Raw genomic sequence first — 243,793 nt, forward strand, 5'->3', positions numbered from 1 at the left:
TTAAAGATTTTATTTACTTGATAGAGACACAGCAAGAGAGAGAACATAAGCAGGGGGAGTGAGAGAGGGAGAAGCAGGCTTCCCGCTGAGCCAGGAACCCAATGTGGGGCTCAGTCCCAGGACACTGGGATCATGACCCGAGCTGAAAGCAGCCGGCTTAATGACTGAGCCACCCAGGTGCCCCTAATTAGTTTTTTCTTAAAACTACTATTGTTTGGGGGCGCCTAGATGGCTCAGTCGGTTAAGCAGCTGCCTTTGGCTCAGGTCACTGTCCTAGTATCCTGGGATCAAGCCCCGTATCAGGTTCCCTGCTCATCAGGGAGTCTGCCTTTCCCTCCCACTGCTCTTGTGCTCTTGCTCTCTCTCCCTCCCTCTCAAATAAAAAAAATAGAATCTTAAAAAAAAAAGTACTACTGTTTGACCAACTCAAGGATGTAGGTTTTTAAAAGAAGCAGAGAATAGTTTAAAACTGAATTAAAATTTTTTTATTGTGAAAATTTTCAAACATATATTCTTTAAAGATTTTTTTTTTTTTAATTTGACAGGGATCACAAGTAGGCAGAGAGGCAGACAGAGAGAAAGAGAGGGAAGCAGGCTCCCTGCTGAGCAGAGAGCCCGATGTGGGACTCGATCCCAGGACCTGAGATCATGACCTGAGCCGAAGGCAGCGGCTTAACCCACTGAGCCACCCAGGCACCCACATATATTCTTTATTATGAAAAATTGTAAACATAAATAAAGACTACATAATGAAATCCTTTTAATATCTGTCATCTGGATTTAACAGTTGTTAACATTTTTTGCCATAATTGCTTTTTATTTTTTAATTTCCTAAAACATTTTAGGTAAGAATGTCATGGTATTTAACCCATAAATATTTTGAGATCTAAACCTTTTGTTGTGTTAAATAATGTAGCCAAGGGGAGCCTGGGTGGCTCAGTAGGTTAAAGCCTCTGCCTTCGGCTCAGGTCATGATCCCAAGGTCCTGGGATCAAGCTCCGCATCAGGCTCTCTGCTCGTGGAGAGCCTGCTTCCTCTTCTCTCTCTGCCTGCCTCTCTGCCTACTTGTAATCTCTGTCTGTCAAATAAATAAATAAAATCCTAAAAAAAAATAGTGTAGCCAAAATCTCCTTATTTACAACTGGTCTAGTTACTTTTTTTTTCTTTTTTAAAGATTTTATTTATTTATTGGAGAGGGGGGAGAGAGAGAGCGCGTGCTCATGAACACTAGTGGGGACAGGAGCAGAGGGAGAGGGAGAAGCAGGCTCCCCGCTGAGCAGGGAGCCCAATGCGGGGCTCCATCCCAGGATCCTGGGATCATGACCAGAGCCGAAGGCAGATGCTTAATTGACTGAGCCACCCAGGCACCCCACAATTGGTCTAGTTATAAAGATAGTAAAAAACTACTTACACATTCTGTTCTTAAGAAATGTTAACTCTATTGCTTTTGCAATCAGTTTAACAACTTTTATTTTTATACGTGAAGAAATCTTATTGTGTAGGTCCTGTCGTTCAAAAAAGAGCCATGCTCCTCTGCAATGGGAAACTAAGTCTGAAGACAGTTCAGCAGACTTTCGGCCTCTCTCTCATCGAAATGCTCCATGGTAGGTAGAATTCAGGTATTGGCTCTACCCCACACCCCATCCCTCTACCATGTGTTTTGTTAAGTTTCGTTGATAATGAAGATGAAGTGTACAAACCCCTCGGTGATTCACGAGACAGTTCACGAGAATTGTGCATTGTCTGCTGTATACCCAGGTCTATCAAAAGAAGCCAAAACACACAGAAAATATGGGTTCTGCCCTTAAGGAACATACAGCCTAAGTAGAAGCCCTGAAAGTACGCAGGAAGAAACTAGAGGAGTTACCAAGCAATATATAACAGCTGCAGAGCAATGACATAAGTACCTGTTGCACTAAACACAGAGATCCTAGCAGCGTTGCAGAATTTTTCTTAAAGGAGTTGTCGTTTTAATACACAGCACACACGGAATGAGAAGGGCATCCCTAAATGCCAGCAAACTGAGCCATGTCCACTCTACCAGATGCCCAACACGCCGGGTTTTTTATGCCTCATTCTTCTCACGATAGCCACCACGTTGAACATGAAATCCGTTTCTTTTTTCCCCTCTTAACATCGTAGCAGCATTTTCTGTTTTGACACATGCATTTGTGATATGACTTCGTAATTGTCATTTGTCCTGGGTGAGGTTAATATTCCACTCTGAGTGTACTGTATGTTACTTTGCCATATTTCTCAGACCTTTCAGTGGTTTCCAGCATTCGGCATCATACGTAGCACTAATAAAAACCTCGCTGCATAATTTACATGTGGCCCTTAGAAAGTACAGATTTTCAGAAGTGAAATTACAAGGTCAAAGGTGAGGCACAGTAGATTTGAAAAAACCAGAACGGGTCCAGGCATGTGTTAAGGCCACTGGCCTTGGGTTACCCCAGAACAAACCATTCAGGATTATCCAGACCATTCTAGTCTAGCCCCTCTGCGTGCTTAGGTGTCTAGAGGTTGGTGTGGCTCTGAAGAATAAAGGTTCCTCCAGAGAGTAGCCGTTCTCACTTTCACATTGTTCTTGGAGAAACTAACTGCTTAAGAATCTGTAGATAGGGACACTCCACGCACAACCCCTAACACGTGTGTGCCACATACACAATCCTATGCGTAGCCCTTTGTGTTAAGTGTCTCACCTGGGTAAAGATGGATGTCCCCAGCCATGCCTGTGCCATCAGTACCATCAGTGCCCGCTCCTGCCGCATGATGTCACCCTCAGCAGTACTCAGTCCTTCCGTCTCCCCACTTATCTGCACGGTCTTATGACAATCAGTTCAATATTATCAGCGACTCTCTTCTTACCCTCAAAAAAAGTATTCGTCTTCTTTTTCTTCATAGAATAAGACGAGATATCCTAAATGGCCTGTGTGTTTATTTCACTCTGCAGACTCACACTGGATCCTTCTCTGTGCTGACAGCGAAGGCTTTATCCCGTTAACTTTCACGGCCACTCAGGAAGTAACCATCAGAGACGGCAGCGCAAAGGTCTTCACGGACTCTCTCTTAGAGCCTTAATCCTGCTCTTTCTCTCGAAGTCTTGAGACACCTGTCCAGAGCGTAGACACCACTGGCTAACCCACCCATTTAGGCGGTACGGCCTGATGCTTCTTTTTTTTATTTTTATTTTTTATTTTTTAAAATTTTTTTTAAAAGTTTTATTTATTTATTTGAGAGAGAGAGAGAATGAGAGAGAGAGAGAGCATAAGAGGAGAGCGGTCAGTGGGAGAAGCAGACTCTGTGCCGAGCAGGGAGCCTGATGTGGGACTCGATCCTGGGACTCCAGGATCATGACCTGAGCCGAAGGCAGTCGCTTAACCAACTGAGCCATCCAGGTGCCCCGGCTTGATGCTTCTTTGTGGAGTATTTGCTGCATAGCTTTCCACATGAGGCCACTCAGAGGAGAGCTGTTGTCCACCGTGGACTCTCCTCGGCTGGGATTTGCACTGTCGCTCAGAGGTGAAGGCTCTGCCGTGGTTGCCTCGGCCGCTTGTCCTCCTTGTCCCCTGCACCCCCAGCCCCGGGCTGCAGCTCCCTGCTGTCTAGCAGAGCTCAGTCTTCATTAGATGGCTCAAAAAGTGGTTGTTTACGTATTCGAGACTGTGTGGTTTTGTCTAAGGGCAGGATTCCCAGAACAAAACAGTATTCTGATGCCATATGGATTGTGTTTTTTTGTTTCTTTGAGGCTTTCCTTGCGCAAAACTGTTAAAGCTGCCTTAGAAGCACTTAAAAGGTACTTTAACGTTGTTTTAGATCATTTCCTTGGCTTAGAGATGAAAGCAAGAGGTCCTGGAGAACATAGGCTCCGGCATATCCTTCTTACCCCAAACCAGCAGCAATCAGCAGAGCTCAAAAGAAGACAAAACAATCGATTGACCTCTGTCCTCAGAGCTACCTAGAACAGGAAGTAATTCTGATGTTGGCTGGACCTTCCAGAGTTTAAGCCTAACTATCTTGCTTCCTTAAAAAGTTCTGGTTAGGGGCACCTGGGTGGCTCAGTGGGTTAAGCCTCTGCCTTCAGCTTAGGTCCTGATCCCAGGGTGCTGGGAGCCCCGCATCGGGCTCTCTGCTCAGCGGGAAGCCTGCCTCCCTCCCCTCTCTCTGCCTGCCTCTCTGCCTCCTTGTGATCTCTCTTTGTCAAATAAATATTAAAATCTTAAAAGAAAAAAAAAAGTTCTGGCGAACTAAGGTCCAGATGCACCTAAAAACTAGCCCTGGGCAAATTTCAAATGAAATTTCAAGTGCTTTGACCCCTCTGGACCCCACTCGAGTGTGTGCTTATGTTAGTAATGCGATGCCAAGCACCCATGATGTCTAAGGCATGATTTCGTGCTATTGCCACCCCTGATTTTCTCCCTGAAATGCCTTTTTTTTTCCCCTTCCAGTTTTGGGATCATAAAAATGTCCTATTTTTCTCCTAGTAGTCAGTTCCCTGACTTCAACTGTCACTTCAATTTTGATGTTTTTCTTTTCCCGCCATTTAAGTCTTAGAGACCAGCAAAGAGTCTGTGAGAGACAGTAGTAGTTCAGCAAACCGGAAATTTCAGTGAATCTGAGGTAGGTAAAAAGTACCAGCTTCTTATCATTACGGACTCAAGTGCCAACTTAGTAAATGGAGAGAGCCCTGATTGCAACTTCACACAGACACACCACTTCTCAAACAGAATCATAAATTCCAGGGGCAGCAGCCTGACAGATCGATGAGTGTGTGGCTGGTGAGGGCAGCTCTGCGGAGAAATTGTCTCGGCCACAGAGGTTCCATTAGCGCAGACGCGTCCCCCCCCCTCCCCACTCTCCTTGAAAATTATCTGGAAAGGTTTCGTACCCTGGGGGACTCCTGTCTGTCTGTTACCGTTTATGAAGATTGAGCCGGGATAGGGGCGAGGCGAGGGCCCATCTTGTGGTTTAAATGCATTAGCGGCTGCTGGGATAATGGAAGTGGAGGCCACTGGTCTGTAATCAGGTGCCTGAGCGCCGTAGCCGAGGACAGCCTGAGGCCTGGCTCCTCTTGCAGAGAAAGTGTCTGGGCGGGATAAAAGCACACTATTAGAAGCCGGGGGTGGGGGGGGGGTGGCTTGGGGACCCCATAGGAAGATCAGTGCCGGTGCCTCAAGGTACGTACAGGTTATGACCGCCGTTTCCCTAGTCAGAGTCCTGTGAATGAGTCCATAAAATCACTAATGCTTGTTGTGGCCGTTTTAAATGTTCTGATGGTATTTTCTCTGCAAGCATTGCTGGTATAAAGCAAAGTTCTTGGTTTTATGTTTGTGGACATTGTCTCTGTATTTCTTCTGGTGGATGGTCTGGCACATAAATTATGTATTTTTTACAACAACTCTGATTCCATGACAACTCTCCTGTGAAAAATATCTCCTTGGCCTCTGCTATTATTATTATTTTGTATTTATTTTTTTTTTTGACCAAGAGTGAGAGAGAGAGACAGAGGAAGTGGGCGAGGGAGAAGCAGGCTTCCTGCTGAGCAGGGAGCCCCAATGTGCGGCTCAGTCCCAGGACTCTGGGATTGTGACCTGAGCTGAAGGCAGAAGCTTAATGACTGAGCCACCCAGGCGCCCTGGCCTCTGCTATTATTATAGTCATTGGAGCAATAGAAGATAATCCAGTATTTGCTGGCTTCGGATATAGGGACAGAAGAGCTATAATCTTTTAATTATTGTTAAATGTTCTGTTGAGAATATTTTGCATAAGGAAAAACATTATTTACAAATCCCATTTGGTGCCCAAATTTTTCTAAATTTCGTATGAGTATTATTTGATACACACAGTACATATAAAGTATAAGAAGGCTTAATTTAAAAAAAATTTATTTATTTATTTGACAGAGAGCACAAGCAGGGGGGGTAGTGGAGGGAGAGGGAGAATCAGGTTCCCTCCTGAGCCAGTAGCTGGACGCGGGGCTCAATCCCAGGACCCCAGGGTCTTGATCTGAGCTGAAGGCAGCTGCTTAACCAACTGAGCCACCCAGGTGCCTCAGGAAAGCTTAATAATACAATGAGCCACCTACCTCCTAATTTAAGAACCAGAAGTTTACTAGAAACCATTCTGGATCCTTTTCTATAGAGAGAAATCTGCCCCAGAGGTAACTAATCTTCTTGATTGTTGTAGTGATCATTCATTCCTTTCTTTTTTTTTTTTTTTTTGTACCACAACCACCTACACACATTGGCCTAAACATGTCCCCTTGTGTTTGAACTTTATACAAAGGTGTTACATTGTATATAGTCCTCTGCAGCTTAACTTTTTTCATTCAATATCATTCCTAAGAATCATGCTTGCTATGTGTTTGTTCTATTATTTTTGCTGTTTTGAGTTACCATAATATATCCATTTTCCTACTGTGCACATTGGTACCATTCCCTGGTTTTATTTTTGCAATTATAAACAATATTGCCTTGAATAGTCTTGTTAAGTATGTCCTGAAGCAAGTATTTGAGAAGTCTCTCTAGGGTCTTTTTTTTTAAAATTTTCTTTATTTTCAGAGAGAGGGCCCCTGAGTGCAGGCACCCTTGTGAGCCTGGGTGGGGGCGCTCTCAAGCAGACTCCATGCTGTGCGGGGAGCCCCACGTTGGGCGGGGGGTGCAGTCTCACAACTGTGAGGTCCTGACTGTGAGATCCTGACCTGAGCCAAAATCAAGAGTCAGACATTTAACCGACTGAGCCATCCCCGCCCTCTCCTTAGCGTCTTTGACATAGATGTGGGATTGCTGGAGCACAGGGGGTGTGTAAATTAAAATTATTTTCTTAGATGGTCACATCAGTCTTCACTCCCAGCAGCGATGTATCAGAGTTCCTATTGTTTTTCATGCTCAAGGCTTCTTGGGACAATGGAGTAGTTTTAAATGGTTTCTCATTGTGATCCTAATTTTTACTTCCAGACCACCAAGGACACTGAGCATCTTTCATGTGTTTATTGGCCATTTGAGTTTTCTCTTTTGCAAAATCCCTGTTTGTTTCTTTTGCCCCATTTCTATTGGGTTGTCTTTTTCTTCTTGAATTGTAGGGATTCTTTTTATATTCTAGGTGTTGTTAATGCATGTGGCTAATAGCTTCACCCAGTTTGTGTCTTGTCTTTTCTCTTTATGCTGGGTCTTGTTGAACACACCGTTCATTTTAAGGAAGTCACATTTATCAATCTTTCCCTTTATGAAAGTTTTGCCTTTCACATTTTTTTTAAAGATTTTATTTATTTATTTGACAGAGAGCGAGAGAGAGACTAGAGAGAGGGAACACAAGCAGAGGGAGTGGGAGAGGGAGAAACAGGCTTCCCGCTGAGCAGGGAGCCCAACATGTGGCTCAGTCCCAGGACCCTGGGATCATGACCTGAACCGAAGGCAGGGGCCTAACCTACTGAGGCACCTGGGCGCCCCCACATTTATTTCTTTAATCAACATTCTGTTGAGTACTTGAGGGGACCCCTCTGAGTTTTCTGTCAGTGTAGCTCCCTCCCATCCAATATTCTGTCCTGCAAACCCTAGCCACTTTGGTGTCCCCAGCTCATCTTCTCAGCTTAGAGTCCTCTGGGCGCCAGATGGTTCTCTTCACCATCATCTGGAAACTCAAGAAAACAAGCTAGGGTAATCTTAAGCGTCACCTCCTTTGTTTCCCATCATTCAGAGATTCCTCCTTTGTTGCTTCATGCCCAGCATCTTGAAAACTGTTGTTTCATATATTCTCTCCAGTTTTTCTTAATTGCTTCAGCTGAGGGACTAGGTCTGGTCTTTACTAGTCCATCATGGCCAAAAGCAAAAGTCTTTTCACGTTCTGTTCATTTATTTCTAGGTATTTTATATTTTTTTGTTGCTACTGTTCAAAAATTGTTTTATCACTGCTGCGGGCATATACAAATGTAATTTGTTCTTGTTGATTTTATGTCCAACTATCTGGCTATACTCCTTTATTCTAATAATTTATCTGTAGATTCTTGGGTTTTCTGTGTAGGTGATCATATCATTTACAAATAATGGCAATTTTGTTTCTTCCTTTTTTATATATATATTTTATTTATTTATTTGACAGAGAGAGAGAGAGATCACAAGTAGGCGGGGGGTGGGGGTGGGGAGCAGCCTTCCCACCAAGCAGAGAGCCCGATGCGTAGCTCTATCCCAGGACCCTGAGATCATGACCTGAGCCGAAGGCAGAGGCTTAACCCACTGAGCCACCCAGGCGCCCCTATTCCTGATTTTAAAGGGACTATTACACTATTAAGAATGATGCTCGGGGCGCCTGGGTGGCTCAGTGGGTTAAAACCTCTGCCTTCGGCTCAGGTCATGATCTGGGATCAAGCCTCAGCCCCACATTGGGCTCCCCTCAGCAGGGAGCCCACTTCCTTCTCTCTCTCTGCCTGCCTCTCTGCCTTCTTGTGATCCCTGTCTGTCAAATAAATAAATAAAATCTTAAAAAAAAAAAAAAGAATGATGCTCACTATAGGTTTTTGGTAGATATCCTTTCTCAAGTTTAAAAATTTCCTTTCCTCTTGGTTTCCTTAGTACTTTTATCATGAGTGGGTATTAGCTTTTTATCAAATGATTCTATATCTATTGAGAACACAACTTTTTTCCTCCTTTGATCTGTTGATGAGGTAAGTTTCACTTGACAGATTTTTCTCATGTGCAACAAACTTGTCATTCTTAGAACAAACCCAGTGTGTTCATGATGGGTTTATTTTTTAAGAAATTGCCAGACTCAGTTTACTAATATTTTGCTTCAGATTCTTACTTCCATGTTCTGTGTTCAAGATCAGCCTGTAAATTTCCTTTCTTTTTTACTTTGCTTGTCTGGTTTTGGTATCAAACTTATTCTGGCCTGATATAATGAGTTGCAGGGTCTGCGCTTTTTTTCTTCCCTGAAAAAATTTCCAGAAGGAATGAAATGATCCTTTATGAAAGTCTGATAGCCCTTGGTAATATCATTTGGATCTCATGTTTACTTTGTGGGACTGCTTTAAAATATTTATTTCATTCCTTGAATGTTTATGAGATCATTTAGGATTTCTGTTGTTTACACTCACACACATATACACTCAGTTCTGTTATAATGCTTGTTTTGAAAACACAAATTCACTCCAACACAGTTACTATATTAAGGAACAATTAGAGTGTAACAGGATTTCCTTGCTTATGCACCAGTGTTGTCCCGAAGAAACACTAGGTGAACACGGAAATCTGTACCCAGCTGAACGGAGTCCTGTAGGAGTGCACAAACGGACACAGACACAACTCAGACACCTCACAGGCACCTCTGTCAGTTGCCACGTGGGTTAGAGCCACACCCAGCCATATCTGGGGACAATTTTCTGTCCCATTCCAAATAACTTCTACCATTTGATAATAACCTACAAGCTGCAAACCTTTCCTCCCATTGCTTAATCCACACTTGGGGTGCATGGGGAGAGCATGGTAGAGTGAGTGGGGGAGAAAGAAAATTAAGAAAACACCAAGTTTTTGGTTGTGGCGACTTGATAGATGCTGACATAATTTACCCGAAAATGCAAGTGGCAGAACAGATGTGGGGAGGTGATGAATTCCACTTTAGACAGAGGATGTTTTCACCCTGCCTGGAGAATACTCAGGGGGCTTCTCAAGTTCAGCAGACAGTTCAGGGTTAGAAAGAGAGAGGTGTAGGGGCGCCTGAGTGGCTCAGTCTGTTGAGTGTCCGATTCTTCATTGCGGCTCAGGTCGTGATCTCAGGGTTGTGGGATTAAGCCCTGCACTGGGCTCTGCACTGGGCTAGGCATAGAGTCAGCTTAGGATTCTTTCTCCCTCTGCCCCACTACCCAACCCACCCCCATATACTTGCTCGCTTGCTCTCTCAAAAAAAAAGAAAAGCAGAGAGGGAAGGGGCAAGGGAGATGCCTGCTCTTTGTCAGTGATAGGCCTCAGGGTGGGCCTTGCTGGCAAGGAGACATTCTCTTTTCTGAAACAGGAGGTCTGACTCTGAGAATGGGTGTCAGAAGAGGGTTGGGGACACAACAGGAGGCTCCGTGGGCATATATGAGATGAAGGACCCAGAGTAGGAAGAATGGGCGGAATTGGGAATAATAATTCCCAAACAGTGGGGACAATACTGTGGGATCGGAGCAGAGGGTCAGAGGAGGGGATGTTGGCCTCTGGGCATCGGCCGTTCCTCCAACAAATGTGTTCAGTACCCGCTATCTCTACAGGCTTTGGAGTCAGGCCCACTTAGTTTCAAGGCCATTGCTGCCACCAGCTGATCTTAGGCAAGTTACTTAATCTCTCTGAGCCTGTTTCCTCATCTGAAAATGAGAATAATATACCTGCTGCTTAGGGCTGCTGAAAAAGAGAAGTGGAATAATACATTTGGGGCTCCCCCTCATCCCCTCCTGTCTCTAAGATCTAACCCCTGACCCCAAAGGTGGCCCCCTGCAGCTGTATTGGGACAGTATACTTCGGCTCCTTGAGATTGCACTCCTGGGAAACAGGTAACATAGAATTTGGCACAAGCTTCTGATCCTACCTGCATCGCCCATGTTTCCAAAGCACAGCACGGTAACATGGTAGAAACTTTATGTCACCTTCTGTCTTAGCAGGTGCTGTGTCCTCACAGCCCGTGATTTTCCACTGTTGAGAAACTGTTCAGTGTGTGTGCGTGCGTGCGTGTGCCACGCACAGCCAGGAGGGACCAGAGCTTCCTGTCAGCCCGTTCCTAAGTCAGATGGGCAATGGAGAGAAGTTGACCCAGCTCTTTCCCTGATGCCCTGTGACCTCAAGGATCAGATACCCATGTCAGAGGCACAACAACAGAGAGTTCAAGCGTCATACAGAGCAGGTCACACTGTGCACTCTCACTCGGAAGTCAGGTTCCTTCTCAGGCTATGGTGTTTGTGGAGGAAGCAAGATGTTTCATACTTTGAGGGGTACATCCTGTCTGAATGTGAGTCTGAGCTCTGGCAGTCTTAGGTGAGTCTGGAACTTAGGTAAGTCTGGAACTAAGTCTGGAACTAAGAGGCAGCCAAAGGTCTAATGAGGAAGTGGGAGGGGGGCTAGCTGTGGTGGGGTGGTGGTGGTCTGGAGAGCTGACCCCATGGAGGGGACAGAGCAGGGGATTGGATAGCCAGGTGCAGTGACATCAGGCATCCCCTCCCTTCCCTCCTTGGGCAGTGGTTTCCCAGGAGGAGGGATGAAAGGGATGGCCATAGTTATATTTTATAGACCTAGTAGAAGATAAAGCCTTTAATATATATATGTATTTTAAAAATAAACCTCAGTGGATCTTTCTTCCCCAAAGATATGGCCTTTAGAAAACTGTGGTTCCTGTGCTTTTATAAGATACAATTTCAGAAAAATATTTCCACAAAAATAACTTTTGTTCATAAAGGTGATTGATGTTTGGTAGCTCAGTATCAGTCTGTGTCTGATTCCAGAAACTGTTGCCAGCTTATCTGAATGACCCGAAAGCCTTGAGAAACGCCTCTTGTGCTCTGCTCGGTCTCCTCCCCTGCTGCCGTCCCCATTTGCTCCTTCTGGGGTCTGTTGGTCTCAATGTCTCTATTTGCGCCTCTCCTGACGTCATCCCCAACAAGTCCATCTGTCCCACTCTGCCCGTTCATGTGGTGTCTGTCAGCCTCTCTCTCAGGTGTCCACTGGAGTGTCAGGAAGAACAAGACGTCTGTGTGTCTGTCCTGTCAGGTGAGCAGGGGGTGGGCCTTCCTTTTTCCAGGAATAGTTGTTCTCGGGATGCTTTCCAGGTCAGGGTCACCTGGAGCTGGGTGGTCCGGGGCACAGGCCTGTCGGACACGGTCTGTGGTCAACAAGCAAGAAGTGGCGGTTGAGGGTCCTGGGGCCCAGGCCAGTCCCTTCAGGAGATGTCCCTGAAGACTCCATATCCCAGGGGAAAAGATGGGTCCCATGTAACCCTTGAAATGGGTGTGCAAAGGGACCGAGAAGAAAGAAGGACTTTGAGCCCGGAAGACGCTGCCTCCTGCTGTTCCAGCCCACACAAGGTCAGATCTCAAGCGAGGCTGTAGCTGGTCCTCCTGGAAAAGGGGAAGAAACCAAAGAGACGGATGAGGGTGGAGGGGGACCATGTCGGGCCACAGACCCCTGTGGACGTGGACGTGGCAGCTCCCTGCCTCCCTAGCAACCCTTCCTCTTCCCAACCCCTAGAATGAAGCTGCAGCCCCTGTTTCCCTCCAAACCCATCCAGCATGCCCCATGCGCACGGCATTCCAAGTGTGCGTGTGGCTCAGTGTTACTTGGCCAGTCTGAGCATCCACATGGAGAATGAGGGACCAACGGCAGTGCCACTTCCTGCCAACCCCCTGTGTTCCTCTGTGTGGGCGTGTGCTGGTGTTCATGGGTGTGGGAGCATCTCCAAGCAGGTGGCCACATGCTCTCGAAAGCTGCGGGGCCAGACGTCTTGACACTGCGGCCCCAGTGTGGCCTTGGCCTCTGTGCTGAGCTGGGCCGGGCATGCAGAAATGAATAAAACACAGCCCCAGCTTCAAGATCCCCACAGTCCCCTGGGAAAGCCAGCCAGTAGGCCTCTCATCCCTGTGCAGCGGGATCAGTGCCCTGGAAGCCAGAAGAACAAGGTTCAGAGTGTGGGTCCGCACAACCTGCGGGGGTGAGAGCGGAAGAGGACCCGGCTTTCGGCTTCCAGGCGAGAGGATGGTGCTGTCACAGGGGGAGGAGCCCCACTCAGAAAGAAGATGAGTTCAATAGTTTGGGGCTCTTTGAAACTGACGCCATGCTTGTGGGACATCGGGGGAGACGTGCAAATGAGAGCCAGACACGTGGATCTGGAACTTGTAGGAAGTCTGGGGGGAGGGGCAGCTTTAGGAGTCACCAGGCATAAGAGGGCTCCAGATCAGGCTCGGGGACCAGGTGCCTGCATTATGGAGAGCAAAGGGAGCAGGGGCGGAGGAGGGAGCCCTTCCATACCACATCCAACAGATAATCGAGGGAGGGAGACTAAGAAGGGATGTGCAAAGTAGCTGGGGAAAATCCAAGAGGGGACGCCTGGGTGGCTCAGTCGCCCTCATGGGCAACAGCCTTGGGCTCAGGTCATGATCCTGGAGTCCTGGAACCGAGTTCAGCAGCTGGGAGTCTGCTTCTCCCTCTGCCTGCTGCTCCCCGTGCTTGTGCTCTCTCTCTCTCTCTCTCTCTCTCTTTCTTTCTCTCTTATCTCTCTCTGACAAATGAATAAATAAAATCTTTAAAAAAAAGAAAGAAAGTCCAGGAGTAGGGACAAGCAGGTGGCTCAGTCGGTTTCAGCTCGTGTCATGATCTCAGGGTCATGAGATCAAGCCCCGTGTTGGGTTCCGTGCTCCATGGGGAGTCTTCTTCTCGTCCTCTCTCTCTGCCTCCCACCCAACTCATGCTCTCCCTCACTCTCTCTGAAAAAATAACTAAATACATCTTAAAAAAAAAAAATCCAAGAGCATATGGCATCACTGAAGAGTGATGAGTCTGTGGGAAGAGTCTGCAAAGGCGGGAGTGTTCGACCTCGTAAATGTCTCAGGGACAACTGTGGGCCTGTTAGTCTCACGCTGGCACACAGTCGTGCGCGCCCGGCTGCTGGTACCCCGCCGTGTGTACCCATGTGCGTGGGGTGCCCACCTCTGAAGGCTCTGCCGGCGGGAGGGGTCCTGGCTCGGCACCTTTGGTGCGGGACCCACCATGAGGATGCACAGACCGGTGATGATCATGCAGGTGGGCACGGCCCCGATGAGGACCTTGAGGGTCACCACCACCCGCTCCGCCTGCGTGCAGGCTCCTGCCTCGTAGCCCGCAAACCTGGAGAAACAGCATCCCCACGCCTCCAGCTCCGATCCCACCCGACCTGGCAGGAGGGGTCCCCGATACTCCACCCCACACCGCCCTGAATCTAGGAGTTGTTCCCCAGCCAGATCAGCTTAACCGTGGAGGAAGGGGGAGTTGGGCCGGCCAGGGAGCACCGATGGAACTGAGAACTCTGCCCTCTTCCCCCCCACCCGCTTGGTGTTTGTGCCTCTAGTACAGCCCAACCCTGGGACTCACTCCAGACTGAGCGTGGAGATGCCCAGCGCGCCTGCACCAGAAAGCTTGGTGAAGAAGACATAGGACGAGTAGAAGATGGTCTCCAGGCCCGGCCCATGCTGCTGCTGCTGCTGCTGGAAGGCATCCACCACATCTGGAAGCATGGACCTGCGGGAGAGGGCTGCAGGGTTATTATCCCTTTTATCCTCTTGACAGCCACCAGCCTGAGAGCTCTCTGAGGACAGAGACCAAGTCAGATTCATCCTTGGGTTCCTGTTGCCCACGACCGGGACTGGCCCACGGAGAGCCTGGCCACAGGTGCTTGCATTTCAGCCCCCTCCCCCAACATGGTTGCCCACCCTTCCTGCCATCCAGTGCCCTTCCAGGGGAGCTCCAAGGATGGAACTTGGCCTTGGAGCCAAGGATGGTGGCCTCCATCTCCTGCAGGTAGGAGAGCCCCTCCCCAGCACAGGCTGGGCACAGGGAGCCTGGGACAACAGGTGGACGTGAAAGAGGGCATACCCCTGAGGAGGGACACATCCCTTCCCCTTCACCCAGCCTACCAGGGTAGCAGCAAGGACACAGCAATGCTCAGGCCAGACATAAAGGCCACCACATATGCCACAGGTGCTGTGGGTACAGCAGCCAACAGGATTGCAAAAGGCACCATCACCTGGGGAGACAGATACACCAGCTGATCCTTCCACCTGCCCACACTCACCGGTCTTTACTAATAGCCCCTGCACCTGGTCCTTTCCAAGGGACTGAAGACACAAGAGGGTACAGATCAGCTCTGCCTGCCCAGGAAGCTCAGGCTCCAAGGCCACCTCCCTGACCCTGCCACCTTCCTGCACCCACCCCAGGCCTTGCTTCTTGTCTCACTCACACAGATCCCGAAGGCTGATGTCTTCTTCCCAAATCGCTGTAGAACCCACTCCCACAGTGGGGTGCTCAGCACAGCTGAGACCTGTGAACAGAGAGAAATCATCCCAGCCTGGGCGGGGCTGCCAATGCCTTAACCCACCCAGGTTCCGGAAGCCCTGGCTTTTAGGTGGGATGCTTGACCTTGACTTTGCCCCCTGGTTGGAACCAGTGGCTATGAACTTTATGACCCCAGCTTCAATCCCACCTTCTGCTGGAGTGCAGGTGCCCAAGATCACAGAGGAGTCCAGAATGTTGACCGGAATTCTGGCTACACATGTCTTGACAAGAACCACACCAGGTCCCCAACTCAGGTCTCTGCGGGAGCTTGTCTCCATCACCCCAGGACCACTCACCAGGATGGTCAGCACCACACCCTGGACGTGATCATGTAGCCGGGAGGCATGTGTACAGAACAGGACCAGGTAGCTCTGCTCCACCTGAGGAAGCCAACAGGAAGTGGGCGTGTCTCGGGAAAGTCAAGGGTGAGGCCTGGGTCGCAAGTCTGACCTCTTCTTTGGGACCTCAAACACCAGTTGTTGCCATCATCGTGCATCATGCAGTCCCCTCCTCCGCAAAGGACACTCAGCCCCGAAAAAGGCATAAATGCCATTCCTCGTCCATCCTCCCCCTTGCCCCGCCAGTGGACCTTACCACCCAGATTTTGTCAGCTTCCTACTGCCTAGCCTTGACCCTTCCCGGTCCCACAAGCACTGTCTGGGTCTCCCTCCTCCCTGCACCAGACTCTCTGGAACCTGTGCCAGCCACCATTTCTCTCGATTTAAGCCCAGCTCTGGTCGGTGGGGCCGAGAGGCTGAACCTGAACCTACACAGGGTCAGTATGGCCAGAGCCAAGGCCAGAGCTACCTGAATGGCTGCTGAGATGAACAGGAAGGAGATCACCAGCTTCAGGTAGGGCGGGTGCCGGACAGTGAGGCCCAGCCCAGCCAGGAAGCTCAGGCCTTGGCCTGAGGCCGGGCCAGAGGAGTCTGCAACACAGGAAAATGACACTTGGGCTTGGCAGAGTCCAAAGCCAAAACGCAGGCCCAAGTGGAATCCTGTCCCAGCTTCGGCTTCCCACGGTCCGGCTGCACCCCCTTACCTGGTCGCTCCTTCACCCCAAGGCAGAGCAAACCAGTGCACACAGGGTAAGTCAGAGCAAGCACGGCGGCTGCAATGGAGTAGAGACGCGTCTGTGGGACAGGACAGAACTGGGCTGGGGGTGATGTCTCCAGCCTACGGAAGCGGGGACACCCAGGACAGGAGTGTTTCCCAGTGGGGCGGAGGGACCTTCAGTCCAAGCCCGAGGATGCTGGGTGTCTCTCCTCCCGATCACCAGAGCAGGAGACAGAGATGTTAGGGCCCAGAATGGTCCTTCTGCTGCCTCTGTGCCTCTTGCATGAACAGGAGGGCATCCGCGCCACCAGGGGTCGGCGCCCTTCCTCTCTCTTTCGCTCTCATTTTTTAAGGCAAACATTGGTGGCCCTTCTGCATGCTAGACCCTGAGGTTACAGTGGTCAGTACATGACTCCTGTCCATCCCCAGTAAGGGGCTTGGAGTGCGGAAGACAGACGCACGAGCAGAAAGCTACAGCACAGCGTGAGGCACGAGGACCCAGATAAATGGTGAAAACAGAGATGGTGCTACCTGCCGTCCAGAGGAAGATACATAAGTGATAAAATCCGTGCAAAGACATGCATGAGAGTAACAGTCACCTGCTCAGGCCGAGGTTGTCTCTGGGGAGGGGAATTAAGAAGGAGGTGGGCAGGGAGCTTTGTGCCTTGGCTCACACGAGGCTCCACCTCTAGGGGTGGCCTTCTCAGCCTCCTGCTGCCCATTCCTTTGCACTCCAGGCCAGGCCAGGCCAACCCAAGGCCACTCTCACCGGCACCCAGAGAGTGACCCAGTACCTTTGGGGAGGGGCCCTGTGGAGGCCTGAGGGCACCTGGGTGGGGCCAGTCATGCATCTTGACCCAAGCAATCCCACAGTTGGAGCAGTGGGCCATGGGAAGGACAGGCAGACTTCCCTGCTCTCTCCAGAGCCCTGTGTTTGCACTTTGCAGTGTTCAGGGGCCAGTTTTGTAGCCGGCCCTGAGGAGAGGGCTGGGGTGGATACACAGGACTCCACTGTAATGTTTTCTTGAGCCGGTGCGGGGTCCCTGGTGTGGTATTGTTCTCATACCACCGATTCTCAAACGCTGGCGGGGGTCAGAATCCCCTGGAAGGCTTGTTCAGAACAACATAGACTGCTGGCTCCCTCCCCAAATTTGTCAATCAGTAGTTCTAGGCAGGGCCCCAAGAATCTGCCCTTCTAACAAGTTTCCAGGTGATGCTGAGGCTGCTTGCTGCCCAGGGACCACACTTGGAGAACCGCAGCTGGATAATTTTTTGTAAATCTGAGCTATTTCCTAAATGACAAAGAAGAATGATGCAGGGAACACTGAGGAGAGGCCACAAACCGAAGCCAGCCCGGGCTGGGTCCTGGAGGTGGGGGCCGCCCACGATGGAACTCCTTTCCAGGGTCACCCTGACCGGGCTAGGGGAGTCGCTGGAGGCCGGGGTACTCCGTGGGAGGCTGATGCAGTACTGGGGTGACTGGGAGATGTTGGGGATGCCAGGTGCAGAAGATCTGGGGCCAAACACGTGCATAGGATTTGGTAATGGGTGGGAGTGGGGTCATGGCGGGAGAGGGAGGAGTAAATGTTGGCTCCTGGGGATCCCGCGGACAATCCTTCACTTGCTTAAGGGAAGAAGAGCTGAACTGGATGGATAACAGATGCACGGACTTAGCTGCTGAGGAGAGATCTGGCTTGCGGGGAGACGAAGGGAAACTGCCTTCAGGTTTCCCCTTCTCCGTGCACGCTGCGGGTGAGGCCGGGGTGGGACCGGCCACAGGAGGGGTGTCACCCCGAGCGCCACAGGGACGCCAGCCCCTCTCCCCGGCCCCTGCCTGTGGCCCTTCCCCACCCCTCTCCCCTCCGGCTGCTCTGCGATCTGTTGCTTTCCGTTGAGAAGGCGCCCGGGCGGAGAAGCGGGCTGAGCGGGACGCAGGCCGCGGGGCACCGGCTGGAGGAGCGGGAGGGCGGGAGAGGCGAGCGACGCCCAGAGGCCGGGCCGCAGGGACACTCACCGCGTCGGGGGAGACGACGGCCGGCCCGGCGAGCGCGACGTCCTCGCACCTGTGTGGCCCGTGGGCGCCCGATACGATGAGCCCGTGGACGGCGGCTCCCATCAGCGTCCCCGCCATCTCCATGGTCATCCCTGGGACAGAGCGGCGCCGGGTGACGGGCGCTGGCGGGCCCGGGGTCCGCGGCCTCCCTCCCGCGCGCACGCCCCGCACTCACGGTACGCGGTGGCCGAGTCCCGCTCCCTCGGGCAGGGGGTCAGGAGCATGGTGAGCGCCGCGTAGGGCACCTGGAAGAACTGCGGGCGCCCAGGCCGGGCTCAGGCTGGCCCCTGCCGCCCCCAGTCCCGACCCCGACGACCCCGGCTGGCACGTCCGGCCTGATGCCCCCAAACCCAGAGCAAGGGGCGGAGGGCGGGAGGGGTGGGCCGCGGCGGGCAGTGGGTCCCTCGGGGCCACCTGCCCTCTCCCCTCCACACAACACCTCACGGTGGCCCCTGGCCAGCAGCGGGGCCACCGGCTTACCGTGGCCAGGGCCTGGAACAGGCAGTAGCAGCCCGTGTACCACAGGCCCCGCAGGCTGGCGAAGGGGGGCAGGAACCACAGGAAGAAGTAGGCCACGGTGATGAAGGGCGTGCAGCCCAGCACCCTGTGGAAGCGCAGCGCACGTGGGGCACCGCGAGGCGGGACATGAAGGGCAAACCTGGAACCACCACACCCTCCTGGGTGAAGTCATCTGCCCTCAACAGGAGCCCTGGGCTGGCACTACCAGTGTGCGCGCCCGTGGAGGAGGAGAGGGAGAGGTGGCTGATGGGGGGTGGCGGTAGCTGGGGCTGTGGGGGCCATTCACTGCGGAGCTGGGGGGGGGCACTTGGGCCTTGGCCTTGCCATTCCCAGTCCCCAGGACCCTGGCACACCAGCGAGGCCTACCTCCTCCATGAGGACTTCCAAGGCCTCCAGCCCACCCTGGCTACACACAGACCCCCCAATCACGCCCGGGAGTCTACAAGTCTTTGTCCAGACCTGTGCCTCCTGGTGACAGAGTCTCCCCAAGAATGACTCTGAATTCCTGCCTGGCTCAGCCTAACCTAGTCCAGCGCCGCCACCTATAACCATCCCGTCCACTCACCATCCACACGGATTTCCACTAAGAAGCAGGGCTGTTATAAACCCGGTGGCCTCAGGCCAGGGTTGGAAGCCAGGACCCTGAGGATTATGGGGCTGCTCACCAGGGCATGAGGCGTCCAGACCCTGTCCTCCTGCTTCTGTTGATGAAGAACCCAGCCACAGGGTCGGCAGCTGCCCCAGACACCTTCCCTCCGAATAGGACAAGTGACACCTGGGCAGCAGGGATCTGAAAAGCACAGGTGGGAGGATGGCTGAGTCCTGGCAGAGTCAGAGAGGGTGTCTGGGCCTGCCTACCTGCCAGGAGAAAGGTCTGGGAGGTCTCTTTCCCCGGCCACAAATCCAGAAGGTTCTCAGGGCACAGCCGTGCTAGTGAAGAGAGGGGGAGGGGAGGAGCCGACACCCACACATTGCCACGTCCCCATTACCACTCTTGCCCAGTCGCCCACGCCTTTTGGAGAAGACTTGGGGACCCTCATCTGTACAAGAAGGGTGACAGAGGTAGACTTTTTGTTTCACAGTGACAATGTTTTATTTATTTTTCTGATTACATAAATGACACACTCGTTATAAAATAACATTCACGCAGTACAGAAAAATATTGAGCAAAACTCCTTTGAAGGCCCCCCATCCTGAGATAACTGCCAGAGCATTTTGGTGATCACCCTTTCAGGCATTTATTTCTGTGCATTCATCATTTATAATTTTACATAAATGAGATCATATGAGTGTCATTTAACAAAATCATGGGTACGGTATGAGAAATCTTTTCTTCTGCTTACTCTCTATCCTCCACCATTCCCTCCTATAGGCAACAGTAACAGCCTGTGTATATTCTTCTGTAATTTATTTTCTTCATGCCTGTATCTGAACCACGTATAGTCACGTATTTCACATACCCATGTACCTACATATATGGGGCATGTCTTTATTTTGGTTAAATACAATCAATTTGTATACTCTAAAAGCAACTTTTCTCACTTGACAGTGCATCATGGAACTCCCTCCAAGCCAACTGGTACAGATCTAGCTCTTCCTTTTGAATGACTACACAACAGTCCATTATGTGGCTCTTACACAACTTATTAATCAACTACTTCTATATTGCTGGGCATTCACAGTTTCCCCATTTTTCACCACAAACAGCCTGCAGTAAACATCCTTACGGGGGTTGCCCTCAAACGCATTTGGCTTACTGTCAGTTTGGGGACAGAAGTGCCATCTATCCAGGGAAGAACAGGTCGGGGCGGGAGAACTGGGTACCAAGGAAGATGGGAATAGGGGGCCCTGGGCTGCTTTCCACACTCACCTGTGCCACATCAAGCAGGAACAGTTGCAGGTAAAAGGCTGTGGCGCTGGAGGCCACCTGGTTGGGGATCCCACCAATACCATAGCACACCTTGGTACAGAATGAGAGCGGACCGGCTCTGCTGTCCTGGGGGGAAACACAAGAGCTAAGCCCCCCACCCCTGCGCAGATACACAACAGTCGCCCATACCCTCCTGAGCCTCCATAAGCATCCTGAGGTCCCTTTGTCTTGAGGCCTCCTCCAGAACCCTCTCAGTCCTCATTTGCCCTAGATCATCGTGAAGGGAAGTGAGACGAAGAGGGGGAAAAAATCCTAAGCCATGACCTCTCAAAGATCCCACATTCCACAGGACAAGTTCTTCCTTTTCCCCTCTTAGTGGGGACTTTGTTCTCTGAGTCAGCTTTGTTCTCTGAGTCAGCAAGCCAGAGTGAACTGGGGGGCCAGGAGGCTCCCAACTTTGCCACCAACTCCCGGTGTGACGTTGAATAAAGCACTGTATCTCCTGAGGCCTTCTGTGTCAAACAGAATATTCCTGCCAATTTCAAGAGGTGTCTTGATGAAGCTGAGTGTTATTCGCTGCAGGAGCTGATGGTTAAATGTCCAGGACCTTGGCCAGTCCTCGAACCACGGGCAGCCTGAAATCAGCTGTGGTGAATTTATACCACAGGAATCAGCAAACACTACAAATCAGAGTTGCTTTCTTTATTTTCCTGGGGGAGACTATTTACTAGCCCACCACTGAAATAAGGTAATGTTCAGGACTCCAAATGGTGTGTGTGTGTGCATTTGCGTGCATGTGTGCGTGTGCATGAGATAGATATGTATCTCATAAGCCCTAAACTATCCAGTGAACTCCAGACTGGAATATTCGACTGCCTACTAACAGACCCACATGGTTGCCTACCAGGCATTTCAGCTTAGCAAGGTCAAAAACACAGCTGCTGATTTCCATCCATTGTCTAAACCGACTCCTAACACTATTGTCCAAACCAACTCCTAACCCTATTGTCCCTATTGCATTAAATGGCCCCAATGTCCAATGTCCACTCAGCAGCTCAGGCCACAAACCTTGATTTCTCTTTCCCAATTCCCTCACCAAATCTATCAGTGGCCTCCTAAGTGGCTTCCTAGCTTCTGCGCATTCCCCACTGTCCACACTCTATCCAGCAGCCAAGGTGATCTTTTCATAACATAAATTTTATCCTGTCTCATCTCTGCTTAAAACTCTCCAACTGCAGCTTGCACTGCAGTTTGAATACAATTCCAAGTCCTTCCCATCTAGCCTACAGGAGCCCACCCAAACAGCCCCCAATCCCTTTCCCTCCTCACTCTGGACAGCTCTCCTCAACGTTGGTAGCTTCCTTGCTATGCCTCAATATGACCATGCCTATTGCTGCCTCAGGGCCTTTGCACTTCCCGTTCCTTCCGTTTAGAAGGCTCTTCCTCTGAGTCTTTGCAGAGCTGACTCCTTGTCATTCAAGCCTGAATGTCACCTCCTCACAGAAGCCTTCCCTGACTACCCAACTCTCTCTCTAGTGTACCTAATACCTGATACACTCTCATTTATTTCCTGCCTCTCCCAAGAGAACGTAAACTCTCTGAGAGCATGTGCTATAATTCTTATTCACCACCATGTCCCCATTACCTAGAACCATGTCTGGTATATAGCAGATGCTACATACATTTGTTGAAGAAATCAATGTCATGAAGACAAGGGAAAAGGCTGTTTCTTCAAAAGATGCTGGGAATCCTTCCTTTTGATCCTTTGTTTGGGGATGGGAGGGGGAGTGGAGAGGACTATGACTTCACCCATTTTAGTATCTTGCAGGACACCCCACATGGGCACTTCTGAAGGGAGGTTCTTGCCAGATAACCATTTATCATATCCTTTGCACACTCTCCCTACCCGCGGAAGAAAACCACATATGAGGCAGGATGTCATCTCCTTTTCTGACGCTTGTGTGAACATTATTTCAATTTCCAGAAATTGTTAGTAAGAGGCAGAATCCAACATGATAGCCCCACAGCACCCCCTGTGCCTCTGCCGCCCTCCCCCCCCCCCAACACTCCTAGCAAGCTTCTGGCACTTAGAAGTCACTTGAAAGAGAACTTCCGGCTGAAACTACTCTTGGAGCCCTGTGGACGGCAGTTTCACCTACTTGAACTTCTTAAGCCTTTCACAGTTAACCTAGCACAAGTTTTAGCGCTGGACTAACTCGGATTCAAATTCTGTGCGCCACTTCTAGCCCTACTAGAAGGTGCTTCTAGGGCACTTCAGCGGGACTGGGCTTCATTTCCTCCCATGTAAAATGGGGTGAAAGACGCCGCGGAGGTCCTCATGAGAACTAAATGCTGGCGCTTCTTTGGCCAAGGTCGGTTTTCCCTCTTGCCATTCATCTCCTCCTGAATTTCTGAATCCCCCTGGGAAAGGAGGGTCCCCAGGGGGCCTGTCTCCCTTTCTTTCTTGGGGGCCACAAGCCTTTGCTCTGAGGTGTCTGACAGGAAGCGCTGAGTCAAGCGAGAACTGAGGGGCTGAAGTGAAGCCACAGACCACGGTCGCGTTGAGCGTGGAGCAAGCGATGGAGCTTTGTCCCCACGAAGCTCCTGGGTCCTGCCCCCTCTCGGACACAGCCACCCTGGCCGGCTGACGCGCGGCCCCATCCACGCAGGGGTGAGGACGGCCTGAGGACACCCCCGGCTTCCCAGCCGCCCTCCACCCTCACTGGGGGGCCTGCTTGCCAGAAGTCGTCTCTGCGGCCAGTCTCCAGGCAGCCCGGTGCCAGGCTGTTCTCGGAGGCTGGGGAGGGGAGGCGGCCGGCCACACGCAGCGGGAAGTCCTACCTGCCCGGGGGCCGGAGAGCTCTGGAAGACCTGGACGGGCAAGAGCCCTAATTTGAGAATCAGGAGACCAGAGACTGGCCCCGGTCCTGCCAGCCTAGCTGACTCAATGCAGCAAGTTACCTCAATAGTCTGGGACTCAGTTTCCCTGTTCTCTTTGGAGCTCCCGAGTATCTCGGCCTTTCGGCTCTACTAGGGGGGATCAGAAGCCTGGACGCCGGGGCCAGCACCCCTTCCCGCCGCCTCCCTCGCGCAGCCCCGGCTCCCCCCACTCGCCCTGCGCTCACCGAGCCGCGCTCCAAGGTGCGCGCGTCCGGCTGGGGCGGCGGCGCCTCGACGGCGGGGGCCCGGGGCGCTCCGGGGGACGCGGCCATGGCGCACCGCAGCTCCGCCCGCGGCCGCGGCCCTGCGGCGTTATGGCCCGGCGGGCGCCCCGGCTCCCGCGGGGAGGGCGGCTCTGGGGGCCGAGTGGGCGCGGCGCGGCGAGGGGCGGGCCGCGGGAGCCAGCGGGAAGACGCGAAGGGCGCCGGTTCGTTTCCTCCGAAGAGCCCAAACTCGCTGGGGGCTGGGGTAGGGGGTGAAGGCCGGTAAGTCCCATGGGACTGCAGGCCTAGGAGCAGGTCCCGGAGGGAGTGAGAACCAGCGCCGGTTCGCGCTGATCACCCTGCTAAACCCCCGCGGGTGAAAAATCGCCAGATCCATTTATTTGAAAAGCGAAGCAATAGAATTGACTTGTTTAGACTATGGCCGAAAAGGTTTACAATCTACATTTGATACAAGATGCCTGAAACACACATTGTCCAGCCTCGCGCAGATGAGATGGGTGTAGCCATGTAACTCGGGCCCGTGAACGAAAGCAGAGCAGTGTAGAGGCAGTTTGCCAGAGAAGTGCCCCCTCAAAGGTAAGGGGTCACATCGCACACAAAAAGTAACCGAAAATGGACCACAGACCTAAGTGTAAAGGCTAAAACTATAAAACACCTCGAAGAAAACGAGCAAATCATAACCTTGGGTTAGACAACCGTTGTTAGGACATCGTAAGTTGGACTATCTAAATGCAAAATTTTGTGCAGCAAACCATCCAACAACTGAAAAGATAACCCACTGAATGGGAGCATTATCTGCAAATCATAGACTGGTACTGGAATATATAAAGAATTCTTAAAACTCAACAATAAAAGACAACCTATTTGTAAAATGGGAGGATTTCTATAGGTATTTCTCCAAACACAAACAATGAATGCATGAGAAGATTCTTACGTCATTAAGGAAATACAAAACTGCAAGATACCACACCACTGGATGGCTAGGATTAAAAAAGCCGACAGGAACAAGCATCAGGGAGTGTGTGGAGAAATTACACCTCGCTGGTGGATGCGTTAACCGGTGGAGGCACTACGGAAATCCGGCTCTTCAAAAAGTTAAACGTGTAATCACCCAATGACTCAGCAATTCTTCCTAAGTATATACTCCAGAAAAAAACATGTTCACACAAAAACGTGAACACAAATGTTCATAGCCACATTACTTGTAACCCAAAGTGAAACCCAAATGTCCATCAACTGATGGATAAATAAAGTGTGGTAGGTATATCCATACAATGGACTATTATTCCAAAAAAGAACATGGGTGAACTTTGGAAACCTTAAATGAGAAGATGGAAAAACCATATACTGTATGCTTCCATTTATATGCAATGTCCGGTATAGGTAAATCTGCAGAGAGAATGTAGATTTGCGGTTGCCTAGGACTTTGGGTAGAGACTAATGAGTGAGTACAGGGTTGAAGACAGGATGAAAATATTCTAAAGTTAGACTGTGGTGGTGCTTACACAATCCTGTGTCTATACTAAAACCACTGAATTGTAGACTTTAATTGGGTGAATGGTAAGGTACGTGAATTACATCCCAATAAAGCCATTTTTGTTTTGTTTTTCTGTTTTTAAAAGTAAAGGTGTGTGTGCTTCTTCCCATCAGATGGAACGCAGATGTGACTGGTGCTAAAGCAGCTCTCTTGTGGCCTGGGGTTAAGTGCTGGCATCAGTAGATTAACAGCACATGAGTCTGAAGTTTTATGAAGTTGATCTCCCAGTCCTGAACTGCTTCCCTATGGACTTTTGCATGGAAATAAAGTTTTGTTTTTTAAGTCACTATTATTTTAGATTTTTCTGTCACAGCTAAATATAATCCTAAAGTATATACTACCCAGTCTAAAATCATTCATTTTCTATGCCTCAATTCTTTTTTCTAATTAGAGGTATAATTGACATGTAACAGTATACTAGTTTCAGGTATACAAAGTAATGATTCAGTATTTGTATATACTGCAAACAGTGCTCGCTTCGGCAGCACATATACTAAAATTGTATATACTGCAAACATGCCTCAATTCTTTAACCTACAAAATGGGTACCTTCCATTTTCTTGATTGTGGTATTATCAACAGTGGAAGGATACTTAGATAATGCATGTGTTAAATATTTAATTCCTTGGAAACTTAAATAAACTCAAGCTGCAGTTTCTTTGGATAATCTACTTTTACATACATCATTTGATAGCATTTTTAGGTCTGGAAGCACTTCATTCCCAATATCTGTACTTTGTTGCATATACTACCATAATTTTAATTTTGAAAGAAAAAAAGTAAAAGAAGAAACCCTGCATTTTTTCGCTTCTGCACAAAAATGTAATTTAAAGGCATCTGTCCCTAACAGCTACTATTCTAGTTAAAGTGATTGCATGTTCTGAATGTAATTTTTAGTTATACTAAAAATAACTGCAATAACCAAGAAGCCTTTTAATTAATATAAAAACTGATGCACTTAAAAATACCTGAAAAGATGCACACCAAAATGTTATTAGTGGTTATATTATTTGAAAGGTGAAATAGGTGATTTAAAGGTCATTTCAGCATTTTACAATTTTCTACAAAGAATATGAATTATCTGTGAAAAAATATTTAAAGCTAATGACAAAGAGCCAGATATTAGTTTATTGAAAAAGCCACTTCTATCTCAAGATTAGCGTGATGAGCAATTTCTTAATTAAATGGTTTGTACTTAGAGAAAGAACAAAGAAGTAAACCCTACCAAGGAGTCTTCATCCTAATTCAACTCAGGACACAAATGGTTTTTAAAAAAACCTACCTCTGAGTATTAAAAATATCACATTTTAACATTTCTGAGGATTAAATGAAAGTAACACTGATTAAAGTATCTGGCAAACAGAAGGCACCTAATAAATGTTGATTCTCAAACTGAATGACATTGCCAGTGCCAAATAAAAGTAACAAATACACCCAGATGCAACTACTGTGTAAGAAACAACTGTAGATTATTTCACAGATCCTTTTAATGAATTATTATTTCATTCTTAAGACAACATTCTTCAACTGTTAGCCAAAGATTGCTTTCAAAATAAGGCACTGAAACAGATGCATAATACCGTATTTTCAACACAATGAAACGTTAAGGAAAAGTGTTCTGAATGAAAAAGTCTATAAAATAAAATAAGACCAGTTTTACAGCCTGCATAACGCATACTAATTTAACTATTAAATCAGAATCCATAAAACCAGAAATGTACTTCTTGTATCAGCCTAAACAATGATTTTCAAGAGACTGATGAGTTTTGAAACAACTACGTAGGTCAAACTGTATTCCACACCTAAAATGTTTTGATTATTTTCAAGTTTGCCTTCCCTTGCCTTGCCAAATTCAATTTATATTTTCTAACATCAGTATGTTTTACATAATCCACACACTGAATTAACAACCTTTCAGTTTTGAATTTTTAAGGTAGAAAGCTTTAACGGATGATTCTCATTTTGAAAACCTGAGAATATTACTCACATTAATGAAGGTGTTCACAGTTACAGAAATGAAATATTGCTGATGATGGGTCTTTCTCCATAGGAATTTCTCACTGGGGTATATTCTACATGTACACATAAGAAAACCTCCAATGTATATTCTGGATAGATAATCAAAAACTGGAAAATCCACAAAGGAGGTTTTTTTTATAGGTACAAGGAAAGTATTTCCAATGAGAAGCCCTTTTATAGGAATATATGGAGAATCACACAGACAATGCAAATTAAATTATACAAAGCTTCATGACAGGCCTATAGGAAACCTTTTCTTACAGACTCTTGAAAAATATATTAACAATCATCTTATTTTTATATCTGAAAGAGTTCACTGATTTTTACCATCCCCTCATTTTAAGAATACCGTTTTATTTCACTGTGGGCTCTACTATAGCCGTAAACATAGTGACAGTACTTTCTATTATGTATCTGTTCACTTCTGAAAGTAAATGACAAAAGGAAAAGGCTCTCTTTTGCCCTTCCTCTCTTCCTGATGAAAAGATAAGCCTCTACCATATATGGAAGGCTGCGAGCTAGAAAAGGAAGCAGTCTTGTTACGGACCTCGAACACAAGATGTAGCTTACAAACCGGGTCATCTAGTTGTGTGTATTTCCCTTTTGTTATTCATGAGCTTCTAATGAAAATCTCATTTAAATGTTCCAGCCTCACCTCAGCTGTGCCTAGAGAAGAGGAAGTACAGGTTTATATTATGATTAAGAGTTAAAGGGGAACAGTCTAAGAACCAACCGTGGGAGAGAAAGGATTAAATGTAAAAGGTCCAGAAGTCCCATTTGAGGCGAGAATCTTCTTCCACTGTTCCTGGTGAAAACACGCAGGTTTATTTTCTTAGGGTGGAAGCACAGTGAAGGAATGGTTCTTCTACTACATACCTAAAAATCACTTGAGATATTACAAATGCAGAGATCTGGGACCCATCCCAGATACCATGAATCAGAATGTGTGTGGCAGATGCTTGGAACAGATACTCTGAAGTGCTTCCCAAGTGATTCTTACACTAAGACTCGAGAATCACTGTAAACTGCTTTGTAAGAATGGTTCTTTTTTTTTTTTTTTTTTAAGAATGGTTCTTGCAGGAGGTCCCTAAGTCAAACTATTTTCATAACCAAACTAAGACATTATTTGCACCCCCCTCTCGTGAATATACAATACAGCAGCATTTACCAGAGGCCATACGATGTGCAACATCCAACAGAATGAAAGTTGAAGCAGATACGAGAGTCCATCTGTCTTCTCTAAGTCAGATGGTAAAGACAGTTGCAAAAAATGGAATACAATGCCACTTTTCTCACTGAATTTTTTAGAAAATGCATTTTCAATAAAATGTGGTTTTATATTAACATGTGCTTATTATTTTTAATGAATATTTTATAATTTTTCAGTATCATATACATAACCCATATAAACAAAAGGTCTTAAGACCAAAAAGTTTGAGAACTGCTCTTTCCAGCAGACACCCAGTGCCCTGTGAACATTACTGCTGATAGGTATGGCTACTTAGTTCCTTGGCACATTCAACATAAATTCTGCTTTAAATAAGATTCAATAGGTAATTTGCAAAAAAAACTTCTTAAACTTATCTTCAGGCAAGGGAATTCAATCTGACAGTGAAATATAGAAGTCTAACCAGTTTGAATTAAAAGAATAAGATACAAAACATGTTTTCCTTGGTGGCATCAGAATGTAATAAATAATCCTTTAATGTATACACAGTTTGGCTCTGATATATATGGAATAGAAAGCCATACTTTATCTGATGCAGTTAAAAAATATTAAATAGCAATGTGTCAACACAAGCATTAGATTCTAAGTGAGTGGTACCAAATGAAAGGCTAACTCAAAAATGTTAGCTAAAAACAAATCCCTAATTTTCAAAAGAAAATAAAATAACGGCTGAACTAGGGTTCCTGCATAGAAAAGAAATTTTTAAAAATTACACTTCTTGAAAATGTCAAAATGTGAGTAGGCAGATTAATACTGACATTATACTAAGCTGCACAGTTTTATTCTTAAAATACATTTTAGATACTGTGCCAAATGAGTGTATTTCACCATTAGAAAGTAAAAATTGAGAACATTTTGAGGTTCAGGCATAGCTCTGGTGAAAGCAGTTCCTTCCAGCCTTCTGACTGTATCTCAGATGTAAGATCATTACATTGATGTTTTTAACCTGCCATGTATAATTGTCTTAATATATTGTTATTTCAAAAATCTGAGACAGCTAACATCTGAACATACCACTGCTGGTTGGGAATATCTGAATGAATGGCGCTGTGAATACATTTGCTAATTTATACCACATTAAGATTCTATATGATATATAGTGATTTAATATACCTTATTGTTGAATAACTGGTATTTGAAAATAAGTGTAGTTTTCTTTCTGAGCAGCCTTTTGGGAAAAGTGCACTGAATATAGTTTCCAGTCATAGTTCACTTTCCTAACTTGTACTTATTTAAGAAAATCTTCTCATCAGGAGGGAGTTTAATAGTGCTCGAACCAAAAGTCCAGTGAATCTGACTTCCTTTCCCTCATTTTGGTTTGGATGTTCATTTACAACCATCGTTTCTCTGCAAACTTTCCACTCAGTGTATCAAAAATCAATGTTATGAAAGTTCTCTAAAAGGTTCAGCGGTTTTTTGGAGTCTCTGAATGATTACAGCATTCTGTAAATCTGCTTCTTCCAATGTGAGTGTTTCATCTAGCAATTTGAGGAAAGGAAGAGCTGTGGCCAGGGAAAAGGGAGGACTTCTTTGAGATCCTTGGTATTTTTCGATGAAGTCTTTGATGTGGCTTATCCTGTAAAACAGCACAAACTATTAATATAATTTTATGAAAACCTGAGTAAATTTAAGGTAAGGTAGTAAGCTGAAGATATCTTTCTAGTTATGTTAATACACGGAATAGTCAAATTATGATAGAACTGATCATTTGGGCCATCTTTTTAAAGGCTGATCCTGGATAGTAAGGAATTACTATTAATTATCTTCAGTGTGACAAGGGTATTATGGTTCATTTTTATTTATATTTTGTTTTAAATTTAATTAATATATATTATTAGTTTCAGAGGTAGAGTCCAGTGACTCATCAGTCCTATATAATTTTATGGTTACATTTTTATAGAGTACTTCCCTTTTAAGAGTTACACATTAAAATATATAATGGGAAACTATACGAAGTTTAAGATTTCCTTGAAAACAGTTCACTAGAACTGAATGAACAATCACTATATCTTCTCTTTTGTTTGGGTACATGTGTTTATCTGGAAGTTCCTATAATATAAAGTTTATTTATCTGTAACTGGTTCTGAATGGATCGTATATGCACTACTATAGTACTATTACACAGATACAGGCTATGTCTCTTAAATACCAGGTCATGCTGTGTTTCAAACACAATTAGGAAAATTCCTAACTCAGTGTAGGTAGAATTTCAGTTACTGTAATCAACACTACAATAACTGCAATTTTGGAGGTAGCTCAAAGTTATGTTCACCTAAATATGTATGTATGTATGTATTTTTAAAGATTTTATTTATTTGATAGAGAGACAATGAGAGAACACAAGCAGTGGGAATGGAAGAGGGAGAAGCAAGCCTCCTGCTGAGCATGGAGCCTGATGTGAGCTCGATCCCAGGACCCTGGGACCGTGACCTGAGCCGAAGGCAGGCGCTTAACCACTAAGCCACCCAGGCACCCCTCTGTGTATGTATTTAGAGAGAGCGCATACAGAGTTCATTACAACTAAGATGCCAGTGATTTTTTTTTTTTTTTAAATTTTATTTATTTATTTTTTACACACAGAGATCACAAGGAGGCAGAGAGACAGGCAGAGAGAGAGGAAGGGAAGCAGTCTCCCTGCCAAGCAGAGAGCCCGATGTGGGGCTCGATCCCAGGACCCTGAGACCATGACCTGAGCCGAAGGCAGAGGCCTTAAGCCACTGAGCCACCCAGGCGCCCCGATGCCAGTGATTTTTAAGACACATCACCTTATGTTTTTTTTTTAAAGACTTTATTTATTTATTTGACAGAGAGATCACAAGTAAGCAGAGAAGCCGGCAGAGAGAGAGGGGGAAGCAGGCTCCCGGTTGAGCAGAGAGCCCGATGCGGGGCTCAATCCCAGGACCCTGGCATCATGACCTGAGTCGAAGACAGACGCTTAACGCACTGAGTCACCCAGGTGCCCCCACTTTATGTTTTGTTAAAAAAATCCAGATTATGACAAAATATTTTAACACTTAGAATTTTTGTATTTATTGAAAGCACAATTTCATGTAAACATTTCTCAAATCAAGCATGTGCTTCTATTAGAATAAAATGGTTAAGCCACTCTTAATACCTGAACATTGTTCAGGCTCAGATCCTTTCAATCACTTTTGATTCGGTCATAATGCGGTACACATTTTTTTCTTTTCTTTTTTTTTTTTTTTTTTAAGATTTTATTTATTTAAGGGGCGCCTGGATGGCTCAGTGGGTTAAGTGTCTGCCTTTGGCTCAGGTCATGATTTCAGGGTCCTGGGATCAAGCCCCATATCGGGCTGTCTGCTCAGCAGGGAGCCTGCTTCCCCCACCTCCCCTGCCTGCTTCTCTGCCTACTTGTGATCTCTTTCTGTCAAATAAATAAATAAAATCTTAAAAAAAAAAAGATTTTATTTACTTGTGAAAGAGAAAGAGAGAGAGAAAGCATGAGCAGGGTGAGAGGGAGAAGCGGGTTTCTCACTGAGCAGGGAGCCCAATGTGGGGCTTGATCCCAGGTCCCTGGGATCGTGACCAGAGCTGAAGGCAGATGCTTAACCAACAGCCACCCAGGTGCCCCTGGTACGTATTTTTCCACATAATACCAGCCCTCTGTATTAATGGGTGTGTTGGTGATAAAAAATTTCTTTAAAAAAGAAACTGTCTCTGAGATATTTTTTGTTCAGCTGAGACTTGTTCTCCATGCTTTGAGGCAGATGCCAAGAAAAAGATAATTATGTAATGACTGTCATGTGGTCAACCATGGATTTTAGGATAAACTCTCATTTCAGAGGGGCTAAAATGTGAAAAACTCAGAATTAATGAACTATGCCATTATCATGAAAAACAGAATTCTCCTAATCAATTCACTGAAATTCATTAACTGTCAGTCTATTAAACCTGTGTGAGTTGCCAAAAAAGTCTAGGCATAGTCTCATGTATTATTTGGGTACCAAAAGTTGGGATAATGAAAGGCTAAAGCTAACAGCAAATGTTATAAATATGAAAAGAAAACAGCAGGGTACTTGGGTGGCTCAGTTGGTTAAGCAACTGCCTTTGGCTCAGGTCATGATCCTGGGATCCCAGAATCAAGCCCTACATCGAGCTCCCTGCTCCGCGGGGAGTCTGCTTCTCCCTCTGACTTCTCCTCTCTCATGCGCTCTCTCTTTCTCTCTCTCTCTCTCTCTCTCTCTCTCTCTTAAATAAATAAATAAATCTTTTTTTTTTAAAGTAAAGATTAAAGGAACCATGCAGTAAAAATTTTTAGACATACACTATGATCTCTATGTTGTCATTAAGAGAATAAAAAAATGCAAATCTAAAAAGCTGTAAGAGGGTAAAAATAGTAAGTACACATTAAGCTCAAAAGGAGGCAAGAAAGGACGAATAAAGAGTAAGAAGGGGTGCTGGGTGGTACAGTCATTAAGTGTTCAACTCTTGGTGTCTCCAGTGGGGCTCGGCAATCAGCATGGAGTCTGCTTAGAACAGTCTCTCTCTCTCCCTCTGCCCATTTTCTCACCCCCAGATAAACAAATCTAAGAAAGAAAAAAAAGAAAAAAAAAAGAATAGGGGTGCCTGGGTGGTGCAGTCAGTTAAGTGTTCAACTCCTGGTGTCTCCAGTGGGGCTCGGCAATCAGCATGGAGTCTGCTTAGAACAGTCTCTCTCACTCCCTCTGCCCATTTTCTCACCCCCAGATAAACAAATCTAAGAAAGAAAGAAAGAAAAAAAAAAGAATAGGGGTGCCTGGGTGGTGCAGTCATTTGGGGACCCAACTCTTGGTTTCATCTAGGGTCATGATCTCAGAGTCATGAGACTGAGCCCCGTGTGGGGCTCCATGATCAGCATGGAGTCCGCTTGGGATTATCTTTCCCTCTCCCTCTGCCCCTCCCACTCATGCTCACTCTCTCTAAAATAAAATAAATAAACCTTAAAAAAAAAAAAAAAGGAAAGAAAAGGGCACCTAGGTGGCTCAGTAGGTTAAGCATCTGTCTTGGGCTCAGGTTATGATCCCAGGGTCCTGGGATTGAGCCCTGCATTGGGCTCCCTGCTCAGCGGAGAGTCTACTTCTCCCTCTCCCTCTGCCTGCCTCTCTTCCTGCTTGTGCGCAGGAGCCTGCTCTGTCAAATAAATAATATCTTAAAAAAAATAAAAAGACATGGGGTAAAGAGAAAACAAAGAGCAAGATAGTAGCCTTAAACTCAATTGGCTCAGGATATTATATATCAATGTCAAAAGTGGACTAAACATTCCAATTTACAAACAAAGGGTTGTAGGGGAGGGGTTGGGGGGGCAGAGGGGTACCTGGCTGGCTAAGTCAGAAGAGCGTGAGACTCTTATCTCAGGGTTATGAGTTGGAGCCCCACACTGGATGTAGAGATTACTAAAAGGAAAAAAAAAAAGCTTAAAAAGTTTTTTTAAAAATAAAAAACAAAGCCTGGCCCACCTCTGCTGTGGACTATGGCAAGATGGTGACCATCGCCGGGCTTGGGGAAGCTATGCAGGGAAGCAAGCCCAGTTAGCCAGAGCCGCCCCGCCCTAGCAGCAGCATCAGGAAGAAGCTACGGGAGCTGAGCCCAGAGAAGCAGTGGCACCCTTATGGATGGTGGGCACCTGAGCCCAGACTCGCCCACCTACGTCTTGTACCCGACAGAGCAGAATGATGGCCTCAATCCAGTGATCCAGATCATTTACAGTGGAAAATTTAGATTGGATTATTTCTGGGCTGTCCTGCAGTGTGACAAAAGAAGTGAATGAGCATTTTTTTTTTTTTTTAAGAGATTTACTTACTCACTTGAGAGAGGGAGAGAGTGAATGGGTGCATGCGGACAGGAGCGGGGCAGGGGAGAGGAGAGAATCTCCAGCAGACTGCTTGCTGAGTGCAGAGCCCAATGCGGGGCTCGACCCCACCACCCAAGATCATGACCTGAGTCACAATCAAGAGTTGGATGCTTAACTGATGGAGCCATGCAGACGCCCCAGAAGTGAAGGAGCTTTTAAACTAACAGGAGATGCTACTGAGTTAAAAGCAGCCAATTATGCAATGGGGCATTTTTAGAAAGTTCTCTTAAAGTCACCTCAAAATGACTGACAAGAGGAAAGGAACTACCCCACTGTAATATTTGAGGAACAGGCCAAAAACTATGAAATTTAGCACCACAGGTACTAGTGGAATGAGGGCCCTGAGTTTATTGCCCATACTCTTGATTAGGATGCAAAGAATTACCACCACTGGGAACATCAACAATGGGTTATTCAGGAATTTAAGCTTTGGGATAATGAGCTGCAATATGTAGACCAATTTTTTTTAAAGATTTTATGTATCTGACAGAGAGTGCCAGCACAAGTAGGGGGAACAGCAGGCAGAGGGAGAGGGAGAAGCAGGCTTCCCGCCAATGCAGGGCTCAATCCCAGGACCCTGGGATCATGACCTGAGCCAAAGGCAGACACCTAACAACTGAGCCACCCAGACGCCCCAATGTAGACCAATTTCTTAAGGAGTATTTGAGAAATAACTGTTTGGACTCAAAGATACTTCGTAATTTCTAACACTACTGGCTATACTGGAGAGAGAAGTCCTTTACACTCTGGGAATGAACAAACTAGTACCACATAATGAAAGTGCATGCAACTATTTGGAAGGGATTTTACAGGACTGTGGTCTTTCCAAATATCCCAATCTACTAAATCCATTCCTTGATTTGCAACCAAGTCACAGGTCCCCCTTGTTCTTGTTCTTGTGGACATCTATGAAGACATGCTAGAAAAGCAATGTGACAGCAAGGAGGATGTTATCTCTTTTTAAAAGATTTAATTTTAATTAATCTCTACACCCAACGTGGGGCTCGAACTCACAACCCTTTGATCAAGAGTCACAAGCTCTGACTGAGCTTGTGAGCCAGCCAGCCACCCCAAGGAGGATACTCTTAATAAGCATTAGAGTTGTGTGAAATCCTGGCTTAAAAAAAAAAAAAGACACTTAAAGAAAGGAGTATTGGAGATATACTGAAGATCCTTTCAAAGCAAACACAGCATAGAAAGTGACCCACTGACAAACATATAGCATAACACCATCTAGAAAAGTTGATGGAATGCTTTAATTTTTGAAGAGACTCTACTACAGGAATTTCAAACTAAAGTGATCACTCCCTTTGCCTGTGGTATAAAACATATACTGCACTGCTTTTTAAGAACCAACTGTGAGGGTGCCTGGGTGGCTCAGTTGGTTAAGTGACTGCCTTTGGCTCAGGGTCATGATCCTGGAGTCTCAGGATTGAGTCCCGCATCTGGTTCCCAGCTCAGCGGGGAGCTGGCTTCTCCCTCACCCATCCCCTCTCATGCCCTCTCTCACTCAAATAAAAAAGTTTTAAAAAAAACAAAACAAAGGGGCACCTGCGTGGCTCAGTGGGTTAAAGCCTCTGCCTTCGGCTCAGGTCATGATCCCAGGATCTGGGATCAAGCCCCACATCGGGCTCTCTGCTAGACAGGGAGCCTGCTTCCCTTCCTCTCTCTCTGCCTCTCTCTGCCTACTTGTGATCTCTCTGTCTGTCAAATAAATAAATAAAATCTTAAAAAAAAAAACTCCCTCATCTTATAAAAAACAAAACAAAACAAAAAACCAATTGTGATGCTTCTTGGGTGCTGCTATTCAGACTGGCAATTTGATTATTTTATTTCATTCATTTATTTTTTGAAGATTTTATTTATTTGACAGAGAGAGAGCACAGGCAGGCAGGGGGCAGGCAGAGGAAGAGGGAGAGAAGTAGGCTCTCCACTGAGCAGGGAGCCCAATGCGGGGCTCGATGCCAGGACCTTGGGAGCATGACCCGAGCCTAAGGGAGACGCTTATCAGACTAAGTCACCCAGGCGCCCCTAATTATTATTATTTTTTTAATCTTTTTTTTTTTTAAGATTTTACTTTATTCATTTGACAGACAGAGACCACAAGTAGGCGGAGAGGCAGGCAGAGAGAAAGAGGGGGAAGCAGGCTCCCCGCTGAGCAGAGAGCCCGATGTGGGGCTCGATCCCAGGACCCTGAGATCATGACCTGAGCCGAAGGCAGAGGCTTTAACCCACTGGGCCACCCAGGCGCCCCCGCCCCTAATTATTTATAAAGCAAAGTAATTTGGGGGGAGAAGAAATAGTCTCATGAAGGAACTTATGTATATCAACATTTACTCAATCCCTTAGCATCAGCTCCTCCTTAAAGGGAATATGGGTCAGGATCTGCAGCATTAATGAGTGCAAGTAACTTGTATGTAATGGATATAATGTAACTTAAATTTTAGTTCAGGAAGCAGGGAATGCAACTGTTACTTCTGGGCTACTATGCCAAACTAACGAATCCCAAAAGAATGGTTTTATAATAAAATTACAGATGTACCCTAAAAACTTTTTAAATTTAAAATTAAAAAATAAAAACAAAGTCTGATTAATAATCACTTAATAAATACTGTTGGCCAGAGTTTTTCAAATGCTTTAGTCGTTCAAGAAAAGAAAAATCTAGGTGACTATTTGTTACTAAAAATGTTGCAAGTATTTTTCTAGACAAAGAAGTTGAGATTAAAATATTTTATTTCCTTGAAAATATAGAAACTTAGATAGGAATAGCAAATCCCCTCTTCCATTTTCCACATGTTTAATTTGCCTTCCTCCCATCTGAAAGAACTTGGGTCACAGAAGAACATCCTAAGGCACCATTTAAACATATGCTGCTTCTATTCTTGGGGCACCTGAGTGGCTCAGGCAGTTAAGTGATGGACTGTTGATTTCTGCTCAGGTCATGATCTCAGGGTTATGAGGTCGAACTCCACGCTGGGTGTGGAGTCTGCATAAGATTCTCTCTCTCCCCTGTGGCCCCTCCCCACCCTCTCTTATAAAGAAATTGTTAAAAAATTATGAACACATGCTTCTTTTATTATTATGATCAGCAGCTCTCTGATTCTGGCTGTGTAGGGTGGTTTGCTATTTAGAAATAATATAAGTGAAATGCCTTGAAGAGAGCCTAATATATAGAAAACATTCAATAGGCGGTAGCTAAAAACAAAACACAAAACAAGAATCAAAAAAGACTGTTAAGGGGCGCCTGGGTGGCTCAGTGGGTTAAAGCCTCTGCCTTCGGCTCAGGTCATGATCCCAGGGTCCTGGGATCGAGCCCCACATCGGGCTCTCTGCTCTGCAGGGAGCCTGCTTCCCTCTCTCCCTCTGCCTGCCTCTCTGCCTACTTGTGATCTCTCTCTGTCAAATAAATAAATAAAATCTTTAAAAAAAAAAAAAAAAAAAAAAAAAGACTGTTAACCTAAACATAAAAACTATACTCAAGTAACTATTGACAAGAAATACCTTTAAATATACAGAAACATAAATATATAGATACAATGAAATTAAAGAGAAAGATATGTACACCATGCAAGCATTAATCATAAGGAGGCTTATGTGACTATATTAATATCAGGTAAACTATGACAAAAAATTATCAGGGATTAAAAGGGACATTTCCCAGTGTTAAAAAGGTTAATTAATCAGAAAAAAAACTGTAATTTTACCTCTGTACAGACCTAACTACAGAGCTTTAACATATATAAAGTAAATTTTAACAGAAAGAAAGGAGAAATAGACAAATACACAATTATAGCTGTAGATTTTAGGACAGCTCTACCGCTAACTGATAAAATATGCAGGAAAATAAAGAAGTAACTCAATTTTATTAAAAAGTAATAGTAATTAGGGGTGCCTGGGTGGCTCAGTGGGTTAAGCCTCTGCCTTCGGCTCAGGTCATGATCTCAGGGTCCTGGGATCAAGTCCCACATCGGGCTCTCTGCTCAGCAGGGAGCCTGCTTCCTCCTCTGTCTCTGCCTGTCTTTCTGCCTGCTTGTGATCTCTCTGTCAAATAAATAAACAAAATCTTAAAAAAAATAAAAATAAAAATAAAAAGAAATAGTAATTAAGAGAAAGTGGAGGGGTGCCTGGGTGGCTCAGTCCATTAAGCGTGTGCTATCAGCTCAGGTCATAATCCCAGGGTCCTGGAATCGAGCCCCGTATCAGGCTCCCTGCTCGGCGGGTAGCCTGCTTCTCCCTCTCCCACTCCCCCTGCTTGTGTTCTGTTCCTGTGCTCACTGTCTCTGTCTGTCAAATAAATAAATAAAATCTTTAAAAAAAAAGAGAGAGAGAGAAAGAACATGGAGTTGGCAAAAGGAAAGTTAGATGGACACTCAAATGGAGAGCCCAGAACAGATCATCCGCTTTACAAAATAGATGTTACAGCAGGTAGGTCAGGAAATAAGTCTTTTCTACAAAGAGTACAATAAACAGGACTTGGCCATGTGACTTGCTCTAGTCAATGGGATGTTAGCACAGTGATACAAGTAAATGCGCTTGTGCCTCTGCCCCTGTTACGAGAACACTGACAAGTAGGGTGCTGATTCAAGGATGAGAGACACAGGAGTAGACCTAGACTCAGATCTGTAGCTTAAACTAGTGCTCCCTTAAATGATCTGCAAACATATGAATAAGCCCAGCTGAGATCAACAAATCCACATCAACTGACACATAATACTTATTATTCCATGCCATGAGATTTTTCTGGCTGTTTACTGAGCAATGCTGACTGATACATCCACATAAACAAATAGAAACCTAGAACATTACTAACAAAAATAGGATGGATAACTGATTTCATATAATGGAATATAGTATAGAAAATAAATGAGGGACAGCAATACACATCAACATGGATGAGTCTCAAAAAAAATTGTAGCATAACACATATGATTCCATTCATGTCAAGTTTAAATAAAAAGCAAAACAGCATTTCTTTCCCCTTACTGAACCTGATCCAAAAGCCACTAGGAGTGCAGAACACGGGGGCCAGAAATTATGATAGGGAATTGAGCTGGCCCAGAACAGGGAATCAGTCTAAACAGGGTTCAGAAGGCATCTGTACAGGAAAGCTGTCCACCTGCCTAGTGTCAGAGCCTGAAAAGCAGAAGGAGGGTGTTGGTGCAGGGGGAGGTAAGGCAGGGGTGGTCAGAGTGTAAGCAAGGTTAGGGGTATGTCCTACAAAAGTTGTCCAGGACAGAGTGTCAGAAGCAAAGTAGGGTGAGGAATATATCCAAATTGCGGGGTAGGAGAAGAAGTGGCCTGGAGTGGGCTGGAAGGAGCAGCCAACTGCAGCATGTCAGAACCAGGAAGGGGTGAAGAGACTAAGCAGGCATGGGGGAGAAAAGGGGTACTGAGTGTCAGAGCCAGAGAGCATGAAGAGGTCACTGACACGGGGTATTGAAGTGACCTGGGGGATGTGTCAGAAATGCAGCAGGAAGAGAAAGGAACTGAAATGGGAACTCAATCAGGATAAAGACCAAGCAGAGTGAAGAATTCTTCAAGTGGGGGAGGTGGCAACAAGGAAAAAAAGAGACTGGTTATATAGAAGAGGATTAATCAGTCAGTAAACATATTAATAATCATGGAGGGGTGCCTGGGTTGCTCAGCTGGATAACCAAGTCTGACTCTTGGTTTTGGCTCGGGTCATGATCTCGGGGTCCTAGGATTGAGGCCCATATCCAGCTCTCTGCTCAGCAGGGAGCCTGCTTCTCAACCCCCAACCGCCACCCCCTGCCCCACTGCTGCTCTGCCTACTTGTGATCTCTCTCTGTCAAATAAATAAATAAAATCTTTAAGAAAAAAAAGAAGGGGAAGGAGAAGGATGGGTAAAGAATGTCAAGCAGACTCAGCACTGAGTGCAGGGCCAACTAGAGGCTCGATCTCATGACCCAGAAACCATGACCAAGCAGAAACCAAGAGCCAGATACTTAACGGACTGAGCCACCCTGGAGCCCCAATTTATGATTTTTTTTTTAAGTTATTTGACAGAAAGAGAGAGAGAGCACAAGCTGGCAGAGCAGCAGGCAGAGGGAGAAGGAGAAGCAGGCTCCTTGCTGAGGAAGGAGCCTGACATGGGGCTCGATCCTGCATATGTCTTCGGCATATTCCAGGACCCTGGGATCATGACCTGAGCCGAAGGTAGTTGCTTAACCAACTGAGCCACCCAGGTGCCCCTTTATGACTGTTTAAAATTTAAACTAATTATTTGAAAATGAGCAAAACAATTCAGTATTTTTTTTAAGACATGTATGTACTTATCAAGTACCTATGTACTTGATAAAACTATGAATAAAAGTAGAAAATGATTAACATAAATTCAGAATACAGTATGTCTTGCACAAAATGAAAAGAGATATTATCAGGGAAAAGGCACATAAGGTATACTAAAATATATTCTGAGCTAGTTATGTTTATATGTGTGTGTGTGTGTGTGTGTGTTTTAAAGAGAGTGTGTGGGGATAGGCAAAGGGAAAGGTGGGAAGAGAAAGAATCTTTTTTTGTTTTGTTTTTAAGATTTTATTTATTTATTTGAGGGAAAAAGGAGAGAGAAAGAAAGAACGTGAGCAGGGAGGGGGTTGACGGAGAGGGAAAAGCAGGCTTCCCGAGGCACAGGGAGCCTGAGGTGGGGCTCAATTCCAGAACCCTGGGATCATGACTTGAGCTACAGGCAGATGTTTAACTGAGCCACCCAAGTTCCCCTAGATATGTAATTTCATTATTTTTTAAAGATTTTATTTATTTGAGACAGAGAGCATGAGCAGGGAGAGCAGCAGAGGTAGGAGTAGACTCCATGCTGACATGAGGCTCAATTCCAGGACCTGGGATCATGACCTGAGCCAAAGACAGATGCTTAACTGACTGAGCCACCCAGGTACCCCAAGTGTTCAACTCTTGATTTCGGCTTGGGTCATGACCTCAGGGCTGTGAGACAGAATCGTGTGTTGGGCTTCACACTCATGAGGGAGTCTGCTTAAGATTCTCTCTCTTCCTTTCCCTCTGTCCTTCCCCTCCTGAAATAAATAAATCTTAAAAGAAAAAAAAATTACATATCTAGTTATACAGGAAAGCCAATCAATTGATAAAAATGATAATCCATAAAACAAACTGAAAGTACTTCATTAATGTCCAAAAATATCTATTGTCATGACATATTGTTTAGAGAACTGTAAGATCCTTGGTTAGTTCTTAAAAACTGCCAACTGAACTGAAAAGAAATTTAAACATGAAAAAATTCAGACAAATAATGAAATGAAAGACTCACCTGTGAGAAATGTTAAATTTCTGGACAATCCTTTTTCCATTGGCTAACCAGATCTGTACATTAGTGATGGGTTCCAGATTGTTTAGTTGAACAGACAAATTATTTTTATTCTCAACTTCAATACTCTTTGCCTTAGAAACAATTTTTGGTGTGGCACTAAGAAAAGCCAGACAACAAAGTCAGGTGCATGTTGTTCATTAAGCAGAACTTAATCACTGAACAAATACTATAAAACTTTTACATTAAGTGTACCTTTTAGGAAGATATTAGCAAGTCACAGCTGTTTCCTGAATAACAACATAAAGATGCTAGTATTACTTATGTCCTTCATATATGATGAATGCGGGATCCTAATGAAATTATACATATCCAAGTAATTTGTAAGACTATAGAGTGCTATGTAAATATATTATAATTATTTTAATAGTGCCTTAAAGAATACACAATTTATTAGGGTTGAAAGATCTATAGACTTTACCTTTATCTACTACTCCCCAGGTTAAAATTTCTATAAGAAATGGTAAGTTCTTAAAACAAAAACAAGTAAGTAAAACAAAACAAAGTGGAGGAGCGGGCTAGGCTGGCTCAGTCAGAAGACCTTGTGACTGGGACTCTTAATCCAAGGATCAGGAGTCTGAGCCCCATGTTAGGTGTTGAGAATATTTAAATAAATGAATAAATAAAAACACTAACAAAATGCTAAGTTCTCTATAGAAATTAGTCCTTGGATTATAAAGGGGGAAACAAATGAAGCAAAGTATTTCCTGGTCATTCTGTAAGTCACATGTGAATTTTTTTTTTTTTTTAAAGATTTTATTTGTTTGACAGACAGATCACAAGTAGGCAGAGAGGCAGGCAGAGAGAGAGGAGAAAGCAGGCTCTCCACGGAGCAGAGAGCCTGATGCGGGGTTCGATCCCAGGACCCTGCTGAAGGCAGAGGCTTTAACCCACTGAGCCACCCAGGCGCCCCCACATGTGAATATTTTTATATGTGTGGATGAATATACAGATAACTTTATCAGTCTTGATAATCTATGAGAGAGTCTATGAGAATTCATCAAAATAATCACACGCCTAACCTCTTTGTATACTGTCATAAAGCATAGTTAGATATGATGAAGACTATAAAATTTAACAATTAAAGGCTTTGACAGGGGTACTAATTTTATCATGCATTTTTTCATTTTTATTACCACAAAATTCAGATACGTAATACAGAACATAAATGCTAAAGGCACTGATAACTATAAAATGTAACCCTATAATCTGAAGCTAGCATATGGACTCTGTAACATAAATGGCTATGCTCAAGTTGGTGGGTGCAAAGGAGAAAAATGATTTACCCATCAATTCCGTCTAAAGACCTCAGTAATACAGGTCCTTCAATTTGGTAAAATCAAAAAAGCCTTCATGATTTTTTAGTGTACTGCCAGCATATGTTAATTTACACTAAGGTAAACAGGAGTCCTCATAAAAGTTAACATGAAAAATCTCATTTCCAATGAGAGAAATGATAAGCTCTATAGAGCTGTTCTGTATCATAAAATAATGACAAGCTGAATATTAGTCAAGCCTGTATGTGCAAAGCACATTATGAGCCTACTCACCTTCCTAGTCTGTGACCCTGTCCTGAGAAGGGCTGGAATACAGGCTTCGTTGACATACATACTTCATTTTTTTTGTCTTCAACTTTAACATCCACCTCCTCTTTATCAAAAATTCCCTGTAATTCCAAAGGTAACTCCCTTGGAAGGTAAAGAAACAAAGTGATAAAGCTCCCAATGTTTTTTCTTTCTCCAAAAAACTTACTTACTCTCAGAATGCAAACAGAATTGAAAAATATATAGAAATAAGAGACATACAATCTTTACAATAAAAAAAACTAAATGTAATTTTTAAAAAAGATTCTGTTTATTATTTATTTGAGAGAGAGACAGAGATAGTGAGAGAGAGCACGAGCGGGGAGGAAACAGGCTCCCTGCTCGGGGCTGAACCAAATGAACCATCCAGGTGCCCCTAAATGTAGCTTATTTTTTAAGACTTTATTTTAAAGTAACCTGTATACCCAAATGGGGCTCAAACACACATCGCTGAGATCAAGAGTTGCAGGCTCAGGTCATGACCCCAGGGTCCTGGGACCAAGCTGCGCTGGGCTCCCCACTCAGCAGGGAGCCTGCTTGGACGTTCTCTCCCTCTGCCCTTCCCCTGCTTGAAGGAGTATGCGCACGCTCTCTCTCAAATAAGTAAGTCTTTATTTATTATTTTTTTTTAAGATTTTATTTATCTATTGAGAGACAGAATGAGAGAGGGAGAGAGAGAGCATGAGAGGGAGGAGGGTCAGAGGGAGCAGCAGACTCAGGGACCCCCCTACCCCACGCGGGATTACATCCTGAGACTCTGGGATCATGACCTGAAAAAGCAGTCGCTTAACTGACTGAGCCACGCAGGTGCCCCTATTTTTTTATTATTTTAAAAAGATTTTATTTACTTGACAGAGAGAGCAGGAGAACACAAGCAGGGGGAGCAGTAGAAGGAGAGGGAGAAGGTGGCTCCACCGAGTAGAGAACCTGATGCGGGGCTCGATCCCAGGACCCTGGGGTCACAACCTAAGCCAAAGGCAAAAAAGCTTAACCATCTGAGACACCCAGGTGCCCCTAAATAGATCTTTAGAAAATAAAAATAGGTGTACCCAGGTGGTTCACCTGGTTAAGCACCGGACTTGATTTTGGCTCAGGTCATCATCTCAGGGTCGTGGGATCGATTCTGCATTGAGCCCCACATGGGGCTCTGCATGGGGCTCCACACTTAGCAGGGAGTCTGCTTCTCTCCTTCTTCTGCTGTCCCCTTCTCGGTGCACACATGCACTCTCTCTAAAAATAAATAAGTCTTAAAAAAAAAAAAACAGGGACGCCAGAGTGGTTTAGTCCATTAAGCGTCTGCATTTGGCTCAGGTCATGATACCAGGGTCCTGGGATTGAGCCCTGTATCAGGCCAGCCAGCCAGGCACCCCCAACATGGAACTCTTGTTGATCTTGCGTCGTGAGTTCAAGCCCCATGTTGGGCCTACAGCGTACTTCAAAACAAAACAAAACAAAACCCCGCAAAACTTGTGTTGCAACTCCTAGATTTTTCTCTATACATACATTAAAACTCCATGTAATTATTTTATTTTTCCACAAATGGTACTGATCTATATACACTATTCAGTATTCTGTGAACTGTGTTTTTTTTTAAATTTTTTAAAAAAGATTTTATTTATTTACTTGACAGAGAAAGGCACAGTGAGAGAGGGAACACAAGCAGGGGGAGTCGGTGAGGGAGAAGCAGGCTTCCCGCTGAGCAGGGAGCCTGATGTGGGGCTCAATCCCAGGACCTGGGATCATGACCTGACCCTAAGCTAGATGCTTAACAACTGAGCCACCCAGGTAACCCTGCAAACTGTTTTTTAAAAACAATATACCACAGAAATCTTCCCATGTTAATATACAAAAATCATTCACTTTACCAAATGTATGCCATTCTGTTATTAAGTAGATAAAATGGTACAAATATATAAAAGGTCCCTTTTATCTTACTGATTTTTGAGAATTATGTATATATTCCATCTGCATTTCATATATGTAACAAGTATCCCCAGTCTAGCACTTGTCTTCTTCTTTTTTTTTTTTTTTTTTTTTTTTTTTAGCACTTGTCTTCTGACTGTATGTAAGTGTCTTTTGGTATACAGAAGTTTTTAATAGTTACATAATGAAATTTATCCTTATTTTTATATTGCTTCTGGGATTCATGCCAACTACAGTTATATTCAATAACATGGATTCTTCCAAATGAAACATGCCTGAAATGATCCTTCTATTTACAAAGACTGCTTACCCTTTTTTGATGGAGTTCAGAAACTGCTGACTTGCACCATCAGAGTAACTTCTGAAATCATCATTGACTGTGAATCCATTTTTCCATAATTTTATACTTATATCCACCTGCAAAGCAGTTAAGAAACAAAATGCATTATTAATAAAATATACTAGATTAAAAGTCTGAAAATTTTTTCTATTGTATATATTTTATGTATCATTCCTTTGTAAAATCTGAGATATAACTGACATATAACATTAGTTTTAGCCGTATAACATAATGATTTCATATATGCATATACTGAAGATGATTACCACAGTAAGTTCAATCAACATCCATTACCAAGCACAACAATTTTTTCTCCAGTTTTACTGAGAAACACACACACCACTATGTAAGTTTAATGCATACAGCATTATGGTTTGATTTATATATACTGTGAAATGATTACCACAATAGGTTCAGTTCATATCCATCATTTTATGCAGACACAATGAAAAGAAAAGAAAAAAGAATTTTCTCCTTGTGATGAGAACTTCAAGGACTTTACTCTCTTAACTGTACTATGGTATCACAGAGCAGTGTTAACTATAGTCATCACATTATGCATTGTATCCCCAGTACTTATTTATCTTAAAACTGGAAGTTTATGCCTTTTGACCACCTTCTGCCAATCCCCCTAAACCCTCTCTAAAATCTAATGTATCATTCTTAAGAGCGAACATCACGTATAAAATATCCAAAAATAATGTATATGGGGTCCCTTGCTGGCTCAGGCAGGGGGCACAAAACTCTAGATCTTGGGGCTGTGAGTTCGAGCCCTATGCTGGGCACAGAGTTTATTTAATTCAAGGGTACTTCAGATTAAATGCAGGACTGATTAAAAAGCTGTTTAAGGGGTGCCTGGGTGGCTCCGCAGTTAAGCCTCTGCCGTCAGCTCAGGTCATGATCTCAGGGTCCTGGGAAAGAGCCCCACATCGAGCCCCGCGTTGGGCTCCATACTCAGCAGGAAGCCTGCTTCTCCCTCTCCCACTCCCCCTGCTTGCGTTCCCTCTCTCGTGTGTCTCTGTCAAATAAATAAATAAAATTTTAAAAACAAAACAAAACAAACAACAAAAAAACTGTTTTAGAAGGTATCAGAACAGGGGTGCCTGGGTGGCTCAGCTGGTTGAGCATCTGACTTCAGCTCAGGTCATGATCCCAGGAGCCCTGAATTGGGTTCCCTACTCAGCAGGGAATCTGCTTATCCTTTCCCTACCCACTGCATGTTCTCTCTCTCAAATAAATAAATAAAGGAAGGAAGGAAGATATCAGACTTGTAGATCCTCTCCCTTGTCTCAAGCACTTATTCAATATACATTTACTGAGTACATACTAAGTAACAAACACTCCATTAAGATGTTTGGAAAATAATCATAATAACAATAGCATGTGTTATTAGCACATCTACCTACCTAGCTATGTATTTAGTGTGTAACAAATCCTGTTTAAAGCACTCTCCCCATATAAACTTATTTACCCCTCCCCAAATCCACACAAGGTAGGTATTATTATCCCTTTATATACAGAGAAAAATGAAAACACAGATTGATTAAATTATCCAAAGTCACACAGTCAGTAAGGGGTGGAGCTGGGGCTTGAATCCACATTTTTTTTTTAAAGTCATCATCTCACCGTTGTGGGATCAAGCCCCACTTTGGGCTTTGTGCTCAGTGCAGAGTCCACTTCAGATTCTACTCTCCCGCTCATGTTCTTTGTCAAATAAATAAAATCTTAAAACAAAACAAAACAAAACAGGAGAACAGAGGCTCCACACACAGCATGGAGCCCAACATGGGGCTTGAACTCACAATCCTGAGATGAAGACCTGAGCTGAGATCAAGAGTAGGACACTTAGGTGAAGAGGCAAGAAGGCAAATGAGTAGTGGACTGAAAGGACATCAGGTCGTAGGAGTTCAGCTAGATAGTTGTCAAACCATCTGAACACCTATAAACCCAACAGGAGATCGAAGAGACGAAGAGCAACAATTCTAGGAACAGAAAATTGACCCCTTCCTGAAAGGTAGGATGTGCGGAGAAGTGAATCCGAAAGCGACGGAAGACAGACCGTGGGGGGAGGGGCCGGCTCCCAGCAAGTGGCGGAGCAGCGCAGCACAAAATCAGAACTTTTAGAAGTCTGCTCCACTGAGGGATGTCACTCCAGAGGCTACACAGGGGTGGAGCCCTTGCGGGGACAGTGTGATCTCAGGACCCGCAGGGTCACTGAAAGATCAGGGGTGTCTGAGTGTGGCAGAGCTCGCAGGTATTGAAGCAGGGAAGCCAACTACAGAGATGCAGCCGAGGAGTGAGCTCTCAGCTTGGGGTTACCTTAAACTGTGATTCGAGGCACAGTCAGGGCACTGCTCACTGAGAAGGGACCCCACAAGTGGCAGATCCAGGGAGACTCACCTTTCTCCTCTGGAGGCAGGAATCTGCTAGGTTTGGAGACTCTAAACAGAGCTGTGTGTCAGAGACAGAAACGCTCGGTCACAGGCCAGATGAGCTCAGAACATAGCCGGAGACCAGGGAGACGGGATGGATTGACCCCTTTTCTCTGAGGGCACACTGAGGAGCAGGCTCCGAGCTCTCAGCTCCTATGGGGGAGGAGATTGGGAGGCTACCATTTTCATTCCTGTCCTCCAGAGCTCTAGAGAAGGCGTTCAGGTAACAAAAACTCCCAAGAGTGAACTTGAGCAGATTTCTTAGCCTTGCCCCTGGCAAGGGCAGTGCAATTCTGCCTGGGGCAAAGACATTTGAGAACCACTACACCAGGCCCCTCCCCCAGAAGATCAGCAAAAACATCCAGCCAAGACCAAGCTCACAGATCAAGAAGAATAGCAGGACTCCAGAGCTAGGGGAAAGCAATTCGTGGAATTCATGGCTTTCTCCCCACGATCCTTTAGTCTTGCAAAGTTAAATTAATTTTTTTTAATTTTTTTCTTATTCTAATTTTTTAAACGTTTCCTCTTTTAATGTTTTTTTAACTAGTTTATCTTAACAATACCTTTCTAGGGGCGCCTGGGTGGCTCAGTGGGTTAAGCCTCTGCCTTTGGCTCAGGTCATGATTTCAGGGTCCTGGGATCGAGCCCCGCATCGGGCTCTCTGCTCAGCGGGGAGCCTGCTTCCCCTCTCCCAACCTGCTTATCTGCCTACTTGTGATCTCTGTCTGTCAAATAAATAAATAAAATCTTAAAAAAAAAAACAACAGTAGGGGCGCCTGGGTGGCTCCGTGGGTTAAAGCCTCTGCCTTCAGTTCAGATCATGATCTCAGGGTTCTGGGATCGAGCCCCACATCGGGCTCTCTGCTCAGCAGGGAGCCTGCTTCCTCCTCTCTGTCTCTCTCTCTCTGCCTGCCTCTCTGCCTATTTATGATCTGTATCTGTCAAATAAATAAATAAAATCTTTAAAAAAAAAACAAACAAAAAACAACAGTACCGGGGCGCCTGGGTGGCTCAGTGGTTTAAGCCTCTGCCTTCGGCTCAGGTCATGATCTCAGGGTCCTGGGATCGAGCCCCGCATCGGGCTCTTTGCTCAGCAGGAGCCTGCTTCCCCCTCTCTCTGTCTGCCTCTCTGCCTAGCTCTGATTTCTCTCTGTCAAATAAATAAAAAAAATCTTTAAAAAAAAAAAAAAAAAAAAAAAAAAACAACAGTACCTTTCTTAAAAAAATCTTTTTAAACCTTCATTATCATAGTCACATTTTATCCTTCATTGTATTTAACCTTATTTTTTGTATACATATAGGTTTTTTTTTTTCTCTAAAAAATCTTGGGATACAATTTCTTCTAATAGATCAAAATATACCCTAAATCTAGCACAGGGCTTTGTTCTAGTCTCCAGCCTGAGCACATTCTCTTTTTTTTCTTTTTCTTCTTTCTTTTTCCAACCACCTGATCTTATCAATTCCTTTTTTAGAATTTTTTTTAAACTTTTATCTTTACAGTCATATTCCATCCCTTCATTGTGTTTGCCCTTATTTTTGTATATATGTATGCTTTTCTTTCTTTAAAATTTTGGGAGGTAGTTTCTTCTAAGAGACCAAAATACAAAATCAAGTGGGTGGCTCTGTTCTATTCACCAGTCTAACATATATACATATATTGTTTAATTTCTTTTTACCCCCTGTCTTCTCCCCCCCGTTTGGGGTCTCTTTTTTTATTTGGTTAGCATACTTTTTCTGGGGTATATGCCACCCTTTTAGTATTTTATTCTCTCATTCATTTATTCTTTTTTTTTTTTAAGATTTTATTTATTTATTTGACAGACAGAGATCACAAGGCAGAGAGGCAGGCAGAGAAAGAGTGGGGGAAGCAGGCTCCCCGCTGAGCAGAGAGCCCGAGATGAGATGCGGGCTCGATCCCAGGACCCTGAGATCACAACCCGAGCTGAAGGCAGAGGCTTAACCCACTGAGCCACCCAGGTGCCCTTGTTCATTTATCCTTATCTGAATAAAATGACAAGACGGGAAAAACTCACCACAAGAGAAAAGGAACAAGAGGCAGTACCGATGACTAGGGACCTAATCAATACAGACATTGGTAAATGTCAGATCTAGAGTTCAGAGTGACAATTCTCAAAGTGCTAGCCAGGTTCGAAAAAAGGCATGGAAGATATCAGAGAAACCCTTTCTAGAGAAATAAAATCCGTTTCTGGAGAAATGAAGGAATTAAAATCTAACCAAGCTGAAATTATAAAAAAAGGTATTAATGCAATCAAGAATGGAGACTCTTACTGCTAGGAAAAATGAGGCAGAAGAGAGAATTAGGGATATAGAAGACCAAATGACGGGGAATAAAGAAGCTGAGCAAAAGAGAGACAAACAACTACTGGACCACAAGGGGAAAATTTGAGAGATAAGTAATACCATAAGATGAAACAACATTAGAATAATCGGTATTCCAGAAGAAGAAGAGAGAGAGAGATGGGAAGAAGGAATATTGGAACAAATTATAGCAGAGAATTTCCCTGATTTGGCAAAGACAGCAAGCATCAAAATCCAGGAGGCACAGAGAATCCTCTTCAAAATCCACAAAAGTAGGTCCACACCCCGTTATCTAATAGTAAAACTTACAAGTCTCAGTGACAAAGAGAAAATCCCAAAAAGACCCTGAATAGCCAGAGGAATATTGAAAAAGAAAGCCGAAGTTGGTGGCATCACAATTCCAGATTTCAAGCTCTATTACAAAGCTGTAATTATCAAGACAGTATGGTACTGGCACAAAAACAGACACATAGATCAACGGAACTGAATACAGAGCCCAGAAATAGACCCTCAACTCTATGGTCAACTAATCTTCAACAAAGCAGGAAAGAATGTCCAATGGAAAAAAGACAGTCTCTTCAACAAATGGTGTTGGGAAAATTGGAGAGCCACATGCAGAAAAATGTGGACCATTTCCTTATAACACACACAAAAATAGACTCAAAAATGGATGAAAGACCTCAATGTGACACAGGATTCCATCAAAATCCTTGAGAACACAGGCAGCAACCTTTTCAACCTCAGCCACAGCAACTTCTTCCTAGAAACATCGCCAAAGGCAAGGGAAGCAAGGGCAAAAATGAACTATTGGGACTTCATCAAGATCAAAAGCTTTTGCACAGCAAAGGAAACAGTCAAAGCCACCAAAAGACAAACAAAGATACTCACAAACAACATATCAGATAAAGGGCTAGTATCCAAAATCTATAAAGAACTAATCAAACTCAACACCCAAAGAACAAAGAATCCAATCAAGAAATAGGCAGAGGACATGAACAGACATTTCTGCAAAAAAGACATACAGATGGCCAACAGACACATGAAAAAGCGTTCCACAACACCCAGCATCAGCGAAATACGAATCAAAACTACAGTGAGATACCACCTCACACCAGTCAAAATGGCTAAAATTAACAAGTCAGGAAACGACAGATGTTGGAGAGGATGTGGAGAAAGGGGAACCCTCTTACACTGTTGGTGGGAATGCAAGCTGGTGCAGCCACTCTGGAAAACAGCATGGAGGTTCCTCAAAAAGTTGAAAATAGAGCTACCCTATGACCCAGCAACCGCTGGGTATTTACTCTGAAGATACAAAGGTAGTAATCCGAAGGGGCATGTGCACCTGAATGTTTACAGCAGCAATGTCCACAATAGCCAAACTATGGAAAGAACCTAGATGTCCATCAACAGATGAATGGATAAAGAAGAGGTGGGGTGTGTGTGTGTGTGTGTGTGTGTGTACATACACACACACACACACACACAGTAATACTACACAGCCATCAAAAGAAATGAAATCTTGCCATTTGCAATGACACAGATGGATCTAGGGTAATAGCTGCGTGAAATAAGTCAATCAGAGAAAGACAATTATCATATGAACTCTCTGATATGATGACTCTGAAAGGCAGAGTGGGGGGTTTGGGGGACAGACAAGGAAAAATGAAACAAGATGGGATCAGGAGGGAGACAAACCGTAAGAGACTCTTAATCTCACAAAACAAACTGAGGTTTGCTGGGGGGGGGGGTAGTATGGAGAGGGTGGTTGGGTTATGGACATTGGGGAGGGTATATGATACGGTGAGTGCTGTGAAGTGTATATGCCTGACAATTCACAGACCTCTACCCCTGGGGCAAATAATACATTATATGTTAATAAAAACAATTAAAAAAAAAAAAGAGGACACTTAAGCCACTGAGCCACCCAGGCGTCCCTTGAATCCACACTTTTTTTTTTTTTAAAGGTATTTTTATTTATTTATGTGACAGAGAGAGAGATCACAAGTAGGCAGAGAGGCAGGCAGGGGTGGGGAGGAAAGAGGCTCCCCGCTGAGCAGAGAGCCTGATGTAGGGCTTGATCCCAGGACTCTGAGACCATGACCTGAGCTGAAGGCAGAGGCTTAACCCACTGAGCCACCCAGGTGCCCCAAATCCATACTTTTAACCACTTAACTATATTGCCCTTTATAACCAAGTGTCTGCTCTCAGGGTATGCACATAAAAGAGAAGAAAGCAAATAGGAAAAGAATTATTCCTTCATAAAGACACTGAGGAAAACAGACAAAACTGAAAAACAGGGGCGCCTGGGTGGCTCAGTTGGTTAAGTGTCTGATTCCTGGCCCCAGATCACAACCTAAGCCAAACTGACAGTTGGACACTTAAACCACTACATCACCCCAGCACCCCTAAGCGTCTAGACTCTTGATTTCAGCTCAGGTTTTGATCTCAGCGTTGTGAGTTTAAGCACCGTGTGGGGATCCACACTGGGGATGGAGCCTACTTAAAAGAAAAAAACAAGGGCGCCTAGGTGGCTCAGTGGGTTAAGGCCTCTGCCTTCGGCTCAGGTCATGATCCCAGGGTCCTGGGATCGAGCCCCGCATCGGGCCCTCTGCTCAGCAGGGAGCCTGCTTCCTCCTCTCTCTCTCTGCCTACTGGTGATCTCTGTCTGTCAAATAAATGGATGAATGGATCTTAAAAAAAAAAATAGAAAAAAACAAAAACAAAAATCCAAAATTGATAACACACTCATATGAGGCTATAATGTCTGAAAGAGAGGGAATGTTCAGGAAACAAAAGAGCTCTTAGAAACTGAAATTGGAAATTGAATAAAATGACTGATATATATATATAATATATATATTATATGTATCTTTGACCTTATATGATACATATGATACATATAAGGTCAAAGATCCAAATTGAAGTAGAACAAAATTACAAAGATGTGGAACACAGAAGAAACAATAAAAAATTAAGAGGCTTGGTCTAAGAGGTCCAATATGTATGTAAAAGCATTCTAGAGAGACCAGCAATGGAGGAGAGCAAAATACCGATAAAGCAACATAAGAAAATGTCCTAGAATGGTAAAACATGAGTTTCCAGATTGAATGAATAAAAAAGGACCCACCATCAAGGCCCGTAAGAACACAGGGTTAAAGATTCTAATTGCTTTCAGTGAGTAAAAACGTGCCACATACAAAGGCTCAGATACCATGGGGCACCTGGGTGGCTCAGTCGATTAACCACTGACCATTGGTTTCAGCTGAGTCCTGATCTCAGCGCCCATATGGGGCTCCCTGCTCAGCATGGCATCTGCTTGGGATTCTTTCTCTTTCTCTTTCTGGGTCCCTCCACCTGCTTGCTCACACAGGTGCACAAGTGCTCTCTCTAATAAATACATAAATCTTAAAACAAAACAAAACAAAACCCACAACAAAGGCTGAGTTACCAGAACAGCATTCTATCAATCAAGTGTGAAGACTGAATAAAGGCAAATTTAGGCTTGCAAGGTTTTAAGCTATGTATTTCCAAGGCACTCTCCTCACACACACTGTGTTATAAAGCTATCCCAAGCCTGGCTTCATCAAGGACACACTTACTACCAACTAGCATATTCCCCACCAAATGGCAAGCAAAAAATACGGTAATTACTAGTACAGTTTGGTGTCACTGACTGCATTCCTCCCAAGGTACCGTCAGTTTTAACCATCACTTCTGCAGTATGAGCACAAAATCAACACAGTGACAAGGGTAAACAGTATCTTTCTATTATTATGAAAACAGTTTTGACCTCATGGACCCAAAATATGGTCTCTATTTTGAGAAACACTGGATGAGAAAAAAGTTATGGACATTTACCTGTTTTTTCTGTTCAGTGGGAGACATGCATCTGGCACCAACCTTCTCAGCTTCCTCAAAAAGGCTGTCAACAAAATATTCACAATTTCTTTGTCGATCATCACCAAGAGGTTGGTTGTCAGATCCTGTTTCACAAACCCTACACACACAAAAAAAGAATATTAAGCACTACCATTACTTTTCCAAAAATTTACATGAATTTCTAGTTAAAGGGTCCTGAACGGAAATGCCTCCAGTTCCGCTGTTTAGACCCACTTCTAAATTAAGATTCTAGCAGATATGTGAACTTGGGAAGTCATTAACCTTTTAGGTCCAGAGCAGGGTTTTCTCAACTTCAGTCTACTGACATCTGGGGAGGGATAATTCTTTGTTGTGTGGGCTGCCCTATTATCATAGGATATTTGGTAGCATCTGTGGCCTTTACCCACTAGATGCCCGGATCATGCATACTCCACCCACCCCCACCTCCCGTGTTACAATACCTAAAACCATCTCTGAACATTGCTGGGTATCTTCTGCAGGACAAAAATCTTACCAGGTCGAAAATTACTGGTCCAGAGTTTTAAAAAAAAAAATTCTTTTCCAAAAAGCTCAAAATAGCTTATTTATTTGTTTGTTTATTTATTTTAAAGATTTTATTTATTTATTTGATAGACAGAGATCACAAGTAGGCAGAGAGACAGAAGGGGGAAGCAGACTTCCCTGCTGAGCAAGGAGCCAGATGCGGGGCTCGATCCCAGAACCCTGGGATCATGACCTGAGCCAAAGGCAGAGGCTTAACGCACTGAGCCACCCAGGCACCCCACTTTATTTATTTATTAATTCTTGAAGATTTTATTTATTTGACAGAGAGAGAGCACAAGCAGGGGAGCAGCAGGGAGGGGGAGAAGGCGGCTCCTGTCCTGCAGAGCAAGGAGCACAATGCAAGGCTTGAAGGCAGGATACTGGGATCAACAACCCAAGCTGAAGGCAGACGCTTAACCAACTAAGCCATGTGCCCCTCAAAATAGCTTTACAAGGGGTTACTATGTATCTTCTGGTAATAAAAAGCACTTTTTTTTTTTTTAAGATTTTATGTATTTACTTGAGAAAGAGCAGGAGCACGAGTTGCAGGGAGGGGCAGGAGAGGGAGAAGCAGACTCTGCACTTAGTGGGGAGCCTGAAGTGGGGCTTGATTCCAGGACCCTGGGATCATTACTTGAGCTAAAGGTAGACTGTTAACCAACTGAGCCACTCAGTGCCCCAATAGAAAGCACTCGAAACTAAAGGTGATAATGTACCAGAACAGTCCTAATCATAGTTTTGATTGATTGTATACTTCACAGAATGAGACTTCCCACTAAAGATTTTTGATTTGTAGTAGTTTGACATTCAGTACTATTTTTTTAATTGAGGTATAATCAATATGTTAGTTTCAGGTATACAACATGATTTGTATTTGTATATACTATGAAATGATTACTATAGTAAGTCTAGTTAACATCTATCACCATACACAGAGAAATTTTTTTCTTGTGATCAGAACTTTTAAGATGTAATTTTTTGGCAACTTTCCAATATGCATAGAATTTTTTTTTTTAAGATTTTATTTATCTATTTGACAGACAGAGATCACAAATAGGCAGAGAAGCAGGCAGAGAGGAGGAAGCAGGCTCCCTGCTGAGCAGAGAGCCCCATGCGGGGCTAGATCCCAGATCCCTGGGATCATGACCTGAGCCGAAGGCACAGGCTTTAACCCACTGAGCCACCCAGGCGCCCCTGCATCGAATATTTTAAACTATAATTGCCATGCTATCTATTACATTCTCATTACTTATTTTATAACTGAAAGTTTATACCTTTTGACTCCCTTCATCCATTTTGCCTACCTTCCATCTACTAGTTTTCATTTTGCATTTGTATTTTATCGTCTAAGAAATATTACTGAAATTTTGTTTGACAGAAAATATGGCTTCTGACCAAACTTTTTAAAGTCATACAGAAAATTCATACATGTCCTGGACTGTAACTTCTCAGATTCCATAAATAATATTTTTACAGCTCTCACACTGTGCCAGGAACATAAGGTAAGATACTCTCAACCACATTTTTAGAGGAAAGAAAATGAGTCACAGAAAGGTTAAGTTACATGAGGTTAGAGGTAGTAAGTGGTGAAGACAACATTAAAACACTATTAATCTGCCTTCCACATCTTGTCTATGATATGCTATAAAGCTTCTCTTAATAGCTAACATTTAGTAAGCATTTAATATATTTTGAGAACTATTTTAAGTACTTTACATGAGTTAACTCATACAATCCTCACAATGACCTAAAAAGGCACATACTGTTTTTATTCCCATTTAGCACATCAAAAAAACGCTTAAGCACCCCCCAAAAAGAGGTAAAATTAAAAAAAAAAAAAAAAGAGGGGGCACCTGGGTGGCTCAGTTGGTTAAGCTTCCGCCTTCAGCCCAGGTCGTGATCCTGGCGTCCTGGGATCCACCCACACTTCCGGCTTCTCCCTCTCCCTCTGCTTCCCCACCCCACCCCTAAGCAATTTGCTCAAGATCACAAAGCTATACTGAGGCAGAGTTGGAAAGTGAACCTAGGCTACAAGTGCCTGTGCTCTTAATCAGACAAAATAGTCATCTCTATGTTATTATTAAAATGTTATTATTAAAATGCTAACACTCAGAGCAATGCTAACACTCAGCAATATTTTAATTTAGGTATACTCTTTTTACTCTTCTAGGTAATCTCTCTATATACATTCTTAAGATGCTTCACATTATCACAGAGTATTAATTATGCCTTTCTGAAAGCAATGACATACTTTTTACATAAAAAGAATCACATCCCAAGATGATTTCTCACAATACTAATGATCTTCCCCTCTTTCATCAGTATAGCTATATAGCAATAGAGGATATTGTCTAATAAGAGTTCAGGCCTTGGTGTCTGTATTTAGGTACTGAGTCACACTGACTCTGGGCGGGAAACCTAGCAGCCTCTACGTGATTTGGATTTTTTCATCTGCAAAATGCAGATACTGGCACGTATCTTACATGGTTGCTGTGAGTATTACAGCAAACACATACAAAAGCGATACCTGATATACAGTATGTATCAGTACACATGTTGGTGTGCACTATTAGATATGTGTATTATTAGGACCACTGAATGCTCTCTGGTATTTGCCAGAAAAAGTGGACTCTGGCTGCCTCCATCTTTTCTTTCTTTTTTTTTTTTTTTTAAGATTTTATTTATTTGAGAGAGAGAGAGAGAGAGAGAGGAGGGCTGGGGCAGAGGGAGAAGCAGACTCCCGCTGAACAAGGAACCCAATGCAGGGCTTGATCCCAGGACCCCAAGATCATAACCTCAGGTGAAGTCAGACATTTAACGAACTAAGCCACCCAGGCACCCCTGGCTGCCTCCATCTTGGCCTCACTTTCTACTTGGGTTCTTTCGAGATTGTTTCTTGGCTCAGGTGAAAGACCCTGAGGGCAAAGCATCCCCTGATGGGAACTGAAACTACCCCTTGAGCAATAAGGACTGCCCTGAACCAGGAAAGACCCAGCCCATGACTGACTGACTCCAAGACAATGATCAATTTGACCTTCACAGCCTACCTTCACAGCCTACCTGCACACACCCACCCACTTTTGTCCCATAGTTACCTTAAATAAACCTGGTAGCATTTTTGGCACTCTGGTGACAGTATGAAACGCTGGTCTGCTGTCTTTTCCAGCACTGGCCTCACTGAAATAAATTCCTTTCCTGTTTCACTGCCTTTGGATTTTGTCAGTGGCCAGTGCCTGAACCTGGTATGTTTGGGACCCTCAGAACCAGGTGCTCTTGCACCCCTGTGTCCCAGCTATAAGAAAGCAGTTTATACACAATTACTAAATAAAAAGACAATAAAGCTGAGCATCTAAAGTAACTTTAGTCCTTTACCTTACCTATTTGATATGCAAATTCTATTAAGCCTCATTTTGTTAATTCAAGTCATTCAAACATTTATTGAGTACTTTATGGTAGGTGGTAAGGAGATAGGAAGATGAGCAAGAAACAGTCTAGGTTTTTGGCTTTTTTTTTTTTTTAAGATTTTATTTATTTGTCAGAGAGAGAGGGCAAGCAAGCACAGGCAGACAGAATGGCAGGCAGAGGCAGAGGGAGAAGCAGGGTCCCTGCTGAGCAAGGAGCCGGATGTGGGACTCGATTCCGGGGACGCTGGGATCGTGACCTGAGCTGAAGGCAGCCGCTTAACCAACTGAGCCACCCAGGTATCCCAGTAGTCTAGGTTTTTAAGAGGTTCAGAGTACAAGGTGTAGATATGCATTATAAACAGCTCTATGCCCACAAATTTGGTAACTTCAATAGGCCAATTCCTTGAAAGGGGCAATCCACCAAAATTTTAGGAACATACACAAAAGCTCGTATCTATTAAGAAAACTGAGTCAATAATTCACAATCTTCCAAAACAGAAACCACTAAGCAGAAAAGATTTCACTAGTGGGTGGCTCAGATAGTTAAGCTTCACTGACCGGACCATCTGCTCAGGTCATGACACTAGGGTCTTGGGATGGAGCCCAGTGTGGGGCTCCCTGCTGAGGAGAGCATCTCCCTCTCCCTCTACCTCTCAGCTCAGTCCCCCACCAGCTCCCACATGCACCTGTGCCCACATGCACTCTCTCTCCCTCAAATAAATAAATAAATAAAACAAAATCTTAAAAACATAAAAAGATTTCACTAGTAAATTCTATCAAACATTTAAGGAAGAAATGATACCAATTATCTACCATATCTTCAAGAAAATAAAAGCAGAAGGAACTCTTTCAACTCCAATTCTTTGCTTTGCTCAGGTAATGATCTCATGAGGCTCTCTGCTCAGTAGAGTCTGAGATTCTCCTCCCTTTGCTCCTTCGCCCGCCTTCCCTTGCTCATATGTGCACACACTCTGTCTCCCCCTATTTCTAAAATTAATAAATCTTTAAAAAAATAAAAATAAAGTTAAAACCAGACAAAGACATTTCAAAAAAGGAAAAAAAACAATATTGATGTAGTTTTTGAATGTAGGTGAGGTCTGGAGCCAATAGCCGAGAAAGAATTTTTGAGACACCTTTGGTGCAGAAATGGTGATTTTATTAAAGAATGGGGACAGGACCCACAGGCAGAAAGAGCTTGGCTCAGAGGTTGTGAGGGGTTCCCAGGGGGAGATAAGGAAAAAGGGAAGTTTTCAAAAGAACTTTCATATGCTAAAGAGGACCTACAGGACACCTGAGGCCTTGCCTTGGTTGAGTTAAGGTTGTTTCTCCCTCTAATAAAGCAATTAACATTAAAATAACTGAGTTTGCTTCTGGAAGTTAGATTTTTGGTAAGAATCCTTTTTTTCTTGTAAATCACTAAGACGTTTGTAAACTGATGAAGACTCATGGACTGTGGTCTCTATTAACCATTTATTTTTTCCTTCCCCTTAGTTTAAGAGCTGGCAACAATGCCCGAGGAGTGTACACATTATCCCACCTAGGAATTGGGGGGATTGTGAGGTGTCAGCTTGTGCTTTACCGTCAGCTTAGCTTCTGCTCCCTCACCAGTATCTCTCATGAACACAGATGCAAAAATCCTTACTGCAACCAAGTAGGATTTATTCCAGGTATGCAAGGCTGATCCAACATGAGAAAATCAATTAATATAATCCATCACATCAATATGCTATAGCAAATCATGATAATATCAACAGATAAAAGCATCTGACAACATCCAACACGCATTCTTTTTAAAATTTTTTTTTCAAATTTAATTAATTAACATATAACGTATTATTAGTTTCAGAGGTAGAGGTCAGTGATTCATCAGTTGTATGTAACACTCAGTGCTCATCACATCATGTGCCCTCCTTAATATGCCCATCACCCAGTCACCCCATCCCTCCACCCACCTCCCCTCCAGCAGCCCTGAGTTTGTTCCTAGAGTTAAAGAGTCCTTTACAGAAAAAGCTAGTATTTTCTGAATTAACTTGGAAATTCTAAATTGCAGTTCAAAGGCACATCTTAAAAACCATTTTCTTTTTCATTTAGAATTAAAGCTTGGTTCTAACTTCTATCTCAGAACATAGTGAGAATTAAACATAGTACAAAATACTGCAATAAGGACCATGTTTTAAGAAATATGCTTATCCTAAGCACAGGTAGGCTAAATATGGCTAGGTTTGATGTTGTCCAACACTCATTCTTGATTAAAAACCCTCAGCAAACTAGGAACAGAGAAGAACTCTCTTAACTTGATAAAGAACATCTACAGAAAACCCACAGCTAACATCACACTTTATGACAAGAAACTAGACGCCCTCCCTCAAAGATCAGGAATCAGACAAAGATGCCCCTACTCAGTACTCCTCTTCAATACCATATTGGAAATCCTAGCTAAGTCAGTAAAACAACTAAAGCAAATAAAAAGTACACAGACTGGGAAGGAAGAAAAAAAACTGCAGATGATATGATTATGTACACAGAAAATCCCAAATAACAACAACAAACAACTCCTGGAACTAAGAAGCAATTTTAGCAAAGCTGTAGAAGATTAATATATAAAAGCCAAGTGCTTTCCTATAAACCAACAATAACTACTACCTGGAATTAAAAGCACAACACCTGGCTGGCTCAGATGGAAAAGTATGCAACTCTTCATTTCAGGGTTGTGAGTTCAAGCCCCATATTGGATACAGAGATTACTAAAATAATAATAATCATCATCATAAATAAATAAATAAAAGCACAACCCCATACACATCAGTAACATTTGTCAAACCCCAAAGAACATTACAATACAAAAATGGGCCAAAATGTAAACTACAATTAATGATAATGTATCAATATTGGTTCCAAACTGTAACAAATATACTACATAAAACAAGATGTTAATAATATAGGAAACTATGTGCGCTGGGGAAGGGGAGGATGGGAATATGGGAAGTGTATTTTCTGATCACTTTTTCTTTAAACCTAAAACTCTCTTAAAAATAAGGTTTATTATTAATAATTTTTAAAAAGAGCATGAAAGAGGGGCTCTTGGGTGGCTTAGTCAGTTAAGCATCCAACTCTTTTTCTTTAAGATTTTATTTATTTGACAGAGAGACATGGTGAGAGAGGGAACACAAGCATGAAGAGTGGGAGAGGGAAAAGCAGACTTCCCACTGAGCTGGGAGCCCATGCAGGACTCAATCCCAGGACCCTGGGATCATGACCTGAGCCAAAGGCAGCTGCTTAACTGACTGACCCACCCAGGCGCCCCTAAGCGTCCAACTCTTGATTTCAGCTCAAGTCATAATCTCAGGGTTGTGAGATCAAGCCCTGCATCGAGATCCACGCTGGGTATGGAGCCTGCTTAAGATTTTCACACTCTTGCCCTCTGCCCCCACTTCCCCCACGCACTAAAATAAAACAAAATAAAAATTAAAAAGAGCATGAATTTAATAAAAATTTAAAAGGCACCTGGGTGGCTCAGTCGCTAAGGGTCTACCTTCGGCTCAGGTCACGAGCCCCCCATGGGGCTCCCTGCTCGACAGGAAGCATACTTTCCCTCTCCCACTCCCCCTGCTTGGTTGGGTTCCTGCTCTCGCTGTCTCTCTGTCAAATATATAAATAAAATGTTTTTTGTTTTTTTTTTTTTAATAAAATGTTTTTTAAGAAAAAAAAAAAACATGAAAGGGGGCGCCTGGGTGGCTCAGTGGGTTAAAGCCTCTGCCTTCGGCTCAGGTCATGATCTCAGGGTCCTGGGATGGAGCCCCGTGTTGGGCTCTCTGCTCAGCAGGGAGCCTGCTTCCCTCTCTCTCTGTCTCTGCCTGCCTCTCTGCGTACTTGTGGCCTCTGTCAAATAAATAAATAAATAATATTTTTAAAAAAACCAAAAACCATGAAAGACATTCCTGACAGAAAAATGGGAAAGTACACCATATTTAATTCTTTATTATTTATAATACAGGGAATCCCTTTGTATTCTACTATATTAAGATAGAATGCAGCAAAATCCCATGGCCATACGAATTTATAAAGACTTTCCTTAACACTAAAAATATTCAGACAACTTTATTATTTCATCTATGCTTTCTACTCCATCATCCTTTCCCTTACTTGTCACTACGTTTTATGATACAATTATCAATACTCCTCTCCATAATCTGAAAACCAGATAACAAAGTTGTTATGGCTCAGTATATAGTCTTGAAGTTTCAGGAGTTTCGCTGATAATAAAAAGTACACAAGTTCAAGAAAAGGACTTTGAAACATCTATTTTGGCTACAGAACACCCTCTTCTGCTGACTTTGTCACTCACTACTGCCTTCTGAATAAATAAGGTTATTGGCTCTTGTCCAAATGGGTGAAGGATATGCATCTGTTTGGGAGCACATATGGTAAATACGGGTCTTCACCACTTACAGTCTTTGAACTACTGATATACTCAGGAAAAGTCTTTTCATTTTTTTACTGGACCAGTATTTCGAACAATATCTATTTTTTTGTTACAAAGAAAGTTATAAAATCTATTCCTAATATTTTTGTACAGATACCTTACTATCTAATTACATTCATAGTACTGATACATACTACAACACCCAACAAAAACCGTAGACTGATTTATAATTAACTTCCTTAGGTAATAAACAACAATTTACATGTGGTCTCATAACTTACTACTGGGAGAATTAAGTGCATCCTGGGTGATACCACTGGGCAAGGACTCTTTAAAGTTTGTGCCTGGCTTCCCCTTAAGTTCACCCCATGTGCTTTTCCCCTTTGCTGATTTTTCTTTGTATCTTTTTTTAAAAAAAATTATTTATTTATTTATTTGACAGAGAGAGAGAGAGAGATACAGCCAGAGAGGGAACACAAGCAGGGAAATAGGAGAGGGAGAAGCAGGCTTCCCGCCCAGCAGGGAGCCCGATGTGGGACTTGATCCCAGGACCCTGGGGTCCTGACCTGAGCCAAAGGCAGACGCTTAACAACTGAGCCACCCAGTTTCCCTCTTTGTTATCTTCTTATAATAATATAATAAATCAAAGTCATTAGAATGACTATATGCTGAGTCCTTTGCATCCTCTCAGCAAATCAAGCCTGGGGGTGGTCTTAGAGGTCCTCAGACACGATCTCACAATTATATAGTTAGTATTTATTTATATAAAATAGTAAGTAATAAAAAACAAGTAATATTTGTTTAGTACAGAAGCATTCACTATTTTAAGTATGAAATAGCTGTCTGTCTCCTTAAATGGACATTCACCTCAAGTATTTAAAACAAACAGCATAGGGGCGCCTGGGTGGCTCAGTGGGTTAAAGCCTCTGCCTTCGGCTCAGGTCATGATCTCGGGGTCCTGGGATTGAGCCCCGCATCGGGCTCTCTGCTCAGCGGCGAGCCTGCTTCCCTTCCTCTCTCTCTCTCTGCCTGCCTGTCTGCCTACTTGTGATCTCTATCTGATAAATAAAATCTTAAAACAAACAAACAAACAAACAAACAGCATAACACAAAAATAATCATTTCTCCTCAGATAAGTGAATATAAAATATTCTATATTGATAAGAACCACAGACTTTGCACCTACCATTTACTGTGTCTCTACTATGTGCTATTATTACTATTTTTTAAAAGATTTTATTTTATGGGCACCTGGGTGGCTCAGTGGGTTAAAGCCTCTGCCTTCGGCTCAGGTCATGATCCCAGGATCCTAGGATCGAGCCCCGCATCAGGCTCTCTGCTCAGCTGGGAGCCTGCTTCCCCCTCCCACTCTGCCTGTCTCTCTGCCTACTTGTGATCGCTCTCTCTGTCAAATAAATAAATAAAATATTTTTTTTTAAAAATTACCAATAAAAAAAATATTACCATTAGCTATTTAACTGAAAGAGAATCATAATGAAAACTTACTACAGGGGCGCCTGGGTGGCTCAGTGGGTAAAAGCCTCTGCCTTTGGCTCAGGTCATGATCCCCAGAGTCCTGGGATCAAGCCCAGCGGCAGCGGGCTCTCTGCTCAGCGGGGAGCCTGCTTCCTCCTCTCTCTCTCTGCCTGCCTCTCTGCCTACTTTGTGATCTCTGTCTGTCAAGTAAATAAATAAAACCTTTAAAAAAAAAAAAAAGAAAACTTACTACATTTGTCGGTGAAATGCAAAATTAGATGCTAAGAAATGCATTAATAACAAAGAAATGCAAAGCTTGAATTAACTTACCATTCTTCTTTTATACTTTCGAGATTATCTACTTCTTTCATTCTCTTGCCTTACTGCAAAAGTAAAAACAAACAAAAGCTAAATCCTCAATTGAGTATTTAAGGTAAGTTCACTCTTATATATGCATTAATAATCTTTAACATAAACTATTAGGTATCCCCAAAGTAGTATGAAAGGGTCTTAAGAACTTATGTGACCAAACTCAAAACTGTCATTTCCATCTACAGAGTAAAACAAAAATGAAAAATATATTTTGGGAGTCTAATAATCGTCCAACAAGAAATTTTTTTTTCCTTTTAGAACTCTTTCTTAAGAATTATGATAAAAATGTTTCATTCACTTTTGTGAATGAAATGTGAACTTTATTCTCATTCTTACAATTCAAGCAAACTGACAAGATGTACAGTATACAATTCAGTGGTATGAATTACACCCACAAATGTTGTACAATCATTACCACTATCCATTTCCAAGACTATTTCAACTTACCAAAAAGAAACTCTGTACCCAGGGATACAGTGGCTGGGTATCTCAGTGGCTCAGTGGGTTAAGCCTCTGCCTTCAGCTCAGGTCATGATCCCAGGGTCCTGGGATCGAGCCCCACATCAGGCTCCTTGCTCAGCGGGGAGCCTGCTTCCCCCCCCTCTCTCTCTGCCTGCCTCTCTGCCTACTTGTGATCTCTCTCTCTGTCAAATAAATAAATAAGATCTTTAAAAAAAAAAAAAGAAAGAAAGAATCTCTGTACCCATTAAAAAATAATTCTCTATTCCTCTCTCTTCCCAGGCCTGGTAACCCATATTCTACCTTCTGCCTTCATGAATTTGCCTTGTATTTCACATAAACAGAATTGTACATTTGTCCTTTTGTGTCTGGCTTATTTCACTTAACATAAATTCATTCCTTTTTATGGCTAATATTCCACTGTATGTATATACATTTTGTTTACACATTCATCTGGCTTTTTTTCAAGATTTTATTAGCACTGTGTGCACAGGCATGAGCAAGGGGGAGAGGCAGGGAGAAGGAGAAGCAGACTCCCTCTGAGCCAGGGACCAGATGTGGGGCTAGATCCCATGACCCTGGGATTATGACCTGAAAGGAAGGCAGACATTTAACCCACTGAGCCACCCAGGCACCCCTACACATTCATCTGTTTGTGGACATTTCGACTGTTTACACCTCTGGCTACTGTGAGTAATTCTGTATTCCCGCCAACAACGTACCAGGGTTCTAATTTCTCCACATCCTTGCTAATATTATTTTGGGGTTTTTGTATGTGTGTGTGTGGTTTTTTTTAAGATATTTATTTATTTATTTATTTGACAGAGAACACAAGTAGGCAGAGAGGCAGGCGGGGGGGGGGGCAGGGGGGACCAGGCTCCCAGCTGAGCAGAGCGCCCGATCCAGGGCTCAATCCCAGGACCCTGGGATCATGACCTGAGCTGAAGGCAGAGGCTTTAACCCACTGAACCATTATTTTATTAAATACTTATTTTATTTATTAATATTTTATTAAATAATACCCATCCTAATAAAGTACATCTCATTGTGACTAGATGTCGAGCATCTTTTTACATGCACTTATTGGCCATCTGTCTATCTTCTTTGGAGAAAATCTATTCAAGTCCTTTGCCCATTTTTTATGTGTTTTGCATGTTCTTTTTTTTTTTTTTTAAAGATTTTATTTATTTGAGAGAGAGAGAGAGTGTGAGAGAGAGCATGAGAGGGGAGAAGCATCAGAGGGAGAAGCAGACTCCCTGTGGAGCTGGGAGCCCGATGCGGGACTTGATCCTGGGACTCTGGGATCATGACCTGAGCCGAAGGCAGAGGCTTAACCCACTGAGCCACCCAGGCACCCCCATTGCCTGTTTTTCTTAAGTTGCATTTTTCTTGATTCAGCATTTGCTTGGCTGCTCTACACCCAGAACTACTTTCCACAGTTCTAAGTTGGTCCTAACAGTTAATGCATGTTTTTCATGTTTCTGGGGGAACATGAGCTTGCTGCAACTGCCTATTTTCCCATTCTGCGGTGCCCCTCGATATAAATTTTTTTGAAAGATTTTATTTATTCATTTGACAGAGAGAGATCACAAGTAGGTAGAGAGGCAGGCAGATAGAGATGGTGAAGCAGGCTCCCTGCTGAGCAGAAAGCCCAAGGCAGGGCTCAATCCCAGGACCCCGAGACCATGACCTGAGCCCAAAGCAGAGGCTTAACCCACCGAGCCACCCAGGTGCCCCCACAATATAAATTTTTTAGAAGATTTTATTATTTGAGAGAGAGCATGAGAGAATGAGCAGTGGGGAGAAGGAGAAGTGGGCTGAGCAGGGACCCCAACGTGCCCAACGTGGGGCTCAATCCCAGCATCCTGGAATCATGCATGACCTGAGCCTAAGGCAGGCACTTAACCAACTAAGCCACCCAGGCAGCCCCTCAACTTTAATTTTAAAATTTTATTATTTAGATATATTTGGAACTTATCTTAGTTACAGGGACTCCACATGACTGTTAAGTTTACTTAATAGTCCATCTTTTCCTTATTTATTACCTTTTTTTTTTTTAGATCTAAGAGTATGGACTCATGGGTTTTTTAGTCAATGAGTTATTTTTTTTTAAAGATTTTATTTATTTATTTGACAGACAGAGATCACAAGTAGGCAGAGAGGCAGGCAGAGAGAGAGGTAGAAGCAGGCTCCCTGCTGAGCAGCGAGTACGATGCGGGACTAGATCCCAGGACCTGGGATCATGACCTGAGCGAAGGCAGAGGTTTGAACCCACTGAGCCACCCAGGCGCCCCTAGTCAATGAATTATAACTCACTAATATCACCATTTATTTTGATGTTCCATTTCCCAGATTTGTCCAGTGGGAATCCCTTCAGTGTGATGTCCCTCTGATACGTATTTATCATCCTGTAAACATCATCTTAATTTCTGGGGCAAGAATATGCTCCAGGATCATTTGTTCTTTCTCTGCCCCAGCCCTGGAAACAGACTTATCTCTAAGGAGCCATGGTTACTTTTTTCTTTTTTTTCAAGATTTATTTATTTGACACAGAGAAAGAGTACAAGCAGGGGGAGCCACAGGCAGAGGGAGAAGGAAAAGGAGCCTGACACAGGGCTCAATCCCAGGACCCAGGATCTTGACCTGAGCTAAAGGCGGATGCTTAACCGACTGAGTCACCCACATGCTCCCCCACCCCCCTTTTTTTACTGTATTTAGAAACCAAGATCTGGGTGTTTGGCATGTTTGTTTTTTCTACTGTGTTGTTGTTTCCAGGACCTCTCAGTGGACAGATGGCTTGGACTACTTTAAACATTGATTTGTTTGCTTAGTTCTCACAATATTTTGTTATAAAGGCAAAACACTAATATGGAAAGTTTGGAAAAGAGAGAAAATAATCCATACTTTTATTACCCCTAAACTTTTGCTTCTTCCTCTCCATTTTTCATACACATTCAAATGCACTGCTAGTATATTAATGATTTTTGTTTCCTTTATTTTTCATATCTATGCTGTCTTTTTCCATTCAGCTATATAAATTGCTTCATAACTATTTTTAAAGGATACATATTATCCCATTAGGCAGCTATACCGTGACTACTGGGAATTTAGCTTGCTTTCAATTTTTCCTAACAAATAACAGCTATGGTGGGTAAATTCTATATATACGGCTTACTTTGTCTTTCCTTTAAATTCCCAAAAATGTGGAAAAGCAGTGTGAAGAATATATGAGTATTTCTACAACATGTTAGTGTACCTTTATTTAAAAATGTACGCATGTTTGAATAGAAGGCAAATCTGCAAAATAAAGGCCACCAGACCCGTCCTAAAGCTATGGGAATGAGAAAATGGCCACAAGAATCAATCCACTGCTACCACGTAAAGCTCTCTCTCAAGAAAAGAAAAAGTCTCCAAAGTATCTGGAGGTGAATTTAATCTGGTAACTAAGGATCTGGTGGCAGCAGCCTTTCACCAGATAAAAAAATCAGTCTGAATGATCTTAGGGCCTGCTAATGGAGCTGGGCCAAAAACCATAGCAATCTATGTTAAGCACTAATTCCCCACTTAGCCTTTGTTTTGTTAAGAATTAAAGAAGGAGAGTGGGCTCTGCTCTGGAAAATATCCTATCATTGAAAGATGTTTTAGATACCTCTATCTTTAATTATGAATTGAATATAAATTGATAGCAGATTTATTTCTTAACCTTTTCATGAGAAAATTGTGAAGAACTCTGAAAGACAAGGGGAAACAGAAAGGCAAGGAAAAAGGAGGAAATGCAAAGGGGCTGAGGAGTGAGTGTGGAATACCAAGTGAGGAGGAACAGCACCATCAATGGCATTCCAGACTCTGCCTTGTAGTTAGAGGTAAGGTAGGAGTCACTAAAGCCACAGCATTCAAGACGATGGAATCCAACAACTAAGGCAAACTGGATGTCTCTACTCAGTATTCTGTATTTCTAAAAGACTTTTTTTCCTTCCAGGAATGCTTTTCAAAATTATTCTCTAAACTTAAAAATGCAAATAGATCATTTCATTCAAAGAATCTTACTCAATATTAATTTTATGGAAGGCATCTGATTAGGCATTAGATTTACAAAGTAATAAATCAGACAAGAAGTTTTTTTGTATCAATAATTTATACAGATTATAAAGATACATAGATTAGATTATATGTAAACTATATGCTTTAAAAATGCAGCCATTAGGGGCACCTGGGTGGCTCGGTGGGTTAAGCCCCTGCCTTCAGCTCAGGTCATGATCTCAGGGTCCTGGGATCGAGCCCCACATCAGGCTCTCTGCTCAGCAGGGAGCCTGCTTCCCTCTCTCTCTCTCCGCCTGCCTCTCTGCCTACTTGTGATCTCTCTCTCTGTCAAATAAATAAATAAAATCTTTAAAAAATAAATTTTAAAAAATGCACCCATTAAAAATGACTGTTAAATACAAGACACAGTATTATCAATGCTCTTTCACGTTTACAATGTTTATTACAGTTACTGTATAAATATAAGCACTATCTTTGGACAGAGGATGGACCTGAGGTCTAAAGGAAAAGAAAAAAAAAAAAAGAAAATAGTGTATACTTTTACTTATTGTAAAGAAAACATATGAGCTAAAACCATTAAGAGAGGGGCGCCTGGGTGGCTCAGTGGGTTAAAGCCTCTGCCTTCTGCTCAGGTCATGCTCTCAGGGTCCTGGGATCAAGTCCCACATCAGGCTCTTCGCTCAGCTGGGAGCCAGCTTCCCTTCCTCTCTCTCTGCCTGCCTCTCTGCCTACTTGTGATCTCTGTCTGTCAAATAAATAAATAAATAAAAATCTTTAAAAAAAAAAAACTCCAAATATACACGTTGTTTAGAAATATGATTGTAAGTAACAGAAAAAACAGCTATGAGTTCAAAGCAGTTGTACTTAGGGAAAGGGAATGGGAGCATTTTTAGTTTTCTAACACTACTATCTTTTAAACTATATGTATATATTATTCTAATTTTAAAAAATTGCAAAGCAAAAAACAAGTTAAAAACAAATTCAGAAAACCAGAATTTCATGTCCACTAATTTTTTTCTCCTAAGACTTTGTCCTTCAAATCTCATATTTCTAAACATTTATTTAATTGCTTCCCTTTAAAATTCTTCCCTTTCAAACATACACAAAATAGAGAAAAATATAAACACCCATCTCAACCATTCAGATGTCAGAAAAGTTTTCATTTTGACTTACTTTTTTTTTTTTTTTTAAAGAAATAAAGCATTATGAAATGCCTGGGTGGCTGCTGGTTGGGTGTCTGATTTGATTTTGGCTTGGGTCATGGTCTCAGGGGTGTGGGATGGAGCCTCACATAGGGCTCCGGGTTCAGTGCAAGTCTGCTTGTTCCTCTTCCTCTGTTCCTCCCACTGCTCCAGCATGCTCAGGCTCGCTCTCAAGTAAATAAATAAAATATTTTTTTAAAAAAGGGCATTACAAAATTGAAAACTAATTCAGGTAAAAATATTTATTAAATGGTATGCCTTAAATATGTGCATTTTATTGCATATTCATTATACTTCAAGTTGTTAAAAGCATTAAAAATGTGTATTCAGTACCTACTATATACCAGGTATGATTCTAGGTGCTTGGGATACATATGGAACCAAGTAGACAAAGATTCCAACCCTTGAGGACATTATATCCTGGTGGGTACTGTTTCTAACATTATTTTCAACTACCCTAATATAATCCCTTAGTTTAGATATGATCCTTGTTGTGTCATAAACATAACATGTGCATAACACTTCTTTGTTCATAATGTAACCATCCTTCTGGGTATTCAAATCCTAATTATCCTTCAAGTCCCACATCTACCATAAAGGTAAAATATTAAATCTATATTAATATTCCTCTCCTAAATCATGTAGATTTTTGGTATTTAAATCATATTGTCTGAGACTGTTTACTGTTGTTTCTTTTATGTTTTTTAGCTGGATCTAAGATCCTTGAGGACATATATCATGACTTACACACTTCCTGTTTTTTCCACAGTGCCTTGCCAAGTGCAAAACCACGAGGAGCCATACCTGAAGTATTTCGCTACGTTTCCCTTTAACAGGTTATTGTTTTCCAGCAAAACGCTAATATTTTTCACTATTTTATAGTCACAAGCTACCAATAAATTGTTTTTACTTGTTTTATGACACCAACAGAGAATGAAGATGACCTTAGAGTCAAACCAACTTGTAATGGAATTCTGACTACATCATTTTTGAGCTGGGTGACTTTGTTGTTATTCACCTTCTCTAACCCTAAACCTGTAACATGGAGATGATTTTCATCCTCATAAGGTTGTTTTGAGGACTCGAATAAATACTAAGAATACAATAATGTTTGCTCCTTTCTCTTTTCCTGTTACTCTGTCATAATCTGTTACAAGGATCAGTTAAGAAACATCTTCAGGCTTACACTATAGTTTTAATTTTGACACAGCTATGAACTTTTAGTTTAGGGGTTTGTTTTTATTGTTGTTTATTGTTGTTTTATTGTTTTATTCCTCCTCACAAGGAGGAAGGAGAGGAGGTGGTAGGGAGGAAAAGCAGGCCTCCTGCTGAGCAGAGAGCCTGATGCAGGGCTCCATCCCCAGACCCTGAGATCATGACCTCAGCAGAAGGTAGAGGCTTAACCCACTGAGCCACCCAGGAGCCCCCAGGGGTTTGTTTTTGTTTTCTGAGGCACTTACTTTAAACTATGTTAAGTTTATTTTTTATCATTATTTTTTGACTTAAATTCAATTAATTAACATATAACAGATTATTGATTCAGAGGTAGAGCTCAGTGATTCATCAGTCTGATATAATACCCAGTGCTCATTACATCACATGCCCTCCTTAATGTCCATCACCCAGTTACCCCATCCCCCCACCCATCTCCCCTCCAACAACCCTCAGTTTGTTTCCTGTGATTAACAGTCTCCTACGGTGGGGCACTTGGGTGGCTCGGCTGATCCTGATCCTGGGATGGAGCCTCACATCCGGCTCTCTGCTAGGCAGGGAATCTGCCTCTCCTTCTCCCTCTGCCTGCTACTCACTCACCCTCTGTGTCAAATAAAAAAAAAATCTTTAGTAAAAAAAAGTCTCTTATGGTTTGTCTCCTTCTCTGATTTCATCTTATTTTATTTTTTCCTCTCTTCCCCCAGGATCCTGTTTTGTTTCTTAAATTCCACCCACCAGTGAGATCATATGATAATTGTCTTTCTCTGATTTACTTTGATCTTTTAGTTTTGATTTCACTAATTAAACCATTTAAAACTTTTATATATTTACTGAACCTCCAACCACTATGTGCAAGGCACTGGTTTAGAATTAATGAAAGAAAGGTTAATGGGACTGATACAGTCGCCCAGGGAGTTTACAAACTAACAGAAAAATACACTGAATTAGAATAGCAAACATGGCATAGAATTATGAAGTAAAAACCGAATGGACATAAAGTCATTATTTAAAAAGAGTCATCAGAGGTGCCCGGGTGGCTCAGTGAGTTAAGCCTCTGCCTTCAGCTCAGGTCATAACCTCAGGGTCCTAGGATCCAGCCCCATATCAGGTTCTCTGTTCAGCGGGGAGCCTGCTTCTCCCCCTCACTCTGCCTGCCTCTCTGTCTACTTGTGATCTCTCTCTCTGTCAAATAAACAAATAAAATCTAAAAAATAAATAAATAAAAGAGTCATCATTATTTTAGGTATTTCTTATCATAAATTAGTAATATGTAATAAACCATGTAAAATCTATTTGTATCAGCTGAGTCAACTACAGTCATCACAGTCATGTGACACAAATGAACCTAAGTCATGCACTGTACTATAGAGAATAAAAAAAGCCATCTGACAAATGTCTAAGTCACCAGCATGAAGCTTGGTGTTAGAAGAGACAAATGAGTAGAATTTCCTTCATTTTGCTTCAGTTTACTTCCAATTAGTACCACTACCATCTTATATTTTTATTGTGTATCACAGTTTACCAAACACCTTCCCAATTATTATCCCACTTACTCCCAACAACTGCAGTGATAAAATCAGTCAGGAGAGAGACTAGACTGAGCTTTCTGGAACATATCCACTGGAAAAAAAATCCAGTCAAAATAGATTTAGACTAGTAAGAATGTACACATTAGAATTCAAACAGAAAAAATCTGCATATTACCAATTGTACTTATTTTTGTAAACTCACATGACAGACTGCATTTTTTTTTAAGATTAAAGTATATAAAGTATATAAAGATATACCGTGGAGTATGCTATCTTTGTGTAGAAGCTGAAGTTTCTCCTTAGGGATAAAGCCATTCCTGGCATTAAACACAGCACAAAGGAACCCACAGATCACATTTCCATGTGGAGTCCTTTTCACTTAGATTTATGGAATGGGAGTGCCAGCCACCAAACCTCCAAGAGCAAACAAATCACAGTAGCATCAAAATCAAACACTTCAAAAGATACTCTGCATATTTAATGAATTCTAGTTTACTGTTAAATAATAAGAAATGAAAATTTTTGGAAAGTTTCAACTTATCTTAGTTGCCATCAGAGTAACTGAAAATACTTTTCTGTCTTCTCCTAGAAAAACTGTTAATGAGAAAGTTAAATACCCTTAAGGACCAAAGTGGTAAGTGACAAGAGTAGCTGGGGAAAGGGGCACTTAGCAGAGTCTGTCAAAGTCTCTAAGGCAGCCATCCTTTGACACCAAGACATTTTCATTCCAGGGCTCCACTCTGAAGTGTTATTTACCTTGCAAAACCGAGAGCAAACACAAATTCCCTTAGAAAACTTGACACAATTTCTCTGAAAGACTAAACATAAAATTATTAGCAGAGTGAGATCAACTATATACCCTTAGAATATGCTCTACCTTCACAGCCACAACTCTAGGCCCAAATGTGATCTCTTGGTGGTTTCCTCACTCCATTCTTGTCCCCACCTCAAGGGAGTTTCTACACAGGAGTCAGGATGACCTTTTCAAACAGATAAACAAATAAATAAACTACCCCCAACATGGGATTTGAGATCAAGAGTCTCACACTCCACCACTAGGCCAGCCGGATGTGACCTTTCTGAATAAGACACAAATTTGAGGGCTCCCTGCTCAGCGGGGAGCCTGCTTCTCCCTTTCCCTCTGCCCCTCTGCCTGCTTGTGCTCTCTCTGTGTCAAATAAATAAATAAAATGTTAAAAAAAAAAACAAAACATATTTGACGGAAACTTCCCGGCTTAAAACCTTTCAATGACCATCCACTGCTCTTCAAGTAAGGTCCAAATATTCTGGGTTAATATTATAGAGAAGTTCACTGTACTCGTTAGCTCATCACATTTGAGTAGTGTGAAAATTTCACTGTAAAGCTTTAAGGTAAAGGAAATAAAAAAAAGCCAGTCCCAAATTCTTAACACTGCTTAAAAGACCTGGCATTATCTCTCTTGCCCCCTTGTAGATTCCACACTCAATTCCACTTGCTTTGACCTTTCAGTTCCTTAAATTTCCCTAACCTCCCTCTGGGGAACCTATTTCCTTCGCCTGGACCTTTCTTCCCTCCTCTGGGGGGCCACCTTTCACCAATTCCTATTTACCCATAACATCTTAGCTGGAAGATTACTTTCCTGAGAAAACTTTAACTGATTTCTCAAGCTGGTTATCCCCTTGTTACCTGTTCTCACAATATACCATATTTTTCCTTTTTAAGCTTCTGTCTAGGTTTACTGGCATTTACAGTGGAGCCTTCAACAATACAGGTTTGAAATGCACCAAGTCTACTTATAAGAAGATTTTTTTCTACAAATACAGGTATCTCTAAATAGTGCATTTATAAATGTACTATATATAAGTATAGCATATTATAAATGTACTACATATAGTATATTAGAAATGTATTTTCTCTTACGATGATTTTCTTCATAATATTTTCTTTCCTCTAGCTTACTTTATTATTAAGCACACAGGCATAATACATATACAAAATATGTGTTAACTGGCTTTAAGGCTTTCAGTCAATAGCAGGCTATAAGCAGTTAAGTTTTGGGGGAATCAGAATTCATACACAGATTCTCCAACTGTGTGGGGGCCGGCATCCCTAATACTCCCACCCACTCACTGCTCAAGGGTCAAATGATGAGACTTGTGTAAAAAAAAAAAAATCTACAAGGGTCATCATGGTATATTGGTCACTTACCAAACAGTAGGTACTGAAGAAATTTGAATAAATTAAGTAATTAACATTAAGCACGGAGTAAGTGAAGTACGCATGTGTGTATACACCACAGTGCAAGGCTAAGAGTCAGTACCCAACAAAAAGGAGTTTCTGTTAATACTGCATTCTGCCTCGTATCATTACTACTTGCTTGCTTAATTAATCACTCTCTCCATCCTGCACACCATTCCTTCTCGTTTTCGGATGCCATCAGCGCCTAGCACTAACCTCAGCGATATAAATAGATGCTCAATATTCGCTGAATTTAACTGCCTTTAAAATCAATACGCCTTCCGGCATATTTACACACAAGACGTAACACCAACTTTTAAGGAGTCTTCCCCTTTAAAAACTAAACAGTAATTTAAGAACGCGTAAAACACTCCCAAAACACACCTGAGCCATGACTTTGAAATACGGAGGCCGATTTTCACGTCGTTCATACAATGTCATACTTTACAGTTCCACACGGACATCAATAAAGACTGTCAGATTCCTATCTTTATTTTCCATTATCTCAAGTGATGGACGGAAGAAACCAGGCTGGACAACACCCTAACGTTCCTTATTGCTAACGAGACACTGCGAGTAAAAAGGCGCAGACGCAAAAAATTAAACATGGAAAAAAGCAAACTCGAAACCTACAAAAAGACTGTCGGGGGACACTCGGTGGTGAAGGTACCTGAGAAACAGCCACCCCAAACAAATGCGCCTGGTACTTCTGCACCGTGCTCCTGCAGCGCACGCCTTTGGAAACGGGGGCATCTTAAGTGCGCCTAACTCGAAGTTTCCGAGCCCCCCCCCCAACCCCGAACGGAAGCCCTCGGCGGTGCCGGCTCGGAGGTCGCCACCACGCAGGAAGCAAGCACAGGCGGCAGGCCGGAGACGCGGCTCACCTGAACTGGCCGAGTCTCGCCCCAGCCGCCGCCTCCAGCGTCAACGAAACCGCCCGGACCCCGGGCTCACCGATACCGAGACTGTCTAGAGCGCTGCGGCCCCGCACAACCCAACGACACCCTTTCCCCCTAACCCGGGACAGCGCCCCGCCTGGGAAACGCCCGCCCGCGGCCGGAGGGGAGCGGACGTCCCAGCCCCTCACCCCGCCGAACGCGGCGCGCCCCAGCGCACTCACCTCCGGGCGCGGCCGCTGGAGGGGGCCGCGCCGCGCTGTCGCCTCGCGGCCTGGTCCTCGGTTCGCTCAGGGGCCGCGGGCGCCACCGCCGCTGCCGGGCCGGAGCCCCCAGACCCGCGGAGGCTCGCGGGCGGCGCCGCTGGGACCCGGCCCGCCGCTCCGGGTCTCAGCCGCCGGGCGCCGAGCGCGCGCCGGGCAGGCTCCGCGCAGACCCGGGAGCGCGCGCGGTGGGGGGCGGGGCCGGTAGGCTCCGCCGCCGCAGCCGCCTCCTCAGCCCTTAGCCAAGGCACGGTAATGGCGGCAGTCTCCTGCCTGCAGCCGGCTGTGTCGCTGGCCGCCTTCTCACCCGACCCTAAAAATGCTGGGAGCGAGGTGTGGGCTCAAAGAATAGCCCAACGTTTACTTAACCTCTGTACCTCCGCAGCCTCTGATTGAGTCCGCGGAGAGATTTCCCTGCATTGTGACAACGTAGAACTTAACCCGAGCCCTGTGATTCTGGAAAGCGACGTTAAAGAAATCCCCCCACCCTTTTGTGCTCCTGAAAGGATTTACTGCAAGAAACCACCCTTCCCGGTGTAACTCAAATATGACCCACGCGTGCCCCCTTGTTTTCACCTATGACAGGTCAGACATAGACGGTCCAAATTCCCTTCGTTTTTGCCTCGTAAATGGTAAGGTGAACAGATTGCACTCACTGACCAATCTGGACGAAATACGGGCTCCCCCGACTTGACCAAACTTTATTTAAGCTGCTCTCCCTCCACCAGGCCCCTAAACTTTGACCCACCCTCAGCTTGAGCGGGTCTGCAAGCCCTTCTCATCCACCACTCCTGAAATTTCGGGAGAAATTTCACCTCCCTGCAAAACACTGATGTGCTGTGTGATCGTTGCCACCTCTACCCGCTCCTCCCACTTCCCCACACCCAGTTCCTTCGAGGCTTTGTTCACTTCTCCCTGTGGAAGAAAAGACCCCCCCCCCCCCCGCTTTTTTATGCCTGACCTTGGAGACAGTTGCAGATCCCCTGGTCAGAGTTCCCCTGGAGACATAGTGACCCCTCACCCTCCACACCCCGTTGGAATAGTCTTTTTCCCTCTATCTCCTGATGCTGCCGTCGTCTAGGTACCTCACATAACTAGAATTGTACAGTATTTGTCCTTTTGTGTCTGCCCTTACTTCACTTGGCACTGTATTTTCAAGGTTCATTCACGTTATAGCAAGCACCACAATGTATTCTCCTTTATGCTGGAAAATACTCCGTTGTTGTATATACCACCTTTTATTTATCCACTCACCTGCTGATGGACATTTGGATTGTTTCCACCTTTTGGCTATTGTGAACGATGGAATTATGAACATCTGTATACAAGTATCTGATTAAGTCTCTTGCTTTCAATTATTTTGTATGTATCTAGATGCAGAATTACTGGATCATATGGCATATATTTAACTTTTTGAGGAACTGCCAAACTGATTTCCACAATGAGTACAGAATTTTAATATTACCTGCAGCAAAGCACAAGCATTCAGGTTTCTCCATACCCTTGACAGCACTCATTATTTTCCATGGTTTTGCTGTTGTTATAATAGCCATCCTAATGGATGTGAAGTAGTTGGTATTCATTGCGGATTTGATTTTTATTTCCCTAGTGACTAGTGGTGTTGAGCATTTATTTTTCATGAGCTTACTTTTTTCTTTTTTAAGATTTTATTTATTTGGGAGAGGGAGAGAGAGCAGGAGCAGTAGGAGAGGGGCAAGGGGAGAGGGAGAATCAGACTCCTCACTGAGCAAGGACCCAGTGGAGGGGCTAGATCCCAGGATCCTGGAATCATGACCCAAGCAGAAGACAGATTCTTAACTGACTGAGCCACCCAGGCACCCCTTTTTTCATGTGCTTATTCATGATTGTATATCTTTGGAAAAAAGTCTAATCAAGTCCTTTGCCCATTTGTATGTATGTGTGTATGTAAATTTTACACCCAACCTGGGGCTCAGACTCATTACGCTGAGATCAAGAATCCCATGCTCTATCAGCTGAGCCAGTGGTCCAGTATTTGCCCATTTTTTAAAAAGATTTTATTTATTTATTTGACAGACAGAAATCACAAGGAGGCAGAGTGAGGGGGAGGCAGGCTCCCTGCCAAGCAGAGAGCCCGATGTGGGGCTCGATCCCAGGAGCCCGGGATCATGACCCAAGCTGAAGGCAGAGGCCCCAACCCACTGAGTCCCCTAGGTGCCCCATATCTGCCTATTTTTAAGTAGGATTGTTTTTTGTAACTGAGTTGTAGTTTTGTGGTATTTGTTTTTTTAGTGTCTTCTGGATATTAATTCCTTATCAGAAATGTGTTTTGTATTTTCTCCTATTCTGTGGGTTGTTCTTTCATTCTGTTGATGGTTTCCTTTCATATACAAAAGTTTTAAATTTTGATGAGGTTCAATTTATTTATTTTTCCTTTTTTTCCCTACGCTTTTGGAGTCGTATCCAAGACATCATTGCCCAAATTCAATGTCATGAAGATTTTCCCATTTTTTTCTAAGCATTTTATAGTTTTAGCATTTAGATTAGGTGTTTGATGCATTTTGAATTAATTTTTGTACATGGTATAAAATAAGGGTCCAACTTCATTCTTTTGCATGTGTATCTAGTTTTCTCAGAACCATTTTTTTGAAAAGACTATCTATCCTTTCCCCATTTAGTGGTCTTGGGATAAATACCACTCAGTTATGGTATCTACTTCTTTTGACATGCTGCTGGATTTGGTTTGCTAGTATTTTGTTGAGGATTTTTGCATCTATATTCATTTTTTTAAGATTTTATTTATTTATTTGGGGGCACCTGGGTGGCTCAGTCATTAAGTGTCTACCTACAGCTCAAGTCATGATCTCAGGGTCCTGGGATCAAGCCCCGTGTCCAGCTCCCTGCTCACTGGGGAGCCTGCTTCTCCCTCTCCCTCTTTCCTTGTTTGTGTTCCCTCTCTGGCTGTCTCTCTCTCTGTCAAAAAAAAAAAAAAATCTAAAAAAAGATTGTAGTTATTTATTTGACTGAGAGAGATACAGTGAGAGAGGGAACACAAGCAGGGGGAGTGGGAGGGGGAGACCCAATGTGGGGTTCCACCCCAGGACCCTGGGATCATGACCTGAGCCAAAGACAGACAATGACTGAGCCACCCAGACACCCCTATATTCATTTTTTCTAAAAAGAATTTTATTTATTTATTTGACAGAGACACACAGAGAGAGAGGGAATACAAGCAGAGGGAGTAGGAGAGGGAAACACAGGCCTCCCACCAAGCAGGGAGCCCAACGTGGGGCTCCATCCCAGGAACCTGGGACCATGACCTGAGCTGAAGGAAGACGCTTAACAGCTGAGCCAGCCAGGCACCCCTGCATCTATATTCATAATTTTTTTTTTTTTAAAGATTTTATTTATTTATTTGACAGACAGATCACAAGTAGGCAGAGAGGCAGGCAGAGAGAGAAGGGAGGAAGCAGGCTCCCCGCTGAGCAGAGAGCCCGATGCGGGGCTCGATCCCAGGACGCCGGGATCATGACCTGAGCCGAAGGCAGCGGCTTTAACCCACTGAGCCACCCAGGCGCCCCTATATTCATAATTTTGCTCTGTAGTTCTTTTACTGTGATATCTTTGTCTAGCTTTGGTATCAATATAATGCTGATCTCATAGAATGAATTAGGAAGTGTTTCTTTCTCTTCTATTTTTCAGAATATATATATTTTTTAAGATTTTATTTATTTGTCAGAGAGAGAGAGAGTACACACAAGCAGGCAGAGAGGCAGGCAGAGAGAGAGGAGGAAGCAGGCTCCCTGCCGAGCAAAGAGCCAGATGCGGGACTCGATCCCAGGACCCCAGGATCATGACCCGAGTCGAAGGCAGCGGCCCAACCAACTAAGCCACCCAGGTGTCCCTATTTTTCAGAATATTTTGAGAAAGATTGGTGTCAATTCTTCCTTAAGTGTTTGGTAGAATTGTTTAGTAGAATCCGTAAAGTCATCTAGTTCTGAGCTCTTCCTTGTCAGGAGGTTTTCGATAACTGATTCAATCTCCTATTGTAGGTCTGTTCAGTTTCTATTTCTTCTTGAGTCAGTTTTGGTCATTTGTATGTTTCTAGAAATTTGTCTGTTTCATCGAGATTGCTTAATTTGTTGTCATACAATTGTTCATAATATTTTCTTATGATTTTTATTTCTATAAGGTTGATAATAATGTCCCCACTTTCATTTATTATTTTTTTAAAGATTTTGTTTATTTATTTGACAGACAGAGATCACAAGTAGGCAGAGAGGCAGGCAGAGGAGGAGGAAGCAGGCTCCTTACTGAGCAGAGAGCCCGATGCGGGTCTTGATCCTAGGACCTTGAGATCATGATCTGAGCTGAAGGCAGAGGCTTAACCCACTGAGCCACCCAGGAGCCCCTTCATTTATGATTTTAATAATTTCTGTTTTTCCCCTTTTTTTCCTTGGTCAGCCTACCTAAAGTTTTGTCAATTTTGTTACTCTTTTGAAAGGACCAGCTTTCAATTTAATTGATTCCCTCCATTGTTTTTCCATTCTCTATTTTTTTTAAATCTCCACTTGAATCTCTATTACTTCCTTCCTCCTACTAGCTTCGGGGTTTCATTTGCTCTTTCTCTAATTCTTTTCTCTGTTATTTTTGGTTTGTTTGTTTTTGGGTGCCAAAACCTAGGATTGAATCTGTTGGCTTTTTCTAGTTGTGAACCAGTATAAGATCCTTAAGGATGCAAACTGAGTCATAGATTTGTTAGATATTCTCCAGAGCACTTTATACAGTAGCTGTTCCACAGGTACATATCAGGGGCAGCAAACGTTTCTTGAGTTGATAGAAAAATGATAGGTGACCCTCAGGAATCTGCTCCTGATGCTTTTCCAGTTGGTATCCCTTCCAACCATCCAGTCAAATTATAAATACAGTTATCATCTTTGAGCAATTCCTCTACCTCAGGATGAATATCTAGGCCAGATCTGTCCAATAGAACTTTTTGAGGTGATAGAATGTTTTCTGCACTAATACATTAGCTACTGGCAACATTTTGCTACTGAATACTTGAAATTTAGGTAGTATATCTGAGGGAATGGATTTTTAGTTTTTTTAATGTTTCATTAATTTATTTGACAGAGAGAGTGAGATCACAAGTAAGCAGAGAGGCAGGCAGAGAGAGAGAGAGAGAGAGAGAGAAGCAGGCTCCCCGCTGAGCAGAGAGCCTGATGCGGGGCTAGATCCCAGGACCCTGAAATCATGACCTGAGCCAAAGGCAGAGGCCTAACCCACTGAGCCACCCAGGCGCCCCTGGATTTTTAGTTTTTAATTTAAATTTAAATAGCCATATGTGGCTAGTAGTTATCATATTGGACAGTACAGAATTCTAATGTCACCAATTCTGATTTTGTCCCATGATTCAGTATTTATTCACAGTGTCCTGCCTTTTTTTTTTTTTTTAAGATTTTATTTATTTATTTGACAGAGAGAGACACAGTGAGAGAGAGAACACAAGCAGGGGGAGTGGGAGAGGGAGAAGCAGGCCTCCTACTGAGCTGGGAGCCAGATGCAGGACTGGATCCAAGGACCATGGGATCACGATCCGAGCTGAAGGCAGCTGCTTAATGACTGAGCCACCGAGGCGCCTGACATGCTTCTTAAAAATATAGCCTCTTGGAACTCACCCTATGCCTACCGGATCAGTATCATCTCTTCCCTGAGGACCCCTTTATATAGTTACAGTATTTCACCTGAGCTCCATGAGAAATAAAATTAGGGGCACCTAAATGGCTGAGTGAGTTAAGCTTCTAACTTGATTTCAGCTCAGGTCAAGATCTCAAGGTTATAAGATCAAGCCCAAAGTCAGGTTCTGTGCTCAGCAGGGAGTGTGCTTGAGATTCTTTCCCTCCCCATCTGTCGCTCCCCACACTCATGAATGCTCACTTTCTCTCAAATAAATAAATCAATATATTTTTTTAAGATTTTATTTACTTAATTGAGAGAGAGAGCACAAGCAGGGGGAGCAGAGCAGCAGAGGAAGAGAGAGAAGCAGGCTCTCCACTGAGCAGGGAGCCTGATGTGGGGCTTAATCCCAGGGCCCTGGGATCACGACCTGAGCCAATGGCAGACACTCCACTCAGTGAGCCCCCTAGATCCCCCTAAATAAATCAATCTTTTAAATGCAGTAAAATTAAAAAAAAAAACAAACAAAATCAAACTTAATTTTGTTATTGCTTATCCTGTTAAGTTTTTTTTTTTTTCAAAGATGTTATTTATTTATTTTACAGAGAGAGACACAGTGAGAGAGGGAGCACAAGCAGGGGGACTAGGAGAGGGAAAGCAGGCTTCTCACCGAGCAGGGAGCCCAATGTGGGGCTTCATCCCAGGACGTGGGATTATGACCTGAGCCAAATGCAGACACTTAACAACTGAGCCACCCACAGGCCCCTCTGTTAAGTTTTTATATCCTGTATCATTATTTCTGTTTTTATTTTTACTTTCTCCCAGCCTGTGACTTGCCTTGTAAAAAGGTGTCTTAAAAGTGTCTTTCAGGGGCGCCTGGGTGGCTCAGTGGGTTAAGGCCTCTGCCTTCAGCTCGGGTCATGATCCCGGGGTCCTGGGATCGAGCCCCGCATCGGGCTCTCTGCTCGGAAGGGAGCCTGCTTCCTCCCTTCTCTCTCTCTGCCTGCCTCTCTGCCTACTTGTGATCTGTCTGTCAAATAAATAAAGAAAATCTTTAAAAAAAAAAAAAAAGTGTCTTTCAGGGGACGCCTGGGTGGCTCAGTTGGTTAAGCCTTCGGCTCAGGTCATGATCCCGGAGTCCCAGGATTGAGTCCCACATCGGGCTCCCTGCTTGGCAGTGAGTCTGCTCTCCCTTTGAGCTCTCCACTCTCACACTCTGTCTCTCAAATAAATAAATAAACTTAAGAAAAAAAAAAGTGTCTTTCAGGGGCACCTGGGTGCCTCAGTTGGTTAAGCATCTGCTTTCAGCTCAGGGCATGATCCCAGGGTCCTGGGATCAAGCTCTGCAAGGGTCTCTCTGCTCAGTGGGAACCTGCTTCTCCCTCTCCCTGCCACTCTCCCTGCTTGTACTCACTCTCTCTGTCAAGTAAATAAATAAACCCTTAAACAAAACAAAACAAAAAACAACTTTAAAAAAAGTGTCTTTCAAAAAAAAAGTGTCTTTCGAAGAGCCTAATTTATCAACATCTATAGTTTATGTTTTTGTGTCCATTATAAGAAATCTTTGCCTACCCCATAATGACAAAGATTTTCTTTTAGGCTTTATCCTAAAAAAAAAAAAAAAAGTTGTTTTAGCCTTGTGTTTAAGTTTATAATCAATCTGAAGTTAATGGTCAAGGTTTATTTATTTTTTGCATAAGAATTTACAGTCATTCTAGCATTATTTATTAAAAAGTATCCTTTCCCTGTTAATCACCTTGGCCTTTTGACAAAAATCTATTGATCATATGTGTGAGTCTCTTTCTGGACTTTCTATTCATTTCCATTGAGATATATGACTATATATTTACACTGCCTTGATTATTATAATTTAATAGGAAGACTTAAAATGAGGTAGTATAGTTCTCCACTTTTGTTCTTTTCCTGATTGTTTAGGTGACTCCAGGTTCTTTGCATCTCCTTATAAATTTTAGATTCAGTTTATTAATTTCTAAAATGTCTTCTGATTTTTACTGGAATTGACTTGAATCTATTGATTAATGTGGGGGATAATTTTCATCCTAACAATATGAAGTATCTGGTAAACCTCTCCACTTGTTTAGTTTTTCCTCAGCAACACTTTTTAGTTTTCATTATATAGATTTTCCATATTTTTAAAAATATTTTTTTATTCATTTACTTCTCAGAGAGAAAGAGAGGGAGAGTGGGAGAGAGAGAGAGAAGCAGGCTTCCTGCTGAACAAGGATCCAGATGCAGGACTCGATTCCAGAACCCTGGGATCATGACTTGAGCCAAATGCAGATGGTTAACCAACAGAGCCATCCAGTTGTCCTTAGATTTTCCACATATATTGTTAAATTTATCATTATCATTTGAAACTATGTCCAATTGGTTGTTGTAAGTATATAGAAATAATTTTTATAAATTGATCTTCTATGCTATGATTTTACTAAATTCACCTATTAGTCCTACCAGGGCTTTTTGTTGTTTTTTTAGATTTTGTAAGATTTCCTATGAGATTATCATGTTTGCAAAGACAGTTGCTCTTCCTTTCTGAATTGTCTATCTTTGGGGTGCCTGGCTGGCTCATTTGGTGGAGTGTGTCACTTTTTCTTGGGATTGAGATTACCTAAACATAAAAATCTTAAAAAAAAAACCTATATACTTTTTATTTGTTTTCCTTTACTATTGCTTTGCCTAGGACTCCTAGTACAATGTTGAATAGAAATTGTTAGAGCGGACATTCTTGTCATGTTCCTGAAATTCAGAGGGTAGCCATCATCCTTCACCATTTGTTATTGTATTAGCTATAGGACTCTTTAGATGTTCTCTACCAGGTTGAAAAAGTTACCTACTAATTCCACTTTGAATAAATGTCTGTTCTGAATCTAAGACAACCATATGGATTTTTTTTTTTTAAGATTTTATTTATTTATTTGACAGAGATCTCAAGTAGGCAGAGAAGCAGGCAGAGAGAGAGGAGGAAGCAGGCTCCCCGACGAGCAGAGAGCCCGATGCCGGGATCGATCCCAGGACCCTGGGATCATGACCCCAGCCAAAGACAGATGCTTAATCAACGAAGCCACTCAGGTGCCCTAGTTTTTGCATTTTTAAAGGATTGTTAAAAAGCAAAAAACCAAAATGAAACTAAAACAAAGAAGGGTATGTGTGACCATATGTAGTCTGGAAAGCTTGATTTATAGACTGGACTTTTATAAGAAGAAAGAATTCTGCTGACTTCAAGTCTATAAGATCTTGAGTGATGCTTACACTCTCATTCCTGAAATTTGTAATTTGATTCTTCTCCCTGCCCTCCCCCCTTGATTGATTTGGCTAGTGGCTTATCTTTCTTTTTACAGGAATCAACTTTTGATTTAATTGAATTTCTATACTGTTTCTTGTTTTATTGTTTTATGCTTTAATATATATTATGTCCTTCCTGCTGTTTAATGTGTCTTATCTTTTTTTTTTTTTTAAAGATTTTATTTATCTATTTGACACAGAGAGAGAGATCGCAAGTAGGCAGAGAGGTAGGCAGAGGGGGGGGAAGCAAGCTCCCCGCCGAGCAGAGAGCCCGATGGGGGGTTAGATCCCAGGACCCCGAGATCATGACCTGAGCCGAAGGCAGAGCCTTAACCCTCTTTCGTATCTTTGAAATTCACACAAGTTTTTGCATATATCACTAATTAATCCCCCTTTATTGCTGAGTAGTATTTCATGATAGTGATATGCCACAGTTTGTTTATTTATCTATGATGAACATTTCCCCCCAGTTTTGTTTTGTTTTGTTTTTGTTTTTGTTTTTTTTAGAGATTTTATTTAGTACAGGCAGAGGGAGAAGCAGGCTCCCGGCCGAGCAAGGAGCCCAATGCGGGATTTGATGATGGGCTCCTGGGATCATGACCTGAGCCAAAGGCAGTCCCTTAACCTACTGAGCTACTTAGGCACCCTTCCCCCACAAATTTTTGATTATTACAAGTAAAGCTGCAATATGCTATGGTCTAAGGCTGGGAGGGTGGGTTTAAAAAAAGAAACACAGAACAAAACAAAATTATGGTCTACAGGTTTTTGTATGGATATAGTTTTCATTTCTTTGGGATACTTAGGATTGCAATTGCTGGATTATATTGCATTTAGATTTTTAAGAAACTGCCAAACTGTTTTTTCAGATTCGGGCTGGCTGTACCATTTTGTATTCTTACTAACTGTATGAGATTTCCAGTTTTTCTGCTTCATCACCGGCATTTAATACTGTCACTGTTTTTTATTTCATTTGTCTTAATAGGTATATACTGATAATTCTTTACGGTCATAATTTGCATTTACCTACTACTGATATTGAAATGTTTTCATAAGCTTATTTTTTCTATTCATCTCCTCTTAGATGAAATATATCTTCTGGGCGCCTGGGTGGCTCAATGGGTTAAGCTTCTGCCTTTGGCTCAGGTAATGATTTCAAGGTCCTGGGATGGAGCCCTGCATCAGGCTCTCTGCTCAGCAGGGAGCCTGCTTTCCCCTCTTTCTCTGCCTACTTGTGATCTCTGTCTGTCAAATAAATAAATAAAATATTTAAAAAAATATATATATCTATATATCTATCTATCTTCTGGTCTTGTCCCCATTTTCTAATTGGAATTTTTTATTATTGAGTTTTGAGAGTTATTTTTAATGCTATTATTATTATTATAATTGTTATGTTATTTTAGTAAGCTCTATGCCCCACATGGAGCTTGAACTCACAACCTGGAGATCAAGAGTCACATGGTCTACATATCAAGCAAATCAGGTGCCCCTCTTTTTTTTTTTTTAAGATTTTATTTATTTATTTGACAGACAGATCACAAGTAGGCAGAGAGATAGGCAGAGAGACAGGCAGAGAGAGGAAGGGAAGCAGGCTCCTTGCTCAGCAGAGAGCCCAAAGTGGGGCTCGATCCCAGGACCCTGGGATCATGACCTGAGCCGAAGGCAGAGGTTTTAACCCACTGAGCCACCGAGGCACCCAAGCCCCTCTTTATATGCTTGGTGAGTCCTTTGTGAGATATGTGGTTTGCAAATATTTCCTCTTGGTCTGTTGTTTGGTTTTCATTGTCTTAACTGGATCATTCATCATTTTAGCTTTATTTATTTATATATTATATATTTTTATTTATTTTATTATTTATTTTAATAATTCAATTTTAATTTTTATTGATTTTAATGTTAAATATATTTTATATTATAAATATTTATTTTACACAAATATATATTTATTTTATATAAAATATATTAAATATATTTTAAATAATAATTTAAAATAAATTTAAATAATAATTTAAAATAATTAAATCTTAATATGTAATTATTTATATATTATTTATATATTATAGAATATATAATAAATATATTATATATTTATATATTTATTTATTTGACAGAGAGAGACACAGTGAGAGAAGGAACACAAGTAGGGGGAGTGGGAGAGGGAGAAGCAGGCCTTCCGCTGAGCAGGGAGCTGGATGTAGGGCTGGATCCCAGGATCCTGGGATCATGACCTGAGCCAAAGGCAGACTCTTAATCATCTGAGCCACCTGGGCATCCCTACAGTTCTATTTTTAAGTAATCTGTACACCCAACGTGGATCTTGAATATACAACCCTGACGTCAAGAGTTGCCTGTTCCAGTGACTGAGCCAGCGGGTGCCCTCATGGAACTAAGTTTTAGATTTTCCTGAGATGTAATTTATCTTTTTTTTTTTCCTTCTATAGATTGCCCTTTTGGTGTTACCTTTAAGAACTCTTTTTACTTTTGTAATTCCTAGCTCATTCTTTTAAAATTCACCATCATTTTTGCTCGTTATTTTTTACCCTTTTATAATATGTACTTGAATATCAATCTGTAGGCCTCATTCTGTTGTCTATTCTTTTCTGCAGGCTGTTTTTCATGATCTTTTTAATGTTTTGTGATTTTTTTTTAATGGAGTCATATTTATGAGACTTAATTTTTTTGCATGTCCTGCTGAAAGTGCATTCTTTCACAGATAATGTATGTTTGCTTTTCCTTTGTGCTAAGAATCACTTTTGACTTAAGCCTGTATAACTAAAGTTATTGTCCCAAGTTTCTTTGTACCTAATAGATTTGGTGAATTTAGGCTGTAAATCTGAGGACCACTTTGTTATTTTGAATTCTCAAGGGATGTGTTTTTTTCCTCTTCATTCTTAGTGTAGGTGTTGGGAAAGGCAGTTTTCCTCACAGTTTCGTGAGGGTGGGTGGTGGGAAGGTTAGCAGGTTTATTTCTAGTTTGTCCTTATACTTAGGTGTATCCTTTTGTACCAGGATTTTGCAGGGTGATTGCATTAGATGCTTTAACTTGAGCAGGTTCTGGGGTTTGTCTTGACCTTTTTTTTTAAAAAAGATTTTATTTATTTATTTGTCAGAGAACGAGAGAGCACAAGCAGGCAGAATGGCAGGTAGAGGGAGAAGCAGGCTCCCTGCTGAACAAGGAGCCTGATGTGGGACTCTATCCCAGGACTCTGGGATCATGACCTGAGCTGAAGGGAGATGCTTAACTGACTGAGCCACCGTGAGGTGTCCCACTAGCTCATGTAGTTTTTTTTCTTTTAAGTGATTTTTAAAAAATATTTTATTTATTTATTTGACAGACAGAGATCACAGGTAGGCAGAGAGGCAAGCAAGCAGAGAGAGGGGGAAGCAGGCTGCCCGCCGAGCAGAGAGCCTGATGTGGGGCTCGATCCCAGGACCCTGAGATCATAACCTGAGCCAAAGGCAGAGGCTTAACCCACTGAGCCATCCAGGAAACCCCAGCTCATGTAGTTTTAAGCAAAGTTTAAAAACAGATTTTTATCAACTTTTTCTCTGGTTCATATTGCAGGAAAAAAAGCAACTCTTTTGTATCTTCTTCAAGTCTTCCTTTTTTTTTTTTTTTTAAAAGTCTTCCTTTCTTTTGTCCATAATATTCCCTTATTCTATTTGGTGGTTCAAGATGCATCTCAGGGCTTTCCTTAAGTCCCTGCTCAATTGAGTTAGAGGTCTGTGCCTCATTCTTAGTCACGTTATATTGCAGCTTGCTTTCTTGCCTGTCTTCTTGATTCCCTCTTGCCTGTAAGTACTTTGGAGGGACAGAACTATGTGTTGCTATTTAAAAAAAAAAAAACTTGCCCTATTTCTTGGCCTGGCAGAGTACCTAAGACCAGATGGGTTCAGAGCGAACATTTGTTGACAGTAAATGGTACCAGTTATTGATGTGGGCTTGTTGAACCCAATGGTGAAGACAGAATTCTTGAGATGTTTTACAGTGCAAAAAGGTGTGTCTTTATTACAGTGTGGGGAGAGGACCTGTGGGTAGAGAGGGAGCTGCATTGTGACTGTGAGGAGTGACTAAATATATAGGGTTTTGTATCCTGTGGAGGTGAAGTTGACCTTAGGGCTCCAGGATATTGAGTCTGTAGGCTCTATTATTAAGATTGTTTTTCTTTTCTTTCTTTCTTTTCTTTTCTCTCTCTCTTTTTTTAAAGATTTACTTATTTATTTATTTATTTCTGAAAGTGGGGGGGTAGGGCATGGGGAGGGGAGGGGCAGGAGAAGGAGAGTGAGAGAGTCTCAAGCCGATTTTGCTGAGCAAGGAGCCCAAGGTGGGGCTTGATCTCAGGACCCCTGAGATCAATACCTGAGCCCAAACCAAGAGTGAGACACTCAACTGTGCCCCTCTCTTTTCCTTTTTTAAAAAGCTTTATTTAATCTCTATATTCAACATGAGGCTCGAACTCATGACCTCAAATCAAGAGTCACATGCTCCTCTGAGCCAGCCAGGTGCCCCAAGATTGTGTTTTTCTTGTAAATCATTAAGACAGCTACAAAAGGGTTTTAGCTCAGGTTGTGAACCTGGAGTCCCGGAACTGAGCCAGGTGTTGGCTCGCTGCTCTGCCGGGAGGCTGCTTTTCCTTCTGCTCCTTACCCAGCTCATGTGTTCTCTCTTCTCTCTCTCAAATAATTGAATTAAATCTTAAACAAAACAAAACAAAACCCACACACACAACAAAAAAATAGCTACAAACAAAAATAGTAAAGTTTCATGTCCTACATAACTGGGATATTTATAAGGTGACTATTTGTTTTTCCCTTGCTGTTGTTAGGCAGTCACTAGTGCCTGAAGAAAATTAAATATATACATATCGTACCTTAAGTGGGGGGGGGCTTTATGGACTGCCAGCTTGTGTTTCGCTCTCTCATCAAGAATAATAGCTAAAATCGTATCCTGGCTTTCTCAATGGAGGATTATATAAACAAAGACAGAAACAAAACAGGGAGGAAAGCACACAAATCCTTCATATTCTAATTTGCATGCAGGACACTTCATATACAAATGAAAACCTGTCTCTTTCTTTCCTTTTTTTTTTTTTTTTTTTTTAAACCAGCCTCTTTCTATAGGAAAACTGTATTCCCTTCAGGGGTCTCTTACAAAGCTAACTGATTCAGGAAAACCAGGTCTGGTTCCATTATAAGGTCTCCACACCGTAAGACGCTGGTTTTTAAGTGGTGGGTGGTATATTGCAATTTAATGGAAGTGGACTTTGCCTATTATTCTGGCATCCATACTTCTTTCCAAGCAGAAATATTACCTCCATTCAGTGCTGGACGAAGTTTTGTTGAACGACGGCGCTTAGATGGCCAGAAAGCTTTAATTTTGATGCAGCTTGAGTATTTTTACAGGACTTTTCTTGAACCTTCAATTTTTCTTACTGCAGCAAACGGGAAGAACTTAAGCCCAGTGAATAACAGACTATCGCGAATATACCGAGAATTTTGGTGAAATTAACATAATTTCTACTTTACTGGAGAGCTTTTCATATTGTTTTAAACCTTGAAAGTTAAATCACAAATTTTATACTCTGTGTCCAGCTTTTTATATTCTTAATTCTTGCTTGGGTGGGAGCGGCCGTGATAAAGGAGACTCTTTAAGAATTCATTCTTTGTGACTCTTAGATCTACCCGGCTAAGGTTACGGAAAACGACCCTTTCTTGTTTTGTATACAGACGCAGGGGCCTAGCGTTTGTACTTTCTTAAACTTAACATGTGCCAGAAGCAGCACAGATCTATTTTACTACAGTCGTATTTTTACGGCCACGAAAAGTGAGACTCAAGTTCGGTGTCCTGCCTCAGGTACCTCTGGGATTTCCAACTCAGGTCACCGCGCCCTCGTGTCCCCGTCTAACTCCAGCCTTTGCCGGTCGTTCCTTGCTCCATCCAGCCCATCTGCGGCGATGGTGCAGATGCTAGGGTACTAGGGCCAGGAAGGGAGTGAGAATTCCAAAGACAACTCCTGCGCTCTCTTACCCCCCAAGCCCCTTCTGGTTAGTCCCATCCCCCTCCCGGACACCCGGCCAGACCTGGAAACCATAGAGCTCACACAGCCCAGAGCGTCCCTTCTCGGGCCGCCGAGCGCTGACGCCGCGCCGCTGGGCGGGGTCTCCTCGAGGGGCGGAGGGAGAGGAGGGGGAAACCAGGCTGGAGAAGGGCTGGCCGGCCTTGCAGCGCCCCGCAGCGGCCACGGCCGGAAGCACGGTCTCGTCGGCCCTGCGGCGCTGGATCCCTGACGCACGGAGCTCGAGAGCGAGAGCGAGAGAGAAAGGGGCAGAAATGGCGGCTCCGCTTGGCTCCCGCTGAGGAGGGTGAAGCCGGTGGAAGGTCTGAGCTGTCGGCCTGGAGCATCGCTCCCGCTTCCCGCTTTCTGCCTTCTCACGCCTACTTCTCTTCCTCTGCCCTACTCTCGCCTGTCCTCGTCTACGCTCCGCAGAGTGCGGGTCGGCTCGTCTCTCCCGGCCCGGCTCCACTGGCCCTGATTGCCCGGCCGGCGGGCCGGCCTTCCTTGGCTCTCCCGGGCGCGGCGGGCGCGGTGTGGACCCCGTCCTCCTGGCTGGACCATGGTGAACACCCGGAAGAGCTCTCTGCGTCTTCTCGGGTCCAAGTCGCCTGGGCCCGGGCCTGGGCCTGGGGCCGGAGCAGAGCCTGGGGCGACCGGAGGCAGCAGCCATTTCATCTCCTCTCGGACCCGCTCCTCCAAGACCCGCGCTGCCAGCTGCCCCGGCGCCAAGGCCGGGGGAAGCGGTGGCGCCGGCGTCGCTCTGGAAGAGGCCCGGGTAAGAGCGCGGCGGCCCGAGTCCGGAGGCTCGCGAGTGCCGGCCCGGCCGCCGGGGCTTTGTCTGGCCGGGTTAGGGCAGGAAGCCTCCAGTGGAGACCGCTTGGGCGGCTGGAGACCGGGTCTGCGGGTGCGGTGAAGGATGGCACCCGGCTCGGTAGGGCTGCGACAGCTTTGCTGGTCCGGCTCTTTTGTGTAAGGAACAGGACTGGAGTGTGGGGGAGAGAGCTCTGGGGGGTCTTTTCGGGGACATTAGAACGGTCTGCTTTCCGTGTCCTTGCCGTGCCTTAGAGGGGAATTCTAGGGAAGCAAGAGCGGAGGGCCGGAGTCCCCGGGTGGAAGGGCTGAGGAAGAGAAGTGAAAGTTTTCTGCGGTGTCAAACCCTTCTTGTAAGTGTGTCAGCTTCTGCCGGTGTCTTAACTCCAGCTTACTCTCAAACTGTTTGGGGGTGGTTCAAGTTGGTGAGGAAGTGAACGGAGAGCTCCAGTTGGCAGCCAGGCAGGGATGCTGAAAAAAGTTTGTAGCTGCTCTGACACCAACTTTAAAAACAAAATCAACGCTGTCGCTTCTCCAGGCAGGAGAGATCAAGCATGATTTTGTGGCTGGGGAATCAGCCAGCTAGCTAACCAAGGTTCTAGTAGGGACCCAGTAGAGCTTTCCAGTAGAGCTTCAGGTCTCAAAAGGGGCATGTCGAATGTTTTGGATTGTACACACTGTCTTAAGATTGTATGGTTTCCTGGATGTCTGCATTTTTGTTATGGGAATAGTTTATAAAAGGTGAATTAACACCATGGTCACACCGTGGCAAACGTGACATTTGAAGAAGGCTGGTGATTTAGTTTTTTAAAAAAGTGGTTGGAAGATCTTATTTTATAAAACTCTGAGCTAGCACTTGTTTTGTCACTTTAAGGGAATGGATAAGTTTGTGTTAGGAGATTGGTTATGAATTCAGAAAAGAGTATTGCTTCTGTCTAGCAAGAGGCTAATTTACTGAGACTAATTTGGCTGGAATTGTCATTCGTTTAAAATGCTCCTTTGATTTCACACCATTTTGTTATTGTGGGAGGGAAACAATATTTTATTTTCTATGGGGTCTGCAAGATTATGGTTTGTGTGTGCTTTTTCTCTATCACATACTGTTTTCAGACACTAATCAGAATGAACTGATGGAAATAATCATATATTTTACTCTACTAGCCTGAAATATATTTATTCTATCTCTGAAAATATATTTGGTTTTTATTTTGCTAAAAGTCTGGAAAACATTTTAAAAAACTGTCTTGTAAAAAAAAAACTGTCTTGTTAGACTCTTTTGGGGCGAACATCTCTTAGGTTGAAATAAGAAAGCTAAATCTGAAAGTTGTGCAAACTATTTAGAATAATTATTTTGAAAACTTGGCATTTTGTAGAAATTACTCCCAGTGTGTACAAGCTTATTGACTTCCTGAAGCTGACATATATTTTAAAATATAAGTAAATTTAAGAAAGGTCTGTCTTCGACACCTAAGTACAAGTAAAATGTTTATAGAGTGTAAGCATTTGATTGTAGTATAATGGTTTGAATGCCTCGTCTATTAGAGCAGTGTCTAATTCATCTGAAGCAATTAGCTCATCTGTCACTGATCAGTTTGTGGTCCCATTTTTGAATTCATGGATATCATGCTGTCCTTACCCCCTGAGGAATAAGGTGAAGTAATTTGTCAAGCAGCTGTTATGGAGATGTTAAAAGGCAAGGAATCAATAATCTAATGTAGAAATGAATGTTTGGTAGCTTTTAAATTGCTGGAGGAATGAAAGGCAGTACAGCTTTTTCTGGAAGGATGCTAATGAAACTTTGTTTCAAGGATCCCTTGAAAATGTTTTAAAAGGCTGTAAATAACAGGCTAATGAAGATTTACTTTAAAATACTTGTTTTTCTGTTTTAGACTTGTCTTCTGGCTGTAGTAGATGGTAGAATGATTTAATGGCTTTCTCTGAGAAATTTCCTAATCCTTTTAAAGTGGCTAAGTTATAATTCTGATTTAAGTTTATGGACTATATATTTATGAAGCAATTTCTGAATATTTCATTGTATGTATTTCTAAGGTGGGTTGATTTGAGTGTGGTAAGGTCTTTTCTCAGGTTTGTTTTATGAATTGCAAGAATTTTAGTACTCTTTCCTGTGTATTTAAATAGGCACCCTCTGTCTGTGGAGTTTTAGCCATTTGCTAGTGTTTGTAATGACTTACTTGTTGGAAAATGGAGTTGTTCATGCTGTTGCTTTAGGAGACCCTTATTTTTGTAGGAAGAAATGTGTTCCTTTTTATAAGATACATAATTAAGGAGGTCCTCCTTTTTCTTCTTTTATGTTCTTCACTTTACACCTGATGCTGATTTCTTCCCTTACTCCCCTCAACCTCCCTGGATGCTTTTTAGACTTCATGTGCTGTTTAGAGTTACTTCGTTTGCTTTAAAAGTCATAGGACCATGAGCTGTCCAATAATTTAGCTTTTTTCCCCACCAAGTATGTGTAGAATTGGGAAATACACATATGATACATTTTGTAGGTTATGGCAATGATTTTCTTGTGCCTACACATTTTATTTTTTGTGATTATTTATTTATTTGAGAGAGAGAGAGAGAGAGAATGAACATAAGCAAGGGAAGTGGCAGGCAGAGGGAGAGGGAGAAGCAGGCTTCCCAACAAGCAGGAAGTCTGATGGGGGGCTCGATCCCAGGATTCTAGGATTATGACCTGAGCTGAAGGCACAGTCCAGGCACCCTATGCCCACACTTTTTAAATGTCAACTTGATTTATGTAGTTAGTTGTGATACTCTGATAACTGGGGTTTTTTGTTTGTTTAGTATGTATAAAATTTCACCTCTTTTAGGTCAGTTAATATGATCAGTTAGCATTTATTTGCTCCACCTAAGAGTTACTCTCCGCAGACTAATACTATATTCACAGAATTGGAAAGCAGTTTTTGAAAAATATTTCAGCTCTTTTATTTCTGTTAGGCCTGTTTGCTTTTGACTTCATCACTAGTGTGTTATGTTTTTTGGGAAGGTTATATAGTACATTCTGAGGCCCCATCTTTGTTGAGAGGATTAAAATAAGTATTTTGAGTAACTTTATAGGTAAACTTGCTTTATCTTAATTTCATTAAAAAAAGTCTTTGGGTCCTTTTTTAGTATGCTCTTTTATTACCTTGTACTTATTCTTTTCCAACACCCATGCATTTACCAACATAATAGAAGCAGAGTGGCGGAAATTGATGGTTAAACATGAAAAAAGTCTGAGAGCAAAACGTAGTAATGCATAGAACACTCAGATGAGTAGGGAAAAACACAAGTTCTTCAGAGTAGAGCAAGTTTTTCCTCATATGTATCAAGGTCTTGAGTAATGTGTTAAACAATGTTCCCTGTCGCAGTTCTGAACCAAAATAGCTATGGAGTTCATAGGATTACCTGTGGTAGCCAACTGAAAATGCAACTTTATTATTTTATTTTATTATTATTATTATTTTTTAAAGATTTTATTTATTTATTTGACGGGGAGATAGAGAGCACAAATAGGCAGAGTGGCAGGCAGAGGGAGAGGGAGAAGCAGGCTCTCTGTTGAGCAGGGAGCCTGATGTGGGAAACCATCCCAGGACCCTGGGATCATGACCTGAACCAAAGGCAGCCGCTTAACCGGCTGAGCCACCTGGCACCCTATTATTATTATTTTTAAAGATTTTATGTATCCATTTGACAGAGAGAAAGAAAGCACAAGTAAGCAGAGCTGCAGGCAGAGGAAGAGGGAGAAGTAGGCTCCCCAATGAGCCAGGAGCCCCATGCAGGGCTCTATCCCAGGACCCTGGGATCATGACCTGAGCCAAACACAGACGCCCAACCAACTGAGCCACTCAGGCGCCCCTGAAAATGCAACTTTAAAAAATTCAGTTACTGGCCATTTCTGTAGTCTAGATACTCAGAGTTTCAGTTTTTAAGGTCATGGATGAAACTTAAAATATCTGTATCAGTGAATCCATATTAATTCCTTAAAGCATTTTCTCTGGCAAGTAGTCTTTGTAACCATTCTTTGATAGGTCCTTGATTGCATGTTCCCTAAATACCTAATTATAGATAAACCTGTAGCCTCTAGAAACCAGCTGGACGGGTGATAGAGGATTATTACTTGTTAGGAGGGCTAAGGCCCAGACCAGTAGCTTCGCCTGAATGGAGAGTGATCCTGTTTCTTCAAGGGTCCACCTCAGAAATGTGCTGTATTACTCTGAATTGTATATTTGGCATTTCTTTTCACACATACACAATGAAATTTCATTTGTGTGCTCTACTGAGTTGATTTCTTGGTATTTGGGTTTTGGTCTTTTATTGGGACTATTTTATCTTTGTTATACCTCTCTGCTGCGGGAGGATTTCATGAAAAATGAACTATTGAGTAAAAGGCAGTTGGGATTTTTGGATAAAAACTTCTATGAAAGTACAAAGTTAGTGGGGAAAACCATACATAAAATGTTGTGTTTAAATATAAACTAGACAGTTTTAGAGAGGTATGTTGAGCGTGGCTTACATCAAATGGTAGAAAAGACATCTAAAGGGGTGCCTAGGTGGTGGCTCAGTCGGTTAAGCATCTTCCTTCTGTTCAGGTCATGATCCTGGGCTCCTGGAATCGAACCCCGCATTGCACTCCCTGCTCAGCTGGGAGTCTGCTTCTCCCTCTTCCTGCTCATTCTCTCTCTCTCTCAAATAAATAAATACATTAAAAAAAAGATTTTATTTATTTATTTGTCAGAGAGCAAGCACAAGTGCGGGAGTGGCAGGTAGAGGAAGAAGCAGGATTCGAGCTAAGCAAGGAGCCTGATGCAGTGCTCCATCCCAGGACCCTGTGATCATGACCTGAGCTGAAGACAGATGCTCAATGGACTGAGCCACCCAGATGTCCCAATAAATAAAATCCTAAATTTAAAAAAAAAGAAAGAAAAAGACATCTAAATTCTAAATTACAGTTACTAGGCTGTAATTTGTATTTGTTACTACATCCTTTGAGTATATGCTGTAAGATTCTGAACTTCAGATGCTTTTGAACTTTAACTATTTTGTATGATTTTTTTTTTCATTTTTAGATTGTTATTCTAGTTTCATCTGGAGGTAGAATATATATCTTTGGTTAAAATTTTTCTCCCTGGGGGGTACCTGGCTGGCTTAGTTGGGAGAGTGTGAGACTCTTGATTTTGGGGTCATGAGTTCAAGCCCTACGTTGGGGGTAGAACTTATTTAAAAAAAAATTCCTAGACTTTTCTATTAGAATAGTGTATAAGCTTCACGAGGGTAGGCACTGTATCTTATTTTCCCTCAATTGCTGTATTCCAAGGGCCTAGTGCCACATCTGACACATAGAAGATGCTCAATAAATTTCTGTTAATGAATAGTGTGTTAAGGAGCCAATTATGTTGTGAAAATAAGGATGTTTGGAGTTTGAGAATAGAAGATTAAAAAAATACAGTCCCTACTTTTAGGGGTATAAGTATACACGTAGTATACACACAAGAAATTATTAACAAGACAAGTCAATTCAAGTAGGGGCTAAATGAATGACACAGATAATCAATGGGATGAGTTCTAATCCTTTACTCAGTGTTTTGAGTGGAAATGTTTGAGGTTTTTTAAAGGCAGAGATTGTCGTATTTACAGCTGTATCCTGAGTGCCTGCAGTATTGCCTGCCAAACACAGTGCTCAGTAAATAATTTTTGAATGAGTGAATGGAAAGTATGCTTCATTTTATTTATTTATTTATTTATTTATTTATAAAGATTTTATTTATTTATTTGACAGACAGAGATCACAAGTAGGCAGAGAGGCAGGCAGAGAGAGAGGGGGAAGCAGGCGCCCTGCTGAGCAGAGAGCCTGATGCGGGGCTCGATCTCAGGACCCTGAGATCATGACTTGAGCCGAAGGCAGAGGCTTTAACCTACTGAGCCACCCAGGCGCCCCCATTTTATTTATTTATTTTTTTAAAGCTATGCCTACTCTTTCTTTTTCTTTCTTTCTTTCTTTCTTTCTTTTTTTTTTTTTTTTAAGATTTTGTTTATTTGTCAGAGAGAGAGAGAAAGAGAGAGCATGCACTAGCAGGGGGAGTGGCAGGCAGAGGGAGAAGCAGGCTCCTTCCTGAGCAAGGAGTCCGATGTGATGCGGAACTCGATCCCAGGACCGTGGGTTCATGACCTGAGCTGAAAGTAGATGCTTAACCGACTGAGCCACTCAGGTGTTTCAAGTATGCCTCATTTTAAATTATTTTCTTGTTGGCAGGCTTTACTTTAGCTGTATTTACTTGTTGCCTTTTGCTTTTCTGCCTATTGGTGGTAGCCTGATAAGGAGAGTAAACTAAGGTTTATTTAGCATTTTATGCCAGGTGTTTAATGCTGTCTCATTTAATCCCTGCAACCCTGTAAGGCAGGTGATGGTACCCCCATTTCATAGTTGAGGAAATGAGTTGTCAAAAAGGTTAAATGGCGTGTAGAAGACCCATTAGGTAAAAAGTAGTAGGTAACAAGTAATATTAAATAGGTAATAAGTGGATTTCATATTTAAATCTAGTTCTGTTTTCTCCACTTTGGTATCTTACTGTCTCATCTGTACTTATCACTATTCTTTGATGCTGTTCAGTCAGTAGTTTCCACAAATATCTGGCAAAGCAAAGAAGGCGGCTGTTGTACAGTCGGGAAATTCTCTACATACTGTGTATAGACAGATTTTTACTAGACTGTCTAGAGTTGTGTCTTGGATTTTTTTGGGACTAAAAGTGGGAATAGTGGCCTACAGGGATATGAAATATTGGATAGTGATTTTTAGTAATTGCTGCCTTACTTTAGGGGGTGGGTGTAGGAAGACGAACAGATACGTTGTAGAGAGATCATTTTGCAGTATTGTAAAGATGATTTGGGGAAAAAAGTCCCTATAAAGAGAGTAAATCTGGAGCATTGTGGTCTACAGTAGAGGTGTACTTGTGTTGCCATCTTTCCCCTCTGCTCCATGATATTTGTCAAAAGTGTGTACATTTTCTTTTTTTTAAACATTTTTAAAAAAGATTTTATTTATTTATTTGAAAGAGAGAATAAGAGAGAGAGAGCGTGAGAGTGGGGAGGGTCAGAGGGAGAAGCAGACTCCCTGCCAAGCAGGGAGCCCAATGTAGTACTCCATCCGGGAACTCCAGGATCATGACCTGAGCTGAAGGGAGTTGCCCAACCCACTGAGCCACCCAGGCACCCAGTGTGTACATTTTCTTTTATGCTCTGAGAATCTGTTTATTTGAGGGGGTAGGTAAGTGTTTTCCATTTGAAAAGATGTGTCATGCTTTAAACCTCTTGAAAAGAGATTATATAGCATAATTATAAATAGAGAAGAGATACATACTAGTGAATTAAACATGTTTAGCATTATTAGTTTGTGTCTGTATTCTAGGACCCAAATTAGAATCTCTGGACCAGGGGCACCTGGGTGGCTCCGTGGGTTAAGCCTCTGCCTTCGGCTCAGGTCATGATCTCAGGGTCCTGGGATCGAGCCCCGCATCAGGCTCTCAGCTCAGCAGGGCGCCTGCTTCCCCCCTCTTCTCTCTGCCTGCCTCTCTGCCTACTTGTGATCTTTCTGTCAAATAAATGGATAAAATCTTCAAAAAAAAAAAAAAGACTCTCTGGACGAGTGGTGCTTCACATTCCCATGATATGTTCTCTGATCTTGCTAGACAGGAACTTGGAGAAAATTCAACCTAACTTTGGTCGTGAGGCTTGCTTATTCCTTTGTTTTTTCATTCAGTCAATAAATATTTATGAAGTACAACTACATTAAAATGTAAGTGCATTGTAGGCAAGCATTTTTGTCTTTGTTTCACTCTTACAGGACTGCCATGTTGTAAAAAGTCAAGGAGGCACCATTCACACTGTAGTCTATGTGAATTGTATCCCCTGGAATTGTGCATTGCAGTCTTTTTATGTTATATGCTGCAGTTAACATCCTCATAACAACGTCCCTTGAGGACTTGGTATAGGTATTTCTTTGAAATACTCAGGAGTGGAACAGAGTATACATGTATTTAAATATTACTTCAGGGGCGCCTGGGTGGCTCAGTGTGTTAAAGCCTCTGCCTTCGGCTCAGGTCATGATCCCAGGGTCCTGGGATCGAGCCCCGCATCAGGCTCTCTGCTCCGCGGAGACGCTGCTTCCTCCTCTCTCTCTGCCTGCCTCTCTCTATCGCTTCTCGGTCTTTTGGCTAAGATCAAGTGCCTGCCTCTCTGCCTACTTGTGATCTCTGTCTGTCAAATAAATAAATAAAATCTTTATAAAAAAATAAATATTACTTCACATTTGCTGCTCTGGCCTCTACTTCTAGGAGTAGTTTATGGGGGGTCCTATATCCCCAGACACCTGCCAGTATTTGGGAGTATCTAGCTCCCCCCACCAGGATTCTTATGGAATTTTTTTTATTATTTTTTATTATGTTTAATTAGCCAATATATAGTACATCATTAGTTAATACCTAGCTTTTTAATTTCTTTTGTTACTAATTTTATGAACAACTCTTTATGTCCATAGTAATGTTTTTTATATAATGTGGATTGATTGATTATTTGATACTTAAATCTCATCTCTCTCTCTTTTTAAATGATTTTATCTATTTTGCAAGAGAGAGCATGTGTGCACCAATGTTGCGGGGGGTGGGGAGGGTTGGTAGCAGGGGAAGGGGTAGAGGCAGAAGCAGACTCTCCACTGAGCTCAATGTTGGAGGATGCAGGACTTGATCCCAGGACCTCAAGGTCATGACCTGAGCGGAAAGCAGTTGCTTAACCAGCTGAGCCACCCAGGCGCCCCCAGTTGCCTCATTTATTATTTCTTAGTAATAATTTAAAATTATCATTTCTCAAGTATTACTTCTTGGATTCTCACTATTCAGATATTGGCACCTAGAAAAATTTTGTCCCTAAATTTATAATTAAGCAGACTGTTTTTAAAGACTTTTGATGAGATACTGGAGAAATTTACTGACAGTTACTTGAATAAACAAGAAACTTACAGTTACTTAAGCTACTTGGTGTTCCTTGTGTCTGTCTTCTGTTAACCATTTTGGTTTGATTTCATTTTCTTAAGGCTGTGTAATATTCCATATATATAGATGTGTATGTATGTGTATATAGATACATACATATATACATATGTACACATCTGTATATATGTATGCATCTATATATATCTGTATATATATCCCACATCTTTGTTCATTCATCTATTGATTGACATCTGAGCTCTTTCCGTAGTTTGGCTATTATGAACATTGGTGCTATAAACATTGATGTCCCTTTGGATCACTACATTTGTATCTTTGGGGTAAATACCCAGTAGTGTGATTGCTTGGTTGTAGGGTAGCTCTGTTTTCAACTTTTCGAGGAACCTCCATATTGTTTCCAGAGTGGCTGTACCAGCTGAGCATACAGTTATTTAGAAGTGGCAGTTCAGTTGAAAGTGGAAATTTTCTTTCTTTCTTTTTTTTTTTTTTTTAAGATTTTTATTTATTTATTTGACAGAGGGAGAGAGACAGTGAGTGAGGGAGAAACACAAGCAGGGGGAATGGGAGAGGGAGAAGCAGGCTTCCCATCGAGCAGGGAGCCTGATGTGGGGCTTGATCCCATGACCCTGGGATCTTGACCTGAACCGAAGGCAGGTGCCTAGCCACTGAGCCACCCAGGTGCCCCCCCCTTTTTTAAAGTAATCTCTACACCCACCTTGGGGCTTGAACTCAAGACTCTAAGCTCAAGAGTCGCAGGCTCTCCTGACTGAACCAGCTAGGTGCCGCAGGAAATTATCTTTCTTAACATACTTTAATGTCGTTAACTCTGTGTACCAGATAGACACTGAAGATAAAGGAATATGTAAGACTCTTGGTCTTAGCTCTTTGACAAAATATTTCATTTTTATTTAAAAATTATGAATTACAAAATAAAAAAATTATGAGGGGCGCTTGGGTGGCTCAGATGGTTCATGATCTCAGGGTCTTGGGATCAAGCCCTGTATCAGGCTCTATGCTCAGCAGGGAGTCTGCTTCTCCTTCTCCCTGTGCCCTTTCCCCTGCTTGTTCTCTCTCTCTCAATAAATAAAATCTTTAAGATTTTTATTTATTTATTTGACAGACAGAGATCACAAGTAGGCAGAGAGGCAGGCAGAGAGAGAGGAAGGGAAGCAGGCTTCCCGCTGAGCAGAGAGCCCCATATGGGGCTCGATCCCAGGACCCTGGGATCATGACCTGAGCTGAAGGCAGAGGCTTTAACCCACTGAGCCACTCAGGTGCCCCTAAATAAAATCTTTAAAAACAAGTAAAATACAGTCTTTAAAAATATTATGAAAGAAGTACCTCAAGCAGTATGAAAGTGCGCAGAAAATAATAAGTCCCTCCCCTCCTCCCCTAATTCCTCCAGTTCATTCTTCCTAGTGATAACCTCTGTTAAAGCTGATGACCATCTTTCCAGACCATGGCATATGTATTTATGGGTGATTTATATGTGTGTCTTTTGAACAAATGGAATTATAATCTATATATTATTTGATTGTAAACTGTATATCATGTCTATTTTTTTCGTATTAGTCCTTCTTGATGACTTTCTAATTTTTTGTTGTGGTGTTATACCACTTATGTAACTGTTCCCTATTGGTACACAGGTTGTCACCGTGTTTTTAATATTATAAATAATGTAGTAGAAAATGCCTTTTTTTAAATAGGTGAAGTGGAATTACTGGATCAAAGGCATGTATCTTTTAAATTTCTATAGGTTTTCCAGATTATTCTCTAAACAGGTTAAATCAGTATGCATCCCACTCCCCAATACTCTCAGAATTACTAAGTTTTTATATAACTTTTACTGGCTGATATAAGGAGTTAGGCTTTAACTTACTTTCTTTTTTTTTTTTTTTAAAGATTTTATTTATTTATTTTACACAGAGGGAGAGAGCACAAGTAGGCAGAGAGAGGGGGAAGCAGGCTCCCCGCTGAGCAGAGAGCCCGATGTGGGGCTCCATCCCAGGACTCTGGGATCCTGACCTGAGCGGAAGGCAGAGGCGTAACCCACTGAGCTCCCCGGGCACCCCAGGCTTTAACTTTCTTGAAGAGCAGAGACTGTCTTGTCACCAAGTATTTTTAGTATCTAACACAGTAGGTGCTTAATAAATTTTGTTTGTGAAAGAAATGAATTTACTAAAGAGAATTTTTTTAAAAAAAGATTTTATTTATTTGACAGAGTGGGAGAGATTGCAAGTAGGAAGAGAGATAGGCAGAGAGGGAGAGGGAAGCAGGCTCCCTGCTGAGCAGAGAGCCCAGTGTGGGGCTCGAGCCCACTGTGGGGCTCGAGCCCAGGACCCCGAGATCATGACCCGAGCTGAGGGCAGAGGCTCAACCCACTGAGCCACCCAGGTGCCCCTAAATAGAATTTAATAAGCCTATGGAGTTATATTAATCCTGTAAGGCCAAGCAAGTGCCCTTACTTGAGACTTTATCTGCCGTCCGTCTGTAGATAACGTTTGTACTTCTGACTACCTCACCTGGTTCTTCTAAACAGTCTTACGAGGTGAATAGTATTTTTTAATTACAGGAGTAGTGCTGCTATATAAGACTGGTCCTGTCCAACATTTAAGTCTGTGGCATTTTTCTGTACCCATGTCTTTTTCTTATTCATTTATTTATTTATTTATTTTTAAGGTGTTATTTATTTGAGAGATAGAGGGAGAGAACAGAAGCAGGGGGAGGGGTAAAGGGAGAGGGAGAAGCAGGCTCCCCAGTGAGTAGGGAGCCCAACATGGGGCTTGATCCCAGGACCCTGAGATCATGACCTGAGTCGAAGGCAGATGCCCAACTGACTGAGCCACCCAGGTGCCCCTCTTTCTTATTTTAAGTAATGTATTATTTTCAGATTAAAAATTATTTTCCACAAAGAAAAATGTATCCTAAATTATAGTAGACTGTTTCTGTTTTTTTTTTTATACAGTTCCTCAGCTCATTTCTATATATTTTTATCTCTTTGTATATCCTTTTATATATTCTTTCTTGTTTAGAAATCTTAAACTAGTAAACCACTGCTCTTGGGATATGTGAGGAAAATTTAGGATCTTTTGTGAGTCTGAAGTTTTAGGACTTTGTTGGAATAGCATTGGCTCTAAGCAAATAAATAGCCGTGTGAGTTTGTTTTCTGCAGTCATGGTAACTGCTGAAAGAAAAATTGACTGCTCTTCTAAGCTTTCTCATGAAAGCAGGAGTACTTACTTTGAAAAAAGGTAGATGAAAGGACTGTCTTATATAGGAAACTGGAAAAGATTGATTGTACTCATACACTTTTTGATCTAACCTGGGTGATAATGTTCCTATTTTGTTTATTTTTTGTCTCTTTGAGGATCTTTTTCTCGTCAGTTATCTAACTCTTTAAAGTTTTATCTCATTTATTTATTTTTAAAAAAGATTTTATTTATTTATTTGCCAGAGAGCACAAGCAGGGGGAAAGGCAGAGGGAGAAGCAGACTCCCCGCTGAGCAGGCAGCAGGACACGGGGCTCCATCCCAGGACTCTGGGATCACAGACAGTTAAGACTAAGCCACCTAGGTGTCCCTAAATTTTTTTAAATTCTCTTCTGTGGTTCCTTCTATTTATAAAAGACCATGTCATTTATTTATTTATTATAATTATTTTAAAGATTTTATTTATTTACTGGACAGAGAGAGAGAGACAGTGAGAGAGGGAACACATGCAGGGAGAAGTGGGCTTCCTGCTGAGCAGGGAGCTGGATGCGGGGCTGGATCCCATGATCCTGGGATCATGACCTGAGCAGAAGGCAGATGCTTAAGGACTGAGCCACCTAGGTGCCCCTATTTTTTATTTTTATCTTTTATCTTTTTTTTTTCAAGATTTATTTATTAGAGAGAGCGTAAGAGAGAAGGAGAGGGAGAGAGAATCTTAAGCAGATTCCACACTGAATACAGAGCCAGTCGCAGGGCTCCATTTCACGACGGAGGGTCGGGACCTGAGCCAAAATCAAGGGTTGGACGCTTACTTAACTCACTGTGACTGTGCCACCCAGGTGCCTCTTCATCTCAAAAGAGAAAATTCTTGGGGTGCCTGGCTGGCTCGGTTGATAGAGCACATGACTCTTGATCTTGGGGTCATGAATTAGAACCCCCCATTGGGAGTAGAGTTTAGTTAAGAAAAAAGGGCGCATTTAAAAAAAAAACCAAAAAACAAAAAAGTCTTCCCTGACTTTTTTGACTTTGTAACCTCTTTAGACTGTTGTCTCATTTCTTTCTTCACACTGACACTTCCTGTAATAGCTCTCTAGTCATCACTTGTATTTTCTCACTGCTCACTCAGTCCTTCACCTGGCAATTTCTATCCTGCATTTTGGAGAATTTGCCCTATCAGAAGTTATAGTGATGTTCTAATTACTAATCCACAGGTTTATCAGCTTTTTTCCCATTAAGTCTTTTTGGAACAAACTTCTACTCCCCTCTTTTAGTGAAACGCCATATATTTTTCTCTAATTATACAAAATCTGTCTGCTCTTTGATTGAATGTAGGCCTTTTTAAGATTTTTTACTTCTGTTTTTTCATTCTGTATGTTACCTATGATCCATCTTTTAAAATTTTTAAAAATATTTTATTTATTTGAGACAGAGTGAGTGCCCACACAAACACCTGGGGAGAGGGAGAGGAAGAAGCAGACTCCCTGGTGAATGTGGTGCCCCACGTGGGGCTCCACTCGGGGCTGGATTCCACGAGCCTGAGATCATGATCTGAGCTGAAGTCAGACGCTTAACCAACCCAGGCCCCCTTACCTATGATTCTTCTATAACCATGTCATATCTATCTCTAGTACTCACCTCACTCTGTCTCAGAGCTCCATTTCCTACAGCCTGATAGACATCTCCCTACATTTCTGGCTAGAATTCTAAACCTAACTTTTGAAATTAGAATTCACCATTACACTTCTTCCTTTAACATCTATCTCCTGGATTCCCCTCCATTCCCACTAAAAAATAACCACTTTCACACCTGCAGTTACTGTCCTTATTTGAATGCTGGTGTCAATAATTTCTCAGTTATTCTGCTTTCTAGAATAAGTTTCTTATTTTCTACTTCCACAGTTCTTCATGAGGCCATCATCAAGCCTCAAATTAATCTCATGGTTTGCTAATTCACTTATTTCCTTGATTTTCTCATTTTTTAATGTTATACTTGGATATATTCTTTTTTTCTTTATATTAAAACCCAGGTTCTATATTTCTGATGAATTACCCTATGGGCAGGAAGTCTTCCCTAAAAATTAAAGCAGTATAAATTCTTCTCTGCTCTGTTATTAAGTTCTTTTGCCTAGTTTTATGAAATTTGTGGTAGAATAGTGGTCAGTATTTGTAGTAGCTGATAAGTATGACTTAAGAGACTCTAGGACTCAAGGAGAAAATGATTCTTGCTAATTGGAAAAATTAACAGTTTTTAAGGTTAGAGTTTAGAGTAAAAAGTCATTTAGGTGGGAATGACTTTATGTTGTCCTTGTACTTTTATTTTCTGTGGCATTTGGCCCTATTACTATGATACTTCTTTTGGAAGTTATCTTATCTTTGAATCATGTTCTTTGTGAACATCTGATCATTCTTTGTTCTCCATTATTGTGTTTTAACAAAATAAAGTCCACATCATTTATGATATCTTTGTTCATCTCTACTGACAGTTACCATTTTTTGTTTTTGTTTTCAGAGAATTGTGTACTTCTATTATGGTATTTACTGTAATATGCCATATATCGACATTGTGACTGTCAATGCAGTAGATTGTGTATTGAGTTCAGGTAGTTCTTAATCTTTTTCACCATTGTCCTCCATGTCTTAAGTACATAGTAGGCTCCTCAATAAATGTTAAATGAAATTATTCGCTAGTCTGAGATGCCTTTCTTACTCATGGATTGTAATCACTCTGACACAAATTGCTAAATGACTGTGGGTAGATTGCATAATCTTTCTTAAGTATCTTTGTTCTGAAACTGGCAACGCCTTCCCTCAAAGGATTAGGTTATAATTAACTAGTAAAATGCTTTGAAGATGAAAAAGTTAATGTTGAGCATTACGATCATCCTATTAAAGGCTACTGTTAGTACACAGGTTTTGTAGGTAAAAGCTTTCCCAAAGCTTTAGGTTAATTAAATGGTGCTGAAGTAATTAATTTCTATGTATTTACATTTTGGTTTTTTGCTTTACTTAAATCCCTAGATTTCTTTGGAGGGAAGGAGCTTTTTGTAATGTTACTTATTTTAAGATCTCTGTCATGGAGCCAAGTCCAAATTGAAACCCTACCATGATAAGAAAAAGACAACAGAATAGTGCAATAGTAGGATGATGTGACTCAGATACTTAAATTGTATTATATGCTAGAAGTCCTCAAACTTCTGGCTACTAAGAATCATTCAGAGGCCCTTGTTAAAAATATCCAACTCCAGAGATTAGTTTAGCAGGTTATGTTTCTTTAAATGAGAAATCAGGTGATTTCTGATTCAGGTAGTATGTGAATAACACTTTGAGAGACACTCCTGAATGGAACTGAAAAAAGCTAGTGCAATATGAGAGGATGACCTGAGATTAAGGGTTGCACATTTTACCAACTGAGCTAGCCAGGAGCCCTGGAAAATACGGGTCTTGAGGGGTGACTGGTAGGATTTGGTTAGGAGTAATGCTGACCTGGACTGTGTAAATTGGTGAAGTAGTTCATAGGTTATCAGTGTCTGTATTCACAAACATGCCTTAGTGTAGAACACATGACATTGCTTCCTCAGTGACTGCCTGTTGAGAACATTATATAATAATGCTTTTCAGACATTATGTGCACAAGAGTCACCTGAGGATCTTGTAAAGAAATGTTTTCTGATTGGATACTCTGGCATGGAACACATTTGGAGTGACAAATGTAGAGAGTAATCAAGTCTTGGATGAGTAGTTGAATTACATGACCTTTAAGATACACGTGGTAACCTTAGTGTTTTATAAATTTCTAAGGTGGAGTGTCTGAGATAATAGAAAGAGAACTATTGTATATTAGGAATGGCAGGACCTAATTTTGTTTTCTTTAGTTCTGTCACTCATTTCGTTAGCCATGTGATGTTGGGCTAGTTAATATGCTCCATTAAAGAGTGGGGATTAGGAAGGTAAGAGACTGAAGAAGTGAAATTTAGTGCAATTTTAAGATTTACTATATTAGAGCGAAAGAGGGGAGAGGCAGAGGGAGAGGAGGAGACAGAAGCAGACACCCTACTGAGCGCAGACCTGATGCAGCTTGATCCTACAACAGATCACGATCTGAGCCACCCAGGAGCCCCAAAGTAGTATTTTTTTTTGTTTAAGATTTTATTTATTTATTTGACAGAGAGAGGGAGATCACAAGCAGGCATAGAGGCAGGCAGAGAGAGAGAGGAGGAAGCAGGCTCCCCACTGAGCAGAAAGCCCGATGCGGGGCCGATCTCAGGACCCTGAGATCATGACCTGAGCCGAAGGTAGAGGCTTTAACCCCCTGAGCCACCCAGGTGCCCCAAAAGTAGTACATTTTTTAAAAGCATTCATTTGTTAGGTACAGTAAACATGTTTATTGATAAAGTACTATTATATGATTGAATTACGTCCTACATAGTTTTTCCTCCTCTGCTGAGGATAGATTGGAAGTAGCTAACCAGTTTTTCTTGGAAATTTAAAGTAATAAGTGATGCTGTATGTTATACAACTAACATGTTTATTTTCCTTAATTATAGACACTCTGATGTTTGAATATCTAGTAGTTTTTAGTTTTTGTGTTTTTAGTGCGAATGTGGTCTCGTGACTTTAAAACTAGCTCGTGGCAAATTGTATTACCATACAAAATTAGAAATTGGTCTTTCTGTAAAAAATTTTTTAGCAAGTGGATGTTAAATCTATAGGTTATACTTGGGTATGTTTAAACATATACAATATTATAAGTTTTTGTTGGTTTGTTTTCAAGTAAGCTCTAAGTACAACATGGGGCTTGAACTCAAGACCCTGAGATCAGGAGTCACATGCTCTACCAACTGAGCCAGCCCAGCACCCTTATTAGAAGTATTTCTTTTTTTTCTTTCTTTCTTTTCTTTTCTTTTCTTTTTTTTTTTTTTAATAAATTTTATTTATATATTTGTCAGAGAGTGTGAGCTAAGGCAGACAGAGAGGCAGGCAGAGGCAGAGGGAGAAGCAGGCTCCCTGCTGAGCAAGGAGCAGGATGTGGGACCTGATCCCAGAACCCTGGGATCATGACCTGAGCTGAAGGCAGCCTCTTAACCAACTGAGCCACCCAGGCGTCCCTAGAAGTATTTCTTAAGTTTGTTTACTAATGGCTACATTTTGACTAGTTATAGTGTAATGTATTGTCTTGCTTTGGGAAAATAGGATTTAGAAGTGTGCATTTATGAAAAGGATAGTTCTTTTTTCTTTTTTTTTTTTTTTTTTTTTTTAAAGATTTTATTTATTTATTTGGGAGAGAGAGAGAGGGAGTGCCTACAGGAGGGGTAGAGGAAGAGGCAGAGGGAGAGGCTGAGCAGGGAGCCTGAGTAGGGCTCGATCCAAGGACCCTGAGACCATGACCTGAGCCAAAGGCAGATGTTTCACTGACTGAGCCACCAAGGTGCCCCTGGAAAGGATAGTTCTTATATTTTTCTTAAATTTCTAGTATAAAAGGAAATAAAACTTTAGAATACTTATTTGGTAGCATATAGGAAATGATCATGTATACCTTTGAAATACTGATCTATAATGTCAAGTGATGAAGTATTAGCATGTGAATTAAATAATCTCTAAAGTAAAGGTTAATCTTCCCTGTGCTCACTCTCTCTTTTTTTTTTTTCCCCTGTGCTCTCTTACTTCCCTAACATCCAAGAAATTGAGTGGTAAAGAGGAGAGCTGCTGTGCGGATACTGACATTTCTATAGTCTGAGGACATGTGGCTGGGGAGGGAATAATGGAAATGCGATGGAAGGAAGTCTCTGGTTGAGAAATTGGTTATTTTATTTTATTTTTTATTTATTTTTTAAGAGATTTTACTTGTTTATTCATATTCAGAAACAGAGAGAGAGGTAGAGGGAGAAGCAGGCTCCCCAGTTAGCAGGGAGCCTGATGTGGGACTTGATCCCAGGACCCCAGGATCATGACCTGAGCCAGAGGCGGATGCCCAACCATCCGAGCCATTCATGCACCCAAGAAATTGGTTACTTTAAACAAATTAACTAATTTGTTTAAAAAAGCAAATAAATGTATTGAAGATAATGGAAGCCATGGTTCTTCCTGAAGAGCTTACAAACGTGAAAGGGGAAGTCTAGAAAGAAATTTAAGTCATGGAATTAGAATTAGAAGCCTTGGTGTACACATGTATGTTATTATTCATACACAGATAAAGAAATAGGTATGGATGTGTAGATTTATATGTATGTTTATATTCATATATTTCTTAGCTGTCTGTGCTGAGAGGACTCAGTAACAGTGAAAGCCCAGTAACAATGAGCACACCTAATGCCCACATCTTGGTTTCTTTCTTTCTTCCTTTTTTCTTTTTTTTTTAAAGCTTTATTTATTTGAGAGAGAGCATGTGTGTGTGCACGAGTGGGAGGAGGGACAGAGGGAAAGAATCTTCTGGCAGACTCCTGACTGAGCATGGAGCCCAACAAGGGGCTGGATCCCATGACCCATGAGATCATGATCTAAGCTGAAACCAAGAGTCAGAGGCTTAACTGATTGAACTACCCAGCCGCCCCAATTTCTAAATACTATTCTTGATTTAAAGGAGTCAGGGCTCTTTAGAGAAATGACTAATTCTAGAGTCAGGGAGGGAAAGTGTAAGGTGATTTTAGAGATTTCTTTTGTGTCAGAAAACAAGGAAGTTCACAAAATGATGGGAAAACACTTTGAAAGGGCCCTCAGTTGCCAAATCTTGTGTAAATTGAGCAACAAAATAGAGTAATGGATTATAACCTGTAGTTTAAAATAAGAATCTATGAGGTAATACTGTTAAAAGTAATGAGTAAATGAATTGGGCAAGGGGATGGAGGGAAAGCTCTTTAAAGTAAAATCGGGGGTGGAGGGGGCGGCCTGGATGGCTCAGTAGTTAAGCCTCTGCCTCTGGCTCAGGTCATGATCCTAGGGTGCTGGGATTGAACCCTGCATCGGTTCCCTGCTGAATGGGAAGCCTGCTTCTCCCTCTCCTACTCCCCCTGCTTATATTCCTCCTTTTGCTGTCTCTCTGCCAAATAAATAAATAAGATCTTAAAAAAAAAATAAAGTAAAATGTGACTAAAAAATGTAGGAGGACTGATAGGATTAGGTAATCACCATCACAGTGGTATTGGATGAAAACAAAAATAGTCAATGAATGCTAATGGCTGGTGGGTGGAGGTTTGATGAGGAATAGGATATTGGTGAATTAGCAGAATAATTCCTCATTAAATCTAATCAAACACAAAGGGAAGAATAGTGACTTTATGGTGGAGAAACCTGGCAGATACCAGCTTGACTAGGTGATCAAGGTTATACCTAATGTTGGGTAAGAAAAGTATAGACAGTATCATTTGTGTATATTTTTTTCCAAGAATGTATGGTCTGAATTTGGTTATGAGTAGTGTCAGACCCACATTCAGGGTCATTCTAGAAACTAAAGAGCTGTACTCTTTTTTTTTTTTTTAAGAGCTGTACTCTTTTATTTTTATTTTTTTAATTTTTTTAAAAGATTTTATTGATTTATTTGACAGAGATCACAAGTAGGCAGAGAGACAGGCAGAGAGAGAGAGAGAGAGAGAGAGAGAGCGAGAGTGAGTGAAGCAGACTCCCCGCTGAGCAGAGAGCCGGATGCGGGACTCCATCCCAGGACTCTGGGATCATGACCTGAGCTGAAGGCAGAGGCTTTAACCCACCAAGCCACCCAGGCGCCCCTCAACTCTGGTTTTAAAGAACAAATTGCTAGCACATTCAGAAATAACAAGCAGGGACAGAAGATAGACTGTTAACAACTCAAAGTTTAGGAGATTTTCTTAAATTGGAATTGGAGCAGAAAAATGGAATTTTGGACTAGTTTTGGTGGATAGTAGGTACACCTTTTTTTTAAAAATGATTTTTTAGAAATATTCGATTTATTTATTTATTTATTTATTTGACAGACAGAGATCGCAAGTAGGCAGAGAGGCAGGCAGAGAGAGAGGGGGGAAGCAGGCACCCCCACCAAGCAGAGAGCCTGATGCGGGACTCAATCCCAGGACCCCGAGATCATGACCCAAGCCGAAGGTGGAGGCTTAACCCATTGAGCCACCCAGGCGCCCAAGAGCTGTACTCTTTATAGTCAAGGGCGTGAAAGATGGGGGAAAGCTAAAGAGCTGTTCCAGATTGAGGATGGCAGAAGAGATCTGATAACTGAATACAATATATGTTCCTGGATAGGATGCTGAACCTGGATCAAATAAAATTTGAATGTGAATTGGCTCGATGTTATATCAGTGTTGACTTCCTGATTGGAAGGGTTATATGATGGTAATGTATCAAAGTATCTTTGTTTTGGGATGTATGCACTGGAGTATTTAGGAGAGAATGAGGAATCATGTCACGACGAGGTACATACACACATCTTTTCTGTAGGCTTGAAACTATTTTAAAATAAGAAACTATATACTTTTCTGATTATAAATGTAATCTAATTCCCTTGTTTTTGTATTTACAGATTATTACATTTACATACTTATAGAGTGATTCATTCCAGTAAATACTTACTGGTTGAATAAATACTGTACTTTATCAAGAATGTAGGAATTCTGTGTTTTAAGAGGAATAACAAATTTTTAACTGTCTTTCAGAAAGCTGAAGTTGATGGTAGTTTAAGTGATAGCCATGTGTCTCCTCCAGCCAAACGCACTTTGAAACAACCTGATTCTGTTTGCAAAGACAAATCAAAATCACGAAGTACTGGTCAGCGAGAGGAATGGAACATACCAACTGGACAGGCCAGGTGAGGAGTGAGAACTCATCCACTGTTTTTTCATGAATTATCTGATATGATTGAGGGCTCATATTAATGCTAATTTTCTTAAATTATAAAGCCACTATTGTCTAGAAATACAAATTTTAAAACTTGTCTTATGATTTTGTATGTATTTTCTCTAAATAGCACATAAAGTATATTTGCTATGTAAAAATATGTAGTATATAAGAGAAACTATTATTACTAAACAATAAGGATTTCAATAGTTCTTGAATATGCTTCATCTTTATACTCCTGAAAGTTTTAAATAAAGATACTTGGTTAGAATTATCTATTTATTTGAAAATAAATTTAAATCTCCCTTTTCTAAAATTATTGAATATTACACTTGAATTGATATATTGAAATGTAATAAAATAAAAATTAAATTTTAAAGAAATCTTTTCATTTGTCTGCTTGTTGTCAGTTTAAATTTGGTTTGGTTCAGTATGTATCAGGAAAACTTACTTTTACACACTTACCGAAGTAAATAGTAATAATTTAATGTAGATAAAAGAGGTACACACACAGAAAAGATTTAAACTTTGATCTCAGAATTTTTAACTTCTCTTTTCTCCAGTCTTTAATGTAGAAGTGCTGATGATGTGCTGACTACAAACAAAAGTGAAAGGGAAATCCTTTGGTTTCCTTCCTCCTTGAAGTACTTAAAAATTACTTGGTTTTCTATGTGCACATAAATTCTGGGTACTGTTACTCTTTTTTAAAAGATATTTTTAAAAAGATTTTTATTCATTTGAGAGAGAGAGCACAAGCATTGGGGAGGAGCCGAGGGAGAGGGCAAAACAGACTCCCCACTGAGCTAGGAGTCTTTTGGCCAAGGAGATCATGACCTGAGCCAAAGGCAGATGCTTAACCATCTGAGCCACCCAGGTGCCCCTGGATACTGTTACTCTTTAATGAAAAAAAATTTTTGGGTTATATAGACTTTGATAGGCAGTATACATTTACTAGTCCTAAGAGTCTTTTACCTATTTCAGTCTGTTCCAGAAGATGCACCATTTTACTCTTAAGTATTTTATTTTGCATTGTCTGGGAGCTAAGTAGGAAAATCTTGAATCATAGCCTGTTGATCTTTCTTTTCCCACACTCATTCATCTGTTTTATACAGATCCAGGTCACTATAATGATGTTACTTAAAATGAGTACTGCCCTTTAATTATACTTCTAGACTTGATCTACCTGTTGTGATCTGTATCCTATATTTATTAAATGAATGAATCAGGTGGCTTTTTCTAGATAAATGTTTCTTAAAAATGTTCTTTTAGTGTCAGAGTTTGATCTTTCACTGTAAGATAATTTTAACAGTTTGAATATATAATGGGCACTTGATTTTCTTCATCTTAGCCACTCAGAGGCCTTTGTGTAAATTGATCTTGATCCTGTCTTTTGTATAAAAAAAGCCTCAAAAACTTTTTTTTTTTAAGATTTTTTATTTATATATTTGACAGACAGTGAGAGAGAGAACATAAGCAGGGAGAGAAAGAGAGGGAGAAGCAGGCTCCCTGCTGAGCAGGGATCCCCATGTGGGACTCTATCCCAGGACTCGATCCAGGGACTCTGGGATCTTGACCTGAGCCAAAGGCAGATGCTCAACCACTGAGCCACCCAGGCGCCCTCAAAAACTGTTTTGGGGAGAGAGTTTTGCTTCCATTTAGGTGCCTTAGTGTGATACTCCTTTTTTGAAAAAATACTGAGTATATTTTGTAAAAATATTTTGTATTTATATTACAAAATATATTTTGTAAAAAGCTCAAGAAATAATACTAACAATGTATTATTTATATTTTGGTAGAAGAATAATAATTTAAAAGTTTTTTGAATTAAATTTTCGTCTAAGAATGCAAGTGCTACACTGTTAGAATGTTTTTGTATTTTAGATGACCTGAAAAGAAGACACCATTTGATCTGTTAGATTCAATAGAATTGAATTTTGAGGGAAGCTTGTAGTTAAAAAATTTTAGATTTTGAGATAGTATAAATACAAAAATCAGGATTTATATGGAAGCTTGTGTTTGTTTTTATGTCATGAGACTGAGAATTCCAATTCCTTTATTTTGGTTATCTAAGGTCTTATGAGGATCTAAAGTAATATTATTAAGGTTCTTTTACAAAAGTACTTTGTTACAGATGTAATTCATTTGGGGGAAAAGTGAATATAGGTAAGGATTAGTATTCACTGAAAAATAATGAATCCTAAATGACTTTGTAAAACAGACTACTAAATTTTTAATTTTTAATTTTTAATTTTTTTCCAGAGAGAGAGAGAGAGATTGAGTATGAGCAGGTGGGGAGGGAAAGAGGGGGAAGGAGAGAGAGAATCTTTTTAAAATTAAATTAAATTAAATTTTATTTCATTTTTAAAATTTAAATTCAATTAATTAACATCATGTAGGAGAGAGATAATCTTAAGCAGGTCAGTGCAGAGCCCAAACAGGGCTCAGTCTCACAACCCTGAGATCATGACCTGAGCTGAAATCAAAGAGTAGGACACTTAACTGACTGAGCCATGCAGGTGCCCCAAGACTGCTAAATTTTTTTAAAAAATTACTATTGCTTGGTGAAATAACTTTTCTTTTGAGAGCTCAGTAATTGGATGAAGATAGAGGTAAAAGTGGAACTAGAACTTTGAAGTTTTCATAAATGATTTGAAATAGATCATGAGCTTTCTTTTTGGGGAGAAATCTGGGCTTATATTTAAAGTCTTAAGTTTATCAACATAATTATAATTTTTTATAAAATAAGGATATTTTTGGTTAAAAATTTTACTATATATTCTTTATCTTATATGTAGAAATTCACAAATACCCATCCATGCTGCCTAGATAGATGTCGTAGCTTATAAATATTTTGAGTAAATTTTTGTCAGCTGATATTTACTTAGCTACTAGACATTTATTGAACTGTGATGCTGTGTGTATGTGGGCATGTGCATATGTGTCTGTCTTTCTGTGTTGTTGGAGGTTGTCTCTAGAATAATAGAAACACATCCTCTAAGATATAAACAAAATTGAATCTTTGATAAGACTAACTGTACACTTATAGTATGTGTGAAAATTTTGTTTTGTGGTCAGATGAGAGAGTAATGAGGTTAGGCAGAAATGTAACCACTTGTTAAACTGCTGAGGCATATAGTATTGGTTAAGATCTTTCCAAACTGAGGCTTTTCCTGAAATGAAGTTTATTTATTTTTTTTTTTTTAAAGATTTTATTTATTTATTTGTCAGAGAGAGAGAGAGAGAGTGCGCGAGCACAGGCAGACAGAGTGGCAGAGGGAGAAGCAGGCTCCCTGTGGAGCAAGGAGCCCGATGTGGGACTCGATCCCAGGACACTGGGATCACGACCTGAGCCGAAGGCAGCCGCCCAACCAACTGAGCCACCCAGGCGTCCCCTGAAATGAAGTTTAAACCCCTAAGTCACTAAATGCCTTGGATTTATATGGGAAAGGGAGAATAAGTAATGATTGTTAGTAGCTTCATACTGCATTTCATTGGTAATATGCTCCAGATAACTAAAGGTGTAGAAAATTCCTTTTTTTTTTTCTTTTTTTTAAGATTTTATTTATTTATTTGAGAGAGAGAGAGTGTGAGTGATGGACAGAGGGAAATGCAGATCCCTCGCTGAGCAGGGAACCCAATGCGGGGCTTGATCCTGGGATTCCAGACATGCCCAGGGTCCTGCGACTCCAGGATCTTGACTCAAGCCGAAGGTAGATGCTTAACCTGGTCACCCAGGTGCCCCAAGGTGTAGAAAATTCCAACATGATAATCATCTAATGTAAAGTAATGCTGTCTCCAGTTAAGAAATTTAGGAAAAAAATAAATAAATACAAAGTTTAGGAAACATAGATACAGGGAAATATCCCCCACCTACTCACCCTTTTAAAAATAAACAAAGGAGACTTCATAATCATAAAAGATTTATTGGAGCTTTCATTTAAATAGTGAAGTCACCTAGTTACATTTTAAGTGACTAACTTTTGGGAACACTGATTTAAGAAACTTCTTTAGACATATATATTATTGTATAGGCAGGCCAGTTCTTAAAATCCCAGTATTTTTTCTCTTTCCATACTCAAGTATTTAATATTATGTCTCCTTTTTGTTCTTCTTTGTCTTTATAAAGAGAAATGGTAATGGAAAAAGGATGACAGTAATCTATGATTCTAAGATAATTCGTTTAATTAAAGAATAAGTTTTTATTTTTCCTTTTAAAACTGATCTTTCTTGGGGCGCCTGGGTGGCTCAGTGGGTTAAGCCGCTGCCTTCGGCTCAGGTCATGATCTCAGGGTCCTGGGATCGAGTCCCGCATCGGGCTCTCTGCTCAGCAGGGAGCCTGCTTCCCTCTCTCTCTCTGCCTGCCTCTCTGTCTACTTGTGAACTCTCTCTGTCAAATAAATAAATAAAATCTTTAAAAAAAAAAAAAACAAAAAAACTGATCTTTCTTAAGCAACAAAATAAAAGCCAAGTAAGCATTGTCTTTTTCAGAGTAACAAAAAGCTTATTGTGCTGTTTTTCCAGGGATGTTGCTATTGTTAAGAAAAGTTTTAGATTTCTTTTGTAGAGAGATTTCAGGGTTAGCATCTTATGTTTTTGAATAATTTATGTACAATTTCAGCGGTTTGGTTTTGCATACACTAAAATTCACTTGGAACCAAGACATGTAAATAAACTGATCAAACTGAGTTAATATTATGTTGGGTCCAAAGCCGAAGTATATTTATGAAGTAGTAAAATTGACTTTTCTATGTGGTTTTAAGTGACTTCTAGAAAATTTGTTATGTATAATCTTCCAAGGAAAGATATGTTAATACACCAATTTCACTACTTTATCTGTACTTTGTATACAAAGGTGCTAAAAATGAAATACTTTCCAAGGGGTGTAGCATATTAGAATGAGATAGTTTTGTTGTTTTCTGGGGGAAAGGAGGACTGGAGTTTTTTGTTTTTGCGTTTTTGACAGTATAAGTACATAAAACAGTTTGAGTTTTTGTGTATATCCTTTAGTAATCCTAGCTCTGACCTTTTTTAGGCAAGGGCTTTTATAATTAGGATTTAACATTTAAAATTTAGTATGAGGAGTGCTGGAGTAACCCAAAACGTTAGAATATTTTAGTTAAGAAAATTTGTACAAATAGGAGTGGACGATATAGGCTTCCAGTTATGGAATAAGTAAGTCATGGGGATGTAAGGTATAGCAAGGGGAATATAGTTAGCCAATGGTATTGTAATAGCATTGCGTGATGACAGATGGGAGCTACACCTGTGGTGAGCACAGCGTAATGTATAGGCTTGTTGAATCATGGAGTTACACACCTGAAACTAATGTAACATTGTGTATTAAGTATAATTCTATTAAAAGAAAATTTTGTGCAAACGATATAGATAATAGAACAGGAGATAATCATGTATTTACTATTTTCTAAATGAGTTCCTTCCCTTTTTTTAATTTTTGAAAATGATAATCATTGGGTATTTAAAAAATACCTTAGTAAGTTTACATCGACAGTTTTTATTATGTAGCAATTTAGTTTTTTTTTGAAATTCTGATAATAGTAAAGCATACTGTGAATTTTTTCAAGTCTTCATGTTTTGATGATCATTTAAGTATCTCTTACTGAATTAACATTTACTTTCCTTCACCCAAAAGGGAGAATTGTACAATGACTATTTTGAGAAATTAGCTATTTTCATTTGTCAGGTTAGAATGTGTAATAAAATATTTTGGAGAAATTATTAAATGGTATTGCTGTTCAAGGACTTTATTTTTCCTACAGTTTATTGTTTGAATAAATTTGTCATTGTTTGATTTTTATTTTCTTAACCAAAACCAATAATAAATGTCTGTGACCTTTGCTGCTTATGGTATCAGTTAACTTTATGGTACATGTTGAGCTTCAGCCTCTCTGGAATTTATAGAGTTGAAGACAGAGTAAATTCAGCTTATAATATGTTATTAAAGCTTTTCTTGAAGTAATGAAATGAGTCATTGCAAGTATATGTTATTAATTGGTATATTACCAATCTTATAGTAAAATAATGTCATCTTTACTCTGAAAAAAGTAATATTACTGACATTTTAAAGATTAAAATGATTCCACCAGTATTGCGTTTCTTGCTTCTTTAAATGAATGTTGATGTGTTTGCATATTAAATATAATTGTGTTCTAGGTTAACTTCTCAGCCTGGTGCTACATTACCAAACGGACATAGTAGCTTATGTGAGTATTCTGTTATGAAACTGGTTAGTATTGAAATTCTTACTCATGTTGTTAGTAAGTGTTAAAGTGGGGTAAAACAGTGATTTACTAGTATGTTCAGCATACAGTTGGAAATGACTGGATTTCCATGTCATACTGAATACTTACGTAATTGTTAAATGTTGAGAAATCAGTACAAATGAAATTATTTAAATTACTATGACAGATTATAAATAGTTATCAAAATTTTAAGTTATTGAATATTAAAGCCATTTAAGAAGTTATGTTAAATTTTTATAGTCTTTTAAAAGTAATTTTTGATGTATTTTTTTTTTCTTTTCATACTCTGTACTTTGAAATGTAAATCTCTCTCTTCTTGTAGCCCTTCGAAGCCATCCCCTTCGAGGGGAAAAGAAGGGAGATGGGGACCTTTCTTGTATAAATGGTGACATGGAAGTCAGAAAAAGTTGTCGTTCCAGGAAAAACAGATTTGAAAGCGTGAACCAGAGTTTGTTATTTGATCAACTAGTAAATAGGTATGAATGCTTATAAGTAGTTTAATTAAATTAATTTATTTAATTGATTTATCAGATTTTAAAATTTAAAAATCAGATTTCAGATTTCAAAAAAAATCAGTGATTTTTAAGCTAGTTATGTTTTAAAAAATAACTTAAGCACTGACTTAGTAATAAATGCAATTATTTTAAACTTAATTTGAATTAATAGTGGTTAGCAATGATTATCAGTTTCTAGTCCATTTACTGGATTTAGTAGTTTATGTGATAGTTAAATTTTTCTCATCCTTTTTAAGTTTTTATGCATAAATAATATAAAAAATAATTTTATTCTCTTTACTGTTATAGTCCTTTAATATTTGCTCATTAACAGTTTGTTTTTGACAATTTTCAAGTAACATTAATTTCCATTATTGATGTGTAGTAAGTATACTTTTCTTTAGTCAAGTTTTTGAATTGATGGTCTTTTGAGACTGGGTATATGGGAAACAGTGAATGAGCCTAGCAGATTGCTCAGTATCTCCATACAATGAAATTTTACTCTTCTCAGATGATAAATTATCCTACTTAATCCTTGCAGTGATCAAGAGAGAGGGGAGGTCAGTGTAATCCCTATTTTACAAGAGAGGAAATTATATTCTATACTGGTAATGTCAAATTCAAGTATTAGTTATTATTTGTTAAGTACTTTGATCATTATCTGGACACACAGTAAGTGGTATATAAATGTGTTTAAAAGATAAAATGTGGTAATGTGAGCCTGTATTTCGTGGAGGTCAGTGTTTTCTAAGTTTTAAAATTACCTGTTCAGTTAACCTTAATGTAGGTTTTAAACTTTTTTAAAGTAGGCTCCATGCCCAGGGTGGAGCCCAACACAGGTCTTGAACTCACGACCCTGAGATCAAGACCTGAGCTGAAATCAAGTCAGATGCTTTACTTACTGAGCCAGACAGGTGCCCCTGGCTTTAACCTTTTTTTTTTTTTTTGCCTTCCTCCCCGCTAGCTTTAAACTTTTTTTTTTTTTTTTAAAGATTTTATTTATTTATTTGACAGACAGAGATCACAAGTAGGCAGAGAGGCAGGCAGAGAGAGGGGGAAGCAGGCTCCCTGCTGAGCAGAGAGCCTGATGCGGGCATAATTAGTGTCCTGGGATTATACCCTAAGCAGAAGGCAGAGGCATTAACCCACTGAGCCACCCAGGTGCCCCTAGCTTTAAACTTTTTACAGATTCTTAATACTATAAATTTTCTTAACACCATCTTCAAATAAAAATATTGAAATTCTTTTTCTTTGTCTTAGATCTGGTAGTCAGTTATTTATAGTGGCATTGTGGAGTTAAATATTTGGAGTGTTACAGATTTTATTTTTATTTTTATTTATTTATTTTTTAAAAGATTTTATTTATTTATTCGACAGAGAGAGAGAGAGAGAGATCACAAGTAGACAGAGAGGCAGGCAGAGAGAGAGGGGGAAGCAGGCTCCCTGCTGAGCAGAGAGCCCGATGCCAGGCTCGATCCCAGGATGCTGAGATCATGACCTGAGCCGAAGGCAGAGGCTTAACCCACTGAGCCACCCAGGCGCCTCACAGATTTTATTTTTAAAGGAATCTTGACACTCAACATAGGGCTTGAACTTAAAGCCCTGAGATCAAGAATCACATGCTCTACTGACTGAGCCAGCCAGGTGCCCCAAATATTTGGCGTATTATAAACAAATGTTCTGTTTCATAAGTTTTATTATAGCAATTATATTAAGGGAAAAGATGTTCTGGATTTTGGGGGGCATTATCTTCTTTATTTTTTCTCATCATAGCACATACGGGGCATTATCTTCTGATGGATGCTGATTCAGAAAGTTATTTAATTGGGATGCCATGTTCAGTTACATATCAGATAATTATGCCTTGATGAAGAGCTCTTTCACATGTCTGACACATTTTGTGGTTTTATTCTGTGATTGTAGTACTGCTGAAGCTGTACTACAGGAAATGGACAACATTAACATCAGACGGAATCGTCGGTCAGGAGAAGTAGAACGACTTAGAATGTGGACTGATACAGAATTTGTGAGTATATTAACTTTAACAACCTTGGCAAATTTATTTATTTATTTTTTTTTTGGTTGAGGAATTCAAGGGGAGGGTGAGCAGCATTTGAATTTTCTTGAATTAACAGATTTGTTCCTTTCTTTTTTCCACTTTAGTTTGGGATTTTATGTTTTCTTCTGTTCTTACTCTACTTCCCACAGCCTTCCCCAAAAGACCCTCCATGCTTTTGTCAGAAGAATCATCTTAACAGTACCACTTTGGGGGCGCCTGGGTGGCTCAGTGGGTTAAGCCTCTGCCTTCGGCTCAGGTCATGATCCCAGGGTCCTGGGATCGAGCCCCTCTCGGGCTCCCTGCTCAGCAGGGAGCCTGCTTCCCCGCCCCGTCTCTCTGCTTGCCTTTCTGCCCACTTGTGATCTCTCTCTGTCAAATAAATGGATGAAATCTTAAAAAAAAAAAAAAAAAAGTACCTCTCTGATTGTTAACTCTGCTGATTTGAACCTTTAATGTTCTTTTTATTGTGTACTGAATTAATTAAAAACACCTTGAACTTCATAATCTGGTTTCAACTTTATCTTCTCACACACCATTGCCCAGATATAAACAAATCATTCTTGTTCCTTTATCCTTAACCACTCTTAATAGTTCTGGTTAGGGAGTGCTGCAATCCTACCTTTGTTTCAAGGTTCATCTCAAATGCTGCCTCCCTTCCCTTTCCTTAGCAACAAGAGGATCATCTCTCTGAATTCTATGGTACATTGTACCTTTCTTTATGGCATTTAGTTTGTTTTACTTTGTTTTATAGTTACATGTGACTTGTCTTATTCCATCCTACTAGGCTGTAATTTGCTTCAGGGAGAAAGTATGTTCATGGCATTGGAGTTTTAAATTTTCAAATATTTTATAAGTTTGTTTTATTTTTCCTTTTGTCCCTTGCATTTATTGAATTCAGGAACCTCCATTTTAAAAAAAAAATTATTTTATTTTATTTTTAGGAACCTCCATTTTTTCATGATTCTGTGCCTTCAAATAGGCACTTAGTAAATTTCAAGAGTGGTCATATACCATTGGGTTAATGGTATTTATGGATAGGAATAAAATCCACGTTAATTGACAGCTTTCTCTCTTTAAAAGGAAAACATGGATATGTATTCAAGAGTGAAAAGGCGAAGAAAATCACTGAGAAGAAATAGTTATGGGATACAGAATCATCATGAGGTCTCTACTGAGGGTGAAGAAGAAGGTTTGTAAAGTACCTTATGAAGTAAATACTACGAAGTTGAGGTGGGAGGGAGGAAGCATGTGTGAAGTAATAATATGCATAATATTGCTGGGTGGGTGATTTTTGGCTTTAGAGGTCTATATTGTATAATTTGGAATAATTTTTATTTGGCATTCTGAGTTTTTACTTTCACCTGGAAAAATGCCTTTATACTATCGCCATTATGTAATTTATTAGTAGTCCTCCCGTGACCTAGTCTGGTGTGACATTTGCCATGGACTGATTTGTTATTAGGTGAGGCCTCTTTTGTGTTTCGATAGATAGCTTCAAACTGGAAGCCTCTATCCATAGTCACTTTCTCTCTATAGCCTCTGAATCTCTGATTATTTGGGTCCCAAATTTAGTTATGGACTGAGAAGTAAATAGTGACATTCAGAGAAAGAGGGCCTGCTACTGTTAGTGGACGGGGTTGTACTGCTCTTTTCCAAGGCTTGTCTGGGCTCTGAACTGAAGAACCCTGGCTGAATTTTTAGGGTTGGAGCTGGGAACACGATGGAAGTAGCTTTGTCTCAAAGATTATAAATCAATGACTAGTAAGTACACCTATAGAACTCAATTCTATAGGTGTTAATTTTTATTGAAATGGATTTTCAGAAGATTCCATGTATTGTAAGTACAGGATAGTTGTATTTTACCAGGAAATCTTTACCAGTTCCTATTATTTGTATAGCTTAGATGGAGAAGATGGGTTTTTCCCTCAAATTCTCTAATGTATTATTAGCGAGTTTTGAAGAGCTGATATTTCTAACGAAGGTACTTTATTGAGCAAATATTATTGTTGTTACAGCTAGAACCTCTATATTGCTTCCTTTGGAGAAAATCAGTATAGGTGAGACAGATTTATAATGTGACTTTTGCCTTTTCATTAACTGAATACCTTTGTAGAGTTTTCAAAGTAGATTTGCCATGTATAGAATTTCTTCCCACAATATTGTTGTGCAGGTGTTTCTCAAAATGTAATATTTTTTGAGGATTTAAAGAGACTTAACTTGGGTATAAGTAATTTATTTAGAGAATAATATTGTATCTTCTGATTTTCTCTAGAACTTAATAATAAAAATTTTTATAAACTTGGAATAAGCTTCCAGATGTCATTATTAAAATATGAAGTCCTTTGCATTTTTAGTTTCCTATTTCACTCAATATTACTGGTGGTTTTAAAATTTTTCCTCTTCCTTAATATGGTTGTGTTGTGTTTACAATTCCTGTGGTTAAAAAGTTAATCACAAAGTATATTGGATTTGGGGGCCATAAGCCAGTAAATTTTTATCAGAGTTTAATTTAATTTATTATTATTTTTTAAAGGTTTTGTTTTTAAATAACGTCTACACCCAACATGGGGCTTGAATTAAAAAACCTGAGATTAAGAGTTACATGCTCTACTGACTGAGTCAGCCAGGCACCCCACCTCAGGCTTTTATTTTAAACTGTAAATTCGGGTTCCCCAGGTGGCTCAGTCTGTTAAGCCTCTGCCTTAGGCTCAGGTCACGATCCTGGAGTCACAGGATCGAGCCCTGTATCGGGCTCCCCGCTGAGCAGGGAGTCTGCTTCTCCCTCTGCCCCTTATCCTGCTCATGTGCTCTCTCGCTCTCTCAAATAAATAAATAAAATTAAAAAGTATATATATATACATATATATATGTAATAAATAGTGGTTTGGCTGTAACTATGGTATGACATATATCTACAGTTTATTTTTTTTTTAAGATTTTATTTTTTTGAGAGAGAGAGAGAGAGAGAGACAAAGAGAATGAGACCGAGAGCATGAGCAGGGAGGAGAGGGAGAAGCAGGCTCCCCGCAGAGCAGGGAGCCTGAAGTGGGGCTCAATCCCAGGACCCTGAGATTACGACCTGAGATGAAGGCAGACACTTTACCTACTGAGCCACCCAGGTGTCCCTAGCCAAAGCACTTTCTAAAAACTTTCAGGATTTATGTACATTATAATTTGTTTTTTAAGTGTATAGTTAAGCAAATCATAAAGTGATCACTTACATCAAGAAATAAACCATTAATACCCCAGAAATCGGCTTCATGCTCCCTCACAATTCCTACCTGCATTTTCCTACCAAAATAGAACTAATTTTGTGCTTATCTGTCGTCAGCAGGCCTAACAAACCATTATACTGCCAACAAAAATTGCTCTTGCTGTAACATTAGTAATTATCTTGTAAGCATATTTTTTTGAACTACCAAGTAGTGTTTGAATACTAACCTTTTTCACTGGTGGGTAACTGGCCATTAAATGAAGTTTGATCCAGTCAAATTTTGATTCATCTTCTATTATTGTTTTGTATGACCAAAGATCATAAGTATACCTAGGTTACTTAGCAGAGAGCTATATTATTTGTAGGAAAGGCATTTTTAAAAAATACCTATCTAGGTTGATTTTTAATTGTATTAGTATATGCTGTATCATAAAATGTTGACACTTTAAAATGTCAACTGTGCTGAGAGTAAAAGACAAAATATAAATACTCATTTCTCGAGTGAACCAGTCCTTGTGGATTAAAACAGCGATTCTTTTCTTTCGTGTGGGGGAAACTAGAATCTCAAGAGGAGGATGGAGATATAGAAGTTGAAGAGGCAGAAGGAGAAGAAAATGATAGACCATATAATTTGAGACAAAGGAAAACAGTAGATCGATACCAAGCACCTCCAATAGGTAAGAGATGCTGAAGAACTTCTTTTGTAGTTAACAGCTTATTCTGCTTCACCTCTTTAAAAAAATTAGTGCTGCTGAATTTAAAGATTTTATTTTTAAGTGATCTCTACATCCCATGTGGGGCTTGAATTTACAACCCCAAGAGTTGCACGCTCTACCAGCTGAGCCAGCCGGGCACCTCCAGTTTTGCTGAATTTAGAAGATTGGAATCTCTTGTAGTTCCATTTATCTTTTTTTTTTTTTTTAAGATTTTATTTTTATTATTTATTTGACAGACAGATCACAAGTAGGCAGAGAAGCAGGCAGAGAGAGAGGAGGAAGCAGGCTCCCTGCTGAGCAGAGAGCCCGATGCGGGGCTCGATCCGAGGACCCTGGGATCATGACCTGAGCTGAAGGCAGAGGCTTTAACCCATTGAGCCACCCAGGCGCCCCCCATTTATCTTTTCTTAATACAAACTGTTCATACACAGTACTGAAAGAAAGTGGAAGTACATAGTTGCAATATGGAATTATATACAGCATGTACAGTTTATTTAAAGACTCTGAAATTTAGTAATAAATACTGCTCATACTTTTTTAATACTTTAGATTTTATTGAACACTTTGATTTACAGCAGTTCTTTTAGGGGGAAGTGTCTCTGTGTTCCAAGTGGTTAAGTAGTTTAGCCAAAGTCACAAAACTGGACAGGACTACAGCTTGGCCAGTAATCTAAGTTTATTTGTTTGTTTGTTTGTTTATTTATTTTTTAAGATTTTTAAAATTTATTTATTCGACAGACAGAAATCACAAGAAGGCAGAGAGGCAGGCAGAGAGAGAAAAAGGGAAGCAGGCTCCCCGCTGAGCAGAGAGCCCGATGTGGGGCTCGATCCCAGGGTTCTGGGATCATCACCTGAGCCGAAGGCAGAGGCTTTAACCCACTGAGCCACCCAGGCGCCCCTTTTTTTTTTGTTTGTTTAAAGATTTTATTTATTTGAGAGAGAGAGAGAGAGTGAGAGCACGAGTGAGGTGAGGAGTAGAGGGAGAAGCAGACTCCCTGCTCAGTAGAGAGCCTGATGTGGGACTCCATCCTGGGACTCCGGGATCATGCTTAACTGAGTGAGCCACCCAGGCACCCCAATACTTAAAGTCTTAATGCTCTAAAATGATGATTGAATCTCTGGAAGGGGTGGGTCAGAGTTATCTTACTAGAGGCTTGCCTCTAGTTTATGCAGGTTGGTATGCAGACATTATACCAGGTAGGAGTCACTGTCACAGATAGCCCTGTTGATAATGGGGGAGATATGTAAAGATAGAAAAAAGATTGTGAGCCATTTTTATAGATAAAAGAAATCTTTATTGGGGTATAATTGAAATGCAGTGTACTGCAAGTACACATATTTAATATGTACACTTTGGCAAATTGGACATACCTTAGGTACGTACCTATGAAACTGTCATCACCATCAAGATACTGAACATGTTTATCAACCCCCCAAATATCTTGTTGCCTGTTTGTAATCTTGTAACCTTCTGGAACCATTTCCATCCCAGTCCTCAAACAGGCACTGATCTCATCTGCTTTCTCTAACCGTAGATGAGTTCACATTTTCTTAAATTTTATGTACAATATATACTCTTTTTTGTCCGACTTCTTTCACTCAGCATAATTGTAAGACTCATCCATGTTGTTGAAAATAATACGTGTGTTTCTTTTTATTACCAAACAGCATTCCATTGTATGGATATATCATAATTTGTTTATTCATTCATTTGTGGATGAACATTTGGATTGTTGACATTTTTAGTGTTTTGCTGTTACAGATTTGTTATGAACATTCATGTGCAAGTCTTTGGACATACTGTTTCATTTTTCATAAACACTGAGGAGTAGAATGGTTGGGTTTGTTACTCGGTTTATGTTTAATGTGCTAAGAAATTGCCAGACTGTTTTCCAGAGTGATTGTACCACTTACATTCTCCTTAAGAGTACATGAGAGTCCAGTTGCACCATTCTCTTGCCACATACTTGGTATGGTCCGTTTTTGAAATTAATTTTAATACATATTTACTGTAGTTTAAATGTCCATTTCCCAAGTGATGTTGAGCATCTTTATGTGCTGCTTTGCCAGCATTATCTCTGGTGAAACGTCTGTTCATATCTCTTGCCCATTTTTTCAGTTGAGTTGTTTATTTTTTCAGTACTGAGTTTTAAGAGTCCTATGTATTCTGGCAGTCAGTTCTTTATCAGATACATGATTTGCAAAAATTTTCTCTGTGTGTAGCTTGTTTCCTTTAATTTCTTGATAGTGTCTTTCAAAGAGCAGAATTTGTAATTTTGATGAACTCCAATATATTAAGTTTTTTAATGGATTATGCTTTTGGTGTGGTATCCAAAAAAATCTTTGTTTAACCCCAGATGATGAAGATTTAATTTAACATCTTTTTAGAAAGTTTGTTTGCAACTTATGCTATTACCTGCTACCAAGTTTTTATTTTTGCTGTACTCCTTCTAGATAGCATTTGGAACTTGAACACGTAAGACTCACTTCTATTCAGAAAGTTAACAGAAGTAATTTCTATTCCTTTAATATATCAGTTTATCAATTTATCATTAGTTATTTCTTTGCTGTCTTTTTTTCTTTTTCTTTAAGTACCAGCGCATCAAAAAAAGAGGGAAAACACACTGTTTGATATTCACAGATCTCCAGCAAGAAGAAGCCATATCAGGTATGTTTTGTTGGTTTTCAAAAGAGGAAAAATTTATATCAGTTATTTAGATATATTCTTTAAATAATACATAACAAAATGCCTTATAATTAGAATAGGGGTATGGATGGTGTTGATAATGTCAATGAGGAACTAAATGGTATCTTTCTTTAATTAAGGACTAGTAGTTATTATCTTACATGTGACTCTTCTCTTCCTAGTTCAGTTTGCTTGGAATAGTTACTGTTTTAACAATTATGTTCTCTACAGCTACATAGCTCTTTGGTGATCTCTTAGTAGAGTTGAATCTAAACAACTCACATTGCTTTCACTTGAAACAGTGGTTCAGTTAGTCTTTACTGTTTTTCCCCTTTCTTTCTTTTTTTTAAAGATTTTGTTTATTTGAGACAGAGAGAGAGAGAGCGTTAGCCAGCACACACATGAGTAGGGGAGGGGTGGCACAGAGTAAGAGGGAGAAGCAGACTCCCTGCTGAGCAGGGAGCCTGATTCAGGGCTCCATCCCAGGACCCAGAGATCATGACCTGAGCTGAAGGCAGATGCTTAACCAACTGAGCCACCCAGGCACCCCTTATTGGCCATTTTTATATCTTATTCTTTTTTTTTTTTATATCTTCTTTGTAAAGATTTCTGCTTAAATTTCTGCCCTCTTAAAATGAAGTTGTTTGCCTTCTTACTGAGTTTTAAGTTTTAAAAATATATTCTAAACATAAATCTTTTGTCACATGTACGTATTACAAGTGTTTGCTCCATTGTTTGACTTGGCTATTCTCAAAATGATGTGTTTTGAAGAGCAAATGTTTAAACATTTTTTAAAATGAATTTTTAGTTTTGGAACAATTTTTGCTTTGCAGAAAATTTGCAAAAATAGTATAGGTTTCCCTTAAACCTCTTACCCAGTTTGTTGTTGTTGAATATTTTATTTATTTATTTATTTGACAGAGAGAGAGAGAGACGCAGTGAGAGAGGGAACACAAGCAGGGGGAGTGCGAGAGGGAGAAGCAGGCTCTTCCCTGAGCAGGGAGCACAATGCGGGGCTTGATCCCAGGACCCTGGCATCATGACCTGAGCCGAAAGCAGACTCTTAACAACTGAGCCACCCAGGCGCCCCCCTCTTACCCAGTTTTTGTCATTGCTAACATGTTGTGGCATGTTTGTTAAAACTAAACAGTGATATTGGTACATAACTACTTACCAGCCTTCAAGGTTTATTTGGGTTTTAATAGTTTTTTCATTAATGTTCCTTTTCTGCTGCATAATACAAATGAGGGTACCACCATATTACATGTAGTTGTCATGTCTCCACAGTCTCCTCTGGTCTGTGACAGTTTTTTGTCTTCCTTATTTTTCATGATCTTGGTAATCTTGATGAATCCTGTCCCTGTATCTTTTTTTTTTTTTTTAATTTAAGACTTTATTTATTTATTTGTCAAAGAGAGAAAGAGCACAAGGAAGGGGAAGGGCAGGCAGAGAGAGGAAATAGGTTCCCTGCTGAGCAGGAGACTGATGCGGAACTTGATCTCAGGACCCTGGGATCATGACTTGAGCTGAAGACAGATGCTCAACTGACTGAGCCACCCAGGCATCCCACTATCCCTATATCTTGTGAAATGTCCCCCAGTCTGTCTAATCATGTTTTTCTCTGGATGAGACTGGGGTTAGGATTTTTGGAAAGATTACTCAGGAGGAAAAGGATCCTTCTTGTTGTATCACATCAAGGGGAAAATTATATCCATATGACATCACTGATAATGTTAACTTAACCTTTATAACTTGGTTAGAGTTGTGTTTGCCATGTTTCTCCAGTGTAAAGGTACTGTTTTTCCATTTCCATATATATTTTTTTAATATAAACAAATCACTAAGTCTTGCACACCTTCAGAGAAAGGTAGTGGTTTGGAAATTAAGCTCTATCTCTTGGAGGGGGAGTGTCTACCTGTATTACTTAAAATTCTTTTGTAAGACATTGGCATCCTCCCCTTAAAAATATTTATTTAGTCATTTATATTAGTATGGATGCGTGCTTTTTTGTTATTACTTTAATGAAATAATTACGTTATTGTGTTGGTCAAATTGTACCTGTTTTAGCCATTGTGTCCCTTTTACATGCCTCCATCATTTTGTTTTTTGAGTACTACTTTATTTTCTGTCATTACAACATGCGCCAGGCTCATCGTAAACATTCTGTGCCCCAGCTCTAGGATAAGCCATCTCACTAAGGATCCCTGTTATCTTTTATTGGAGAATAATACATAGAAGCCAGTATCTAGATACTATGTATGTTTGTACACAGGGCCCTCTTGTAGATAGGTAATCTTATGTATGTACACTAACCTATGTATACAGACACATTTATAATTGTTTCTGTACCCATCTTTATATTAAGCTAAACATGAGTTCTTACTGAAGTGGGCCACTCTAATCCACTATCACAGAGTTTATTCTAATCTTTCTTGTTTATCTTGTAACTTTCAGGCATTGAGAGGCCTGACTCCTACTATCTACAACTCTTATTGGTTGGTTCAAATTTATATGAAGATCAGAATATCCATTTTTTTTTTTTCCTTTCTTTTTTTTTTTTTTTTAATTTTTTATTTTAATAAACATATAATGTATTTTTATCCCCAGGGGTACAGGTCTGTGAATCATCTGGTTTACACATTTCACAGCACTCATCATAGCCCATACCCTCCCCAATGTCCATTTCCCCACCACCCTCTCCCGTCCCCCTTCCCCCCCGCAACCCTCAGTCTGTTTCTTGAGATTGAGTCTTTTATGGTTTGTCTCCCTCCCAATCCCATCTTTTCATTTTTTCTTTTCCTACCTCTCCCCAAACCCCCCCACCTTGCATCTCCCCTTCCTCATATCAAAGAGATCATATGATAGTTATATTTCTCCGATTGACTTATTTCGCTAAGCATGATACCCTCTAGTTCCATCCACGTCGTCGCAAATGGCAAGATTTCATGTCTTTTGATGGCTGCATAGTATTCCATTGTGTATATATACCACATCTTCTTTATCCATTCATCTGTTGATGGACATCTAGGCGCTTTCCACAGTTTGGCTATTGTGGACATTGCTGCTATAAACATTCGGGTGCACGTGCCCCTTCGGAGCACCACGTTTGTATCTTTAGGATATATACCCAGGAGTGCAATTGCTGGGTCGTAGGGTAGCTCTATTTTCAGTCAGAATATCCATTTTTAAAAATGTTATTTATTCACTTGACAGAGATCACAAGTAGATAGAGAGGCAGGCAGAGAGAGAGGGAGAAGCAGGCTCCCCACCAAGCAGAGAGCCTGTTGTGGGGCTCGATCCCAGGACCCTGAGATCATGACCTGAGCTGAAGGTAGAGGTGCAACCCACTGAGCCACCCAGGCGCCCCTGAAGGCAGACTCTTAACCAACAGCCACCAGGTGCCCCCAGGTCCTTTGTATTTTCACTTAAATGTTGTAATCGGCTTGTTAATTCATTTCTTTCTTTTCTTTTTTAAAAAAGTTAATTAATTAATTAGGATCCCAGGACCCTGGGATCATGACCTGAGCTGAAGGCAGCTGCTTAATGACTGAGCCACCCAGGTGCCCCCAACATTTATTTTATTTTATTTTTTTTAGAGCACACACACGTGTGTGCATGTGAGTGGGGGAGGATGGGCAGAGGAAGAGAGAATCTTAAGCAGATTCCACGCTCAGTGCGAGCCCCATGCAGTACTCGATCTCAGAACCCTGAAATCATGAGCTGAGGCAAAATCAAGAGTCTGATGCTTAACCTACTGAGCTGCCCAGGTGGCCCCCCCCCCTTTTTTTTTTTTAAAGAGTATTCTCTACATGCACTGTGGGGCTTAGACTCCCAATTTGAGATCAAGAGTCCAGTACTGGGGAAGCTGGGTGGCTTAGTGGGTTAAGCCTCTGCCTTGGGCTCAGGTCATGATCTCAGGGTCCTGGGATCAAGGCCCAAATTGGGCTCTCTGCTCGGCCTGCTTCCCCGCCCCCTCTGCCTGCCTCTCTGCCTACTTGTGATCTCTCTCTCTCTCTCTCTCTCTGTGTCAAATCAATCAGTCAATCAATCAATATTAAAAAAAAAAATAAAGAGTCCAGTGCTCCTCTGACTTAACCAGCCAGGCACTCCTGTTAATTCCTGCAGTAAAAGCCTGCTGGGATTTTGTTTGGATTATATTAAAACTGTAGGTCAATATGGGGAGAATCGATATTATAATAATATTTAGTTTGGTAATCCATAAACGTGTTATATCATCTCATTTAGTTAAGTCTTTTGAAATTTCTCTCAACAGTGATTTGTAGTTTACATTGTAGAGGTTTTTCATGTCTTAAATTTATTTTTAAGTATTTCCTATTTTATGCTTCAGTGGAATTGCTTTTAAAAATTGTTTTCAGGATGCCTGGGTGGGTAAGTGTCTGCCTTCAGCTCAGATTCATGATCCCAGGGTTCTGGGATGGAGTCCCACATTGTATCATACTCCATGTTCAGCAGCGGTCTGCTTCTCCCTCTGCCTTCCACTCCCCGTGCTTGTGCACGCTCTCTCTCTGGCGAATAAATAAACACAATCTGTAAAAAAAAAAATATATATATATATATATTTTAAAAAAGCCCCTGCTTTCTAGGTGTACCTGGCTGGCTCAGTCAGAAGAGCATGTGACTCTTGATTTTGGGGTTGTGAGTTCAAGCCTTACCTTGGGTGTAGAGATTACTTAAATGAATAAATAAAAACTTAAAAAAAAGAACAAAAACCTCTGTAAAAAAACCCACTTTCTAATTGTTTGCTACTAAGATTTAAAAATAGAATTGTTTTGTCTGTTAACTTTGTATCCTGTGACCTTAGCAAATTTTGTTTTTAGTTCTAGTAGTTGTTTTGTAGATTACTGAGTATTTTCTGTATAAACCATATTGTCTGCAAGTAGAGACAGTTTCAGTCTCTGTGAGTTGTATTTCTTTCCTATTGTAATGACTAGGGTCCTCTGTACAGTGGTGAATAGAAGTTCTGAGAGTGGGTATCTTTGTGTCATACCTGTTTTGGGGGAAACGTTCACTATTTCTCCAGTAAGTAGGGTATTAGCTGAAGGATGTTTGTTTATTTGTTTTGTTTTTAAGATTTATTTATTTGAGATGTGAGAGAGAGTACAAGAGGGGAGGTGGGGCAGAGTGAGAGGGAGAAGCAGGCTCCCCAGGTCCAGGAATCAAGCCCCGAGTGAGGCTCTCTTTTCAGCCAGGGAGCCTGCTTCTCTCTTCCCCTCTGTCTGCTGCTCCCCCTGCTTGTGCTCACTCTCTCTCTCAAATAAATAAATAAAATCTTGAAAAAAAAAAAAAACCTTAAAAAAATTAAAATAGGGGCACCTGGGTGGGTCATTGGGTTAAGTCTCTGCCTTTGGCTCAGGTTATGATCTCAAGGTCCTGGGATCAAGACCCACATCGGGTTCTCTATTTGGCAGGGACCCTGCTTCCCCCTCTCTCTCTGCCTGCCTCTCTGCCTACTTGTGATTTCTCTCTGTCAAATAAATAGATGGAGTCTTAAAAAAAAAATTAAAATAAAATAAAAAGTAAAAAGAATGAGTAGAATGGAGAGAAGTGGATGTTTGTGTCCCAACCTTAAAAGTAAGGTGTGAACTATGTGGAATTTAGGAAACAAAATAAATGAACAAAATAAAAGAGATAAACCAAAAAACAGACTCTTAACTATAGAGAATAAACAGATCGTTTCCAGAGGGCAAGGTATGGGGGGATGGGTGAAATAGGTAAAGGGGATTAATAGTACACTTAGCTGGATGAGCACTCAGTAATATATAGAATTATTTAAACATTTTTTTTAATGTTTTTATTTATTTATTTGTAAGAGAGAGAGAGCACAAGCAGGGAGAGCTGCCAGAGGGAGAAGCAGGCTCCCTACTGAGCAGGGAGCCAATGCAGGGGTTGATCCCAGGACTCTGGGATCATGACCTGAGCAAAAGGAAGACGCTTAACAACTGAGCCACCCAGGCGTCCCTGTTTTACTTTAAATTTTTAAGATTGTATTTGTGAGTAATCTCTACACCCAATGTGGGACTCAAACTCACAACCTGAGATCAAGACTTGTATGCTCTACTGATTGAGCCAGCCGGGTCCCCCTCTATCGTTTTGTATTGCTTGGACTGATAACATTTATATTTTTTCTGTGACACTTATTAAATCTTACTTGATTAATTTATTAGGTTAATTCTAAAAGTCAAAAACCAATTAATAGCTTTTACATTTCTTTGAATAATTATAGTGTTTTTCACTGTAGAGCCAAGTTGGGTGTTAGGATTAAATTTTGTTTTTGAAAATACTTTATTTATTTACTTGAGAGCAAGAGGGCAGGGGGAGGAGCAGAGGGGGAAGAAGAGGGAGAGGTAAGAATCCCAACCAGACCCCACACTGAGTGCAGAGCCAGATGGAGCTCAATCCCACATGATCTCCCACGAGATCATGACCCCAGCCAAAACCAACCAAAAGTCAGCTGCTCAGCTGACTGAACCACCCCATGCTGTTTTTTTTTTTTTTTTTAAAGTTTAAGTAATCTCTGTACCCCCCATGGGGCTTGAACTCAGGACCCTGAGATCAAGACTTGCATGCTCTTCAGACTGAGCCAGCCAGGTGCCCCAACAGTGTATTTTTTTTAAAACATTTATTTTTTTTATTTTAAGATTTTATTTATTTATTTGACACAGAGAGAAAGATCACAAGTAGGCAGAGAGGCAGGCAGAGAGAGAAGGAAACAGGCTCCCTGCTGAGCAGAGAGCCTGATGCGGGGCTCGATCCCAGAACCCTGGGACCATGACCTGAGCCGAAGGCAGAGGCTTAACCCACTGCCAACAGTGTATTTTTTAAAACCATTTGCTGCTATAATGATTTTAAGGATTTTACTCTATTTAATAGGAGAAAGAAGCATGCCATTCATAGTAGTGACACAACTTCTTCTGATGAAGAACGCTTTGAAAGGAGGAAATCCAAAAGCATGGCAAGAGCAAGAAATAGGTTAGTAAATTTTTTATTGTTATATACATTATAGAAAAAAGGAAGAACAGTCCTTTTTTGAATGGGATTCTTATCTGCACTAGCACTTTGCTAACACTGATATTCTATACATATTTTAGACAAGAGTAATGCACTGACTTGCTTTTTACTTAGTAATTCTTAAAATAGAAATCTAATCTTGGAAAACTTCTCCTAAATTGTTTACTATGTAACTACTCAATGGAATGCAGGAACGTAAAGGAGGAAGAACCAAGGGGAAGAGGCCAACAACTATGGTAGTATTTCCTTGGTACCATTCCTGTAATCCAGATTCATTTAATGAGGCTGATTTTAGGTGTTTATAGTGATTACAGCATTCAGAGTAAGATTTGGTTTCTGTGGTTTTTTTTTTTTTTTTAAGATTTTATTTAATTATTTGAGGGAGAACATGAGAAAGGGAGAGCTTGAGTTGGGGGAGAGGGGCAGAGAGAGAGGGAAAAACAGACTTCTTGTTGAGCAGGGAGCCTAATGCAGGGCTGATTCCAGGACCCTGAGATCATGACCCGAGATCATGACCATCACTTAACTGACTGAGCCACCCAAGGGCCCCTGATTTGATTTCTAATAAAATTGTCTCAGGAGCCCTTCCATTTTATTGGAAAATTCGTTTTGTTTTGGTTCAGTGAGTGCCATCTGGTAGTCTTTGGTTATTATGTGGTTCACAAAAACCTCAGGAGTTTTCACTGGGTGAGAACCAGTATTTTGTCTAGTAAGTAATTAGAATGTCAAATGAAAATTTATTCTTTAAAACTTGAGTTAATTTTCTAGCTTCTATTTATACTATTCGAGATAAATTATATTTAGAAAATTTATGTTTAGCAAAGTATTTCTATAATTTAGCATTATATATCTATTGTAGAAATACCAAATTTTCAGTTAGTTGGTCTTGGAAAACAAATTTGGATTGGTGTAGATTTTATGCTGAAAATAATTCCTCATGTGGATGATGGAAAGAAAATGTAAGAGAAGAAAAAAAATCTAAGTTTATTTATTTTTTTAATTTCAAAAATTTTTAAAAAAGATTTTATTATTTGTCGGAGAACACGAGAGCACAAGCAGGGGGGGCAGCAGGCAGGGTCAGAGGCAGGCTCCCTGCTGAGCAGGGAGCCCTAGGCAGGGCTTGATTCCAGGACCCTTGGAATCATGACTTGAGCCAAAGGCAGACACTTAACCTACTGAGTGACCCAGGTGGCCCAAAATCTAAGTTTAAATAAAACAATTTAATGCCTATTTAATGTGAACTATTCTGATACTTGGTTTGGAAGTGTTTTTTTTTTGGAAATATATATATATATTTTTTTTAAAGATTTTATTTATTTATTTGACAGAGAGAGATCACAAGTAGGCAGAGAGGCAGTCAGAGAGAGAGGGAGAAGCAGGCTCCCCGCTGAGCAGAGAGCCCGATGTGGGGCTCGATCCCAGGACCCTGAGATCATGACCTGAGCTGAAGGCAGAGGCTTTAACCCACTGAGCCACCCAGGCGCCCCTGGAAATATATTTTTAAGGTTAAGTTAGGATTCAGAAATGTGAGTGAAAAGTACATTCGTTATAGAAACTATACTTCTTTTGAGGTTATTTATGTCATCTTTTTGGTTTTTATACAAGATAAAAAGAGGAAGTAGATTATATTTTCTTAGGGGGAGTAAAATTAAATAAGATTTTAGGTGGCTAAAGATCATTTTTAAGGTAGTTACACAGAAGATAAGGGTTAGTTAGCTCAAAAGTGATCTAAAATTGGTTTCCTTTGAATTAAAGAGAAAGAAATTTCCTTAATCATGTAGACATACCCACATAATACCTGAGGACAAATATAAATATTATAATAAAGTTTGAGTTCATTTAATACTTGTATGTAATATACACATAGTAGATCTGTTTTAATTTTATACTTGTATAATATCCAATATCAGATATGTTGTTTTCTAAGTTGGAATAGGTTGGGTTCTTTGGACAGATAAATAGATTAGTGATCTTGTTTGTTTTGTCTAGTGAATACATTTATTTTTGGCCTTGAAAGTTGAAAAGTACTTTAAAAATATGAAATCCTTGTTTTCTGGGTTTTCAGAAAAAGGAGAAAGATGAAAATGTGTCAAAGATTTACACTTACTTTGATGTTAAAAATGTAAAACTTCTAATGTTCTCTACTTGGATTTTTATGAATTTCAGGTGTTTGCCTATGAACTTCAGAGCAGAAGATTTAGCTAGTGGTATTCTCCGAGAACGTGTCAAAGTGGGTGCAAGCTTGGCTGATGTTGATCCAATGAACATTGATAAATCAGTAAGTTTTGTAAATGTTTTTCTAGAAGGAGCTTTTTTTTAAAATGTTACTTCTTGTTTCTAAGTCAACACACAATAAAAATAAAAACCTAGATACCACTATTATTAGTGTTTTGATGCATATGATTTGAAACGTAGCACTCTGGTACCGTGTGTTGTTTACTCAAGTTTTTTTTTTTTTTTTTTAAACCATTTCAGTGTTAACTGACATATATAATAAAAAATGGGTAGGAAATGAGGCTGACAAATAAGGCAAGGCCCCATAAATCGTAGTATGCAGTGGGGCATTGTTAAAGCTACTTAGTTTCATGATCAGATTTACATTGTAGATGTAATATTCTGTCTATGTTGTAGTTAGTGAATTTGAGGGAAGCAAGGCTGGCATTAGGGAAGCTGGCTTAGACATAGTTGTAACATAGTAATTTGGAGTAATGGTGATGGTAGGGTAACGACGGAAAGAAGAAATAGGTGGATTTGACAGAATTCAGGAGAGAATTCAAGTTTGATGAATTGGTTGGATTTATTGCTTTTGGCAAATGAGGGAGAGAAACAAGTTGAATATATGACCTTAGTTTCTGGCTTAAGTGACTCTCTGAGGTAGGGAACATTATAAGAAGAATATATTTTAAGGAGTCAAGATGATTTAGTTAGTTGTAGACGTGTTTAGGTGTCAGTGGCACATCACAAATGGAAGTAATTTGTAGGAAATTAATTACTTAGGTTTAGCATTAGGGAGAAGTATCTAGAAATTCAGATATGGGTCCCCAATATAAAGATAGTTGAGATCACTATGGGAATGGATCATAGTACCCGGGGAAAGTATGTAGTATGAGAAGTGAGACAAGATGTAGAGGATATAGTAGATTCTTACTGTTAGTATAATCTTTTGGGGGGAAATATTTTGGAATATTTACTGCATAACCAAGATTGTATTTTATATTTTTTTAATTTTGTTCCCATAAGCCTTTCTGTATGACATAATTTGATTCTCATATGAGAAACTTAAGTTATGAAATGTAGTTGTATAATAATTCAAAATGAAATGTTAGCTATCTCTAATCTGAAAATATTTTTTAATTGAGGACCTTATTTAGAATATTGAATTCACAATCTCATATTCTCAGAGGACCTTGATTTTTTTTTTTTTTTTTTTTTATGATGTATGCTTTTTATTTTTTATTTTTTATTTTTTTTTTTCTTATCTTTTTTTTTTTTTTAATTTTTTTATTTTAGACCTTGATCTTTTTTTAAAAAAGATTTTATTTATTTATTTTAGAGAGTGTGAGTGAGCATGAGTGGGGGGAGGGGGCAGGGAGGAGGGGAGAGAATCTCAAGTAGACTCTGCCCTGAGCGAGGAGCCCGATGGGGGTGGGTGGGGTGGGGGTTGGGGCTTGATCCTGCAACCCTGAGATTAATCAGTTGAGCCACCCAGGTGCTCTTCAGAGGACCTTACTTAATGATCTTTGGTTATTTGGTTTACCAGCACTTTACTCTCTTGAATCTAGTCAATTTTAGATGTCTCTGCCCTTCAGTAAGAGTATTTCTTTAAAATTTGATAACATATATAAGAAAATATAGTTTCTCTTAGAATGTTTCTGTTAAACTCTGCGTTTATTTTTCCAGATTACTTACTTTTTAAAATATAGTAACATTTCATTGTGAAACATTTTCAAGTACTGTTAATAGATAGAGGGGAAGAAATCTGCCCTAATCCAGCAGTCAGAGGCAATCACTGTTAATATTTTGGCAGTATTTCCTTCAAGTGCTTTTTTCTATACAATTTTTATTTTACAAAGTCTTTTAGGTATGGGGTGCCTAGGTGGCTCAGTCAGTTAAGAGTCTGACTCATGATTTCCACTCAGGTCATGATCTCATGGGTCATGAGATAGAGCCCCCATGTCAGGCTCTGTGCTCATCAGCAAGAAGTCTGCTTGAGATTCTCGCCCTCTGCCCTTCCCCCCACTTTCCCTCTTATCTCTCAAATAAGTAAATCTTTACAAAAAATAAAGAAGAAACCTGGTTGGGGCGCCTGGGTGGCTCAGTGGGTTAAAGCCTCTGCCTTCGGCTCAGGTAATGATCCCAGGGTGCTGGGATCGAGCCCTGCATTGGCCTCTCTGCTCAGTGGGGAGCCTGCTTCCCCCTCTCTCTCTGCCTGCCTCTCTGCCTGCCTCTGATCTCTCTCTGTCAAATAAATAAATAAAATCTTAAAAAAAAAAAAAAAAAGAAACCTGGTTATGTAAAGTTCAGCTTTGGAGTGTCATAGACCATTGTAGTAGCTAAGGTGTTATTCACCCAACTTCTAAATCAGTTTTTATTCCCTTGGGGACATTATTGCGCTTGCTAAGAATATATGTGATAGATGGTATTTTGAAAGGCATTTAAAATACTAGAGTGTGACCACAACTTATCATCTCCTATAGATATCCATTAAAGTGTTAGACTGGCTATTAATCTTGTCCTTAGTTGCTAGGAGATTAAAGAATGGTAGCTTTACTTAGCTGAATTGAAATATAAACTTGAATTTTACTGCTAAATTTATTTTTCCACATTTCAACAGTGTAAATCTTTGTAGTACCCGCTGAAGGCATATATTTCTGAATCCTAAGACTATCAAATTTTAAAAATTCTGTAAGCAGTTAAAATTATTTTATATTAAACTTTTTCCCTTCTTCCCAAGGTGCGGTTTGATAGCATAGGTGGATTGAGCCATCATATTCATGCACTAAAGGAAATGGTAGTATTCCCACTTCTATATCCAGAAATTTTTGAAAAATTTAAGATCCAGCCTCCAAGGTAAGTAATATTCTAGATATTTATTATTGTAACTACTGTTGGTTTATTAAATTTCAGTTAGTAAATGATTAGAATTATTTCATATGTATTTATTTGATGTGTTCTAACAATGAGAATTAAGAATGAGATTTTACTATTCAATATTCAAAGTCTTTGGTACTGAGTGTATTCTCGAAGTTCACATTTTAGCATTTAAGAGTCAGTCATAAGATAGAAATCTTTATGCAGGCCTTGAGTATACAAGTAGATTGCCAAAATGGATTTTCTTTAATTTGGCCTCCTAATAACATTGAGTTTGATTCTTTATGTTGTTTAGTCTTTGGAAACACAATTTCAATTAAGTGTTTCTTTGACTTGATGATGGGGTAGTTTTGAAATGGTAAACTTGATATTTATTTTTATGATAAGATTAATTGTGTTTGATCATAAGATAGCTAGGCTGAAAAAAGGCTAGAAATTATGTTAAAGGAAATTGGGCAAAATAAAATATTCTGAAGATGTATATATAGACTGTCAGGTTTAAACTGCTAAATATTCCTTTTCATTTTCCATCTGTTTCAGGATGTAAATCTTGTTAAAGAGTCATCCTCTATTCCATTCATCAGTAGGTTAAAAATGTGGCTTATAATTCTGAAGTGGCTTTTTTAAAATCACAAAAGCAATATGTTTGTTTTTTGTAGATATAACTTGAATTTTACACATAATTATTACTTTTTTCAAAGTCGTTAAAGTAATATAGCTATGGAAGAAATTGAAACAAAATGGAGAGAGATAAGCAGAAAGTGTTATAAGTGGAGGGTAATCTTACTCCTTAGGGATGAATAATTTTGTATATATTTAGAAAATTTTTTAAAAAATATTTTATTTATTTATTAGAGAGAGAAAATGAGAGAGCATGTGAGGGGGGAGGTCAGAGGGAGAAGCAGACTCCCTGCTGAGCAGGGAGCTGGATGCAGTACTCAATCCTGGGACTCCAGGATCATGACCCTAGCCGAAGGCAGTTGCTTAACCACCTGAGCCACCCAGGCGCCCCAGTTTTGTATATTTTTTATATAAAGGCTTATTTTATACATGTATGTGTATGCTAAGTTTATATTTTGTCTGTATTAAGCACATAAAAACATTTAATATTGGTGAAATTATTCAGTAATACCTTTATATAATCCTTTTTTACTCTACAGTATATTCTAGACACCTTCCCATATCAATAATGTGTGTATCATTCTTTTTGACATTTTAGTAGTATTTTGTTTTATGGATGTAACAGTGTATTTATCTGTACCTTATTATTTTTTTTAAGATTTTTTTTTATTTTTTCAGACTTTAAGTAATCTCTGTACCCAACACAGGGCTCGAACTCACAACCCCAAGATCAGGAGTCGCATGCTCCCCTGGCTGAGCCAGCCAGGTGCCCCTATCTGTGCATTACTAATAGATAACACTTAAAATTTTTCAATTTTTCACAGTTAGAATTAATGCTTTTTGGAACATCCATTTAATATCTATATTATATTCTTTTGTGTCTTTATATATGCTACATTCTAAGATAAGAAATTTCTGGGTCACAGGGAGAACACATTTAAAACTTTTATATGTCTTGCCAAGTTACTCTTTTCTCTGATTTGCCTACCAAAGTTTTATTGTTGAAAACATCCTTGAATGCTCTCAGCAAAGTGAAACTTTTGTCTTTATACTATAGGAAGCTTTCCTGGTGTGTAATAGCTATCATATACATTAGTACAAATTTATATGGGTGATGCATCCTTTTGTGTTCATTATTAGTGGTGGTGATAGCATTATCTTACTTCTGTTGATTCTTTTTTCCTTTAGGGGCTGTTTGTTTTATGGCCCTCCTGGCACAGGTAAAACCTTGGTTGCCAGAGCATTAGCTAATGAGTGCAGTCAAGGAGACAAAAAGGTCGCTTTTTTTATGCGAAAAGGAGCAGACTGTCTGAGCAAGTGGGTTGGTGAATCTGAACGGCAACTTCGGCTTCTTTTTGATCAGGTAAGTGAAATCAGCTTATATGAGTATCTTCTTTAAAATGGAATATTTGTTATATTTAGTCTGTAAATATAAACTGTTTATAAGGAGGCATATTTCCAATTAGTATGTTTAATTTGGGATCAGTAATCTGAATTTGTATGCTTTGGATGTATTTAATAGCAGTTTAAATAGTACTAACTTAAGATGATTCACAAACCATTTATTAAGGTGGATAGTAGGCATATAATACCTTTTTAGGTGCTTTTGAGAACCTGGAGTATAACATGTATGTTACTAGGTTTTAATCTAATTGAGGAAATAGAACAAGCATAAGAAGTTAAATATCTGTGCAAGAAATCTCACAGAGCAGTGTATTATTTTCATGAGCTGTAAATGTGGTGCTAGAAGAATTCAGTAATTAATGTTCTTTCTTTCTTTATTTTGAGAGAGAGAGAGAGTTCGTGCAGGGAGGGGGTGCAGAGGGAGAGAATCCCAAGTAGACTGCACTAAGTGCAGAGCCTGATGTGGGGTTCATCCCACAACCCTGAGATCATGACCTGAGCGGAAACCAAGAATCAGATATTCAATTGGCTGAGCCACCCAGACACCCCAGTAATGAGTGCTTTCAAAAGGCAGGGTTAGGTGACTGAATATCATGTAGACAGTCTTCATTTTTTTTTTTAAATTACTATAGCTTTAACAATATTATTTCATAAGACTTTTATTAACTTAGTCTTGTTATAAATTTACTTTTGATTATTTGAACTAGTGAAGGATATCAGTCATATTTGGCAATGCAACTTTTATTTCATTATATCTAAGGAAATTACATGAAATTAAAAAATTTTCAAAAAGCAATCTTTGAGTAGTCATTACTTGAGTTCATGTGTATTAAAGTCCTTTGTAGTTGGTAAAGCACTTAAAATATTTTTATTCATTTTAAAATTTATTATTTATTTTTTAAAAAAGTTTTATTTATTTGAGAGAGAGAGAGAGAAAGCACGAGAGGGGGAGGGTCAGAGAGAGAGGCAGACTCTCTGCTGAGTGGGGAGCCTGATGTGGGACCTGATCCTTGGACTCTGGGATCTTGACTGGAGCCAAAGGCAGATGCTTGACTGACTGAGCTACCCGGCTGCCCTCAAATATTATTTTTAGTTACTATGAGAAACTCCCACGTTCTAGATAATGGGAGTAGAAAGAGGAATAGGGTAAAATTTTTGCCTTCAAGGTGTTTGGTGTCTATTGGGAAGTGAAACAGTTTGCTTAAAGAGAATTTACTAATAATTGAAAAATACAAATATAGAGCAGTATTGGTAGATGAAAGAAGAATTAGTTTGGGAATTAGTTTGGGAATGGTGGTATATTGTCCAGTGACTTAATTTTAAATTTTTGACAGGGCTATGTAATATGCTTTTAGCCCCTTCATGCTGGGAGTAGGAATGTCTGTTGGTTTCCCCCTCTCGTGCTTTCTCTCTCTCTCTCAAATAAATAAAACTTTAAAAAAAATAAATAATAAATTTTAAAATGAATAAAAATAGTATTTGAAGTGCTTTACTAACTACAAAGGACTTTAATACACATAAATTAATAATTATTAATTTATGCCATAGTTATATATATTTATGCCATTAATTTATAATTAATGCTTTTTAAAATCTAAATTTGGTTTATTTCTGTTTCATAGTGTTCTTTGTGGGTAAGTAGGTAAGAGTAGTTGGGATGCTCTCTTTTCTAAAATATTGCTGATAGTCATTATTATTAAAAAATTTTAAGATTTATTTATTATTTTAGAGAGAGAGAGAGATTGAAAGCAGGGTCAGAGGAAGAGAATCTCCTGCAGACTCCTTGCTGAGCATGGAGCATGACATAGGGCTTGATCCCACAACCCTGAGATCATTACCTGAGCTGAAATCAAGAGTTGGACGCTTAACTGACTGAGCCACCCAGATGCCCCCATTACTGTATTTTTATTTATTGATTTCATTTTTTATTAAAATTTTAAAATATTTTATTTATTTATTTGATAGAAAGAGAGCGAGTGATAAAGAACACAAGCAGGGAGGAGAGGGAGAAGCAGGCTCCCCACTGAGCGGGGAGCCTGATGTGGGGCTCGATCTCAGGACCCCAGTATCATGACCTAAGCCGAAGGCAGACACTTAACTCACTGAGCCACCCAGGCACCCCCACTATTGTCTTTTGAAATGAAAGAGTCCACATTCTTAAATTAAGGACATGATCTATACACTAAATGAAATAAAGGAGGTATAATATATTGGCTAATAGTTTGGTTTTTGGAGGTGCCTAGGTGGCTTAGTTGGCTTTGCCTCTGCCTTTGGCTTGCGTCATGATCCCAGAGTCCTGGGATGGACCCCATGTTGGGATCTGGGATCCCTGCTGTGCCGGGAGTCTGCTTCTCCCTCTCCCTCTGCCATCGCCTCCCCCCCCCCACCCCCAGCTTATGTTCTCTCTCTTTCTTTCTTTCTTTCTTTTTTTTTTTTTTTTAAAGATTTTATTTATTTATTTGACAGACAGAGATCACAAGTAGGCAGAGAGGCAGGCAGAGAGAGAGAGAGGAGGAAGCAGGCTCCCTGCTGAGCAGAGAGCCCGATGTGGGGCTCGATCCCAGGACCCTGAGATCATGACCTGTGCCGAAGGCAGAGGCTTTAACCCACTGAGCCACCCAGGTGCCCCTCTCTCTCTTTCAGATAAATAAGTAAAATCTTAAAAAAAAGAGTTTGGTCTTTGGTGTCAGAAAAATGTTTAACATGTGGGTTTACTATTAAATATATAACATGAAATAAATGAAAACATCTGATTCTTAGTTCCCTCTTCTATAAAATGGGAAATAATACCATTCTCATTGGACTACTGGGAGATATCACAGAAAGGAAGTATGTAAAGTGTTTACCACAGTGGCGGACACATAATACACTACAGTTTGGTTCTGCAAGGCTTTAGTTCTGAAAAATAGCTGTGTGTTTTGTGTATATAAAAGTGATGATCAAATCTTTATTTCTTTTTTTAAAATTTATTTATTTATTTAATCAATCAATCAATCAATCAGTCATTCTTTACACCCAGTGTGGAGCTTGAACTCATGACCCGGAGACCAAGAGTCATGTGCTCTACTGACTGAGCCATGCTGTACTCACTAAGCCAGCCAGGCTCCACTGTTTTTCTCTTACTACATGATTCTACTTTTATAAAGTTTTTTTTCCCCCAAAACCTAAGTTTTGTAGTTAAATGCCCTTCATTTTAAATTACTAGGGGTCACCTGGCTGGCTCAGTTGGTTGAGCATCCCAACTCTTGATTTTGGCTCAGGTCATGATCTTAGGATTGTGAGATTGAGCCTCACGTTGGGCCCTGCACTGGGTATGGAGCCTGCTTAAAATTCTCTTTCTTCTCCCTCTGACCCTCTTCACTGCCTCCCCCCCAATTTAAAATTACTAGAAAACACTGGATGTTTAATGCATATCATGTCAATAAGAGAGAAAATAAGAGAGAAGTGGGAAATTTATATCTGGTTTTTAGTAAGTTGCCATCCTATGAACCAAGAATTTGCTGTAAGTAATTCTGAAACATAAATGATCGAGTAAATTATATAATATAAAAACTTTTCATTTGTAATCTAATATATTTTAAAAGATTATTTATTTGACAGAGAGAGAGAGAGATATCACAAGTAGGCAGAGAGGCAGTCAGAGGCGGGAGTTGGGGGGAGCAGGCTCCCCGCTGAGCAGAGAGCCCGATGTGGGGCTCGATCCCAGGACCCTGAGATCATGACCTGAGCCGAAGGCAGAGGCTTAACCCACTGAGCCACCCATGCACCCCTCTAATACATATATTTTTTTTACCTTCAGTTAAGCTCCTGCTTGATTTAAGATTTGAGTGAAAAATGAAAACTGTGAAAGTAATGGAAGAAAACTCTGGGGAGTTTTTGTTTCTAATCTCAGAATAGGGAGAGTCTAGCTATGGAAGAAAAGATCTGTTGTATAAATTTCCTTTTTAGATTCTGCATTGCAACAAAATGCTATAAGCAAAACCAAAAGATAAATATTTAAATGTTTCCCTTGCAGACAAAATTTTGCATTTTCTTTCACAGAGAGAGGTCTCATTTTTAAAATAAATAGTTCCTTGAAATCACTAAGCCAAAGACCAATGAGCCAATAGAAAAATTGGCAAAGGAGGGGCGCCTGGGTGGCTCAGTGGGTTGGGCCTCTGCCTTTGGCTCAGGTCGTGATCTCAAGGTCCTGGGATCAAGCCCTGCATTGGGCTTTCTGCTCAGCGGGGAGCCTGCTTCCTCCTCTTTCTCTCTCTCTCTGCCTGCTGCTCTGCCTACTTGTGATCTGTCAAATAAATAAATAAAATCTTTAAAAAAAATTGGCAAAGGATATGAACAGAACTTTGATTAACAGAGCAGTAAATGAGGGGGCACCTGGATGGCTCAGTGGGTTAAGCCTCTGCCTTCGGCTCAGGTCACGATCCCAAGGTCCTGGGATTGAGCCCCGAATTGGGCTCTCTGTTCAGCAGGGAGCCTGCTTCCCCCCTCTGTCTGCATGCCTCTCTGCCTACTTGTGATCTCACTGTCAAATAAATAAAAAAAAAACCTTAAAAAAAAAAAACCAGAGCGGTAAATGGCTCTTGAAGATAGGAAAAGTGCTCATTTTTATTGATAATAGAAATAAAAATTGAAATGAGATTTTTATCCTAAAAAATTAGTCAAGTTGAGATGTTTGATAATACATTTTGAGGTTTCTTAAATATTGCTGGTGAGGAGGTAAGTTGATACATCAGTGGAAAGCAGTTTGAAAATATCTGGCTAATTAGAGGTGACATTTGCCATTTAAATCACTTTTAATATATATTATATTGATAATGTTTATATTTATGTAAAATGTTAAATATGCACAAATACTTATTCAAGCATTGTTGATAGTAGGAAAAGATTGAAAATAGCCTAAATGTCCACAAATAGCAGACTAGTTTAATCATGGCACGCCCATACGTTAGGGCATTTTGTAGCTGTCAAACAAGAATGAAGCAATCTTCATGTGCTTATATGGAAGGTAATTAAAATATATTGTTATATGGATAGACTGTGTTATTTGATAAAAGCAGTGTATATACTGGGCTTAAAGTGCATCAAATAAAATAGTATTTTTAAAAGTACATTTTTGTGTATGTGTATAAACAACATGTCTGGAAGAATAAACATAGAACCGTAACTGTCTGCTGGGAGAGGGCTTGTGGTTGGAGACTGGCTGGTAAGGAGACTTCATTTTTATTGTATCTTTCTTAGCTGCTGTATGTTGTACGTTTTGTTTATATTATCTATTAGGAAAATACAGTAATGAAATATAAAAAGTTAAAACTAATATAAATAACATTTGTTTTCTTTTTATCCTAGGCATATTTGATGAGACCTTCCATAATATTTTTTGACGAAATAGATGGATTGGCTCCAGTTCGCTCCAGCAGACAAGATCAGATCCACAGGTGATTTTTCTTAATTTGATTATGTTGGATTCTTTTCACTCACTGACATAGTAGTTGGCCTTAGCCTCTGGGTAAGTGCTAGGAAGCTTATAAGATGTGAACCCTGTCCTTGAGGAAGACTCCTTTCACTTAGTTCAGGGGTCAAGAAACTATGACCTGTGGGCCAAATCTACCCTTTTGCCTGCTTAAGTAAAGTTTTATTGGAACATATCTATGTTTGTACTTTTTGCATTATATCCAGTTACTTTTGTGCTTCCAAAGCAGAGTTGAATGAGTAGTTGCGAGAGAAAGATTGTATGGCCTCCTGCAAAATTTAAATACATTTACTTTCAGGCCCTTTACATAAAAAGTTGCCTAATCCTGACTTAGCATGTTTTTGAAATTTATCCATGTCATATATATTAATATTTTGTTCTTTTCCATTTCTGAGTAGTATTCATTGGGAAGGGAGGGAGGGACACAGAGAATGAGGGAGGGAGAATATATGTGTGTACCACGATTTATTTGTTAATCTACTTGATGGAGCTTTAGTTAAATTCTGTTTTTGGCTATTGTGAGGATGCTACTGTGGACATTTGCATATACATTTTCGTGTGCACATACGTTTTCATTTTTGTTCAGTAAATATCTGAGAGAGGAATGGCTAGATCCTATGGTAAATATATGTTTTAATTAATACTGTTTTCTAAGTGGTTGTACCAATTTATGTTCCTACCTGTAATGTATGAGGACTTGAATTGCTCTTCATCCTCGCCAGCATTTGGTAATGCTGTTCTTGGTAACTTTAGCCATTCTAGTGGGTGTGTAGTAGTAGATTAATTTGGATTTTCCTGATGACTAATGATATTGAGCATCTTAGTATATGGTTATTGCCCATTTATATATTTTCTGTTGTTAAATATCTTAAAATCTTTTACTCCCTCCTTTAAAAAAAAGATCAGATCGTAAGTCTTATTGTATCATACAATTTCTTTATGTACTCTCAAGAGAAACCCTTTGTCAGGACTGTGTTTTGAAAAATTTTCAATTAGTCTGGCACTTCTTTGTTTGCTTAACTGTGATTTTTGAAAAGCACAAGATTTTAATCTTGGTGAAACCCATAATATCAGTTTATTTTTATATGTATTTTTTGTGTCTTGAGAATAATTGTGTAAACCAATTTGTCAATAATTATTTTCTTTTAACATATTAATAGTTTTAGTTCTTAAAATTTGCTCAGTGATTTTAAAAAAAGATTTATTTATTTATTTATTAAAAAGATTTTATTTATTTATTTGACAGAGATCACAAGTAGGCAGAGAGGCAGGCAGAGAGAGGGGGGGGAAGCAGGCCCCCTGCTGAGCAGAGAGCCCAATGCAGGACTCGATCCCAGGACCCTGGGATCATGACCTGAGCCGAAGGCAGAGGGTTTAACCCACTGAGCCACCCAGGCGCCCTAAGATTTATTTTTTTGAGAGAGAATTCATATTCGTGTGAGTGGGAAAAGGAGCTAAGGGAGAGAGAGAGAATATCAAGCAGACTCCATAGTGCGTGCAGAGCCCAACTTGGGGCTCGATCTCATGACCCTGAGATCATGACCTGAGCTGAAATGAAGAGTCATCTGCTTAATTGACTCAGCTGTCCAGGCGCCCCCTAGCTTTGGTTTTTAACAATTTAGCTGTGACATGCATCAGTCTGGGCTTTGTGTTTATTCAGATTTGTGTTTATCATGTATTTGCAAATTTGTCTTTTTTCAATCTTTTTCTCTCTTCATCTTGGATAATATTTTCATCTATCTTTGGTCAGTCCTTGCTTTTTACTTTGTTATGTGCATTTTGTTGTTTTGTTCAGCCAACACATTTTTTTGTTTCAGAAATTATTTTTTTCAGTTGTAGAACTTACATTTGATTTTGTTTTTTTTTTAAGAGAGAGCCTAAAAGTGCGTGCATGTGTGTATGTGAGCATGGAGGGGAGGGGCAGAACCTTAAGCAGACTCCACACTGTGTAGGGAGCCTGATGTGGGGTTCAGTCTCATAACCCTGAGGAGATGACCTGAGCCAAAATCAAGAGTGAGATGCTTAACTGACTGAGCTACCCAGGCGCTCCTTGATTTTTTTGCATTATTTGTATTTTTCCAATGTGATTTTCATGCATTTAAACATTTTGTTGTCCTTCATTGAGGTTAACAATAGTTGCTTTAAAATCCTCTTGTGTTAGGGGCGCCTGGGTGACACAGTCAGTTAAGCGTCTGACTCTTGGTTTTGGCTTGGGTTGTGATCTTAGGGTCATGAGATTGAGCCCCACATCAGGTTCCATGCTTAGTGTGGAGTTTGCTTGGGACTCTTTTTCCCTTAGCCCCCCTCCCCCCACGTTCACACGAGCTCTCTTTCTAAAATAAATATAAATAAATAAATCTTAAAAAAATCCTCTTATGTTAGGAAAAAAATCCTCTTACGTTAGACCAAGTTTTGTGTGTGTGTGTGTGTGTTTTTAAGATCTTTATTTATTTATTTGAGAGACGGTGAGAGAGAGAGAGCATGAGAGGGGAGAAGGTCAGAGGGAGCAGCAGACTCCCTGTGGAGCCGGGAGCCCAGTGGGAGCGGAAGGCAGTTGCCTAACCATCTGAGCCACCCAGGTGCCCCACCCTCTTATGTTAGCTTCCACATCTGGTTTCATCTCACTGTTGGGCTTGTTTGTTTTCTTCTGAAAATATGTTCTATTGTTTTGGTACTTCAGTTGTTGGGCGATTTTGGATTCGATCCTGGATTTATTAATGCTCATTTGGGGAGGCTCTGGATTTTATTATTTTTCTTTTATGACTAGTATTTTTTGTGTTTTACGGATAATTTTCTGCTTTAGGCTTGAATTACAGACTGTTTCTTGGCTGACAGCTTTGATCTCCTTTCAGATCTTTTCTTTTCTTCTTTTTTTTAAGAAAATCTTTACCAATACTTTCTTTGATCTGTGTCTTGGTTGTTAGGAGTCATTTAGAGATGTGGGTAGATGGAGTTTGGGGATGTCTTCCCTAGCTCTTGCCTTTGTAGGATCCCCCATATTCTTTAGTGTTAATGGTCAACCTTCTCTTTTCTGAACTCTCAGGCTGGGAAGTTAAGGGGTTTCCATTAACATAATCTTCCTTACCTACCTCACCATATTTAGCCCCATGCTGAAAGCCAGAGACAGGGGAACTTGCTTTCTCTATGTTCTTTTCTCCAGATGACCATGAATTTCCAGCAGTCTGTATGTCTCTGTTTACTCACTAGTTCCTTCAGTGTTTTTGTATTATTATGTACAGGTTTTATAGTTACTTCCTGAAGCAGAGCAAGGGGTTATCTGGCAGGGTTTTCATCCATCAAACCTGGAAGGGGAACCTTTGAGTACCAAGTATGCAGGTTTTAATTTCTAAAGTAACTACTAATAGAAATATGATGTAATTTCTAAAATGTTAGTTGGTAATTGGAGGGAGGGATAGAATAATAAAAAAATTGAAATGCAGTCAAGAAGATGAACAGAATCATAGAACCAGTGGGAGAAACATACAAATGTAATTTATTTATTTATTTATTTTCATACAAATATAATTTAAATTTAAACCTAAACACATAAAAAATGACCTGAAATGGGGCGCCTGGGTGGCTCAGTGGGTTAAAGCCTCTGCCTTCAGCTCGGGTCGTGATCTCGGGGTCCTGGGATCGAGCCCCGCATCGGGCTCTCTGCTCAGCGGGGAGCCTGCTTCCCTTCCTCTCTCTCTGCCTGCCTCTCTGCCTACTTGTGATCTCTCTCTGTCAAATAAATAAATAAAATCTTAAAAAAAAAATGACCTGAAATGTAAAGGAACTAAATGTTCTTTTTTTTTTAAAGAGCTATTTATTTTAGAGAGAGAAAAAAATTGCCATGTGAGTTGGGGGGGAGCCAAGGTAGAAGAGGGAGAGAGAGAATCCTCAAGCAGACTGCCCGCTGAGCATGGACCCCAACTTGAGGCTGGATCCCAGGACCCTGAGATCATGACGTGAGCTGAAATCCAGAGTCTGCCGTTTAACTGAGCAACCTAGATGCCCCAGACCAAATGTTCTTTTTTTAAAGATTTAAAGATTTATTTATTTATTTTAGAGAAAAAGAGACAGCATGGGGGTAAGGGGCTGAGGGAGAGAATCTTCCAGCAGAGTCTGACGCAGAGATTGATCTTACCACCCATCAGATGATGACCTCAGCCGAAACTGAGTGAGAGGCTTAACTGACTGAGCCACCCAGGCTCCCCCTAAGTGTTCTTTTTAAAAGACAAAGATTGTCAAACTGGGGAAAAATAAAATATGATGACACTTTGTTTATAAGAGATACACTATGTATAAGGGTATAGAAAGATTCCAAGTAAAATGGTGGGAAAAAGGCATGCAAAACCTTAGTCAGAAATACACATAGCAGTGTTATTCATAATAGCCAAAATATAAATAATCCGTATGTCCATTAACTGCTGAATCCATAAATAGAATGAGTTATAGCCATACAGTTCAGCCTTAAAAAGGAATGAAATTCTGACACATGCTGCATGGGTTTAGCTTGTGTGGGTACATGTGACATGGATGACCCTCAAAGACTTAATGCTAAGTGAAGTAATTCATACACAAAAGGTCACATGTTATACTATTTTATTTATCTTATTTATTTTTTCAAAAAATATTTGTTTATTTAGAATTAGTGAGTGAGTGCATGAACTGGGGGGAGGTGCACAAGATGGGGGGGGAGAATCTGAAGCAGACATGGGCTTGATTTGAGCCACCCAGGTGCCCCATACTATTTTATTTATATAAAATGTCCATAGTAGTCACTCGTAAAATGGCATGAAAATATGCCAAGTTAATACTAACAGAATACTGCTGTATCAGTATTAGACAAGATAGACTGTGAGTCAGAAAGCATTATTATACATATAAAGGGACCAACTTATAGTGATAAAAGCTTCAGTATTTTTTTTGTTAATTACTTTTATTAACATATAATGTATTATTTGCCCCTGGGGTACAGGTCTGTGAGTCGTCAGGCTTACACACTTCATAGTACTCACCATATCACATGCCCTCCCCAATGTCCATAACCCAACCACCCTCTCCATACGCCCCCCCCAGCAACTCTCAGTTTGTTTTGTGAGCTTAAGAGTCTCTTATGGTTTGTCTCCCTCCTGATCCCATCTTGTTTCATTTTTTCCTTCTCTCACCTCCAAGCCCCCCACTCTGCCTCTCAGATTCCTCATATCAGGGAGATTATATGATACTTGTCTTTCTCTGATTGACTTATTTCGCTTAGCATAATACCCTCTAGTTCCATCCACATTGTTGCAAATGGCAAGATTTCATTTTTGATGGCTGCATAATATTGCTGTGTGTATGTGTGTGTGTGTGTATACATATACACACACGTACTACATCTTTATCCATTCATCTGTTGATGGACATCTAGGCTCTTTCCATAATTGGCTATTGTGGACATTGCTGCTATAAACATTAGGGTGCACGTGCCCCTTTGGATAACTACATATTTATCTTTGGGGTGAACACCTAGTAGTGCAATTGCTGGGTCATAAGATAGCTCTGTTTTCAACTTTTTGAGGAACTTCCATACTGTTTTTCAGAGTGGCTGCCCCAGCTTGTATTCCCACCAACAGTGTAGGAGGGTTCCCCTTTAATGTTTGTTTTTGATAAGGTCACTCATCTCAGAGAATGAGGAATACAGGTATCTATAAAAACCTATTATAAACATAATGTTGAAAGATGAAAACTTTTAATATGACAGTTATAAGCATGACTATGAACACTTTTGATTAATGTTCTACATAGATCCTGATCAGTGTAGTCTGGTAAGACAAAACAATATAAGGTGTGTGTATTGGAGAGGAATAAACAATGCTGTTACTATTTATAGATGATGTAATTATGTATATAGAAATTCCAGAGCAGTCTATAGATAACTTCTTAGGTGTAGTAATGAGCATCTGGCAAGGTTAAACCAATCATTATAGAAAATTTTGCCTTTCTTTGTACCACTTTTTTTGTATTGACAAAATGACTCTGGAATTGATAGGGAAATAGAAAGAAATAAGAATAGTGAATACTTTTGTGGAAGAACAAGGTAGGAGTATTTGCTCTGCTAGTTATTAAGGCCTCTTAAGGTTAAGATAACTTGATGTTGGTGGAAGACTAGACCAATAGACAAATGGAACGAAATTCAGAGCCATATATAAATCTACACATATATGGATGCTTGATTTATAATAAAAGAGACAATGCAGTACTGTTGGGAAAGGATGACCTTTTCCATGAATAATGCTGGGAGAATTGGGTATCTGGTGAAAAAATAAAACTGGATCCCTCTTCACACTATGCAAAACAATTCCAGTTGATTTTATTTAGATCCATATTTGAAGGTAATACAGATACGTTTAGAAGATATGTAGGAGAAAGATTTAGGGCAGGCAAGTAGGCCTTGAATATAGTATTAAGTAGTTCGGACTTTATTTTGAACATTAATCAAGGTTACTAAAGGATTTTTTTTTTAAATTTTATTTATTTATTTGACAGAGAGAGATCACAAGTAGGCAGAGAGGCAGGCAGAGCGAGAGAGAGAGAGAGAGAGAGAGAGAGGGAAGCAGGCTCCCTGCTGAGCAGAGAGCCCGATGCGGGACTCGATCCCAGGACCCTGAGATCATGACCTGAGCCGAAGGCAGCGGCTTAACCCACTGAGCCACCCAGGTGCCCAAGGTTACTAAAGGATTTTGATCCAGGGGCTGGTCATTTGATTTTTCTGAAGAAGTCAACTTTTGATAGAATCCAAGCTAGGTTGTAATTCTGTTTCTGGCCATAGTTGAGACTGTTTTCTGAAAACCCTTCTAAAGAACACTTAAAAATGCTGATAAATATATTTTTTAAGGTGTATTTATTCATATGAGAGGGTGGTAGAGATGGACAGGAAGAGAGAGAATCTCAAGCATATTCCCTGCTAAGTGCACAGCCGGACTTCGGGCTTGAGATCATGACCCTGAGATTATGACCTGAGCTGAAATCAAGAGTCAGATGCTTAACTGACTGAGCCACCCAGATGCCCCCAAAATGCTGATAGATCTTAACAAACACTTGAAATACTTATCTGCGATTGGAATGTACTAAGGAAAAATTTGAGGTTAAATATGAATTTACTTAATGATGCTTATTTTGCATCCTTTATATCTGAAGTGAGACACTTAGATCATTAATTTTCATTTATTTAATTAGAAAGAATAAGCACAAATCCTTACTATACATGTACACTGGGTCTCTAGCATTTTGGTTCCATTTATAGTTTTGACAAACATTTAGAACAGTTTATTTGGGAGTGAGAATGATTTTTTTAACTTACTGAGCATATTGGAGAAGTTGTTTCAGGCAGTTAGAAAAACATTAAGAAGACCTTTGTTACTAGAGCTATGGTTTTTGTATAATTAGACATGCAACATTTTTATTCAGAAATGTTTAAGTCAGTTTCAAAAACTAAAATATGCACAGAATGATTTTGAATTGAACTTAGTTTAAAAAGTAGCCATTCTAAAGAAGTCATCCAAAAGTATAACCATAAGGCAAATGTAATTCTGTAGGAATCTAAACATCATATAAATTGCCAGACATAAATCCCCCCCCCAGATTGCTGTCTTATTAAAACAGACTTTTATATTTCTTTGAAATTTTTAGTCAGTTTTTAGTAATTTCTACACCTAATACGGGGCTCACATTCACAATCCAGAGATTCAAGAGCCAGCCAGACACCCCTTTATTTCTTTTTAAAAAAGTTTATTGAGATGGTATTCATACATCATGCAGTTCAGTCATTTAAACTGTTTGTTCAGTGGCTTTTAGTATATTTCCAGAGTTGTGTAACCATCACAATAATCAGTTACAGAACATTTTCATCTCCCCAGAAAGAAACCTTATAACCTTTAGCTGTCACTCTCCAGCCTCCTCTTTAGTACCCCCAAATCCTACGCAACCCCTAATATACATTGTGTTTCTATAGATTTGCCTGTTGGATATTTCATATAAATGGAATCATACAGCATGGGGACTTTTGTGACTGGCTTTTTTCAGTTAGCTCAGTGCTTTTTTTTTTTTTTTTAAGATTTTATTTATTTATTTGATAGAGATCACAAGTAGGCAGAACAGCAGGCAGAGAGAGAGGAAAATGGGCTCCCTGCTGAGCAGAGCCTGATGCGACTCGAACCCAGGACCCTGAGGTCATGACCTTTGCTGAAGGCAGAGGCTTAACCCACTGATTAGGCCAGTGTTTGCAAGGTTCATCCATATTATAACATCTCTCAGTACTTCATTTGTTTTTATTTACAAATTATATTTCATTATATGGTATACCACATTTTCTTTATTCATTCATCAGTTGTTGGACATTTGCATTACCTCCATTTCTTGGCTATTGTGAATAAAGCTGCTATGAACATTTGTGTATAAGTCTTTTATGAACATTGCTGGATCATATGGTAACTGTGTTTAATAGTTGATGGAACTGTCGGACTGTTTTCAAAAGATGTATACCATTTTACACTCCCATCAAGCAGTGTGTGAATGTTCCCATTTCTTTACATCCTTGTCAATACTTACTGTTTGTCATTTTGATTATTATCATCCTATTGGGTTTTAAGTGGTACCTTGGGGCGCCTGGATGGCTCAGTTGGTTAAGCGTCTGCCTTTGGCTCGGGTCATGATTCCAGGGTCCTGGGGTTGAGTCCCATGTTGGGCTCTCTGCTCAGCGGGAGCCTGCTTCTCCCTCTCCCTGCTGCTCCCCCGCTTGTACTTTCTCCCTCTCTGTCAAATAAATAAATAAAATCTTAAAAAAAACAAACTTTAAAGTGGTATGTCATTTGGTTTTGATTTGGATATTCCTGAAGATGGACCCTTTGTATATCTTTTGTGGAGAAATGTCTATTTAAATCTTCTGACTGTTTTTAAGTTGGGTTAATTTTCTTTATATTGTTGAGTTGTAATTGTTCTTTGTATATTCTGGACCCCAGACCTTTATCAGGTATATGGTTTGCAGATATTTTCTCCTATTCTTTAGGTACATTTTTCCTGATAGTGCAAAATTGTTAATTTTTATGAAGTCCTTATCTCTTTTGTTGTTGTTTTTGTGCTTTAGGTGTCTATTAATAATGTTTTTTAATACTTTCAAAAGTGATTTCTGTACAGTATTTTACATTAAGATTTAGTCATGCCATAATTTTACTAGCATTTAAGACTGTGAAGTTTAGTATAAGCAGCAGATTTTACAGTTTTTTTCTTTCTGTTTTTTAATTCATAACTTTGCCTGAAACTTTTCTTACAGCTCAATAGTGTCAACCCTCCTTGCTCTAATGGATGGATTAGATAATAGGGGTGAAATTGTTGTTATTGGTGCTACAAACAGACTTGATTCTATAGATCCTGCTCTTAGGAGACCGGGTCGTTTTGACAGAGAATTCCTTTTCAACCTGCCTGATCAAAAGGTAAAAGTTTCTGTTTTTTAATATATGAAGATATATTTGTGATTCAGTTATGAAGCATATATGCACTTTGAGAGTACATTTTATGAACTTTCACTTTAAAAATTTTGTGCTTATGGGCTATCTTAGTAATTCTAAAAAAATGCTTAAATAATTTAATCTTTTTCTCTTAACAGCTTTGAGAACATTTATGACTTTTAGGAAGAGGAAAACCTGTAGTTAGATTACTAAAATGCTTACTTACTCTTTTCTTTAGCTTTAAATTTAGGTTGTAGTAATTATCTTGGATGGCAGGTTATATATCTCTGGTTAGCCAAAGGAGCTGTGTTCTCATAAAAATAATGTTTTTAGAGTATTAGTGAGATTATGAATAAGAACCTAATGTGCAGATTTTCATAGAAATGACCATGATATCATATTTAATTAAAAGAAGCAAAAGTTACACATGGGCAATGTATAGTCATTGTGTAAAATGTTATTTAATTCTGCTTGCCATTTTTATTGTTGTTCTTGGTTTGAGCAGTTTAATCATTGACTATGTCTTCATTGGAAACTTCAAGTTTGAAAGGGGGAGATATGAGAAGATACTTTATTTGACAATGTTTCCCATGTAATTTAATATTACAGATAAGCATAATTAAAACATTTATAACATACAAATATAACCTGAAGAAAGAAGATACTATTTGTGGATGTATAATATATATCCATATATATAATATATTATATATATAATATTATATATTATATAAAATATAAAAATTATACCCATATATATTATATATATCTATATATAATATACACACATACACATTTGTAATTGTTACATAGCTTTGATTTTAGATTGTTACAGAGCTTTGATTTTAGATCTTCATATAAAATGCCTGGTTTACATACTTAGAGTAAAAGGCTGTGATTAAGACAGTGTACAATACAAGACTAAGGAAATGAAGGCAGTGTGCTGCTGTGTAGAGCAGGTCATACTTCAGCTTGAAATAATTCTGCACAGTCACTAGTAGTTGTCTCAGTTTTTGATTGACAGTCTTAGAGGCTTTAATTTGTTACTGAATTTACCTGACTTTGTCAGGATAGGAAACCTACCATATGCAACATCTTTTTCAAAACCCAAGTGTAGCTTTCAGGGCTGTATCAGTGCATTGAGGTGTGCTTAGTTGTAGAAGACAAGGCTGAGGTGGGAAGAGCCTATTTCAGCATGGGGAAGCATCAGCTATCTTGTTTGGGACATCTTATGGTCCAAACACATCTTTTAGTGTACATGGATAATGTATTTAGTTCTAAGAAACACAGCCTGTGTTCATTTTGGCACAGGAAAGCCATTATCTCATTAACCAGTTGTCTTGTCATGTGGCCCTCAGTCATATATGCCAGTTATAGTCTTCACAATTCAAGTGCAGCTCACAGAGATCAAAGATTTAATAGTAAACAAGGTCTAGAATAGCACTGTCCAGTCAAATTTTCTGTAATGCTGGAAATATTCTGTATTTACATTGTGCATTGAGCACTGTACAGTATGGTAGCCACTAATCACGCTTAGCCCTTGAAATGTCACTAGTGGGATTAAGGAACTGAATTAAGGAACTGAATTTTAAATTTTCTTTAAAAATTTAAATAAAAAAGCATCATATGGGTAGTGGTTTACTACATTGTACAGCATGGATCTTGACATAGTTTTCCATGTGAATTTTAACTCCTGCATTTCAAGGAAACTACTTTGAGACTTAAACCTAAGGTCATTTTTCTTGGTCTGTGTCTGTGGAACAGGCTTGGACTGTTTTTTTTTTTTTTCCTTAGATAATATGTAAAGTCATGAAATTATAAGATTAAATGAGATTATTAAATCCTCTGTCCTAAGGAATAGTTCATAAGGTAAAAGGAAAAGTTTGAAAGTGAATTCTGGAAGCCAAGTGAAGAAAGTGTATCAGTGAAGACAGTGTGACTAACTTTGTCATATGTTGCTAAATTAAGTCAGATGAGAAAATTGGCCATTGTTTTTAGCATTATGTAGGTTATCAGTGAACCTAGATGGGAGCAAATTGACTTAGTGGTGGATGCAAAAAAGCTTAACTGGGGTATGGTTAGCTTAAGAGAAGAGCAGGAGGAGAGGAATTGGAGACAGAACGAAAGTTAAGTTTTTCAAAGAGTTTTGTTGCAAAAGGAAGTGATAGGTGTTGAGGGAATTGGAGGCAAGAGGGAGTGTGTTATTTTTAAGCTGGGACAAATAACCAATAGAGAAGGAAATTCTGGTGATGAAATTGAGAAAGAAGAATTATCACAGTATGTCCTTAATAAGCAAGAGGAGCCATAGTATTTACTACATGAGTGGTGAGAATGCCTTTAGGTAGGAATTGGATAATTTGTCTGTGATACTAGGGAGAAGACAGAATATTATGGGTACAAATGCCTATAGGTGGACAAATTTAGTGTGGAATGTCTCTGGAACTTTTCTTCTTACTGCTTCAATTTTCTTAGTGAATTAGGAAGCACGGTCCCAATGAGAAGCTGAATGTGAAGACAGAGAAACTGAACTAGTCTGTTAGGAGATAGACCTAACGAATAATCTAGAGAAGGATTGAGGGTAGTAATAAGGATCTGCTTGGGACTTTAAAGTGATGCCAGTCAGAGTGTCATATTAGTTCTGCAGTTTGGGCAATGGAATATGATGTCTCCTGCTGTTTGACCAAATAAGGAAAAAAAAAAAAAGTAAAAGCAAGCCTTGATTCTTCCAAATTTTAGTAATTTTGTTAACTCTTTATTAGCATAAAATAGCACATACCTTCTTCAGGTGGTAATGCTTTTTAATTTTTGTTTATTTTCTTTATTATCACCAACACTTATTATTATTATAAGTATTATGTGTGTATATATGAGTCCTGAGAATTGAGCAGCTTGAATTTGCCTCTGACTCTTAATAATAGAGGAATCTACTTTCCATTAGGGGAAACAACGTAACTTACTGTTCTGTATGTCATATAAAGTACATTATGAATCATTTCTGATTTAAGTAATTTCTTTCTCTATTTCTTGTTTTTACAATAAAGGAAACTCCGATTGATTCTATAGAGAAAGATCAAGGCACTAAATGTATTAGAGACCTGACAATGACTTTTGACCTTAAGCAATTAATTTCATTCCTCTAAACCTTTACTTATTTTGTGAAAAGACAGTATAAGAATAGATTTTGAGACATCTTCCAGCCTGAATTTTTTTTTGGTGTGTTTCTAGTTCTGTAAGGGTCTTCTGAAATTGATGCCTATGCTGCTAATGAGGTCAAGTAGATTCTTAATGTCATATTCTAGAGGATATAAGGTCTTGGATGATTTTTTTTTTACCTTGATTTTATAATTTTTTAGTATCTATTCAGGCAGGTACTTTAAATTGGAAGAAAATAAGTGTCACATCATTGGTTTATTTTTGGTAGCTGAACACTTAACTTAGAACTTGGAATTAGAACAGTAGCTATTGTTACCAGATTTTGTCAACTTTTTGAGCAAGGTTTATCTCGATGACTTTGAAGTTCTTTTTGTTTTGTTCCTGGACCCCAAATTCCTCATCAAGCTAATAAGATTATCATGTTGGTTATAACTTGCTTTTTCATATTCTTTTTTTTTTTTAAAGATTTTATTTATTTATTTGACAGATAGAGATCACAAGTAGGCAGAGAGGCAGGCAGAGAGAGAGAGGAGGAAGCAGGCTCCCTGCCGAGCAGAGAGCCCCATGTGGAGCTCGATCCCAGGACCCTGGGATCATGACCTGAGCCGAAGGCAGAGGCTTTAACCCACTGAGCCACCCAGGCGCCCCTCATATTCTTTTTTTTTTTAAGGCTTTATTTTTTTATGTTGGAGAGAGAGTGCCAGCAAGTGCACGTGAAAGGGGGTAGGGGCAAGAGGAAGAAGGAGGGAGAGAAAGAGTCCTAAGGCAGACTCCCTCTTGAGTGTGGAGCTCCATGTAAGGCTTGATCCTGGGACCTGGAGATGATTTGAGCCAAAATCAAGAGCTGACTGCTCAACTGAGCCACCCAGGCTCCCCTATTTTTCCTAGTCTTAAAAGCTCAAGTAGCATTGTTTTGTTTTGGTTTGGTTTTTAAAGATTTTATTTATTTATTTGACAGAGAGAGAGAGAGATCACAAGTAGGCAGAGAGGCAGGCAGAGGGAGAGGGAGAAGCAGGCTCCTCGCTGAGCAGAGATCCCGATGTGGGGCTTCATCACAGGACCCTGAGATCATGACCTGAGCCGAAGGCAGAGGCTTAACCCACTAAGCCACCCAGGTGCCCCTCAAGTAGCATTGTTGAGGGTATGAGTGCATTCAAGTTTTACAGAGTGTTTTTCCTTGAAAGAAGGCAAAAGTGAAAATAAAAGTCTGATATGACTCTTCATGATATACCATCAGTTGATTATGGATTCTTACTACTTTAGTTTCTTTTTGACTGTGAAAGAAGAAGAAATTTCATTTAATTTGAAACCAGGATCTTAAAATTTTGATTGTGCTATATAGTTAGATTTAAGGTGGAGAATGCTCTTTTGAAAACAAAAAATCAAGGTAGAATTGCTCAAATATTTGATTTTTTAAATGAATTAATGTTTACTGAAATATCACCTTGTTATTTATTAAATTGCCAAACATTATATTTATTTCATTGAAAACTTTTTCTACTTAAAACTTTTCCCAAGTTTTAAATTACTTGTTTAGCTTGTCAGTCATAATAATTTATGCGTATGATAGAACCAAGAGTTTTATGAAATCTAAACCTATAGTTTGTTTAAAAGTTAGCACTAATTGGGGTGCCTTACTGGCTCAGTTGGTAGAGCATGTAACTTTTGGTCTTAAGGTCATGAGTTCAAGCCCCATGCTGGGTGTAGAGCCTGCTTTAAAAAAAAGCACTGAGTAATGTATGGAATTGTTGAATTATTATGTTATCTATCTCAAACGTTTATAACACTCTATGTTAATTATTATTTAAAAAAGGGTTATACATGTTATAATACATTAGAGTTCCTTGTTCATATGTATTTGGGTAAAAATGATCTGATGTGGTGGAACAGTGAAACTTAGTTTTGAATGTAATCCTAGATCAGTGAATATCTGTCACTTAGTCATATGCTCCATTAGTTCCTTCACCTCTCAGAATATTAAATATCTTAGTTTGTGAAACAGAGACACAATCTCTCTTACATACTACTCTATTGTTATTGTGGGAATCAGAGTTGATGTAGATGCCATGGTATTTAAATTTCTTTTAAAATAGTTGTTTTTCAGGGCACCTGGGTGGCTCAGTGGTTAAAGCTTCTGCCTTTGGCTGAGGTCATGATCTCAGGGTCCTGGGATTGAACCCAGCATTGGGCTCCATGCTCGGCAGGGAGCCTGCTTCCCCCCGCCCCCGCCCTGCCTGCCTCTCTGCCTACTTGGGATCTTTGTCTGTCAAATAAATAAATAAAATCTTTAAAAAAAATAAAAAAATAAAATAATTGTTATTCTGGGGTATGGTGAGTGCATAAATTTGTTCCAGCTAATACATTTCACAGGTTGTTGATATTATACTTTTTTTCTTAGGCAAGAAAACACATTTTACAAATCCATACCAGGGATTGGAATCCAAAATTGTCAGATGCTTTTTTAGGTGAACTGGCTGAAAAATGTGTTGGTGAGTGCTATTATTTGAATTCTTTGATCGTTATTGTTTGTTCTGCTCAGCCTCCCCTTATGTTTGGAATGTGAATGAGTATAGTTATGTCTGTGCAGTAGATGGCTGGCTCTGCCTTTAAATGTAAGAATTATTTTGAAAATTTCACTTGAAATTAAACACTTCTAATTTTACAATTTTAGCTGCCATTAGGTGTTTGATTATTAACCAAGCCAGTAATAATATGCCTTTCATTGAGTGCTGGATTTCCGTAATATTACTGCTATGTATTCTTTTGGGAATTGTTCCCTCTCAGAAATTTTACTAAGAAAAATAAGCTTAACCTTGAGAAATAAAGGTCCATGTTGAGGGCAGGACTGTAGTCTTTTACTTTGCAGATTATCTGATGGGCTCATCTTCATGTCTGTGGTCTAGAAGTTGAGTGAGAGGAGTCTTCAAAAGAAAATATTTATTGGTATCTGCTAGTATTTCCCAAAATATAAAACTTTCCAATTTAATGTTAAATTATTCACAAAGTAGAAGATCCTCCTTACAGCGTGAATGAAAACTACTGTCCTAAAAGGATGTAGTGAGAGATATGTGCATACATGATCATATATAGGAGATGGAATTCAAGGGCTTTGGAATTCAGGTTTTTGGCTCTAATTAGGTCTGAAATAAAAATGATTACACTATTAAACAACTGAGTATACACACTGGTATTTCTCCTTCATTCTTTTTCTGTCTTTTGTCTGTTTTCCTCTTATTCGCTCACAAGTAAAAATTAAAAAATCTTTTTCCATGAATTTTTTAAGCATTATGAAAAATCTCCAAACTAAGTTCACTAACAATCAGCAGTCTACTTGGGAAAACTTTAAAGTTACCAAAACCAGAAAGAACAACTTAGTTAAAAAAATCATTGGGATCCACCATCAGATATTAAAACTTAAATAGAACATTAGTCCATTCAGTTAGCTACATCCGAATTATCCTCTTCATCCACAGGGACCTCCATCTCCGAAGCAGCATCCCTCAGCTTTTGAACCACAAAGACCTCGACATCTTCTGGTGAGGAGAAAACGTAAATCTCTCCAGCACTACTCCAGTTTAAGCTTTGCCTGGTATAAGAGAGCATGCGCCAAACCCATTTCATGTAAATTTGGCTTGACTATTGCAAAGCCTTGTGCTGCTTTATGGGAGAGGGTGGTATTTGGTACAAAATCCAGTCTTTTCCCTTTTTGAAATTTGACCCCTTTTATTTCCTACTTTTATGATATTATTTTATTAGAGTACTGATGAGACTGGGAAATCTTTGTAGATTTTTCTGTGACTCAGTCCCAGAATGATCCTTAACTGAAATAAGCAGAAGTCTTCAGATAACTTTGGAAATTCCCTAAACAATAGGTATATTAAAATTACTTGCTATTATCCTATCTACCATCTGAAATGTTACACTCTAATTCTCTATCCTAAATATAAGAATCTTAGTTTCCTTTATTCATTTCCAAAGGCTACAACTTCTCATTATTCCAAGTGATTTATTTTAGCTTTTAGTCAGTTTCTTAAGTTTAAGCATTTTAAAGACATGATTTCTTACAGGACTAAAAAATTTCTCTTGCCTTTTGAGAGTGGTGGTGGTGATGTTTTAGGATCTGCTTGTATCTACACCATTTTCTTCCTGGAGAGTGACATAAAAAGCCAGTTGTACATTAAGACAAAAAGTCAAATGCAGGTCTTCAAACAGGAATGAAATAGTAATATACTTTAAATTTATTATGAACTTACCACTTTCTCTATCCCAAACACGTTTTAACATGTATGGGTTCAGTTCAGTGAAATTTATGCCTAACAAAAAGAATATGTTTTCGTGATAAAAAACTGCAAAGACACCTGACCTCTTCATCATATAGAGGTTATGGATTTGGTAACTTTTACCTTGAAATAAATTCCCAAGTACGTGGAGAGGTTTGGATGCTTAATAGGGGTGATTTTTGAAAGTAGTCCTCATGTAATTTCAGTGTCTAGATCACATTCACAAATACTAGGAGCTTAAGGTTATGAGGACCTCAAATCTAATCATATTTCTCCATTTATTTTCACTAAGAGGGCCGAAACAGTGGAAGTGTATCAATGAGGCATCTATCTTGTGGGCCTTCATTATGTTTGATGTTTTATTTAAACAGTAGACTTCATGGGCTGCCTGGGTGGCTCAGTGGGTTAAGCCTCTGCCTTTGGCTCCGGTCGCGATCTCAGGGTCCTGGGATCGAGCCCCGCATTGGGTTCTCTACTCAGCGGGGAGCCTGCTTCCTCCTCTCTCTGCCGGCCTCTCTGTCTACTTGTGATATCTCTCTCTCTCTCTCTCTGTGTCAAATAAATAAATGAAATCTTAAAAAAAAAACCTCAGAACAGTAATTTGATAAAATTTTAGTATTAACACTGTCTAGTCTGTAACCTTTTTGTATTTTCAGTTTTTCAGACAAGTTTCCATTTTAGTGGTGGTATTTAAGAATGCTTTTTCTTGGAGTACCTTGCTGGCTCAGTCAGTAGAGCATGCGACTCTTGATCTCAGGGTTGTGAGTGTACGCCCCACATTGGGGATACAGCATACCTAAAAAAAATGCTTGTCTTTCTTTTTTTTTAAAAATTAACATATAATGTAATATTTGTTTCAGGAGTACAGGTCTGTGATACATCCATCTTCACAACATCCTGCACTCACCACAATATCCCTCCCCACCCAGTGTCCATCAGCCAGCCATACCATCCTCCCACCCCACACCCCCCCCAGCAACCCTCAAGTTTGTTTCCTAATATTAAGAGTCTCTTGCAGTTTGTCTCCTTCTGGTTTCATCTTGTTTCATTTTTTCAAAAGAATGCTTTTCTTTGGTATCTAGATATTTGTGTTCGTCAGAATATTAGAATTTTAATGGTAGAATTAATATATTTATGGAATTCTCATGAAAGGGATGTTGATATTTTCTTTAACATCAACTTTTAACTTTCAAAGGGCTGTAGTATATTTTCCATATATTTATTTATTTATTTTTAAAGATTTTATTTATTTATTTGACAGACACACACACAAGAGAGGGAACATAAGCAGGGGGAGTGGGAGAGGAAGAAGCAGGCTTCCTGCTGAGGAGGGAGCCTGATATGGGCCTTGATCCCAGGCCCTGGGATCATGGCCTGAGCTGAAGGCAGCCAACTAATGACTGAGCCACCCAGGCACCCATATTTTCCATGTACTTAGAATGATCATATTATCTATTTTCCTACATCAGGATGCTTTGGAGAGTGAAAAAATAAGCTTTTAATTAATTAAGACAAGACAAGAGGCCCAAACCAGGACATGTGATCTTAAATACAATCTCTTTAGCCATGGTTATCATGTAATTTTAATTTTGTTTTAGAGTCTAGTAAAGGAGGCATATTATTAATCCAGTAGTTCTCAGTTTTTTGTTTTGTCTATCAGAATCAATTGTAAAGCTTTCTCAAAATACGCATTTATGATATTAAATCACCAGAGATTCTGATTCACTAAGTTCGTTAGGAATCTGTTTCTGTTTCAGTTTCATTGTTTATTCAGATCAGTGGTCAAGATTAAAAACTACAGATATAAACCAGTAATTCTCATTCACAGGCAAATGTAATGAAGATAAATCCTCTCTTTTCTAGTCTGTTGATTATGATAATCCAAGTGAAGATTTATTTCCTTAAATGGGACCTATTGTTGCCCTTTTAAATTATCTTTAGTAGAGTAAGCAAAAATGAATAGTACATTGCTATTATGTATGTTACTAACATGTCAAACATAAATGTTATGGGTATTGTTTGTTACATAAAATATCTTTTAGTGGCTCTTTTTCTGTTCTGCTTTGTTTCTGAGCTTTCTAAAAAATTTAGGCTTCTTGCTCTTAGAAATAGGATCATATGGTATGTTTGCCAACTGTGTTTTATATGCTTTCAAAGAAGAAAAAAGCGTGGTAGTTTATATTGTTTGAAGATGGTAGATTGTTTTTTACTTCCTCTGAAATGAATTATTTCATTAACTGTTTATGACTAAGCTGGTATTTCATAGTTATTTTATTGAACTACTATAACTAGGATATGTTCAGCATAGGAAAAGATACCTTTTTTCAGGTTTATTCATTGAGAAATAGAATAAAGAATGAAAGACTAATGGTTAATTTGGTTATTCTGAGAATTATTTGGGAGATTGCTGTCTTGGGACAGTGTTAGTGCTTCATCTGCTTATAATTTTCTGAATTAGATTTTCACAGGTTATACTAAGTTTTCCCTTAACTCTGAATAAATATTTCTTTAAGAATGGAATATTTTTGTGTTTTTACATAATTTGCATTGAAATTTTTATTCATAGTAACTTGGCTTAATAATAAAAGAATTTAGATTTCTTAAAAAAAAAAAAGCCCAGTAAATATAATTCTTCCACTTTTTGTGGTAGTATATGGTAACCTCACAGTTACGCAAATCCCAAACTATCACCTTGGAGTTACTGTTTTCTTCTTTCATTCAGGAAATATTTATTGGATATCTACTGAAAGCCAAGCTAGGCATTATTTTCAGTATATGAGATATGTTAGTGAACAAAACTGATCAATACCCATACCCTCACAAAGCTCACATTCTAGTTGGGGAAGGCAGACAGTAAACATAATAGGTAAATGATAAAAGTGGTACATGCTATGGGAGAAAGGGAGCAGAGTAGAGAGGATTTTTCTGTTTCTGGAGGACTTGATCAGCAGGATCATGTGCCCTACTAATAATAGAGATACAGTTTATTGTAGGTGTGTGAGTCACTTACAGTTTGATTTATATAGTTTTGTGCCTTAATGTTTTTTTTCTGTCATTTAGTCTGGGACTATTTTCTGCTCACAGTTTTTCTAATCACCATTTTTATTTCATTATTTAAATGTTCCACAAGGTCATTGCATAGTATAAAAAGATAAATAAACTTGATGCCACTCTTTGAAGAGCTTAGGGTCTCAACTTTTAAAACTAGTTCGAGTGGTTCCCCCTGCTGGCATGTTTGGTACGATAAAGGTTTGTGTAATAAAGGTGGCCAAATGCAAGTTTAATTGCTGACATAAAAAACAACATGGCTGGTTTGAAGTTTTCTTCCTTTTTGTGGTTGAGACCTAACAGTTTGTGTGTTTTTGTATGTAGTTGTTGCTTAAATGAGTGAAGTGACTTAAAAGCAGGGGCTTGATCTGTTAACTACATTATCAGTTAAGTGTGGGTAACGGCTAATACCCTGTGTTGGTATAGCCCATAGAACTATATTATCAGTTATCTTAAGCTAAACGTATATATTAAAAGGAAGTTAATGTGAAATATTAATGGATTCTTAGTCCCTTTAATACCTTTGAAATTATTAGAGTTGGTGACGACTTTAAACTATAATTTTTGGGGTAATTAAATAGAAACTTGCTGTGGTTTGCGCCCAGAGTTAGTAGGAGAATAGCTCTGTTCTTGACGTTTCTGCATATGTTCTATGTTGTACTATTCCCATATGTGTTTGGTAATTAGTAATATTAGAAAAGTTTACAGGTGGGTGCCAGGGTGGCTCAGTGGGTTAAGCTTCTGCCTTCGGCTCAGGTCATGATCTCAGGGTCCTGGGATCGAGTCCCCTATTGGGGACTTGGCAGGGAGCCTGCTTCCTCCTCTCTCTCTGACTGCCTGTCTGCCTACTTGTGATTTCTCTCTGTCAAATAAATAAATTAATTAATTAAAAAAAGAGAAAAGTTTATAGGTAAGTATAATGTTAGAAGGACTAAACTAATTATTGGAAATAGTGATGAAGGATTGAGATGAAAGTTACTCTTTAAAAACCTTTCCTGAAGAAAGTTGTACATTATAATTAGTGATTTTGGCACAGAATACATGGTTTGTTTTGGTATCACTAGTTCATGTGTTAATTAAAATATTTGAAACATTTTTAGTCTTACTGAGTAAATTTTACTAGGTGACTTAAATGGTCAGTTTTTGCTGATAAAATTACACATAATTATTGATTTAATATTAATAACTACTTAGGTAAAGATGTATATATTTGCAAACTATAGTTGGTACTGGGAGAATGAACTTACCTTTGTTATTCTTTTCTTTTTGTGCATTAGGCTATTGTGGAGCTGATATCAAGGCCCTGTGCACTGAAGCTGCTCTGATTGCCCTGCGGAGGCGTTACCCCCAGATCTATGCTAGCAGTCATAAACTGCAGCTAGATGTTTCCTCAATAGTGCTCAATGCCCAAGATTTTTACCATGCAATGCAGAATATTGTGCCTGCTTCTCAGCGTGCTGTCATGTCTTCGGGACATGCACTATCCCCCATCATAAAACCGCTGCTGGAAAGAAGCTTCAACAACATCCTAGCAGTCTTGCAAAAAGTGTTTCCTCATGCTGAAATTAGCCAGAGTGACAAGAAAGAAGGTACCAAAAAGTAATTTTTCGTATTGTTAAAATGAAACAAGTATAGGCAGAAATAAATTCCGAGTTTCCTTATAAGGTTATTTATGTGTTATTCTTTTATATTTGCCATGAATATAGAAAGTTTATCTATTTCACTCACTAGGTTATAGTCTAGGCCTGGTGTATTGCCTAGGTATGGTAGTTGCCTAGTGAATGTTTGTCAAAAGGAAGAATGAATGTTAGTTCTGTTTGTTACCTCTTGGGACATTCTCAGTAATGTAGAAGTGTTACTATCTTTAGAAAACGTGACTATAATACGATGGCTTACAATTATTTTATTATAAAGCCCTTAAATAAATTGTCACTTACTAATCCTGATAATAGTACAGTGGGGCAGGTCCTTTTATAATGTAAAGAAGGAGACTGGAAGACTTAGGAAATATTCCCTTATTTGGGGTCATTCAGTAAGTTCTAGGACTTATTCAGACGTGGGCATCTGATTATAGCCTGTGCTCGTTACTCATAATGTCCTTCTGTTGCTTATAATGTTGCTTATAATGTCCCTCTGGTTTCAACTCATGAAATCTATTTTGTTGGTACTGTCAGGGCACTCTGCAGTGTGCTATATTAGTGAAGTGTAAATCATTAGTAAGGGAGTAAATTAGAACCTGGTTGTATAAGGTGGTATAAGGTCTTGAATTCTAGCTTTAAGATTGGACCTGAGATAAAAATAGAATACTGCCTTTAAAAAGTCATCCATTGCAAGTGCTTGGGTGGCTCTGTTAAAGCGACTGCCTTCAGCTCACGTCATGGTCCTGGAGTCCCAGGATGAGTCCTGTGTGGGGCTCCCTGCTCAGCAGGGAGCCTGCTTCTTGCTCTCACCCTCTTCCCACTCATACATACTCTCTGTCTCTTGTTCTCTCTCTCTCTCAAATAAATAAATAAAATCTTAAGAAAAAAGAAGTCAACCATTTACAGGGAAACTTTAGGTTTATATACTAAGGTCTGTGAACTTTGAAGAGAAAGTAATGAGTTTTAATTATCTTAATTTTTCCAGTTCCTAATACCTTATTTGGCATGAAGTCTGCACCAGAAAATTGTTCAGTTAATTATACTAACATTAAAAGTATTATATGTAGTAAAAATCATCTATAGTCAATGCATTTTGCTGTCTTTATAAATACTTTTTTGGGAACTGTATTTTTCAGGGATAGATTCTCATGAAATATCACATGGATTACTTGATCTCATAAGTTTGTTAAGTAGGGTGGGGAATAAATATTTTATTATGAATGTGCCAGGTACTCTGCCATGAATCGTACATTTCTTATCTCTGATTTTCATAACTGAGGATATGTATCTTTTCCCCCAATTTTTTTTTTAAGATTTTATTTATTTATTTATTTGACAGATCACAAGTAGGCAGAGAGGCAGGCAGAGAGAGGAGGAAGCAGGCTCCCCACTGAGCAGAGAGCCTGATGTGGGGCTCGATCCCAGGACCGCGGGATCATGACCTGAGCCGAAGGCAGAGGCTTTAACCCACTGAGCCAGGCAGGCGCCCCTCTTTTCCCCAAATTTAAAAAAAAACTAATGTCACCTTTAGAAAATAATAAAAATCGTATCTTCCCATTTGAGAGATTATGATAGTTCATCTTTTTATTTATGATGTTTTAAAATTTAAATTCAGTTAATTAACATATATTGTATTATTAGTTTCAGAGGCAGAGTTCAGTGATTCATCAATTTTGTATAATACCCAGTGCTCATTATATCACGTGCCCTCTTTACTGCCTATCACCCAGTTACCCCATCCCCCTTTCATCCCCCTCCAGCCACCCTCAGTTTATTTCTTATGATTAAGAGTCTCATATTGTTTGTCTCCCTCTCTGATTTTGTCTTGTTTTGTTTTTCCCTCTCTCCGCCTATGATTCTCTGTTTTGTTTATTAAATTCCATATGAGTGAGGTCATATAATTATCTTTCTCTGATTGACTTACTTCACTTAGCATAATACTGTCTAGTTCTGTCCATGTCATTGCAAATGGCAAGATATTATTTTATTTGATGGCTGAGTCGTATTCCATTATATATATACACCACATCTTCTTTATCTCTGTATATAGACATATGATATAGTTCCTTTATTTTCATTTGAGAATTTTTTATGACATTATTATCTGTTTTCTTATAAATTTTTTAAGTATAGAGTATGCTTTAGTTCCAGTTTTTTCTTCATGTACCAGTAGAGAAGAGAAACCAAATTATGATTATTTGATTATTAATAATTATTTTTTAGTTATTTAGATATATTATTCTGGTTTGTTTTGGTCTTAACCATCCTTCGTAGACTGGTATATGAAATTATCACTCAAAAGGTATTCAGTTGGGGACACATGGGTGGCTCAGTTGGTTAAGTGTCTGCTTTCGGCTCAGGTCATGATCCCAGGGTCCTGGGATGGATTCCCGCATTGGGCTCTTTGCTTAGCAGGGAGCCTGCTTCTCCCTCTGCCTGCCACTCTGCCTGCTTGTGCTCTCTCTCTCTCTCTCTCTCTGACAAATAAATAAATAAAATCTTAAAAAATATTTAGCTTATAAAATCCATTGAAATCTATATCTGCCAGCACAGTTCAATACCTCTTTGTAGAAATTATTCCTCTTTTTTTTTTTCTTTTTCTTTTTCTTTATTTTTTTGGGGGGGAGAAGAGTATGATTTCTATCAGTGTTAATTCTCTCATTTCTCCTACACATGTAGCATTACTTTTTATTGAGTGATTGACACTTTTTTTTTTTGATTGACACTTTTGTTCGGTATGTGTGAAGCACAGTTATTAGTACTTGAGGTAGTAGCCCAGGTATGTTTTTAAGTACTGCACCCTCAATAGAGATAATGGTTCCAGTTTGTCCACTGAACTGTAACAGATGGCAGGCTCAGATAGAGACTAATGTTACTTGAATGAGTGCATTTTTTTTTCCCCACGGTACAATTTATTTATTTATTTTAATAAACATATAATGTATTTTTATCCCCAGGGGTACAGGTCTGTGAATCGCCAGGTTTACACATTTCACAGCACTCATCATAGCACATACCCTCCCCAGTGTCCATTTCCCCACCACCCTCTCCCATCCCCCCTCCTCCCAGCAACCCTCAGTCTGTTTTTTGAGATTGAGTCTTTTATGGTTTGTCTCCCTCCCAATCCCATCTTTTCATTTTTTCTTTTCCTACCTCCCCCCAACCCCCCTGCCTTGCATCTCCACTTCCTCATATCAAAGAGATCATATGATAGTTGTCTTTTTCCGATTGACTTATTTCGCTAAGCATGATACCCTCTAGTTCCATCCATGTCGTCACAAATGGCAAGATTTCATGTCTTTTGATGGCTGCATTGTATTCCATTGTGTATATATACCACATCTTCTTTATCCATTCATCTGTTGATGGACATCTAGGCTCTTTCCACAATTTGGCTGTTGTGGACATTGCTGCTAAAACATTCGGGTGCACGTGCCCCTTCGGAGCACCACGTTTGTATCTTTAGGATATATACCCAGTAGTGTAATTGCTGGGTCATAGGGTAGCTCTATTTTCAGTTTTTTGAGGAACCTCCACACTGTTTTCCAGAGTGGTTGCACCAGCTTGCATTCCCACCAGCAGTGTAGGAGGGTTCCCCTCTCTCCGCATCCTCGCCAGCATCTGTCATTTCTTGACTTGTTAATTTTAGCCATTCTGACTGGTGTGAGGTGGTATCTCATTGTGGTTTTGATTTGTATTTCCCTGATGCCGAGTGATGTGGAGCATTTTTTCATGTGTCTGTTGGCCATCTGGATATCTTCTTTGCAGAAATGTCTATTCATGTCCTCTGCCCATTTCTTGACTGGATTATTTGTTCTTTGGGTATTGAGTTTGCTAAGCTCTTTATAGATTTTGGATACTAGCCCTTTATCTGATATGTCGTTTGCAAATATCTTCTCCCATTCTGTCAGTTGTCTTTTGGTTTTGTTAACTGTTTCCTTTGCTGTGCAAAAGCTTTTGATCTTGATGAAATCCTAATAGTTCATTTTTGCCCTTGCTTCTGTTGCCTTTGGCGATGTTCCTAGGAAGAAGTTGCTGCGGTTGAGGTCAAAGAGGTTGCTGCCTGCATTCTCCTCAAGGATTTTGATAGATTCCTTTCTCACATTGAGGTCCTTCATCCATTTTGAGTCTATTTTCATGTGTGGTGTAAGGAAATAGTCCAATTTCATTTTTCTGCATGTGGCTGTCCAATTTTCCCAACACCATTTGTTGAAGAGGCTGTCTTTTTTCCATTGGATATTCTTTCCTGCTTTGTCGAAGATTAGTTGACCATAGAGTTGAGGGTCTATTTCTGGGCTCTCTATTCTGTTCCATTGATCTATATGTCTGTTTTTGTGCCAGTACCATACTGTCTTGATGATGACAGCTTTGTAATAGAGCTTGAAGTCTGGAATTGTGATGCCACCGACTTTGGCTTTCTTTTTCAATATTCCTTTGGCTATTCGAGGTCTTTTCTGGTTCCATATAAATTTTAGGATTATTTGTTCTATTTCTTTAAAAAAAAATGGATGGGATTTTGATAGGGATTGCATTAAATGTGTAGATTGCTTTAGGTAGAATAGACATTTTCACAATATTTGTTCTTCCAATCCATGAGCATGGAATATTTTTCCATTTCTTTGTGTCTTCCTCAGTTTCTTTCATGAGTACTTTATAGTTTTCTGAGTATAGATTCTTTGCCTCTTTGGTTAGATGAATGAGTGCATTTTTAAGATTGGTTTTGTTTTCACAGAATTCCTGACTCTCTTACCTAGGTGTATATCTATACGTGTGTGTATGTGTATGCCATGTTAGAAAATAAGTCAGCTTGTTTCTTGTTGTTTTTGTAAAGAGTTGGCCATAACTGTAGCACCCTAGCAGCTAAGCAACTACTTGGTCAAGTTGACTTAGAATTTTTTTTTTTTTAAGATTTTATTTATTTATTTGACAGAGATCACAGGTAGGCAGAGAGGCAGGCAGAGAGAGAGGAAGGGAAGCAGGCTCCCCGCTGAGCAGAGAGCCTGATGGGGGCTCGATCCCAGAACCTTGGGATCACAACCTGAGCCAAAGGCAGAGGCTTTAACCCACTGAGCCACCCAGGCGCCCTGACTTAGAAATTTTTAATAAATATGTGAGTATTTTAGGAGAGTGTCATTTCTTTTCCAGACTTCTTATGGTTAGTCAGTGAAGTCTTCTGAATCGCATCTCAGTATTAGGCAGTCTGTAAAGGTAAAATAATTCCATTAATTCCATTTACAAATTATTAAAAAAAAACCCTGCAGTTTGTCAGTTTGCTTGGTTGATCCGTATTATTTGATAGGTAACATATTAATATCACTGATTTTTAAACCAACTTTCCTTAGCTTTGGTGGGGCACTAATATTAAAGGACTTCATAAGCCTCATAATTGTTGTGATTTTTTTTTTGAACAGATATAGAAACTCTGATTTTAGATGATAGTGAAGATGAGAATGCTTTATCAATTTTTGAGACCAGTTGTCACTCAGGATCACCAAAGAAACAGTCATCAGCTGCTGCTGTACATAAACCCTACCTTCATTTTACAATGTAAGTATCATACCAATTTTTTAAAAATTCAGAGTGATTTTTACTGTTTCATATTTAGAATTATGGTGTATTTTTACTTAAGGTTGTAACTTTGAGGAGTCTTTCTGCTGTTTGGACTCAATTCTGGGAAAGTTTTACTGTGTATGCTTCTTTGTGTGGTAATAATTGGGTTTATTGGTAAACTAAAGATTATTTTTTTGTAAACTGTGATTTTTTAAAAGGAGATTTAGTTATTTAATTTGCAAGATTTTATTTATTTGAGAGAGAGAGTGAGCACACGTGGTAGGGGGTGGAAGGGCACAGGGAGAGGGAGAAGCAGACTCCCCACCCTGGGAGCTGGATTCCAGCACGGTGAGGGCAGATGCTTGATTGACTGAGCCACCCAGGTGTCCCTCTTCTTTTTTTTAAACCAAGGTAGAAGCAAGGGGTTGTCTTTTAGAAAGTCAGCTTATGTCCCCAATTTTAATGCCTTTTATGTTGAACTAAAATGGTCAAAAATGAAATGTTTATCATGATCTGGAATATTTTAAATTGTAACAAGTGTCAGATGATAGTTTAGGGATTCTAAGAGTACTAAAAGGATTCTGAATTAGAAGTTTCTTAGTAAACAGATCAACAGATAACTTTTTGATTCTCCAAAACCTCATTAGTTTACTTCTTCCTGATGTTATGGTTTTTCTGTTTACATTCACCTTTATTCATATTAAAGCAGCTTTTGTCAGGCACTTTATTGGGGAAACAACTTTAGTGCTAATGTAATTTTAACTTAAGAGACCAAATAGTTTTCAACTATTAGCAGCTTCATCACTTGCATTCACATAGTTAGCATGATAGTTATAGGACCATAATGCTTTGTCAGGTAGGTCTAATAGCACTTTTATTAGAAAAGGCTGGATTGGTTGTATGTACTTTTAAATTCTTTTTAGAGATATTTTGAACAAACTTAAGTCTTCAGCTTAAAGTTTCTCCCATGTTGATTTTGGCAAAATGTTAATTTGATTATTTGCACTGATAAGTCATATTTTTTATTTTTTAAAATGAAATTAAGTTACTTTCATTTATTCTTTTTTTCTTTTGTTCTTTAACAGCAAGGTTCTTCTATTAGAAACTTTTCTTCTATTCCAGATCTTTTCTTTTATGTCCTCAGGGACATTTTCTTAGATTTTTTCGGTAATTTCACAAATCTATTTTATTGATGGCTTAGGGAAAACCAAATAATCATTTTTTTTTCTGATTCTCACCTGACTACCCTATGTGCATGTGTGTGATTTGTTTAGTTATTTGGATTTGAAATATATAATAGAGGCTAAGAAATTCTCATCAAAGAACTTGTTCAAATTTTATGAGTTAACTCTGTTGTCAGTAAAGTGATAAAGAAATATCTTTGATTTAGAAAACTTAATGTGCAGTTTTGAGGCCGATTTTTTATTAACGTTCTCTGTCATTTAATGTATATCTCGGTACAGTTTTGTTTGGATTAAACTTTTTGAAGGAATTGGTTTAATTTTAGCTTCTTTTATGTAAAATTTCTAGTTCATGATGTGATTTTTATTTAATAGGGAGACAGCTATATCCTAGAAGTAAGCTTTTTTTGTTTTAGATGTTTTTATAAGTTCCATTCATTTCTTTTCTTTTGTTTTTTAAAGATTTTATTTATTTGACAGAGAGAGACACAGAGAGAGAGAACAAAAGCAGCGGGAGTGGGAGAGGGAGAAACAGGTTTTCTCCCGAGCAGGGAGCCTGAGCAGGGAGCCTGATGCGGCCTCTATCCCAGGACCCTGGGATCATGACCTGAGCCAAAGGCAGATGCTTAACGACTGAGCTACCCAGGCACCCCCATTCATTTACTTCTTTATTTACTGACCCATTCTCCCAATTTTTATGTGTTTATGCCTGTCACTGTATTAGGTACTGAAAACATAAGCATGAGTAAAGTAGTTCTTACTCTGGAGAAGTTCTTTTTTATTGAGGGTGACAGACGTTGTTATATGGCTGAAATGCTTGATAGCAGAACTAGAAGCTTTCATTGGGAAGTCAAGGAGGATTTGCTGTCCTCCTGAATATGAAGGGGTAAGAGTTAGCATCTGATGCTCAATATAAACTAGACATGAGGCAAGTATATAAAGCTTGAAGCTTTATATAGGACTCTCATCAGTCATACAGCATTTGTGGTATCATCATTTTATAGACAAGGAAACCGAAACGCAATGAAAAATAAGTAAATTGCCCATGATTAAGGTGCTGGAAGGTAGCAGAGTTAGGCTCTGTACTGTTTGTTTCTTAGGATCCATTTTTTTTTTTTAAATTATCTATGTGATTTCCAAATTGATTTCTGAGCTTAATAGGTAGATCGGGAATTGTATTGTTTTTTTGGGTAGGTTGGACAGTAGGATTTTCATGCTTTCCAAAAAAGCATACACTTTAGAATAGAGGCCTTTAATAAAGGCTGTATGTGGGTTTTTGTTGTTGTTGTTGGTTTGGTTTGGCTTTGTGTTTGAACAAGTGTTAGTATGTGTATATCAATACAGTAAAAGTGCTAGCTAGATAGGTAGAAAGCATGACTTTAATACTGGTCTCTAGTAACACTAGCTTGGGCATTGTTGGTGGGTTTCTAATAGGGAATAGTTTCCTAAAACAGTGTTGAAACCTTTATTTAGATTTAAGGTGAAATAGAAGTCAAGATATTTAAAGTCTACCAATCTGATAGAGAACCCTTATGATGGAAAATAAGTTTTCTTTCTTACTGTTTATTGCCATAAGGGGATTAGAAACAGAGCTTTCTGAGGTTTTCTAAATGAAAATAGCTTTGTTTTTTCTGATTAGAAAGATGATATACTCTGTAGAAAATTCAAGTAATAAAGAAGAGCATAAAGAAGAAAGTAAAAATTAAAGCCCAAGCACCTGAAGGTAATTTTTGTTAAAGTTTTGGTGACCACACTTCCATATTCTCTCTATGCGTATAGACAGACCCACATATTATTTTATGTAAATTAAAATCCTCCTGTAAGGCTAATGTAACTTGCTTTTTTATCTACTATATTGGGAATGTTATTTTATGCCAGTATATGTTTAATGTCATTCTTTTAAAATAGCTACATAGTATTTTATTTTTTGGATGTTCCATAATTTTTATAACCTTATTAATAAAGATTGAAATTTCCAATTTTCTTCTTCTATGATAGATATGTGGATCTGGATAGGCATCTTTCTCAGTATACATTTTTAACATCATTATCTGATTCATAGCTTAGGGTAAATTTTAAAAACAGTGATTGCTATGTCAAAGGGTATATACATTTAAAACTTGATACAGGTTGTTAAATTGACTTCTAGAACAGTTGTACCAATTTACATTTTCAGCACTGATATATGAGAGTGTTATTTTTCCTATACCCGTGTCAATTCTGAACACTGCCTTTTTAAATCTTTGCCAACCAGATAGATGAAAATAATATCTTCTTGCTTGTTTGAATCATTCATTTGTTCTTTCATATTTACTCATTCAGATATTTTGTCAAAGTGCCCATCATGTGCTATTTGTTGTCCTAGGTACTTGGAATATGTCCGTGAACAAAATGGACAAAGACCCCTGACCTCATTCAGCTTATGTTTTAGATGGAGATAGACAATAAAACAATAAGTGTATTAGATAGATAAAGTATTAGAAGATACACACTATGAAAAAAATGTAGAGAATGCTTAAGAGGTAAGGGAGTCCTTGGGAGTGGGACGAGTTGCAGAATATCCTTGGATATGTATCTTAGCATGTATGTGACATAATTGCCAAATTTAATTTTGGAAAATTTTGCTTTTTTCCATTGCCACTAGTCATGAGAAAACCAATTTTCCCAACATCTGCTTGCTAATAGTATTAAAATTAATTCTTAACTTATCAATCTAACATATAACAGGTGTTTTCATTATTTTCATAATTTTTTCATCTCTATTAATAACTACCAAGTCTCTCCTCTGACCTGTAACTACCAAATCTTCCTTCCTCTCTTCCTTCCTTCCTTTCTTCCAAGATTTATTTATTTATTTGAGTGGGGGGAGGGGCAGAGTGAGAGTCCTAAGACTGCGCTGAACATGGAGCCCAGCACAGGGCTCAGTCCCATGACCCCAAGATCATGACCCAAGCAGAAATCAAGAGTCGGAAGCCCAACCAGCTGTGCCACCCAGGTGCCCCACCAAATCTTTCTTAAGCCAACATTGGTCTTGAACTTTAGACTGTCTCTAGCTGCCTGTTGCCCTTAGTGTGCCACACATCTTTCAGAATGTACTGCACTGTGTCTCCCCTTCTCCTCCTGTCAGTCTGGTGAGCTACCATCCGTGCAGGTGTTAGGACTAGAATTGGACATCATCCTCAACTCCTTCCTCTCTTTCCTCCGTATCTAGTCTGTTCCTTCTCACTTCCTCTGACACTGTTCTTATCTAGATTATCATTAACATCTCATGCCTGGGTTATTACTGCAGACTCCTAACCGGTCATCTTTCCTCCCGTTTTGTCTTCTTTTAAACCTTTTCCTCTACTGACATAGTGATCTAGAGTTATCTTCTGAAAACATGTGTATGATCATATCACTTCCCCTACTTAAGCTAATATGTTTCCTCATTAACTTCAGTGCACATTCCAAATTAAAAAAATTTTTTTTTCAGTTTTTTTAATTAACATATAATGTATTATTAGCCCCAGGGGTACAGGTCTGTGAATCGCCAGGTTTACACTTCACAGCCCTCACCATGGCACATACCTTCCCCAGTGTCCATAATCCAACCACCCTCTCCCTACCCCCCTCCTCCCGGCAACCCTCAGTTGTTTTGTTGAGTCTCTTATGGCTTGTCTCCCTCCCGATCCCATCTTGTTTCATTTATTCCTTTCCTATCCCCCAACCCCCCATGTTGCCTCTCAGCTTCCTCATATCAGGGAGATCATATGATAATTGTCTTTCTCTGATTGGCACATTCCAAACTTTTAACATGGTTTACAAAACCCTTCTTAGCTCTTCATCATCTGATTCTCCTCTCCTCTCATCCCTAACCCTAGAACCTTTACCCATACATTGCCCTAAAACCTTAAAAGAAGCTAGATGTATGAACTATTACTCCAAAGGGCCAGGGGCTGCCTTCGATCCTTTGTATATCCTGTTTTTATTTCTTCAATAAAATCCGTCCTTTATACCTCCAGCCTGTTGAGTTCATGCTTTGGTAACACTTTCCAGGAAACCCTTTTGTCTCTAATTGAGGTCTCTCATAGCATTCTGTACTTAAACAGTGCTGCTTGTTAACCACACTGAATTTTATTAGTTGTATATTTCCTTTTCCCACTCAATACTATTCAAGTATGAGCTCTATGATAACTGGTGTTGTTAGGTATCCAGGGCTGAGGACTTACCATAGGAAGCATTCTCCAGTTATTAAATGAATGAACATTTTGTTACGTTCCTATTTTCTTTTTGAAATTTTTTTATTAACATATAATGTATTATTACTATTTTCTTTTTGAATTATCTGTTTATGTCCTTTGCCCAGGAAGCTGTTTTCTGTTAAAACACTATAAGCATAAGTTCTTTATACATTAAGAACTATTCTTTTTAGTGGCAGATTCTTTGTCTGATTTAGTTGTTTGCCATTTGGTTCAGATTGTAATTTTTGAGTAACAAAAGTTTGTAGATTTTTTATGAGTTAAAAGTACATGAATCTCTCATTTTTTCTTTTTTCATTGTTTTTAGAATTAATTTTCTGTGAAATGAGGATCTGAATCTTCCCTTTTTAAAAACAATATAATTCATCTCCATTCCATTTATTTTTTATGCTTATTATCTTATATGAAATTCTTTGAACTATAGTGACTTGGTTCCTGGAGTGCCTGTTATGTTCTGATCTGTGTTTGTTTTGTTTGGTGTAGTCTACATTATATCCTATTATTCCATTCTGTAATATATTTCAATATAAAGTAAAAGTACACCCTAGCTTAGCAATTATGTGGACCTGAGTGAAAATTTGAAGTCTTTCACCACCTGTTTGTACAGTCTCATACCTAACTTCTTTGAGTCTTGGTTTCCTCATCTGTTTAATAAGAGGAAGCTATGTATTTCATAGAATTGCTGAAAAAATTAAAGCTTTATGAACTACTTATTACCAAAACAGGTTTAAATGTTCTGAAATTGGAGCTAGCACACTTAACCAAATTTTTCTTGATGTTCTTACTTGATTATTCTTTCAGATGATATTGTGATTAAGTTTTAAATCTTTCTGTCTTCCTCAGTTTTTTTTTTTTTAGATTTTGATGTGACTATTTTAATTTTTTTCTCATTTTAAAATTCTAGTTAGTTAGCATTTAGTGTAATATTGGTTTCAGGAGTAGAACTTAGTGATCATCACTTACATATAATAACCAGAGCTCAATACAACTGGTACCCTCCCTCCTTAATACCCATCACTCATCTAGCCCATCTCCCACCCACTTTGCTCCATCAATCTTTAATTTGTTCTCTATAGTTAAGTCTCTTATGGTTAGCTTCCCTCTGCCTTTTTCCCCTTTCCAGTTTGCTCATCTGTTTTGTTTCTTAAATTCCACTTATAAATGAAACCATATGGTATTTGTCTTTCTGGACTGACTTCGCTTACGATAATAACACTCTAGCTCCATCCATGTCATTGCAAATGGCAATATTTCATTATTTTTGATGGCTGAGTAGTATTCCATTGTGTATAGATACCACGTCTTCTTTATCCATTCATTAGTCGATTGGCATTTGGGCTCTATCCATAGTTTGGCTACTGTTGATAAGGCTGTTTTAAACATAAGGGGTGCATGTGTCCCTTCGAATCTGTATTTTTGTATCCTGTGGGTAAATACCCAATAGTGGAATTGCTAGATCTCAGGATAGTTCTGTCTTTTTTTTTTTTTTGAAGAACCTCCATACTGTTCTCCAGAGTGGTTGCACCAGTTTGTATTCCCACCAACAGTGTAAGAGGGTTCCCCTTTCTCCACATCCTTGCCAACATCTGTTGTTTTCTGTGTTGTTAATTTCAGCCATTCTGACAGGTGTGAGGTGGTATCTCATTGTGGTTTTGATTTGTATTTCTCTGATAATGAGTGATTTTGAGCATCTTTTCATGTGTCTGTTGGCCTTGATATGAATATTTTAAATGTATGAAATAAAATACTATAAACTATAGTTAACACTAAATGGGTTAGGAAGAATTGACATCTTTATATTCAGGCTCATTATGTATATGTACTTTTATACTTTTGCTAAGAATATTTAATATTGTTTGTTTTATTTTATTTTATTTTTGCATTTGTGAATAGGACCTCCTTTCCTTCCTTAAATTGGTTATTGATGGTATTAGGATCTGTTTTGATTTTTCTATTTCTGTCTTCTGAATTGTTACTTCTGGTAGGTTCTGACAGTTATTAGTTGATTCTCTTGCATTATTTTAGTGCATAATCATATCCTTTATAAGTAACAGTATTGTCCTTATCTATTTCTATTAGTTCCATTTTTTATTTGCTTTATTCTTATTGCATTACTTAAAATTTCCTGCATTATCTATAGTGATAGTAGATGAACTTGTTTCATTTATCATTTTAATGGTGCTGTAGAATCTTGAGAACACAAGTTGAATTTAGTTTAATATATTTCCCTAAATTTGCTTTCTCTGTTTTAGATCTTTAGATATTATGTATTCAGGTATGGGCATTTAGTTTTTATTGGCTGAAAAACCAAATTTTCCTGCCACGGAGAAAGTCCCACTTTTTTTTCCATCTTAAAAATTGTGGTAAAATATACATAGAATTTAGCATTTTAACTATTTTAAAAAAAGTCTTACATCTTGGATGATATTCAGATATACCAACTTCTTTGTTGAAGTGGAATTCTTACATTGACCTTAGATAATTAATAGTGTCACTAATGCTTAGTGTCTGAAGCATTTTCCATGTTAATGCATATGATAGGATGAATACCCAGGTATTTTTACATAGTTTTAGAATGAATTTTTATAGTTTTACATCTTGGTTATTACAAAGGTCAGAGAGAGAAAAATTTTAGAAGTATAATTAATGAAAAAATGATTCACTGAACTTAAATAAGGATAAGAAAGTTCTGTTATTTTGGAGTTACATTTTTAGTGTAAATATCTTGCCTAATATTTCATACTGATCATCAGAGTGTATGGTTTTGGAATAATTATCATGTCTTACATGTATTGCAGGTCACCATATCATCAGCCAACCTCTTACAGGCCAAGATTATTGCTGTCTGGAGAACGGGGCTCAGGTCAAACTTCTCACCTTGCTCCAGCACTTTTGCACACTCTAGAAAAGTTCTCTGTGCACAGACTAGATCTCCCAGCACTTTATTCAGTTAGTGCCAAAACACCTGAAGAATCATGTGCACAGGTAGGTTTGTACCAAATCAGAGTACTTCCAGCTTTCTTGTTGTTGTATCTCTGTAGTGTTTATAGATAAAGATTTTTTGAAGAACAGTAATGTGAATATTAACTTTCTGTTGGTTAGTCATTAACATTCAAATATTAAGGCCAAGCAACCTTCTGATATATATCATGTTTAAATGTGAGCTCATAGTTTTTGCCATGATATTTCATTCTTTTCTGAAATTTTAATACCCTCTTTCTTATGTTAAGATTCTGTTAAACACTGTGGAAAGTAAGTTTCTTTTGCCTTTTTCTTATCCTCTTTTCAACACTGTGGTTTCAGAGCCTTTCTAGACTTCTGTCTGTACTTGGAGCCTTACTGAAGGGGAAATGATCAATTTGAGATGTCAGGTTTTAAAATTAATGTAGAAAAATGATAGCAATTTAAACATTATATATATTTGTGTTAGTAGTCAAGTGTGTTTGTATATTTCATTTTCAACTGCTTTATGTTTGCTGGTTTGTGAAGTGCAAAGTTCTAGTGGGGTTGTTGGTATTTCTTGAAGTTTTACTATATAACTATGAATTTAAGTGTGTCATATTGGAACTAGAGACTAGGGGAATATGTTTTTTGAGCCAAGGGACCATGTCTTCACTATTTCTGTGTCTCTGACACAGTGCCTAGCTCATAGTAAGTGCTCATTAAATGTTTAATGTTTCTTCAAAACAAATGAGAGGAATGTCACTTTCTACTTTGATATTTAGCCTACTTTTGATATTAGGTGACTAGAGTAGTAACATTTAAGAGCATTGCACATAATTTTTTTGTTTTTTTTTCAGATACATTTTATAAATACTTAATACCTATATATATACTACTTAATTGAAAACCATTCTGTACCTTGTAGCAAGAAATACATATTTTTTTTAAACAGTCAACAGTATTGGTTTCATTTCTCTTTCACTTACAGCTGCCTGGGTATCAACATCTTAGTAGTACTTCACTACTTAGAAAACCCTTTTTTTCCCAAAACCCATGGCTTAAATGAAAACCTGTATACTAGTAATTTGTTCCAAGTTTTATACATTTAACTTATCCTGGCTGTATATATATGTTCATATTTTTCCTTTTTAGTGACACAAAACTATTGTAGTTTATATGCAAGTAAGGGAATTACTCAGTACCATTAAAAATAAATCCAGGGGAGAGAGAATCTAAACAGACACTAACTGTGGAAGAAGAAATTGAGTATCAAAAAAGCACTAAATCCAGATAGTTTCGTGGTTGAATTCTTTTAATCTTAAAGGATAAGATATTTTAATGCTGAACTAAAATACAGAGAAAACCCTAAGACTGATCTCACTTAGGCAATGGTCATAAAGTAAATACTACAAATGGATTCTAGTAGCACATCAAAAGAGTAACATACCATTATTAAAGCATGCAAAATTGATTCATTTAGACATTGAGAGATATAAATATTGGAGCAAACACATTGAAGTTATAAATATTTGCCTGTGATATGGTTGTATATTTAGAAAACTTATAGGAGCTATTGAAAAATTACTGGGGACATTAAGAGAATTCTCTAAGGTAGACACGTTCAGAGTTAATGAAAAATAGTTGTCAAGTTAGGAATATAGTAGAAGAAATAGTCCCATTTAAAATAGCTACAAAGTTTACTTAGAAATTAAACAATTAATTCTCAGGGTCTAAAAGAAGAAAACTAAAAATTCACTGAGCAGGACAGTTGAATAAATAAAAAACATACTTTGTTTTTTAATTACTGTACTTTAAAGGATGTACCCAATTTAAATTGCAAATTGATTAAAATATCAGCTACTTCGCTTATTGTTTGTAGCCTTGGAGAAATTGCTTACTTCTTTGAGATTTATTTCTCATCTAAGAAATGAAGTTAATAATGCTACATAAGGTGGTTGTAATTATTAAAATAAGCTCATCCAATAAGGATGGCATATAGTACCTAGTAACTGTTAGCTGTCATTTTATTTATTACTACTCCTGCAGCTTCTTTGCACAACTGAGAACTGGTAAGACTCAAAATTGTAAAGTTGTGAGTTCTTTTTTAAATCAATGTATAAATTAAATGCGATCTCAAGTATAATATACCCACAGTTGAAGAAGAAAAGTTAGAAAAGGGCTTTGTGTTTCTTCTAGAAAATAAATAAGAGCAGTGCCTGGGTGGCTCAGTTGGTTAAGCATCTGACCCTTGATTTCAGCTCATGTTGTGATCTCAGGGTTGTGAGATTGAGCCCCACCCACATCAGGCTCTGTGCTTAGTGTGGAGTCTGCTTAAGATTCTCCTCTCTCGGGGCGCCTGGGTGGCTCAGTGGGTTAAAGCCTCTGCCTTCTGCTCGGGTCATGATCCCAGGGTCCTGGGATCGAGCCCCGCATCGGGCTCTCTGCTCAGCGGGGAGCCTGCTTCCTCCCTTCTCTCTCTGCCTGCCTCTCTGCCTACTTGTGATCTGTCAAATAAATAAATAAAATCTTTAAAAAAAAAAAAAAGATTCTCCTCTCTCTCTGGCCCTCCCCACTGCTTGTGCACATGCTCTCTCTCTCTCTTAAAAAAAAAAAAAGAAGGAGGAGCATAGCAAGGACAGTTCTAGAGGGAAAAAGATAGAATGAAGGGAGCCCTACCAGGTTTTAAAAAATGTAACAGAACATAGTAATAATATGTACCTGTGCAGGGACAGACAGACAAAGTATTAGAAGAGAGCGTGAACACTTAGGCCTGTGTAGAAATGAGAATTTAGCAGCTGATGATGATTAGTGTATGACAGTGGTGAGGATATGATAATGATAGTGATGACATTCGATATTATAGAATAGATGAATTATTTAATAAGTGGTTTTGGAAAACTGTCTGACTCTATGAGGGGAAAAAGAAAAAGGAAACAAAACTGGATTTCCTACCCTTTTTTGTGGCCTCCAAATAAATTCTAGATTATCAGTGAACTGTAAAAAGAGAATATACAAGGTCAATATATTTATTATCTTGAATATGAGGAAGTAGTTTCTAAGCAATGAACACAAGCCAGAAAACATAAAGATATGAATAAATTTTACTTTATGTAATTTAAATTACACATGGCAGAAATAATTGTTTTATAAAATTAATAGGCACAACCTGGCAAAAAAGTATATTTGTAACACACATGTCAAGGGTAAGTGTCCTAAATAAACAAAAATATGTTAAAATCAGTAAGAAAGAATGACAGTGACAACCTAATATAAAAATTGGCAAAATAGCATGCCATTACAGGAAGAAAAAAATAGAAAAAGCAACCAGTAGAAGTTTGAAAAGATTCTTAGCCTCACTTACAGCTGAAGAAAATGCAAATTAAAGCAACAGGAGGGACGCCTGGGTGGCTCAGTGGGTTGAAGCCTCTGCCTTCATCTTGGGTCATGATCCTGGGGTCCTGGGATCGAGCCCCATGTCGGACTCTCTGCTCAACAGGGAGCCTGCTTCCCTTCCTCTCTCTCTGCCTACCTTTCTGCCTACATGTGATCTCTGTCTGTCAAATAAATAAATAAAATCTTAAAAAAAAAAAGCAACAGGTTACTATTTTGAAACAACTGTCTGGTTTATAAAAATAAAAAACTTGGGGGTTCCTGGGTGGCTCAGTCAGTTAAGCATCTGCCTGTGGCTCAGATCGTGATCTCAGGGTCCTGGGATTGAGCCCCACGTCAGGCTCCCTGCTCAGTGGGGAGCATGCTTCTCCCTTTCCCTCTGTAACTCCCTCTGCTTGTATGCTCGCTCGCTCTCTCTTTCTCTCTGACATAAATAAATAAAATCTTTAAAAAAATTTAAAAAATGGAAAGATTGATGATGCCTGGTGATTTTGGAGTGTAGATTGGCACTGTTTTTTTAAAAATTATTATTTTAATTACATACGCCTTTTGGCCCAGGAATTTTACATTAAAGAATTTTTCCTAAAGATGTTTTAGTTGTAAATAGTCTCTGCTGGATGTACAAGAACATTTATCACATCATTGTATAGCATTGCCAAACTAAATAAGACCAACAAACTAAATGTCCTTTAATGGGGATGGTCTATGATAAATTATGGTATATCCTTTTGTACTATGAAGCCATTAACAAGAAGGTAGTAAATTTACATAGGAGTATATGTGAAAGGAGATATTTATGAAAAAAGCAAGTTGTAAATCAGTCTATCAAAATATGATCTTTGTGTAAAAAATACTTTAAAAAATTTATATCCGTGCTTATATATAAGTAGAAACTTTGTCCAAGAATAACCTAAAATACATAATAACTATTACTTTGGCTTGGGGGAAGGAATATGGAGAGTTGGGGAATGAATATAACTTTGTCATTTTAGTTTACACTCTGCTGTACAGTTTGAATTTTTTTTTTGATATGAATACTTGACAGTATCAAGCAAACTAAAGATAAAATGACTTTGGAAGAGGATCATTTTCAGAGTGAGAGGGTATTCTGCCTATAGTTCTTTATGGTTATATGTGTATGTACAAGGTCATAAATCCATTACTGACTTATATAGGTGAGGACATACTTAGGAAACATTGTAGTGAACTATATGTTGGTGTTACTGGGATCCTAGGATTTTTTCTGCATTCTGCTGGGCATCATTGGGCTAAATTTGAATTCTGACTGTATACTCTTAGGTCTCTTTCTCATTTCGGGTCATTTATTACTTTTTGTTGTGTTCTTGGAGAGGATGGAGAGAGGTGTCCTTTTGTAGTGGAAAAGAACAAAAACTTAACATTTATTGTTTTGGTTTATTACACTGCACTTAGTAGATATGACATCTCATCTTTGCTTTTGCCTCCAAGGTCCTCGGTTAGAGGTAGAGCTTATTTGTGAATGACTACACCTGAGTTTCCAGTCTGTCCAGCGACTGAGTAGATATGGTAGCTGAAACTGAACATTGGCTAGAGACCAGATAAACTGTCCTGGTTGATCCCTGATTATTTGTATCTTAAATACATATTTAAAGTTATTTTAAACTTGTAAAGATATTACTGTCTCTTCTAAAAAATCTAAAAGGAGACTATTACATTATAAAATTGAGGAATTTTTTTTTCTTAGTTTGTGGAGCTATTAGTGGGTAGAAGAAGGTATAAAATTCCTAGGAAAGAGAGCATACTAGTCAGGGGCTAAAATGCTGGAAAGAATAAAAACCTCTTCTCTCTCTTCCTTTTTTTCTATATTCCTTTTCTTCCCTTTTCCCTTACTTTCTTGAGAGCTAGTCTTTCTGTAGGCAGTATTATCTCTAAATAGATGTGGTTTAGTCTGTGGCAAATTATTCTTCCGTGCTTTTGCTCTTTTCCCCAGCCTCTAAAATACTTAATCTAAATTAAATTGGATTATTTAATAATGTGACACAAACATGAAAGTTAATCTTAAAGAAGTCTTAAATCACCTTTAAAGGGCTATATTTATATATGTGATAAAATGGAACATGGGAAGAACCCAGTTTATATTTCTTCATACGTGTTTTATTCTGTGTCTGTTTTGTAAAACCTATGCACACACACACATATATATATGAAAATCTTCCTTTTCTCCTTCATACCGCCTCACCTGATGACGAGTATTACAAATTGTATGAAAACAGTAGAGGATTAGTGTCTACTATAGGGTTTTCTCATTGTTGATTAAGATTTAGTGAGTATTAATAGTTGTCTGGGAGTACTTATTAAAATTTCTGATTCCCTGGCTCTACTCCCAGGGTTTCTGATTCCTTAAATTTAGGGTGAGCCCTGGGAATCTGCACTTTAAACCTGCATCTGGGTGTTACTATTCTAGGTCTTGAGTAGATCAATGTAGTACTTTGGCCAATACTGGACACTAGGTATTTATTACAGAAAACAATAGCCAGAGTTCATAAAGTGGTTCTGTGTGTGTGTGTGTATGTGTGTCCGTATCTCTCTCTCTCTCTCTCTACCTACCTACCTACCTGAGTGTTGTATAGTCTTCCAAAGGCTCTGGAAGGAAAATAGAAAACCCTGGTGTAGCCTGGAAGATTTATGATTGTTCCATTAAATTCACAAGTAATTATTGAGCCCTAAAATAAGTTTGGAGATGTTAGTAGCTATACTAAAAGACTTACCTGTATTAACACTCTAAAAAAACTCATAGCTATGATTCTCCTTTTCTGACACCTTCAAATATATATATATTTTTTACCTTTTGTATTACTTCTGCTGTTGATTGAGGAAAACCAGGATTGATGAGTGATTCATATTTTATCTTTTTCATTAATTCAGAAGTATGATTGAATTGATAAATTTATATATTATCTGTCAGAGATTTTGGAGTTTGGATACTATATGGTGTTTCAAATGGTCAATAAGGATCTTTTTTTTTCTTTCTTTTTTTTTTTTGTGAAAATTTTAGTGTATTTCTTTTCCCAGGAAGAAATTGTATTTGGGAATGTTCAGGGGAAATCCTTTTTGGTTAAATAGCATGAAGGAATTAAGATACTTACCTGTGTGTATCTTTGGATGCTCTTGTGTTTGTGCATAAGGGTTTCTGGATTTCTCCATAGCAGTCTGTGTATACTTTGGATACTCTTGTGTTTGTGCACATGGGTTTCTGTGTATTACCATAGCAACAATTTTCTTTTTCTTGAGTTGTAAACAAATTAAATTTTCCTAGTCCAGCGTTTATCACATCTACTGAAATTCTTGACGTTCTTAGGCAATGAAAATAACAAAAGGAATTTGAGTGATTTAATTTTCATAAATGTTTCTTTATATTACAATCATCATATAGAAACTCCAGTATACTTTATAACAGGCTGATTTTGTATGCTTGTAGAGAAATCGAGCACTTTATTTCTTGAATCTTGATCCTAGACAGTGCCTCCTTTTCACAGAGATGCTTGATAAATCCTAATAGAATATAAATGGAGTCGAGTGATATGATATGAAGTTATTTGTAATGCAGATACATTATTTATTATAATATTTTGTGATAGCATGGTATAAGGAATTAAATAGACTTACCAGTGCATTTTAATAGTGCTTTTTATTATAAAAAGCAAGAATATTTTAGCCCCAAGATTTTTCTTTTACCTATGTTTTATAAATTATAGCAAAAGAACAAGACAGATTCTAGAAATTTATTGATGACAAAAAGTTGTTTCCCTCTCTCTTATATAGCCCCTTTTAGGAATGTGAGAGCTGTACTAGCTTGGAGCTTTCTGCTTCATTCACATGTGTATTTAAAATTACTCTAGTTTCCCGTTTGTAAAGAAAGTGGCTTGTTACGGGCTGTATAGTCTTAATTTTCAAAATACAGTAAATTTTCATGTACTACACAATTTAATTTGCTGGCTAAAATACTGACTTTAAAGTTTAGCTTTTGAGGTGATAAGAACTCTTTCAAATATAGGTGCACTTTATGTAATTAGTGCCTCCTTATATGGATACTTTTAACTTCAGTGGCCTGATTTTTCTCTTTCATATCTTTAATATTCAGAGGAAGTAGTTTGTGATTTTTTTTTAAATAAAGAAATTTTTAAAAAGTTACATAAGGGACCATGATGTCTGGGGCAAGAAGAGGCCAGAAGGAAATAGAATATATTGTTTAAAGAATCAAAATGAACAGTTCACATACATTGGTGTTTGTTCATTTTATTTGTGCAAGAGTGCTGGTCATGTCAGAGGTATTTTGGAACGGTTGGTTCAGTAATTTGGCCTACTGTCTTTTTTTCTCTATAACAGTTTTTCTGTTTTCTACTACACCTTGCACATCCACCAATCCAAGACACCCTATAGGTGAGTATTTTTCTAGTTATCAAATGGCATCACTTGTTCCCAAGACAGTTGCCGCTTCACTAAAACTAGGCTTTATTTTTCTACTCTGAATCTGGTTAATTAATTTCACAGAGTGTATCTTACTCCACAACTTTAAAAGTTACCAGCAAACTGCTGAAGAACGGTTTTTACATTATGGAAAAATCACGATAGAATTAAACTTTTTTTCTGAATTTTTAAATACTGTTTTTAGACTATTCTTTTCGAATTTTCATTATAAAAAGTTGGAGAATTAGAACAGGTTGGCTATATATTTAAAGAAAATATTAAAGTTTAAATATTCTGAGGTTACATGGGTTAAGAAATTAAAAGTAACACTTGTTTTATTAGTGCTTTTGAAGTTTTCTAGAAATTAAGGATGTTTTTGCTATAAAGCTTTAGGAGAGAAATTTTGAAAATAGCCCCTGGGTATTGATGCTGCATGTAGTTAGATTAATTATAAAATCAGGTAATAATACATTCATGGACCAGAAAGCCTAAGCCTTTTTAATTTTCTGTATTTGTCTTAGGCTTTTTTCTTTCTGGCTTTTTCCCCCTTTAGGTTTTAAAATATAATTTTTAAAAGTTCTACTGATAAAGATATTTTTCCTAAAGTCTTTGGAAATAAGTTCAATAGGGTATCGTGTTCACTTTGTTAATTTGGGGAGAATTGGATGAAAAGAGGAAAGAAATATATTAAAAAAAAAAAAACCCAAAACCCCTCAACTCCTTTAGAGTTGGTGATGCTTTTGTTTCTAGTTCAGCCTTGCAAATGAGTTTAAAACACCTGTAGTACTGCATTATTTAACTTCTGGCTCTGTAAAGTTTTTTTTATGACTTAACCTTCTGTTGCTTTGCCCTTATTTTTTGGTACTTATAGCAGCTAGATGTTCTCAACACATATTTCTGGAAAATCTAACCTACAAGTATTAGAATGAAAGGCTACATTTTATATTTTTTAAAGGCATGTTTTCTCATTTCTCCTTGGGCATGTGGTAACTTGCATGGCTGAATTAGGTGGTTAGTTTTGTGAGGTTTCTCAGTAAGCTGTAATAGCTCATTAGTCTTTTTCATGTAATCACACTTTTTTCCTTGCTGACTCTCCCTAGTTTTACCAGCACAGAATGGGAATTGGAAAGACAAAAGGCATTGGTCACTGTCTTACACATACCATCCCTGATTTGGGTGGCATGTAACAATTTTTTTTTGTGGGGGGGATTAAATGCCTCACTTGCCTTTGTGCTCCTGTGTGGTTCCTTCCTTTTGCCAATATTTATGCTTGTTTTTCTCTTATGAATCTTCTACAAGAACTTTGGAAAACAATAATCCTTGGATTTTCAAGATCCAGGATAAGAGGGTGCGTGTTTGCAGAAAAGGTCAAAATTTGAGAGTCCTGGAGTTGTACTGTACAACTGTTCTGGATTGGTGGATATGCAAATATTAAAGGAAGGGAAGGAGCAAATATTACTTTTGATGTGAGTGATCATAACATCTACATTTCCAATTTGGGGGAAAATTTTATTTCAGCATCTTCCATCTGGTTTATTAAATTGGCAGTACATTTTATTTTACACAGAATGTTTAAGCTTTATAAAGTGTAGCATTTGAAAAATTCATGCAAGTGGTAGGCTTACTCATTAAAGAAAAATAATCATTTTGATTCTTAGGAATATTTCTGATAGTCCTGATCATTTGGAATATTAGATTAAAAAAATACTAGATAATTATTTCCCTATCTTGCACATTACACAGGTTAATTGAAGCGTGTTTAAAATAAGGCAAAGTAGTAGAGAATTTTAGAAATAGAATTCTGAAATTGAAGAAAGATATTTACATTTATTCTTTCACTTGTAAAAAGTATTGAAGAGATGCCATATTAACCCACCAGAATTTGTTGATGGGCTATTGAGCTGTTGTTGATACATATGTAAAGGGCAGTAGTTCTGCTTGGCAGCTTACTAATAGCCAACCTGGTCCTTATTGGCGTTATGTTGGCAGAGTGCGACTGAAGCTATGGTTAGGACTCTCTTTAACACCCAAGGAAACTTTAGTTTGTATTTTCTGACAATGGGAGTGTCTCAGAGCTTTTTGCTAATTTATTTACTGCTCTTTAGCGATGTGAGGGTATTTTGTGACTACTTTATGGAGGATTGAATTAAGGTAATAGGAGGTAAGCAAGTGGTTCAGCAGGTAGTTCATTAATTTTAAGCTCTAGGGTGGTACATTGTGGTAAAAATGTTTGTTTAATTCATATATTTAGTGATTTTAAGGAATGTGCACAAACATGGAAACTATGTCTTCCTTCTCTTCTTTGTGCTTACTGATACATCATTCTGACACGGGTGACATATAGGTGCATGTTTATCTCTTTATTTGCAGCATATTTTATACTGGTGTTTTGCTTTATTATCTTTACTTAATAAGTGGAGCAATTTGATACCTTTATACTATCAATAAATACTGAATAGGAATAACAAAATGGCAAAAAACCCCACACCCCTTCTTTTTTTAGGTGGGGCAAGGGTAGATAGAAGCTATTATGTGAGACTTGTATATCACATCTTGAAAGGCTTAAATATTTGAGCTGAGAATAATTGCAGTAACAGGCCTGACACATTTCATGTATTTGGGGGTTGCTGAGTAAACTTTAGAATAATATCAATTTGAATTTTTAATGCCAGTTCTTTCCTTAATTAGATTTTTCGTGAAGCTCGAAGAACAGTACCTAGTATTGTTTACATGCCTCACATTGGTGATTGGTGGGAAGCTGTCAGTGAAACTGTGAGAGCTACTTTTCTGACATTGCTACAAGATATACCATCATTTTCACCTATATTTTTATTGTCTACCTCTGAAACCATGTACAGTGAACTGCCTGAAGAGGTAAGAAGTGATTAAATATTTACCTTGTAGTTTCAAAATAGTTGATCTTGTAAATTGGACACGTTTAATTTATTTAATAAATTTAACTTATTTAACAAAATAAATACTGTTTAGATTCATGCTTTGGTTATACCACTTATTAGCTCTGTGATTTAAGAAAGTTAGTTAATGACTTAAGTTTCACTTTCTTTTTTGGGACTAATGATATATTTGTCACTGTTACTGTGAAGATTGAGATAATTTATGTTTAGACCAGAGCCCAACATATGTATGATACATACTGTAAAGGCCTAAGCTGTATAACAGTTAGTTCCATTACAATTAGCCTTTTTGTTCTTACTGTCTAGTAGATTGTTTGCTGGGACTTGACCTTTCAGTTCTTTCCTTGGTAGCTTTATTGTTAATTTGACTTTAATTCTGCTGTGTATAGTTTTCAAATCTGGTATTTAGGTTTTGAGTTCAAAGCCAACTCATATTTAATGTATTAGAATCAAAGGTAAAATCACAGAAAAAAAATAGTAGTCAACTTGTGAATGAAACTGATTTTTAAAAAATTGTGTTTTTAACACCCTAAGCTTACTAGGTCTTGAAATGATCACCTTTAGAAATGCTTAGAAGTATTTTGTCTAGGTGACACAGTTTATATGAAAGTTTTGCATGTTTTAAATGCTATAATGTAAACCTTGATTATGTAGAATTTTATGATTAATATACCTGTTTACTGAGGTCTTTTTGTTTAGCACTTGTTAGCTGTCTTGCTGATTTTGTAAGTAAATATATTAAATTTAGAATAATTGATTTTTGGTTATTCAGAATCTGATATTTTTTTTTTTAAAGATTTTATTTATTTATTTGAGAGAGAGAGAGAGAGAGAGAGAGATCACAAGCAGGCAGAGAGAGAGGGGGAAGCAGGCTCCACGCTGAGCAGAGAGCCTGATGTGGGACTCCATCCCAGGACCCTGAGATTATGACCCAAGCCGAAGGCAGAGGCTTAACCCTCTGAGCCACCCAGGCACCCCTTGATATTCTTAATTAAGACCATTAATCACAATTTTTTTTGTATCATAGGGGCCAATAAAGTTTTAGTAGAATGCTATATGTAGTAAGAGTCAGAAAAATGAAGCTGTACCAACTTACTAGTCTTTCAATTTTAGATAAACTTTTGAACCTAGAATAGCCTCAGTTGCCTCATCTATAAAATGTGGGTAAGAGACAGACTTCTTGGTGTGAGATGGTATATGTGAATTTATGTTGGAAACCACAGAGCTATAAAATGCTTGGTATTATAAAGTAGGAATGTACTTGAAATTAATTTAAATGGATTGAACCTGGACATAACCTAGAAGCCACTTTTAAAAAGTAAATCCTCACTGTGAAGTAGTTTCATTATAATTTTCTAAGAGATAAAGAAAATTTGGGATAATTGAGGGTTCTTCTTAGGAATATATAATTATGTGTTCTTTTCCTTATATTGTCTGAAAAATCTGTAAATAAAGGTTTTATGAACCCATTTTTTTGATACAGCAATTTTGTCTACTCCTATTTTCTGTTCACATATCGATTTCATTGTTGGTTTAGTTCTTTTTTTTTTTTTTTTTTTAAACTAAGCTCCATGCCCAGTGTGGAGCCCAAAATAGGCTTGAACTCACTACCCTGAGATCAAGACCTGAGCTGAAATCAAGAGTTAGACGCTCAACTGGCTGAGCCACCCAGGCCTACACGTTGGTTTAGTTTTTTAAAGTTAATATTGTATCATACAGATTTTCAGTATTGCCATATTGTTGTCATAATTTTTAATGAATTCAACTTACTCATTATTTGTTTACTAGTACCCTTAATTAGTAGCTAAAATATTAAAGAGTTATTAACATCGAATCCTGAAATTTTAGCTCTTTTTTTCCCTTTTGTTTTCTCTGTTCTTTGCCATTATTAACCAAGTAGCTAGTAAAGCTATCATGGATATTCACATTTGTGGGGAAAAGATTATGAGAATTCTTAGACTACTCATTACATAACATGTTTTATATTTACTGTTCTTTGGAAATCCTTCGCTGCCCCTAAGCCTTTCATTTAAATTTTAGCTTTGTCGTTAGAATGCTTGCTTTTGAGGTGACAAACTGAGATAGTAGTGAATAATAGTTAGCACATATTGATAAATATTTGGTGAATAAATGAAAAGCATAGAATGTTGCAGACTAAGTAACTATAGCTTAGCAAAGTGCCTGATCTGTAGAATAGACAGTGTGTGGCAAAAAACCCAAGTGATTCTAAAAGAAGGAAACTGCCAGTTACTAGAGTGCCTTTAAGAAAATACAGTGGGGGAAAAATAGTGGAACAGAGAATCATAGGGGAAGGGAGGGAAAACTGAATGGGAAGGTCATTAGAGAGGAAGAAAAACCATGAGAGACTCAAGTATAGGAAACAAACAGGTTTGCTGGAGGGGAGGTGGGTGGGGGATGGGGTAATGGGGTGATGGACATTGAGGAGGCATGTGATGTGACGAGCACTGGGTGTTATATGCAACTGATAAATTATTGAACTCTGTATCTGAAACTAATGATGCACTATACGTTGGTTAATTGAGTTTAAATAATAAATACGGTGGATAATTTAAAAGTAAAATACAGATTTTAACCTGTCAAGTAGGCAAATATAAAAAGCAGTTGAATAAATCTCTCAAGGGCAGTCCGAGTAATAGATTTAAATATGTACACATATTTTGGCTCAGCAATACCATTTATAGGGGTTTATCTGAAGAGTTTTTCACAGACTAACACAAAGATACAGTGCAGACCACATTAAAAAAGTATAAAATATCATAGCCTTTATTCTCAGATTGGAAACTGTCATATTATAGAGAATTGGCTAAATTATAAATTTCTTCCATGAAACATGATGAAACCTTTAAAATACTGATGTAGAAAATAATGTCATGAGGTCCTGACTCAGTTGGTAGAGCATGTGACTCTTGATCACAAGGTTTTGAATTTGAGCCCCATGTTGGGTGTAGAGATTACTTACAAATAAAATCTTAGGGGCGCCTGGGTGGCTCAGTGGGTTAAAGCCTCTGCCTTCGGCTTGGGTCATGATCTCAGTATCCTGGGATTGAGCCCCACATCGGGCTCTCTGCTCAGAGGGGAGCCTGCCTCCTCCTCTCCCACTCTCTCTCTGCCTGCCTCTGCCTACTTGTGATCTCTGTCTGTCAAATAAATAAATAAAATCTTAAAAAAAAAAAAACTTAAAAAAAAAGTCATGAAAAGATGTTGTGAATACGTTGTTAAAAAATACAGGTAATCAGAATGTATAGTATTATCCAAATTTATATAGAAATAACTATATAGTAGTTGTATAGTTTTATATATTTAAATAAAACTATTTATATATACATAATTATTAACAGAAGTGTCAATAGTAATTATTACTGAGTATTAAGATTATAATAATTTTCATTTCTTATCTGTATGTTCTTTTTTTTTAGATTAAAAAAAATTTATTTATTTGACAGACAGAGATCACAAGTAGGCAGAGAGGCAGGCAGAGAGAGAAGGGAAAGCAGGCTCCCCGCTGAGCAGAGAGCCTGATGAGGGGCTTGATCCCAGGACCCTGAGATCATGACCTGAGCCGAAGGCAGAGGCTTAACCCACTGAGCCACCCAGGCGCCCCTTATCTGTATTTTCTGAATCTTCCGTAGTAAATGCTACTGTTCTCAGGAGATGAACTCATTCAGGGATGAAAAGAAAAGGTTCTTCCCACAGCTTTTAAAATTGAACAAAACCGGGTGCCTGGGTGGCTCAGTGGGTTAAGCCTCTGCCTTCAGCTCAGGTCATGATCTTAGGGTCCTGCATCAGACTCTCTGCTCAGCGGGAGGCCTGCTTCCCCCTCTTTCTCTCTCTGCCTGCCTCTCTGCCTACTTGTGATCTCTGTCAAATAAATAAAATCTTTAAAAAAAATAAAATAAAATAGAACAAAACCAAAAAAGAATTAAGTTACCGTGGGGGTAATGTTTTTGTTTGTTTTTTGTTTTTAAGATTTATTTGTTTATTTTAGAGAGCTTGTGCAAGCAGGTGTGAGGGTGGGGAGGGACAGAGGGAGAGGGAGAGAACCCCAAGCAGGCTCCCTGCTGAGCACAAAGGCTGTCATGGAGCTCCATTCCCTGATTCTGAGATCATGACTTGAGCCCATATCAAGAGTCGGATGCTTAACCCGCTGAGCCACCCTGGCCTCCCCTGGGGGAGGGATAGTGTTTTATTAGTAATATAAAACTACTTTCTTTTTGTGGGACAAAGTAGTAATTTCGTCTTTTAGAGCTCTTTAGCATTCTCTTGTAGATGTTTCTTTGTAGGTACATCTCCCAAAGTAAGTTTGTACTTAAGGCAGTACATTGGGATATTGAAAAAAAAATTAGAACTTCATTTGTGTTGGGGTGCCTGGGTGGCTTAGTGGGTTAGGGCCTTTGCCTTTGGCTCAGGTCATAATCTCAGGGTCCTGGGGTAAAGTCCTGCATCGGGCTCTCTGCTCGGCGGGGAGCCTGCTTCCTTCTCTCTCTGCTTGCCTCTCTGCCTACTTGTGATCTCTGTCTGTCAGATAAATAAATAAAAGCTTTTAAAAAGAAAACTTTAGTTGTCTTCATATTATCTTAAGTATTTTGTGTATATAGGTTTTATAATAGAAAAGATAATATTAGTAGAATAGTATATTTAAATAATGTTTTGAATAAATGTACTAGAAGAGATATTTTCAGATTTTTTTTTACTGATGAGGTGTTAGATTAAAAAATTGGAAATCATTGCTCTAGATCACCTGTTATCCAAGGACTTCTGTGGGCCCCACAAGGCTTTCAGGGAGATGTCACATTCCTTTTTTCTAACTACATACCTGTTTGACTATGGGTTTTCTTCATGACTACAGTCAAAACAACATGTAACATTGAATGCAGAAGCAGAAATGAAAATCCAATTGTCTCTCAGTAAGCCAGACATTAAAGAGAGTTGAAGAAATGTAAAACAATGCCATTTTTTCTTGTTAAATTTTATTTTATATATATTTCATATTTTGGGAAATATATTTTTTAAAAGAATATATTTTTCCAAAATACATTTTCAGTGTTAATATGTAATGGATTTTAAATGAATACATAATTTGGAGTGCTCTTAGTTTTATTTTTAATACATAATTACAGACAGATGTAACCCACATAAACAAGCTCATTTGGGTTCCCAAGTGGTTTTTGAGAGTTTAATAAGATCCTGAGACCAAAACGTTTGAGAACCTCTGACTTAGACCACAAGGTCTTTGAGAGGAGGGGACTGTCTTACTGGCCTTCACTTCTCTACTTCTTGACACATTGGAATTACTTAGTAAATGTTTGTTGCATAAAATATAGGAATTTACCACTGAATCACCACATTGGTTTGAACTCTTGCTCAGCCTAATTTCTTTTCTCTTTTTTGTTTTTTGCAAAATTCTAGTGTAGGTAACCTTACTTTTGTGGACCCTGTAGACTCTTTCTGAGAATAGCTGGAGAATTTTAGTTGAGTTACATGGGAATTACAAATTATTTCTCTTCAGGAGCGTTAGAAGAAAGAATTGAGGATTGAGCATCGGAAGGGACTTTTTAAACAAGGAAGCAGATAAAAAGTAGAAATATATATAGGAAGGAAAACTAACTTTGGTCAGAAAGAATTGCATTTACATTTCTGAACAGATTCATAGTATGTATTTTGTTATTAAATTATTATGGGCAGGCTCAAGATGATATAATTGGAAATGAATTTTATTTTATTTTTTGTTCTATTTTAGAGAGGGAGGGGCAAGGGACAGAAGAAAGAGAATCTTATGCAGGTTCCATGTCCGGTGCAGAGCCCCATGTGGGGCTCAGTCTCACAACCCTGAGGTGTGACCTGAGCCAAAATTAAGAGTCAGACACTTAACTGACTGAGCCACCCAGGTCCCCCTGGAAATGAATTTTAAGGAAATATCGCATTAGCGACACTTAGGAAAGTAAAGATTACAAGCAGCATTTTGTTATTTCAGTATTTCATGTCTTTTTATGTCTCTCAGTTTATCATGGGAACTGGGAGTTAAAAATCAATAACTTAAGTAGAGAAATCCAAGTAGGGGCATTGAAAACTCAGATGAATGATTCACGTATACAAGAGAAGTATCTTAGTATTGATATTTTTGTTGTATAACAATTACATGATTCTTAAAATTTACAAGGAAAGAGGTTATTGTAAGTCTTTTAAAATTACAACTATCTACAGTAAATGAGCATGAATTATTACTATGTTAAGGTAAAATGTCAGTTTATTTAATGGATTATTTACTTACTTTGTTTTGAGGAAAGCAGATTTTATTCATGAACACTGTCTTAGGTTCATTTCTGACCTAATTTCCCGTTCCTTTTATCTTTGAGATCTTGTGTCTTAAAACATTAATTTTCCCCATTAGAGTCTGAATGAACTCTCCCTTTAAAACTGGGGACTGACACCTCTAAGATTTAATAAATGAGGTAAGATGAAAAGATTTTGGTAATGAAAGATTTGCTGCCACTTAGGCAACTAAGTCCAAGGCACTTGTAGGAGCCAGTTATATTTATTATCTAACACAGGTTTTTTTAACTGTTCACTAAGAAAAGTATTACTGTCGTTTTCCTGTTTGACAGATGAAAAAACTCACAGCTAGTATGGCAGAGCAAAGTTTTGAACCCAGATTTGCTTGATTACAAAGGTCATGCACTTATAATGCACTGTACTCTATAAGATGCAGAGAGACCATTTCTGGATGTTGTGATGCTTAAGCTAATGAGTGGTCAGGGAACTAAGTTTTGTATTTATCAAGTTAGAACCGTTATCTATTCATCAAAAACTTTTTGTGTTCCTATTGTGTGCAATGCACTGTCATAATAAGTGAATTTGTTGAAGGCAGGTCCAGTGTCTGTTTTTTTCGTGCTTTCATTCACCATGCTTAGCTGCCTTATGTGTATACACATATGGAATACTCACAAACTGACACATACATACACGTACATATTTCCAGTATGGTTAATCTTTATTGAATGAATGAATGAATAAAATAGGTGAAAAACCAAAAGATAGCCACTGTTCTCTAATAATTCAAAGTTCAGAGTGGGCCAACTGGGTGGCTTAGTTGGTTAAGTGTCCAGTTCTTTATTTTGGCTCAGTCATGATCTCAGGGTTGTGAGGTCAGTCTCCACACCCAGCACAGAGTCTGTTTGAGATTCTCTTTTCCTCTCCCTCTGCTCCCTAACCCCATAAATAAAAATACGCATATATTTTTTAAAAAGTGTAGAGGGGAGAGAGACCTGGAAAAAATAATACAGTACGAGGAGTGCTAAGATAGTATAGTATGCAAAATATGTATATAATATGTAAGAAAACAATCCAGGAAAAACTGATAAAGTTAGCTTTATCAAAATTAAGTACTTTTAAAAAGACGCCATTAAGAAAATGAGGAAACAAGCCACAGACTGGGAAAAAAGTATTTCAGATACATCAAATTGCATATCTTGATAAGACTTACATCCAGAATGTATTAGAACTCTCTCAGGGTGCCTGGCTGACACAGTCACTAGAGAATGCAGCTCTTGATCTTGGGGTCATGAGTTCAAGCCCCACCTGAAAAAGCTGAAAAAAGACTGAAAAAGCAACCCATAGAATGGCAGAAGGTATTTGCAAATCATATATCTGATAACGGGTTGATATCCAGAGTATATAAAGAGCTCTACAACTGAAGAATAAAAACCCAGCCAACCAAACTTCCCCTAAAGGAGCCATATTCACATGGCCAATAGCATATGAAAAGATATTGAACATCAATACTCAAAAGGGAAATCAAATTGAGACCACAATGAGATGTCAGTTCATACCCATTAGGATGGCTGTTATCATAAAAACAGAAAATGTGGATGCCTGATGGCTTAGTCATTTAAGCGGCCTTGGGCTCAGGTCATGATCCCAGGGTCCTGGGATCGAGTCCCGCATTGGGCTCCCTAGTCAGTGGAGTGCCTGCTTCTCTCTCTGCTTGTTCTCTCTCGCGCTCTGTCAAATAAATAAAAATCTTAAAAAACAAACAAACAAACAAACAGAAGATAGCTAATGTTGGTCAGGACCTGAAGAAATTTGAGCCATTGTGTATTGCTGGTGGGAATATAAAATTGCACAGTGTCATTGAAAATAAATTGTACAGTGATTCCTTAAAAAGTTAAACAGAATTATATGATCCAGCAAGTCTGCTTTTGAGCATACACTCAAAAGAAGTGAAAGCAGCGATTCAAACAGGTATTTGTATACCCATGTTCATAGCTGCATTATTCACAATAGCCAAAAGGTAGAAACATACAAATGTCCATCAGCAGATAGCTGGATAAAGAAAATGTGGCATATACATGCAGTATAACATTTTTAGCTTTAAAATGGAAGGAAATTTTAACACAGGCTACAGCATAGATAGACCTTGAAGACATCATGCTAAGTGAAATAGGCCTGTCACTAAAGGACAAATATGTGATTCCTCTTCTAAAAAGTTCCTAGAGTAGTCATATTCACAGAGATAGAAAGTGGAATGATGATTGTCAGGGGCTGGGGAAAGGGAGAGTATGGGGTGTCAGTATTTACTGGATACAGTATTTCACTTGGGGAGGATGAAAAAGTTTTGGAGTTCGGTGGTATGATGGTTGCGTAACAATGCGAATATATTTAATGGTACAGGCTGTATAATTAAAAATGATAAAAATGGCAAATTTTATGTTATGACTATTTTACCACAATTAAGGTAAAAAAGACTATAGTTAAGATTTAAATAGACATTTCACCGAAGAGTATGTATTCTCTTGGGCTAATAAAGCATGGGAAAAGATTTTTAATATCATTAGTCATTCAGGAATGGGATACCACAGCACAACTACTAGACAGTATTGAGTGTTGGCAAAGGATGTTAGAGAAAGTGGAGGCCTTATGCACTGGTGGTGGAATTGTAAAGCATGTAGTCATTTTTTGAAAAATTGGCAGTTCTTAAGATGGAAGTCATAAACTTACGATATGACTCAGCATTTCCACTCCTAGGTAACTACAGAAGAGAAATATGTTCATACAAAGACTTGAATGCAAATGTTCCTACTACCATTATTCATAATAGTGGAAATAGCCCATTATTCATTCACTGGTGATTGGTGAAACCAAACATTTATATATACAAACAGTGGGATACTGTTCAGCATTAAATGGAATGAACCGATAATGTTCTACAGTGTGGAGGAGCTTCAATATATTATGCTAAGTGAGAGAAGCTAGAGAACAGACTGCATGATACACAATTTCTAGAAAAGGCACATCCCTAGAGACAGTTAAATCAGTGGTTGTTGGGTGGGGAGTGTGAGTGTGAGTAGGGATTGATAGGCATGAGGGTGATCTTTGGAGATAATGGAAATGTTTTAAAACTGACTTGTGATGGTTGCACAACTGAATTAACTTACTAAAAATCATTGAAATTAAAGTTTAATAAGGGGTTTTAGAATGTATGCTTGTGTGTATCTGGGAAGGTCAGAGAAAGTATCATCCAGAAAGCATTGACTTGAGTGGAGGGTTAAAAACAGGGTTAGAGGGGCACCTGGGTGGCTTAGTGGGGTAAAGCCTCTGCCTTCGGCTCAGGTCATGATCCCAGAGTCCTGGGATCGAGCCCCGCATCGGGCTCTCTGTTCGGCGGGGAGCCTGCTTCCCCCCCTTCTCTCTGCTTCCCTCTCTGCCTACTTGTGATCTCTGTCTGTCAAATAAATAAATAAAGTCTTAAAAAAAAAAACCAACAGGATTAGGAAAAAGTGGATAGCACATATAGAGATCATTGTGAACCAGTGTGAGAAAGCATGATTTCAGGGAGTTATCTGAGGCTTCTTGTCTAGTTGCAGCATGAAATTTGAGGCTGGGAATGTCAGAAGATAAAGCTAGGAGTAAATTTAAAGTGAAATGAGCCTACTTGTAAAGTGATGGATCTAAGCTGTTGGTAATAACCTGGCAAGAGTTTTAGAGTAATATCACAGACTTACTCTTGGTATGCTTTTGTATTCACAAAGTTTAACACAGTGTTGAAAAATGATCGGTAGAGAGAATATTTAAAACTGAGATGAAATGTTTTGCTACTCTTGAACAAAATCCTGGTACTTCTAGGGTATTGCATTCTATTTATTTTTCAAGACCCAGTTAATGTTAGCTATTTCTGCTGTATCTCATCTAATAATGCCTCTTCACCCCTACCTCTTGCAGAGTCTCTTCTGTTTCTCAACAAGTGTTAGGACACTTCTGGTGTGGTATCATAATGCTTTCTTGTGAAATTTTTAAGATCCTTGACAGCAGGAAGTAATTGTATTTCCTTCAAGTTTATAATGGCAGTAATTGGCATTATATTTAGCACACAATGGGCATTCAGTGGTAAATTTGCTTTGCAGAGCTTTTGAGGAAGGATCAGTGAAGCATAGATCAAAGGGTTGGGGGGAATTTTACATGAAAGTAGTCTACAAAAAAAATATTTGAAGGGCACATGGTGAAATTTCATAAATTCTTAGAGGATTTGACTTCGTGTTGAGGTAAATAGTTCCCCATCCAAATTTTGAATTCTACTTTTCATTGTTTCTTTTCTATGTTAGAATTTTAGAGCTGGAAAAGGCCTTTAGAAATTATGTAATGTAGTTTTTTTTTTCTTTTCTTTTTTTTTTTTTTGTTACTTTGTGATCTTAAGCCAATTACATAAACCTTTCCAAGTTTAAGTTTTCTCAAGTATAAAATGAAGGACTCCTATATATACTTCATTGTTTTAAAGATTGAAATATTTAGAAATTTTTAGTCTTCAATTCAGTAAGTGCTTAGACATAACAAAGAATGAATTATCTAATGTTTATCATAAACGTGTGACTAATTTTGGGCTAGGATCTAATGTTTCGAATTTTGATCCAGTGTTTTCTCATTGTCTTCTAGTTGGTTCTTCTTTCTATATTAGTGACCTGTTCCCATTTTCATTTGCAGTTGCCATTTTGATCTAGGGAAAGGAAATTACAAACTTTACTCATTCATTCCATGCTAATTACACATTAGTATGTCTCAGTCATTGTGGTAGCTGTAGGAAAACGAATGAATAAGGGATGGTCTCTGTTCTCAGGGAGTTTGGTGTCTAGAAGTGGAATATAGACCTTCTAGGAAAACATAAAAATTGAAGTGTGTAGGGGCGCCTGGGTGGCTCAGTGGGTTGAGCCTCTGCCTTCGGCTCAGGTCATGATCTCAGGGTCCTGGGATCGAGCCCCGCATCGGGCTCTCTGCTCAGCGGGGAGCCTGCTTCCTCCTCGCTCTCTCTGCCTGCCTCTCTGCCTACTTGTGATCTCTGTCTGTCAAATACATAAATAAAATCTTATAAAAAAAAATTGAAGTGTGTAGAATTAATGTGGATGATGTGGAGGTTTTTTTTTTTTTTTTTTTTTTTTTAAAGACAGAGATCACAGGTAGACAGAGAGGCAAGCAGAGAGAGGAGGAAGCAGGTTCCCTGCTGAGCGGAGAGCCCAATGTAGGGCTCGATCCCAGGACTCTGGGATCATGACCTGAGCCGAAGGCAGAGGCTTTAACCCACTGAGCCACCCAGGCGCCCCTGATGTGGAGGTTTTAAGCAGCCTGTCTTGCAAGGGGGACATCTGGGGTCAAAGGCTCTATAGAGGAGGTAAACAAAGGGGAGGTAGGTAATCACCAGTGCGAGGAATTGAGGGGTGTGAGGATGACTGGCTTAATATTGCTTGGGAGTTTTGTGTGGAAGGTGGTGTTACTGTGGAGCATTCTGGGGAGGAACTGAAGGTTTAGTTTATTTGCAGTGAAACCAGAATTCTGGAAGATGCAGTGGAATAGACTTGGGATGAAAAGAGCCCAGGAAAGGAAATCACTGAATAGGAAGTACGCAGAAATAATGTATAAGAAGGCGATGTTGTTAGCATCCTTCCAGCTCTCTAGTGTAGGTTCTAGGTCATTACTTTCTAGCTCTTACGCAAGAAGTCCTTTGAAATTTGCCATCTATTATAATTGGTTATCCTTTCTGCTATTATTTGTTGACTCTTCCAGGGATAGTATAGTGTATTAATAACTTGAGCAACTGGTCATTCTCCCATTATGGATTAGACAGTGAGGTTGAATCTCTCAACAGCATAGCCTTTGGACTAGGTTAACTAACCCCACGTGAATAAAAATTAAAGATTGTACTGGAAGTTGAAGAAATTGTAGTTTGGTATAATAAGTATACTTTTAATTCTCTACATATTTAATGTCTTTGTGTAGGTTAAATGTATCTTTAGAATACAGTATGAAGAGGTCTTGTATATTCAAAGGCCTATTGAAGAAGACAGAAGAAAATTTTTCCAAGAATTGATTCTCAATCAGGCATCAATGGCTCCACCACGGAGGAAACACACTGGTAAAGTTCCCAAAGCCTTTAGGGAAATGGGGGAAGGGGATGGGGAATGGAATTAAGAAATGCCCTTTCTGGGCGCCTGCGTGGCTCAGTTGGTTAAGCAACTGCCTTCAGCTCAGGTCATGATCCCAGAGTCCTGGGTTTGTGTCCTACATTGGTTTCCCCTTGCTCTCCGGGGAGCCTTCTTCTACTCTCCCTCTGCCTGCCACTCCTGCTGTGCTCTCTCTCTCTTATTCGGTCAAATAAATAAAATCTTAAACAAAAATGCCCTTTCTTGTCACTTCTTAAAAAAAACATTTCTTGTGGAAGTAAAGTCAGTTTTTTAGATTCTGCTCTTTAGATGGACACATTTTCTTTGGATGGAAATTTCTCTTTAGATGGAGAGGCAATTGTGTTTACCTGACTTGAGATTGTGAAGTACAGCCTCATAGTTAACAGCTTTACTAACAAGTGACTGTTAATGAAGTCTTCTTATCATTTCAGTTCAGATGCTCTGGTAGATTTCACATTGTGTTCTGTTTTAGTTAGCTAAAGTACAGAGGACTTGAACAATAATTTTGAGAACACTGGGTGGTGTGCTGATTACTTTGTGGGTCAAGGTAGGTGTGATGGGTCAAGAGATGATCAGAATGTTTGCCTTTCCTGGTTTATTTATTTTTCATATTTTTATTCAGTACCTGTTCTGTTAGGTATCTTGTGGTAGGCACTTAGAAACCCATCATTACTTTAAGTATTAGAATTTTCTTGGATTTGGCTTAGTAGCATAATATTTCAAATTTCAGCCCCTTGACTTAAGTGAGGAATGCATTCTAAGTCGCTTAAGAGACTCTTTCTAGTCTTAAAGATGTATAAAAGATGAGGTCTTCTTTGTAATCTTTCAGCCTCTTCTTGAAAATAGCAATCCTGTTATAAGTTTTTAAGTGTCTTTACCATCATTCTATCTTTTATGTTTTTTATGTGTTTGTTGGAGGATATTAAATACATTTCCACCCCTTCCAGGTCCTTGCTTTTCTGAATTCTACTTCTGTTTTTTATTGATTATCTTATCCAACATGTCAATCATTTAATTGTTCTTTAGTGACTCGTTTCCACATTTTCTCAGAGTTCTGAGAATGAGCATCTATCAAATGGCTGTAGTTGTGGGGTTTTTTGCCCCTAGAAACCTTGGGAAATTAAATATGGAAGTTACACCTTCTGATTATTGGTTGTTCCCTCCCGTTAATCTAAATAAGTTTTTAAAATATTTCATTATGAAAATGATTCATTTTATCTTGCATATTCCAGATACATTTTAGTCTCATTGATAGATTGAATTTTCTGTGTTAAAGATTAACATAATTCTTTTTCTTTTTGAGTTGCTTCTATTTACTTTCATTTTTCATCTTAGGGGCTATTTAGAAATCAGCCATAATCCTTAAAAGTTTAATCCTGAAATTCAGTGTAATCCTGGGAAAGTCTTTTAAGGAATTAGGGAATAATGTGTTTAGGAAAGTTAATACTTTACTTTTTGAGATTTTTTTGTTTGTTTTAAGGTAGATAGTGAATATTATAGATTTTATATATAACACTGTGGACCAGATTTTCTATCTTATTCATGTTTTGGGGATTCTTCTTCTAGTCCCCCCCCTTTTTTTTTTGAGGGAGAGAGAGGGTAGGGAGGGGCAGAGAGAGAAGGAAAGTCTTGAGCAGGTTCCAGTGTGCAGTGCAGAGCCCCACACAGGGCTCGATCTCATGATCCTGAGATGTGAGCTAAGCTGAAGTCAAGAGTCAGACAGGTAAACGACTGAGCCATCCAGGTGCCCCCAGTTTGTAATTTTTTTTTTTGTTCCCTGCACAGGTACATGCCATTCACTACCCCTACTATGTTGCACTAAGAATATGAATAGAAGACTTGTCTAAAATTAGAACTTTTGGGAGGGGGAAGGATCAGAGAATGGTTACTTGCCTATTTCACTTTCATGCAAATAAGGCAACCCCATTTCGAGAAGAGGGTTTTTAAACAACATTGACTTTAAGCGAATCAGTATACAGTTCTTCACCTAAAGATATTTTTGTTGATTTGAAATATTTCTAGTAAGTTTTATGTAAATCATATTTCAAAATCAAATTATTTAAAATCATACCATTTGCCATTTAAAGGAGTCCTACTATGAATTGTTTTATTAAATCTATTCTCTAATGTACTGTTACTTTCCATTCACATTTTTACTTACTGGACTTCCTGGTGGTTTGTATGTACTTGGAATTGTTTTTTGAGTGAATGACAGAAAAATAATTGCTGTCCTGGCTCTGATCTGTTGGAATCTTAACATTTTCTTCTATTTTATTAAGGTCTTTGTGCTATGGAAGTGCTTCCCCTTGCACTACCTTCTCCACCTCGTCAGTTATCAGAATCAGAAAAAAACCGGATGGAGGACCAGGAGGAAAATACTTTAAGAGAGTTGCGGTTGTTTCTCAGGGATGTAACCAAGAGGCTGGCCACAGATAAACGCTTTAACATCTTCAGCAAACCGGTGGATATTGAAGAGGTCTTGTTTCAGTAGTGTGCAAACAGTGAAGTTGAACTGGCTAAAAGAAAAAAATGTTGACATCTTTTTTTGGAAGGAAAAAAAACAAAGGCATGGATGAATATTACCCCTAGCCTGTAAAATTTTAATCCATGTGATAACTACCGATGTCATCAGCAAAAATCTGGTGACTTTTGGATGAAAATAGTGACCAATTTGTATGTCCTCTTAATTAGTATTGATCTTTGTGATCTCTATCTCTTCAGTTTAAGAAGAGGATTAAAAGTTACTTTAGTGAAATATCCATACTAGACTATTTTTATTCCAGGATAAATCTTGCTCTTAAAAAGTATATTGGTGTTAACCAACCAATACCAATTAATTTTGGCATTTTCCAAATTATGTATACCTTAGTGAAAGTGGTGGCAAAGAAAGCTGAAATTTATCTTTCATATTTTGGAAATGCCTGTGACTAAAAGATGCTGTTTGAAGTTAAGTATATCCTATGTAACTAAAATTTTTTTTTTCCTGCAAGGATTTTCTCTGCTCCCAGTGGAAAATTTCTCACTTTTTATGTGTATTGTTTTGTGTCCTTGTGGGAGCATGGTTTGTGATGATAAGAAAAGAAATTTTCCATTTGGAATCTACTATAATACTGTAGATGAAATTTTTGTTTTGTTTTGTTTTGTTTTTGTTTTTGTTTTTTTATCCTGGGATAATATAGTGTGTGGATGAACACAATACAGTCTTTACTGACATTCTTATAGTTCAGACTCCATGTTTGAACAGCTTTGGTGTTGTTGGTTTTAAGTTTTTTCTTCCATCTTTTTTATTTTTTAATTTGAATTATGAAATGATTCATAGTTTAATGTTGCGTCCTTGTTGTGAAATCTGTACTTTTGGACCTGAGCAGATTCCTTTGGAATCATTACGTCATCTATGACCGGAAAGAATAACCCAGCATTATGTTTTTTTTCCCCTCTGAAAGTAGCTATTTTTCCATTTTTGGTTTTTGTTTATTTTTTGGAGTAAAGGGACTGTCTGTAACTTTATTTGTATATTTTTATTTATCCACAACACATAGTTTTATCCATTGATCTTTTTAACAACCTCACAAGGTCATTATTATTCTTATGTTGCAGCTCAGGAAACTGAGGCTCCTAGGCAAGTGACATAGGCAAGACTGAAAGATTTTTTGAAATTCAAAGTCCACATTCCTTACATTATATCACAGCTATACCTTAAATCTTTTTCTACTGAAAAGACAGGAATTGCCTAATTTGCTTTAGCAATTAATACATAACATTTTAAATTTTGGGAACATTTTTTTTCCCTCTTAGTGTTACCAGATAATCTTAAAACTGTCAGCCTACTTTAAAGATTATTTTAGATGTTTATTTTTATTTGAAATTGGGTATGGGTCTCTGACACTTAAAAAAATTTTTTTTAAGATTTTATTTATTTATTTGACAGAGAGAGAGACAGTGAGAGAGGGAACACAAGCAGGGTGAGTGGAAGAGAGAGGAGGAGCCCCCCGCCAAGCTGGGAGCCTGACACAGGGCTTGATCCCAAGATCCTGGGATCATGACCTGAGCTGAAGGCAGAAGCTTAACGACTGAGCCACTCAGGTGCCCCTCTGACACTTAATTGATAAGGGCTTGACCTCAAGTCAACCTACTCTACTGGGAGTGAACCAATTTTGCCCTTCCCCCAGAGAATTCTCTTTCATTCTAAACAGAAGAAATGATCAGATTTCAAATGCCATCTGTGGTAGAATAAAAGTTTTATAAAGGGTCGTAAGGCATTGGAAGGGGATAAAAAATGTTGATTAGGTAAAACTTTTATTCAAGGGTTATGTTTTCTTATTTTCTGTTTTATTCTTTTTTTTACGTTCGTTCTGCTACTGGTTCTTTGCTCTTAAAGCTGAAAACATAGAGGTCTCTCTGAAGCATGAGGGTAAAACAAGATAACTTTTTTTTTTTTTTTTAATTTATTTGAAAGAGAGCAGGGGTAGGGGGGCGAGGGAGTGAAGGGGTAAAGGGAGAGGGAGCAGCAGACTCCCTGCTGAGCAGGGAGCTGGAGTCAGGCTCATCCCAGGACCCCTAGATCATGACCTGATCCAAAGGCAGATGCTTAACCAACTGAGCCATCCAAGTGCCACATAAGATAATATTTAAATAACCTAAAAAATAAAAATTTATATTCAGATAATGAATTTGACATGTCTAAAAACTTTATGAAATTCGAAAGCAGACTTCAGAGAAAACAGAAGTTTAGAAAATAAACATTGAACTTAAAATTAGGTATTGGAGCAAAAATTTTTCAGTCTTTAGTAATGTAAATTTTTAGAAAATGTGTAATAGAGAGTGAGAGAGAAAGTGAGCATGAGTGGAGGGGTGGGGCAGAGGGAGAGGGAGAAGCAGATGCTTAACCAACTGAGCCACCCAGGCACCCCCAATAATATAAATTTTTATAGTGGTTTGCAGTTAATAAACAGTTTCCATATGTACACAAGGCATGCCAAATGCCAGAACCAGGAATCTAACTAATATCTTCTGAGCTCTTATTTGTTCAGTATAGCTTCACTGCCTCCCCTATAAGGACATTTTCAGCTCCTAGAAATTAAAAAATTATTACATGCCCACACAGTTACCTAAAAATTTAAAGAAATGTATAAAATATGTATATGTTTGTGTGTGTGTATTTACAGTGGAGAAAAAGTAACCTTTATTTTCATAGAACAGAAATTATCCTAGCTCCAGAATTTGGTCCTGGATTAATTAGATGTTTCTAAGACTGCTTTTATATCAAACCTGATCACTTGATTTGAGATTTGCGTTGGGGGAGGCAATAGGTAGATAGGTTGGTAGAGTTTTCTTAGTGGCTGAATGTTACAAAACATTGGGCAAATCCTGACTTACTACCTCCTATTTTTGGTTATCTCCCAGAAAGTTGGCACATAGAGCACATTTGCTTGCGAATTCATTTATTAGGGATTTTACTAGTCATTGAAGGCAATACTTATTTTTGTTGTATAATTGACTCAGAATGTTTGTAATGACTCCAAAGGAGCAGAAAACACTTTCCATGAAATGATTCACCCTGGAAAATGAGAAAGAAAAATTTTTTTGTTTAAAGATATTGAAGAGATTTACCAGAGAACTTCTTTAGTAATATGAAAAATCTATGTTTCTTAATTTCCTTTAAAAAATTTCTTGAAGTAATATTTATTGATACTTACTGGGTGCTTTTACGAATACGTTTTCTTCTCAGATCCAAAGGATCGGGGTGGGGGGAAAAAGCTGACAAAATTGGCTTTATATTTCAAAATGAGAAACATTTCAGTGTTGATTTAGGTAAGACTTGAAACCGAAGCTTTCATGGAAAGTTGACTTCAAAGTAGTAACTTTAGTAGTATAAATTGTTCTATCACTTTATCCTTATTTGTAATTTTTAAGATATTTCGATTTAATTTTTAAATAACCACATGGTTTTGTGTTTTTCTGAGTAGGTCATATGAAATAGAAGTAATTTTCATTAAAATATCCTCTTTGTTTTAGGTTTCAGATTATCTTGAAGTAATCAAGGAACCAATGGATTTATCAACAGTAATAACTAAAATTGATAAGCATAATTACCTGACTGCTAAGGATTTTCTGAAAGATATTGACCTCATCTGTAGCAATGCTCTAGAGTACAATCCAGATAAGGACCCAGGAGGTAAGGAGGCTCTGGGCAAGATTCACTTTGGTGATCAGTAAGAAGATAATTGAAAGTGTAAATACTAAAGCATGCCCATGTTTAGGTAGATAAATTAGTTTTAAGGACATATTATTGTATTTAGAAACTTCTTTATGAGGAACTCATACTTAAATATAATTATTATTTTATTAAATAATGGGTTTCAATTAGGATTTTATATTTTAGGTATTCTGTTCCCTGTTTAGTTTTTATTTTTTGTACTTAGATTCTTATTTTGTTCAGGTAGGGTGGAAAACTGAGTAATTGAGAATTGAATGTGAAATTTATTTGTTTAGTAAACACCAGTGCTGATAAACACTGGGAATTTCAAATTGATGGGAACTCATTATAGGATAAGTTTATATAGTAGAAGACCCCTTTAGGTAGACTGTGTGTATTCTGTCGATTGTGGGTTTTTTAATGTTATTTTATTGTTTTGTTTTGTTTTGTTTGTTTTATTTTATTGTTTTGTTCCTAATCCCACCCTGTACTCAAATCTCTAGTCCCAGCTCTTTGAGTACCCTCCAGGAAGGACCTCTAGGAACATATCTGTAGTTAAAACAAGATGAATTGACTGATTCATTGTAACACAAAAGAATATGTATCATATGGAACTATATGGGATTTGAGCTTATGCTGAGGATTTTGGAGAGGATTTAAGAAAGTTGGGCATTATAGTAGATTGGATGCTCTTAGGAAGTGGGGGTAATTTTGTGATTAGGTATTTTAAGAACCTGAAAGGAAGAAGAGTGGAGCAAGGCTAAAACTGGGATGGGGAAAGATGAAACAGTCATTCATATTATCCAAGATAGGGTTATAGTTGGTTATTTTTGTAGCTAGGACAATGTTCATGCTTTTGTCTATGTTTAGATACGATTATGGAGTGCTTTTGATTTCATCTTTATTCATCATGGTCACCAAGTGGCCTTTTCTGATGTTGTGTTCTTAAAATTGTATATGTTTAATATGAGTACACCAAGGCCAGCTGATGGTGCCTGGCCAGTTTCCAGCTGACAGAGACTGTTATTCTTTCTCTCACTCTGCTGAGAATTCTGTTTCTTCAACAGGCGATAGATAATTAAGATGTTTTTTACTTCTTAAACATTGATTTAACTTTCAGTTATCTCAAGATAGTTACAATATAGTTTCTGCCTTGCTTCTGTATCCATGGGCAGTAGTTCTTAGGCCACTTGTTAGAATGACCTGGATTTCTCACTTTCACATGAAATTAGGTGTTTCTCATCTAAATTTAGACCACAGCATGTCATAGACCCTAATTCCAAGTTTAGAGGCAGAATAACATTTTACATAGCTGGTCTTAAGCTTTGTATTAGGACATTTGCCTCTTGTTTGTTTTTGTTTCTTTTGCTTCGTTTTGACTTTTTATTATATATGTTGTATAGAAAAATTTCTAGAGATTAAAAACAAAGAAGATAATTAAAGTAATTTGTAATTCCACTACTCTGTGTTCTTTCTCTCTCACACAGATATATTGTATATGGAATACATACATGCATAATATTTTTACTAAGATGAGAACATAATTTTTGTGAACTTTGTCATTCATGTAGTATTTTGTGAAAAGTTTATGAGTTATATATTTCTGTGACATTATTTTAATCACGTAGATGTACTGTTATAACTAATACCCTGTTGTTGGACATACTAGATTTTTTAGTTTTTAGTTTTTTCCTCTGTTATAACACTGATGAATATCTCTATAGCATAAATTTTATGCACATCCCTGTTTCCTTAGAATAAATTTTTTTTTCTTAGAATGAATTTCTTAAAGTGAAATTTCTGAAGGAATATATATCTATATCTACATACAGATATAGATTTAGATATCTTCCTTCTAAGGCTTTTAATCTGTACTGTTAAATTTTTTACCACAATTTTGTTTTCTTTTACCAGCAGCATGAGGGCCATTGTTAGCCAATATAACAATTTTGTGTGAATGAGAGAATCATCTTCTTCTCTGTAGATGGCATCCAGCAACCGAACCACAGTTCGGGTAGTGAAGAATGGGCTGGATGTCAGCTTCATTTAATTTCTTTGCTGGGGCCCTTGGTGAGGGTACAGTCTGCACAAATGTGTATAGTAGCCTTGACCAAAGTATGAAAGTACTTGAGTGCCTACATTGTGTCTTAATTTTCAAGATACAGAGGTTGCTGAAACTGTAGGAGGTAATAAGAGCTTGGGCTTTGGATTTGTACCTAAGTGTTAGTCCCAGTTCTAGGCTATTACCTAGTTCATTAACATGATTGAGTTTAGTCCTTCACATTTTAGTATCCCTATCTGCAAAATAGGGATAACTGAAGTATTCTTCTCATTGGGGTGGTTGTATGAATTAAATGAGAAAATGTATTAGGTTAAATCTTACGAAACTACTGTTTTCATATGGTTCAACCTAAATATATTAAGCCCTTAGCATAATGCCTGAGACATGTTAAGTGTTCCATAGAGGTTAGTAGTTCACATTTTTATTTTTGTTACCATCATTAGTTTATTTAAATTGTGCCTTAATTTTTCATAAAGTCATTGATTAGCGGGTACCTGTGTATTAAATTCCCCGGATCACATTTAGGAAAAAATCTAGGGACTGATAGTGAAAAATAAATTTGAATGGTTAGAGAAAGCCAGTTGAGGTCACTCCAAATTTCCCGCTCATGTTACTTAATTATAACCACATTGGATTAATCATAAAGGTCAATCTGGTCAATTCAGATTTTTCACCCTATGTTACTTAATTATAACCACATTGAAATAATACTACTTTTGAGGAAGAAACCATGGTTTTTGGTGCATAATAAGCTTTTCCTATCTGATGCAGTTGTATAATCAAAGAATAAGGCTCTATCTCACAGAGTTGACGTGGTACACTTATAACTTTCTTTCTTCACTGTTTTAGATGCAAAGAGTGTGATATAATTCAAAAGCACAATTTTGGCTCTTAGATTATTTCGTATCTTTAAGTTAAGAGGCTTATTTTTTTCTTAGCAGAAGAAGCACTTGTTATGTATTAGGAAAACAACCTCAGGGTCTGTTGTGTAGCAAGTGGAAATTACATGAGTGTTGTATTACTTTTACAAGCTCCCATGAGTATTTGGAAGCTTACAGTGTTCTGTTTTGCAGAACTCTTGGCCATTTGGGAAAAAAAACTAGCATATACATAGAAGACAAAAGCCAGTATTTTGAAAGCTATCCATGTTGCCTAAGTGTTTACCCAGATTCTTTCCCTTGAGGATGATGTGGACAGAAATTAAATATGTTAGCCAGAAGGATTTTAACTTGTAGTTCTAAATGTAACTAGTATCTCAGATATTTGACCCTAATTATTATCTTATGGATCTGTATATGTTAAGCCATTCCCCATTCTTTGTCTTGTAGATATCACATTCTCTAGCCCCCAGTCTCATTCACAAACAGACCATTATTGAGCTCATTTTGCTGAAAGTTCAGACTTAGTCTTGTAGTCTTCTCAGAATCTTCTGTTTTGTACCAGTTTGCTTAGGAATAAAGCTCACAGTTTTACCCTAGCTTTTGGAGCCCTCTGTGGGCTGTGCTTCAGCCAAACCCATTCATATTTTCTATTAGTGTTTGTGAGTACCATGTACTAGTTACTGAACCGAGTGCTTAGAATACAAAGATGATTGTGACAGTCCTTGCCTCTTACAGTAGAGATACCCAGATGTAATACATGTTGAATAATTGCTCTGTGGCAGACATTATGCTATGTGTTACGGTATTAGTTTAAGAGAGTTTTCATAACAAAATGCTATAGACTAAAAGAGGCTTAAAGAACAGAAATTAATTTTCTTACAGTTCTGGAAGCTCAGAGTCCTAAATGAAAGTGTCAGCAGGTTTGGTTTTTCTTGAGACTTCTCTTTGGCTTGCAGATGGCTACCTTCTTGCTGTGCCCTCACGTGGTCATTTCTCTATGTGCACAGACCCTCGGTGTCTCTTTATCCAAATTTCCTCTTCTTATATAAGGACACAGATTGGATAGGGCCTATTCATACAACCTTATTTTACCTTAATTACCTCTTTAAAGGCTCTACTTATTTTTATTTATTTTTTTAAAGATTTATTTATTTATTAGAGAGAGACAGCGCGCGAGAGCAAGAATGACTGGGAGAGGAACAGAGGGAGAGGGAGAGAAATCCTCAAGCGGAACCACCCGCCCCAACCTCGAACACGGAGCCCATCATGGTGCTCAATCCCAGGACCCTGAGAACGTTACCTGAGCCAAAATCAAGAGTTGGATGCTTAACCGACTAAGCCCTGCAATTATAATAGGTTATTAAGGTATAGAGATAGCATAGAGGTGGCAATTACAAATTTTGTCTTGAAGTGACCACAGATGATTGTAATGCAGTTTTATAAGGTCTCTGTTAGAAATATGTACACAGGGGCGCCTGGGTGGCTCAGTTGGTTAAGCGGCTGCCTTCGGCTCAGGTCATGATCCCAGCGTCCTGGGATCAAGTCCCGTATCGGGCTCCTTGCTCGGCAGGGAGCCTGCTTCTCCCTCTGCCTCTGCCTGCCACTCTGTCTGCCTGTGCTTGCTCTCTCTCTCACAAATAAATAAAATAAAGTCTTAAAAAAAATAGAAATATGTACACAGTGTGAATAGAGCACAGAGGAGAAGACACTACCCAGAAATGACTAAGGTTAGGAAGGGCATTCATTCCAGGCTGAGAGAAGTAGTGTACAAAATTATAAAAAGAAAGTGAATGTGGCTGGAGAATAGGGTGGGATAGTGTGCAATAGGGTGGAAGAGTGAATGGAAATTAATTGATTCCCCTTCTCACCAAGTCTCCATTTACTGAGCACCCATGTATGAGATACTCTCTTACGGATAAATTGTGGTCAGTTCTGGAATTGTACAGCTCTGACCTGGAAGATGCCTAAAGCCTATGTAGTAGGCTTAGTGAGATTGAACACAGAGGGCTTAGTGACAGATTGATTAGATGTGACTGACAGAAATCGAGAATGACTTCTGAGTTTGTGGTCTGAGTGGTTAAGGACTCTGAGAAGGAAACCAGTGGAGGAACAGGTTGATGGGCATTATGCTATATTTAATTTTGGACGTGTTAATATGAGTTAACTTTTGGTGCACTCAGATAAAACACATATTTCAGAGTAGTAGTTGTGTATACAGTTCTGGAGCTTGGGAGACATTTGGGCAAAAAACGCGGTTGGAATTATCAGCATGTAGGAGCGAATGAGACCATAGAGGTGGTATACAGGATGAGAAGAGAGAGAATCCTAGGAGGAATCCTTTCCTAGGAAATTTAGGTCCCATTTCTCAGTTTAGGTCCCGTCTTACTGTTGGAACTTATGGCACCTTTGTTAAATGTATTGCCCCTCTTGGGAGTGTGTACAGCTTTTTCTTTGTAAACCAGTTTTATTGAGGTGTAAGTTACATAGAGTACATTGTTTTTTAAAACTACATGTATCTTTTAAAATCCACTTACCCTTTAAGGAATATTAAAAGCTACATTCATGAAAAAATTTTTTTTTATGTCCTTCCAGTTATAAGTAATCCCTTCATCTTGGAATCATAGCACTTTGTAACTTTTCTGAGACACTTTTTACCTACCTCTCTACCACCTGCTCCCTTGCCCTGAGGTGGTTACTTGTTCACATATCCTTATACCTTGTGTTCGACTCTAAGCTGATTGGGAACAGGATCTGTACAGGTGTATGTATGGAGCATGTTTTGAATAAATGTGGCCAGTGAGTAAATTTCATCAATTGTTCTCTTGTTAGGTACTAACTGAAGGAGTTTCAAATTACATAGAAATTATAAAGTGGGGACATGATAACATAATGGAGATATGAGCCAGTAAATACATGAAATATCTTTTTTATGAAATAATTTGAGATGAAAAATTATCCCATAAAAATTAGTTTTGCTTAAAATGTTAATCTTTCTTAATAATTTTATGGGAAAAGAACAGCTAATGTACTTCTGTTTGCCAAAATACAAAAGATACACTGATGCATTGATAATAGTTGCTACATTCATAAAAGCAGTGATTCTTTTTTTAAATTTTATTTTATTTTATTTAAATTCAGTTAATTAACATATGGTATATTATTAGTTTCAGAGGTAGAGGTCAGTGATTCATCAATTGTATATAACACCCAGTGCTCATTGTATGCTGATCACAGTTACCCTATTCCCCCACCTGCCTCCCCTTCAACAGCCTTCAGTTTGTTTCCTATAGTTAAGAGTTCTTATGGTTTGTCCCCTTCTCTGTTTCCATCTTATTTTATTTTTCCCTCCCTTCCCCTCTATACTCCTCTATTTTGTTTGTTAAAGTTCACATGTGAGTGAAGTCATATGATAATTGTCTTTCTCTGATTGACTTACTTTGCATTATATTTACTAGCGTTATATCCTGTATACTAGCTTTATACCCTCTAGTTCTACCCATGGTGGAATGGTAAGATTTCTTTTCTTTCTTTCTTTCTTTCTTTCTTTCTTTCTTTCTTTCTTTCTTTCTTTCTTTCTTTTTTTTTGATGACTGAGTAATATTCTATTTTACACGCGCACACATACACACACCCCACATCTTCTTTATCCATTCATCTATTGATGGATGTCTGGGCTCTTTCCACAGTTTGGAAAGAGCTGCGACATTGCTGCGACAAGCATTGTGGGGCAGATGCCCCTTCAAATCACTGTGTTTGTAGCCTTTGGATAAATAGTAGTGCAGTTCCCGGGTCATAGAGTAGTTCTGTTTTTCACTTTTTAAGGAACCTCCATATTGTTTTCCAGAGTGCCTGTACCAGCTTGCATTCCCACCAACAGTGTAAGAGGGTTTCCCTTTCTCTGCATCCTTGCCAACATCTCTTGTTTCCTGACTTGTTAATTTTAGCCATTCTGACTGGGGTGAGGTGGTATCTCATTGAGGTTTTTGTTTTGTTTTGTTTTGTTTTAAGATTTTATTTTTTTATTTGACAGAGAGAGAGATCATAAGTAGGCAGAGAGGCAGGCAGAGAGAGAGGGGGAAGCAGACTCCCCGCTGAGCAGAGAGCCCGATGCGGGGGCTCGATCTCAGGACCTTGGGATCATGACCTGAGCCGAAGGCAGAGGCTTTAACCCACTGAGCCACCCAGGCGCCCCCTCATTGAGGTTTTGATTTGTATTTCCCTGATGCCGAGTGATGTTGAGCATTTTTTCATGTGTCTGTTGGCCATTTATATGTCTTCTCTGGAAAAATGGCTGTTCATGTCTTCTGCCCATTTCTTGACAGAATTATTTGTTTTTTGGGTGTTGAGAAAAGTAGTAATTCTATTAACTTTATAGATGCTCATTAGTTTGCCCCCAAAATGTAGGTGGTCCTACCTTTATTTTATAGATATAAGGGGGTTGAGGCTCAGAGGTTATGTACTTAGTGTGCATATCCACAAATCTTATATGGCACAACTGAATGGATTGAGTTCTGCCTCAGAGCCAGTGTGTGTGGTTTTTTGTTGTGCTTATGTTACTTTCATATTACATGGATTTTGAGATTCTTAAGATCATAAAGTATGAGACAAAAGAAGTAGTAAATACATAACTTACATTTTAAAACAAGGATTTTAAGTCTGATGTCCACGAGAGTCTATAGAACAACATCTGAAATTGTATACATGTGTAATTTTTCATTTTCATCACATGCTTACAAGGATCTAAGATTACCCCCTCCCACCTTTCAAAAAAGATGAAGTTTGAAGACATGACATCTGTTCTGGTTTTAATGTTCTATAAGCTTATGATTCTTTGATGTGTATAAACATAGACACAATTCTAAGCTAAGAATGATTAAAAATAATTACAGTGATAGGCACATGAAAAATACTGTTTCCTCATAAATGCAGATGCTCTTCAGAATAAATTCCTTATCCTTCAGACCAGCGGGAAATTTTTATGGTTCTCTTTTTCATTCATGCATTCATTCATTCATTCATTCATTCATTTCCCATTTAAGTGTGGATGGACTATGGGTGGGAGGCATACATTTAAAAACAAAGACCACTGAGTTATTTTAGAGTGATAATGTGCCAGATACATGGCTTTATATTTTCACTTAAATCTTTCTTAGCTTTTTCAAGCTGGGGTAGAAAGCCAGTAGCAGAAAATTGTGGTACCACATGTACCACAAACATTGTATTATCAGCTTGAAAGTACAGCTACTTTTTTTTTTTTTTTTAAGATTTTATTTATTTATTTGTCAGAGAGAGAGAGAGAGAAAGAGCACAGGCAGACAGTGTGGCAGGCAGAGTCAGAGGGAGAAGCAGGCTCCCCACTGAGCAAGGAGCCCGATGTGGGACTCAATCCCAGGACGCTGGATCATGACCCGAGCTGAAGGCAGCTGCTTAACCAACTGAGCCACCCAGGCATCCCAGTACAGCTACTTCTAAGGATGTTTAATTTAGGTTTTTATGTGTAGTAGCTAAAATTTGGAGTAATTTAAAACTTCTAACAGTAGAGCAATAGTTTTAAAAAATTAAGGTACATCCTAGTTTGGATTCTTACACAGCATTATGGTTTGGTTCTCAAAGAATATTTGAAAGTTATCAGGAAACTTCTGATTTTGTCTATGATGGCGTAAAAGAAACTGAATTTTCCCTCTTACCTGAAACAGTGAAAGAAACTGAACAAAATGTGTGAAAAAACAATTTTGAAGTCATTGGATGTCAGGAAATGAAGGATAGTGTTCCCCAAAAGATGAGAAACAAATAAGTTGAGCACTGTAGTTGCTTGGAGAATTTCCAGACTGTGGTACAGGAAGGAAGAGCCCAGGCAGGACCTGGAAGTCTACCTGAATTACAGAGACAGAGCTGGGAATGTAAGGAGGTCAAAGTAGGTGGAGTTCTCAGGGCAGAAAGAAAGCTGCACAGAGAGCATTGTGGAGATCTGCAGAAGATCCTCCTCCTGTTTTGAGCTCAACACTGGTGTATACATGGGAGGAAACTGAGACCAGAGAAAAGAAATAATCCTAGAACTCAAGGAGGGCTGGCAGTAGTGCAGCAAATAGAGCTAATAAACCAACAAGGAGATAAAATGGGATCAAATATAAGTACACATCCAAAAGAAGTAAGAGAAAGAAGGAGAAGGGAACAAAGAGCAAATGGAACAAGTGGAAAATAAATAGCAACCTTATGAATGATCACATAAATTACAGTGAAAGTAAATGGTCTATTTTGGCGTAGTCTCAGTAGCTTAATTTTGCTTTTGTTTCCCTTCCCTGAGGAGACTTACCTAGAAAAATGTTGCTAAGGCTAATGTCTGGGAAATTACTGTCTGTGTTCTCTTCTAGAAATTTTATGCTTTCAGGTCTCACACTTAAGTCTTCAATGCATTTTGAGTTTGTTTTTGTGTATGATGTAAGAAAGTGGTCCAGTTTCATTTTCGTGCATGTGGCTCTCCAGTTTTCCCAACACCATTTGTTGAAGAGACTGTCTTTTCCCCATGTATATTCTTGTCACTTTTGTCATAGATGAATTGCCCATGTAAGCATGGGTTTATTTCTGGGTTTTCTGTTCTGTTCTGTTGATCTGTGTGTCTGTTTTTGTACCAGTACCACACTGTTTCGATTCTTACAGCTTTGTAGTACATCTTGAAATCTGAAATTGTGTACCTCCAGTTTTGTTTTCCTTTCTCAAAGATTGCTTTGGCTACTTGGTTTTTTTTGTGGTTCAGTATGCATTTTAGTATTCTTTGTTCTAGTTTTGTGGAAAATGTTGTTGGCATTTTGATAGGAATTGCATTGAATCTGCAGATTGCTTTGAGTAGCATGGACATTTTAACAATATTAATTTGTCCAATCCATGAACATGTAGTATTTTTCCATCTATTCGTATCACTTTCAGTTTCTTTCTTCAGTGTTTTATAGTTTCCAGAGTACAGGTCTTTCACTTCTTTGGTTAAGTTTTTTCCTAGATGTTTTACTCTTTTTGGTGTGATCAAAATGTATACTTTAAATATGTGGAGTTTAATATCTCTAATATATCCTTTTTGTTTTTAAGACTTAGGGAAGAACAATGTTAAATAATAAATTCAAATTATACAGTTGTGGTTTTTTGGTCATGGATTCTTGAGACCTATATTCATTTATCTTCATATTTTTATGATATCTCCTTTGGATATTTATTTTTATACATATCAAAATAAACTCTTTGATTTCTGACATTTTTTCCTCCTTCCCTCTCAATTTTTTCTCTTATTTTTTGCAGTATTACTTCCATTTTCCCATTTTTCATGCAAGAAGCTAGAGAGTTATCCTTGATCCATACCTCACCCTGCACTTCATCATTAAGTTGCATTATTGAGAACATATTTCAAGTCTGTAATCTCCTTTTCACCACCCCCACCCTCGTTCAGTTTGCTCTCCTCTCTCACTAAAAAAAAGAGCCTTCTGATTATGTTCCCTGTTTTTATTCTTGACCCCTTCAATACAGTTCCCAGGTAATGGCTAGAGATGATCTTCTTTTTTTAAAAAGGTTTTATTTATTTATTTGAGAGAGAGAGAGAAAGAATGAGCACGTGCACGCACCTGAGCAGGGGTGGATGAGAGGGAGAGGGACAAGCAGACTCGGTGCTGATGTGGGGCTTGATCCCACAACCCTGAGATTAAGACCTGAGCCAAAGTCAAGACGTGGTTGATTAACTGACCGAGCTTCCCAGGTGCCCCTGGAGATGAGCTTTTGAAGATCTTCATTTAAATCATGTTACTTCCCTGTTCTGATCTTTTTAGTGACTTTTCATTGCTCTTAGAAAAAGTCTGAGTCCTTTAAATACAGTCAGATTCCCATTTGTCTCTTGTTGTTTATTTACTTTTTTTTTTATTTTAAAAAGATTTTACTTATTTATTTGACAGAGAGAGAGAGAGAGAGAGACAGTAAGAGGGAATGCAAGCAGGGGGGAGTGGGAGCGGGAGAAACAGGCTTCCTGCTAAGCAGGGAGCCCGATGTAGGGCTTGATCCCAGGGCCCTGGGATCATGACCTGAGCCGAAGGCAGACGCTTTAACAACTGAGCCACCCAGGTGCCCCTCTTTTTTATTTTTTTTAAATTAAGGTTTTATTTATTTATTTGAGAGGGGAGGGAAAGACAGAGCAAGCACAAGGGGGTTGAGGGGCAGAGGGAGAAGCAGACTCCCTGCTGAATAGGGAGGCTGTTCAGTCAAGGCAGACACTTAACCAACTGAGCCAACCAGGTACCCTATTTATTTGTATTCTAACCACAGAGGCTGCCTTTTAGTTTTTTGAAATCTCTAAGATCTTTTTACTCCAGAACTTTCTCCCATGGTATTTTCTGAACCTGCGGTGATTTCCCCCCTACTCTTCAGGTGGCTTCCAAGTGCGTGCTTTCAGTCTCAGTTTAAATTCCACTTCTTCAGAGAGGCCTTTCCTTGTCCAATTCAAATTTACCCCCACTCCAAATACCATGTGGGTTTTCATCATAGCCATTACTCAAGGTTTTGGGGGATGTGGGAAGGGTGAAGGGAAATGTTTATATGTGTGTATGAGAGATTATTTGATTAACATCTCTGTCCTATACTAATATGAAAATTCAAAGTGGGGACCTTTCTTGTTCATTTCCATGTAGCTATTACCTGGCTCAGGTCCTGGTACAGTTGCCATTATTTATTGAATGAATGTTTAGAGAAATGTGTTGGAAGGAAGTATACCAGTTGTTGCCTTTTGAGTGTAAGATTTTGTAAGATTTTTGTAAGATTTCCACTATGAACTGTTATGGCTTTCTCAATAAGAGCAGTTATAAATAAAATGTCCATCTATACTTTTTGCCTTTACAGGGTTGAAAAGCAGATGTTATTTTGAGACTCGGGGTTTTAGTTCTTGACACTTTATAAAATAAGTGACCTTGATATATTTACTTGATTTTTATTTTAAAAAAAGATTTTATTTATTTATTTATTTTAGAGGAGTCGGTGGGGGGAGAGCAGAGGGAGAGGGACAAGCAGACTCCTGGCTGAGTGTGAGCCTGACACGGGGATGAAATTGAGAGTTGGATGCTTACCCGATTGAGCCACCCAGGCACCCCTTTCCTTTTCGTATTTCAGAGCTGCATAGCTCTCAGAAGTCCTTTTTATGTTGTACTGTTCATGAATGGGGGCTTCTGGATTACTGTAAACCAGAGACTCAGTGCAAGTGTCATCAGTAGTTTACCTAGCCAGGTAGATGGTTGTGTGTATTTCCCTCCTTGATTTACCTGTGATTTTTATACTGTCTTGCAGTCTTCAGCTTAGAGTGTCTTGCTGTATTTTTTTGTTTCTGTTATGGTTTTTTTTTTTTTAAGATTTTATTTATTTATTTGACACAGAGAGAGAGAGATCGCAAGTAGGCAGAGGCAGGCAGAAAGAGAGAGAGGAGGAAGCAGGCTCCCTGGTGAGCAGAGAGCCGGATGTGGGACTCGATCCCAGGACCCTGAGATCATGACCTGAGCTGAAGGCAGAGGCTTAACCCACTGAGCCACCCAGGCGCCCTCTGTTATGGTTTTTTAATAGGTCACTGTTACTTAGGGTATATTATCTTCTTCACAGTTTTGACCAGTTTTCACTTATGGAGAAAAGTATGTAAGATTCTCTGATGCTCAGTATTTATCTGTGGCAACTCTGGTGCTGGGCATATGGCGAATGTCCTCTGAAACTCTTAACATTTTTTATTGAAAATCATACATTTTTGTTTTTTAAAAATATAAAATAAAGCTTTTTATCTTTGAGATAATGAATTGTTAAATAGGCCTTGTACAATTGACCCTGAACAACACAGGTTTGAATTACATAGGTCCACTTACACATGGATCTTTTTTTTTTTCTGGTAAATTCAGTACAGTACTACAAATATATTTTCTCTTATGATTTTCTTAACATTTTCATTTCTCTAGCTGTATTGTAAGAATATAGTATATGATACATTTAATATACAAAATATGTGTTAATAGATTATTTATGTTACCTGTAAGACTTCTGGTCAGCATTAGGCTATTATTAGTAAATTTTGGGGGGAGTCAGAAGTTATGGGTTTTTGACTATGTGGGGATTTGGCACCTCTGACCCCCTGTGTTGTGCAAGGGTCACCTGTACTTTGAAGTTCTAAAAAATACAGTTTTCAGAGAATTATCAAGGTGACTAAGTTGTGTATTATATTTATATTTTACTCATCATTTAAATGAGCTTGTTTCTCATCTGGAAATGCTTTTTACAGTTTTATTTAAATGTTTGTATTCTTTACTTTCTCTTTTTAAGATGCCCTTTGTTTATGTTATTTCATTTATCTATATATTCATATATCTATATCTATATCTATATCTATATCTATATCTATATCTATATTTCATTTATCTATAAAGAATACCAACTTTTTTAACAGATAAAATAATTAGGCACAGGGCTTGTACCCTGAAGGACACTGCACATGCCATCATTGCAGCGGAATTGGATCCAGAATTTAATAAACTCTGTGAAGAAATTAAGGAAGCAAGAATAAAAAGAGGTGAGTTATGGAAATGAGCTTGCTCCTGAAGACCAAGAAATCACTGAGTATTACCAAATGATGTTTCTTTAGGGTTGCTGGCATTATGAAAATAATCTCCTTTGAGGCATAGACTTTATATATTCCTGATACTAATGTGCCATGCAAATTCTCAAAGGTATTTTAAAATTTTACTTTCTGTGACAGTTTTACTTTCTGTGAAGTACAGCAGTACAAATTATAGAAAGTTCTTTTCAGTGAAATTTTTTTTTGGAGGAGTAGATCTGTTAATTATTGGTTCTTACTCTTAAAGGATTTATAGGCTTTCATATCTGTAGAGGGTTTACTTTTTAAAAGTTTTTAGGAATACAGTTTTTGTTTTCTCTGTTGGCATTTATGTGTAGTTTTATTAATATAAAATTAACAGAATTAGCAAATACGGTTTGTTCATTCAGTGTATAAGCTTGTCCTTGGGGAACTCACTTAGTAGGAGGCAGAGAGAATTATAAAACAAATCAAGTACAGTTGAGATGTATGAGTTGGTCAAACATGTTTATAGCACAGAGGAGAGACCTCTTTTTAGGGATCCCAGCATTTTGTCTAGAGTTTGGGGAATGAATAAAGGAGTGTTGTTTCTAGTGGAGCGGAAGAAGGGAGGCAGTGACAGAGGAGGAGGAGGTATTTGTAAGCACAGCAGATAATAGCATGTGTAAAGGCATAGAGATATGAAATAACATGGCATATTTGAAGAACTACAAACTGGTATTGATGAAGCTTTATGGAATGGTGGGAAATAAAGGTGAGCAGAGTCCAGGACACTGAAATTAAGAAGCTTTTTTCCTTCTTTGTTAGGCCTTTCCTGGTCACCTAATCTAATATAGGCCCTGGTCACCATAGCACATGGCATTTTGTCTTTTTTTTTGGTCTCTCTTCCTTATTTGGAATATAAGTATTATGAATGGCTTATTCGTAGCTCTACTGCAGACCCTAGAACTGTCCTATAAATATTTGAATGAATCGATGCCAGTGCTGAGGAGCTTAAGCTCAGTGTTTTTCAGGTCAGTGTTTTTCAAAGTGTGTGTGTGCCTAATACCCACATCAGCTTATTAGACTTAGCGAATTAGATTCTCGGAGAATTAGATTCTCGGAGAGTAGTAAGACTGAGAAATCTGTACTTTAACGAACTATTCAGTGTTTTTTTTGTACACTAAAGTTTGAGAACCATTGCCATAGTCAGTATGAGTCACTGAAATATTTCAAACTGTGAAATGAATTGGTAAATTACTTTGGCAGCGGGAAACAGCAAGGTCTCAATATGTCAGGTTAGGAGGATGAGAGACTAGTCAAAAAACTGGTGGAGCCAGTTTGGAAAACAGTTTGGCAGTTTCTAAAAAATTAAGTATAACATTTACTATACGACCCATGATTCTACTCCTGGAAACAGCCCAAGAGAAGTGAAAACATATGCACTTATAAAGACTATTCACAGCAGCTAAAAACTGGAAACAGTGCAGATGTCCATCAACTGGTGAATGGGTAAGCAAAATGGTATATCATAAAATGGCATACTGCTCAGCCATAAAAAGGAACAAATTATTTATACATGGTACAACATAGATGAACCTCAGGATCATTACCTGAAGTGTAAGAATTCAGTCACAAAGACCACCTGTTTTGTGATTCCATTTGTATGAAACATTCACAAAAGACAAATCTGTGGAGACAAAACGTAGATTCGTGATGGCCTGGGGTAGTTACCTAAAATTGGGTTGCTGTGGTGATTGCACAGCTCTGTAACTTTACTAAAAATCATTTAATTGTATGCTTAAAATGAGTGATTTTTTTTTTTTTTGTTACGTAAGTTGTACCTCATTAAAGCTTTTGGGGGAAAAAAGCTGTTGGAATTGTGCAGAGTTTTAATTACTATGAAGTGAGAATGGTATAGGATCAATGTAAATTGGGGCAGGGGAGGAGGCCATTGTGAAGGGAAGGAAGAGTCAAAATTGGCTACTCATATGACTGATTTAATACTTAGTAGATGCTAATACTATCAGTAGAGGTAGGGAATATCTCTATAGAGATAGGGATGAACAGGTTTTTGTTGGGGAAAGATAAACTAGTTAGCTTTAATTTGACCCATCTTTATGATACCCAATTGGAGATACCAAATAGGCAGTTGGATATAGGGATCAGAAGCTCAAGAGATGCTTTGGCTAAACATGTAGATTTAGGAATTATTATGTAATGATGATAGAAGCCGAAGGCATGAATGATACTTTTTGGTAGAAGGTATAGATCAGAGTGAGAAGAAAAGGGATTCCAGAGACAACCCTGAGAAAGATCAATATTTAATGACCACACAGAAGAAACAAGTCTAGTGAAGGAAATTGAGATGGAGTGGTTACTCTTAGGAAGATCAGTGTAGGAAAACCAAACTTACTGTGGTGTGGTTTGACAGGCATCTAATACCAGATGAAAACAGTTCAAGTGAATGGGGTTTAATGACCCAACAAACACTTATACATTCTAAGATGGCAGAAATAGTAACTTAGACAAAATATTATCATTGTCTTACAGTCATAAGACTGTGTGGCTTTGCAAATTAAGCCGAGTAAACATAGGGTTCCTTTGGGGATTAAGTGTTCCGCATGGCCTGCTGGGTTATTTCTTTTTGATTTTATATCTAGTTTCTTTCTCATTTTTAAACAAAAGATACTGTTTTCATCTGAATTACAAACTGTCCAGGTGTAATTAATGACTAAAACTTAGTTCTTTATTTCAGACTTTTTTTAAAACCATGTTGGTTTATGTAGCTGGGAATATTTAAATAGGTGTTGCTTATCTTTTGCCTGCAGGCTTATCAGTAACAGCAGAACAAATAAATCCTCATGGCACTGGAGCTCGGAAGACTGAAACTAGAGTTGAAGAGGCATTTCGGCACAAACAAAGAAATCCATTGGATGTCTGGCACAACTCTGCAAATAAATGTGCATGTGAGTGTTTGAGACCATGTTATCCAGTAGTGGGAAGAGCTGAGAAGGATGCAGATTTGTTAGGAGTTGGGGACACAGACTAGGTGCTGCTGTGTTCTCACAGGTCTTCTCATCTTTTCTCTGTCCAGAGGTGAAGAACTTGTGCGGTGGGATAGAAGTATACTTCTCTAACTGTAGGGAAAGAGGGCCTGTTTCAGGAGATATTTCTTTTTCTTTTCTTTCCTTTCCTTTTCTTTTTTTTTTTTTTAAGGTTTTATTTATTTATTTGACAGAGAGAGACAGAGAGGGAACACAAGCAGAGGGAGTGGGACAGGGAGAAGCAGACTTCCCGCTGAGCAGGGAGCCTGATGTGGGACTCAATCCCAGGACCCTGGGATCATGACCTGAGCCGAAGGTAGATGCTTAACAACTGAGCTACACAGATGCTCCTCTGTACAGCCTTTTAAAAAATTAATTAATTGATTAATTAATTTGTACAGCCTTTTTAATTTAGTTTTGTTTAAGTGAGATGTATTTAGAAAGGGAAAATTCATTGTTCTAGGTTTTTGTCACTTGTGGTCATTCATGCTGATTTATAAGATTTCTGAAAGACAAATGTTAACGAACGCAGCACTTTCCTAATATAGTCCATATGTTTGCTGAAGTTAGCCACCCTTGGAAGATCTATGCTTTTCTGGTATAAAGGTGGTCTTACTGTTGAAACTCTCAGTAAAGCTGGCCGTAATATGTTCTTTCACCAATGGCATTGGATTTGAGTGAATGAATCAGATTCTTTTTTTTTTTTTTTTAAGCTCTTTTCTCTGTGGTATTTGGCATTCATATGTGAGAAAATTTGAAGGACTTAGTGGTACATTTGGTTCCATGAAATTGATTAAAGCTATTTGGTGTAGTTGTATCTTGGATCGTGATCATGACCTGGATTATGTAATGTAGCACTCTAATTTTAAACCTTGAAATCCTGTATATTCTCTGCACCTGATACAAATATTTACTAAAACCCATTGAAAATTAGCTTTAAGCAGTTTAAGTTCCCTTAAACATTTAAATGTTATTTTAATCTACAAATGTGAGTTTAGTTTTCTCTTACCAGTAGATGGCATATGTGACTCATCATTTGCCTGTTTCACATTAATTTACTTGAGTTATAAATCTAAATATCCTTAAGATAGAGTTGCTTTCCTAAGGTTTTAGTTTTGGAAATAAGCTCAGAGAGGCTTTAAAAATTGACTCTAACTATTGTGTCCCCATATTGGTTTTTCAGACAACGTGCTCCTGTAAAAGGAAGTAGTACCTGAAAGATTAGTTCCATAAATGGATACTGCTACCACATGTCAGGTGCTGTAGAGATACAGCAGTGCTTAACACCGAAATCCCCATTCTTGTGGAGCTTGTATGATTAATTTCTCTTACTTTACCAAAATCATACCTATCATTAGAAATAATTATATGAGGAAGAGAAAAATATCTCTAATTTGACCTTCTCCCAAATGAGAACATTTTCTTTGTTCTTAGCTGGGATGAAAGGGTTAGGAATAAACTTGCGTCGGTAGGCCTTCTAAGCCTTTACTTAGTGCCCGCAGATCAAGTCATTGAGCTAGCTCTTGATTGAATAGAGTTTAGCTGCTTCTTGCTGTAGAGTTAGATGGCTTAGTGAGGAAAGATAGGGGAACTGTTTATGATTTGGTTGTGTTGCTGGAGAATAAGTGAGGTCACAGTGTTTGGAGTGATTGTCAGTAAAAACCTAACAGCTCCACCTTTTAGAGAAAGAGCAGGCTGAATTTTTTTTCACTTTTAATGTGGACTGGATTAGTTTTTCATATAGTTAATGGAATTCTTACAAATGCCCATCACTTTAGCTTTTTATATACAGCTTTTAACGGTAAACTAGTAACAGATTTCTTCTCCAGTTACCCTGCAAGTATAAATTATGAAAATAGAAATTAGTAGGGGAAATACGAATGGAGAGATGATTCTAATGATTTGGTTTTGAAGGCAAAATATATTTTGAACCAAGTGACAAAATAACTTGAATTTGGGAAATGATTTCAGAAATCTTTCGTAGATTTATTCTTAGATAAGAAAAAAAGTAATATTTATAACAATATTTGTCAATTTCCTGTGAATACCTGGATGTCTTTACAGAGACTCAGTAAGGATTGAAGTTGAAAGGATGAAAAATTTGTAAACACATATATGGGGAATTAAAGGTTCCTGGGCCCATTGTTACTGGAAGTACTCATAAAGCTCATGACGGTTTCCGGCATCTGGAGATAAATGTAGTCTTCTTTTTTTTTTTTTAATTTTTAAAATTATATATAATGTATTATTTGTTTCAGAGGTACAGGTGTATGATTCATCAGTCTTACACAATTCACAGCACTCGCCATAGCACATACCCTCCCCAATGTCTGAGATGAATATAGTCTTTAAACTTCTGTAGGTCTTCCTTTTTGCATCACTGACATTTTCAGTGGTTGTTGCTGCTGCCTTGATAGCAGAGGGCTTAACTTTTTTCCATATTTTCTTTTCTTTTAAATATTTTGTTTGTTTATTTGAGGGAGAGCAGAGGGAAGAGCAGAGGGAAAGGCACAGGCAGACTCCATGTTGAGCATAGAGCCCAACATGGGGCTCGATCTCAGGACCCTGAGATATAACCTGAGCCAAAATCAAGAGTTGGACACTTAACTGACTGAGACACCCAGGCACCCCACTTTTTACATATTTTCGAATAACAGCTGTGTGTAACCAGTTTATCTTGCTTGGTGAACCATTTATAGCACAGGAGGCTAACAGTTATCTAACCAAATTGTCTATAAACTTTGTAGGGTTTCTGTCTACTACTATACTTTCTGTGGGTGATTCCTTCTCTGAAAGGAGAGGCAGTAGATAGTTATTTGTGGGACACCTGTAACGGTTCTGTCTTGATACAGTGGATCATGTGTTCATTTTCCTCCATGGTTTAGGAGCTTTGGGGTGATTTTGCTGTCCAAGCACTCATTTTCTTGGTGGAAATCTGGGGCTGTGGCCCTCAATTTTCTAGGTAGCCTGATAATGTAGTTTGTCATTCCCTACATATTATATGCTTGGACCCTGGCTGTTAGGAATTAGGAATAGCTGTAAAGTAGAATCTAGGGTAATAGAAAAAAATTAAAGCTGGGTAAACTTACACTCAATTAAAAAATTTTTTTTCATCCTTCAGAGTTCAGCACTGACTTCATATTCATTCTCCTTGTAGGTTGTGAGTATTAGTCAGCTTGGATTTCAAGAGCTAAATAGTGGGACGCCTGGGTGGCTCAGTGGATTAAGCCTCTACCTTCAGCTCAGGTCGTGGTCTCAGGGTCCTGGGGTCGAGCCCCATATCGGGCTCTCTGCTCAGTGGGGAGCCTGCTTCCCCCTCTCTCTCTGCCTGCCTTTCTGCCTACTTGTGATCTCTCTCTCTGTCAAATAAATAAATAAAATCTTTAAAAAAGAGAAAAAAAAGAACTAAGTAGTTCTTGTGTGTTAAACCAGTATGGGTTTGCTTTCTTTTGGGCCTTAATATAGTGAACATTTGTAAAACAAGTGTTGCACTCCAAGTTCTATATACCTGTTTTCCTTCTCTCTAAAATAGTTCGAGTTCGAAGAAAATCAAGGCGGCGATCACAGTGGGGTAAAGGAATTATTAAGAAAAGGAAAGTCAATAATTTAAAAAAAGATGAAGAGGACACTAAATTTGCAGACTACGAGAACCATACAGAGGACAGGAAGTTGCTAGAGAATGGAGAGTTTGAGGTAAGCACTGACTGCCATGAAGAAAATGGCGAAGAGACCGGAGACCTCTCTATGACCAATGATGAATCATCATGTGACATCATGGACATGGACCAGGGGCAGAGGCTTAACAATGGAGCAGGCACGAAGGAGAACTTTGCATCTACTGAAGAGGAAAGTTCCAATGAGTCTCTGCTCGTCAACAGCAGCGGTTCTCTAAATCCAGAACAGACATCTAGGAAAGAGCCTTTCCTTAAAGGAAGCTGTCTAAATGGTGAGGCCTCCACTGACAGTTTTGAAGGAATACCAGTTCTGGAGTGTCAGAATGGCAAAGCTGAAGTAGTCTCTTTCTGTGGTAGTGGTGACAAATGTAGTTCTGAACAAAAGATTGTCCCAGAGGACCAGTCAAAAGAAAAACCAGAAACTTCGAATGAACATCATGGAGATGATCCTGAGAAACTAGACGCCCTGGAATGTAGCAGTAATGAGAAGTTAGAACCCAGCCCTGAAGTGGAGGTTAAAGATGCAGAACTGGATAAAGAAGGTAGAGCGAATATTTTTTTAAAAAATTGAAGTTTTAAATTCCAGAGTTAACTAATGGCGTATTTTGTTTGGTCCCCAGTAGCACTAGTTGATAAGCAGTTATACCCCTCTGAGAGTCTGTTAAACTTTCATCTTTTTCCCTAGGAAAGTGTGCATATTCATGCCTAGTAAATTTTGGTGGGAATTTCAGTGTGTTATGGTCTAGAATGCATCGATTTCCTGGCTGCTTACTCTTGCCTCCCACCTGATTATCCCTCTCCGAATGGATTTATGGATAAAGGCTGAGTAAGCCCACAGGTGTTAAGAAGATGGAATTCTAATAAGAATGATTGGGGTGGGGTAGGCTTGGCTGAGAAGAGTTGGATACTAGATACTGTATGGTATCCTATGCTCATGTATACTCAAATTACCACTCCTGTTTGTTATTTTCATGTGGCTTTGAGCTGGTAACTTAGGCTCTCCAATCTTTTTTTTCATCTTCTAAATTAAACTTCAGAGTGGTGTCACTGTAGGGATTAAATAAGTCATGTATATTAATCGCCTCTTTTTGTGCCTGGCACATACCGAGCTGTATTCATTCCAGGCATTCACTGTTAGTTGAATCTAAGGGATGCTGAGTCTAAGAGGCTCCATTGTTTTGTAAAGCCGGTGGTATAGGAAGCAGTAGAACCTGTGCTGTCAGATCTGCCTTGTTCTTGCAGACTCAGAGCACCCTGCTAGCTCCCGCCTTCCTATGGCTATGTGATTCCTTTAAGCAGCAGCAGAACAGCGGGCCTGGGAATTTCTAGCCCTGCTTTGTTTATCATTCTTTAGCCCATAGTGGGATGGGGTAAATTACAATCTAGCTTTAGCTTGGGATCAGGGCTATGTGGGAATAGTTTTTTGCTCCAACTTTTTTTTTTTTAATTTATTTATTTGAGAGAGATTGAGAGAGAGCATGAGAAAGGGGAGGCAGAGGGAGAAGCAGACTCCCTGCCGAGCAGGGATCCCGATGTGTGGGACTCAATCCCAGGATTCCAGGATCACAACCTGAGCCAAAAGCAGCACCCAACCAACTGAACCACCCAGGCGCCCTTTGCTCCAAGTTTTTGAGCCCTCTAGCAGAAGTAGGAAGTAGAAAGATAATTATTCAAAGTCTTAGAATTCTCTTGATGGATAAAGAAGATGTGTGTGTACTGGCCTTTTTTTTTTTTTTTAAAGATTTCATTTATTTGACAGAGGGAGTGCATAAGCAGGGGAATGGGAAAGGGAAAAGCAGGCTCCAAGGCTCCAAGCCAGATGCCAAGGCTCTATCCCAGAACCCTGGGATTATGACCTGAGCTGAAGGCAGACACTTAACCAACTGAGGCACCCAGGTGCCCGTGTTCTTAAATGCTACCTGTTGAGAATTTTTCTTTCTCTTTAATATTTAATAATAGAAGGTAGTTTTAAGGGCAGTATTTATTCTGATATTTATTTATTTATTTGTGTTTATCATATAGACAGAATTTAAAACATGTTTTAAAGCTAGGGTTGAGTAACAGAGTAGGGAGAAAGGGAGAGATCTTCCTGATGAAGCACTTTGGGTATGAGGTGAGGAGTCCTTTTTAATGTTCTTTCACTATTAGATATTTAGTATGCTTGCAAAAAAGGTGTAAAGTAATATTATGTTCAATTGGTTATCTAAAAACTTTATAAAGATATTTGTTGTATAAAAGCTTTACCTGAAATTTTCACTTCTGCCAGGGCAGGGTTACCTAATGCAAGTTTTCAGTCTCCTGGATGTCCATGAACTTGGTAATGTGATACGGAAGGTCTTAACAAAACTCTTAGCATATGTTAATTGAACTGTAAATAAAGACTTTCACTCTAGAAGCTGTCTGGAATATAAAATATCTCTGCTACATGGAGATACATGTTTCCCAAGGCAATATTTTGGTTCTTTACTGTTTATCTGTATAGCAAGCATTGATTGGAGGGAAATGTTTAAAGGCATGGGAGTAAGAGAACTAACACAGGAGGGAAGTGGAAGGTTCTTCGTAGTGTTTATGAAATGGGACAGGTCCTCTATAAGGTTCTGAAACAGGGATGCCTGGGTGGTTCAGTTGGTTAAGCGTCTGCCTTCAGCTCAGGTCATGATCTCAAGGCCCTGTGATCTAGTCCCATATCTGGCTCCCCGCTGAGCAGGGAGCCTGCTTCTCCCTCTGCTTGTGTGCCTGTTCTCTCTCTGACAAATAAATAAATCTTAAAAAAAAAACACCAAAGTTCTAACAGTTTGAGTTTGTCTTTGCGTTCCTTCCCCCTTGGCTTTTTCTTAGAGTATGCCTACCTAGGGGATCACAAGGCTTATAGCGTGTCTACCCTCTCTATCCCTCAGAGTACCTGGTGCTGTCAAATTATGCTCAGCCACCTCCAAATTTGTTTTTTTTTTGTTTGTTTGTTTGTTTTTTTCAGTGTAGCTGGTCTCAGTATGATGTTAGGAGGAAAATAATTAGATTATGTGTAATTCACTCTGAGGTAGGAGAGACCTATTACTTTTAAATGGGCTTATTTTTTTATGAAAAAAAAAAAAAAAGTTAGAAACCAGATAAATTTCTAATAGAAATCTGGACAGGGGGCGCCTGGGTGGCTCACTGGGTTAAAGCCTCTGCCTTTGGCTCAGGTCATGATCCCAGGGTCCTGGGATCAAGCCCCATATCAGGCTCTCTGCTCAGCCGGGAGCCTGCTTCCTCCTCTCTCTCTGCCTGCCTCTCTTCCTGCTTGTGATCTCTGTCTGTCAAATTAAAAAAAAAAAAAAAAAATCTGGACAGTGTAAAAGAAAAAATAAATTTCAGTTAGTGTTGAAGTTTTTTTTTGTTTTGTTTTGTTTTTAACTTGCAACAGAAATAGACTTGTAGACAGGTCAGCCTCACTTGGTGTGAGTGTCTGCTTTTCTAGGTTGCTTCCCCTCTTCCAATTCTGAAAGCTCTAAATTTTAAAATGATGGCTATCGTAAAAAGAGTAAAGATGATTTACAGGTTAGTGCTTAGAGGTGATGATTGCTTTTCTCTTCCTTTAAGTGGATATGTTTATTAGATGATACTCTAACATAACTTGGCTTTCATAGTTGTGGTTTAATTTTCTTCAATTTGGGTTACTTATTTTAAAAAAATTATCATTTACAGGGACGCCTGGGTGGCTCAGTTGGTTAAGCCACTGCCTTCAGCTCAGGTCATGATCTCAGGGTCCTGGGATCGAGTCCCACATCGGGCTCCTTGCTCGGCAGGGAGCCTGCTTCTCTTGCTGCCTCTGCCTGCCTCTCTGCCTGCTTTGTGTGTTCTCTCTCTCTCGTAAATAAATAAAATCTTTATAAAAAAAATATCATTTACAGAATATACCCTTATTCCAAAAAGTTTTGTGGTGGGTAGAAAAATTTATAGTTGCTTAAGCTTGATTTTTCTTAACTTTTACTTGCTGCAGTGCATTTTTTTTTTTTTTTTTAAATTGTAGGTGCTTCTAAAGTAAAGAAATACCGTAAGTTAATTTTAGATCAGGCAAAAACAACAAGCCTGGAACTGGTTCCAGAAGAGCCGTCTGAGCCTGTGCCGCCTCTTATAGTTGATCATGAGAGATTGAAGGTAAGCTTTGCTATTCCCAGTCAGTCTTAAATGAATGGAAAGAGATTTATTATGTTTGTAGGCAGTTGAGTAAAACTAGTTTTGATAATCTCTTGCTTTACCTAGGAATACAAGTGCTTTAGGGCTTCTAGTAAAAAAAGAAGTATGTGTGTTTTGAGGGGTTTAGAGAATGGTTTTGGGAATAAACTAAGCCTTAGAATCTTCTAAATTGTCACTGTTATACCATAGCCTATGGTGTGTATTCGCGAGCCTTTTGAATACATCTGTTTCAGTGTGAAAATGAAACCAAACTTCATTTTATTCTTTTCTTCTAATTTTTCTTAGAAATTGCTTGATTTATTGGTAGATAAAAGCAACAATCTTGCAGTTGATCAACTTGAGAGATTATATTCTCTTCTTAGTCAATGCATCTATCGTCATCGTAAAGATTATGACAAATCACAACTTATAGAGGTAAGTGCTCAGTTCATCCTTAGAATAAACAAATATGTGCTTTTACTTGTCCCAAAGGAAAAAAGAGGAAAACATTTTTTTTAGTGTATATCTTTCACCAAGTAGCTGAAGAATGTTTTGAAGATTTAAGGTTAGAAGATTTGTTAAGAATTACAGTCTGAAGAGTAAATCCTTTCTGTATCATTTTGTCTCAAGACAGAAGTAATCTGGGATTTTTTGTTTATCAAAACAGCACTTCGTGGTTCTGGGTTGGCAGATACCTAGAACAGCGTGTCACAATTCTCTTGTCCCTTCCTGTTAGTGACATCACTGAGCATATCACTTTGGCCTACTGAATGTGGGGATGGCCTCACAGTCCTTACCACTGCTACCTAGGCAACCACTGCTGATTAAGGGAGTGGCCTGAGCAGTGAGAGCTGTTTGCCACCCCATTAATGATTAGAAAAGAACTTAAAAGTCATCTTACTCATCAGATCTACTCTTATGAGATGGCCACATGAAGGAGTGGTTGTCCTTTTGCTTAGACACTTTAGATGTGAACCGTTCCCTTTCTTTTTTTTAAAGATCTTATTTATTTGAGAGAGAGGGAGTGAATGTGTGAATGGGTAGAGAGGAAGAGGGGGAGAATCTCTGGCAGACTCTGAGGTGAGTGCAGAGCCCAGCAAAGGGCTTGATCTCACAACCCTGAGATCGTGAGCTGAGCTGAAACCAAGAGTTGGATGCTTAACTGACTGAGCCACCCAGGTGCCCTGAACTGTTCCCTTTCTAGAGAACTCTGGGATAAATATCAGTTTATACCTGTTTATATAATTTACATCATTAAGCCACACTTCTGCTTTTTGAGGTCATCTGGGCAAATGTAGACCCACTAAATGGCTAAGTGACTGAGTTAGACTCCCTGTTCATTTGCCAGTTTGTTTATGTGGTGGACTGATTATTAAATACTTACTGATTGCCTGTAGTTCCAGATACTGTGCTAAATGTTTGGGCTGTAAAGTCCCTGCTCTCAAGGAGCATTTCTAGTATATTAAAGGTTTATAGGTAGAGGATATGATTATTTTTCATGTTCAATAAGGAATATTGGACTTGAATCAGAGGGAGAGAACATTTAAAAGTTATTTTCTAATCACATTTTTAGGAGTTACATTTTTATGAATCTACACTGTCATTATATAATATATAGAAATAATAAGAAAGCACAAATGAGAACATAAAAACACATCATCCACATCCCACCGTCTAGAGGAAACTAGTCAGTGTTAATCTTATGGGATATCGTCTATCCTTTAAAAATGTCTAGATGTGTATAACATATGTATAAGTATGTGAATACCTACTTAAAAATTGGGACCAGATTGTGTATTCTGTTTTATAATCTGACTTTTTTCCTTATTCAGTAACAATATGATGAAACATTTTTATTGGTCTAATATGAGAACTTTTTGATCAGATGATAATCTAGCCTGTTGTACAGAGATGTAGAATATAATTTCAGCTGTTTAAAGGGGAAAAGAAAAACCAAATGTCTTAGATGTGTTGGACACTTGGCCATCTGAATGAAATATGTAGGGTAGAGATCTTGACCTTTTTTTTTTTTTTTTTAAATTCCTGAACTTGTTTATCTGCATGAATTGACATTTGATTAGCTTGAATGGATTGAATACTCTTCAGCAGTGAAACATTTTTCCGTAGGGGACTTGGAACCCTGTAATCTAGGGTCCTTTTTTAGGGAGGGAGGGGATCTGTAGCAGAATCACCAGTGAGTGGCATTTCTTGTGGTGATGGCAGTGACTGTTTCTGCCCCCCTCCCCCTTTTTGATTTCAGCTCTGATTAGAGTGAATAGCAGTGGGAACAGGTGCCTTCTACTACTTCTGGTACAAGTTTTACTATACTGAATACATTTATTTTGCTTTGAGAGAACATGAGTAAAGGATGGGCTCAGACTCTGGAGTGAGGCTACCTATACTTAAATTCTGATTTTGTTGTTTATTAGCTGACAAATTATTTATATATATAAATTTCTTGGTACAATATCAGGCATAATAAGTACTCATTGAGTGTTACTAGCATCATCTTCATTAGTCTAAGTATCAAATAGGAGGCATTTGGAAGCATCTAGGGCAGATAGTCTTATAGGGTAGCTATGGTATTATAATCAGAAAACACTTAAAGCTTAACCTGTATCTAAAATTCTTTCTCAAAAAAAGTTAAAGTGAATTTTCCCATAATAATTTTGTCTTTTCTATATTAGATAACATGCACTTTTTTTCCCCTTGTAGGAGATGGAAAGAACAGTTCATATGTTTGAGACATTCCTATGAACTTTTCAAGATGAGTGGTTTATCCTCTCCCATCTGCTCCTGACAGAGCAGTCTTCTGAGCCATTCAATTTCAAATTGCACCAATTATGTGCGGAGCCTTGGTGTAAAGTGCTCTCTCACTCATTCTTTCTCTCTGTTGAATTTGGTGCTATTGTCTCAGGTACCTGAAACCAACCAGCCTACAAGAACCAAACAGAACTTCAGAAACATGTTGTATTTTCCACAAATAAAAAATACAACCCCACAGATTGGAGATTTTGGTGCTACAGAAACTGCTCTCACTTCTGCTCCTCTTTTCGTGCACTCTCTTTTGGAGACTTCTCTCTTAGGGAGCAGACCAGCAAACAGGAGGAAACTGGATGGGGCAGTTCTAACTGTGTTGAATTGTTTAAACAGTGGGCAACCTGTTTTGTTTCCTTTTTTTGTTTTGTTTTGTTTTTCTTTCTCCTTTCTACTCCTTTTAGCACATTTGTTTTTATTTGTTCCTCTGGGTAATGGACTGAAACCTGTTTTAGAGTTGGCGATGGTATATTCTGGTGGGAAACTGAAGAAACTGGATGAAATTAGATTAGGCTCTTTAGAACTGCCTTTAATGTGCCTTTTAATTCATTTGAGAAAGATAAGGCTAAACAAAGGAATGGGCTTGTTTGTAGCAAATGAATTAGAATGTGTTTTTGGTCACAACCTTGAAAATAAGTTTTGATACTCTGTGTCATTAAGAGGCAACCAGTGTTTTGGTATAAAATGCTTATCTTGTTTTCCAAACTCAAATCAAGACATTAAGCCACATGATATATTAAAATGGTAAGTTTTCCTGTATGGTCTGTTTCTGTTTAAGAAACACATGATAAAACAACAACAACAACAAATAATACGCAGTCCACCAAAAAACTTACAAACTTTACAGTATTGCTGACAATGATGACCAGAAATTAGATAGATGGCGACGTTCTTTTCCTCTCTCAGTGGCAATTTAATAGTTATTCGTGTTTGAGTTCCCAGAGAAGAATGATTTCATGTATAGTAAATTGTTAACTGTTTTGTTTTAAAGCCAGGACTTGCCAATGGACAGAAAAGAGGAATTTGTCAGAAGCTCCATAAAATTCATTTTCTTTATGCATAGTTGCAGGTGAGCTTTGGTATGGTTCTTGAATAACAGTATTAATGTTTAAATCCCTTACCATAAGCTTACCTTCACAATTGTTCATTTTGATTGGAACCCATTTTGAATCTTGTTGAGTGATTTCTGTGAATTGTACTTACCTAAAATTAATTATGGGTTACTAGTTTTACAAAAACTTTCTACAAATTTGGAGACACAGTCTAGGCAGTTGCAAAGAGGCAAAGGGAGTGCAGTGACATTTTTTATCAGATGATTTTTAAACAAAAAAAGTAGGAAATTTTGACAAGTTGGCTTGATATCTTCATTCATTATAGCCGTTAGCTGCAGGTGTGTCTTTCCAATATATGCAACACATGTAGTTTGGGTTTTAATTAGAGCAAATGGTCTTGGACTACTGCAGAGATACTGAGCTACCTCAGCTTTTTGTATTTTAGTTACCAATAGTGTTTACAGAGTCCTGTAATCACTTTGCCACCGTTTACATGCTGAAGCTAAGGTACTTGTCTCCTTGTCCCTGGCTGTTTGTAGTGTGTTTGTCGCCAGCGCAGAGCACACACTTTGGCCGTAGGCTACTGCAGTAATCTTAAGTGCTTCTTTGCATTGACATTTTGCGCCTTCTAATTATAGCTTAATTTTTTTAAAATGCCACTTTTTTTCTTTATACCTAGTCTATGAAGTTTTCATAATATTCAGTTAGTCATAATTCAAGATGCTACCCATGTAGACACACTGTATTTTTAAGGTGGGCAAGTGCGATTAACGATGAACCATTTTAAAGGGGAGGTTATTTGAAACCTCTAATTTGATTATTGGGAGGATTTTCATGCTTTCTTTAGTATTTATTACCATCATACCAGTTCAGACTATTTTACTGTCTAATACATTAGCATTTTGTATTTTGATGGAAATTGTTACAGAATTTAAAGATTTGATGAAATAAGATGTAGCAGATTTTTTGTAGCAAGTTTCTGCTAAAAGGGTTTTTTGCAAGTCTCAGGTTCTTGCTGCACTATTTTTTTTTAAATATTTATTCCAGTTACTCTAATTCAGAAGCATTCTGTTCAAGTAACAGCAGCACTTGTGAAAGGAAAAAAAATGCACATGTTCTTAGTAGGTTACTAAATTTGTACCAGTTAATTAAGATTTTAGCCATCAGTGGGTTTGACAAGGGAAATTTATTTATGTTCAGCATTAAAATGCTTCCAAAAGATCAAGTTTTTTTATTTTAACCTTTATATAGATGGAGAAATAGGAGGCAACCTCAGTATGATAGGAACTGCCACTTTGAACAGTTTAGGTCTTAAAGAGAAAGCCAATCTAATGCCAAGGGGAGAAAAATTTGCTGAAATTGTATCAACTCCTCCACTCCCCTTCCCCTGCCCCCACACACAAAAAAACAAAACACATACCAGTTGTGCTTACTTTACAGATATCTGGTGGTTCTATAGTTTAAAGCAGCTTGTGAAATTATCCAAGTGGACTCAGTTTTGTTTACCTTTCTGTAAGTTCTTAATTTTTGCTGTATAGCATTGGCAAAAATATGTACAAATTGACCTCTGTTCTTATTTCCTATTGTGAGCATTATAAATGATAGCTCCTGTGTAAAACTTTGCTCTCAGATCAGTAAAATATGTATCACAGCACAGCCCAACAATAGTTAATGCTCAGCTGTGGGGACCATGGGAGCTTTTTGAAGATGGAACCGCACTAGGGTTGAAACTGATGGCTGTGGAGTTAATTGTGTTTTGAGCTTGAATCTCACCTGTGATTAATTTTGTTTTGTTTTGTTTTATGTCCTTTCATGACTTGATTTTTCTCATATGCCAATGTATTTGTAGGTTTACTGGATTTTATTTTTAGGGAGTGGGGTGGTAATATCTTCCCATTTTTTGATTAAGTTGGTTCAGCTATGGTGCTATTCAGTAGGTATCTTTGGTGTCAGGTCCCGTAGCTGAATGCCATTGTTATTATAATTATAATTTGTAATCACATTGTAAGCTTGAATTTGGACTTGTACCTGCATCTTTTGTATTTTGTACATTCAGTTATTTAGATTTTGGGAGTCCTTTTTGGTTTCAGTCATGTATGTCTACTTTGTAGATTAAGTAGACTTCATCAACTATGGTCTGTTTTGGGTTTATAGTTTAATTTAGAATTGTGTTAAATTGATGTTTTGCATTTGACTTCATTTTACATTAGTTTGAAGTAAATTATTTAATTTTTGAATTCTGGAATTTTGAACATTTACTGTAATTTGTAATATAACTGCTGTGAAATACTTGAATAAAGATGACAAGAAAAACCTGTCTTCCTTTAGCCTGATGATGATTGCTGTTGGCTGCAAATGCAGCACCACTGCTGTAGCTGAACTCTTCTGCTGTGCGGTTCAGGCATGATGATGTTTATTTATCTAGCTGTGTTCGAGGGACGAGGCAATCATAGGGTCCCCCTACTGCTCTGCCATCTTAACTCCCCTGGTCGGCATGTTGATGTTCGTTAAGCACCCAC

At 39.1% G+C, this 243,793-nt stretch overlaps 4 protein-coding genes and 1 pseudogene across 10 annotated transcripts in view; 3 read left to right on the forward strand and 2 right to left on the reverse strand.

The window, feature by feature from the left end:
* The window catches only part of WDCP (WD repeat and coiled coil containing), a 7,034-nt gene extending 3,378 nt beyond the window's left edge, over window positions 1–3,656 (forward strand). The window contains exons 2-3 of the mRNA XM_080814029.1: window positions 1,487–1,604; window positions 2,954–3,656. Coding sequence (XP_080670155.1) covers window positions 1,487–1,604; window positions 2,954–3,081 — 246 coding nt within the window. The 3' untranslated portion in view covers window positions 3,082–3,656. The remainder of the gene's footprint in view (window positions 1–1,486; window positions 1,605–2,953) is intronic.
* A 7,690-nt stretch (window positions 3,657–11,346) lies between these two features.
* MFSD2B (MFSD2 lysolipid transporter B, sphingolipid) lies at window positions 11,347–22,191 on the reverse strand (the record flags this gene model as incomplete). The annotated part of the gene is made up of 14 exons (XM_080813686.1): window positions 11,347–12,073; window positions 13,659–13,835; window positions 14,079–14,225; window positions 14,621–14,730; window positions 14,944–15,024; window positions 15,335–15,418; window positions 15,846–15,967; window positions 16,081–16,171; window positions 18,109–18,239; window positions 18,323–18,401; window positions 18,628–18,751; window positions 19,332–19,456; window positions 20,537–20,793; window positions 22,182–22,191. 14 exons carry the CDS (start codon window positions 22,189–22,191, stop codon window positions 12,049–12,051), a joined length of 1,563 nt encoding a protein of 520 aa, XP_080669812.1. The 3' UTR covers window positions 11,347–12,048.
* A 4,498-nt stretch (window positions 22,192–26,689) lies between these two features.
* Window positions 26,690–76,357, reverse strand: UBXN2A (UBX domain protein 2A). Of its 5 annotated transcripts, XM_080814877.1 has the most exons (9): window positions 76,168–76,332; window positions 73,088–73,243; window positions 70,060–70,257; window positions 64,345–64,397; window positions 54,148–54,286; window positions 45,509–45,615; window positions 43,243–43,380; window positions 41,636–41,791; window positions 26,690–30,060 (listed from the first exon to the last, which is right to left on the reverse strand). In XM_080814877.1, exons 4-9 carry the CDS (start codon window positions 64,383–64,385, stop codon window positions 29,868–29,870), a joined length of 774 nt encoding a protein of 257 aa, XP_080671003.1. In that variant the 5' UTR covers window positions 64,386–64,397; window positions 70,060–70,257; window positions 73,088–73,243; window positions 76,168–76,332; the 3' UTR covers window positions 26,690–29,867. The 5 variants fall into 5 exon arrangements, with proteins under 5 accessions (XP_080671003.1, XP_080671001.1, XP_080671000.1 ...); XM_080814875.1 differs by lacking the exons at window positions 70,060–70,257; window positions 73,088–73,243 and adding an exon at window positions 75,432–75,617 and having other exon boundaries at window positions 76,168–76,349; XM_080814874.1 differs by lacking the exons at window positions 70,060–70,257; window positions 73,088–73,243 and having other exon boundaries at window positions 76,168–76,357.
* On the forward strand, window positions 34,093–35,557 carry LOC308349862 (protein farnesyltransferase/geranylgeranyltransferase type-1 subunit alpha-like; annotated as a pseudogene). The gene is made up of 4 exons: window positions 34,093–34,229; window positions 34,468–34,786; window positions 34,975–35,297; window positions 35,429–35,557. The product of its transcript is annotated as a protein farnesyltransferase/geranylgeranyltransferase type-1 subunit alpha-like (transcript).
* A 15,100-nt stretch (window positions 76,358–91,457) lies between the features above and the next one.
* ATAD2B (ATPase family AAA domain containing 2B) lies at window positions 91,458–243,592 on the forward strand. Of its 2 annotated transcripts, none has more exons than XM_080814879.1 (28): window positions 91,458–91,995; window positions 112,875–113,026; window positions 119,227–119,276; window positions 119,638–119,791; window positions 121,733–121,835; window positions 122,949–123,057; window positions 125,643–125,759; window positions 128,391–128,466; window positions 135,376–135,474; window positions 137,680–137,791; window positions 140,468–140,583; window positions 142,414–142,588; window positions 147,976–148,064; window positions 157,398–157,557; window positions 163,124–163,214; window positions 169,331–169,642; window positions 175,105–175,240; window positions 183,461–183,647; window positions 194,130–194,315; window positions 206,636–206,771; window positions 209,100–209,296; window positions 212,836–212,995; window positions 226,404–226,526; window positions 229,361–229,498; window positions 233,109–233,792; window positions 237,260–237,387; window positions 237,712–237,840; window positions 240,121–243,592. In XM_080814879.1, exons 1-28 carry the CDS (start codon window positions 91,780–91,782, stop codon window positions 240,160–240,162), a joined length of 4,377 nt encoding a protein of 1,458 aa, XP_080671005.1. In that variant the 5' UTR covers window positions 91,458–91,779; the 3' UTR covers window positions 240,163–243,592. The 2 variants fall into 2 exon arrangements, with proteins under 2 accessions (XP_080671005.1, XP_080671006.1); XM_080814880.1 differs by having other exon boundaries at window positions 209,100–209,281.
* The last annotated feature ends 201 nt before the right edge of the window (window positions 243,593–243,793 follow it).

The sequence above is a fragment of the Martes martes genome (assembly GCF_963455335.1).
Source record: "Martes martes genome assembly, chromosome: 9".
Taxonomy (NCBI): Eukaryota; Metazoa; Chordata; class Mammalia; order Carnivora; family Mustelidae; genus Martes; species Martes martes.

Excerpts from the sequence above, each read along its gene's own strand:
- ATAD2B (XM_080814879.1), top strand. The coding sequence starts at position 91,780 with ATGGTGAACACCCGGAAGAGCTCTCTGCGTCTTCTCGGGTCCAAGTCG. Across the intron at positions 91,996-112,874 it reads TCGCTCTGGAAGAGGCCCGG|AAAGCTGAAGTTGATGGTAG; the intron begins GTAAGAGCGCGG and ends ACTGTCTTTCAG. Across the intron at positions 229,499-233,108 it reads CTCTGCAAATAAATGTGCAT|TTCGAGTTCGAAGAAAATCA; the intron begins GTGAGTGTTTGA and ends TCTCTAAAATAG.
- UBXN2A (XM_080814874.1), bottom strand. The coding sequence starts at position 64,385 with ATGAAAGAAGTAGATAATCTCGAAAGTATAAAAGAAGAATG. Across the intron at positions 41,792-43,242 it reads CAGGGTCACAGACTAGGAAG|TGCCACACCAAAAATTGTTT; the intron begins GTGAGTAGGCTC and ends GGCTTTTCTTAG. Across the intron at positions 30,061-41,635 it reads AAATTTAACATTTCTCACAG|GATAAGCCACATCAAAGACT; the intron begins GTGAGTCTTTCA and ends GCTGTTTTACAG.